At 48.5% G+C, this 287344-nt stretch overlaps 6 protein-coding genes and 2 long non-coding RNA genes across 19 annotated transcripts; 3 read left to right on the forward strand and 5 right to left on the reverse strand.

Moving 5' to 3' along the window:
* Positions 1-1653: 1653 nt before the first annotated feature.
* On the reverse strand, positions 1654-22038 carry SLC26A2 (solute carrier family 26 member 2). Of its 3 annotated transcripts, none has more exons than XM_005298017.4 (3): positions 21802-22038; positions 5651-6307; positions 1654-3915 (listed from the first exon to the last, which is right to left on the reverse strand). In XM_005298017.4, exons 2-3 carry the CDS (start codon positions 6293-6295, stop codon positions 2404-2406), a joined length of 2157 nt encoding a protein of 718 aa, XP_005298074.2. In that variant the 5' UTR covers positions 6296-6307; positions 21802-22038; the 3' UTR covers positions 1654-2403. The 3 variants fall into 3 exon arrangements, with proteins under 3 accessions (XP_005298074.2, XP_023955968.2, XP_005298075.2); XM_024100200.3 differs by lacking the exon at positions 21802-22038 and adding an exon at positions 19517-20278; XM_005298018.4 differs by lacking the exon at positions 21802-22038 and adding an exon at positions 15338-19473.
* Positions 22039-38033: 15995 nt separating this feature from the next.
* Positions 38034-52742, reverse strand: LOC101951434 (E3 ubiquitin/ISG15 ligase TRIM25-like). 4 transcript variants are annotated; one of them, XM_065554922.1, is made up of 11 exons: positions 52603-52742; positions 51602-52255; positions 46132-46227; positions 44858-45091; positions 44736-44758; positions 43009-43145; positions 42568-42598; positions 40775-40812; positions 40120-40301; positions 38924-39024; positions 38034-38471 (listed from the first exon to the last, which is right to left on the reverse strand). In XM_065554922.1, the coding sequence occupies exons 2-11, from the start codon at positions 52223-52225 to the stop codon at positions 38438-38440; spliced, it is 1500 nt and encodes a 499-aa protein (XP_065410994.1). In that variant the 5' UTR covers positions 52226-52255; positions 52603-52742; the 3' UTR covers positions 38034-38437. The 4 variants fall into 4 exon arrangements, 3 of the variants coding, with proteins under 3 accessions (XP_065410994.1, XP_042706739.2, XP_008177784.2); XM_042850805.2 differs by lacking the exon at positions 52603-52742 and having other exon boundaries at positions 51602-52575; XM_008179562.4 differs by lacking the exons at positions 40120-40301; positions 52603-52742 and having other exon boundaries at positions 51602-52572.
* On the forward strand, positions 41145-41687 carry LOC135973169 (uncharacterized). Its single transcript, XR_010589876.1, has 2 exons — positions 41145-41282; positions 41415-41687. It is a non-coding gene; the product is annotated as an uncharacterized LOC135973169 (long non-coding RNA).
* On the reverse strand, positions 52615-162695 carry PPARGC1B (PPARG coactivator 1 beta). Of its 6 annotated transcripts, XM_065554920.1 has the most exons (13): positions 162516-162692; positions 98529-98702; positions 93044-93256; positions 90605-90721; positions 85260-86442; positions 84215-84251; positions 83433-83497; positions 81617-82364; positions 80075-80150; positions 79107-79228; positions 78555-78706; positions 74112-74256; positions 52615-52751 (listed from the first exon to the last, which is right to left on the reverse strand). In XM_065554920.1, exons 1-12 carry the CDS (start codon positions 162597-162599, stop codon positions 74153-74155), a joined length of 3075 nt encoding a protein of 1024 aa, XP_065410992.1. In that variant the 5' UTR covers positions 162600-162692; the 3' UTR covers positions 52615-52751; positions 74112-74152. The 6 variants fall into 6 exon arrangements, 5 of the variants coding, with proteins under 5 accessions (XP_065410992.1, XP_005298141.1, XP_042706741.1 ...); XM_005298084.5 differs by lacking the exon at positions 52615-52751 and having other exon boundaries at positions 68960-74256; positions 162516-162691; XM_042850807.2 differs by lacking the exons at positions 52615-52751; positions 162516-162692 and adding an exon at positions 119070-119657 and having other exon boundaries at positions 68960-74256.
* Positions 122296-135830, forward strand: LOC122173767 (uncharacterized). The gene is made up of 2 exons (XR_006174551.2): positions 122296-123514; positions 126697-135830. It is a non-coding gene; the product is annotated as an uncharacterized LOC122173767 (long non-coding RNA).
* A 52315-nt stretch (positions 162696-215010) lies between the features above and the next one.
* On the reverse strand, positions 215011-242679 carry ARHGEF37 (Rho guanine nucleotide exchange factor 37). 2 transcript variants are annotated; one of them, XM_005298024.3, is made up of 13 exons: positions 242332-242679; positions 232811-233028; positions 231580-231703; positions 230575-230722; positions 228107-228306; positions 226303-226433; positions 225401-225505; positions 223005-223112; positions 221820-222149; positions 220954-221082; positions 220302-220497; positions 219343-219515; positions 215011-218591 (listed from the first exon to the last, which is right to left on the reverse strand). In XM_005298024.3, exons 2-13 carry the CDS (start codon positions 233012-233014, stop codon positions 218358-218360), a joined length of 2082 nt encoding a protein of 693 aa, XP_005298081.2. In that variant the 5' UTR covers positions 233015-233028; positions 242332-242679; the 3' UTR covers positions 215011-218357. The 2 variants fall into 2 exon arrangements, with proteins under 2 accessions (XP_005298081.2, XP_065411010.1); XM_065554938.1 differs by lacking the exon at positions 242332-242679 and adding an exon at positions 241961-242325.
* Positions 242680-249701: 7022 nt separating this feature from the next.
* Positions 249702-256429, reverse strand: LOC135973171 (uncharacterized). Its single transcript, XM_065554939.1, has one exon. It carries the CDS (start codon positions 255087-255089, stop codon positions 250470-250472), a length of 4620 nt encoding a protein of 1539 aa, XP_065411011.1. The 5' UTR covers positions 255090-256429; the 3' UTR covers positions 249702-250469.
* A 13449-nt stretch (positions 256430-269878) lies between these two features.
* LOC101952684 (toll-like receptor 13) lies at positions 269879-274817 on the forward strand. The gene has a single exon (XM_005298023.4). The coding sequence runs from the start codon at positions 271614-271616 to the stop codon at positions 274470-274472; it is 2859 nt and encodes a 952-aa protein (XP_005298080.2). The 5' UTR covers positions 269879-271613; the 3' UTR covers positions 274473-274817.
* Positions 274818-287344: the final 12527 nt, after the last annotated feature.

The following is a 287344-nucleotide window of genomic DNA, read 5'->3' on the forward strand; positions in this document are numbered from 1 at the left end:
GAATAAAAGCAAATAATTAAATACAAGCATGAGTCAAAACAAAGAGGAGTACTTGTGGCACCTTAGAGACTAATAAATGTATTTGGGCATAAGTTTTTGTGGGCTAAAACCCACTTCATCAAGCTTTTGTGGGCTAAAACCCACTTCATCAGATGAAGTAGGTTTTAGCCCACGAAAGCTTATGCCCAAATAAATTGGTTAATCTCTAAGGTGCCACAAGGACTCCTCGTTGTTTTTGCTGATACAGACTAACACGGCTACCACCCTGAAACCTGTCAAGCATGAGTCAGGCTACACTGAGCCTGTCTTGCAGCTTCCCATCTATAATCCATTCCTGGTACTGTGCTCTAAAAATCTTTAAATAAAGATTGTCCAAAGGAACTCAACATAAAAAGACAAACTTTCCCGACAAATATACAGCCATGTGTGTAAATAAGAAAATCATTGCTACAATCCTTATCTACTAGATAAGAGTAATAGGTGGCAAGGTCAGAGAGTAGGTGGCAAGGCATCTTTGGTTAGAAGTGGTTATGAGGAGTTACTTATTAAAGCATTTCATTCTGATCTGCCTGTATAATATATACCCAACTCATGCAAGCTAGAAAGGCATCAAGTTGTATTTCTGAAAAGACGCTTAAACTCTGTGCAATCAGAGGTGTAATCAAAGGTGTATGAACATACAGAGTACCTGCTCTGCAGATCTCTCTGATAACAGCAATAGAATGTGACAGTGAGATCAAATGTAATACTTTCCCATTAGGGATGAAAACTCACACCCTCAGAGTCATGCACTCAGCCTGAACTCAAACAAATCAAGGCAGCAAGTCTCAGTGCCTGAGTCTACAGACTTGGGCTTGTGCTAAAACACTAACAATAGACATTCCAGCTCAGGCTGGAGCTTGGGCTCTGAAACCCAAGGCAAGGGGGATTCAGAGCCTGAGCTCCGGCCCGAACTCGAACATCTATCCTGCTGGTTTTAGCATCATAGTGCGAGCCCAAATCTGCAGACCCAGGCTCTGAGACTCGCTGTCTTGATTTCAAATTACTCCGAGTCCTGAAGTTCTTTCAGTGCCTGACTTGCTGCATACGTAACATGCACAAGTCACACACCTCAAGGAATCTACTTATCACTTCCTTTTTCTCAGAGTGAAATTGTAACTCTTTGTGAAAGTCAGGCCCAGGTCCTCATCCAGCAAAAAACTCTCTCCATTGTCATGTCAGAGAACAACCCAACAGAGCTGGGTATCTGTTCCTACTCACTCATTCCTTGGCCAGCACAAGGACTGAGTGATATGGAGGCAGGGCCGGCTCTAACTTTTTTGCCACCCCAGGCAAAAAAGAAGAGTGCCGCCCCGCCGTAACACCCCCCCCGCCCCAGCGCCGCGCCTCCGACCCCACCCCCACTGCCTCGTCGGGCCACCCAACCCCTCCCCCCCCCCCCCGAGCGCCGCGTCGGGCCACCCAAACCCCTGCCTCCACACCCCCCCCAAGCGCCGCACCAGGCCACCCAAACCCCCGCCCCCCGAGTGCCATGCCACCCAACCCCCCCCCGAGCGCCGGGCAAACCCCCGAGCGCCACGCCGGGCCGGCCAAACCCCCACCCCCACGGACCGCCCAAATCCCCGGGGCGTCGCGCCAGGCCGGCCAAACCCCCACCCTGAGTGCCTCACCAGGCCGGACCGCCCAACCCCCCCGATCACTGCGCTGCACCACCCAAACCCCCGGAGCGCCAGGCCGCCAAAGCCCACGCCCTCCCCAGCGCCGGGCCGCCGAAACACCTCCCGCGCTGCCCGGCCAAAACAAAACAAAAAATCCTTCGAGGGCCGCCCCGCCGAACAAAAAAAAAAACACTACGAGCGCTCCCCGCCACCCCAACATTGACCACCCCTTCTAAGGTGCCGCCCCTTCTAAGGTGCCGCCCCAAGCACGTGCTTGGTCGGCGGGTGCCTGGAGCCGGCCCTGTACGGAGGCAGCATGCCCAGTCCTGGAACTGGGGAGGAAAATTGTAGTTGCCTCAAACTATGCACTAAGGGGAAGCACTGACAGCTGTCAAAGGAAGTCCAACCCAGAAAGATGGTGGCTGTAATAAGGGTCTCGGGGATGCAGATCTAAATGTGGGGTAAATACTGGGATATGGAGAGCCCAACAGGGAATACACAGAAGGATCATGAAAAACATTGGTTTAACAAGTTAATCACGATCACATTGAGGATGCCTATATTCAGCACTACTTATATATATATATATATATAATCACCCTATCCAGTAGGGCAAGATTAAAGCATTAAAGCACACTGTATGCTCTACACTACAGTTTTTGAACAATATCCCTGTACTTTGGTGCATTTTACCTATGTGAGTGCACGCACATTATGTATACATCCACATTTTTTTTCCCTCATCCTACACACAATTGTTGCCTTCCCAGCACCCATTTTGCTTATGTGCACCCAATGCAAAGTCCACAGCCTGGTGCACACTGTGGAAGAGGAGGTTCTGTTCCTCTTTTTTAAAGTACTCTCCCCGGTGCAGGGAACTCCTCACAGAGGCATTGCACTGGGCCAGCAGCACCTGGATGCCTATCTCCCCATAATCTTTGCAGATCTCTTTAAGCGTGTGGATCCCGGCTGTGTCCAAGAACTGTATTGCGCAACAGTCAATCACCAGGGTGTGAAACACCAGTGGCTCGGTGACAAGCTGCACTGCGACGTCCGCCTGGCTGCCACCAGAATTCACCATTTTCTTTTTAAGCATTCGCTTTGCTGCCTTTTTCTTGGCTGCCTTCACCCAGGCTGGGTTGACTCCAGTCCGCTTATACAGAGTGGATTTAAAGCATTCTTTGTTGATATAGTAGAGAGGCGCTTCGAAACGGAAAACCACGATGCCTGGCTTAGTCTTCAGGTTCTTGTAGGCAGACAGGGATTCATACATTTCAGTCTCTACCACCCAGCCGAGCAACGGTGCCTCTGGTCTCTGAGTCCTCACAATGACGCACAGCATCGAGAAGCAGACACCAATCAGCAGGCCAATTTCAGTACTTAGCAGTGCCGAAGCGGCCATCGTGACTAACCAGATCACTGTGTCCACTTTGCTCAGATGCCACATTTTGGGCAGATCCCTGAACTTCCGCAGGGCTCCTCTGAGGTTCACAATGGTTATGACCCCCAGGACACATTTCTGAAGGGAGTAAAAGAGAGGTGCAATCAAAAGCAGAACTAATAGGATGACCAACGCGGTCACCACCCCAGAGATCTGAGTTCTGCAGCCCGTTGACTCTTTGACAAGAGTCTTGGCAAGAGCTGCACTAGTTGTGAAGCAGTGGAAGAAAGAGGGAATAATGTTGCAAAAGCCAATGGCGTACATTTCTTGATTGGCCTTAACTGTGTAACCATGCTTCTTGGCAAACATCTCTGAGAGGGACACAGTGATAGCGAAGCCAATTATGGCTATGGCAACAGCATCCATCGCCACACTTGGAATCAAATCCCATTTGGGTGGCTGGGGTGGCAGGAACCCAGTTGGAATGTGTCCAGCAACACTAGAGCCATAATTCTCCTTCAGCTTCCCAAAGTGAGATGCCAGCGTAGCTGCCACAACCACAACCAGTTCAATGGGTATGGGGGCCTTGAGCCTGGATTTAAAGTGCTCATTCAGCTCTTTGGTTGGGACGAGGACAAGGAGACACAAGAAGCTGGTGATGAGGTCGCAGATGTTGGTCTTGTGGATGTTTTTGAAGATGTTTATCCAAGTGGTTATGAGGGAGCCAATGCCATTGCTGCGTGGAATGTCCAGGCCCAGGAGATACTTCGCTTGGGATGTTAGGATAGTAAAGGAGGCACCTGTGACAAATCCGCCGAGTAAGGAATCAGAGAGGTACACTGAGACAAAGCCCACCTGAAAGAAGCCCATAGCAACCTGAAAGGAATCAACCACACACAATAGATTAGAGTACAAATCTTAGCATTATGGAAATTAGCAGGAAAGTTAGATAATGTAGGGAATACGGCACAATATGTGACTTTGCAGGATATTGTACCATCTGATGAGCAAAATGAAATGCAAGCCAGAATCCCTAGCCACTCATTTATGCATCAGCTTTAAATGAGATGCATAATTGCTAATCAGACATTGGCTTTCAGACAAGGTCTTCATTTTTTGAACTCATTTTTAGATCATGGTTTCTTTCAACTCTCAGTAATAGCTTAAAGGATAAGAGGGGAAGCACAGGAAAAAAGCTTTTTTACATTTTTGGTAACTTTTGTTGCTTCTCCCTTAAATTTTTGAAAGCCCCTTGGCTTTAGGCCTTACAGAAGCCCAGCACTGATGTTCGAGTCTCTCTTGCATGTCTCCTCGTAGCCTGCAATAAGTTATCAACCCAGTCATTTACCAGCTTGCCCTTTTCACTGACTAACCCACGGCATGTCTAATTCAGCAAAAGAGTACAGAAACTCCCGCAATGCCTAGGTTACACAAGTAAAAGTAAATTTTTAAAAGTATCTTTTTATTCATATTTATGAATTCTGGTTCCAATTAAATCTTTGGTGCTGTCTATAGTCAGCTCATGATGGACAGTTGCACAGATTCCTGTATTTACACAGCCACAGTGGTGGTGGCTAAGTGTCCCTGCTTCCCCATTTAACTTTCTGTAAGTTAAACACAGTCCTCCCTTACAACCAAGCTCAGTTATTTCTCCCTTTGAACACCCAACTAAAAGCCCTTTAATGCTTTTCACCAGCCAAACTGGGCTTTTCCGTGCTGGTATCTTAGAAACTGCCATGCCAGGATCCCACAAGCTGCCAGCTATGGTACTTTTATACTACTTGGCTCAAACAAAGTCACACGTGTCATCAGGTAGCAGAGGCAACACAAAGAAAATATAGGCATGGCTGGAAACTGGCCTAACTGCATAAGACCTGCATAAATTTACTGAGAAGAAGGATGTCTTGAGGTTTGACACTGGACTGGGACTCGAAGGCTGAGTTCAGTTCCTGACTCTATCACCGACTCCCTGTGTAACCTTGGAAAAGTCACTCAACTCCTCTCTTTCATAGTTTCTTGTCTATAAAATGAGGATAATAATACTTCCTCTCCCTCACCCTCTCTCTCTCTTGTCTACTTAGACTGCAAGCAACCTTGGAGCAGAGCTTGTCTTTTATTATGTGTCTGTATACAATAGAACCTCAGAGTTACAAACACCAGAGTTACAAACTGATCAGTCAACCACATACCTCATTTGGAACCGGAAGTACACAATCCAGCAGCAGCAGAGACAAAAAAAAAAAAAAAAAGCAAATACAGTACAGTACTGAGTTTAAACATAAACTACTAAAGAAATAAGGGAAAGTTTGTCAAAGCTCTTCTTTAAAGGAAGGAAACTGTTTCTGTGCTTGTTTCATTTACATTAAGGCTACGTCTTCACTACCCGCCTGAATCGACGGGTAGAAATCGATCTCTTGGGGATCGAATTATCACATCTCGTCGGACCCTTAACCAGAAGAGCAATGTGGGACACTACTGCTATAAACAACACTGCCACTGTCTCTAGGCTGGTCTCAGAAGGCTTCAGTAAAGAGTTAAACTATAGCTAAGAGGAGAGGAAGAGAATTAGAAGCATTTCCATAGAATATCCATTTACCCTGCCCCCTCTTACCTGATAAACTCCAGCTATGAAGGTCACCGTGGCTCCCACAGTAATTGCATAGCAACTTCTATCACATAACAGCGGTTGTGATGTCTGGTTCACAGCCAAAGTGGTGATATTTACATAACTGACCATATCTCTCTGAAGGCCACTATGAACACTGGGCTCAATGTCATACCCAGCTCTCTGTACCTCACGATCCACCACCTGTCCCACCATCAGGCAAAGCACCCCAAAAATACCAACTGATATATGACGAGAGGTACCAAATAGGAAATAAATAATGCTGGCAAAAAAGGATGTGTAAAGACCATATATAGGTTCCTGGCCGGCCAATAGGGAATAGGCAATGGACTGTGGGACCAGCAGGATGCCCACTATCACACCAGACATTATATCTCCCAGGATGTACTCCCTCAGTTTATATTTGGGGAGCCACTGCAAGACAGGGAGAAAACTGAAAATCAGGTCTTTAACTTTGGCTGGGGTGCAGCTGCAAGTTTTCTTCACTTTCTTGACCAGAAGTGCCTTCATATCAATGCTCGTCTGTTGAGGCTCCAGGAACATCATGGGTTGAAAAACGTGTTCGTCATCCTCTCCCTCTGCCATTTCAGATGTTGATTGGACATGGTTGAGTTCCACTTCTGCTGCCATCCTGAAAGCTCCCTACCAACACAAACATAATCAGGTAAGTCAGTTAACCTTAAACTAATTTATAGATTATTCCAGACTTCTTTTTTTTTTTAATGGCAGTGAATTTAATTCTCATGAAAGGCAAGGACTAATAGTACTAGCTTAAGCTAACAATTGTACAAGCAAGGTCTCTGCAAATGTTCCACACGACCTGTTGTGATACAACTCAATCTTGCCCAGCAGCATCAGCTGTTATTCCCGTCCTCAGCCAGGCATGGGTGGCTTTATAAACCTAATCTGATTCCTTTTATTGTCACAAAATAAACTTTGTTTATGATCAGACAGAGCCCCTCCATGAATATGACTCTGATTAAAACACAGCTATGCACGTACTGCAAGAAGAGAACATGCTTCTTTTCGTGTAATCAGCCCAACTGTGACATATGCACACCACCATAACGACATTTTTTCTTGGAGCACCTTCCTTGATGAGTTCACTCACTGTTTCTGGTCTATTCTATTCAGCAAAATTAGAAACAGTAGGCTGTACGAGCTGAACATTCATTACAATTCAGTTTGTGAACCACACCCCTTGCAACTCAATTTCTGGTATAGCAGTTGAGGTCTAAGTCTTTCATTAGTGTTTTCTTTCCAGTGCAGTTAGGATGCCAGCCAGTTATACTGGAGCTTCACTTGTTATCTAAAAAGCAGCAATCTTTATCCAAATGGTTTTGTTTCAGCCCGTGATATAGCACAGGAACACTTTGCATGCACTTTTCCATTTTTTTTTTAAAAGAAAAAGAAAGTTTGGATTTCAAGCAAATTATATCCAATCAAAGGAACAGAAACAAGCATCTTAACTGGAAATATGGGTACTAGATGACATGATGCTCCCACCAACAGGTTTCTCCTACTGTAGATTGAACTGCAGACGATATATGAGCAAGGTGATCATAATAAAGAACATTCTTATAATAAGAACTTGCTTCCTCAATTTGTGAAAGCAAAATAGTTGAGCAGACAAGCAAATCAAAAACAACCTGAAAAAGACATCTCTAAGGGTATGTCTTCACTACCCCCCGTATCGGCGGGTAGCAATCAATTTATCTGGGATCGATATATCGCTTCTTATTAAGACGCGATATATCGATCCCCGAACACGCTCATCGTCGACTCCGGAACTCCACCAGAGCGAGTGGCGGTAGCGCAGTCGACGGGGGAGCCGCGGCCATCAATCCCGTGCCATGTGGACCCCAGGTAATTCGATACAAGATACTTCGACTTCAGCTACGCTATTCGCGTAGCTGAAGTTGCGTATCTTGGATCGATCCCCCCCCAATGTAGACCAGTCCTAACATATGTATGCAATTTGGTGCTTACCCAGCATTCTTCTGCTTCAGAGCCTTTTGCAAACATTACTTCCTTCACAGACGGCTAGCAAGGATGAATTAAATATTATCGCTCATATTTTACATAGGGTGAAACTCAGCCAGAAACTGACTTGCTCAATGCCACAAAGGAGTCAGAGTCAGAGGTGGTTTTAGAAGTCCAGAGTTTCTAGCTCCCAGTCCTCCACCTTCAAAACCAGATCACACCTCTTTACTAGGTTAGCTCTACTAATAACAAAAACAGAATCATAGAATATCAGGGTTAGAAGGGACCTCAGGAGATCATCTAGTCCAACCTCCTGCTCAAAGCAGGACCAATCCCCAGACAGATTTTTGCCCCAGATCCCTAAATTGCCCCCTCAAGGATTGAACTCATAACCCTGGGTTTAGCAGGCCAATGCTCAAACCACTGAGCTATCCCTCCTCCTCATTTATATAGTAATTTGCACCTTCAATGTGTAGTTCAGACATTAACAAATGCAGAACTCATATTCTACGTAATGTCAACTTCTGAATTAATTAGCAGAAGCGTATTTGAGCTAGGCTTGCTGAGAATATATTACAGGATTCTCACTGGGAATTCTTTCACCTTATTAACACTTTGCAAAGAGCTATAAAATGTTTATTACTACTACTACTTCAGGATGAATCTCTTAGAAACTGTATACACGTGGGTGAAGCGGGAGTCAGACTTTGGAGTTTAGACAGCTTGTTTCTCCTATGGTCTGTTACAAGACACTGCTCTTTGGAGTTGTGGAAATGGTTCAGCTGTGGAACTAATTTCAGTTTACAGGGCGCATTATCTACACCTCTTCATTCTGTGTTTGAAGGCTCTTAAGCGGGGTGGCCAACGTGCAGTCCACTGGCCTCTAATGCCATGGTCCATGTCCATAGTTGTGTTTAATAGTCTGTTAATGCAGACAAACAACTCAGACTAATTGTCTCTAGGACGTTCAGGCAGGATTTGGGTGATAATTTTGACAATGCAAAAAAATGTAAATGGTGAAGTATCTGCTTTCTTGAACTACCCAGACCTGCCCATCGCACCAGAAGCCGTGATAGCATTTAATCTTCAAAGTGGCCTCCATTTCCAACTAGCAGTATTCAATGCACATCTATAATGAAGTTCCAATTAGGAATCAATATATTCTTATTAGTTCAGTTACTCCATATTACACTGCAATGTATTTCACTTTGGAACTTCTGTTTTGTATTAACCTCCAGTGATTGCACCACCAAACTTGAACTATTCCATTGTTCAATAGCAATGGAAGGTTATAATATTTTGATCAATTATATTGAACTGGGTCAGTTCAAGTACACATTCAAGTTCTTAGAGAGCAGAGTATTTTAGCCACCTGACACCCATTGAAACCAATGAACTAATCCACTCAGAGATCCAGTGCAATTCTAATTTTAGGGGTATATTTTCAAAGTACCCGATTTTTTTTTCTGTAAATAAAAACAAAGACAAAAGGACGACTAAAAGCCATGGCCATAATAAAAAGGGCATGAGGGAAAGGCCTCAGCCTCAGTCAGCTAAATCCTCAAAGAGAGATTTGGAATTATTGAGAAACTGAAATAGCTATTTGGTAAATTTCCTCTCTCTGCATATAAAGAGGACTGGTTGGGTTTCTGCATGAAGTGTCTGTATGGTGGTTTGGGCAGAGGGAAGGAGTGGAGGGGGTGGGGAGACAAAGGAGAAACACAGAGAAAAACCACAAATACTTCATTGAAAGAAGAAACCCAAGTCACTGACAGACTGGGCTAGTCACACTTTTGAATGGAACATCCCACACACATTTATGGCAGTGAATATCACAAGGTATTTAGCCTGCAGCTCAGCCCAATGTGAGCTACTTACTCCAATTAGTCCGACTGTAAAGTTAAACTGAAAATATTTTACAAACTCCACAGTCAAAAGCCTACAAACTTAACTGGTGTTTCTTGCAATGCTGGGTGCATGAGAAATACAACAGACAGACAAGAAAGACAGAATAGACTATAGTGAGCACAGCGTAAATATTAGGAATAGAAAGACAGACTCATCAGTGTGGTCATTACTGCAATTGGTTAAAAAAATATTTCATAACCATTTTATGTAAAGAATCATCTATCCAAGCACTTCCATGTGTCAGCGTGCTGAACGTCTAGTACTTGCTGATACACCCCAGTGAACAAAGACATTATTACATGGAACTAACTGCCTGCAAAAGTCAAACAGACCTAAATAATGTCCATCACCAGTGATTTCATTTTACATCTATTATCATCAAATTGGGGGGGGGGGACCCACACACCGCAAAAAAAATCCCAACAACCCTTAGGTAAAGCAATGTTAAGTTTGCAATTTTAAACACAAAAATGTATAGAAATGAAAAAATATGGTTCTGGGAGCAACATTAATTTATCTGCATTGCACACGCTGTATTTTAAGGTACACACTAAACAGTGTAATTATCCCAAAATGCTTCTGTGCAATGTGGGTGAGTTAATGTTGCTGTGAAAATGCTAATTTTTGCATTTCCTGAGTGTTCAAATATGCAGCCTTATTGATTCGTTAATATTGATTTAGTTTGTTTCTGTTTTGTTTTTTAAAAAGGGAAAGGGGAGAACAACAACTTCAAGAAAAAGAAATAGAAAGTACCAGATGACTGGTAGATAGCTAATGCAATGCTGATTTTTTTTAAAAGGCTCCAGAGGCAATCCTGGCAATTACAGGCCAGTAAACCTAACTTCAGTATCAGGCAAATTGACTGAAAGAGCAAAGAGCAGAATTATCAGACACATAGGTGAATACAATATGTTGTGGAAGAGTCAAAGGGAGATCATGCCTCACCAATCTATTAAAATTCTTTGAAGGGGTCATCAAACACGTGGACAGGGTGATCCAGTGGATAGAGTATACTTGGACTTTGTGAAAGCTTTTGACAAGGTCCCTCACCAAAGACTCTTAAGCAAAATAGGCAATCATAGGATAAGAGGGAAGGTCCTCTAATGGATCAGTAACTGGTTAAAAGATAGGAAACAAAGGGTAGGAATAAATGGTCAGTTTTCACAGTGGAACGGTAAATAGTGGGGTCCCCCAAGGATCTGTACTGGGACTAGTGCTGTTCAACATATTCAATAATGATCTAGAAAAAGGGGTAAACAGAGAGGTGGCAAAGTTTGCAGATGATACAAAATTACTCAAGATAAGTCCAAAGCTGACTGCAAAGAGTTACTTAGGGATCTCACAAAACTGGGTGACTGGGCAACAAAATATCAGATGAAACTGAATGTTGATAACTGGGAAATAAGACACATTGGAAAACATAATCCCAACTATACATACAAAATAAAGGGGTCTAAATTAGCTGTTTCCACCCAAGAAAGAGATCTTGGGGTTAGTTCTTTGAGAATACCTGTTCAATGTGCAGCAGCAGTCAAAAAAGCTAATAGGGTGTTAGGAACTATTAGGAAGATAATAAAACAGAAAATATCATAATGCCACTTGTGATTGGGTGGACTAGGCCAAAAGGCCCCCTGCTGGAGGCCTCAGGGTTCTGCCACACCCATCCCAGGGAAGAAGCAGTGGAGAGGTCCTCCAAGCAGGCTACAGTGGCTGCAGGGGAAGCAGCCAATCAGGGCCCAGGAGGGCCATATAAAAGGAATTGCAGCACAGTGCTTAGTTGCTGCTAGGAGAAGAAAGGACTGTAGGCCTGAAAGAGCAGCAGTGCCATGGATGGTTTGCTAGCAGGGACTGGGGGAGCATTGAGGGAGCTCCTGGCTGGTTGCTAGGACTGAGCAGGGACTGAGTCTGGGGAAGGCTGCAGGAAGATAGTGTCTCTAGGGAGGAATCCCTGGGGATAGAGCCCCATACCAAGGCTGAACTACCTAAAGACCAAAGCCCAGGAAGGACTAGAGAGAGACACCACCAGAAGGGCACTGAGATAGGCCCCGGTGGACTATATACCCTGGAAGGGGGTTGTGTTGGTTAACAGGCAGACCGTGTGACTGAACCTGAGCACTGTCACTGACAAACCCACCTGAGAACCACCAAAGGGGGTCACCAGAACTAAAGAACACAGACATGCCTAACTAGAAGGGGGCACTTGTGAGAGGTGGGTGCCAACCCTGTTACACCACTATATAAATCCATGCTATACCCGCATGTTCAATGGCATGCAGTTCTGGTCACCCCATTTAAAAAAAATAATAGAATTGGAAAAAGTACAGGCAAGGGCAATAAACATGATTAGGGGTATGGAACAACTTCCCTATGAGGAGAGATTAAAAAGACCTGGGACTGTTCACCTTAGAAGAGAGACAACTAAACAGGGGATATGATAGAGGTCTATAAAATCATGAATGGTGTGGAGAAAGTGAATAAGGAAGTGTTATTTACCCCTTCACATAACACAAGAACCCAATGAAATTAGTAGACAGCAGGTTTAAAACAAACATAAGGAAATACTTCACACCATGCACTGTCAACCTGTGGACCTCATTGCCAGGGGAGGTTCTGAAGGCCAAAATTTAACTGCGTCGAAAATAGAATTAGATAAATTCCTGGAAGATAGGTCCATAAATATCTATTAGCCAAGATGGCCAGGAACACAACCCCATGGTCTGGGAGTCTCTAAACCTCTGACTGCCAGAAGCTGGGAATGGAAGATAGGTGATGGATCACTCGATAAATTGCCCTGTTCTGTTCATTCCTTTTGAAGTATCTGGCACCAGCCAATGTCAGAAGACAGGATACTGGGCTAGATGGACCACTGGTCTGACCCAGTACGGCCATTCTTATGTTGTGAGCCTCAGAGCCACTAGCTGGAGCTTCTCCCACACGGGAGCATGTCAATCAACAAACCCTTTATTTAGCAGCAAAGGCAACGCTGTAAGACTTGTTTTCCTATCTCCAGCAGGAGGGATACATCACTCGCTTTTTGGGCAGGCACAAAAAGACAACAGTGGAAGTATGTTTTCTCTCATTTATACACATACTCAAATGGCTGAATGGATTTTAATTCAAGCTTTCAAGAGACTCTCACCTTTAGACTGAGGCCAAGAATGGAAAGTTTCAACCCAAAAAGGTTGAGAAAGCTGTGAGTGAAAAGAGGATTACTGTGGAAGCGGAGCTGCAGCCTTTACTATAATATTCACAGCTATATACAATACCTGTATTTTTTTAAAATCCTCCAAACAATACCACTGAAGATAAACATGATAATTAGAAGTTAATGTAATATGATAACCATGTGACTCATTATTATTGTAGATTTAAGCATTAGTCGCATGAGATGACAAATTAAATAACTCTTGGCCTCTTGCAAATTACATGAGTTGCAAAGCTGGTTTGTTAACCACTAAATCAAACAGAATAGAGGTTTTTGTGCCTCCGAAAGCACACATGACCCTTTCTTTGGCAACAGAATTGGGGGAAACTGTCTCCAATTATATTTTTCTTCAAATCTTCCACTTAGCACTGATGCAGCTGAGGAGGTTAGAAATAATGGTGAAAACACCAACAGCTAGTCTATACTAGCCAGCCACAATTCTACCACCAGTAGAGCTTACCAGTGCTAGTGCAATGGTGGTTAATTTTAAGAAAAATGCCTAGGAAGACACAGCCAATTCACCACAAATACTATTATTATTATAATATTCAATGAAATCTGTGTCAACCAGTTAAATTAGTAGATTAATGTCGGTCAATCAGAAATGAATTGATTCATGAAAGTGCGGTTTACAAAAAAGCCTGATCTTCTGTTAACAATCATTGAATCCAGAAATAAAAAATACCTATTAGGTCCTGTGACCCACTGAGGCACGGTGTCCTGTCTCGGTCACCTCCCTAACATTTCAGGGTTGTTCTCTATTTATTAACATTTTGCCCAGTCTAGTTTTAAAATGTTCCAAGTAATGAGACAAAGAGGAAAACAGTAGCTTATTTATGACTAAATGAAACCCAATACAAGTCCATTTCTGAAGACTACAGTGCAACTTTTTTATGTTTGTTACAAAGGCTTTCTTTTCACTTAACTGTTACAAAAACAAACACCTGCCCAGCACAGTGTCCAGTGACAGCACTATATGCTCTAACACGGGGAATCCAAATTTAGGTTCCACATTCATAGGTGTTGGAACTAGAGGTGCTGGGGGTGCTGCCGCACTCCCTGGCTTGAAGTGGTTTCCATCATATAGAGGATTTACACTTTGGTTCAATGGCTGTCAGCACCCCCACTATACAAATCGTTCCAGCAGCCCTGCCCACATTAACTGGCTGGGGTGTGCTTCATTTTAGACCCAAATATACATCCATCTTACATTTAACATGAGGGCATCCCCTCTTAATTACTCTAGAAGTGTAAATCCACAAACCAGAGTCTATTAAATCTCCATCTAAACTATAGTATCACTACTGTACTGATCTAATACATCCCTAATGATTCTGAACTTCTCCCTTATGCTAGTCTCATATCTGGCAGGATAACACTAAGATTATCATAAAGAACTATGACTATACACAGTTATTTGATAATGCCTTCCATTCACATATCTTTAAATGCTTTATAAACATTGATTAATTAAGCCTCATAACAACTCTGTGAAGAATGTATTCTGATCCCTATTTTTCAACGGGGAAATTTACAAAGAGTAAGTTACCCAAGGTCACACAGCAAGTCAGTTCCAAAAGAGACCTTAGAATTCATGACCCTTGCCTCATCCAGCACCCACTTGATAACGTGCCCTCCTACATGGTATTGCAAAATTCTAGTTGGCTGTTATTTATAGCATGTGCACATAAAACAAATACTTAAAGTCAGCAAGGATAAACAGTGTATGTGTCTACAGTATGCACCATAAGCGCACACTGTATTTGTGATTGAAGCCTTTTATTCCAATTGATCTATCCACAAATATGAACTAAGAATCATTCTGCCAAAACCCTTTTATGAATGAGTACAGTAAAATGCTGACATTTTGTTTTTCAAGTTAATCTCCAAACTACTTGTAAGAGTTACAAACTTCTTAAACAGGCTCACTATTTTCCTACATCACAGTAATCTAAATCTCTCTCATCCCCTCTTCTCCAAAAATCACAGAGGGCTCGCAGCAACCTTGGAGTTATTCCTAATTTCTGTCAGAAAACTCTGAAATGACAGCTAACTATATTATTTATTCCTGTTCGGTATTCTTGGATTCAGACATCCTAAGTGACATCTGTTTATACATCTTTTGACCACTATATAGTGTCTAGACGGCAGAATCATGGTCTAAGGGGAAATGATTTTGCTGGTAAATTGTGGTCATACTAGTGGACTGACTTACACAAAGTCTTTGTATGCATCTGTATAACAGCTTTCCTTATGTGGTGTGAAAAGGATCTTTCATCAAAAAGATAGGCATTGCCTAGAAGGGTGAAAGGACACTGGGTAGTGGCAGAATTTTTATCCAGTTACACTCATTTCTGACAAAAAATGCTGCTCTGTATTATTTCTGTAACCAGTCAGCCCAAGCCAACTAGCATAAAACTTGAATTCTTTCCGTTCAGGGCTAGAGGACAAGAAAACTTCAGTTAAGTACAGCGAGCACAGCATTTCATTTCAGAAAAGGAGTTTCCAAAGTCTGTTTACTTTGAGAAGACGTTATTTTTATATGACCAATGTCCATGCACAGAATTCAGTCTTACCAGTTCCTTTCAGCCTGAATATGGTCTTTGAGGAGTGCTTAATTGCTTCAGATCCATTACAAATGCTGTGAAGTAAGAGAAACGGTCATAGATATCCCTCTGTCATGAAAGATTTACCACAAGCACCGGTCTTAAAATCAGATAAGGGGACGTTTTCTAGTTATGCAAGCTTAAAATTTGTACAATATCCAGATTACATATAAGTCAGTTTAAAAAGACAGGGGATTCATTTTCCCCTTTTACTAAACCATTAGCTGCAATCTGCCTAGTAGCCTAGCCTCATGGAACCAGGAACTGCAGCAAGCGGTCTCTGCTGGTGTGGATTTCCATGTAACCGTCCCAGAGCATGGTCACTTTGACAGTGAGAGAACAGTAATGGGAATATTAACTCACTTATGTGCTCAAACAATTCATTACAATCTTAAACTCAAGTCAAGTTTGCGCTTACAAGCAGAAAGAAAATCCTGCTTGCTTTCCAAAATCCAGACTCCAGATGTCAAGATTGGCTACCTAAACTATATGTGCACAAACACCCACTTAAATGTGCAAACACCCAGTTTTGTGCACCAACAGTTGTGCAGTTTTATGCAGCCACTTTTAAACACTAAAAGCTAATTTATACTTCAAAGTTCTTTCTGATTAATGCATGGTGTGAATTTAAAGTTCAATAGCTATTCCTGTGTAACTCAGTTTGTAGACACACTTATTCCAAAATAAGAGCCCTGAGTGCACAAGCAAACTTCCTAAAGAGAAGTTTGGATTTTCAAAGGCACCCAATTCCTATTGAAATTAATTAGGAGTTACGGCCTAACAATTTTAGGCTCCCTGGAAAATCCAGCCTAAAATGTCTAAGTGTAAAAGCAATACTTTGGAAAACATGCCCTTTCACCTGTAGTTACTGGAGGCAAAAACTACCCTGTACCAAACAGTCCATCCAGGCCCGCCGACAGCAATTCCACGCCCCAGGGCAGAACAGTCAATGGGCCCCCGGGCCCGGCGTGGAGTCGCCGCATGAGCGCGGAGCTGGACCACGTGCAGCGGCTGGAGCACACACGCACAAGCCACGCCCACATGGACGCAGTCTGCCTGACATTTGGGCGGTGCTGCGCCTGCCCTGGCTGGTGCCCAGTGAGCTGCTGCCAGCTGCGCTGCTGGGCACGCTCTTTCGGCACGGCCAGGGCTTCCACATGCCCGCCCGGCTGCCTTCACCGCCGCTGGTACCACCACGCACGTGCCTAGGAGGCCTGCGGCCCGCCCGAGCAATTTAAAAGGGTCGCCGCGCCCTTTTAAATTGCCTAGGCCCCTGGGCAATTGTTCCCTTTGCCCCCTGCGTTGGCGGGCCTGAGTCCATCCACAATTGTAGAGAGACTGGGGGAATCCAATGTCACTGAAATAATGAGAAGACAGCTACTGCAGTAACATTCCAGAACCAATATAAAGATCATGTGTGTATAAGATTGAGCTCCAATTCTTGCAAAAAAACCGTGACATTCTCCTATGAAGCATACCAGTTACTGTTTTGATCAGTAACCCTAATTCTGTGCTGGTTAGACCACTCAGAAGAGATATAGGCTCAAATTCAGCAACATACTTTAACATATGTCTAACTTTAGGCAAATGTGTAGTTCCATTGAATTCTGAACTAGGCCATAAATAGGCACCTCTGTGTTGTCCCAGTAACAATATGACATTTCAGCAATAAATTTGGGAGCTGAATTCAGGCAATGTTTCACTACTTCCATGATGCTCACAAACACTTACCCAGTAGAGCATGAGGACGAATGGAGTGTGTGTGTGTGTCTGGTCTTTGTCTATTTCATTTGTAATATAAAAGGGTGAACAGTGTCTTCCTCTGCATCTAATACAGTAACCAGATGGCTCATCTATGAGAACATGGCTGTACATATACCATGGACAGAGATGACTTCCCTGTCAGACCTGAGAGCTGGATTTATTCTGTAGATGTTTGAGTTTAGTCTCCAGGACTGTCAATCTAGAACTTTTCATCAGACCAAGCTTGCTATGATCTAAAAGAAACATTTCTAACTAAAACAAAAGCTTTTGTATGGACCAGGGAAGGAAAAGCAGCAATTCATCTCTTAAATAGGACCTCTCTCTAGCCCACTGTTAGTCAGGCAAGTTAAACAGATACATAGTGCTACAGTCATGTGCAGATTCTGCATAAAACACCAGCAGGGGAGGTTCTCCCCAAAGAAATTTCCTGGCCCGTTTAAGGCCAGCTCACATCACATGGCCCTCTCTGACTAAATGCCGGGAATGTCCCAGCTCCACCAGAAAAAGAGAAGCTGTCTGGTTTTCACATAAACAGAAGACATCTGTAAATGAATCCTGCCAGACACTGAACTGAACAAACTAGCACACAGAAAGCCAACATTTACCTTGGATAAAGGATAGGTGAGGGGGTGGAGGAGGAGCGGGGGGAGAATAAACATGGTGAGACGTGAAACAGATCAAACAAAAAAATTCAAACATTTTTTTTTTCTTAAGCTTGAATGTCTTCTATCCACAGTCACAGCCGTACTCTCTTTGAGACAGTGTCCCATCTTGATACACTAGGGCTGTTGAGGCCTGTTTTTCTCATTTTAGAAGCCAACACAAATGTATTATTTATGTTTTTCAAGATGACAGTAAATTACAATGAGGTTATAATAATACCTAGCTCTTATAAAGCACTTTTCATCAGTAGATCTCAAAGCATTTTACCACGGAAGTCAGTAGCATTATCCCCACTTTACAGATGGGGAAAACTCTGGCAGAAAGGGAAGTGACCCAGGCCTAGCAAGCTGTGGCAGAACTGGGAATAAAACCCAGGTCTCATCAGACTCAGGCCACATTGCCTCGTACAGAATATATCTGCAGAATTCGGTTTAATACTGCTTTTTAAAAAAGGAATGTTTTTTATAATGCATGTACAGCAGAAAAAAATAGAAATCCCATGTTTATTTACAGGGTTGGACAATTTTATCAAGCGCCTCAGCCCTACCTTTTTTGATCAGGTTTGACATTGCAGTTCCTACCAACAGTGAAATTATTTCTTTTTAAATCACCAATTTGATCTTTTCCCACTTAAACTATCAGAATTTAACTGACCAGGATCTAAAATAGGAAGGGACCGGTGCCTTCTGCATCTTCCCTTCTCTCCAAATCTAGTACTTATCAGTCCCACTACAGCTCCAGGCACTCAATCTGCCACTGTGATACTCTTATCTATTTTCAAGTCTCATCTATAAACTTATTCTCTCTTGCCTTTGTCTCTCTCAAACAGATCTTTCTGCTGTTATTTCTTATTTAGCCCTGGAAGGTGTTTTGGGATAAAGTAACCAGATGAGTCAAGTTCTATTCAAAACCAGTGATGAGTTTGCACCAATATCGTAAATTTCAATGACCTTAAACTCCAGATTTCATATCTCACATGAGTAAACCAAACAGACCAGTTTTTCATAGAGTTTAAATCTATAATAACAGATAATCTTTAAATACCACTGCCCCTCCTAATTTCACCCCAGCCTGGACCAAGCAAAATGGTGCTGAGAGGGGGAACCACCATTCAGGATTATTATCAATTATTAAGACGCCTGGCAGAAGTTTATAAGTGGGTTAGACAGAGCAGGGATGCGACGAGCAGGGACAGCAAGCAGTTCTGGCAATGGAGGCTCTATGTATAAGGCACTGGGGGGGCTGAAGGAGAACAAGGCAGGGAGGATTTTTGGACAGAGCAGATTTGGAGGCTTAGTTATAGAAGCGCTGACAAAGTTAATTGAGAAGTCTGACAACAATTCAGAGTGAGACCAACTCTCCCCGAGTGCGTCGCCTACATCCCCAACAGGATCCCCAACCCCCTCTCCTTGGGGTCCACCACCGAAGCAGCCCCCTTATCGGGGTGTTTTCCCCATTGCCAGGGGGATCCCTGGCCCCGCATTCCCCCCGGGGTGTCTCCCTTTCCCACTCCCCAAGATCCCCCCTCCCGCTGCTCTCCCTGGGGCTCGCGCACCCCATCAGGATCCCTGTCTTGACGCTCTCCCCGGGGCGCATCCCCCCTGCGCGGGGACTCCCCACTCTCCCCGGGGCGGCCCCACCGGGACCCCCACTTACTCCTCCCCCCACCGGAGCCCCTCGCTAAGCCGCCCGCGCACCCTGCTCCCAGCAGGGGTCACTCACCCGGCCGCCCCGCTCCCAGCGCCGGGGCATAAACTCGGATCCCGCCCGCGCCGAGCTCAGCGGCCGGTCCGGCGCGGAGGGGGCGGGCCCAGCCGCAAGCCCCGCCTCCTCCTCCTGCCCGCCCCCCCGCCGGCGCAGGGCCCCGAGCGAGGGGGAGGGGGACAGCGGCCCCGTGGCCCGATGGGCGGGCAGGGAAGAGGAAGAGAGGAGGAGGGGCCAGGGCAGAAGCGGGCGGGGTAGAGGAGGAGGAGAAGGGGACGGGCAGGGCAGGAGGGAGAGGAAGAAGGGGGGGCAGGGCAGAGGGAGGAGAAAGGGTCATTCCCCTTTAGGGATCCCTCCCTGGCCAGATGGGGTTAGGGGGAGCAATTTCTCCTGGGAACAGCCAAAGCCCACACCCCTTCCTTCCCCCATGACAAACAGGCAAGGAAGTGGCACGTTGGGAGAAGGGATGGGACCACACAGTGCCACGGGCAGGGGTGCCAAGAGGGCCCATGCTGAGAACCCCCTTCACAACCCCAGCCCCAGGTCTGGCTTTCAGGCCTCCTGGATTGACCTAAGTGACATTCCTCATGTGCCACTTTGTCGCTCATAACAGAAGGAGTGGTGGGGAGGGGGAGATAGGCCTGTCTGTCTGTCTTTACACTGGGGAGCCCTGTCCTGTACATAACACTAAGGCCAGGGCTACAGCAGAAACATATTGCCGGCTTAGCCATACTGGTATAGCCATACCGGCAAACCCTCCTAGTGGAAACACATCTTATACCGGCAAAAGAGTGCTTCTGCACCTGTTCCCCACGTGAAATAATCTGTGCCAGGAAAAGAACTTGTATGCTACTATAACTGTTAGTATAGAAACGTTGTTTAAAAAAATCACACCCCTAAACTGGCAAACATTTCTAGTGTAGACCTAACCTAAGGGCGAGATACAAACCAGCACCTCTTGCAGCAAATTCAGTGTTTGGGCCAATGCTGAATCTTTAGTCCCAGCACACACAAACCCTTTGGCATTAGTTCTTGGGTGTACACGAGAGAATCAGAGAATGTGTTGTATTAGATTAGACCATTGCTGGCTTGCTTCATGGTACGCTTTATGCCCTGTGTGTAGAAAAACTATGTCATCACAAGATCTTGTGAACAACATCATATCACTCTAACTATCTCCCTTGTCCCAAATGCAATATGGACAGGAAGAAACCTTGTTCACCTCGAAAAAGTAACAATTCATGGGGTGCTAAACTAGAGCAATACAGATTGTAATGATAAATAACCCCAAATCTTGTCAAATGAGAAAATTTCTGGGGAATGGTTGGGACTCTGAGATCACATCTCCATTGTCTCCTAGGGTATGACTATATTACAAAGCACTACTGCAGCTATGCAACTGCTGTAGAGTAGACACTTGCTACACGGACGGAAGGGTTTTTTCCATTGCTGTAGTAAATCTGCCTCATTAAGAGGCAGTAGCTGGGTCAACAGAATAATTCTTCTATCAACCTATCGGTTGGTTTAACTACATCTCTTAGGGGCAGGGCCGACGAGAGGGGGAGAAGCCGGTACAAATTACCAGGGCCCGGCGGTCCAGAAGGGGGCCCAGGCCCCGGCTTCCCCCTCCGCCCCCCGTCGGCCCTGTTTAGCTGGTCCGGGACCCGGCAGTCCGGAAGGGGGCCTGGCGGTTTGGAAGGGGGCCCGGGGCCCGGCTTCCCCCCCCTCTTGTCGGCCCTATTTAGCCAGTCCGTCTTTGCTGGGGGCCCCGAAAATTTTTTTTCACTGGGGCCCGAACCCACTCTCGGCGGCCCGGCTTAGGGGTGTGAGCAACCTAGCTAGTTTGACATAAGTTTTAGGTGTAGGACCAGGACAGAATGTATCAGAACGTATGACAAAGTTCTGCCTCATGCAGATGGTTTCTTAACTGCCAACAGACATTGCAGAAGAATGACCAGTGGACCAGAATAAAAGAGGAAGACAAGAGAACGGAGGATTACAAAGGAAACAATTACGAGGTTTGCAGAAGAAGGAGTAGGCAAAAAAACTGAAAACCAACACTGCAGAATAACACACTACTGCTTGGGTGAGACATGGGGCTGACAGAAAACTTCTCAGCTTCCAATAAACCAGCCATGGTATGCAAGAAGAATTGGCACATGGAGCTGATCAAAACATTTCATAAGTCTGGGCCAAATCGTGAAATCTGCAAAGCACTTGCATCCCTCACTGATATCAAAAAGAGTTGAGAGTGCTCAGGATTTGGCTCACTGCAGAGGTAATAATAATACTTTCAGCTTTACCTTTCAAAGTGTGATTACTTCCTAGCATGTCCTGGACTCCCACGAGGGCTGAAGAATTCTCATACAAAGCGTGATGCACTGGCACTAATCTTTCTGAAGAAAACGACCAACTGATTAATTCGAGTTTGAGAACCAATTAAATCATCCTCATCCTTTTAATTTATAAGATTAATCATTTGTTGCTAACAAACATAAAAGAATCTAAAATTTTTCCATATCTCTTACATTTAAAGATACTTCAGTAATTCCTTAAAGAGAAAATGGTCTCATTTTGCACTAGGATACCATAAATATTCACAGAAATGTCAAATGCCTTTTGAAATCTTACAAAGCTATTTGCCTCAGTGTCATTGAACTGTCTTGAAAACATTCTGTTTTCTCCTTGTCCCTCCTAACCATGAACCAGAGATAGGCATAGCATAATTCAATTATTATTTTTTTATAATTTTGATAGGTAATATCAGTGTTAGTTTTGAAGCATTCTTTTTATTTTTAACACTTTAAATTTTCACAGTTGTGCAAAATTATGGAAGGGGGGGTCTGACAATTATTTAATAATAGTAGACACTGAAATTAAAAAGTTAAAATTTTATAACTGCTAACACAAACTATCGACATCACGTCAAAATATAAAAACTAAATATTTTTAAATCAAACTGATAAGTTCTTAGGCAGCATTTTTCTTACTTTGCCTGTCTATAAATTTCTATTATTATAGATGGAAATATTTTTTCATCAGTTTGTGTGAAATTAACATTTACCAATAAAAATCAAATCCTTCCAAGCCAAACCACAGCGAATCTTTGACATTTTACACATTCAAAACCACTAGTGTTCTAGTATTCTGTGTTTTTTGCTTTGGAATGTTTGGGTTGAATCCAGCCCCACTTACCTTTTCGGCTGGGTTTGCATGGAAAAGCAGGAATGCAGTCCCTGAAACTGAGTGTTGCCTAATATTTGTTTTTCAGATGCAGCCTTGAACTGCCAAAGATCAGTCGCGTTCAATGTGCAAGAATAAGGAAGGTGCCAACAACTCTAGGTCTACTGACTCCCCACCCATGTCTTGTCTTGTGATATTATGCAAGGGCTGAAAGAGCCACTTTTGCTTAACTGTATAGATTAAAATGATACATTTAATATTGTCCTTTCCTAAGGCTCTAAACATGTACAATGGTAATTGATAGTTGTGTCGCAGGGCAAAGAAAAAGGTGTCTGACCAGATTTTTCACTCTTGACCAAAAATAAATAAAGATTAAATGTGCTTATTATTTCTTTGAGTGGTAGATGTTTAATGTACTGCCTTGATTGTTTACTGTACCACACTGATAAGGTCTCAGCTGGAGTACTGTGTCCAGTTCTGGGCGCCACATTTCAGGAAAGATGTAGACCAGGGTTCGGCAACCTTTGGCACACAGCCCGTCAAGGAATTCCGCTGGCGGGCTGGGACGGTTTGTTTACCTGCAGCATCTGCAGGTTTGGCCGATGGCAGCTCCCCCTGGCCACTGTTCGCCGTTCCAGGCCAATGGGGGCTGTGGGAAGCGGCGGCCAGCACATCCCTCGGCCCGTGCCGCTTCCCACAGCCCCCATTGGCCTGGAATGGCAAACCACTGCCAGTGGGAGCTGCAATCAGCCAAACCAGCGGACGCTGCAGGTAAACAAATCGTCCTGGCCTGCCAGTGGATTTCCCTGACTGGCCACATGCCAAAGGTTGCCGATCCCTGATGTAGACAATTTGGAGAAAGTCTAGAGAAGAGTAACAAAAATGATTAAAGGTCTAGAAAACATAACCTATGAGGAAAGATTGAAAAAATTGGGTTTGTTTAGTCTGGAGAAGAGAAGACAAGACTGAGGGGGGGATATGATAACAGTTTTCAAGTACATAAAAGGTTGTTATAAGGAGGAGGGTGAAAAATTGTTCTCATTAACCTCTGAAGATAGGACAAGAAGCAAGGGGGTAAAATGTAGCAAGGGCGGTTTAGGTTGGACATTAGGAAAAACTTCCTATCAGGGTAGTTAAGCATTGGAATAAATTGCCTGGGAATGTTGTGGAATCCCTGTCACTGGAGTTTTTTAAAACCAGGTTAGAAAATACTGTCAGGAATGGATTAGTTATTACTTAGTCCTGCTTTGAGTGAAGTAGACTGGACAAGATGATCTATTGAGGTTCCTTTCAGTCCTACACTTCTATGATTAGGTAATAAAGAGCAGTTCATTGAAGATCCCTCTAGACACACCTTTCACATGAAAAGGTGAGAGCATAAGTCCACTTGCGGTAGAGGAAAATTGAGCACTGAGTTAGTGGCTGCCATTACATTAAACCAATGCTTAATTGTATTGAAAGAGGTGCTGGGGCTCAAGCAGTTTTTTTACTTTCATAACTGACACGGCAGGCCCAGAGGTACCAGGGCTGTGAACTACCAAGCCTAGAGGTGCCGGGGCTCAGCCTTGGGAAGTCCTGGCACAAATGAAGCACTACACTAGACCCCAGTGCTGAAAAAGCCAATACAAGAGATAATGAACTGGAAAATGAGGGGATTAAAATAGATTTGGGGCAATGCTACCTATTATGTATATAAGGAAATACAGCTATGAGAAATGATGTGGCTATAGAGGCCAGAAATGATGCCAGAAAGACCTGCTATAATGAGTTGGACACACCTGTTTTGTGCACTTATTAATGCAATGTTATGGCTGAGCCCTTAAATTCACAAAAATCAGGAAAACACCTGCCACAACTATCATTTGGCCATGTTGCAATAAGAATTAATAATCAACACAGCGTCCAGTAATACAAACTGTTACGTCAGATCTCTAGGGGAAAGCTATCTTTGAATTTCCAGACTTCAGTGCATTTAAAAGCTGTAATGTTGCATTCCCCCCCACATTTAATGGCATCCACAGCAGCACTATTCCTGGTTCCTCCTGGAGACTAGTCCTGCTGGTGATTTTCATATGGGTTTTAACTGAGCATGAAGTGTATGGGGACTCCAGGACTAGAGCTGTGAGAATAACAGATTTTTTGGTTTGGTGGCAGGTCTTGAAACATTAGAAAAAAATTCATTTTAGATCAACGCCAAACAATTTATTTTAAATACTCAGCAAATCAAAAAGTTAAAAAATGTTTTCAGTTCCATGAAATATTATGTTTTGTTTTGAATTTTGAAATTGTTAAAGAAAATTTCAAACCAATTCATTTCAAATTGAAAAATCACAATATTTCATTTCTAAAAGGAAAAAAACGAAACATTTCAGTTATTTCAGAACTTTTTTTGTTTTTAGTTAGGGGTTTTTTTTTCAACTGAAACAATTTGGCAAAATTGACACAAATTCACAAATCGGTGTGTTGGTCGAGCCATAATCTAAATTTTTCACCAAAAAAAGTTTCAACCAAAACATTTTGCCCAGCTCTATCCAAGACTGGTAGTTCAATCCCAGTAAAGAGTGGCAGCTATTATAAAAGCACTAAGAGACAGATCTTTATGGAGTGACTCTACAAAACCCAAATGAGAAACTACAGCATTTTCACCTTCTCCCTAGAGAGGTTAACCATAGATGAATTTGGCCTATCAACTGAATTGTGTCCGCTAAAGAGGAATACAGAAATAATATTTGCTGGAATTGCAAAGCAAACAAACAAACAAAAAATTCTCCAGATTGAATGTTTTGAATTCTGGCTGTACAGTGTTTTTATATTTGGTAAAAATCACAACATAAATATTTAAAGATTAGGCAATTAGCCTCCATCTGTTTTTCCTTCAGCAGCTTTGTATGGTATCAGGTGCTATAGTTAATATATGTGTGTGTTAACAGGACTTTTGTCCCAGGGAAGATCTGGTTACTTTTCTTACATTTTAGTGCCATGCAGCTGTAATCTTCAGTATTTGATCTAGGGTATATTGATGTGTAACCCACACACCTCCTCGGTGTGGTGTTCTGTCCCATCTAGTGGCACCGAGACCACTTCAAAAGAGAGATAAAATGAGTCTGCTCTACAGCCTTAGCTAGCAGCCAGTTGGATTTTAGCAGTAGAGGATCATGTATTAAGCTGCAGAGGTCTCCGGTTCAATCCTGCCTGATAACGACCGGGGTGTGTTGGTGTTACAGATGCACAGTGTAGTAAGATGAGGCCCTGAAACATAAACCCTTATCAGAGGCCCGGTATGAGGCCTAAGGCCTGAACTAAAGTAATCGTGAAGACTTTGCTAACATAAAGCAAAGTTAAGCTGTGAGCCAGAAGCTGGCAAGGAAAGGGCTGATGTTGCAAAAAGATACATACCTAAAAGGTACTGGACACTAGAGATAGCAGAACACTCCAATACTTGCACATTCCAAACACATAACAAAGAACAAGCTGACCCATCCTAAAGACACGGGCAAGAGGGTAATATGATGGATAGAGTTGTTTTGTTCGAACCAACATGTACAAGGTGAGAGGCGGCACCTTGCTACGTAGTGGGGTTGCACCTCAATACGTCAGGAGTGATGTATAACTTGTTTGTACCTGTGTATAAGAATACATCCCTGGGGCAGTATCTCTGTCCAGGCTAGGGGACAGTGGAGTGTCCCACCACTGACTGAGCTGTGTCCATTGTCAGGGAGCACATATGTACTAACAGAACTGTAGACATCTGATCCGGGGAGCTAGAGACTATATTTCATTTGATAATAAACCTGGACGGGTGCCTTCGTACCTTATCAGAGTCTGTGGTCATTGGGGGTTCTCTCAGGGTCTGCTGTGTCAGTTAGTTATCTGTGCAGAGCCGGGGCAGCACACAGAGGGAACACATGTACGCAGCCAACTGTTATCAACATAGAACAGAGCAGAGCACCACACCGGTGGCATCTGACAACACACAGGTCCCTTCTCTCTCTCCCCCATGCTCTTCTTCGAGAATATTGTTTGTGCACTGTTTTTAGGAACAGTTACTGATATTAAATAGCAACTGTCATGCCCAAACTATTGGAGCTCATTGTATTTACACCATGGTGGGATTTTGGCGAGGCAAAAGTGGGAGAGGAGAAACCCCATTTAACAGCATGCATTAATTGCCTCTTAAGTATCAGCTAGGCCATACCAAAATGTTCCTAAAGGACAGAGCTTCAAAGCTATTAGTGTACCTGGTTTCATCCAGTGAACCCCATGACAATCATCACCCTTTACAAGATCACCTTTGTGTGGCACTCAAAAGGCTATTTCCCATCTGTTTTGCCAAGCCAGCACGGTGGGTGCGTCAGGTGGTCCAGGGGTTCATTTTGGATGCCTATTCAAAGCTAATGTATCGGAACCTCTTGGCTCTGGATCTTGGCTCTTTCTGATGTGAGCTCTTGGTTTTGGCTAGACCCCAGATACTTTGGGAATAGCCTCTCTCATAGCATTTTGGCATTTCTGTTTGCCGTAACTGCAACTGCAGAAAGTGAAGAGGTACATATGCATTTTAAAATAGAATGAAAATATTGCTTGAACCCACGGGAAAACTGCAGGCTTGGGTTCTATTCAGTTTTAATTGGGGGTGAAGGTTCAGCTTGTTTTATCTGAAGCAGCTCCCTCATCCCTAGATACCAAGAGGGTGGGGCACAATTATATCCTTTGAGCCTTGCAGTAAAATGAGGGAAGACATTTCAAAAGGTTGAAGTTCCAATTTGTGTCAGTCACCCATCTTAGGAAGTAAATCAGCCAATGCTACCGGCATCCGTTGATATGTAGGGCTGGAGGCTAGGAATTGCATGCACAAGCGCGTGCATGGCTTGCTGTTCACTGAATCAGGTACACAGGATGTGTTTATAGCAGGTACAAACATGCATGCTCATCTATGCAAACTGGTTTGGGGTTTTTCACTCAAAAAATAGAGGGGAGGGGAAGAAGGATGGGGGAGGTCACAAATAATGGCTCATTAGTAGGCTCGTCGAAGAAAATTTTGTGCTGCTGTAACGCTGACAGACCCCGGTCGTCGGATTGAACCGGGGACCTCTGGAGCTTAGTGCATGAGCTAAAAGCCAACTGGCTGTTGGCAAAGGCTGTAGAGCAGACTCAGTTAACTCTCTCTAAGTGGTCTCAGTGCCACTAGATGGGACAGAACGCCACATCCAGGAGGTGTGTGGGTTACATACTTCCCCTAGCTGAGGAAGCGCCTCAGCTTCAGAGACTTCCCAGTTGAAATCCCGGACAAGCCCCCACTTGTAACACCAACAGACCCCAGTTGTCAGCGGGCAGGATCAAACCGGGGACTTCTGGATCTTAGTGCATGAGCCTCTGCTGCAGGGGTCGGCAACCTTTCAGAAGGGGTGTGCTGAGTCTTCATTTATTCACTCTCATTTAAGGTTTCGTGTGCCAGTAACCAGGGCTGGCTCCAGGCACCAGCCTGGCAAGCAGGTGCTTGGGGCGGCCACTCCGGAGGGGGAGCGGCACATCCAGCTATTCGGCGGCAATTTGGCGGATGGTCCCTCACTCCTGCTCGGAGCGAAGGACCTCCCGCCGAATTGCCGCCGCAGATCGTGGCTTTGGGGGGGGGGAATGGTTGGGTTTTTTTTGGGCTGCTTGCGGCGGCCAAAACTCTGGAGCCGGCCCTGCCAGTAACATTTAAACATTTTTAGAAGGTCTCTTTCTAGAAGTCTATAATATAGAACTAAACTATTGTTGTGTGTAAAGTAAATAAGGTTTTTAAAATGTTTAAGAAGCTTCATTTAAAATTAAATTAAAATGCAGAAGCCCCCGGACCGGTGGTCAGGACCCGGGCAGGGTGAGTGCCACTGAAAATCAGCTCGCGTGCTGCCTTCGGCACGCGTGCCATACAGGGCCGGCTCTGGCTTTTTGGCCGCCCCAAGCAAAAAAAAAAAACCACCTGCAGTGCAGCCAGAGCACGGGTGCAGGGGTGCCAGCTGGGGGGGGAGGGGGAGGGAACGGGCAGGAGAGAGAGAGAAGGGGGCGGCCAGGGCTACAGCAGGGGCGCTGCCACGCGGCCCCTCCCGCTGCGCCACCTCCTGCCGCGAGGGCTCTGCTCCAGTTGGCGGGGAGGGAAGGAAGAGGACTGCCCTGCAGGGCGCTCTGCTGCTCCCCGCCGCCGCCCCCTACAGGGCGGCCGGAGCGGAACAAAAAAAAAAAGCAGCCGTGCCACCCTAGGATTGGGCAGAATGCCGCCTCCAACAATCTGCCGCCCCAAGCACCAGCTTGCTCAGCTGGTGCCTGGAGCCAGCCCTGGTGCCATAGGTTGCCTACCCCTACCCTACTGCATGAGCTAAAAACCAACTAGCTGTTAGCTAAGGCTGTAGTGCAGTCTCGTTTAACTCTCAGTGGTCTTGGTGCCACTAGATGGGACAGAGCACCGCACCCAGGAGGTGTGTGGGTTACACTGAGCTGCTCCCATGCTGCCTGGGCTATTTAAGGCAAAGGAAAAACTCATCTAAGAGCAGTTCGGCTTTGCAAAGGGTACGTCTTATCGCAGGGGTGTCTCTGATCACAATATCTAGCTGCTAAATGACTCTGTGGTTTTGGACTGGACGAGGACCCATCCCTTACTTACAAGAATCCGATGGCCATACCCTGAAACATCCAGCGGCAGTTCCAGTTTGTGCTTTAGATAAATGGCTCTTTGGATCTGAGTCAGGGGATCTGAGAAGTCAAAGCCAGAGGGGCCAGTGTTTGACTCTGAAACGAACATCCTCTGTCACCGTTTAGGACCAGGCGGATTGAGCCCCTCATCAGTGAATAGATGCTGTCCCCAGGAATACTAGCCACCCCTTCTTTCCCCTGTAAACTACAGCTGCCATCGCCGTGCAGGCTTTTATCGAGACGTGGGGACAGTCTGTCAGTGTCAGGAGCTTTAGAGTTGCACACACGGCCCAGATTCGGACCCCTTTGCTCACTGTTTGCTCCTTGGAGGCTTATTCGGTCTTTACACGGAGCCAGAGGCACGTAGCTGTGCTGCCCCTGGAGCAGGTCAAGGGGGGAGCTGAGATCCTCCTCTAGTTCCGCCTTGCTCCGTGGGAAAGCAATCGGATCCTGTTCCATTCTGTACCAGCAGCGGGGGACTTCCCCTTCAGCACCGGCTCAGCTGGTCCGGCGGGTGCGTCGGTAACTCGGGAATCAGGGAGCGGCCCACCTGCACAGGCAGGGCAGCAGCAGCGCTGCAGAGACTGCTCTCCCCCCTAGGTGTGACCTGTGAGGCGCGCAGGGGAAAGGAGTCACTTCGCGCCCCATTACTTCGCTGCCCAGGAATGTAAATGCAAACAGGGTCTATGCCCTGGCTTCTTAAAAGCATCTTATTTATGCCTAAGTGTAACTGCAGCCACGCCTCACACTTGATGCAACGCCTGGTGGAAGCAGCAAAATTGCCTTCTCATCTCTCCGCCCTACTCAAGATTTCAATCAAAGATGGGAAAAACAGCAAACAGAAACGAAGTGGATGGAGGGAAGGGGGCATAACAATGAACACAGCCCCAGTAACTCAGAGCCATGGAAATATCAACATTAAATAACACTGAGCATGCATCAGGAATGCAGAGCTCACACATCAGTTCCTAGCAGGCCTCACAGACAGACTCTAACAATTTTGCATAGAGATCTGTGGACTGAGCTGTCTGAGTGTACAGTATGGTGCACTATTGGGTCCTGGAGTCAACAGCTAAGCAGGTATTAAAATTCTCATAGGATTGAATTCTTCTTAAATAATCACTGGGCTCAGGTATATTTCCTCAGATCATCTTCATCTAATCATCTTCATCCTTTCCCTCCTCCCCCAAGGCATAAGTAGGGGGCATTAAAAATAGGAGTAGTCTCAAACTCATATTTTCTCATTCTATAACAGACAAAATGTGACCTGGAAATAAAACTGCAGTGTCAGCTTAGTATCCACGTCAGAGAAATCTGCCTTCCAAGATATTAATTTTCATCTACAAGCCTCTTTCACCTTAGGCAGTATTGGGAAATCTATGTATCTAGCTCACCTGCTATACAGCAGAAATGACAAAATCCTTATCTCCCCCAATCACAGCTAATTTAGCCGACAACGTGGGCGCACACACACACACACACACACACACACACACACACACACACACACACACACACACACACACACACACACACACACACACACACACACACACAGAGTTTGGCAACATATTGCATCCCCAACAAATTCTACTAGAATAAGGAAGGTTGTACCGATGTGGAGAAATGTACCGATGTGGAGAAATGTTCAGCTTTTCTTCTAAATGATAGTCTAGCAAAGATGGGAAGGTCCCACCTAGGTAATTATCCTCTCAATTTTGCTCATTATAGCCCAATAATTTCAGGTTTCAGTTCTTTGCAATACTGTCAACTGTTTTAGTTGTGCAATGGGATGTTGTATTGTCTTTGGTCCTACTTCAGAGAGGGCTTTAGAACTATCTAGTGAGGGCTATAGAGGTCTCCATCACAGCAGGAACACCTATACCCAGCCTGCTTAAAGTGTGAATATACCTTCCATTGCTTCCACCTGCCCCTTCCAAATGGCTAAAGGAGGCACATAAGAATCACCTATTTGAGCAGTGTCAGGGGAAATCTTCTCTAAGCCAGTTTCAGAAGTTTCTACTGGGGGTTCAGAGATGCAGGGAACTGTGGAGGAGTCAAATGCCATTGTATGTTGGCAATAAAGAAGAGAGGTAAACTCCCTAAATTCCTCATCCCAAACCCCCTCATCTTGGGAAGAAAAGTTTGCTGCCACTTCTCTGGCAGTGGTGCCAACAGAGGTTAAGAAAAGAAGCTGCCAAACACAGGGCCTACCCCTGCAACGTGCAGAACAGGGTCAAATCCCTGTGAAAGCAGGAGAATGAAGCTCAGCACCTTGCTGCATTGGGCTCAGAGTCCCTTGCAATGGAGCTTTCAGTGAAACCAAACCTTAGACAACAGACAGGTTGGGCATTTTCACAGCACAGGGGCAATGCTTTGTGGTGCAACAATACATCTTCCCCAAGTGGCCACATAACTGCCCACCCCTTCCCAGGGCCCAGAATTAGCACAGCCATTTGTGATACTGGGGCTGTTCCACTGCTGGAGAAAGAAGAAAATAGATCCTCGTTCTTACAATGTCCTGCTGCCGCTGGAGGTGAAGGAAATGTGTTGTGAATTACCAAGTGCTGTTGCCATAGAAAGTGACAAATTAGCACTTCAGTGGAGTATGCAGAGATGCTGATTAATGGCAAAGATTCGCCCTCACTCCACCTAGAACAACATGGTGGCATTTAAAGTAGTACTCTGAGAAAACACCTTCCCATCTGAACTGATTTGCAATAAGTTGCTGCCTGCAACTGTAGCACCAGGGTGCATCTGCTGGCCATAGCTTCTTTGCTTTGGGTGAAAACAACAAGCTATTTTACAAGCAGAAAACACGCTGGGTAATAAAAGTGAACAAGGCCAGGCTGGTTTCTTTTGTGTCTTTTGAGTCGTTGAAAGCAGCTGTTCTCCATATCCTGCTGGCTTGGACCCAAAGTTAGAGTGGTGATAGGGAGAGCAGGTAGATCACCTTGAACGACTGCTGAATTCCCAAGCCTGGCCACAAACTTTGTGTTACACTGAAGACTGATATGTGCAGCAGAGCAAAGGCTGGTGATCTATCAGACTTTGGCTTGTCGGTTTATGCTGAGAAGGGAGATATTTTTTGAAATCTCAGAGACAGTTCGGATGAGGTTACTGGTTAGAATCCTCGCTCTAGGTGCATACTGATTACTGCAAGTGATAAAAGAATTGAACCATCTCTCCATTCCAAAGACACTCCCAATATAGAGTGTTTAAAACCCCCACTAAAAGAGAACCAGAACTCCAGACCATCACAGGTAACGTTAGAAAATGAGAGTGCATCTGTTGTATGCTCCCTATGCTGTGTGACATGGGCCCTGATATTGGGACAGGGATGTGCTTCCCTTCTGGATACAATTCTCCAACTGATCATCCCCAGGAGAGAGGAAGGAAATCAAAGCAATGGAACCAATGAAAAGAAAAGCTCTTGGCTTTACACAGACAGTGATGCTATGTCTGTAATAGCAGCTCACCCAGTAGACCAGCTGCATTTACTGGTTTCTTTCCCCTGGGCCTTCTGCAGTGCAGAGTGAGTTTTATTTCTAATGTGCCCAACTGCATTTTCTTTATCCTAAAGGGTTTTATTATACATAATTCAAACATGACGAGCTTGCTGGGCAGACCATGTCTGTTCTGCTGGGAGTTTGTCACTCAGTTTTTCTCTTTGTTGCATATTTTGTTTGTTTGAAGATGGCATTTGTGGACCCTTGGGGGTGCAGCTGAGGCTGGATCCTTGGTATCAGGCTAAGAGTAGATTAATTTATGTCATCAAACTGAACATTAAACGTCACTACAGTTATTCCCCCCAACCACACAGTGGAGAAGAATGCATTGACCTTGGGTTGGGAGAGGCCCTGGAATGGCTGGCGCTAAGAAGCTGGGCTGAAGTGGTCTTAGATTGCACTTGAGTGACCCCTTCTGGCTAATTTTTGCAGAGGCTTAGCAGAGTTCTGGAGGGAGACAAACCAGCCTTTTTTAGGCAGAGGGAGGGCTCTGCGCTGCAGAGCACAGCGTGCAATAAGGGAACATAGGTTGGGAGATCCCATAGGACCTCCCTTTCCCCTTCCACTAAAAGAAAATGTGTGATGACATGACCTATAGTCAGAGAATGAGTCAGGGGTCTCACTTCTGCTCTCAGTGGTCAAGCCTCCACATCACAGAATCCACCATCACACTGATACAAATTGTTTCCTCTCAGTAGAGAAGCTAAGGACTGAATAGGCTGGAGACACATCTCCCTCTGAGGTGATTTTTCAAGGTCAAGTCTGAGTCATGTTGGGCTAGTGTATGAGCTTGCAGTGCAGCTGCTGCTCTGTACCTGTTCCTAAGAATGCCAGTCCTGCACCTTTCCCCAGCATTAAATTATCTGTTATTTTTAAAGGTTAAAAAACAAGGGACAAATAAGAGGAAGTAAGGGTGTGCTAAGGTTTTATGAATTTGCACCTTGGTAAAATCTGACTGAGCTACATGCTGTCAAAGAAACCCTTGCACTTTCCAGGGCTGCATTTGAGGCCATCTGTCCATTTTCTAGTATTTGCAGTGATAGTTTGAATTTATTTAGGCCCTGCCTATTGCCACACAGGCACAAGGAGGATTATTACAAATGGGCTGGGGAAGGCAATAAACACACAGAGAAGCATGTGAAGAAAGGCAGTAGGTGTGGCTGAGCATAGGACAGGGAGTCAGGAACCGCAGAGTTCTCATCAGTGACTCCCTCTGTGACCACAGGCAAACGCTTAACCTCTCTGCTCTGTAAAGTTGTGATAATCCCTATCATTGCCTATCCTGATGACCAATATCGTCTCATTGTTTCCTTGTAATCCCCAGCCTGCCTGTCTGTCTGCCTCCATCTATTGTCTTATACTTAACGGTAAGCCCCTTGGGGCAGAGACTGTGTTCTTGTTCTGGGTTTGCACAGCACCTAACACAATGGAATCCTAGTCTATGACTAGGGATCCTAAACACTACAGTAGTACAAATAATGAATAATGTCTGCCTCATAGGGATGTTATAAGGTTTATTTGTCTTTTGTACAGCACTTTGACTATTAAAAATCCTGCTAACGATCGTACTTAACACTGAGATAGCATTTCCCATGGTGCAAGGGGCAGTAAAAATATTGACCAGTTAATCATCACAACCTGAGGGAGGTAGGACAGCATCCCTGCCCTCCATTTATAGATGGGGAAACTACTGCATGAATTGTGGGGCCTTTTCCAGACTTTGAGTTTTACAATCTCAGTTTAAATAAGGAAATTGCTTTAGTGATTTAGAGACACGCGGGGTGGCTGGAAAATCTGCAGCTTTGATCTCAACTGCGCAATACATTTCATGCCAAAGCGGTTACAAAACAAAGTTGACTTCATGAAGAGGGTGTGAAAAATGGCTGGAATCTCTCTTTATAACTCTCTCTTTACCTTTTTGAGCATGTTCTGTAAGGCATAATTCAGTTAATACGCTTTCTGTATGGTAGTTTAGTCCCTAAACCCTAATTTAATGAGAATGACACCAGGTTAACCTAAAGGCTGCAAACATCAACCCTAGAAACTAAATTCTGAACAATGTTCCATTGACAATCCTGGGGAATATTTCTTCACAGTCTTGTTTTGGAGATGTTGTTTTCATCATTTTCTTTTGTTTTCCAACATTTCATTTGGCAGGTTTTGAGAAGAAGCAATACCCAGTTGTGAGCCTGCTTGTTGAATCTGTGCCATTAGTGGGTAGCGAACTCTCAACTTTCCAAAGAACATGGCCCATTGAGTCCAGACCAAAATGTGAACAGAGCTGACAGTGTCTGTGAATTCAGCTGTGGAAGCAGGATAACAGGGATGCATGAGGAAAGAGCACAGCAGGGTTCAAAACACCAAGGCAGAAAATGTCTTGTCTCTTGATCTTGAGTGGTTGGGCCTGTCAAATCTCATTTGGAGACTACCATGGAAGTTGTAGAACAAATTAAACCAGTTCTTTGGTGTCCTAAATAGTTAAATAATTATCTACATTTAAAAATGATTAAAAGAGTGAGATAATTTATTAGTGTCCTAAAACAATTAAAATGTAATGAATGGTAATCTAAATATGAGCTGTCTCTCTGCCTATGTGTGCGTGCGTTTCATTTCTAGCACCACTAACTCTGCACTAAGTGCCATAAAAAAAAAGGAACAACATTGATTCTGTCTCCAAAGGCAAATTTTCCCACCCTACTTCCTCAACACCTCAGTCATGCTGTATCTGTGTTATTGGGACTAGACCTGCACAAAGAGGTGGGTCTTTATTGCATATTGGGGAGGGAGTATCACAGGCCAGAAGAACATGACTGAGAACATTATGCCCCCAGCCTCTGTGAACGTCACTATGGAGGACAGCCCAACTGATTGCGGCAGCCACGGTGTGTCATGCAGCGAAAGGTGGTCAGCCAAAATCACTTGAGCCTATCCATCAATGGCCTTGAAAAATCAAGAACAAAACTTTGAATTGGCTTCAGACTGGATAGGGAGCACAGAGCGTACAGAAACCCATGTGATGTTCTTTCTCTGGCTCATTCCACTGAGGCAGTAGACAGCAGCATGCTGGGCTAGTTCATCTCAGTGCAACCTTCACAGTCACTCCCAGGTAGCATGCCATGCACTAGCCTAGTCAAGAAGTGATGAAGGCCAGGGCCTGATCTGAGGCCATGAAGCACCTTATGGCTTCATTTGATCGTATTGTAACATGCTTGGGCCACGTGCTTGGTAAGAGAATGATTCACCTTGCTGCACTCTATACTAGCATCTCCGCTGGCATGCACACGTCTTAATCTGTTCCTTCATTAGCCCTGCTCGGGAGTCCTGATTGTTTACATGATTATTTGGTAACATCTCTCGATACGTGGCCTATTTCTGGAACTCAGATAAACTCTCGAGCCGTTTCAGTCAAAATGAACACAAATGCAGCTAATAGAGCTAGGAATCAGTTTAATCAAAATAGGCCTTAACTGGCACTTAGATGGGGCATAGGCCTTCCTCTGCACTGGGGTGAATTTCCCACTAGGTCAAGAGTGTCCAATCTGTAGCCTGGGGAATATTTGCGGCTCTCAAGGCTCTGAATTGTGGTCCTCAAAGGTGATGGCATGGGAAGAAATTGTGTATTTGATTATGAATTGAAACCATGTCCCTGAGCTGTGCAGTGCAGCTTTTACATCGGCGTGTCTGAATCAGCCCCACAACTATGGGGAAGAGGAAAGGGTTGTTGCCTCACCAGCTGTCCCACCACTTCTCCCGTGCCCCTACTTCAGGAGCAGCTCCAGCGTGAGCCAGGAGTGCTCTGAGTAGCTGCTATTCCTTCCCTGCTGCAGCTTGGAAGCAGCTCCACCCGTTCACACCAGCAGAGGAGCCGGCCTAAAGGCTGTATTTTACAAACCTGCGATGGGAGATTTGTGTTTGTTCATTTTCCCCCCTTCTTTTTTCATAATTGTAAGATTTGATATTAAACAAATACATCTGAGTGGGCTAGTGGTAAAAAATAGATTTACTTTTCCTTCTACAGCTGGTGTTGACCTGACTTTTGGAAGTAAGGAACAAGAGCCAGGACTCACCATCTCAAACAATCGGACAACAGTTACTAGGAAGAGGTACAGTTTGGGCAAACTGAAGGGGATTCTCAGTTCACGTTTTCTCTCCAGGCCACCATTACTGGGACGTGGACACGAAACATGGACTTAATAGGGGTCTTGGAGTAATTTCACGCTTTGTTCTGATGTCTAAAAGAAACTCATATGGCTCCTACCTGGAACTAAATGGGCATTGTCTAGACATTCTTACAAATAATGCAGCAGTTACTTGTACTGAAATGCGGAATGCTTCTCAAGGAATCAAGGTCGGGCAGGATTGTGAAAGAAATACAGTGGCATTTTAGCATGTCAGACCAGAAGAAAACCTCTGGTAGAGCAGGTCTTTTTGGTACATTCCCCTTATTTGCTGCTGGCTCTTTGACTTGTCTGTAGCAATCGTGTTAAAGATTGGTTTGGAGGCTGCCTAAGCTCCAGTGTGTTCCCATTCTGAAGGCTTCGATATAAAAACAATTATGATGCTCACTCTTTATGGCAAGTTTTCAAAATATTTTCTCTCATACAGTGGGTATTTAGGGGTTAATTGGATTACTCAGCGTATTATAGGTTGGAGCCATGCTCCCCCGCTACCTTAATTCCTGTTTAATTAGTGTGTGTTTTCTCCGCACCCTGTTTATATATAGTTGAATAAAGCAGCAGGTTCCCAGTCTGCCTGAGCTGCCCCAGAGAGGCGCTATCCCACGAGAGAGAGAAGAGACCCTGGTTATTTAGAAAACTACATTTGGAGTGTAAATTCAGAAGAGAGGGATGTAGTACAGTGGTCATCCAAGGGTTAACTGGGTAGAGTATTATGGGTTGGGCCATGCTCTACCCCTCATTTCCTGTGGTCCCCCCCACAATCCTGTTTTTGTATATAGTTAAATAAAGCAGCACATTGCCAGCCTGCAGTACTGTAAGTGAAGTGTGCTTCTTGTGAACTGGGGAGTCCTTTTACAAAATTTTCTTCATAGGATTACTATATGGTACTGCACTGTACAGCTTCCTGAAGTCCTGCCTTGTTTACTGTAGTCAACTGTAAGCAGACACGTCTTGAATACTAGAAATCTGCTTAATAGCATGAACTACTATAGCACTGACTTTACATGTTTTTAATCATTTATTGAATTGCTCCAAAACACATTGAACAGAAGTCAAAAGCTAACACACATACAGCCACTATTTAGTCAGACTAATCACTGGTGACACGACTATAGCTTGGTTGGTAAATACTCTGAAACAAGCAATTCCACGTGTTGGTGAGAAAGGGAGAAAGACAAGCCACATGGGCTTTTTTGCTGCATTCATGTTTAATTCTTTGCATTCATATTCTATATTTTTATTGGCTGCAGGAAGTTTTTTTGCAGGGACACTTGAAAAGTACCCAGAATTAATGGACATTTTTGAAAATGTTGAATTTAATCTCTTTGGTCTCCGTTTCCCCAACTTTTTTCATGTCTCTTTATTACTTCTGGGAATAATGTACCATGCTGGGAACCACTATTTCAGACACCACATCCTTTCCTTTCGTTGTATGTTCTAGAAATATAAAAGATTGAGAAGATTCACTTTGTCACCCTCAATAATGAATTATATTTGTATTAGTACGTTAGCAACATTTCTTAAGGGCTATTTAGCATTTCATCTTGTCCAGTGTTTTCTCCTGCTTTCTCATTTCAGTTAGGTTCTTGTTCTGCATGGAACATTTAGTTTGACCCTAACAGAAAACTTGTCTCATAACCAAAACTACATTACAGACACAGAGCCCTAATAATGAGTTATGGCTTTCTTTAAACACAGTTAATTAGACAAGACTATTGTGTTAAAATGCTCAGCTGATAAATAGGGTCTTGACAAAATAGTGTCTTAGAAAAATATAGCAAGCTGTTTTAAACACTTATTATAATGTCTGGGGCAGGGTGGGTACTAACGAGAGGACAGGGATACTGTTGAATTACTCTGTAATTAATAAAATCCTCTTAGTACCTTACCTGCATTCACTGCCTTGTGTTCCCAGTCTATTTCCATGGAAATGGAGTAGTTCCAAAAAAATCAGATGCTTGATTTTGGAAGACAAACGAGTATAGATTACCTGGCAAAACAACCAAATATTTCAGGGAAATGTAATCATACTTAGGACTAAATTGTGAACCCTTCCTCCCACTGGTGAGCTGCTATCCCACAGGTAGCCCCTTTGAAATAAAATGTTACCACCACCCTGTTGAGTAGAACTGGCTGATATTTTTCCATCAGAAACAGGTTTAGATGGAAAATGACCTTCCCCCTTCCCCCCCCAAACCAAAATTTTTGAGGAAAATTTTCATTTCTTTTTTAAATGCTCTGGGTTTTCAATGAAACAATGTTTGAAAACTGAAAAGGCTTCCATTTTCTATTTTTTGCCCCAAACCTGGAAAACATCCATAAAAATATATGTTTTTGCAAATATTTTCACAGAAACAACTCACTATTTTCCAACCAGCTGCACTGTTTGGGCACTGGATTAGTAGCAACTGAAAGAGAATGCTATGAATCACTGACATCATGTCCTGCCGCACTTAGGTTTTTCTTGGAAGTCTCCAATCTAGAGGCTTAATCCTGCTAATCTTATAAATTCTGACAAAAATAACAGCCCAAAGTAGCATGGATGTAAGATCAGGGGGTGAAATTTTGGCCTCATTGAAGTCAATGGTAAAGCTTCCCTTGGGTTCACTGGGACCAGCATTTCACCTAGATCAGAGATCGGCAACCTTTGGCACGCGGCCCGCCAGAGTAAGCCCCCCGCAGGTTTGGCTGATCGTGGCTCCCACTGGCCGTGGTTTGCCACTCCAGGCCAATGGGGGCTGCGGGAAGCGCCGGCCAGCACATCCTTTGGCCCGCGCCACTTCCCGCAGCCCCCATTGGCCTGGAGCAGCGAACCACGGACAGTGGGAGCTGCGATTGGCTGAACCTGCGGACGCGGCAGGTAAACAAACAGGCCTGGCCCACTAGGGGCCGTAACCTGGCAGGCCGCGTGCCAAAGGTTGCCAATCCCTGACCTAGATCTTCATATGCTTCAGTTAACATTTTGCTACTTAGCTTTTGTTATTTATGAAACATTGGATTAGATTCATCTCCTTTACAAGAGTCAATCTGAAGTTACTTCTGTATTTTCTGAAGCATAAAGGGCAAGACAGTAAAAATATTTTACTCTATTAGTGAGCATAACCTCATGGGAGTAGCTAAAGGAAAGAAGGCTGCATCGCACATCCACATGGATGGCTAACTTAGCTGTGTAATGGGGAGGATGCCTCAGCCACTGAGAAGCTGTTAAGGGGCTCACTGAATGAGGGAAAATAGCAGCCATGCCCCATTCACTCTGCAGTAAAAACACTGAAGGAGAAAAGGCAGTTATAGTAATAATTTTGCACATAAAATAGGCATGCAAATGCATAGACACTTCTTGAAATCTGAGCCTATATTCCCACGCACATTACTGTTCAGTGGCAACCCAATAACTAGGCCCGATCTTTACAGACTTCATCCACCTTCTGTTATAGTCAGAGGGAGTCTGCATAGTCTTTCCTGGGAGCTAGCTCAGGCCCTTAAGGAGCATTGAAGCAGAAGGAATCCCTCCCTAAAGCCTAGGTTCCAGGATGTCTCCTGTGTGTTTTCTAGCAGATGTCAGCCTGGTGCAGATTTTGAGGACCATGCCCTCTACCTGTCCTCTGCATTCCCACTGGCCTCTCCTCTGACAGGAAGATCTGACAGAGATGCACAATACAAAATGCAGATGAGATACCTTCCCTCCAGAGAGGAGATATAGACCAGAGTCTTTAAGAGCAACAATATTTTTGAACACTTACCTTGATAAAGTAAATCATCTCTGGAGTATGGAGCTGCTCTGTATGTCAAGAGACAACACTGAATATCAATGTCCATTAAAACATGAGCTGCACTTTGGGGATGGAGTTGGGTGTGAAATAAATTCATTAAGAGACAGAGACATGCAAAGCCCATTGTTTTGAAAAGAAGAACAACCTTCGAGGGCCTGTTCCTACCCTGGATGCCAATCATGAGTCTGGTTGGAGGAATGTAACTGTGACACTGGTGGACCAGGTGCCAGCTATTGCCAAGGCTGTAGGTGCCAGCTGAGCATCAATAAATTCCTAGCTGGAAACCAGACCGGCTCACCTGTATGTTAGTATTGCTTCAGATCGATATTAGACTCATAAGGATGTGTTTTAGACACTATAATATGCTTGTAAGTTGCTGCATGCATTAATCTTACTAATATCTGTATCTCATGCTATAACGTAATGTGTATGCAGAGTACTTGTAGCCATGTTGGTCCCAGGATACTAGAGAGACAAGGTGGGTGAAGTAATACCTTTAATTTGACCAACTTCTATTGGTGGGAGACAATCTTTGTAAGCTTGTCTCTCTCACCAACAGAAGTTGGTCCAGTAAAAGATATTACTTCACCCACCTGGTCTCTCTAATAAGGTCATATGTAAGTTTTGCTTTATAACTGTAAAAATGCCTGCTCTGAACTTGTGAACTCAGGCAGGAGGAGTGGTTCCCCCGCCCATCGAGGAGGACTATCAATACTAAGTGGGCCATTGTGAACCACCACAATACAAAGAGAGGCAATAAAGATAACTGGCATGAAAATTCCTCATCTCTTTGCTGTCTGGACTCTCACAGGGCTGGCGCTAAGAAATAAAAGCAGAGATCCCCAGGGTAGACCTGGGTTAGCCCTAAAAGACATTCAGTGCTGACAGATTACTACAGCTCTGCCACCTTTTGGAACCATAGACTGTACCTCATATGTGTGTATATGTTGCCTGCTTTATCCTGTAAATAACTCTCTCATTTCTTTTTCTTAGTTAATAAATCCTTAGTTAGTTAATTATAGGATTGGCTATAAGCGTTGTCTTTGGTGTGAGATCTGAGGTACAAATTGACCTGGCGTAAGTGATTGCTCTCTTGGGACTGGGAGAAACCTGAATCTTTTGTGATCTTTGGTGTAAGTGACCATTTATCACTAAGTCCAGCTCGACTGTGTGGCAAGATAGACTGGAGTGCCCAAGGGGGCTGTCTGTGACTCCATGGTAAAACTGTTGTAGTGCTTCAGGAGTTCAACTTTTGTTTCTGGGTTGGTGAAATCTAATTATAGCACATAAGCCAGCTTGGGGAGTCTGCCCTGCTTTATGACAGTCTGCACTAAGGCTGACACTCCCGGCCGTGAATAACTCCAGACAGTAAGTCTTAGAATTAGGTGGCCATGGTGAATTCTCGCCTTTTGCATTCACACTCGACTTTCCACAAATACTCTGCTATATGAATTTAAGTATGCTGTTTGGGGGAGCGCTTCTGCTGGCGAACCCCTTCACTAGAGTATTCGGGGAAAGCAAAGAGACACAGATACACTCAAAGCAAATCTGTTTAACAATGTGAACAAATGTTTGTGGGGAATGTTTGCAGCATCAGTGCAGGTCCAGTTCTGAAGGAGGATAAAAGCAGTGAAATCTGTCCCTTTAGCCCAATACATAATGGCCTTCCAATGAAGAGCTGTGAACTTCTGGAAAATACAAAGGCTGTTTAGTGGCATTTGCAGTGAATATTGCAAAAGTGAAGAGAAGAAAGGGATTTTTACCTGTTCCTCTGTGTTTGGTTAATGAACTGACCTGCAAGGGTTGAGAGAATGTCTTAGAAGGCTGGCAGTGTATTCACAATATAAACAGTCATTTGGAATGTGTTGCTGTGGGGTCTTGATCCCATTATCAGAGGCAGATTTGGAAATATGGGTCCACTGGGCAAACACATGGAGTGATCCCTAAAGGTCTGATAGAGGGTGAGGTCTGGAATGCTGGGGCAGATGGAAACTGGTTGCAGGGAGGGGCTGAGGGGACAGGGCACCATGGCAGATGGCAGACATCCACATCCTGGCCACTATGGAGAAGGATCAAAATTTGCAGCACACAAGTAATGTTCAGTTGAATAAATCAGGGAGCTATTGCACTGTCCTTGATAAAAGGTGGCCATTTTCCACTACAGACCAGTAATGTTCTGTTACTCGTTTGGGTAGTTTACTTACTGTGCACCTCTTGCATTTGTGAATCTAGGTTTGAGATATACTGCTGTGTCCAGCGTCTAACATCAGCAATTGTTGCCTGATCCAGCTGCAGTGCTAATACTTCCATGCTGTCAGTCCTGAAATCCTGATTATTAATCCTAGAATACCCAGACAGTCATTCAATCAGTGATCACCAATTAACAATTATAAAGTTGACTATCTCTAAAGTTAGGTAGGTATCTAGTAATTAGCAGAAAATATACAGAGAGGAGAGCACTTCGGCAACATAAAGTACTAAAGAAGTGTTCTGCATTACGATTACTCTTACAGTTATTATTAGTAACATTATCATAGAATCATAGACTATCAGGGTTGGAAGGGACCTCAGGAGGTCATCTAGTCCAACCCCCTGCTCAAAGCAGGACCAACCCCCTGCTCAAAGCAGGACCAAACCCCAACTAAATCATCCCAGCCAGGGCTTTGTCAAGCCTAACCTTAAAAACCTCTATGGAAGGAGATTCCACCACGGCCCTAGGTAACCCATTCCAGTGCTTCACCACCCTCCTAGTGAAAAAGTTTTTCCTAATATCCAACCTAAACCTCCCCCACTGCAACTTGAGACCATTACTCCTTGTTCTGTCATCTGGTACCACTGAGAACAGTATAGATCCATCCTCTTTGGAACCCCCTTTCAGGTAGTTGAAAGCAGCTATCAAATCCCCCCTCATTCTTCTCTTCTGCAGACTAAACAATCCCAGTTCCCTCAGCCTCTCCTCATAAGTCATGTGCTCCAGATCCCAAATCATTTTTGTTGCCCTCCGCTGGACTCTTTCTAATTTTTCCACATTCTTCTTGCAGTGTGGGGCCCAAAACTGGACACCGTACTCCAGATGAGGCCTCACCAATGTTGAATAGAGGGGAATGATCACGTCCCTCGATCTGCTGGGTAGTATTGCTATTGATTACCACTGGGTACAAATATTCAAATTTTGAAACTGTCTGATGAAAAATAGGGCTACTTTTTTTCTAAACATTACTGAATATTATTATTACTGCTGTGTAACCACCAATGTGGTGAAAGGAACATGCCAGACATATTAAACTGGTTAAGCTTCTGGGAAATGACTTATTCCCTAGAGGTTAGATTTTGATTTTAGATACAGCTGCGAGCTCTGAGGTGTGTAAGGTGCATCGTCCGAAAAGTAGCCCTGGAGGGCATTGTGACTCAGCGCTACAATTCATACCCTCTCAGGGCTTGTCGACATGGGCAATTTACTGACACTACTATATTGGTAGAATTGTACCGCTATAGTTATATTCTCCATGTGGCTACTCTTACCCTGATATAAAAGTGCCCTTCTAAGTGCAGTAGTTTCGCCCAAGCACATCATACAAGGCTGCATACACATGACAAAGCATCATTCTCAATACAATTGAACCCTACACTGTGCTCACCTCTGGAAAATACAACTATGAGCTAATAAGCTCCAGTGGCTTTCCTTAGGTGGGTAATCAAGGCAGTGGTTCAGGCCATTGAAAACTAACAGGGCACTATTGAAGTTACAGGTGAATCATTATCCACCCATATTTTGGGAGTGGTGAATTCTGACTCAAGACCAGGCCTTGATTTGAGGGGCATTGGGACACAGAATGAAGACTAAGGATACAGAGAAGTCTTTTGAGTTTTTAGAGTTGTCAGCTCCCTATTGTGCCAAGGAATAAGACAAACCTTTTGGGGGAGAACTTACCTGTCTTGTGCCAGTTTAAATTCCTATAAAAATATTTAAAAGAATAGTTTTAGTGCAGTGCAGAGCAAGGGCAACATCTTGAATGTTCATTTATTAAATCAGAGCTAAATGCTGCTGCTTACTCTGAGGAAGTGGAAAGGGTCTGTTTGCGCTCTCAGCATCTGCAGGTCCTGAAGACCCTTCTCAGCCTCATCTCTCTTCTTTTCTGTTTGCTTCTTCAGTGTGGCAATCTCTGACAGCTGCTTTTTTTCACTGGATTGTATGTCAGCCAGGATCTGCTTCTCTTTCTGATCCACCTGTGCCTTGATCTCTTTGAAGAGGTTTGACAGCTGAGCATTCAAAGTTTTCTTATTGAGCTAAAAGAACAGGTAAACAAATAAGGTGCTGGCTCAGGAATTCAGTACCACAGCTTAGTGTGTTTATTTATTAATTATCATTATTATACCCAACATTTTGCAATACCAGATTTAAGAATGAAGTGGACAATAAGTACGTTTCACTTTTCCTTGGCACAGCCAAATAATCAGCGTAATCTGAAAATTATCTGGGTGTGATGAAAGGGAATAAAGCGGAGAAAGTACAGATAGGTCATTATAGTCTGAGAATTGCATTGGTTTACTCTGAAAATCCCATACTTACGTACAACTCCTCTTTTAACAGAGAAAGAGAGCTTTAAGAACAATGCAATGGGATTGATTAAGTGTGTGTAGTGATTTGACAAGGGAGCTGGGAGTCAGAATCCTGGGTTCTATTTCTGACTTGGTTGTGTGATTTTGCCTAAGACACTTAACCTCTCTGCTCTTCAGTTTACTCATTTGTAAATGAGGGATAAGATAATGGGGATAAAGCAAAAATGGGGATGAGAATAATAATGATCAGCTAACTTGGTCCTGCTAGTGAAGGCAGGGGGCTGGACTCAATGACCCTTCAGGGTCCCTTCCAGTTCTAGGAGATAGGGTATCTCCATATATATTTTTTATATTAATTATATTATATATAACTTACACTGGGAACATTGTGAAAATTAATTAATTAATTATTGCAAATGGCTAGACTTCTTCAGTGGGACTACTTATGTGAGTAACTGCTCACAAATGTGAATTAGGGTTGCACATTCAGCGCCAAAGTACTTTGAGGTCTGTGGAAGAAAGACACTACAGAATGCAAACAAATATTCTTTGCCTCTGTCATTTTTCTTCACATTTATGGTGGTTTTGTTTTTTAAGTTGCAGTTTCATGACCTGCAGAGCCCCATAGTGGGGTATTATTAATATAGATTTATTATGTCATCTTCACAGTCAGAAGGGGTTGCTAGAGAACATTGATCAGAGATGCCATCATTTTTTTTTCTTACAAGTCATTAAAGAAAGATACTTTGAATAATCCAGGGACAAACCTGGAGTTGATTCTCACTCTTCTTAAGCTCCCCTAAGGTTTTATTCATAGCTCTTTTGTTTTCCTGCATCAGTTTCACAGTGTGAGAGAGAACAACCTAGTTAAAGGAAAAACAGCATTAAACATTATAACAGGAAAGTAACACTGATGGGTTCATAAGAAAACGGCACTTTTATGGAGCTGATGAAATGAACAAATGACCCTTTTATCAATCCCCTCTCATTGAATATGTGCACCCATTTGTTTCAAGTGAGCCACATAAGAAGTTGTATGCTTCTCGTCTCCCCCAACCCTCCTCGAAAGATGTAAGACCATGGATGAGTTGGAAAATGGAAACATTCTTGGAATCCTTAGTCAGAACTGATTTTAATTTTACCTACTATACACAGAAATTGATTGTTTGCATCCACCCCGTGATGGACTAGGACCCCACTGTGTTGGGTGCTGTGCAAACACAGAACAAAAAGACAGTCCCATATTTGTTAGCCACACAGTGACTGTGTAGGTTAAAAAAGGACAGTTACCTGTTCCGTAACTGGCGTTCTTCGAGATGTGTTGCTCAGGTGTATTCCACAGTAGGTGTGTGTGCTCGCCATGACCGAGGCCATGAGGCCTTTGAGCGTCTCGAACCTGTCCCGGGGGAGGGAGGCCGTGGCCCCCAGCGAGTCTAACAGCGCCCCTATGAAGTGTATGCGCTGGACTAGGGCAACGTGGATTTCCCCTCATTTACCACTAGGCCTAAACTCCTGCAGGTGTCTAGCAGGAATTCCACCTGCACCTGCACCTGGGACCGAGACTTGCCCTTGAGCAGCCAGTCGTCCAGGTAGGGGAAGATCTGTAGCCCGTTCCTCCTGAGGTGGGCTGCAACCACCGCCATACATTTGGTGAAAACCCTGGGGGCCGTAGAAAGACCAAAGGGGAGGACCGTAAACTGGTAGTAGTCCGTCCCTACCAGGAAGCATAGGAAGCGCCTGTGGCCCTCGAAAATGTGGATATGGAAGTACGCATCCTGGAGGTCCGGGGCTGCAAACCAATCCCCCTGGTCCAGGGACAGGACAATAGAGGCTAGGGACACCATGCGGATTTTACAGCGAACCAGAAACTGGTTGAGATGCCACAGGTCAAGGATGGGCCTGAGACCGCCTTTCGCCTTCGGGATCAGGAAATACCGGGAGTAAAACCCCTTGCCCCGGAATTCCTGAGGTACCGTCTCCACCGTGCCTAGGGTGAGGAGGCACGTCACCTCCTGACTTAACAGAAGGGCGTACTCTGGGTCCCCCGGGGCATCCTGGGGCGGAGGGTGGTGCAGTGGGGTTGAAACAAATTGCAGCCTGTACCCCTCGGAGATGGTACTGAGGACCCACCGGTCCGACGTTATACGGGACCAATGTACCCTGAAGGCCAAATGATTGCCAAAAACTAACTTTATTAACTGGGGGGGGGTTCCCTGGCAACAGGCCGGGGTGGCCCCCTGCAAACAGTCAAAAATGCCTCTTGCCTTTCGAGGGTTCGTGGTGTGGGGCCGAGCGGGATTGACACTGCGACCTGCGCCTCTGGTCCCTAGGCCTCTTGGGTGGGGGCTTGTATCTGCCCCGTGCAGGGGGAGGCAAGGGCTGCGGTCTGGGCTTGTCCTTGGCCGGCAGGACATAGAGACCGAGTGTCTGCAGGGTGGTGCAGGAGTCCTTCATCCTGTGCAGATGGGTGTCTGTCTGGTCTGCGAATAATGCTTTGCCATCAAATGGCAGGTCCTGCATCAGAGCCTGGGACTCCACTGACAGCCCCGACAGGGAAAGCCACGACGCCCGTCTCATGGAGATCGCTGTGGCCATCGAACGAGCCGCCGTGTCAGCTGCGTCCGAGGCAGCCTGGGGAGCTGCTTTCGCTACCGCCACACCCTCATCAAGTAGCGCCCTGAACTCCTTCCTGTCCTGCTCTTGAAGGGAAGGCTCGAATTTTGGCAAAGAGCCCCACAAGTTAAAGTCAAACCTGCTGAGGAGTGCTTGATGGTTCGCCACCCTGAGCTGGAAACTGGCAGAGGAATAAACCTTTTTTCCCAAAAGTGTCCAGTCTCCTGGCCTCCTTATCCTTAGGGGTTGGTACGGGCTGACCGTACCGTTCACAGTGGTAGACTGACTCCACCACCAATGAGTTTGGGGTAGGGTGGGTATAGAGGTACTCATGCCCCTTCATTGGCACGAAGTACTTCTGTTCCGCCTTCTTAGAGATGGGCAGAAGAGAGGACGGGATTTGCCATAGGCCAGTCGAGATGTTGGCCACCCCCTGGTGAAACGGCAGTGCCATACGTCCCAGTGCCGAGGAAGAAAGGACATTGAACAAATTGTCAGACGGCTCCTCCATCTCCTCCACCTGCAGCTGTAGATGGGCGGCAACACGCCGGAGGAGCTCCTGGTGCACCTTGAAATCCTCCTGAGAAGGAGGGGGCGGTGCCGCTATGGACTCATCCGGTGCCGACGGGGCAACCGGGATGGCCCTTAGTGCATCGGGCAGTGCCGGTAGGTCACATTCCGCGTCCGGGTCTGGGTGTGGTGCCGGTAGTGCGGCACCCAAGGACTGCTCTCGGTGCCGAGGTGGGGACGCAGAGTGGGCTTGGGATGCCCCAGCCACAGAGTGGGGCCTCGGCGGTGCGGGCGCCTGGGGCCACGGTGCCCACTGGCACCACTGTCCTTGCCAGGGCACCCCTTGCCACTGTGCCGTCTGGGGTCCCACCAGGGTTATCTGTTCCTGGGGAATGGTGTGGCCCAGGGAAGGACGCCTGGGGGGCCGAGGCAGAGGTGGCCGAGGAGCACACGATGCCGTAGGAGCAGCTCAACCGGTGCCATCCACGTCGGGTCCTGCCCCGGGATTTCAACCTCGACGACGACGAGAAGTAGACGTTGGAGGTAGTATCCCTGGAGTCCCGTTGGTGGCTCCGAGCACGGTGCCGCGGTGCCGGTGACTGCCGGGATGCACTCTGAGCATGGCGATCGTCCCGCTATGACCAGTGGTGCCGGCGTCGTCGAGACCTGCTATCACTGGACGAGGAGCATCGACGCTTTCCGTCCCGGTGCCTGCAGCCTCTATGGGTCGAGGAAGACTCAGGCGACTTGCTCCCAGGTGACCCCGACAACGGAGTTGAGGTCTGTCGGGGGCTATGGGAGGGGCCAGCGGATTGAATGGAGGCATCGATAACCGACCTGGCCGGTGAAGGCTGGGCGCCCAACAGCGGCTTCCCTCGGGACCAGGGCCCCAGCTCTGGCAGCCCGCTCGGTACTGGCATGACGAGGACATCGCGCACCGCCTGGGCTGCCTCCGGCGTGGAAGGAACCCTTATCGGCGGGGAGGCACGCGCGGACGGGGCCGGACTACTCCGCTCCGCATGAGTCGGAGGTCTGGGTCCCGAGGGGAATCGTGGGCTGCCCAACTCAGGTCCGGCCTCACCCCTGTCCTTATCTCGGCATCGTTGGGACTTGCCCTGTTTCTTGACCGGGGAGTGGTGCCGACTGGTGGATGGGGCATCGCTCCGCACCTAAGACGCGGTGCCCAGCGCCAGGTCGGGTTAGCACGCCGGTGCCGTGGCCAATGCCGATTCCATAAGTAGGGCCCGGAGTCAGATCTCGCGTTCGCGTTTCATCCGGGGCTTAAAGGACTTGCAAATTTTACACCGCTCACTTATGTGAGCCTCGCCCTAACAGCGAAGACACTAGTAATGTGGATCGCTTCTGGGCATGGAATTGCGACAGGAGTCGCACGACTTGAAGCCTGGGGCTCAGGGCATGCCCCGGGCCAGGCTACTAACTGCAGAACTAGTAACGATCGAGGTACTACCAAGGATAGAAGCTACAGCAATTGCTGGAGCAGAAGTTCCGACTACCTTCACTGGCGGCAAGAAAAAACTGAGGGTGGGGGGAGCATGCAGCCCCCTTTACGGCGCGATATACAGGCGCCACTCCAGGGGTCGCAGCGGGGCTTCCCCGCTACGCGTACTGCTAAGGGAAAAACTTCCAGCACCGGTGCACATGGCGAGCACGCACACCTACTGTGGAATACACCTGAGCAATCACTCGAAGAAGAAAAGAAGTTGTACAAGTTTAGCTCATCACTTAATACCCGATCCTGCAAACACTTACACACGTACATAACTTTACCCAGGTGAATAGTCCTATTATACCATTTGCAGGATCTGAACATAAGGGAGCAATCATGGATATTTACCCCGAACCTATCTCTGGACTTATCTGTGTGGCAAGTTATTGCACAGCAAGCCAAGGTGTGAATCTCCAGCACACCAGCTTGGCACGTAGTAATGTCTGGTGTGGACACTGCTACACTGCACTGAAAGTCCTAGAGTGCAGCTAAATGTACTACTGCTTCAAAGTTAAGTATGCTGAACTGCAGGGCTTTCCCCGTATACTATCTGGGACTTTCACTGCACTCTAGCAGCGTCCACACAGGCCCACAATGGACTTATATACTTTTGATCCTCACACATCATTGCTTGAACTGAAATCTGCCTCCTGCCTTTAACTGAGAGTGACACAGCATAAAAAAGGAGCAATCAAGGGCAATTTCCCCAATTACTACAGTTTTCTCACTTTGGGGGTGAACACTAAGACCAGTTCATGAGGCACCTCCCTCCTCCTTTACCTAGGGTTACCATATTTTGTGCCTCCAAATGGAGGACACTCCATGGGGCCCCGGCCCCGCCCCAGCCCCGCCCATGCCCCCCCGCCCCAACTCCGCCCCCTCCCCAAAGTCTCCGCCCCCTCCCCTGCTTCCCACGAACATTTGAGTCGCGGGAAGCCTGAAGCAGGTAAGGGGGGCGTGGGGGGAGGAGGCGCGGCCCAGGCTGGCCCCCACGGCGGCTCCAGCCTGGGTCGGCTCGGGCCCTGGGGTGCCGGCCCCGGGCCCGAGCACCCCCGGCCCGCCCAGCACTGCCGGCCCCCGGGCCCCCGGCCGAGCACCCCCCGGCCGCCCAGCACTGCCGGCCCCCGGGCCCCCGGCCGAGCACCCCCGGCCCGCCCAGCACCGCCGGCCCCCGGCAGCCCGGCGCACCCCCCGGCCGCCTGGCACCGCCGGCCCCCGGCGGCCCGGCGCACCCCCCGGCCACCCGGCACCGCCGGCCCCCGGCCGCCCGGCGCACCCCCCGGCCCCCGGCTGCCCGGCACTGCCGGCCCCGGGCCACCCCCTGCCCAGCGGCGCCGGATTTTCTCGGACATGTTCGGCTTTTGGGGATTTCCCCCCGGACGGGGATTTGAGTCCCAAAAAGCCGGACATGTCCGGGGAAATCCGAACGTATGGTAACCCTACCTTTACCCCCTGTCCCGAATAATCTGGGGAATCCTTCCCTTACCCGCCTAGCATTTCCACCCTGAACTGAACTATCACACTGAGTGTAGCTCTATCAGGGGCTGTACATAAAGATCCCCTTTGGAATTTGTGCCCGTCAAACAGAGATGCAGAAAGCCCCTTACCAGCTCCTTATCATACTCCTCCTTCAGGGAGATGACGCTGTGGCCCTTGTGGGAGCCTGCGATAGAGCACATCACGCAGACGAAGACCTGGTCATCTTCACAGTAACACTCTAGCAGCTTGCCATGCTTGCCACACTTCCTCTCCTGCAGGGAGCTGTTGTCACTGGGGTCTACCAGGACATGATCCTTCTGTGCAGCCTTGGCATTGTGTTTGCTCAGGTGGGCCTGACACAGAGATGCCTCACAGGTCAGACAGGTTTTCACTGCTGTGTGAGGCTGCTCCAGGCAGAAATCACAGGGGATTGTCTCCTTCCTTTGCGGAGAGGCCTTCTCCTTGCCCTGCTTTCCCTTTGAAGAAGCCGTCTGGAACTTCTCCACTATGCTGCAGAGCTGGAAGTTCTTATGCAGCTCCAGAAAGGGCCCCAGCTGGACCTTGCACATAGGGCAGGAGTAGGTGGCCTTGGCTTGCTGCTGGGTAGCCAGTGCTTTCTGGATGCACTCCTTGCAGAAGCTGTGCTGGCAGCTCAGGGAGACAGGGTTGCTGTAGAAGCACAGACAGATAGGGCAGCTGAGCTCATCTTCCAGGTCAGCAGCTGTTCTGAATTCTTCCTCTGCCTCTGCCATGGCTTCAGAAACAACACCCTCGTAGCCAGTCTGCGAGAAATGAAACTAAACTAAACAGGAAGCTGCTGGGATTAGTGCCAACTGCAGAGTCAGGCAGACAGGAAGACAACAGCAAAACCATACCAAAGTCTGTAAGGACCTCCTTTCTCCACCCTTATAGGCTAACCAGACACCCACCCTCTGAGCTATCTGTTCTCTGGCTCCTCCTCCCACAGGCAAACATATTTGCCATTTTCTTTGTGCGGGTTGCTTGGGTGGTATCTGCAGCTTTGGAACTTTTCATCTCCCTCTTTCTCTCTCCCTCTGACACTTCCTTAAAATGACTATCACGGCTGACAGGATGTGAGGACACAAGTGAGGCATTTAAAAGCACGCACCGCAAAATCCTTCCTTGTGAGAAGAGAAAAGCAGACTTAAAATAACCACTTGAGGGAGTTGTCTTTTCCCAAGCGAGGCCTGGCTGGCCTGAGCAAGCAATGTCCTTTACTTCATTTGGCCCGAAGTCCTCGTCTTCCCCAACGCAGGGCTGAGGGAGATAAAGAAGAGCTCTTACAGTAAACAGTTTAGCTCTAGAGGGGGTCATGTGGCATTGGTAAAACATCACTGCAAGAGGTTGCAGTGTAGAGAAATAGGGTCCTATCCCTTTATATAGTTTGTGAGCCTCTCGTGGTGCTTGCTGTGTTCTGTGTTGTATAAGCTGCCTGAAGTCAACAACAGTGTGTGTGTGTGTGCGTGTGTGTGTGTGTGTGTGTGAGAGAGAGACAAAGTCTGGTATGTTTGTGTACAGTACAGTTAGAAAACAAGGGTATTTGGGACCCAACTATGCCCAGGTGATTTCTTCATAGCCTTGTTGTGTAAAGAGGAAAAGTCCCAACACAGCCACAATTTTAGGGTTACCATACGTCCGGATTTTCCCGGACATGTCCGGCTTTTTGGGGCTCAAATCCCCGTCCGGGGGGAAATCCCCAAAGCCGGACATGTCCGGGAAAATCGGGAGGGAGGGAGGGCTCGGTGGTGCTCGGCCGGGGCCTCTGGGGCTGGGGTCGGCGGTGCGGGGCCAGGCCGGGGCCGGCGGTGCTCGGCAGGAGCCGGGGGTGCAGGGCCGGGGCCGGTGCGGTGCCAGGCTGGGGTCGCGGGGCCGGGGGCACGGTGCCGGGCCGGGAGCCGGGCGCACGGTGCCATGCCGGGAACCGGGGGCGCGGTGCCGGGCCAGGGGCCAGGCCGGGCCAGGAGCCGGGGTCGCAGTACCGGGCCAGGCGCGGTGCTGGGCCGGGAGCCGGGGTCGCGGGGCCGGGCCGGGCCGGGCCGGGAGCCAGGGTCGCGGGGCCGGGCCAGGAGCCAGTGCCCCAGGGCCCGAGCCAAGCCGGGCGGGAGACGCTGGGGCCAGAGCCTCTTGGCCTGGGCCGGCCAGCCACCGACGGGAGCCGCTCGGCCAGGAGGGCCGGACTGAGCCGCGCCGCACCCCGCCCCAGCCTACCTGCTGCCTCCCTGTTTCAGGCTTCCCGCGAACATTTGATTCGCGGGAAGCAGGGGAGGGGGAGGAGCAGGGGGCGGAGCGTTCAGGGGAGGGGGCAGAGTTGGGGCGGGGCTGAGGGTGGGGAAGGGGCGGGGTTGGGGCGGGGCCGGGTCCCCATGGAGTGTCCTCCTTTTTAAAAACTAAAAGATGGTAACCCTAACAATTTTCTAACACTGAACAAGGAACTTTATTGGACTATGCAAACAATATTATCCATCTCTCTCTCTCCCCTTCGGCTTAACTCTCGAGCTTCTACCTAGATCCTTTCCAGGCCCCCTCCTGCCCAGTGTCTCACTTCTGTTTTAAAGGGACAGTGCACGTATCCTCACAGATAAGGGACGGGGGCACATACGTAGTCTCTCCTCTCTGGCACCATGGAGCTTAGCCAGGAAAGAGGACTGTGGTGGAGTCTCCAGCTTCACGGAGATCTCCCTTTAAGGGGAATCCTGGAGCCAAGGAAAGTCCATAGGAGTGTGCTGCTCCATCACAGCTGCCAGGAGGGGCAAGCCTGACCAGCACAAAGCTGGTGTGAAGCTGCAGGGCCTCTGCACAGATAACCCTGGCCTCCTGACAGGGGCGGCTCCAGGCACCAGCGCTCCAAGTGGTCCCGCGGCTTCAGCGGCAATTCGGCGCAGGGTACGCCGAAGGCGCGGGACCGGCGGACCACCCGCAGGCGTGCCGCCGAATCCGCGATACCAGCAGACCTCCCGCAGGCATGCCGCCGAAGGCTGCCTGACTGCCATGCTTGGGGCGGCAAAATACATAGAGCCGCCCCTGCCTCCTGATCCCTCAGGACCTAAAGGGATTGGGGATAGGTCCCAGTGACCAATCTGCAGTGCAGCAAACCCTGCCCCCCAGATGGAATAATCAGCAAGGAGGAACTCTGCAAGGGGATCTCGAGGAGATTTCTTCCTTCTAAGCCCTTTCCCACAGTAGTGCAGAAGAGAGCAATCCAAAGGGAAGGTTCAGCATCCCATGTGCTTAGATATCAGCATTCCTTTCCTTCCTTTTGCAGGGGGTATTGCTATATATTCTTGTGTGAAACTGAGTCAGTCTGGGGACCTGGCACCATCTGAACTCCTTCACTTTTGCAGCGTGCATTAAATGCTTTGTGTAACCTTTGCTTTGAACGGGAAAAGCAATTAAATAAAGAATTAAAACAAATGCCAAAAACAACTAAATAATTCCTACAGGCAACACAGTGCCTCATCTGGCTGTCGTGGGGCCAAAGACAAAAGCGCCATAAGGTGTACAAAACAGAGCCGTAACACTTCCTGTTTCTACAACAGAGGCTCCCAGAGCACTTGATAAGGCTGGATGAGATTATCATCGGCCTTGATTTTATGCTTGAGATGAAAACTGAGGAAAAAGGGAGGTGAAGTGACATGCCCAAGGCTTCACACAGAGAACTAATATCAGAGCGAGGAAAGAAACCCAGGAGTCCTGGCTCAGTGTCTGGCTCCTGCTTTCGTCACGAGGCTCGCTGGACCCCAGGGTTCTGTGCTGATGCTCACAAGAGGCACCATCCAGGAGTGAGAGGCTGGAGGTTTAAAATCATCTTTGCTTCTCCCTAATTCCGTAAAGTATCAGGGGGTAGCCCCAGTAGCGTAGCTGGGGGGTGCAGGGGAAGCAGTCACTTCCCCTCAGCACATTTTCCAAAAGGGGCGCCTTAGTTAGGGGTTACTATGGTGTGAGCGGGCGGGGCCCACGCTCCGCTCTGAAGCTTGGCCTGCCAGGCCGCCGCTGGGCTCCTGCAGGCAAGGGGGGGCAGCACGGCTGGAGGAGCCATGGGCGGGGGCACGGCGCGGCCGGAGGAGCGAGGGGGGGCGCAGCACGGCAGGAGGAGCCAGCCAAGGGGGGGGGCGTAGAGCAGCTGGAGGAGGAGCCAAGGGGGGGCACCTTTTTAATGTTTGCCCCCCCTGCTCTTAGAACCTGGCTACGCCACTGGGTAGCCGTGTTAGTCTGTATCCACAAAAACAACAAGGAGTCCGGTGGCACTTTAAAGACTAACAGATTTATTTGGGCATAAGCTTTCGTGGGTAAAAGAAGTGAGGTTTTTTTACCTACGAAAGCTTATGCCCTAATTTTGTAGCGGTTAATCTGAGCAGACCGTGGCTGTACATATGTAAACTCATGGCACCTGCAAACATCTTTTTGAACTGTAAACGAAATCATTTCAAAATGTACACCCAACACAGCAATTTATGTCACCAAGCAAATATATCACACAGTAAAAATATTTCCTTACAGACTGGCACATTAAATAAATGGGGATGCTTTTAGCGAGTTGTGTAGTGTCAGGGCTGGCTTTAGGCCAATTCAACCAATTCCCCTGAATAGGGCCCCGCCCCAAGAGGGCCCCGCGCCCAAGCCCCGGTAGGGTGTACCAGCAAGAGCTGGGGTGCTGTACCTGGGTGTCCTGGCTACTCCCTGTCCTGTCTCCAGCCAACACCTGCCGCACCCCCCTGCCTGAATCCAGCCAGTCCCGCACTCCTCTGTCTCCAGCCCTGCCAACCCATGCCGCCGCCCCCTGCAGCTCTGCCTGAAGCCAGCCAGCCCACCCCACACATCTCCAGACAGCCCCGCACCCCTTGCCCTGCCTGCAGAAAGACTCTACCTCCAGTCAGCCCCTGTCCTGCCTCCAGCCAGCCCCATGTCCACTGGTGCCCTGCAATTCCCAGGGCAGTAACCCTGCACACCTGCTTCAATGAGGGGGGGCAGGGAGCAGCTGGTACCCACACATGTGCACACCCTAGGGTGACCAGACAGCAAGTGTGAAAAATCGGGACAGGGGGTGGGGAGTAATAGGATCCTATGTAAGAAAAAGTCCCCAAAATCAGGACTGTCCCTATAAAATCAGGACATCTGGTAACCCTAGCACACCCCCAGGGAGTGGTGGGGACCCACACATGTGAAACGGAGCTCATTTCTAGTTCAGACCCATCTTTTTAAAAAAGAACTTTAGGTAGGGTTAACATACATCCATATTTTCCCGGACATGTCAGGCTTTTTGGTTCTTAAATCGCCGTCCGGAAAATACGGACGTATGGTAACCCTTTTAGTACAAAAAATACATACTGTGGCACATCTCTTAAATCAGAACTTTTTATAGGGAACCGCTTGCTAAGAAATGAAAGGCTTTTTTTCACATTTTTTTCTAGTCATCCCTGCCGGAGCCCCGCCGAAAATGTTCGAATTGGCCCCTCACTTCCTAAAGTCGGCCCTGTGTAGTGTTATAATATATTCCATGACCATTTCACTTTCATATAGATCTACAATAATAGAAAACTGTGTTTGTGTAGTATATGATATTGCTGTTAAAGTTCTTGTGCATTCTTTGTTGTGCACCAAAAGACAGGCACATTAAAATGATTGGCATTACACTTCTCCCATATTCTCTCCTGCACACACACTTTTGTCCTCCATTTCAGTCTGATACATTTGCAACATCAGTTGCCTTTGTATAGCTCCCGGTTAGATATCTGCCACAGGGTTATATCAAGGCCTTAGCAGGCTGCAATCCACTCTGACCCCAGCTCCTATTTCAAATACTTCAGGTCAGCTTAGAGCTTTTGCACAGCAGTGCTTTTGCTCATAGATAGGGCCCTACCAAATTCACGGCCCATTTTGGTCAATTTCATGGTCATAGGATTTTAAAAAATTATAAATGTCATGATTTCAGCTATTTAAATCTGAAATTTCATGGTGTTGTAAGTGTAGGGGTCCTGATCCAAAAAGGAGTGGTGGTGGTGGGGGGGGGTCGCAAGGTTATGGTAGGGGACGTTGTGGTACAGCTACCCTTACTTCTGCACTGCTGCTGTTAGTGGTAGCACTGCCTTCGGAGCTGGGCAGCTGGAGAGCAGCGGCTGCTGGCTGGGATCCCACCTCTGAAGTCACAGCCATCACCAGCAGCAGCACAGAAGTAAGGATGGCATGGTATGGTATCACCATCCTTACTTCTGTGCTGCTGCCTGCAGAGCTGGGCCCTCAGTCAGCAGCTGCCACTCTCTGGCTGCCCAGCTCTGAAGGCAGCAGCGCAGAAGTAAGGGTGGCATGGTATGGTATTGACACCTTTACTTCTGCACTGCTGCTGGTGGGCGCTTCAGAGCTGGGCACCTGGCCAACAGCCACTCAGCTCCGAAGGCAGCACAGAAATAAGGGTGGCAATACCGCGACCCCCATAAAATAACCTTGTGACCCCCCCTGTAACTCCCTTTTGGGTCAGAACCTCCAATTTGAGAAACACTGGTCTCCCTCATGAAATCTGTATAGTATAGAGTAAAAGCACACAAAAGGCCATATTTCATGGCAGGAGACCAGATTTCATGGTCCGTGACGCGTTTTTCATGGCCGTGAATTTGGTAGAGCCCTACTCGTATTTGACTAAGATGCAACAACATACGTAATGGCCTCACTAATATCACTATAGGAGTGTCCAAGAGCCATTAGATAGACTAACACATGGACAGGGTGTTTCAAACAAATGCTTGAAGTTTTTATAAGTACAGGATTCTTTGCAGGGGACTTCTGGTCAGACATGTCATAAAATGACACCAACTTTCTTTCACAATCCAGCCCCACCTTGACCACATTTAGGGCTGGTTGCCTAGTTCTGAGCCACTTGGTGAGGGAGTGGGGAACAGGGCTAATACTTTGGTGTACATCTTAAGGACTAGGATCCCTATAATCTCCCATGGCAGGCCTGCCAATGCAAATTTAATGATCACCAGCATCCCTACTGCAGTTAGATACAGATTATATCCAGGAATGTGTTCATCAGATGCATGACACTGAATGCTAGCTGGATAGTTCCCATATGAAATATGGGGAAAGGTGGGTGTGACTCCAATTGCTTCTCCAGTGAGCCCCAGGGCAAATTTAAGAGGGGCACTGATGGACAACAGGGGAAGTTACAGACAGCTTTCCTTGTCTGGAGGACTGGTTTTATGGTTAAAGCACTGGACCAGGACTCAGGAGTATAGGATTTGACTCCTGTGCGGCCTGGGGTAAGTCACCTAACTTTTCTGTGCCTCAGTTTCCCAGCTATTAAATGAAGACAATACTTACATACCTCACAGGGGTACGGTAGTTGTTTAAATACCTAGATTGATAGGATGGTCAATGCAACATGAGCTCTAAAGTGCAGGGGATCTTTGGAAACTGAAAATGTACCTAAACATCTGACTGAAGCTGTTTCACCCACCTTAAGAAGAAACCCAGAAAAGATCTGAGAAACCACCCAGAGATGGAAAAGCTTTGTTTTTAGTACTGATCGGGGGGCCAGCCCGAGGGCCCAACCGAACAGCTGATTGGCAGCCAGCCCCCGGGGCCTGGAACCACTGTGGCTTGTGGGTGCTGAGCACCCCCTAGTTTTTTTTCCGTGGGTGTTTGAGTCCCGGAGCACTCACAGAGTCGGCACCTATGATGCTGGCCATCTTGGTCCCAAAGAACATCGCTGGAAGGTCAGCTGCTTGCTCAGGGTGCTGCAGTGGGAGGCCTCTGAGGGGCTGCAGGAGAATTCGAAGTTTTGTAGGAGTTCTGCAGATGGCTGAATTTTGTTGCCTGTTGTGAGGCTAAATACTAGTTATTTATACTGTTTTTAGAAATTGTGTCCAAGTTTCTAGGGCTCCTTCACACACAGACATAATTCAAAATAATTACATACAATAATAGATACTCCCCTTCAGTTACCCTTTGAACAGATCTAGTGGGCCTCTGTATGGGGCTCTGATGGAAGCAGGGAAAGGGTTAACATTCTCCTCCCGAGCAGGACAAGATGCCACAGCTGCCTGCCCTCAGCCACAGGGATTGCTGGTGAACCAGCCCAGCTGGGGGTTATGAGGTACTTCCTCCAGGGAACTATAACAGGTGTGTGCTACGGGGCACTGAGCTTTTGCCAGGTTTAGCTGCTAGTTTCTCCTGGGACTACAGGAAACAATGGTTCCCCTTTTCCTTGGCTTGACTTTTTTTTTTAAACTGTTTCATGGACAGGCACTGCTGAGTTTTATTTTTATATCTGTACTTTGTCCTTGGCCTTTGCTCTCAGGTTGAGTTCAGGAAGCCCAAATTGTAGAGATTCCCTTCTTGCTGGGGCTCCCGGACTAGTCTCCCTAAGCTTATGTATACTCTGTGTTTTTCTAACATGTTTTTCTGACGTGTTAAAGAAATGAGCAGATGATACTCAACTGCAGGGATGTGCAAACACTAGTGAAGACAGGAAAAACTAGAGGGCTCTAGAGAGATTAGAAACACAGCCAGATGAGAACAGGATTCATTTTTGAAAAATTGTGACCTAACTTATCCAGAGGAACATAATCCAAACCACAGCTGTGAAATGGGGGGGGGGGAAACAAGCAGCGATGCCAAAGGAGATGTAGGACTGATGGCAATCAACAAACACAGGGTCAATGCAGTTTTGGGATACTTGTACAGAGGTGCCATATCATGGAGCAAGGTGGTACAGTCAGAGTCTTTTGCTTGCAGTCCTGAGCACTTAGTACTTGAAAGACATAAACTGAGTGAAGGGAGTCCAGAGAAGAGCAACACAAGCTGGAGGGTTTATGAGAAGATCCAAACACATGTAGCTTGGCTGAGCAATTAGTGTATGTGTATGGAAGGAAACATAATGGCAACTGAACATTTGAAAGGTGGAAAGCTCCTGCAGGGAGATGACTGATTTATGGCAATTAAGGAGCAGAAAACTAGGGGAGATGGCATTAAATTTAAAAAGAGACAAAAAACGTAGGCGAATATCAGGATATAGGCTTTAGAACAGTCTCCCTTGGGAAGTGGTGGGAGCCCCAGCGTGTGAGACATTTAAAGATAGGCCAGGCAAAGAATTAGAAATCATACACGAAGGCAGTGGTTCTCAAACTGTGGGTCAGGACCCCAAAGTGGGTTGTGACCCCCTTTGAATGGGGTTGCCAGGGCTGGCTTACACTTGCTGGGGCCTGGGGCCAAAGCCAAAGTCTGAGGGCTTCAGCCCTGGGCAGCAAGACCCTGGCCTGGGCCTAAAGCCTTTGAGCTTCAACTTCGGCCTCCCTGACCGGAGCGGTGGGGCTTGGGCCTTGCTCTCCAACCCCCACCCAGGGCAGTGGGGCTTGGGTGGGCTCAGGCTTCAGTCCCCCCTCCTGGGGTCATGTAATTTTTGTTGTCAGAAGGGGGTCGCGATGCAATGGAGTTTGATAACCCCTGCACTAAAACTCTTATATAGTAGGGTTACCATATTTTGTGCCTCCCAAAGGAGGACACTCCACGGGGCCCTGGCCCCGCCCCCAGCCCCCCCAGCCCCAACTCCGCCCCTCCCCAAAGTCTCCGCCCCCTCCCCTGCTTCCCGCGAACATTTGAGTCGCGGGAAGCCTGAAGCAGGTAAGGGGGAGTGTGGGGGGAGGAGGCGCGGCCCAGGCTGTCCCCGGCCCTGGGGTGCCGGCCCCGGGCCCGGCCCCCAGCCCACCACCCCCGGCCCGGCCTGGCACCGCCGGCCCGGCCCCCGAGTCCCCGGCCCGGCTGGCGCCCCCGATCCCCTGGCCCGGTCCCACCGGAGCCCCCAGCCCTGCCGACCCGACCCAGCCCCGCCGGAGCCCCCGGCCCGGCCGACCCGGCCCCACCGGAGCCCCCGAGCCCCCGGCCCGGCCCCGCCGGAGCCCCCGGCCCGGCCGAGCCCCTGAGCCCCCGGCCCGGCCCCGCTGGAGCCCCCGATCCCCCGGCCGAGCCCCCGGCCTGGCCCCGCCGGAGCCCCCGGCCCTGCCGACCCGGCCCCGCCGGAGCCCCCGAGCCCCCGGCCCGGCCCCGCCGGCCCGGCCCCGGAGCCACCGGCCAGGCACCTCACCGTGGGCCCAGCCCCGGAGCCCCCGGCCAGGCACCGCACCGCCGGCCCAGCCCCCGAGTCCCCGGCCCGGCCCGGCCCCGCCGGAGCCCCCGGCCCTGCCGACCCGGCCCCGCCGGAGCCCCCGAACGCCTGGCCCCGGAGCCCCCGGCCAGGCACCGCACCACGGGCCCGGCCCCGGAGCCCCCGGCCCGACCCCCGAGCACCCGCACCGCCGGCCGGCATGTCCCGATTTTCCCGGACATGTCCGGCTTTTTGGGCTTTCCCCCCGGACGGGGATTTGGAACCCAAAAAGCCGGACATGTCCGGGAAAATCCGGACGTATGGTAACCCTATTATATAGGAGCACTAGGTGCCCAGCTAGGTCTGACCCAGCGCTAGTGTCATAACTCAGGCACTGCAGCCCCTTCATCACTGAAGTTACTCCTCTCTGAATAACTTCCAGTATCTCCGTTTGTTTCTGGATCCCCAAACTGAAAGCAGTGTTGTAGCTATGTTCTTACCAGAGCCATGCAGAAAGGGGGACGAACACTGCTCTGGCCAGAGCCGTGATGCCTTGGCTTAGGGAATGGAGCTGATTGAGTTTTTTCCATTATTTTTCATGAGAAGTTTCTGCTTCTCATGGAAATGGGCTTTTTGGCAAAAAAATCAAACCCCGACATTTTTGGTTTTAATTTTCCACCCAGCTCTATTATCGAGCTGACAACTCCATTGGCTTTTCTTGTTACACTGTTTTGTTTTGGTTTTAGTTTTAGTTACAAGTCTAAACATCACCCCTGACTTTGTCTGCAATCCTTTGTGTTACTCCCTCTTTCCCTTCCCCTTTGCCTGAGATCATTTCTCCTCCACAGTTCCATGTAGCACAGAAGTTAGATTGTAAACACTCTCTTTGAAGTGCCCGGCCCACTATGGTGCTACGTACAAAGGTTTCCTAATAATATTGTCATAAGAGCTAGGTATTATTGCAGCACAAAGAGGTTTCCTATTGAGACCACAATACCCTTATAATGGAAGGTGTTGCTGTCTGTGATCCACTTGTGAAGAATAGAGTTGATTACTCCTTTGTCTAGTCCTGAGAGTTCAGCAAACTGGGACTGGTTCTGTCAATAAAGAGCCCTGAGTCTGTGTCCAGACAAGGACTCTGGGTCTCCCTGAATATGGAGTTAATTTTTTTTATCCAGCAGACAAATCCATTTTCTTATAGATGGTAACAAGCCATCAATCCAGTCTCGTATGATGCATCCTCTGATCTCTTCCTCCTTCTCCCCCCACTCAAAAAGGATTTAAATTATTTCCAGATTGAATATTTTATTTCCTTTTCTTATGCCTATTCTGTGTCCCCTTGTATACACTCCCTTGTCCTCACTGGTGTCTGCGACGTCTCCTGATACAATATCTGCACATGTAACGACTGTGCTGTTATTGTCCAATTTCAGATTATTAACACAGATGTTAAGTAAAACTGGCACTGATCTCACTATAGGCTACTCTGAAATCAAGTAACACTGCTGCACATAAAACAACTGGCAGATGGGAGTGCGGAGCCGGTGCTTGGCCCCCTCTGCCTAGGAGCTGGACCTGCTGCTGGCCGCTTCCGGGGCACAGTGGGGTGTCGGAACAGGTAGGGACTAGCCTGCCTTAGCCGTGCAGCATGGCCGACAGGCCCTCCCCGCCCCTGGCGGGGAGCACGGCAGGGGAGGGCGCCGAGCCCGGCCGGGACCCAGCTCTCCCCGACCGGCCGGAGCGCCAGAGGAGGGCGGAGAGCCCAGCCGGGGCCCCGCTCTCCCCGACCGGCCGGAGTGCTGGGAGGAGGGCGGAGAGCCCGGCCGCGGCCCCACTCTCCCCGACCGGCCGGAGTGCTGGGAGGAAGGCGGAGAGCCCGGCTGCAGCCCCACTCTCCCCGACTGGCCGGAGCGCTGGGAGGAGGGCGGAGAGCCCGGCCGCAGCCCCGCTCTCCCCAACCAGCCGGAGCGCCGGGAGGAGGGCGGAGAGCCCAGCCGGGGCCACGCTCTCCCCGACCAGCCGGAGTGCTGGGAGGAGGGCGGAGAGCCCGGCCACAGCCCGCTCTCCCCAACTGGCTGGAGCGCCGGAGGAGGGCGGAGAGCCCGGCCGTGGCCCCGCTCTCCCCGGGTGAGCGCCGCCCCCCTCCAGGTACCGCCCCAAGCACAAGCTTGGAGGGCTGGTGCCTGGAGTCGGCCCTGGCCTTGGGGAATGTAGTCCGTACAATGTCACAAGGGAACCCTCTTCCCCTACAAGAAATGAAAGATGAGCGGCAAAGACCTGAGGAATTTAAAGAAACAGAAACCTTCACTTGGTCCATGAGACGGGACTAGTCAGTGAGGAAAGTTAGAAAGGTTAAGGGGAGATGAAAGAGGGAGTTAGCACAGTGGTGGACCCAAGGGTAGCTGGAAAAGATGGAGAAGAAGAATAAACGGAGGGGGGAAAGCTTCCTCCTGACCTCTGGAAACTTGCTGAGAGAAAACCAGGAATCTAAGTCGGAATGTGAGAAGGAGCCTGGGCAGGAGCCATGAAGGGGGAAAAAATAAAACCGGGGACTGAAAAAAACATGAAGGGAAGTAAGATGGGGATCCAGGGCCGGCTGCATAGGCACAGAGAGAACCCATCTCTATAGCAACCAATAATATAGCCAATATATCAGCAACAATAGAAGCAGGAATTTCTACTGCCTTATAAGGAAGAGGAACAAATTGGTTCGTTTTCCTTAAAAAACAGTGGGACCCTGAAGGAACAGCACTTCCTGGATGTGACAAGGGCACAGAAATCAGCATGGTGGCTTAGATTGGACAGGCAAATTGAAGGCTGGGTAGAAAGCCCTCACAAAAGGAAGAAACCAACATGCCTTACTCCCTGCAGTTACCTGTCTGCTACTGGCAGCAAGCAAGGATTGATTTATACTGGAATGGGGAAGCGCATACATTGTCGTAATTGATTTCTCTCTAGTCTTCTATGTGTATTGAGTTGGCAAAGCTTTCAGAGACCTCATCAACTGGAATTTATGTCATGCAGAAGCTAAAATCAATATTTCCAGGACACAGAGACCCTGACGTCCTTCTGACCTCAATTTAAAGCATCGAGGCTTTGATTTTAAATACTGCACTAGTACCCATATCATTCCCTGAGCAATGGAGAGCAGGAGTAACCCTATAAAAGCAGTCTTGGCATTTTGGTGAGCACAGCCTCAGAACTATGCCTGGCAAAACTTGAGGTGGGAATTAGACTTAGGACATCTTGGCCTAAGACACTTGATAGAACTTTAAGCTAAGAGGCCAGACCTGGAGGAATTCTGAGGGAAAGAAGCTGAAATAAAAACTCTGGGATCAACAGGAACTCCCATTTCATATGCAGCAGAGACTGATAAAGGATGTCTGTGCAGGAAACTAGCTGACCTCTGCCTTATTCCCAAATAATGAAAAAAAATTGTACAATCTGTTGGTGAGTGAGTCTGCAGCAACAGGAGATACTTGTGAGAGGAAACCCTACAGAAGTGAAAACACTGTGCAATTCCTCCTGATCTTTAGAATATATAGGATGCCCACATCTGAGCTCGGAGACATGCCAGGTCAATAGTTTGTAAAGGAAGATCCACTCCATTTAGAGGATCAGAACCTTTTTCACACAGATGTTTTATTGGAACAGTCTCAGAATTAAAAGGGGTTTAAAGTTCCAAAGAGAGGTGGATCTGTGGAGGCAAGGGTTAAAACCATCTTCTAGTCCTCCTGTTCCCTGCACTGCTGTAAAATAAGCACGTGAGTGTATCTTTCTTGTGCAGCTCACAACATACCCAGCGCAAGCCTCGCTGCAAAGCGGCCGCATTTTCAAAATGCAAATGGATCGTGTGACAGAGTGCAGGGAGTTAACAGGTGAGCCTGCACCCTGATCACTCTACCACCACATAGTCCAATTCTGTCCGTGCCCCTCCTCCCCCGAAGATTAACCGGGATATTGCAGTTAATTATCTAATCAGGTATGGTGGGGTAAGGGGCTGGGTGAGCTCAGGACTGTTAAGAAAGGCACAGAAAGGGAGAGGAGCAGGGTTGGCTGAGACCAGAGTCAGAGAGATCTCCAGGGAGGGAGGCTTCTCCTCCTACTGGGCCCTGGGAAAAGGGCTGAAGTTACAAGGGATACTGCAAATAGCATTGCTACACACAACTGTAAAGGTGTTGGTGGAGGGAACATGAATGAACAGCATGCTGTGGAGAGCCAGCCAGTGGAGTCTGCACAAGTTTCTGTGGCAAGAAGGCAGGAGAGGGCCATGCCCTGCTACAGATTAAATCACATGAGTTTATTGGCAGGGCTGGCTCCAGTGTTTTTGCTGCCCCAAGTGGCTGGGGGTGGGGTGGGAAGCCGTGATTGGCGGCACTTTGGCGGCAGCTCTACCGCTGCTGCTTCATTCTTCGGCGGCAATTCAGCAGCAGGTCCTTCCCTCCGAGAGGGACTGAGGGACCCGCCGTCGAAGAGCCAGACGTGCCGCCCCTTCCCCTTGGCCGCCCCAAGCACCTGCTTGCTGCGCTGGTGCCTGGAGCCAGCCCTGTTTATTGGACAACTCCTTGCCAGGCTTTGAGTTAGATCTGAGGGCTTGAGCTTTGCAGAGCCATGTTCTGAGGGGGTAGCTGTTTGCAGCACACCTTTCAGTGAAACGTCATGGTACTAAACTTAGGATAAGTGTATTATACTGGGGAGCCTTGCTTTTCAGGACGTATGCACCCTTCCTAGCCGCAGCACCCTCATCCTGCTTCCACTTTAAAGGTGCAGTTTAAGTGTCTCTCTCTTGCAGGGAAGGTTAATGAGCCATTTATGTTCTCTCTCTCACCATTCTTTGACATTATCCTCCGTTTGTTGGCCCCGAAATGGCAAACTTCAGCTTTCCTGTGTCTGGTCTGGCCCCAGCCTATACCCACAAGGCCTTCAATTTCCACAGAACACATTCCATTAGGAGGGGGAGAGGCTCCTGGTAAGAACTTCAACTTCTTCTGCACGTGAACCCCATTTGCCTCCTCCTTCCATTGTACTTCACGTTTTCTGGGCAGGAACTTCTAAGCAAGGCCTTAATGATAAGCCTCCAGGCCAGGTTCCCTTTGCACTACAACCCATCATCTCCTGTACAGTCCTATAGATTTTAATGTGTCTGGAAACTCCAAAGTTCAGAGTCATGAGAGCAGAAGCCACCCAAGCAATATGGCAGACTAGATCCCGTACAACTGAATGGGAGGCAGCTGGTGCTGCCAAAGTCTTGGCCTGATAAACTAGCACAGTCATCCAAAAAGTGTGGGCATTGTAGCTCTGTAAGACCACGCTACCTGCTCTGCTAATGTGCACAGAGAGCAGTACAGAACACACACTCTCCACTACAAAAAGTACCAAGGAGCAGTTGGTTATTTTCAACCAAGACCTCACTTGTCCCTGCTGTAGGCAAAGACATGAAGGCAGCCTGGCACCAGTGATGCCAATCAGTCCAAGTCAGTTGTAAAAATTGCCCCCAGTCACAAAAACAAACCGTTGCCTTTTCTTCCCATCACCCAAGAGAAATGTGTCAATTCATCTCCATGCTGAAGGGAACAGAGAGAGCACTGGCTATTGCACTGACTAATCCAGGAGGTGAAAAGTATATGAACTAACAGAAAAGGCTTCTAGGCGTGCAATAAATTGATATTTTACTAAATAGAAACTGCAACCAGCATAGGGAAACTCCATTATTTTAATCTCCCTGGGAACAAATGAAACTGATGGAGCTATTTGTTGCAAATAATTTATCTGACCAATTGATGTTGTAAATACATTATTCACAAACCATTTCTTCTCATTCTTTAATCAACTCAGTTGATGGCCAGACAGTCAACAAAAAATGTACTTGACACAAATATTTTCCTCCCATCAGTGAGATGTCACAAATTATTTGTGAATGTTTCCATTCACTTATCAGGATGGATGCGGTTTGTTTGTTTTAGAAAGGAATACTCCAAAGGAGGGACCGATCCTGCAAACAATTTACCCACTGAGCAATTTTTTCTCACTCATGTAGTCTCACTGGAGTCAGCAGGACTGCTGACATGAAAAGACTCCAAAACATATGTGCAGGCAAGGTGCTTAGTTGTAAAGGACCTGATCCTGACCTCACACTGGTTCCAGCTGCATTGACTTTGTGGGGCTAACTCCTGGTTCACACTGCTGAGAGTGTGGACAGAAAATGTAGGTCACTGTGAATATTACATATTGGATAAGCTCCAGATATTTCCCATTTTTATCGTGACATTTCCCTTTCCCTTCTGCTAATGTAAAAACATACATCAGCTGGAGTGTTGGAGGCTTTTGAGGGGGAAGAGGGGGGCTGTTCTCTATTCTAGCACGGGCACGTTCAACTGTTTCTTACCAAATCTTAGATAATTTAGTGCTGGTGAAATGTGTCCATTTGACATCCCTACCAATCAAAGCCCACGAAACAGGTAGCAGCAGGGCGACTGTCCTGTGCGCTCAGCCAATGTGCCTTAAACCGGTAAAAGGCGGCATACAGCCCTCCTTATTCTGCAGTAAGAGTGGCTTATTTCGATGTAGCTTAATGCAGCAAATAAAATGGATTCAGCTAAACTGAAATAAGCAACTCTTACACAGGGGGTTTGCACTGCTTTATAACAAAATCAATTTAAAACCCCAATTTAAAGAAGTGCAACTTCTGGGCAACAAAAGGCAAAAAGCAACAAAAATCAATCAACTCCATAAAGAACCATTCTTGGCAGAATGTACAATTCCTTCCATTGGCAACACCAAGTGAAAGGGATTACCCTTTAGCACTTTTACTGCAAATACCCAAGTCCTAAAATGAGTGGGTGGACATAGGAAACACCTGTTTTGGGGGGGCATATATTTTGCTCTGTAATTAATCGTTCTTCAAAGCTTATGAGAGATGGAGGAAAGCATTTCTTTGCAACAAAAGTCACCTCCTCCCTGAACATGTATAAATGGGTTTGCACTAATAAACTGAAGCAGCATCAGGACGGAAAATTTTTTTTTTTTACGTTATAGTGTATTTGTTATAGTTTATTTATAGGCAGATCACTTCACTATTTACAGTACATGAGCGTAGAGATTCTACAGTCTTTGTGATGTAAACAAGTAACTCCGCAGCAAGGGGAGTCTGGAAAAAGAAGCCAGTTCTGAAGTATTTACACAATTTAAAATAGAACTTTTATACCCACCAGATAGATATAGATAATACATTGAGCGATTTGGTTAAATTATCTATGAAACTATAGAATCTGACAATGTAAAAATACAAGAAAACGTTCTCTCGTTTAGACAGTTAAATCACACTAGAAATAAATCTCTTTTTAAAAATAAGAACAAAGGAAAGGCATAAGAATTCATGCCATTTTTTAAGGTTAAAGTATATTACATAAATAAGGACACAACGGAACATAACTGGGAAAGAAATTAAGTGAAATATAAAAAACCTCTACCAATTTAAAACAAAAAATGCAGTCAACTAATACCTTGATTCTTAATCACAAAGGGATCAATTCTGCTACTTTTACTTACTCCGGGAGTAAGGTGCTACTTACTCAGCATGAGCAGGGTGGCAAAATTGAGCCCTTAGAGTTATTAGCAGTGTCCTTTTTTAAAAAAAAAAGTAGAATTTAGCTTTTATTATAAATAACAAAGCAGATGTGCCCCTTTTTAGGTGAAATTCTTACACCTTTCTCAAGAAATGCATCAATTTAATCCTTCTCGCTCATTCACATACACACACGTACACACACCCGATTATTAGATTAACCTTGTTCAGCTCTCTGATAAATAATGCCCCTTGCAGCGCCACCTGGTGTATTGCAACCAGACTTTCTAAGCCACTACCTGATTACAGAATCTATATAGGAAGAGCAATGGAAACCCGAAAGCTTTACTTGGTTCTGTATTGCTCAAGATTGTCAAGGATGGACTATCACGTCAAGAACAAAAGGTTTTAAAGGCTCAGCTACAGATAATGAGATATTAAGAATTCAACAGATTTCCCACAAGAAAATGAGTACAACAAATAAAGCTGGTTCCGTAAATCTTTCCATGGACCAGTACGGAAATCGAATGCGAACACTGCAACATAGGGACTTGAGCTGCTGCTTACACTTTGTGCAGCTAATGCAGCTCAAAGTTGCACTGAGTAGGAACTGGGGATAGATATTTTCCATGGGCAACATCAGCTCTAAAACCCTGCATTCCCCAGCTGTCCCTCCCCAGTCCAGACATTCAGAAACAATCCTCCTCTTGAGAAGTCATGGGAATGCACTAGATTCTGCCACAAAGAACTGTATTTCATGCAAAACAATGAGATTTAATGGGTCAGTGGATAAGAAAAGGTGACTGGGGCGTTATCATTTACTCTGCATGTCAGGTTTTGTACCTGATAGCAAATGGAAACCATCAAGGATTTTCTGTATATATATCTATCTATATATCTATATTTAAAAAACTAAATGCCCCTTCCTGATCACCTATTATAACACACTATTTTTACTCCCACCCTCATCCAGAAACTAAATTCTTTCCTTATATAAGTCCCTGCTTCCCTCATAGATGCATGGCTTCTTCCGCACGTTGGCATTATTGCTGGCACTATAGTTATTACTGGGGGCGGGAGAGAGAGATACATGGACCCTGAAAAGCAAATGTGGGGAAAAGTGGGAGTGTCCCTTTAGAATGTGGGACTGTGCACAGAGCAGGGTGGAGAAGACAAGGAGGGGTATCGCTGGGGAGCAGTCCCTTCCTTGGCTGGTGTGCACTGTGTCACTCTCTGTATGGGGAGCATCGGTGAATGTGCCATAGCCTCTGCTCAGATGAATGGTGTGACGCCCACGGAGACTCTCTCCCTCTCTGTACAGTGCTGGCTCCGTGGGACTTAAAGCTATTCCTTTCACACTGCTATTTTCCTCTCCTCGAATGGACGCCACGTTCTCAGAATAACTCTCTCCCATCCCAGGGAAAAGCTGTGGCTCCAAATTTAGGGTACAATCCTGCAAGATGGGGAGTGCCCCCAACTCTGGGTGACTTCAGTACCTCCCTGGATTGAGCCTTGATCAGTAGCATACTAAGAATCAAACTGCATTCTTTGATTGTGGCTGGCCTCTGTACAATCATTCCCCTAACAAGGCCAGGAAAGGATCCACACTCCATTGGCAAAGAGCATTCCCATCCAGAACACCGTACTATATAACTCCTCCCCTAGAATCTCCTGCTGCAGAGTGTAGCACTGCAAGCCAACGGGAGCTTAAAAAAACCTCAGTCCAAAGGGGAAAATGTTTACATTAGACCTAGTATGAGTGACATAAACAAAGCGAATATTCATGGCTATGCTTCTCAGGTGGAACATCCAACCCTCAGCAGCCACTAAGATAAGCCACAGGTACTGGTCTGAGCTAACCTGCGTAAACTGTGCGTACATTCCAAACCACAGCCCCCTCTGGCTTTACATTCAGCAATACTGGCTTCCCTGCATACGTGGTCACCAGCAGCACCAACAGGAGCTCATGGCCCAGCCCAGGCCATAACCATGGGTGTGTGCGTTTGTGCACCTGAGTGCATATTGCATAAGTTCTGGAGACACTTCTTGCAAAAATAGTTTATAGGCTTCAGGCAACATGAAGACCACTTATTGCATCTCTTCCTATCCTAGGATTGCAGTACTGATTGGCCCTGTGCATCACGGGATCTTCCTTCCTCTTCAAGAGTATCTCATTTGATGCGCTGACGTTCTGCAACTGTCATTGGCCAACACAGGAAGTCCCGCCTCATGAAAGCAATACGAGATTTAAAACTGGGTGTATTGAAATCAAAGTTTGTGAAGCGAGTGAGTGATTCACACTGAAGGAGGCTCCTTCCAGGTACCAGGAAGTTCTCCTTATAGCTGCATTCAACCCTTTCACATTCTTAAAGTTTGATGCATTTTCCATCTCTGACCAAAGCCAGCGTTGTGGGCTTTGATTCATCCTTGTCTTGAGCAAGGAGATGGAAGAATTACACGTATCGGTTTTGATTGATCGTTTTCTGAAAAACATCAGCACAGCACAGGACAGTACTACTCACCCTAAATGTGTCGCTATATACATTCTACAGTAAGCTCTATAGCAATCACATGTAAACATCATTGTTGTGAGGAAATACTAGGACAGAAAAAGGCAAAGCTACAATGAGGCGATTGCCAATAGCAAATGCTCAGTCCAGGTCAGAGTTACTTGTGTCATTTAGATTGGGATGAGGAGCAGAGGAAAAGCCCATAACTCTGTTTTACAGTAGGGACGCAATCAGGTAACTACTCTGGAACAAGACTGAAATAGCATGAGGAATATGACATGTAAGCGCTCAGTAATTAACCCATTAACGAAGGTTTGGGGAAGTGTAGTTCAAATCACCAGGTAGCTCAGAGGTACTTACCATGTAACTGGATATTTTTAGAACCCTGAGCTCCACGTTATAAGACAACTAATCAGATAATTGTCCTGGGGTCACACAGATCCAGATTCTAGCACCCTTCCCCCTTTGAATAGTATCTTACATCACAAGCGATACCATTGGTGTCAATGGAGCACAGTACAATTCAGCATGAATTAGGGTCTTAGAAGAATCTAGTCCCGTGTAATTACTGAGTTTTTGGTCATGTGTGCCCCATATGATGAAATAATACCATTACAGTATGTCAGTGTCATGTACTAGGGGAGACCTTAAGGGAATCTAATCTATCTATTGGCAGAATTTAAGGCTATTATTCTATCTACAGGGGATGGCTCAATCCCTGCGGTCTCACCTGTGTGTGAAAAACAAAATGAAAACGTGGAGGAAGTTTGTGGCGTCAGCAAGGTTGTTTGGTCCCTACTGTTAAACATTGTGTCTTGCTTGTTTTTTCCCTGACTGCCCGGTCTCTCCCCGGCTCAGATGTGGAATGGCTTTAAAGTTTGCAGGTCAACTCTACAGTGAAGCTGCTGACCATACTGACTGCGTGCCTTCTGACTGGCTGACTGGCTTTGCAAGGACCCCCGTGATTGGGGATCTCTGGGAACCAGCGAAAGGCAGGCCAGGGTTAGTGCTACCCAGCAGGGACTGAGGTGACAGCAGCAGGCAAACACCCACCAGGGCCGCAGTGCCTCCATCACTGGTGCTCTGCTAGTCAGGAGCCTGGAGAAAGGAGGAGCACTGGAGAGACTGTGATAGCCAAGCGGGGTCAATAGGGAGATCAGGTTTGCTAACTTCCTAGTGGGACTGGGTAGGTCTATGGCTTATCAGACACCACTCAAAGGAAGGGTAGCATGCTGCGTGGGGCAGAGATGTTCAGCTTAGCTGCCATGCCCTCTAGCTGCCAGTCTGAGCAAAAGAAGAATTTTCTCACCCAGTTCCCCTGCATGTTGTGGAAGTAGCTGTGCACGACGCAACCAGCAAGTCGATTTGCTCCAGCTGAGCCTGCCAATGGATGGAGCTGGGGAGGGCCCAGCAGCATCACACAAAGGCTTTAGCTGATCAACTAAGCGGAGATGTGATCCTCACCTACTGCCAGAGAAATGCACCTGCCTGCGTATGGGGGGATGAACAGGGATGGTTCTTTGGGGGCTTTTAGCATTCACTCTCTCCCAGGCTCTCAAGGCAGGACAAGAGCTTCACTGGGTGGTGCCTGATTCCATCACCAAAGTGGCCTGCAGCGATTAACTCCCATAGTACCCAATTTGATAGTGTCCTAACACTACATCCTTATAACTCCCTTTCCCCCGGTCCCACAAAACTGCACCACTATACAACAGCACCAGCTCCAGACCAGCCAGTGCCAAACCACTAAACTCATCGCTTACCAGCATGTTCAGTCTCAGGCAGCCCGAGATTGATAGCTGGAGACCCAGGACTTCCAGCCACGCAAGCAGGAAGAATGGCTTTTCCAACACACTGCAGTGCCAAACTCCAACCCTATCCTGTTCCAGTTCACCAGGGGCTGGGGCCCGGGCTGGCTCACTCCACAGCTGAAGGGGCAAACTCTGGTCTGGTGATTAATCCAGAACGCCCTCCTGGACTGACCCTCATCTGCTCAGTGGCTAGTGCCTCATTACAGTGCATAGTTAAAAATCAAGGAAGCGATACAATAAATCTGAATTACAGTACATCTGAGCCATAAATACATTTTTAAGTATATACTTTTTTCTTCTATTAAAAAGTAGTTTATAGTCCTGATTCTATTCACAATTAACAGTTTCATCATCACACACTACAGACAAAAAAATGTTATGGTGAACACAGCTGCGACTCCACTCCAGGTGCCTGGGTGGATGTTGGGGGACCCGGGGAAGGCGGGGGGAAGAGAAGGCTCACTCCAAAACAACCAGTCAGAAGCAAGGATACTAATGTGTGGCAGTGGAACATCAACACCATGGGGACTCACAGACAGAAGCAGCTTTGTTCAATGTAAACATCAATTTAAAGGGACAGCAGTCTCTCTCAATCTCTCTCTCTCTCTTTTCATATACTTAATAATTTCTTCGAAAACGTAAACATATTGGAAGTGCCTTGACTGAGGTATTGAGGTGTTCCTCCAAGGTTAAGGCTGTTATCGATGCAGGCTTCGCTGGGCCTCCTGCAGCAAGCTGTCAAAATCCATGGTCTCGTATTTGCTTTTCACTGGAGCTGGGGAGGACTCCTCCACATTGGAATCTGGGAAAGGCAGGGACAGAGTATGAGATAGTCAGGGGTGCAGGACATCTGCCAGGGTCACAAAGTACTGACATCCTGCTTCTCTTTGAAGATTAGTGTAGCTACTTAATCGTACGTAAGACTTATAAAGCACTTCACGTGGGTGGGCTAATTAACCTTAATTAATCTGCACTCTCCCCCATAAGGCAGGAATTTTCCCCATTTAATAAACAGGGAAACCGGGGCACAGAGCAGTGTTCTGACTTGCTCATTCTCACATTATTATTATGATGTGTTAGAATAGGACCTAGAGGCCTCAGCCACTGGGGCCTTTTGTGCTAGGTATTTGTACAAACACATAGTGAGAGACAGTTCCTGCAGCAAAAAGCTTACAGTTTAGATAGGACAGACAAAGGTTGAGAGGGAAAACAGGTGAAGTGATTTGACCAAGTTCACATAGCAAGTCAGTGGCATAGTCAGGAACAGAACCAAGCTCTCCTGAGGCACAGCCACTGCCCCACCCACTAGATCAAACTGGCTCCCAGTGAATTAGTAGCAGCAGCTGGATAGAACTCAGGAATTCCAGGGTTCTAGTCGAATAATCATCAGTCCATGCTGCCTCCTCAAAAAAGTTGGTTTGGGTTTTCTGTTTAATTAGATGTAAATTAGACTGTAACTCTCACTCCCAACAGCAATCTGACCAGCCGCTCCCCATCTAACTGAGCACCCTAACAAATCTGGCACTAGATGAACTCACTTTCTCTTAGCTCTAACCCAGTGGAGTGTGCAATGTACCACCCCCCCTCCGTCTCAGAGAAAAGCTTTCTCTTTTCAACAGAGCAGAGAGGGATTTCTCCATGAAAATCCTGGGCAATTACTTGTTTTCTGTTGTAGGCAGAGCTGGTAGCAGAGCCTATAGTTAAGATTGCTCAGTGCTTCCCATTAAACTGTTTCCAGTTGATTCTAACTTTGCCAAACTTTAGTCTGAAATTTCCCATGCTGGGTGTCTGACTCAAGCTAAATTTTTCGGAAAAGTTTCAGCTAAAACAATCCAGCTATTTCTGAGAATGAGACTCAGGAAAAAATACATTGTTTTGCCCAGGTTAAAAAAAATTCTTATGGCTGATTCATTAAGAAGCTCTCACAGCTCCCTGAACTTTGGCAGGGGAGTTACCCTGGGTCAGGGCCATGCTTTTCCCCATCCCTATGGAAATGTGCCCAAATTCAGGCAAGGTCTGAGCCTCTGAAAAATTTCAGTTCAGACATGATCAGTGCAGATTGGTTAGAGTCTGGCAGCTAAGTTCTCTGAAGATTCCATCTGCACTGAGTATCTCTGTTCCCTCGCGGCTCCTCTGTGCCAACCGGCCTGACGGAGCTGCTCCAGCTCAGTGATGGAGGGGCTGAACAGGGCTTTCCTGACAATTGCTCATCCTGGCTGCTACAGGAAACAATTGCTCCTCTGTGGCACCAGGCGACTGAAACTAAGAGAAGGGAAACTCTCCAGTGCAGCATGGAGGAGAAGGAAGAAGCCACCTGACTCGAATGGGAGAGGGGAAAACAGTGGAATAAGAGAAGAGGGGACCAGGAGAGGCTGGGGCAGGACAGAGGCAGAAGGGTCTGTAACCACTAGAACACACTCCCCTATAGAACCTGGACAACCCAGGATTCCTGTGTCTCAACATTCCTTTGCTGCTAGCAAATAACTGTGAAACCCACTGGCAAAGTGCCTGGGTACTGGCAGGCCCACAGGGATGTTAATAGCCTTCTACTGCTACCAGTTATTCCATTAGCCTTAGTGATGGAGGATGTGCTAGGCATCTAAAGCTCCAAACCTGGCTGATCAATATGTCCACAGGATGTTTGTTTTTTAAATTTTTTAAGTTTTTAATCAATATAGGAAATTACTTAAAAAACCCAAACACCTTACATTAAAAGAACATTGAGGCTGCAAAGCCAAGCTCTCAGAAGTTAGGAAAGGCCAGAATTAAAGTTGCCCATGCCCCCTTAATTCAGTCCACTCTTGTGTATGCATTATAAGAAAGTCATTAATTACATGATTACATACTATTTTTTGCACAAGACCCCTGCATCATTCAGTTCATGGGACGGACAGTGGTCAAGGGCGAATGAGGCTGTCGTTTACAGCAGGGTTTCTCAACCCATGAGTCGCAACTCAAAATTGGGTCACCAGTACGTTTTAAAGGGCTGTGTGGCCACTCCAGAGGCTCTGGTCCCGTAGGGCTGGCTTGGCTCAGTTACCTGCTCTGGACGTTTCAACCTCCAGGGTCATAGTGCCGCTCAGGTTTGGCCCAGTTGTCTCTCTGTCATGATGATGGGGGGCCAGCCAGGCCAAATTTGTGGGGTGAATGCAGGGTGGGCTTTGCAGTGCCCCCCCCAGGGCCTCCCTCCCACTGCAGCAGCAGTACCCAACCTCTCCCCCAACCTTTTTACTGACTCTCAGCATGCCATCAACATTCACAAATGGTTCGTGAGCCCCAGCTGGTTGAGAACCTCTGGCCTACAGGACCCCTGCGTCACTCAGTACGGAAGTTGGAAGGTGTGCAGTGACTGAGGCAGGGGACAGAAGGAAGAGACTGGATGGTATCATGATTAAAGCAGTTGAATGCTGGCCTAGAGAACTGGATTCTATCCCTGCCTCTGCCACAGAGTTCCTGTGTGATGTGAGCAAGTCACATACACCAATATTTTCATAAATGGCCACTGTGTGCTCCTCATTTTCTGGGGGCTGGACTGGATACCCTGGGGTCTGATTTACAGACATCCCAAGCACTCACAGCAGCAACTCAGGTAAAGGGGAGCTCTCTTCTGGACCTCTACAGTGCTCTACATGCTAAGTGCTCTGAAAACTCAGGCTCTGGGCATCTCAAGCCCAAATTAATCGACACTTTTGGCTTTAATCTCTGTGCCTCAGTTCCCCACGTAGCAATGCCCCCTGGCCCCTCCCCTCACAGGGGGTCTGTGAAAAAAAATGCATTAAAATTTGTGATGCACTCCACTACTATAGTGATAAGAACCACAGAAATGCCCTGGGGATCTTGATAATTCTGTATCCATGCGGGGTTCAAACGGTGTGTACTAAATAAGACTGGGGCCCATACGCTGAATGAAGAGGAGAAAAAGAAATACTGAAGAACTACTCATTCACCGAATGAGGCAGGGATCCTGTGGTGAAAAGAGTCTGTGATCATGTAATTAAAGATTGTATCATAAGTCGTACACACCGGGGGGCTGAACTAATTTTTGAGTGACTGGCTTTGCAACCTTAATGCTCTTTCAACAACTTTTTGGTTTGGGTTTTTTTGGATTAAACATACACATAAAGTGTGTGGAATCTGGCAGCAAAATGGTTGGTCTGGAACACCTTGAATCAGACATTGCCAGAAGCATCACACAATCATGGGACGGGGGCGTTTCCAGAGAGAATTTTTCCATAAAGACTCAGTTGCTACCTATAACTTTGAAAGATGTGTGATCTAGTGGTTAGTTCCTGGGACTAAGGTTCAGTAGTTCCTGTTTCTGATCCCGACTCTACTACGGATTAACTCTGTGTCCTCGGGCAGGTCATTTTGCCTCTCTGTGCCTCAGTTTCCCAGTATGTGAAACTGGGCTAATAACTATTCACGTCACATGGGAGTTGTGAGGCTTTAATTAATGTCTGTAAAGTGGTTTGAGGTCCCGGGATGAAATGAGTTGGAAAGTGCAATGTGTTATTATAGTTATGCCATGATAATTGGGCACTCTTCACAAAGCAGCTCCCTGGGAAAGCCCTGTCCACAGGCGTATGTGTCTATCTATTCCTGACACTTTTCCCTGCTGGCTGCCACGGACTGGCCTGCAGCTCTGCGGCACTCAGCAGGAGCAGCTGAAGTGTGGGCTATGGGGAACCTTGTTTTTTCCTCCACTCTGAAGACTAAATGCTTCCCCCCCGGCTAGCTTGGGAAAGGCATGCCTTGCAGCCCTGCTGCTGCACTTCGCCTCGTCCTCCCTGCCGTTCAGAGATTTCCCAGCGCTGCTGCACCTCCAAGCTGTGGCAATTAAATGACCCCCTGTGGCACATTACTAAAGGAAACTCCCGGTCAAGGAGAAGTTTGACTGGGGCAATAAATCCAGACCCACGAGGGTTTAATGGGCAAGCAGGTGCCTCCCAGGTGACTTCACCGGGGGACACTGAGCTGGAGAGCTGCAGCGCCCCGTTTAGAGAGGTTTGAGCCTCAGCATTCACAAAGGATCATAAAAACTCCCTCTGCCCTAAGGAAATGGGAGCCTGGCTCAGCAGTGGGGCCCGCCTGCTTTCTCACCCAAGTCAGTGTATCTGGTCCTCAAGTTGCCGAGGCCACCGTAGCTCAGCTGGAACCAGGGCTCGTTCCTCTTCCTCAGCGAGGCGCCATTCTTCAGCGATAAGGCGGCGTGTTCCGAACACCGGTAGGTGATGAAGCCATATTTATTCCCCCTAAGCAGCCAAAGAGAGGAGTCACGAGGTGACTGACCAGGGGGAGGGATGTGATGAGCCTTATCTCCTAAGGGGCTGAGAGCCACATACCGTGTAGCTTGGTTTACAGAGGGCACATGCAGGAATCATACGGTGCATCTCACTTGCACCTGTGGTATCTTAACAGTTCTACAGGCCTCCCACACCCACCGTGGCCCAAGGGGGAATTTACAGACAACTCTGCTTAACCTTGTGAGCCCTGGGATGCGAAGTACACCCAAGGGACTGTGCTGTTTTAATCCCCATTCATCCTATTAAAATATGAGGATGAGTCAGCCAGCCGTGCGGCCTACGTCCGAAAAGCCCTAAGAGCATTCCCACTGCTTTGCCTGGTGTGGGCCTGAGCTCACGCTCGACACACCTGTTATTCCTGGTCAGAACCCGACACTCGATGATCTCCCCAAACACTTCGAAGCGTTTCTTCAGTTCACTGGAGCTCATGCTGCTGGAGAGGTTTCTGATGTACACCACCCGGCCTTCACCCTGCACAAGCACAACCAATGCAGCTCAAGCCCGCCCCCTTACCAGGCCTCCCTGCTGCTCCCCTGGCATTACCCATTGGGGAATCCCATTGCTGGACAATGCCCCCAAGTCTCTGAGCACATGCAATGCAAAGATCTGGCCCCTCTGTGTAAACAGCTCTCTGAGGAGCCTCAAACAGCTGATTTCTTTTCATGCACATTTTCTTTCCTTTATCCTTCTACTGCATCCTTTCCGCCTTTGCAGCGTTCTCCTTGTGGAAGTGTAACTGTAAGAATATTATTGAGAATTCCTGTCTGTGGAACTCAGCTTGTGCTGAGGAAAAATGCCAGAGATGTGTAAGGGTGTATGGGGGTGTACAAGGCAATACAGAAGAGCAAATAATTACTACCACTACACACACACAGGCTTTCTATGTATATCTGTTGCTTTTTATATGCAGTGAGGCTCAGCTCAATAATCTCTTAGCAATTCCAAGTATTCCCCAAGTTCCCAGCCCTAATTGCTAACTCCGAGTGCACTGAAGCTGTGGCCGTAGAGTGCTCTGAATTCCTCCAGTGCCAGGGATTCTGTATATTGCCAGTGTCAATTGCTTGCTTTTTATCTTTTCCCCATGCCCTTGTTTAAAATTGGCCCCACCCCCAGGAATGCCAGAGCCAGGGCCAATACACTCCACCGTCTCCTTTCTGGAGTGGGAGATGAATTGCGGGGCCGTGAATTGCTTTGTCCCAAGATTTAAATGGGCTTCAGCAGGATGAAGCCATCTGCTCCCACTGGAAGTCCCGCTGCTTCTGCCGAGTTCAGCACTCCCCCCGCGCCCCCCCACCCCTAAGCCTGCAGGTCACTTACAATGGCCTTGTCACGTCTCTTCTCAATGTGGTCCTGGCTCGTGTTTCCCCCTTGACACTGCTCGCTGTATTCACATCTGTGTGTAAGCAAGCAAGAGAGAGAGGAGATCAGTGCGGAGCAGGGATCCTGCAGGGGGAGCTCTGGCAGTCAAAAGGAAGTGGAGGCACAATCAAGTTGACGTGTCTGGCACAAGCTTTTAAAAAATCTCTAACTCAGGAGACTCCTGGTGAGCAGGCTCCACTGATGCTGGGTGTGGATCCTCCAGAGAAGAGCCTGGCTTCCCAAACCAAGCCAAGCCTCTTTAGGCCTGGTTCTGGGACTTAAGCCGCCAGGGAAATCATTCTTTACAGATACTTGATGTGGCTCCCTATCTCCTCCTGCCTCCTTGTAGCTCTCCCCTTCCCAAGGAGCTCCTGGCTCCTCCCCAATTCTGGCTGTGATCTTCCTCCTTGTGCCACCAGAGAAACCCACCCTCAGACAAGTCAAGCATTGCCTGACTGACCAGTGTCGAGCAGCCACCGGTGTATTATGACTTACTTTTAATGAACTAAAATAAAGGACGTTGGACTCAGCACACGGAGGCGATTTCATCAGAACTCTCCCCTGTTGGGCTGGACGGTTGGAAGGGCCTCAGATCGATATGAAGTACATGCCATGCGCAGACTAGGTGATCTGCACACCCATGTTCTGTGGCAGAGGCACCAGCTTTGTGATTTGCCAGCGGGTGCTCGACCACCACTCCACCTCTTTCCCCAAGACCCCACCTCTGCCCTGCGTCTTCCTACCCCTGCTCTGCTTCTTCCCGTGCCCACTCCATCCCCATTCCGCCCCCTCCACTGAATGCACCCCACTCCCACTCTTCCCACTCCCTGCCAGCGCCTCCTGCACGCCGCTGCACAGCTGATCGTGGCAGGCGTGAGGCGCTGGGAGGGAGAGGGAGGAGCTGATCGCCAGGGCCTACTGGTGGGCGGGAGGCACTGTGGGGGAGGGGGAGAAGCTGATCCGCGGAGCTGCTGGTGGGTGCTGAGCACCCACTATTTTTTTTCCCTGGGTGCTCCAGCCCCGGAGCACCCACAGAGTCGGCGCCTATGCTCTGTGGAGGTGTTCAGTGTTAACTCTGCACTGTTCAGTGTGTCAGGCCTGACACCTGATGCTTAACACCTGAGTGGATCTTTGGGGTTGAATGCTTGGATGTATCCCTGGGAATGGGGGGGGACAACCGTCCGTGTGTTCATCACACTGACACAAGAACATCACTTGGCACAGTCTCTAGCACCGGCTTTTTGTCTTGGCATCTCACAGTGCTTCACACAAATTTATCCTCATTTGACAGATGGAGAAAATGCGGCCCAGAGAGATGGAGAAATGACTTGCTCAAGGTCACACAAGGATTTGGTGGCAGAGCCCAGGCCAGGACTCTGTTCACCTGCCTCTCTTATACCCCCAGTATAAACCCCCAAGAAATTATTTTGCTTGAGATGTGCTTGCAGGCTGGGACTCATCAGTCCCACCCTTCCCCTCCTGCCAGCCGCCCAACTATACCTGAAAGTCCGTCTGTTTGCTGGAGACCTGGACCTGCAGCATGAAGACCCAGAACTGGATCTGCTCCGGGAACAGTGGTGCAAACTGGACCTGGCAAGTGGGTTCCTGCGCAATGGACGCTCGCAATGTTCTTCCTCTTCCTCCTCCTCCACGGGGGAGCTGCTCTCACTGCAGCTATCTTCAAAGACAGTGTCATACTCAGGGGTCTTGCAGAAGGCCGTGTCCTCGTCTTCAAGGGCACTGTCCAGGAAGCCGAAGTGCTTGGTTAAGCTGGCTCTGATCTCCTGGTCTCTGAGCTGTTTGCTGCACTCCTTCCACAGGGCCTCATCCTTTCCCGACCCCTGATAGTGTGCATCCGGCACTCTTCGCTTGTGCTCACCCTCCACGTGGCTCTGGGGCTCCCAGGATTTCAGCACTTTCCTCTGGAGCGTGGCCTCAGGTTTCAGCACCTGGCAGTAGTCATGGTCCCCAAAAGAGCGAGAAAATGGCCGCTTCAGCAGCCCCTGCTGCTCCGAGGAGGAAGGGCGCACGGCAGCTCGGCTCAGGTGTGCGTAAAGCTCTGTTCGCTCTGGGTGCTTCTTCATGAGTTTCCTGGAGGCTGCTACGTCGACTGCCACTGCTGAGGTTCTTGGCCCTGGGATGGAGGAGGTGATGGTGGCTTCCTCCTTCGCTGACCCATGGGGAATGTCCGGCTTATACAGGTCCTCCTCAGCAGGCTTGTACGGCGGAGTAGTAGGCGGTGTGAGACCTTGACCCCCCACACAACAAACCACAAGAATGAAACTCTTTGAGCAGAGCTTTCCCACTATTACCACAACTGGTCATGGCAGGAGGAGCTAGGTCTGGGTGACGCTATGGAGAGCCATCAATCCTCTACTCTGTGGAGAGGGGCTCACTGCTAGTTACTGCTGGCCTCCTGTCTTCAGAAGGGGGTCATTGCAACACCACAGTGGTTTGCAGCTAGAGGGGCCCACAAGATCCCCTTCCTGCCTCCTCCTCAAAACACATTGGTCAGAAAGGCCTTTGACTGGATTGTCAAAGGAGCTGGGCACCCATGTGGCAGCTGAGGTCAGCAGGCACTCTGCACCTCTGAAAATTAGCCCCTACACTTGTTACAGCATACATTTAGCCTGTAGTTGTTGCGTATCATTACATCTAGATAGCCAAGCAGATTTGGACCTGGGCAGTGCTTGGAAGGGAGACCTCCCTGGCAAATGCCCTCAACAACAGACCAGTTGTGAGCCCAGTTCACATAGTCCTTGTCAATCCTTTAGCAATTTTTGGAAAAGCAAGGATTTGGGGTCTAATCCAACCCCCCCTAAAGTCAGTGGTAATGCTCCCATTAACAGTTAACTTTATCCTTGGGGTTCTGCCCAAATTCAAGTAGAGAATGTACAATTTGGCTCCTTATATTTTCCATAGTTTCAGTTCAATACAGGATTCCTCCTCACTTCCTGGATGGATCTGTTGTGCGGTGTTGCTGTGCACCGTTGAACAGCTGCTATGATCCACCCCAGAGGTAGTTGCATTTCAGTGGTATCTGAATTGCTTAAATGAGTAGTTGTAAAGTGCTGAGGGATCCTTTCAGATGAAAGGCACTATAGAAATGTAGGTTTTTATTACTAAAAATCCATTATATTTACACAGTTATAATAATTCCTCAGATTACCACAACCCCCACCACACCTAGAAGCGGTTAGCGCCAGACTATTTCACACTGCATTTTTGGTATTGTTTCCCCTCACCTTTCAACGTACACAGAGAGAATCCCAACAACAAAGGAAGGGAGCACTGCCTCTTTACATGAGTGGCTTACCTGCAGTCCCACACAGCTCTACAGTCAGCACCTGCTCGAAGTTCCTCTTCCCAAATGTAGGATCACTGGAGAGGAGGAGAACATTAGAGGAGCAGGGAGGTGTTTATATGAACATCAGAGACTGAGAGTACTGCTGAAAGAGCAGCACAGAGACCACAACCAAAGGGGGAACAGGAAGAGGAGATGTCACCCATACAGGATGCGTACTGTGTCCCTCTCCGACTCTCTGTGGCATCAGGGCTAGTACATGATGGAGTGAGGGTGGGGGGGTCGGGTCAAAATCCAAGCTCCTGAAGCATTTCCATTTTCCCTCCCAGCTGAGGCAGAGGAACAGGCAGCTAGAGAGTCACTCCAGCAGAAATGTATCCCTCCCAGCCAGAGCTCCAATTCCTTATTTCCAGGGAAAGGAGCCAAAGAAGTGCCCCCACTATCTTCTCTCCAGCATAGGACACTTCTAAGGCTTTCAGCAGAGAAATCCATAGGCATAACCTGCCCTGAATTTGAGGGCCTGGAGCTATGCTATCACTTGCATTTAGGATCCCAGTTCAAGACACTATGCTTCAAACACATGCCACAGCTAGTCAAACGTCCCCTCCCTGCTGCACGTCCTCTTTGCCTGGTTGGTAACAGTCCTGAAGTTTTGCCTGGCTGGCTATTTTAACATTGAAATTTAAAATGCGTGTCCATCCAGGCAAAACTACAGGCCACCTGGCAGTCATGCTGGCCCAGACTGCCGCCGGGTTGGGTTTAAATTGCTGGTAAGTATTTTGTTTTACACTTACGTTTGTGCCAAGGACAGCGTGAGACACGTGGGTGTTTCTGAAAGACACGGAGAGAAGCAGAATTACTGAACATGCTGCATTCCCTTCAGACTGATTGATTGCATCACACCCAGAAAGAGGAGGCAGCGTGGGCTAGCAGATTAGGTGTGGGCTTGGGCACCAGGAGCTCCGAGTTCTGGACCTAGCTTGGTCATGGCTTGCTGTGTGGCCTAGGCAAGTGACTTTGCCTCTCTGTAATTTGGTTTCCCCATCTACCAAACTGGATAATACCTGCCTACGTTGTGAGGGTTAATCACATAATGTTTGTAAAGCGCTTTCAACATGCACATGCTAAGGTGCTTATATGAATTGCTTATAAGGTGCTAATAATTAATAGTATTCCAAGGGACTCCAGGGGGAGCTCCGGCCCGCTCCTCAGCTGGAGGGATAGTATTCTATAGGATGAGAAAATGGGGAGATCCTTCGTGGGTGGTTTTGCAGTGATTCACTCAGTAGACAGTGTCTTTGGATGAACACATACTACTTGACACTTATTTTGTGCTTTCCAGCCATAGATCAACGTACTTCACAAAGGAGGAGCTGTGTCCTTACCCCATTTTAAAGATGGAAAAACTGAGGCACAGAGAGGAGAAGCAGCTTGCCCAAGGTCACAGTCTCCCAGCCCTCGCCCTGCCCACTGGACTATGCACCCCACAAGTTGCACAGAAAAAACCCAACAGCACTGGAGAAGTTTGGTGTTTGCCCCACTGGCTTTGGGGTCTGCAGTGCTCGGCCATTCACGGGCACATGCACAAATGTTTCCTACGTCAGCCAGGCAGTAGCACTGCTACAGTGACTCACTGCCCAGCGAGCGCACTGGATCTGACATGCAGGGCTAGTGCTTAGAACACCGCAGACCAGCTCAGCCTCTGCTAAGCCCCTCATGCACTGACGGCCTGGGAAGAAGGGAGTCAGCCGGGGTTCCTTTGAGCATTAGTTTTGGCAATGCCAGGTCAATGCTGGGGTTAATTCACTTCTAGGCCCCTGCACACTCTCTCCTCCTTACCTGTTTCATGCAATGGGGTGCAGTGCTGGCTCTCATCCACCTCACATCCTTCCCCCTCAACCGGGCTCCCCAGAGGGGGGGTCTGGGTCTCTGGGTGGTTTTGACATCTGCTGTCCCCCTCGTCTGTGCCACCCACCTCCACCTCTGCCGCTGGCTCTTCTGCATCGAAGTTCTCCAGGGCTGGGCACAATGCGGGCTCCCGGGAGGTGAGAGCATCCTTCGCCCGGCTCTCTGCTGCCTCTCTGGGGACAGATGGCTCTGGGGGAGGCTCATCAAGAAATGACAGCCAGTGGCCAAGCTCAGGGTTGAGTCTCTTGGAGCGCCGGACAGCATAAATAGTGCTCTCCTGCTTACGTCCCACTTTCCCTGAGGTTTGCTGGGCTGGGAGAGCCACATGATTCCCAGTGGCATCCTCTGGGCTGCTGGTCTCTCTCCTGGCTTCGGACTCGGCCTGGGGGCTTTGCCTTAGCTCTGCTTTCTCCAGAGGCATTTTGGCTCTGGACTGATATCTCCCAGGAGAGCCCTCAGCCTCCTGAGCAGATGCTCCAGGAGACTTGGAGCCATGAGGCCTGACCAAGGAAGCGTACACAGGTTTGGCCAATCGGTACGGCTTGCTCACGTCACACAGCAGGTCCCGGGCCAGTAGCTCCTTCAGGATGGAGAACTCAGGCCATGTGGTTCTAGGCTTCTTGCAGCTGGCTGTTGTTTGCAAGGTGCAGGCTGTCCGGCTCTCCTGGCTGCAAAGGGGAGGTATCTGCAAAGGGTAGTCTGGCTTTGCTTTCTTGTAAGGGCTGTTACAGTGCTGGTGCTTCACATCTGCAGGGTCTCTGAGAGGCAGCTTCCTCGGAGGAAGACAGTAGGTATGCATGTAGCGGATGAGCTTCACTACTGTGTGCATGGCCTTCTCGCTGGCCAATTGATCGCTGGTGTCGTCCTTGGAGGAGCAAGGTGTCACCGGGACCTCACTGGAGCTCAGCGAGTCTTCGCTCGAGTCGCTGTCGTCTCCACTGTGCGCAGAGTGACTCAGAGGGGAGCGGCTGCTGCTGCCTTGGTGCTCGTCCGGCGGCCAGGTGGCTTTGGTCTGTGGGCAGCGTGTGGTGGAGGTGAGGTGCTTGTGCAGCTCTGTGCAGCTCCGACTCTGAGCCTGGAGAGAGCTCAACTTTCTGTCCCGGGGACCCTCCGCCTTCAGAGACAGAAGAGAGATGCCCCAGTGAGAACAGACTAAGCCCCCAAGCCCTAAAATGAGGCTGTGTAACTACGGCACCACAGGACTCCCCACCTGCAGAAATACACTCTGTGGGAACAACAAACCCACTAGGGACACGTGTGCCACGTCCAGTTATTTCACTGAACAATGCTATGGGGGAAATAGACCCTGGGCCCATTTTCTCACCCAGCGGAGTAAGGAAGTGGGCCCTCTCTGGGGAGCAGAGCCTGTTTCTGAGCCCTCGGTGTGATGAGCCACTGTTTGCACTGCCTGGTTACATGGACAGAGCAGTTGCTTCACTGAACGTCTTTAGAACCTGTCTAGCACGGAGTGACAGCAGGACCTCCCTAACGGCACAGAGCTGCCAGCCTCGGCTCTCAGCAAAGTCTCCACTGCAGAGACTGGAGCGAGTTCCCATGTTCCCAGATTTAGACAGTATACAACATTTATTAGGACATTTTGAACAATTATAAATAATTAACCTGCGCTGTCCCTGTGATAATGGAAGGGCCGAGGATACTTGGCGCTCCCTGTATTATCCTTGCTCTAAATGCAGCCAATTGCAGTGGCTTCCCATCCTCTCTGCCCCGCTCACACCCAGTCATGCACTGCCATTAGGCAGGCTCCACTCTGCCTGGGTTCACAAGGCCACTTTGAAACAAGCGCTGAGTAGTTTTAGTGAGAACAGCTCTCCAGGCCCAGGCCCTTCAGAACATGGTAAGCGCAGAGTTACTAAAGCAGGCTCAGTCATCCCTGCAAAGAATCGGCAAACAATGCAGTGTTTCAGGGTTGGTTTGTTAGCAGTGAAGGAAGGCACATCCGGCCTTGGTAGTCTACTGGGATCTGTCCTCAAGGTGGTTATGGAGATCTCTGCCCTAGGTATGTCTGCTTCATCACAGCCAGTTGAGTGGGCCGAATCACAGCTCATTACATCTCAGTGGAGACACGTGAATGTTTAATAGCAATGGTTCCTTCATCTGCTGCCTGGGCCCTTACTGTTGCTGGGTCTGATCCCTGAGCTGAGACCATGGGTCGGGCAAGGCAGCGCAGCAAGGACCTTCTCCTAGCCTCTCCTCTTTGGGGAGAGTGGATGAAGGTTGCTTTCCTTCTTTGAAACAGACTGAGATGATGAACAGCCTCTGAGAAGATTATGAGAACTGGCTGCGAACGGATGAGGAAACAGACTTGGCCTAAGAGAGTATGTCTACACTACAGCTGTGAGGCGTGATTTCCAGCCCAGGCAGACAGACTTGCACTAGCTCCACTCGAACTAGTGCACTAAAAAGAGCAGCGTGGACGTTGCGGCACCAGCGGCAGTTTGGATTGGTTGCTTGAATCCAAGCCCACCCAACCCCCTGATTCTGAGCTCAGGCAGCCAGCCTGAGCCACCGCCCACATCACAATTTTTTACCATGCTCGCTCAAGCTGAGCAAGTACAAGTCTGTCGGCCCATGCTGGGAATGACACCTCCCAGCTGCAGTGCAGACATGCCCATAGTGCCTTGGTCGCAATTCATCATGGTCACCCGCACTAGCCTGCCCATCTTGTAAACCACAGGCTGTTCGTTAGCCAGAGAACTGGGGGGGCTTAGTGTGACGGAATGCACCCCTGTATTCACACCTTGTACACTACTGTAATCGTCTTTGTACAAAATATGCCTTGTAAGGTATCATTTGAAAACTAGTAACTTGCTGGTCAATAGTACCATGGTGAAATGTGTGTAGCAATTATATGCAAAGTTATGAGTTCCCCCTGAATGCTGACAGTGGCACATGTTCAAACTCAGGTAGCCCTGATTAGACAAAACTTGTCAAGCAGGCCTATCTTAAACAAAGGAATGTGTGTTTATCTCAATTTAAATATGAAGTCTTGAGACAGGAGACCAGGCAAATCCGCAGTTTAGCACAGCCCCTCTTTTGTCTGGACTGCACCACAGAATGTCATATCTAGTCAGACACAGGGCAAACCACAGCCTTCTGGAGCGCCTCTCTGGATGAGGGGGCTCCATCTTCACAGCCCCTCCATGCTTGACTTTTTTGTTGAGCTGCCCATCACTGACATGGTGGTCTCTGTGATCTCAACGCACTGAGCAGCCCGCTCCAAAATTTATTTAATTCAAGCTGCCCAAGAGCCAGCAGATACAACTGACCTGGGCTGAATTTGCACCAGCTACCTAGAAGAGAAAGGTGCTGGGATACAGAGCCTACTTCCTGCACCATTCAGGCTCTCTGGATATCCCTCACCCTGCAGCAGGGCTAGGATGGCAGCTGAACCCCTAAAGCATCCACTTGACTCCAGAGGGATGACTAGCATCTCTCGTCACCGACTCAGTCCAACCGTAGAACAAGAGACTGACTGAGCCCAACTATGTCTGCAGTGGTGGTGTAGCTGTCAGCCCCAGGATATTTGAGAGACAAGATGGGTGAGGTAATATTTTTTATTGGACCAACTTCTCTTGCTGAGAGAGACGAGCTTTCAAGCTATAGCAAGGAAGAGCTCTGTGTAGCTTGAAAGCTTGTCTCGCTCACCAACAGAAGTTGGTCTGATAAAAGATATTACCTCACCCTCCTCGTCTCTCTGAGCCCAGGTAACACATTCACATGCTGTGGTTGCTCCGCTTGGGCCTCTGAGCAGAGTCAGTTCTCACCCTTCAGTTATGTGGCAGAAAATAGTGCAGGTACTATGGAAACCTATTAGTTAGATAGGGAGGTTACATGGAGGCAGTTACATGGATTCCATCAGACACAGCTGATCTCTTTCTAGCTGGTGTCTGCGACAACACTAGTGCTTTCTTTTTAGAACAGTCCTTCCCCCATTGCAGCTGATATGGAACAATGCCCTGGCAGATTTTTTCTGCCTTTCCCAGACAATCTAAGTCCACCTATCTAATGCACTGCACAATTTCCATTATCTGAATGGAAAATCTTTGATGGTGGCTTGTGTTGGATTTCAGGGGATTAGCTTAAATGATTGGTTTGGGCTCTGCAATTTTGCATGCAGCTCTCCCCAGGATAAGTCGACTCAACCAAGAGCAAGTTCTACTATAATTGATGGGAAGGGGGGATTTTATAAATCAGAACTCCAAAGAACTGACTTCAATGAAACTGTGAGAGGCTTTCACCCTTAGCCCCACTGCAAACAAGCTGCTCCAAATGCACAGATGGAGTAGTTAGGGTCTCTCCAGATCCCTTCGGGGTTAGTCTGTCTCAATGTGGACTGTCTATTTCCCCATGCACAGCACTTTCCCTTCAGATCATGACACTCTTGGGCCAAGTCTGTTTTCCACTAGCTTCATCCCCTGGGCTCATTATCCCCCAGTAGCTTCACTCAGAGGCTGTTTATCCCTCCATGGAACCATCATTTGGCTGGCTTGTTTTCTGAGGCCTTGGCTACACTTGCAGCTGTACAGCGCTGTGAGGTAAACCTGTCTTCGTACAGCTGAGTAGGGAAAAGCGCTGCAGTCTGTCCACACTGACAGCTGCCAGCGCAGTGGTGTGGCCACACTTGCAACATTTGCAGCTGTGTTGGGAGCGGTGCATTATGGGCAGCTATCCCAGCATTCATGTGGCTGCAACGTGCTTTTCAAAACGGGGGGGATGGGGTGGATTGTGACAGGGAGTGTGGGGGGAGAGAGAGTGCTTTTTGGAGCATGTCAGCTCTCTATTTTGCAAGTTCCGAACTCCCGGCCCCCTGCTCATTCATTTACTCACTCAAAGCAAGCTGCAAACTGTTTGCTTTTCTCTGTGGTAGGAGCTTTGAAACCGGCACTTCCACATTCCTGCAGCCGGTCACAACAATGGAGAGGATTGGCCATTTGACAAGGTGATTAGTACAGCGCTGCAAGCGTTTACACTCACACCCGTGAGTCGTAGCCACTCCGCTGCAGCTGTTATTCCTCTCGGAGATGTGGAGTACCTGCAGCGGTGTACCCAGGGAGATACAGCGCTGCAAGTGCCCTGCCAGCGTGGACGGGGAGTGAGTTACAGCGCTGGGGGAGGCTTTACAGTGCTGTAACTTGCAAGTGTAGCCAAGGCCTGAATGCCAGTCTTGAGATTGGGTGATGAGGAGACGGGCAGGCGGGGGGCATCCCTAGCATTCCCTGCTGGGATGGGGCCATGGCAGCTGGGATGGGAAATACCTTTGTGCAGGGTCGCTGGGGTCTGGATTTTGGGGGCCCCTGGCGTCGTGCACTCCCTTCTCTCTGAGCCTCACAGCTTGGAGGCCCGTGGGACGGAGAAAGAAGCAACTTCTTCAGCTAAAAAAGAGAAGTGTCGAGAAAAAGAATGGGAATTCCAGCACTAACAGCAATTGATCGCGTACTAACCTCTACTGCACACATGTGAGGTGGGTTCAGTGATCTCCAATCACTGAAGCCAAGAACCACAAACCATTAGTGTGCCTGTATCCGCCCTTGGCTCAGGCTGGGGCTGTCAGCTGTAAAGATCATAGAACCAAGCAGGAAAGAATTTCACACCTCTGCATGCTACTTGGCTGCAGGTAAAGAATGTTATAGTCTGTGGAAGTGCTTTATGTCTTCAGAACACTTTACAAGCATTGACACATTGCGGCTCATAACACCCCTGTAGCTATGCAAGATGGGAAAAGGCTGCCCAAAGGGGTGAATTTGCTTGCCCAAAACCACACTGCATTGTACCCCATGGCACCTCCTATTAAAGTCACTAGAACTGCCGGGGCATTTAAATAACCCACCAAAACAATTTTGTCCTTTTCAGATGGTGATTTTAGTTCTATGTATGCGTCTGATTTGGGCAGCTCACATGAGTCCCCATGCAAGGGGGACTATTTGTTAGTAACGATCCAAAGGGGGTTGAATTAATCAATTACCTTGCAAAGTGTTTTGAAGATATAAAGCTCTGTGTAAGTGTCAAGTATTTATTGGGGATCTCCCCCAAGGTGACCCTGATGTGAATTCCACTGTAATCCCATCAAGAGGGTCTGGTGACAACAGCTGAGCTGGAATTTCCTTAGGTTACACAGCATCATGGCATACTCATTTCTGATCACAGAGTTAGCATAGTCTTCTGTTCAAAACATTTAAAAAAAAACATTCCATGTTCCACACACGTCGTGCTAATGCTGAAGCCTAGATCAATAGCAAGGCAACTGCTTAGGCTCTGTGGGGACGTACAGACGTGCAATATCTAGGGCTTGGTCTTCAAAGATGGCCTGCAAATTTAGAGGCCCCCTTTAAGACCAGGCCCATGACAACGGTTATTGAAGTGGGAGGTTCACACAACAGCGTTTCTGCTCTCTCGGTCGGGTTCTGCAGTGAAATTTCAACAGGGGTTGCCCAGTGGCTTAATTGTGCACTTCCCATTTATAATAAGTGTAAGTGCTTTCCCCCTGCAACGTATACATCCTATATATACACATACACATTGTGTGTGATATATACACCCCCACACACGCACTGTAGTGTGAAGTGGAAATGCACGCTTTCACCACTAGATGCCGCAATGCACTTTTATATAAACCATGCCTTTCAGTCATTACACAGCGGAGAGGTAGGGGGGTCCCCCCCAGGGACGGATTTCTCTGGCTGGTGAATGAGCTACAGGCCCAGCTCGGTTATATCAGACCAGCAGGGATGCTCTTATATATGGCCCAGGAAGCCTTGTACCACCTGGCGGCAATGCCGGGGCTCTCCTGCTCAAGCCATGAGTGAAGCTGGGTTCCAAGGAGCGGTAGGATAAAGCACAGGATGGACTTGGAGGTGGCATTTGAACCCAGAAACCTCACAAAGCCACAGAGAGGCCTCCTTCAGGGCTGGCGTGTTCAAGGGTTTGCCCAGTGGGCATGGGGGACTGCAGGCTACGCAGGCCCAGGCCAACCTCAGAGCGCATGCAGCTCTGGCTGGGAGAGAAAAGATGGGCTGCTCTTTTTGTGGGAAGGGCTGGAGGGGTGGCATCAGCTGTACCCCTCTTTCCTCTTCCCCACTTCCTTGCAGAGTGATTAACTTAACGGAAGGTTCTCAAACTGAGGCCACAGATAAGGTGAAAGGGCTAGGATTACAACCAGGCCGGGTCCCCTCTCCCCAGCACAAGCTGAGGAGCGCTGGCCCCTGAACACACACCCTGAAGGTGAGGGAGAAGGGCCAGGCCTACGGGTGGAGGTTTGGGGATCAGGGGAAATGGCTCGGAACTGACCCCAGGTGCTCTAGTGAGATGCAGTGGAATGATGCTCTGGGGTGGAGTGGGGGCAGTAATGGGCCACAATGAGACCCCGTTAGCCCAACTGTGATGGGGTTCAGATAAAGTGAGGCCCCAGGCCAAATCCTCCCTGGTTTGGGGGGCTAGAAAATGGATTCTGCCCATCTGCTAACACCCACTGCCCTTTGCACATAGCAGCTTGTTCCCATGAGGATGGTGATGGAGGTGACGGCGATGGCGCGGCACATGTATACGTATACAATACAGGTATATGCTTTGTATCGACGGTTAAGAGTTTTAAGCCTATAATGAAAAGATTCAGACCTTTGCTTCCTATCATACCCATGCAGCCGGCTTATCAGAGGCTCATCCAAATCCACCTTAAACAGTAGGAAGTGGGTTCTTACTAGAGACAGCTCATCAACCTCAGGGGCCAAAGGGGGCCCCCCCGGGGTGGGGGCGACTGGTTTGGGGGGAGGGGCTGGCGAGGCACAGATGTGGTTGGGCGCATCCCTTTCTTCCATAGTGCGGAAGGCAGCCAGGCCCATGTCATCTTCCTGTATTTCATCCAGTGTTTCGGTGAGGGCCGCCAGCAGGGCTTCATTCTCACTGTCTATTATCTGAAAAGCAAGAGAGATTTGTACAGAGCAGTGAGCGCCAGCCGACATTTTCCATTGCAGGCTACCTCTAGGGGGCGTAACTACAGTTCCCACAAGCTGCCCCACCATATTATTTAAAGGGGGCCTCATTCTTCCATCTAGGGCAGGGGTCAGCAATCTTTCAGAAGTGGTGTGCCGTGTCTTCATTTATTCACTCTAATTTAAGGTTTCGCGTGCCAGTAATACATTAACGTTTTTAGAAGGTCTCTTTCTATAAGTCTATAATATATAACTAAACTACTGTTGTATGTAAAGTAAATAAGGTTTTTAAAATGTTTAAGAAGCTTCAATTAAAATTAAATTAAAATGCAGAGCCCCCTGGACCGGTGGCCAGGACCCGGGCAGTGTGAGTGCCGCTGAAAATCAACTCACGTGCCGCCTTTGGTTCCTATTACCTCCCACCCCCCGTTCCGATTTTTCACACTTGCTGTCTGGTCACCCTACTTCCATCACTGATGCCAGGTTTGCATCTGCCCTACTCCACTGACTTCAGCGGGACTGCTCCCGATTTACCCCAGGGTGAAAGCAGAATCAGGCCCAAGAGCGGCTGCAATCTGGTCCATTTTATGCAAATTTATTGTGCCCTTCCAATTCCCAGCACGTTGCCACTGCTGGCCTCAGTAGCTCCAAGGGTGGTTGCCCTACAGTAGCTAGTTTGAGAGACCCTGGCCTACTCAACCACTTCCAAATGAATGCTGTTAGATGAATTTACTTGGGCTTGGTGCATGGAAAGCTCATTCCTTCAACAGACTGACTGCATTCTTTCAGGATTCACTGAACAGCTCTGAACAGGCGTATTATTTCTCTACTGGGAGGCGGGGGGGGGGTTAAGTTGCAAGGGCTTGGCTGTATCCTTCTGAATCATACTTGCACAAGTGTCTTTAAAAAAAAAAAACCCACCACCCAACTCAATCCCCCCTTTAAATTAGCAGCTGTTGCTGTGGCTTCCCAGCAGCAGCTTCCTCTCTAACTAACTTCCATCCTTCCTGTTTTGGGCGTATTTCAGACACTCTGAAAACAGGGAAGGACACCCGGTGATGTGTTCTTTCCCCAATTTGTGGGCAGCTGGCATGAAGCGGTGACCACAATTTCCACCTGACTTGCTCTCTTGCTTCTGACCAGCACTTCCTGAGACTCACTGGGGCTCAGAGGAGTGGGGTGGAGGAATTGGAGCACCCAACAAAATGAGGGAAGGATATCTGAAGGGCTTAGGCTCAAGGCTGTCCAATGGAAGGGAGTCCAGGGTGTCGTCCTCCCGATTGACCCCCTCCCCTTGGATCCGGCGGAGCACAGGAATGGCACTTGCATGATGGCAGCATTGCCACTGCTGGCCTTTTTGGTAAGCACTATTTAATTCTTAAAGCCCCGATGACTGGAATCAGAGTCTCTCAGCTTTTAATTAAAACTAAGGAAGTTTCTAGGCTTTGTGGTTGCAGAAAAGGGTTGAAAATGAGACTGGCGTGAATCTTAAAGGCTCAGAAATCAGAAAGCAAGGAGAAAGAACCCATCATTTATTATTATTTTTTAAACTCATGATTTTTAAGCCATTCTCATGCTTTTGGCTCCTGCCTCGTGATTTTTGAATGCCTGGGGGTGGTAATACCGGGATTGACTTAAGGCTGTACTGTCACATGTCATGACACTGTGTCACACTGCTTGCGGATATTTTGAAAAGAAAGATGCTGTCACTGGCTCTAGGGAAACTAGGAGCGCAAGCCTGTTAAACTCTGACCTGACCAGCACAGGAGATCTGATAGGGCCGCAGGCTTTTCCATCACAGCTCTGCTAATACATCTTAGTCCTGACCTACAACACTCACCTGCTATTCCAGACCTGAACTCCCACACTCAGCTCTGCTGATGCACCTCAACCCCAACCTACAGCCACGACCCTCAACTATTCCAGTCTGGGCTCCCCACGCAGCTCTGCTGATGCCCCTGCCCTGTTGTAACTACCATCATTCAACCATATTGCCAAAGGCCAAAATTGGGGCAAAACCCCAGAATGCTGGACGTAAAAAAAGAAGTGACCCAGATTCCGTTCTTCAGGAGGATTCATTTCTATGGGATTATTTACTGTAGCATTCCTGATATAAATAATTGGCAGTAATAGTAGGATAACTGCAGCTCTGCATGTAGCACAGGGAGAAATCTGGGTCTAAAATGAGGCCTAACTGTATGTTAGCACCTGCTAACGAGAATTAAAATACTCTTTTCTTCAACCCGCTAACCCTGTTAGAAGTTTCTACACCAAGACCCGGGGAAAAGGCGTCAGGATGCTCCATTTTTGGCTGCTGTGCGTAGAAGTTCAGTGGGATACATTTCACTGTGTCCTGCTAACGGGCCTGTCTCTTATATTTCTGCTCTGTTTATCTTTTCCCCAGGAAGTTCAGCGGAAAATATGCATCTCGTGATGAAGGTCTGTCAGCTGCTCCGGAGCCTTTTCAAGCACAGCAGCAGCGCAGCGTAAAGGCCAGAACGTTAGTATTGTTATGGTTAAGTTCGGAAATATTGGGGCTTTTTAAAAGTCTCCAAAAAAATGAAACCAGTGCCAAGATCCACAACTGGCTGCTAACGGGCGCCAGTGAGCTGGACTCCAACGCAGGCCCGTTGCTAAGCGGGAGAAGAAGAGTCAAGGCTTCTCTCTGTGTGCATCACCTAGGGAAAAGGGGACGTTTCCTTCCCAGTCCAGAGGGGATGGGGCATGTCAAGGCCACAGCTACAAGAGGAAGGATGGTCCCGTGGTTAGAGCATTAGCCTAAGACTTGGAAGCCACAAGTTTAATTCCATACTCAGCCACAGATTCCCTGGGTGACCTTGGGCAAGTCCCTTAGTCTCTCTGTGCCTCAGTTCCCCCTCTGTACAATGGAGATAGTAGCCCTGCCCTAACTCTCAGGGGTTTTGGGAGGTGCTCAGATGGTAATGGGGACCATATAAGTACCTTAGCTATCTAGATAGACAAACAGGTATTTACAGAAGGGAGGGGACCTGCTGCCCATTTCTGCCTTTCCCCCCATTCTGTTAGCACTTGTAACCTACCATCATGTTCCTCCTAAACTGCCTAGAGGTGCTGCTTGTGGTGGTGCCAGATGTTTCTGGGGGAGAGACAGCCAGTGTGTCCAAAGAGCTCACAATCCCCCTCCAGCTATGTGGAGCCTACACACTGCGTCCAACCAATGGGCCAGCTCGTCTCTTGTCCCACCTCCAGCAGGGGCTATCCCTGATGCTTCAGAAGAAAGTGCCCTTACTCCATGCAGTGCTGTGATTCCTTCCCTGTCGATTACTAGATGCCCTGCCAAATGAGGTTTGAGTACCTTTTCTTAGCACATCACTGCAAACGTCAGTGCTGATGACAAAAACAATCCCATTCTTTTTTTTTTTAAATCCAGCAATTGACTCTGGCTTTCTGTGAGACTCACATGCAAATTCCCTGCTTGTTGAAGGGGCTACCCCACTGACTTGTTTTAAAAGCACCAACTCTGTTTTTTCTATTGCAAACCAATGTATCTGCACGAGAGAGGCCAGAAGCAGCCTCTCCTTAGCCCCCTTGCACTGGAAGATCAGATCCAGAGATGAATTTGTGTGTCTGGAAGAAGCACCCAAATGTCAGTGAAGTCTGGATTTGGATCTGATTCTGGATCCAAACTTGGTGACTTAGGTCCAGTTCTACATTGTAAGCAAGGTGTTTGTTTACGACTATCAGTCTGGTGCGCCTGGTAATCTACCCACCTAACCCCCGTTTATATACACACAGGCATAGACACACCCAGGGACAATGATAAAGCTTAGCACGAATACTGCATTGCCCAACCATAGACCTCAAAGCCTTCTGGATGGGGAACACCCTTCATCTTCCCCAGGTTACAAGTGGGGACACTGAGGCAGGGAAAAGCTGCTGGTCTAAGGTCACACAGGAAGCCAGTGGCACAGCTGGGCTGCACAACCACGTTTCCTGTCTCCCAGCCCTGGGTCCCACCCATCCACTGCCACGCTGCTTCCTGATTGCACAATAGTGGAGCGGAGTCTGGAGTGACAGGGCTGTGGGGGAGAGAGGGTGAACCAACATCCTGTGTGTGACCCATGAGTGGGCTGAGTGGGCCCCTTCCTACTTGCTCATGAGACAATCCAGAGCGCCTCCCCCCGAATGCAGATCAGCTATTAGCATGATGCTCGCATGTCTATTTAGAGCGCAATTCAGTGAGAGAGAGTCCCTGCTATAAATAAACCTGTGCGCAGAATGCAGAGGTGATGCTGAAGCTGGAGAGTGAGATAAAAGGGAAGCTGTTTTCTGCATGCTGGAAATTAACATTCCTGTGCCACACCGCTCCATGCTGCTGCTGAGCCTCTTAGAAACCACCGCCGCCACCCACCCCAGCACAATCTGTCAGACCTAAAATCAAACAGGATGCACTAGGCACTACGCTGTAATTTCCTTTTAATAATACATCACAGGAGGATCGGCTCAGCAGCCCTCTTCTATTCTTCCACCTCCTCATTATAGCCTTACTCCGCTTGCCCCATTTAGAAACGGAGTGCAAATTAATGGAGCACTAATCAGCTGGGGAAGAGATATTAATAACCCGGACCCCCTCCTCTCCTCATCCCACCACCTGTCCTCTGCTTCCCCAGGCTGATCTAGGAGAAGGAAGGAGATGAGGCGATGTTACCTGAGGAGAAGCCCACAGGAGGCCTTGGCTTCAACAGGCTTGATATGCAGCACTGGGCAGTGACTGTGTGTGTCCGTGTAGTGAGGTATGTGCACATGGACTGGGTGCCCCACGCTACCCGTGCTGGCTCCCCGTGCTGCAGGTGGGGCAGGGGGGTGCTCGCAGGGGTTGGACAGGCAGTTCGGGGAGTGGGAAAACTGTTCTCGGTGACCACGCCCCTCAGAGAGACCCTGCTCCAAAGCCCCCTGGAGTAAATGGGGTGCTTTCCACTGACATCAATGGGACCTGGATAGGGTCCATAGCGAATGGCCAGGACAGACTAACCCCAGATTGCTCAGTCTTTACTGCTCTTCTTTGGCTAGGCTAGGGGACAACACAGCAATCCCTCCCCTTCCCCAGACGCCACTTCCTCCTTTCAGTGGGCTGAATGGACAACATCAGTGCCCTGTAGTTGTAGGTGGTGGACGGGGGAGGAGAGGGAGACCCAGAAGGAAAGATTCGCCCCGGAGTGAAAGTGCCGCTTGGTGGCCTCTGCCTTGGGCCAGGGAGCTGCATGGCACACGGTACCTGAAGGAGCTCAGAGTCGTCTGTGCTGTACTGGCTGGACTCGGTCTCGGAGTGCTCGGCACACCACTGCAGCTCGCTGAAGCAGCTGGCAGAGTCAAAGTCACTGGCGTCCAACGGGGACAGGTCAATCTCAGGGAAATCGGAGTAAAGGTGCTCCTCGCCGGACACCTCGTACTGTGAAGAGACAAGAGGAGGTGAGCCTGGCCATCCTCTCCTCCACCTGCCAGCACCAGAGAAGCCTGATACAGCAGCCAAAGCTCAGGGCCTCATGAAATGCGCGTTGAGTTGCATCTGACTCAGGGTGCCGAAACATTGCCCAACCACGGGCCACCTTGGCAACTTACCAGGAGCCCAAAAACCAAACCGCATCTGCTTAAAATGAGCGGATTTCAACAGACTTCAACTTGAATGCAGAGATGTGGCCTGCAGAGACTTCAGCTCCCAGCATGCAATGCTCCATCTCTAGTCAAGTGGCTGGGATAAAGACAGAGCATTGCATGCTGGGAGCTGTAGTGTTAATGTGCTACCCCCAATATTAAAGTTGAGAGCAGCAGAGGGAAGCATTACTGAGTATTATGGGTCATATTTACCCCAGGAGCAGTTTACTGGCATATGGCCCAGTTTGGAGCAATTACATGGCAGTGAAGTGGCAAAGGAGATCATTGTGAACTTTGCCAATCAACGGGGAGTGCCCACATCATTTCAAGTTCACATCAGAAACTTCGGAAAGCTGCCCTGCAAGGCTGCAATTCAAAACTACCACAAAACTGTGCTCCAGTATCTGTGTGTCAGAAGCTCCGGCGCAGGTTCTGCCAGTGTCACAACGGGGTGCTTTTGCAAGGGAATACCTTGGTCTCCTCTAGCGAGCACAAGCTCAAAACCATACAGGCCAGATGCTGGCAAAGCAGCAGTCTGTGCTCTTCAGGGAAAATTAAGCCACTCCAGCCTTTGGTGACGTGCTGCAGACAGCCAGGGCTAATCCCACTGCCCTGATAAATCAGCAACTAGAGAGGAGAGCAAGAGGCTTACAGGGCACATAAGACAGCCCTGCTCTGGGCAAGACTTTTGGGTGGATGGTTTCACAGCTAGACAAGTCAGCTCTTCTGTCTCCCAAACCCATCTTCTTGCCCCTCTGCCTTCCCACATCCTCCCACCTGTCACTTGACTCAAACTCTGTAACCCCAGCCATCACTGTATCGCCTCTAAATTATCCAACCTTCAGTGTCAAGTCAGTTTCACATTCCCCCTGCAGCCAAGTCACTGAGGAAGGCAACACAGACTCTTAATTCCCCATCTCTCTTTCCATTGTGTCCAACCCAGCGTGCGCACACACACACTCTCAAAAAACCTAGTGTAGAGAGGAATCAATTCCTGGCGCACACAGGCCAATCTAAGCTCTAGGAACAGAGCTAAAAATATCCATTTAATCATGAAAAGCAGCTGAGACCTGCCCCGTTTCCACCTCCTTCCCGATGGCTGCCTTGCTGCAAAGCCACACAGCTCTCTGAGGGGCAGAACATATGATTATGTTACACACCGGCACAACGGACACGCAAGTGGCCAAGGGCAAGGCCCCCACTGACATTACGCCAATGCTCTGCCAAGCAGAGAGCGTGGGTATGTGAAAGGCACTGGCTGCGGGGGCCAGGAATGAATGTGAAGCGGGGATTTGTTTAAAGCAAAAAGTGAGACCCCCCCCCAGGCCAATGCTAATCTGAAAGTGTGTCGTATGGTTTGGGTGTCTCGGTCAATGTGTTCCAATTATTGAGTACAGAGAGGAATCTCTTCATTCCTGACCCTCTTCTGTTCCAGCTGCACCCCCCACCCTTCCCCCCAGCCCCAGACAGGGTCTTATTCCCACTGAGGTTGCACAGAAACCTGGCTGGCTAATGCAGGGTTGGTTTGAAATTAGCACTTCGTCTGGCAGCCCTGAAGGCTGAAGGCCTCATCTCTGCACCTGGAGCGGGCACAGCCGCCTAGTGGAAGGTTAAGATTCCCACACACGCTGCCCCTGCAAACAGGTCTCCCCCTGCGCTGGGGTGAGTGTCCATCAGACTCCATGGCCCATTCATACTCTGATCCTGCCTCTGCTAAAGTCAGGGGCCCAACTCCCAGTGACTTCAACAGAGCAGGCTCCCAGTCCTTCCCTTCTGAGCAGAGGTCACCAACTCCTTTCATGCCACTCACCACAAGTCATTCATTAGTAATAGTTTGTCTGCCTCTACTAATGGCCAGGGCAGGATTCGAACCTAGCGGCGAAAGGCGTGACACAATTCTTGCCGTTATTGGCTAATCCGTGGGTGTTTTCTGATGAATGGGGAAGCAAGTTTATTTATACGGTGAGTGCATTTCAGATCAGACAAACATCTGAGCATCCGAGAGGCTGTGAAGAGAGAAAAACACCCCAGGGGCTGCGTTAAAGCGCCCTAAATAATCTTTTCAGGATTCAACAAGTGGAAGTAAAATCTACTTCGCAAGAAGTTACAGGAATGGAAGAGACAGTTTCACTCTTTTTTTTTTTTTTTTTTTTTTTAAATCTGGGATTACTGGTCTAGTTTCCTGAGGCTGGGGAATGGGACTGTGTGTCCTGTCCATATTTTCCAGTCTGTCTTAGGACACTGTTCCACAAGCAGTGAACATTACACCCCTCAGCTTCCTTCTCTCTTTATCAACACCACCCTTGGGGAAGGCGATAGGAAGGACAAATGGTCTGGAGGGTGCCTGCAAGGAGCATTGTGAGTGGGTTTCATGTGGCTGGGAGCTGAGGCACCAGAGCCTTACAGAGAGACAGACCCTAACCGAGCACTATAACAAGGCTCCAAGTACCTTCATACAGCTGCACTCATCCTGCTCAACACAGGGCAAAATTCCAACAAGCAATAGAGAAACCGGTTTCAAACTATGAATGGCTCTGAAAGCATTTTCTCCATCGTCTTTCCCACTGGCAAGGCTGCATTACAATGTGTGTTTCTGTATGTAGGAAGCACCCTCATGCCAAAGGATCCCAGAAGTTTTTTACAGCTACAGAGACAAAACCCACTTGCCTTGCTACCCCAGTGGTGCTAATAAGTCTGATTCAAGCAAGTAAGGCAAACAGGATTGGGCCCATTGCTCCATCTCTGGCATGCACCATGGCATCAAGAGGGACAGCCAAGTGCCAGAAGCGAACTGCGTAAGAGAGTGGGAAGGAGAAATGCTGACCAAGGACACCAGGGGAAACCCATGAAGGGCTGCAGGATCTTTAAAGTTCACGCAGGCCTGCCAGGGCCCTGGCTTTTAACTCCTCACCCAGCCGGCCTCCCATGCTGTAAATGGCCCAAATTCATTTAGAAGGATGAAGAGTCAAGTCAAACCTGTGGATCCAGGGAATGGGAGGATTTCAAATCAGAAGCTTTGGATTTCCCCTGAGCCAACCCCTTGTAGACTTACAGGGATACAGTTTCCTGCCTTTACCCTCCCGCTTTCTGCATCTGCTCTCGGATGGATATGGTTTAGCTCTGGGGCACTGGTGCCCTTTGGGCTTTCAGATTCCCCCATCACCTGTTACAGTGCGGTCCTGATTTCCTTCCGTGTTTCTTGTGTCTACCCCCAAAAATATCTGTTTCCACCAATTGCTCTGGCTCCCTCCATCCCCCAAATCTTCCCATGGGAACAGAGGCAACCGTTTTTATTTTTAGAAACCCCCTTTTTAGATATATTTTCAATTAAAAAAGCAAACAGTCAGATTCTCCTGCTCTCTTTGATATGCCACAAGGAAAAAGATCCTGGCGTTGAGATCACAAGGAGCAGCTGACACCTGCACTTGGGACATCTTTTGATCCTCTCTACAGATGCGACACGTACCCATTCCCGATAGAGCTGTGTAAAAATAAACTCCTGCAACCTAATGCCTCCTTGGAATGCTGAGCTGCCCAGCTGGCACTCGGGTGGGGGGAACGAATGAAATCAGTGTCTTGGTAATGCCATGCTGCTGTTTGAGCCCCATTCCAAGGGACTGGCCAGCTCAGGGTAATAGGAACCACAACTCTGTATCCCGTTCAGGTTGGCAGTGCCCAAAAGTCATTCCTGTCCGACTGGTGTTTGGAGGGACCCCATATGTGAAAAGTGGGGAGAGCCTTAGTTTGGTTTGTAGCAGACAGACGGTACAAACCACCACCACAGCTAGCACCTTCTCCACGTGGAAGCCAAGGACTGAATGAGCTCCCTGCTGTGACACCCTATTATCCAGGCCACAGTTGAGGTGGGGTAGAAAGAAGATGGCGTTGCCAGAGTGGTATCAGCTCTATCAATGGAGAACTTGTCTCCAGGGGATTTATCAATCCCAGCACTTTTGCCCAGTACAAAGTTCACTTTAGCAATGAGGAAAGAATCCCATTTTGGCTGCCTGCCATGGAGAAATAGAATAAAGGCACTTGGCAGGAGGGCAGGTTATAGTATTTTCAATTCTTCCCCTCCCCCTACCCTAGTCAGGTGATAGGGGAATGGTAGGTAGGACTTGGCTATGCTGGGTCTGCTGCCCATGGAGACTGGATCTGGGCTGGTCCAGCTTTCCTTTTTCCCCACTCTGTGCCTTTCCTGCTGGCTTGGGGAGGAACAAACTTTGTTCTAATTTCACTCAAGAGTTTATAGGGAAAACTGCCCTTTGGTTCTTGGTGTGTGGCCAGCAAACACCCATGGAGAGAGACTTGAAAATTCTGAGCCATCCGTCACTCCAGACACCTGGTTCGTGTGCATTGGAGCTCAGCAAAGTTCAGAGATGTGCCCAGGGGATTTGACAATCAACTGATCATCACTCCAGATCCATAGGGGAAAACCCACCCGACTTCAGTGGGACTGGGAACCAGTGCAGCATCCCTATGCCACAGTGGGATGCACTTCATTTTGGAAATGACTCCAGCTCCTCACAACCCACTGGGAAAAGGGGCAAGAGCCGGCGGGGGTGGTCACAACGCTGCCATTTGCAGCACCGTGTAGGTACCATGAGGTCAGTAACCACATGACCACAAAGGTGGGGAGGTGAAGGCAGAAGCAAAACTTCGAAGATAACTCAGAATATCTACATTGGTGTTTCCATTTCTCACCTAACAGAGGGGTTTTAAGGTGGGAGGGTTGGATTTGTGCCTGTCAAATTCAAGATCATATAGGATGACCCTAGCCATGATGGACTGGCACGTAAGGATCAAGGCTACCGCAGAGCACCCAGCAGCCTGTCAAAAATACAAGACGTGCAATTTCGATGGGTTACATGACAGTGACTTTAAGATGGCTTCCATGGCTTTCCTGAAATCATGAGTTTCCTGCATGCTCCTTTCTGGGAGAAAAGATCTGAGTTATTGACTGAAGTAGGACAGAGAAGCTGCCGACAGTCGGATACACATTGCAAAGAGCTGTACTTCAACAGAGACTCTGGTTACCGGATGGATAGAGCACTGAAACTATTATTAATTTACTATTAAGCACCGGGAGCAGGCTCCCTGCTGTGAGGAGCTTATAACTTAAATAGACGATGACACAGAATGCACTGGCAGCCTCTGAGGCAGCCTCTGTCCTAGGGCATTTTGTGTTTGTTTTTTTAATTCTCAGAAGTGGGTGACAGCCCACAAGGGCCCCCTCTATCTGCAGCAGAGAGCCAAGCTCTTCTTTTACCCCACCAGCCTGCTCCAGGGAACACCTGACAAACAATTCAAATAGTGGATTCACAAGGCAGGAAGTGTTTTCCCTTCTTTCAGAATTGAATGTGGACTTATATGTGGACTTGGGCTCCACAGACTGAGGTGGGCTCCGGGGAAGAATTTGAAAACCAGAGTTCTGCCGCAGGAATGCCCCTTATGAGCATGACCCAGACAGCGTGCCCACCCCTCCTTTGAGGCCGTGATGTATAAACTGCCCGGGGCTTAGCCGGAATTACCTTTAAAGAGAGATGAACGAGGCTCATGCGTCCAAGGCCAGGACAGAGCCGGTTCTAGAACTAGAGAGGTAGCGTCTCAGTAGGGTTTTTTCCATCTCTTCGGAGAGCCAAATAAAGAGTGTGGGCTGGATGCCCAGCTGATGTAAACTGACACAGCTCCACTGACGTCAAAGGAGGATCTGGCCCTCACTTTTAATTATTTGGGTAATATCTCTCAAGTCAGTGATTCCCTCTGACCCCATCCCCCACCCTCCACCCCCATGTACGCTCTGGTGCTGAGCTATCTAAGAAACTAGCCAGTGTCAGCTATCCTGTTGGCTTCTTAGAAGCAGGGCAGGAGGAGAAGCCAATGGTGAAGTTAGTTCCCTGCCTGACAGCACTCACCAGCACAGCCCGCCAGCAGCAATTTCGAATGTTGTTAAAGAGAAAAACAATATTTGACATAATTGCTGTGGGCTGTTACAACAGAGAGAACAGGGCTGGGAAATGCAGCCTGGGCTGCTCTAACATGCCAAGTTGCTTGATTCCTGAATTCTTTGGCTTGTGGCAGAGATGCCCCATTGATCGGGGCTATGCCCCAAGAAATCCCTGATTCAGCAGAGTTTGGACCCAAACTCTACTCTGGATGCAACAGGAAGAGTAGGTCCCAGTTCTCTTTGCCACCTTGGACACAGGGCTGGAACAGGAGACTTATCTGGAAAGCTGAAGTCTCTGAATGTTCTCCTTCTAGAGCTGTTTAACCCACGTGTTAGCATGTGGGAGGCCTTCTCTCGAAAGCTACGTGAAGTGTCTCCCTGAGACCAATTGCAATTCAAATATTGGATTAACAAGACAGGGAATGTTTTCCCTTCTTTCAAAACTAAATGTGAACTTGGGCTCTACAGATTAGACAGCTCCACAAAGGCCTCCCTCTTATGCGGAGTGTGCTAGGCTTCGGGCCTATATCCAGGGCTTTGAATGTGCTGGCTCCTTCAAACCAGGCTGGATTAGCAAGAAAAACTGGGCCCGCAGCCTCCTCGCTACAGCTCAGGAGGGACCCTCTATCAGAAGCAGGAAGCCGAGCTCATTTCTGCCCCATCAGCCAGCTCCAGGTAACAGTCGATGGCATATGCTCAGAGGATACAAATCGGACTTTGCCTGCAAGTCTTAGAGTTGAGCGGAAGTGGGGGGGAAGCTGGGAGTTCAGCCGTCTGGAAGCAAACCACCCATCCTGCAGCCTTCAAGACAAGCATTGTGGGCTTTGCTTTTTCATCTTACCGAATGCAGGCTGCAGAAGGCAAGCTTTAATCCAGTGCCTCTCCAAGATGATATCGGCACACAGGCCCCCGTCTGTAATCTGTGCACTTTCTTGAAAGGAAACACAATTCCCGTACTATTTCTACATGATCTCTGAAGAATTGTAACTCTGCTACCACGTGGGCAGCTAAAATAGTGCAGGCCAGCATTTCAGGAGCATCGAGCCAGCTGCTCTGCCTGGTGCTGGAACCCACTGGGCAATCAGTGTTGAATTTCTCCCTATGTTAATGCTTACCTGAGCTTTTAGCCTCTGAAAATGCTTATTACCAGGAAAAAAGCCCTGCTTCTCAGGGTGAGGTGTACAAAACAACCATGAGGACAGCTGAATCTATAGTGGATTATTATCTACACTGCACTGAGGGATCTAGTGGAACAAGGCACATGTAGGTCTTGCCTCCACTGGGATTTTCTGCTCCCATGTAGCTACCCCAGCGTCGATATGCTGCACTTGTGCAGTGGGTCTGTTAATCTCAACATCATTATAGTTACACTGGTGCAAATTTCCCTAGTCCAGGAAACCCCTGATTCCAACACCTTACGTCACGGCAAAGTACTTTGCAGTGCAGCTCAAAGTGCCCTCGGTAATCACATGCAAATTGCGCTCAGGTTTAGCGAGGCTGCAAAAGTTTAAGCTTCTAAAGTCCGCGGCTGCTAAAATGCTGCTGGACTGACTGCAACAGCTTCTCAATAACTTAATCCTGTTTAAGCCTCGAAGGCCAGATTTACATTGTAATTTGCATAAACGTCCCCAGGATGCTTTGCAATAGGCTTGTCGTTCAAACGCCGCTTTGCGGCTCTCTAGGCTGAGCAAGAAAAAGGAAGAAAAGTGACGGTACCCGGAGAGGCTGTAGGAAGCAATAACCTCAGCCAGAAACAAGCAGCCATCTACTCATAAAGAGACGTGGCTTCTGCGGTGACTCATCCAACCCTGTACAGAGCCTTCCTCTCATGACTAAGTGCCTACTCGAAGCATTAAGAGAGAAATATACATTAGCACTGAGGAGAGAGCCCCAAATTAGCCAGTAGCGTTTTAGTTGGGTCACAAACCGACACAAGGTGACCAAATACACAGACCGCGCAGGGCTCCTTCAGTGACGCACTCAGAGCCCAAGGGCTGGAGACAGCACCAGAAGGGTTGCGCACGCGGGTGCAGGTTAATGTCTGCGTGTCTGAAAGGCAGGGGAGCTTTGCTCTCACTCTGGGTTGTTTCTAAAAAGGACAGAAAATCCTTGTGCGGGGGTTTTGGCGAGAGCCGTCTGGGCTTACCAGGGAAATCCGTAATTACCGACGGTTTGAAATGCGGATTACGGACATCCAGGGAGACAGACACAGAGATTGTTTCGCTCTGATGAACTTCTGACCCGGCTGTCGGGATCGGCTCTCGTGTAATGCTTCCGGCCCATGTATCTGACCCCAAGAGGTGCTGAGCACCCCACTGGCTGAGATGGGAGGCGCAGGGCCTCCATACTTTCCTAGGGCTGCTGCGCTGAATGGGTTTGCTTTCTAGAAATAAGCATTTCTAGGTGAAGCATGTCAGGGTGGGGGCGGGGGGGGGAGGGAGTGACCGGAGTAAGCATGTGGCTAGTACACGTGGGGATCTGACATGTGCGTGTGGCTGCAGGGGGTTTGTGCACACAAGGAGTGTGATGAGTCTGGAAACGGGGCCCTTCAAGGGACACAATGGGCCAATCTCAGCTCCGGAGCAAGTGTACCCAGTTCCCACTGCAGTCAAAGTGAGCCCACACTCAGACCAGCACTGAGCTTGGCCTAATTAGTCTGGACCCCTCCTGAAGGGTTATATCTGAGGCCCACATTCCCTGGGGCAGCAGGGACTGGGAGCTCCACAGAGCTGGCCAGTGCAGCCCGGCGTGGGGGAGCACCTCGTGTCGCCCCAAGTGGCCACCTCTTCCTGGGGCTCAGAGCAGCATTCACAGACTAATGTCAGAGCTGGGTCCGTCCCCTCCTCATCCACTGCAGTGCAGAGCCCAGGAGTGTTGGGAAGAGCTAAGGGCGGCCGAAACAGCCACGCCATGTTAGAGCAGAACCAAGAGGCGCTGGAGGAGTCTGTGGCTTTTGCACATCTAGAATGTGCAAAGTGTCCCGAGCTGGGAATTGAATAGCCCCAGCTTCACTGCAGCTGCGTTATAAAAGAGAGGAGCGTGTACGGAGCCACAGCCATATAGACAGTAGAGCAAATGGTACTGTCCTCCTTTCCCTCTGTCCGAGGCTTTCCCACCCTGATGGCTGACACCTTCGCTAGGAGAGAAAGAGCTTGCAAAACCCTCCTAATCCAGGTGAGTCCCTTAGAAAGAAATGATTTCAGCTCTACCTAACTGAAGGCCTCGCTCACACTAGCCAGCCCCCATCAGTCACTCCAGGGAAAAGCTGCTTTCGGCAGAATCCTGCCGGGTTTCCATGGATTGCTGGCATCTTCCGGGTTCCTGGGCGGTGAGCCTTGTTATCAGCCACCCCAAGCGGGATTCAGGTCCAGGCCTCCTCTTCCTCCCTGGCTCCAGAAAAAGGGCCATCGTTTGGCAAGGACACCGCTGTCCCACCCCTGCACCCCTCTCTACTTGAGTCAGAATATGGTGTTGGGGTGAGGGGTGGAGGAGAGGAGTGACTGGTGCAGGGCAGCCCTGGAGATGGAAAAGTAAGTTATAAATACATGTAAATAGGGAGAGAAGGCACCCGGCCGGAGCCGTGAAGGTCACCGCGGTGTGTGTCTGCAGATAAGTAAAGCCCCGCGATGGCATTTGACAAAATGTCACTCCGAATGGGTAGCCGTGGTGTCGGATTGTGTCTTTTGTCAGGCTGCCCCTCTACATGGCGGGATATTTATAGCCAAAGCCTCAAACACCAAGGGCAGCCATTCCTCCTGGGGAGGCAGCGATAGGAGCCGGAGACCCAGCCTGCACCACTCGCAAGCATAAATATTTGACGCGGGGGGGGGGGGGCAGGAATGCTGCCCTGCTGGGCTCCGGAAAGGAGAGACGGGTTCCCTTGGTGCAGAGCGAGCCCCACGCTGAGGGCTTCCGCTGTGCCCCTCTCCTGGCAGAATGCAAACCTGCCAACTGGAGTCTGGGCCAGGAGTCCCCATGGGGTTTTGATCTGTAAATGCAAGAGGCCGGTGAGCAGGGAGCTCTCTCATTAGGCCTGCACTAAGTTCCCACCCTCTAGCCAAGACACGGACATGAAAGGAGAGGCTCAAAACAACCAAACTGGTGATGCAGGAAGCACAGTGTGAGCGGAGAGGATGCTATCTCCCACGCACACATGGATCTTCTCACCCTTAGGCTAATGGGGAAGGAGCAGCCAAAATTCCCAGCTTCCTGTATTTGCATACAGGGATTTCCAGGATCTGACTTCCCTGCTAGAATGGGTGGGTTGGGGCCTGTGCATTTTCATTGTGTTTTTAATTAAATGATAATTTCTTTTAAAGATTCAAATTGCTTACCAGGAAACATACCACAGTATTATGTAAGGCCTACACAAATAAATGATAATGATTTACCCTTCTTAGTGCTTTCCTTCTGAGGATCTCAAATATCTTTTATTATTTTTGCTATTATTGGTATTATCATAGCAGCAGAAGCCCTAGACATGGATGGACTGGGCCCCTCTGTACAAACACAGAACACAAAAACAGTCCCTGCCCCAACAAACTCAAAACCTAAATATAAAACAAGAAACAGATGGAGAAAGACAGACAGATGGGGGAGCACAAGGAACTGATGGTCGTCAGCATGATGGTCCGTGGTCTTAGCACACAAACTACCTAACTGAACACTAAGCCTCACAACACACCAAGTTAGCTGCGTTTTACAGACAGGGAAACTGAGGCATAGAGCAAGATTATGTGACTTGCCTGAGGTCTCATAATGGATCAGTGGCAAAGCTGGAAACAGACCCCAAATTTCCTGACTCCCAGCCCTGTGCTGTAGCCCATGGTACAACTCACAAACACATACGGTGTCCTTGTGTACTGGCTTTTGCCTTATATAGAAAAAGACAGCACTGAAAAGTACCACAAGATATGAGCAATAGAAAATATTAAACATTAACTTAACCTGGCAAAGTACTTTTTTATAGTTTTATCTTTGACATGGAGGAAAGATGGAGGTAATTGCACTAAAGCATCCTTGAGTCATACCATGTATCTCAGAAAGTAAAAAAAAAGGGGCTTAAAATACTGGTAAAATATGCTGAATAAACAAAGGTGAAGCAGAGCATTTCTAAACAAAGGTGTGTTGAATTTGGGAAGGGTTGAAGGAAAGTATATTTTGTCACAGATTAAACAGCCCCATTTTATTACTATAGGGATTTCAACTTCCATTTATTCGTATCTTTCCACATCACACTGTCCATTCTGTTTCGCTGTGTGAACAATGAAACCCACAGGCAATGAGCTGAGGTATACCCAAGGTTACTGGTGACAAATCCCACAGCCCCTCCTGACTTCCCCTCAATAAAGATCTGATTAACACAGAGAAGTAATAATACGGTTATGTTATTTTAGCACCTTTCATCTCAGAGGATCCCAAACTGCTTTACAAACTTAAACCGATATATAGATCTGACTGTGTTCGGGGCTCAATTCACCCGGCACTAAGACGCAGCCACTTCTGCAGTGGAATGTGGCAGTTGTTTAACAGCATGCGGCAATGCTACACAGCGTGTTCGGACAGAGAGAGAGGAGACTCCTTCCTCCCCCACTGAAACCGCAGGAGTGAGTCAGGTAGAATGTAACTGTAAAAAGGACATTCCCAAAGCAGGAGTCTCTGAACAGCAGCATATGGAAATTAGACCTATTGCTTTTGCGGGGAAGCTTGCCACTGGCTCTGCCCTGATTTCCACGGGATGTGCAGCGCTGAGTGAACAGGCCATCCAGGCAGAATGGGCGCATTCAAAGAAATACAATACGCTGACAAAGATGGGGCAGGTGCACCAGGAAGACAAAAGCCCAAATGCTTCCCCCTGAGGTCCAGGGGCTTACACTAGGAATAAGTTTGGCTACACAGGATGACTTTTTATCCAGCCCGCGTGGGCAAAAAATACAACAGTAGCCTAGCACCACAGAAAACCAGCAACACACTCAGCCCTAGGTGTAACAACAGGGTGATAACGACAGCTGCTCCTCAGCTTGTTGGACTGCAGCATCGCCTCGCTCTGAATGCATTCGGACACTCATGCAGGCCTGATCTCCCCCAGCGAGGGGAGCACTGCATGCACTCATACACACACCTTGCTGTGCTAATGTGACATGCCAGTTCTATTGCTGCTGGACTATCCCTCAGGCAAGAGGCAACTTGTGATTGCAAACCAAGTGTGACTGGCACAGCTCCATTGGTAGGAGTCAATTTCACCCATACTGACAAAAACGCAGTGCAAAGGGGGCCAGTCCTGAGAGTAAATTGCTGAGATTCCCAGACGTGCCTCTGAGCCCTAATGGTATTTTCTAATAAATCCCTTGCTATCAGCCACACAAAAGAAAGCAGGATAAATAAAAAGCAATAGCAGTAAGTATGTGCTGGGTAAGGCACAAAAATGCGAGTGGGAACTGGAACCTCAAACAGGAGCAAATTGGCTTAGGCAGCCAAGCCCTGCAGCAGCAAAAGGTTGTGGGTATGAGCGGGTAAGGAGAGAAGACACTGGTAGATATGGGAAATAACCAGATGTGGTCAGGGGAATCTGTCCAACAAGGGATCTCTTTCCTACCCACTAGGCTTGATTGTCTCCAGGGTAAACTTTCAAGAGCCAGTGATAAAGATCTCTCAGCTGAGAGCCCACGGCTGCAGAATACACTAGCCCTGGAAACAGAGCAGAGACGGAGATCCAACTCTCCAGTTCCAGTGCAAGACTCATCCCTTTGTGTGGCCTTTCTCCAGTAAGGATGCATAGGCGGTCCAAGGCTGAGACATCCCGGGGAGAAGGGAGGGATGGAGGAAGTGACGCAAGCAGATCAGGCTTTGTTTTTTTGATAGACAGAACCTCTGAATGAATGATTTCTGTAGAGATGAGTACTGAATGAGGACCTGGACTCAGAGAAACCCCCATTAATGCCAGCCAGTATCTAGCCTAAGTAAAGTCTGTATAAATATGGAAGAAGGCCCTTGGGATCCAGCCTATTTTGGACTGGATCTTTAAACTGAAGACACGTCTGATGTGATTAGTGACGCCCAAGCCCAGCTGGTGCCCTGTGCTCAGCCTAGCAGGGCTCTCCACCCTTATGGCTTTCCCACGGTGACTCAAGAGCAGAGCTTCCTGGCTCCAAGGCTGAGCCTGCTGGGTAGGCAGATCCCCCTCGAGACAACCCCAGAGGCTGGAAGCCAGGAATCCCACGATAGGGAGCCAGGTTAAAATCAATCAGCCAAAGCTTCTGCCCATCCCTTGCCTGAACCTTTCACAACTGCCCTCCCTTGCTGGGCCAGGGGACAGTGCTCTGTGTTCTTGAGGCAGCCAAGAGGATGCCCTGTCTCATACGGCCCTTGTTTTAAAGCCAGTTCCTCCAAGGCCCTGCCTGCAGCTCCCTGAGCAGGAACTATCCACCTGATCCTTTTGGCTAACACAACACCATGCACACAATCGGTGCTCAGTGAGGAATAAGTCAGAGAAATAATGTCACCATCCCCATGCTGGGGCTGATAGCCTGGGCTGCCCCAGCACCCTTCCATGGGCCACCCTGGCCGCTCCAAAGATGAGAGGAGGCTGGGCCTGTTTTATCAGGACGGCTCCTTCCCAGGCAGCAGCCGGGGTTCTCTCTTGCACCTGCGTGAGTGATGGACGACACCAGCCCTATTCACAGATCCAGCCTGCACATCTGTAAAGCTGGAGCAGCAACAGATTGGAGGGGAATAAAACCAAACAAGGTAACGGAGTATCTGAGTCTCCAGCCAGCCCCAGGGCCCAGCCAGAGCTGGGAGAGCTTTCACTGCATCTCCGCAGCTCTGCCAGAAGCAGGGAGCTGAGCCTGACTAGCTCTGCGGATGAGGGGGCAAATGTCTGATTCATTCAGGAGCTATTAGCCAGGCCCATCTGTCACAGAAATTCCCCCACACAAGAACCTCCCTTGTTTTGAAAGGAACAAATGAGTGGAGAAATATTTTAAGACCTTCCTCATCTGACTGTCTTGGAGCAAATGGCCACATGATAACTGTGGGCGGATGGGGCTAGCCAACGGGCAGGGCAAGGGGAAATGGCTGGGCCCTGCACACGGTACTGTAGGCACCGTACTAGCCCCCTCCTGCCTTCCATGGTGTAGTTTGGTCATTGGGTCACTGCTTCCAAACTACCCCTCCCGGGTGGCATATGGTTCCAGCATTTGGGGAGGTTGGAGCAGTGCAGGCAGGGCCAAAGGGGAAGAGTGGGAGCGGGGCCTCAGGGCGGAATGCAAGTAGGGCCACAGCCCAGGCATCTGTGCTCTGAAAGGTGGCAGGTCTGCGGCTGTTTGGGGAGGCTTAGCCTCCCACGGCCTATTCTACCTGCCACCCATGACCCTTCTGCCACGTGGCACAGGGAGCCACTGAGGAGCCGTGCTCTGTGAGGCTCACTGCCCTGCCAGCACAGTGCAAATGCGCTGGACTGCAGGCCCCTCCATGACCGTGGAGGTCATGGGAGCTGTACTGTCATCCAGGGCCCTGTCTACAGTGGGGATGTTTAGCAAAAATCTCTTTTCCCCCTTTTCCCCCCGCTCACACCAGTTCAGCGGCAGTGTTGAGAGCCCTGGAATAGACAGGTCTGTGACACTGTACCCCTTGGTCTTCTAACCTTGCTCCCAGATGGCCTAATCAATGGTGTGTAAAACGGTGCCAGAAGGCAGCGGACACTCAATGGTACGGCGTCTAACATTACCACTGGCGGAGCTGAACCAGAGCAAGTGTTTGTGGGAAACGGGTGATGTTTCCCCAGGGAGTGTGGTTAGAAGACACCACTTATTGCACTGACCGATTTTCAGTGTGGCCCCCCCCAGTGAGGGATTATACCCAGCCTCACCCCAGGAACACTGCAATAACCACAAGGGGTGGGAGGAGATTCCTATTATTGGTATGCTTGTGCAACTTCTCTGAGTTTGAAGTAATGCCTGAGGTCCTGGGTGTGTAGCCAGGAAATACCAAAATGTGAATGTCACAGGGAGTCAGATTCCCAAGCATATACTACATGTGTGTGTGTGTTTCCTCCAGAACCACGATTCTGTCTTATCACGCCATGTGATTTCTTCCCTATAAATCCCACTCCAAAGTGAGGCTGGGAAAGTTGTGCCTGCAATGCCAACGGTTTTATATCCTGCCCAGCTTCTCAGGTGTCCTAGAAAAAGAGGGGGAACCAGAGAATTGCAGTCTAAATGCAGATTGCGGGATGCCTGGCATCTCCATCTTCGACTGAGGAACGACAGGAGGTGCTAACATTATTTATATATAGTTCTACTCTGGTTTGGGAAACATAACGCAGGACTTTATGGGCGACATCCCAATAATGGGGTATAACAGTTCAGCACACAACCCTAATTCTCTGTCCAGTACAACCATAGAGAAAGGTTATAATTCTCCATTAAATTCTCTGGGATTTTTCCATATGGAACAGTCTCTGTATCAGCAGACCAGCAGCACAGACAGGGAGACTAGGTTGAGACCGGGCTGAAAATCCGGGCCCTTTGCACACATCTGATGTAGAGGCAGATAGTGCAGCTTTTGTTGTACAGCTGCAGGCGGCTTATCACTTTGTTAGGTCTATGGTCCATAATCTCTCGGATTCCTTTAATTTCCCAAAGCAGCCTGCACCTTCTCAAATCTTGCATTCCCTTAAACCCAGACCAGTATCTATCTCTGCATTTAGACCATGCTCTCCCCTAGCCTGACTCACTCCTGAAGCACTTGTGCTGGAAAGTTTGATAACCGGTAAGGAAGAGAGAAAAGTATCTCTCCTGGCTGCCTGTGTCATTTGCAGTCAGGTACCAGGTTTCTAAAGTCCTCTCACTGTGCAGAAGAAAATACAGGGCCTTGCATTCATTGAATGTCATCGCCTGAGACGTCAGGAAATGGAGCACTGTCTCCTTAGTGCTAATCAGGACAAGCAAGGAGACGGAGAAGGTTCACGCTCAGGTTAAGAAAGCACAAGAAAGATCTTAGCATCTTCTGTCCTTCCTAGCATTAGCGTGACCTCCGACGGGATGAAAACCCCAATGCACCTGGTGCTATAAGTACCCACAGGTCCATTGGATGCTCCCTGCAGCTGCAATGCAAAGCAGTGATTGTGGCCGAGATCCAGGAACAGAGAGAAATTCCTGGCGTGTTTGCAGCAGAACATGATCCTCTTTGATGGCTGGGCAATCTGGCCAGGTCCTGGCTAGCAGTACCAGGCACAAGCCCCGACAGAGCTAAATCCAGCCAATTTCTAGCTTTCTGTCTTCTCTCCTCCTCCTTCTCCCAGGGTAGGAGGGAACTGGAATCTGGCCATTTTCCCCCATAGGAAAAAATATACAACTGCCAAAAGCAGGAAATGGAAAATTTTGGAAGTGAGGAAGGAGGGAGAAGAATTATTGTGAGCAGCTGAATGAACCAGAGCTGCAAAGCTCACCGCTGCCCCACAGCTCCCTCCAAGCTCCATTCCCTGGATCAACCCTACTGGGCAGCAGAACAGGAGCCCACCCACTTCCCCTTTCTCTCCCCCCCACAGGTCAGCCCTGCCTGGCAGTGTTACAGTGTCCCTGCTCACTCATCTCCCCTTGGGCTTTGGTCCACTGTTTCATTTTTGTCTTCCCCCACCCTCCGAGAGATCCCTCCTATGACATTGATGGAAGGAGGCAGGAAGGAAACAGAGAAGAAGGGGGAATGTTTCCCCCCATTCTCTATAAGTGCAAGACCCCTTTATTAGGCTACTGAACCGTATCTGCTGAGATCAGCTTTACAGTCTCCAGTTCACTGCTCTGCTTAGCTCAGTCCATCTCCACGAGGGGCCTGCGGCCTCTGAGCGGGAACCCACCCAGGCTGGGGAAAACCAGTTGCACGAGGCAGGTGACCGGGAGAAGGAGTCCCGTGATGACACCTCCGCTCGGAGTATAATGCAGAGAACGCGCTGTCTCGGAGCTGGCTTCCTCCTCCGATCGCACAATAGGAGCGCTCAGTTCCACATGCACTGCATGGGCACAGGTACTCTGGGGGCTCGTCCATCATTTCCACAGGAGAACAGAGCACTTGTCTGGTGAGGGCTGAGCTAGCCCCTCCAACACACACGCCTGGGGCCCAGAAGCATGGTGACCTCAGAACTGGCAGTGATTTCTACTGTCATGCTCTGAACCCCGCTCCCTTCCCTGCTCCCCTCCCCCGGTGCTCCTGAGAAAAGGCTGAACAGCTCGCAAAGACGCGCAGAGAGCCTTAGAAAGCAGGTATTGTTGGAAGACAAATGACAAAGGCAGACTGGCGTGCCAGAGCTCCTGAGAAGGCACTGCACCCGCCCCCACTCCCAGGTGTGCGGCCCCGGAGGATCCTGAGCTGTGCAGAGCTCCCACGTTAAAGGGCGTCATTAGGGACCGAGTCACAAGACGTCTCGGGATTAAAGTCCATTGCACCATTACAACTGAGGGCTGAGCTGCAAGGGAAAAACACTGGCAACCTTTTGTGCCACTCCACACCCACATCCCATCTCCCCCTGCACGATAGTCCTATGGAGGCCTATTCAGTGGTACAGACCTAAACAAAGCCCTGCCCAGGCCATCCCCATTTTTGACTGTGAGGCACACAGAGGTGGTGTTCCCTGAATGACCAATTGTCAAGGACACCACTGCAAGTGCCACATCACATTCACCTCCACTGCTCCGGAGAAAACATGGTACCATATTAGGAGCTGCCTGCTGTCGACTCCAGCATGCTACACCGCATAGTGCCAGGAGAAAACACCTCTCTCTGAGCTAACAGCTCAGGTCACTTTCCACGGCAAGGGAGCTCTACCTCGGCAGCAGAGCCCCTGCCTATCACACTATGGTCTCAATATGCCACATGCCGGGGGGCGAGCAGTGGGTCAGTCGCTTCTCTCTGCAGCTCCCAGTGCAGAGGAATCTGGGCAGCAGACCCTCTTTCAATCAAAGCTGAAGACTCCCTTGTTTCCCCCTGTGGTTTCCCTCATTAGCTCGGCACTGCAGTCTTTCTTATCAAATTAGTGTCCGTCTTCTGCAAAGCCCCTGGAGATGTCGTGGCATAAGCAGACACATGACCAGCCGGAGCAGTTATTGATCCACTCTGCTCCAGCATGACACATTCACAGAATCTCCGGGAAACATGACCGAGGGTGCCGCACGCAACAAACAAAGCCCAGCCTAGTGCCTGGCTAGCCTCTTCTCGGCCCTGGCTGAGGAGTGGGAGCCCACAGGAATTAGCCACTGAGACTGACAGCACCCATTCCCCAGGCTGTTCCATTTAGGTTCCGAGACTGCACCCGTCTCCATGGCAGCTGTGTGGCAGTACCACTATCTTCTATGATCCCCACTCACACCTGTCCACGCTGGGTAGCTATGGCTAAAACACTACAAAGGGCAAGACAAATGCTGTGGTTAGATTTTTTTAAAGGATGGGTGTATGACCATTACTTCTAGTAATATAGCTAAGATGGGGCCAATCCAAAGTCATGCTTCAGGGCACCAGCTGCTCACCTTAGGGGTCAGGACAGAAGTATGCCCACCTTGCCACATGCCCAGCTCAAATGGCCATGCTGGAGGCAGGAGACCAGAAATTATAGTCTGATCTGCTGCCAGGTTCCCAAACTCACAGCCATGTCTGGACTCCAAAGGCGCTGGAGGAATGAATGGGCGGTTGTCTAGGTTTAAGGAGACAATAATCCGGTTTCATGGGAATTCCTCTGGTCTGTTTATACATCAACACTCTTTTCATTCCATCCATTTACCTGGATGATTACATTACGTAGTAAAACCTTTTATTTGCCCTTTAATTCCCAGCACTTGAGTGAGTGGCACCGCAGGTAGGATAACAATGCACAGGGCTAGGAAGGCGGTGGGGGAAAGCAAAGACTGGCTAGATCTGGACTGCCATGTATTCTGGGCCAAGCCTTGGGGAGATGGGAGTCTGCTCAGCAACTAGGGATTGGCGGCTTTGGCCATTCATCCAGCTGCTCCTGCTCTAGTATGGTTACAGGACTAGACTACAGGTGATGCATTCTGGCCTGGGAGTGGGAGCCAGGCACCTCTGAATGCTCTGGGATCCTGTAATCTTCCTGACTCAATCCCCCCTCACTGACGCCAACCCAACTTAGGAAAGTCCTTAGAGATCTACAGATGGAAAATCACTATCAGGGTCAAATGTCCACTTATTTATTAATTATTATAATTCTATGTAAAAAAACCCAGACACAGAGAGCTCCTCTCCATTCAAAATTACCCTCCTGTGGGAATCCATATAAACCTAAGAACAAACAACCCCCCACAAATCCTAAGAGCCTAAAAGGAAAGAAATCTAAGCTGAAGACCTTCTAGTTGTGTCCAAAGCTGGTTTCTTGCTGCAACTGCCTAGATAAGGGATACTGGCCTCCACTGACTGTTGACAAGACAACAGGCTACAGCATAGTCCAGAAATGTGACTGAGGCTTGTGGATCTGGGGAGTGGGGCTGAAGGGGGATGAGGAGCCCCCTCTCAGGGGATGGTACAGGATGGCAGGTAGACATAGTGAGTAACCACTACTGGGCTAGATGCTACATAACATAAGAAGGGCCATACTGGGTCAGAGGCCAAAGGTCCATCTAGCCCACTATCCTGTCTTCCAACAGTGGCCAATGCCAGATGCCCCCGAGGGAATGAACAGAACTGGTAATCATCGAGTGCTCCATCCATCCATGCTAGTATAGTGTATAAGACCTCCATAGAAAGCAAAGCACATTCCTCTCTCCCAGCGGGGTCAGCTGTAATGGTGCTGAGCTGTGTCTCCATGCCCCAGGTGCTGCCATTGTTTGCAAGCAGAAATCCAGTGGGAGCTGATGGAAGTCTCGAATACAGCACAAGTGGCTTCGAGCGCTAACCCAGCTGGCAGCACAGTGCATGCCGCATCCCAGAACTGAGACAAATCCATATCCACGTAACCTGCCCTAACAGCTGCATGCTGAACTGGAGCGAGGCATGGGCTCCCAAACAGCTGTACCCCCCCTTCTTCCCAGCTCCGTCCCTGGCTCCTCGCCTAGCCTCTTCACAGCCACCCAAAGGCACAGGTCCCCTAGCAGCAGTTTTTGACATAATGTCCAATTAAATCAGAGATGGATCAAACCTCAAAGCCCCAGGCATTGGAGCAGACAGGACCCTGATCCAAACTCTGCCCGTGGCCCCTTTATCTATAATGGCACAAACCTAAAACCTGGATCCACGTACTCTGAAGAAGTTTCAATCCAGATTCAGTCTTTACCGCGCGGGCCCATCTCTGGCTCAAGTGAATTGGAAGCAAAGGCGCCAACAAGCGTATAGGCCTGGCAATGAAGTCTGCGCTGGAGGAAACCAGTTCCTGGCATGCCTGGTCACCTCAACCAGCACTAGAAGGGGTTAAGGTGGCTGTTCACCATGCCACCTTGAAGAACTTTGAAAGGCATCAGGGAAAGCTGCTTGCGAGTCACGTGAGCAGCTCCAGTTACCCGGGACCCAATCGTGCAGCCTGGCTTTTATCAGCTCCATCTCCCCACTCAAAGGAAGCCATCAGTCTCTCTCCGCTGCCTCCGCTTTCTGTGTCAGGGGGCGGCTGGACTCGGAATGCAGCTGGGTGCCCTTGAACGGGCAGTTTCGCCTCCAATGTCACCTTGGAGAGAAACACTGCAGTGCAAACTTTGGAGAAGAGGGGAGGGGGGAGGAGATAAAGGGAGCTCTGTGCTCTACTCCCAGCTTTGCTCAGAGAAAGCAAGAGTGACAGGAACATTGATCAGGCCCTGCTACCATTCAGGGACACGCCAGTGGGATCATCTGTAGCCCCCCCCCACCCTCTGCCTGCCAGGCAAGCAATGCAGGTGGAGAACAGACTGAACTCAGAGGCTGTGAATTCAAGTGCCAGGACACATCAGGCTTGTGCCCAGTGGTGATCCTGCAGTCAAATCAGGGGCCGGACGTTCTGGTCTTGGCTGCATGTCCCTGCCCAGCTGAAAGCTCCTGCTGCAGCACATAGGAAGCCAGCACATTTCTCCAGCCATGTGGCTGCACCTACCCTGGGCAACTGAGCTTACGATCAGGCCCCAAAGTTCTGAAATTCTGTTTCAAATCAAGGTCCACCTGGAGGATCTGAACTGTCATAACCGCTAGGGGCTGGTTTAATTGTATCAGTATTTATAGTAAACAGAGGCAACTGTAACCATATGAATTAGTTTGGCTTCCTCCGCCTTTCGGTCAGGTGGGTACTTCCCCCCTCTCCTGAAATGGTCTCTCCTGGGATACCCAGGCTCTTCCTCCCCCCACCCCTGGATGCTGCTGTCCTCTGTGCTGAACGAGCCCTGCAGATCCTCTTCCGTTATCATTGCACAAGCTTCCCTACTTTCCCAGACACATCTTCATGCTTGGACAGAGCCATGTGGCACGTAGCAGTGGCTGGGAACCACTGTTCCGCAGTTTCTCTCTACTGTTATCAAGATGCTCTCTCTGCAACACGGATTGCGGTGTCGGTAGCAGCTTGGTACCCCGTGGTAGCACTCTGCTTTTTGCACGGGATTATGAAAGGTAGGAAGCACGGAGTGAGGCAGCTGGAAATCAGCCGTGTCAGCAGGTTTCTCAGACCTTGAGGTGTCCTCGAGCTTTACGGTATTGATGATGCAAGCAGTGTGCCGCCAAGGGTGATTGGAGGAAAGACCACGCTGCTGTGCACGAACGGCTGATAGTGAAGTGGCCTCCACACTGCTTCCAGCTGGGGACAGAGATCCATGTGCCATAGAGATGGGGAGGATCATGAGGGGCCTTTTAGCTTCAGAGAGGAGAGATGGCTGCATTGGGGTGTTCACTCCATGACAACACAAGACAGCAGGGTCCATGCACCACCAGCTCCAGGAAACCTGCTCTGCAGGGGCTCTCAACTCACTGACTGCATCGCTGAGGACCCAGGTTCACATCTATGTTTAGACTCCTAGCAAAACATGTCCAGTGAGCTAATTAGAGACCTTAGAGGACACTTGTGTACAACACCAAACTATTGGGAAATGAACAACTGGATAGCTGCTCTGGAGAGGTTCAATCCTGGAATAACGGAGCATGATGCAAACAGAGGTGCATTGGTAGAGCAGAGGTGAGGAAGAAAACAAATAGCAAGAGGTACTGTAGGTCAGGACTGAGGTACCTCGGCAGAGCTGTGTGTGGGAAGCACAGAGCTAGTTACGAATGCTGCAGGTCAGAACTAAGGTCCGCTGGCAGAGCTGGGTGAGGACACCTGCCTGCATTAAGACAATGCCGTTGTGTTGAGATTTCCAAAGCAGTGCATAGGCCAATTGGAAGATCTTCTGCACTGCCTGAAAAATCTCAGGGCTAGGCTACATTACGAAGGCTTTGCTGGTACAGCTATGCCAGCAAAGCTCCCTCCAGGCGACGCAGTGTATACCAGCCAAAGAAGTTCTTTGGCCAGTATAGTATCACACTCCTAACAGACAGAGCTATGCTGGCAAAACACTGTAGTTTAGACCTGGCCTCAACCTTCGACTTTAAAAAACTGACGCAGATTCTTAAAAGAAAGATGGTGGGGGGAGGAGAGAAACAAGCTAATATCTGGACAGTGTTTGTTCTAAACGATCCCCGTCGGGATGTGAAACAAACAAGTAACTGAGCATTAAAGGATGTCCGTCCATTGCGGATCCCTGGAGACATTCTACAGCATGACCCTGCAATCTTGCATCACCAGAACCTTTGGTGGCATTGTTCTAATTGAACCCTGGAATGACTCCATTGGAGATCTGCCGTGCGGGCTGTGAGTGGGAGACATGGGGGGGTCGCAGCTGAGCGTTTCCTGCAATGAATTACCCCTCTCCACCCACTTTATCTGCTTGTTACTCGGATTGCAGGGTGTTTAGCATGCTGTCCCTGGTTAGCAGAAGCCTCTATGGCCCTGGCTACACAAAGAAAATGTTGCCAAGACATCCCCCTGTTGCTCACCTCAGTTCATTGTTAGCCACACTGGGGACATGGGCTGCTGCCAGCGTTGTAAGACCCCTACGGATTAGCCTGTGCTGGGTTAGATGACACAATGCAGAAATGGCAGCGGAAGCCCACAGCACATCTGCACTAGAGGGTCCCAGTGTTGCTGGATCCACAGTAGCAATGGAGGGGAAAATTTTTTTGCCTAGTGTAGAATTTCCCCTGTGCTGAACTTGTGCTGAGAGCTCTGCACAAGGCTGTGGACAGCAGCAAGGCAGGCGTTCGCGCAGCCCTTTGTAAGAGGAATAGAAATCGATCAGCGAGGGCCATGGTGGAAGTAGGGAGGAGGATTCCCGCCTGGCTGAGTTACCGAACGTGCCAGGAAAGCAGGATGACCACCAGGCGAGTGTGACACAGAAGATGGATCTGTCCCAGGAACATGTTTCTTTGTTACTAAACTTCCTTGCAAGTAAATGAAGCCTTTGCCAAAGCAAATGGGCTCCTGGCCACCTCACCCCTACCCTCCCAGAGCTCCTTGGAGCTGATCCTGCTCTGACCGTCCGTGACTGGGCACTAAACCTTAGGCGTGTTTTTTTCTGGCTGGTACTGGATCTCCCATAAAATCCTGCTGGAAAGGTGGTATTGAGAGAGAAGCAGCAGCAGCAAAGCAGGGAAACCTGCTTGTGTTGTGTAGTAAATCTGCTGGCAACAATGTGACGCTCCTCCAGACTGTGCCTCTAAATATAGCATCCTCATTTATTACTGGGCCTCCTGCTGGATTCAGTACAAGCTGAGCCAGGGTGCCTGTGACAACATCTCCCTGCCCTCCGTCAGCCCTTGGCCAGTGGGAGCAATCAGCCACGTGCACGGGGACAGGCACTGACACACTGCATTGCTCTCTGGCTGTCTCACTGAGGAGCAAGCTGCTATGCCAGGAACACAAAAGCCACCAAACACGGGGGGAGAGGGGGAGAGCAAGGAAGTGCTAGAAGGAAGGTAGTGGTGTGTGTCTGGCCCCAGCATCCCCCTTCGGCCACGCCCTTCCAATACAGCTGCCTGCACAACTCAAAGGCCAAAGTCGCAACTACATGCCAACAATATTCATCTACACATATAATTGTAGGATAGACCTCTTCGGATTGAAGGATTCTGCAGGGTGCTCAGATACTCTGGTGCAGAGTATGCAATCAGCCGGACGTATTGGTGTGTGAAAACTAGGTACTTCTACTGGGGCCTTTAGAGTAGTTGTAAGCTTGTATTTTTGGTGGCACATCAAAAATCTGTCCCTAAAAAGAAAAAATCAACCTGTGTGTAGCTACAGAGAGGTCTGATTGGTCTTCCACGTTCATTTAATGCACCAGAATGATCTGAAAGGCCACGCAAGCCCCAGGGCATTCCGCAGTTCACTGGCAAGTCTGTCTTCAAAATACCGTCCACATCTGTGCGCGTGTAGAACCTGCATGTATGTCAGCCACTCGGACAATCATTAACTGATCTAAACTAACTGGAAACAGTCAGAAACAAGTGTAGCAGCAGCAAGAGAAACCTCATTATTCATCAGTATAAAAATAAACAGTGGGCAGTGTTGGGATTAGTCACAGCTGAACAGGGGGAAGACACTGTCTACTTGTTCTGCATTCAGCACCCCGTCTAGGGTCCCCACTGCTCTGAGAGGAGGACAGTAATGCAGAGAGCACAAAATCGTAAATATGGATCTTATAAATATAGATCAAAGCTATAAAAACCAGCTTGCTGCGGGACAGGAGCCCTTCCCCACATAGTGACAAACAACTTGCTCTTGCCAGTGTAGATGGGAGCAAACCAGGTACATAGCCCAGCCTAAAAGCTCACGCTGGGATACAACTTGCTTTGGCCCTGCCCAGAACTGCAGTTATGATCCAGTTTGGCCACAAGTGAATTAAACTGCCCTGCTTAAGCCAGCCCAGGTACTAAACATAGTTGTTTGGACAGTGTAAAATCTTTGGGGGTCTCCCCCTGGCATTTGCAGCATTTTAGAGAAGGCCCCAGAGCTGTAGATTTAACCCCAATGCTTCACACTGTAGGCATCTTCCAAGAGAATGAACCCCATCTCCATATCTCAGATCAGCACTTGGCCATTTACCACCTCAGATGCATTGGAAGTAGTTGGGAAAGGGGATTCCCTTTACTGTTTGTGAGAGCAGAGCAGCTAAGGACCAGGAGACGCTAGCTAACCAGCCTGGGCCAGCCCCCGCCCCTCCGAGAGCCAGTTTTATGTTGTTTTCTGCTGATGAGGTTTGGCACATTGGTACATTTCACAATCCAAAAAGCCAGGATGTCAGGAGTCAATCTGATGGAATCAACCGTCCCTCTGGAGCTAGGAATCATTTATGCCAAATTCCTAGGATTGCTCAGGTCACGCAATAATTTTGTTTCTACATCTCAGATCCCATAGCGGGAGAGAAAATCTAAACTGCATTTTTAAGGGGACTCCCTTCCTGGGTTTCCTTCCATCATGATACTCACAATTACTGGGTTAATTTTTGCCCACTGGCTGCCCTAGGCCTGTTCAAAGTTCCAGGGCATGTCCTGATGTGGGAGGCAGAAGGGGGCAATTCTCAAATTCGATGGTGAGCAAAGACTGAGAAGATGGGCTAGCATAATCCTACACCCCTCATAATGATCTGTCAGCCACAGGCCGGGATCTGTGTTGCTGCAGCCGGGAAAGGGAGGTCAGAATGGCTTTTGATGCAGATCTGAGACAGGCATGATGTAGAGACTGGATCTGGAGGGTCTGGGAGACCCTGGCCTGGGAACAGAAAGAGACGTCCCTGCTCTGGGCTGGGAATGAGCTTCGCTATTGATTTCCAAGATAATATATAACAGATCAGAAATAAATACACATGGGTAATTGCACTAATCATTTGGCCCAGTGACTCACCACGGAGCAAACCGCGTGGCTCAATTGCACCTGGTAAGAGAGCAAAGCTGCCTCCCTGCCATCAATGGGTACGTCTGCGCTGCAAAATAACGGTGTGTTCTTAACTCAGCTTAGCTAACTCAGGTTAAAGTAACAGTGGAGACAGGGTAATTCGGCTTCTAACTCAGGCCAGCAGCTCAAGGTCAAACCTATAGGGCAGCCTAAGATTGAAGTCAAGATGCTAACCCAAGTTAAAGCCAAGCTGCAATGTCTTCACTGCCGTTTTAAGCCAAATTGTTTTTCCGTGTAGACATGCCCTAAAGTGCCAAACCCTTCTCACCCACACCCTTCTCACCTGGGGAGGTTGGGAACAGAGCGGGGGAAGAATCCGATTTCGGGCACAGTGGAAATGGGCAGAACCCTCCCTAGCACCAATCAGGAAACAGCCGGATTCCTGATCAGACTCACCACAGGCAAGTTCAGAGCGGCAGAAACCACTACCCTGCTGCAGTGGCAGAGTTCCAAGATACTCAAGACACCTAAAACCTAGCAGCAGCAGGTGAGACAAGTTACTGCTGTGTGCCACACCCAACCGCAAGAGAGCCAAATGCACAGAGATGTGGTGCCTACCTCCCCTGGGGACACGCAGCCCTGAACCAGGAAGTACTCAGGGATCCGCTGTCCTCCTGGGAGTAACAAATGAGATGGCACAAAGCCAAGTTACAGGAGTTCACCGCAACAACACACAAGAGTCAGGTGTGGCTCTGCAGAGCCTATCTGGATGGGGTTGCCAGAAGTGGGCACAATGGGTTAAAACAAACATCATCCTCAAAATGTGCTGCATAAAGGCCTTTCCCATCAAATCCTCCCTACAGCAGAGCATCCTTTCCAGCAGCACTGGGCACCTGTTCTGCTCAGCTGGAAGCACATTCCATCCTACCACCAGTTCCAAACCCTGGGAGGGAGGGAGCGAGGCTGTTCCTTGCACAACCTCCTCCCCAAAGAAACAACCCAGGAAGGAAACACAATGTACTGAAGGAGGGTCCAGCCTCTGTACCTGGACAACATCATCTTTACAGCAACTCAGGTTGCTAGGGCAAGGATCCCTGAAGCAAGCTGGGGGAATTCCCAGGCCAGGAATGTGCTTGTCTGACTCCAGAAGTGATGAGCCTATGGAGGAAGGAGGGTGGGGAAATTTGCATATCACTGGCTTGAGCTCAAGAGGCAGGCACTCTGTAAGCTGCCCAAACACACCCCGTTCCCCAGCTCTGCTAGCTCCTCAGAGCGGATCTGCAGCACCCAAGGCTATTCCAATCCAGGGCTTCCCTGACACAGCTCTGCCAGTGCCCCTCACTCCTGACCTGTGACGCCCCAGCTAATACATCCTAGATAAATGCCCCAGCTCTGCTCATTCCTAACGTGCACCATGCCCTGCTGTTCAATCCCTAGCCCCCAGCTCTGCTGATGTACCTTAGTCACGACTCACAGCCCCCTCTCCCCGTTCTAGTGCAGGGCTTCCTCGCAGCAGCAACAATTCCTGTTGCAGGTGAATGTACACATCTCCCCTGTGGGAGGACAGACGAGGGGGTAGTCACACATCACTCACTGACACTCTCGATGAGACCAAAGTGAAGCCATGCCCTTTGGAGACAAAAGACAGCGAGACCACACGGGAGGTGGCCACTGAACTTCCCCTGCACACTTCCGATAGGGATCATCTCTCAGGTGACCCTGCCCCACGTGGGCCCAGGCTGTACTTGTCTATTCCTGCCTGTCCGTGAGAGCAGATTGTCTGATGGGGCCTTTACCAGAGGGTCCTGCAGCTCTCTGTGTTTGGGAGGGAAGGGAGGAAAAGATGGAGTTTTCTTGCTATCACTGACCAAATCTGTTCTAACAACAGAAGGGTCAATTCTGCCTCTTGCTGTAGGGGAGATTAAAGGCAGGTCTGAGCCCCAAGTGTAATTCTTACCCTGTCTTTTCCTATAGCCATGGAAGAACAGCCTCTAGATTTATCAGCCCAGTGTCACTGTCTTTTCGGGAGTGTCTGAGCCGGAAGGGAGCCCAGTGTCACCTGAATGAAAAGAAGGAGGATGCTGTGGAGAAGTGAACCTGGGGCCACTTACACCTCACTCCCTGGGACTCTCAGCCTGCGTTCCGATCCAGCACGTAGCAGGAAATCCCACTGATCTTCCTCATCCTGGGGGAGGAGAGACCCCTGCCCTTTCTCAGCTAGCTGTGGTGGTTCCTGGGACTCTGGGCCTGAGGGCATAGGTTACATACCAGTGACAGTTACACAACCACCACTAGGCCTCAGCAACCTGGGCATACCGGCCTGCCTATAAAACAAGGAAGGCAAGAGGGTGAACCCCTGGCAGCTGCACGGTGTGAGCCCAAAGCTACCTGAACACCAGTGACAGGTGGGGCTGTTGAGCAGAGGGGCACGGTACCTAGATTGGAGACCTTGAACTGTATATCTGGAGCCCTGTCAAAGCACAGGAGCATGGGCATCCCCTGGCCCATGAGAAATACAAGAGAAAGACAACTAACTACAGATCAAGCCATGAAACTCCCCTCACCCACGTCTGCTTCCAGCCAGTTCCCAGGGTAAGCAGCTAATCCTTGGCCAAGACAGAGAGAGGGTGCTGAAAATCAGGACAAGGCAGCCTCTCCTCAGGATGCAGAGAAATGCTCCCCTGACTGGCCTTGACCATGCCAGGTGCTCAGCACCCTATGCGCCCACTCACACCAACGGGAGCTGTCAGTGCTCAGTACCTTGAGGGAGGCACCCAGTACCCCACAGGCTGGGCCCTACAGAGAGGGACTGTACATTCTGAACCCCATCCTGAGTCCCAACAGCCGGACTAACTCCCCTCAGCCTGTTCCCTTTGCAGTGCAGAGCAGGGAGGAAACAGTCTCCATTTTGGTCACAATGTGACTGAATCTCATTATGGTTCTACCTGGATTCTCCAAATCTTCCTTGTCTGTAGCCCCCTGTGCTAGCGCTAACCAGGCTCATGCCCTCTACAGGTATCTGTAATCTGGCTTCTCACACGTGGTTTGTCCCACACAGTTTCCCATAGGCTGAATCAGGATGCCCTACAACATGGAGGGGCCTTCATAAAAATGGCCTTCACCCTATATGTGACCTCGGAGAGGAAAGTGGTCCTCGAAATGGTTGGTCAGGAATATGGGGAAGCCAAAAAGATGTCCTAAATCCCTTCTCTACTACCCAGCACGCCCAGAGAAAACCCACCTATCACAGAAAGAAAGCCCAGACATCTAGGCCCAGATCCTCAAAGCCGAAATCAGTGAAAATTAGGATCTGGGCCTTTGTGTTTATAGAGTAAAGAACCCTGGGTTCACATTCTTCCTGAGCCATGTGGGACCTTGGCCAGGTCAGCTGAACTCTTTCCATGTTGGTCACTCCAGCTGGTGGGTAAAAACAGGGAACATCACTGGAAATTAGCTGCCGCCTCTGCAATGCTGCTCAATTTTGGAAGCCTGGATGGGAAGACGCTCTGCTGGATGTTTAGAGTAAGCATCCCGTTGCTCTTGGCATGCAGTCTCATTGACTCAGGGCCAAGGAGGATGGAAACGCCAGGCATCCTGCCTCCTAATGCCAGTGCTTCCAGAACGTTGGTTCACTTTGGGACACCTGCTATTCAGGAGGTCCAAGCGGCCCTGCGCTCCAATTGGCTGGCAGACTCTAGCAGTGCTGCTATTCCATGGCAACATCTCCACTCAGAATATTCCTGCCTTGTGACTGTGGGGCCAGCCAAGAGGAACGCCCCCAAGCAGTGCATCCAACCAATGGTCAAAGCCAAAAAGACACAGGGGAAGGTGCTAAACAATTAATCATCTGCGCTAAAAATATCTGAGTCCCAAAGCACATTCACCTGCAAAAACACAGCACACCTGTCCAATATTCTGGAATATTAACATTCAGTAGACATGCCCAATCTGTTAAAAACGTACAGAGAGATTTCACTCAGATTATTAAAACCACTAGAAACGACATATTACAGGTGTTGGAATGATGCTCACTCTGTAATATGGTAACACCCTGTTAAACAGAAAGGTCTGAGGACTATATTCCTGGATAATGTCTAGTTAAACAAAAGCTCACTGTTGCAATAATTGTTTTGTTTCTGATATTTACATGGCAAGAATCTGTGAACCTGTTAATACTTCCTACATGAATAAACAAAGAGTTAAAGAAAATATATCTGAGTCCAGAGACATGCATGGAAGAGCAATTCCTGCCCCGTCGAGACTCACTGAATCCCAGCACGTACACTAAAGCTGCAAACCAGCTGGCAGGTCCCTGTTGTTTCTAAAATGCCAACAACGGCCTCAGTGCCACACAAGACAGTACCAGCGAGAGCTGAAAGTCAGGGCACGGTATTGTTCTCTCAGAGGTAATGGTTAGCTACTAATGAAGTAGCCCAGTGCCATGCAAACATTATTTTCCCTGGTGGAAGGATACTGGTGGTGAGAAACAGCTCCACAGCAGTGCTTGGGAGCCTGCGTCGGGACAGCGGCCCCTCCCCTCTAACTTTATATTGAGCATTCTTGAGTGGTTCATTGTATCAATAAACGCAATCCCAGGGGTCTGTAGCAATGTCTATGCTGCAGCACAGGAGGGGCAGGGAAGCTACCTGATGCAGAATGTTCTCTCTCTGAAACACCCCCGGCGCAGGGGCCTCGTTCCACTCCTCACAGTGTTCACAATGGCCATGGGAAAAGAAGGTAACTGCACCCACTAGAAGTCTCACCCACCCCCATGTCTACTCCAAAGTTTGGTGGATTTAACTGCAGAGCCCAAGGGTGAGAATTTTTCACACCCCTATGTGACACTGATTGATCTAGCTAAGCTAAGGAGAGCGGGAGGAAAGGTGGCTTACGCTTCGTTCTGTTTCACTGATCCTGGCCCAGATGGGAGCCATTCAGGCCCTTGGAGACTGGCTCCAGTTGTACTATAATAACCATTGTACCAGCCAAGGATCATCTGCCCTGCCCCCTCCCACTCTGGCCCACCCTCTCACCCCTCCCAAGGAGTCGGCTTCCCTTGGTCGGGGGGGGCAATCCCTGGCTGGCCCTCCCTTTAGGCCAGTTCCTGGCTGCTTTGCTGCTCTCCCTCAGGGCTCGGGCTGAGGTGATGTCCCTCTGTGCTCTGTCTGCTTTTCAGTTGTGGCTGTCAGCATCAAGGGCTGTGCAATTAGTCCCTAGGATCGCACAGGTATGCGATTTCATTCTGCCTCCCAACAGTCCCCTTGGATGTCAACAGGACGCAGAATTCTGCTTCCTTTTCTGGCCTATACTGTTGCGTAGTGTTGCTGTTCACTGTTTTCAGATGCCACGTTCCGCCGCCGAGGCGGGTGCATTTCAATGGTGATGGACGAGATCCCTTTATGTGTCCAAAGTGATATACAATCTAGTTTCCCAGCAAGTCCCTTCTTCTGGGCATCCACCTGTTACACTGTCAGCGCCTAGAGGTGGAGACTGTCTGTGCTTCTGTGCATTGCACAAGGCTGAACATACCATCAGCACTGACAAACAATGAGCCTATCTCATGCTCAGAACACCCCCGCATGACACAGAGACTGCACAGACGAGCGACAATTTTCCAGGTTTGAAATTCTGCTGAAATTTCTAATTTTAGACTTTTTTTTACAAAGGAAAAAAAGGTTGTTGGGCGATTTCTTTTTCCTGAATTTCCCCCCTTCGTTCCTACCACCTAGCTCTTCATTTTTCAAATTTTAACAACATTTCAAAATACTAAATTTCTTTTTTAAAATATGGGGGTGCGGAAGGGAGTGGATTAAAAAAAAAAGGCCACAAAAATTCCTCCCCCATTTCTCAGCCAGCTCTGGATGGCAGTGTCCTTGTGATTTTAGAGGGGGATAACTGAGGCACAAAGCAGTGACAGGCCTATGGGTTCAGAGGGAATCACTAACACAGACCAGGAGAGTTACTCTTTCCCCATCCCATGCTCAGACCACCAGACAATGCCTCCATCACTAGCCTACACCCCTTCTCTTGTAAAGCCCCGTGGGACCCTTCAGGATCAAAGCTGCTCTGTCACACACAGAGAAGTGTTTAAATCTATGGCCCTTGCAGGAAATCACACATGAGCAGGCACACGCATGTGGACATGTGATCACAACAGCACACGCAACCCAGGACAAAAGAGGCTTCTCTGAGCCCAGCTCCATGGCCAGGGCAGCTAGGGGCCCTGCATCCCTCACACACAGACTCTAACACACCTGGCCTCACAGGCGACTCTTAGGTCTGAATGGTGCTGGGGTAGCAATAAGGGTACAGGGAGGATCAGCACACAGGACCCAGGCACTGCAACCGGGAATGTGGCCAGCATCTCCCCGCCCCCCAGACCTTTGCCCCAATTTCCGCTCATTTACGGGGAGAGAAACCCTTGTGACAGTGTGAGTATTTGGGTAACAGTCCACTGAGACACCAGCCAGGGACAGCTGAGAAACAATGCACTAAAATAAGAGTTGGCAGGAGCCGAGCCGGGCTTGGCAGTGACTGAGGGAGACGCTCGGAGCAGGAGGGGATGAGAAAGGGAGATTTGGCTCCCTTAAAAGAGACAGGCATGGTCTGAGCCATGAGCTTGTATTCCTGTGCTCACCCGACAACCACTTCCCCCACGCCCGCCCTCTGGGGTCCTAACTCCCCCTACCCACCCACCCATAGGTCTCCTTCCTTCCTGCTTGTGACCCTCAGGGCATGCAAGTTCGTCCAGGAAAAGGCTCAGAAATGGGTAGCACACTCCGGAGCTGGGACCAGAGAGGCCAGGATGGGAACGGGGCTGGAATCGGAGTGCAGCTGCATGACCACCCGTCTAGCATCTCCACTCCTCCTATGGCAGACCAAGCAGCAGCAGCGCATGCTCCAGAAATTCTCCCACGGTCGATCAGCAAGTAAACATCCTGGGGACGCTCAGGGATCCAGATGTCTGGGGAGATGTGGAGGAGTGCTGGGGAAGAAGCAGGGCGGCAGAAGGGGGAAAGGGGAAGGAGGGGGCAGGTGGAGAGGACACAGTTCCGGCCCATGGTGCAGTCCCGGGACGGATCGGTGATGCTGACCTTCCTGTGCTGGAACACGTCTAAGCGTTGGCACTAATTCCCCTCGGCTGGGCTGTGGGGGGCCTTAGCCCCACCCGGAGGAACTGTTTTCATCCTGAGAGCTCATCTTGACCTTTGTTTATTTCAGACAGTGACATTTGCAGGCTGAAGCCTGAGCTCTGCTTCATCCTAGCTGAAAGGACACCCTCCGCCTCTCCCGCCCACCGCTGCCCAGATGCCTGCTCTGCGGAGCTGCTGGGCTTGGACTGACCCCCTGCAAACTGACTCGGGCTTTGCTCACCATCAGCATTTATATTGGTTTCACCTCCCCATTAGTGTCATGCTCAGGCCAGCTCAGGGCCAGGCGTTCCTCACTGGGCTGCAGCCCTGCTGCTGGACAATGTGCTGCAGGCAGAGTCAGCTGGAAATGTTTCATCAAAATAATTTTTTTTTTAATGCAAAATGCCATTTTTCTCACAAATTGAAAAGTTTCGGAAAATGTCTTTTGATTTCTACGAACGCTCCTGCCGAAAAAATCTTTCGAAATTAATAAAAATCATTAGTTTCGGGGAAATTCAAATATTTTATTGTTTTTTAATGTTTATATTATTTTAGTGATTTGTACATTGCTTTATAATATGCCAGTAGTAGTTGTGCATAATGTGAGGCTACTGCCATACTCATATGACACAATGTAATAGTTTAATTATTTTTAAAATAAAAATAATAGAATATTTCAAGGCAGCTGTTACTTGGTACTTATTGAAACATTTCATCTTCTTTTATCAAAGTGTCTCCTTTTGTGTTGTAATGAAACAGTTTGATACTTTGACATAAAGCATCTGATTCAGACAAATTTCCAAAACACATTTCAATATGTCGAAATTTCCCATGAACCAGAAATCCTGAGTTTCAACTGGCTCTAGATGACGGTCCAAGGACACCCAATGTACACAGCTCTGGTCAGCTCCGTTCCACCTCCCCATGCGACGCTGTGGCCAAAAGGACTAATGCAATCCTTGGATGCATCAATGTAATTTCGAGTAGGAGTAGAGAGGTTATTTCACCTCTGTATTTGGCTGCTGGAATACTGTGCCCAGTTCTGGTGTCCACTGTTCAAGGCAGATGTTGAAAAATTGGAGAGGGTTCAGAGAAGAGTCATGAGAAGCATTAAATGATTAGAAAACTTACAGTGACAGACTCAAGGAGCTCAATCTATTTAGTTTAACAAAGAAAAGGCTAAGGAGGGACTTGATTACCGGCTATAAGTACTTACATGGGGAACAAATATTTGATAATGGGCTCTTGCATCTAGCTGCCAAAGGTATAACATAATCGAATGGCTGGAAGTTGAAGCTAGATAAATTCAGACTGGAAATACAGTGTAAATTTTTAACAGCGAGAGTAATTACCACTGGATCAATTTACCAAGGGTTATGGTGGATTCCCGATCACTGGCAAGATATGATTTTTTTTCTAAGAATCTGCTGTAGGAATTATTTTGAGAAGTTTTATGGCCTGTGTGATACAGGAGGTCAGACTACACGATCCCAGTGACGAATCTATGCTCAAGGCTCACTGATGCTGCTCCAGTGGAGTATCTCTGTCTGTATTAGTCTCACATTGGCCGCTGGCCTGAAAGACATTGCCACCGTCAACAACCAAGGATTATCTCCTCTCAGTTCAAGGAGAAGAGCGGCCAGCGTAACATCTGAAGATCCCCTGCAGGGAGCATGCCCAGTCAAGAGACCAGCATGAGAGAGTGGACAAGGAATGGGAGTGGGAGCTGGAAAGCTCTGAATTCTAATCCGAATTGATCCACAAGTGTTGGAGACACCACATGATTAACTCAGCCACTAACTCACTCTATGACCTGAATGCTTCACTTTCATTTGTTGTGCCTCAGTTTCCCCATCCATACCATGAGACTAATGATCCTGACCTCCCCACAGGAGGATGAATTAGTAAATGGCTGTAAAGGGCTTTGCAGCTGTGAAGGGCTTTCTAAGTGCTAAGCACTATAAGCCCGGAAAGCCGGTTGGCATCCATCTTGAATTCTGGCAGAGACTGATTGAGACTGATACACGAGAAACCTTTGCAAAACTGCCTCCGTATTGGCTACAATCCACATGAGGGGACCCGCCGGGCTTCACTGTAGACAAACAGTTGTCAGGGACCATTTCTGCTCTTGCTAGTTTTCTGTCTGCTTCAATGTGAAGCAACAAACACAGACATGGGCTCTGGAAAGAACGAGGGAGGGAGCGGGTGGTGGTGCACAGAGCAGGGAGAAAGACCAAAGAAGGAAAGGAGTAGGACAGAGGAGATTACGGGGCTTCCTTCGCCAGCAAGCCCATACTGTAAAAGGAGTGGGAACAGGGACAGACTAGCTAAGGCCCCAGCTGTGCTAAGATGGCTGTGTAGCTGCAGCAGGGGAATTAACCCTCCAGGGTTCACACTGCTCCTGGGTCACCCAGGAGAGAGTGTACGTGGGCCTTTGCCGTCTGTAACTGCCGGTGTCACAGTGACTCCCTGAAAAGCCGCCTGGCTCCAGTTAAATTATACCGGCAAGGACCCCCAACAACATTCATTCCGTCAGCATCAACATCTGGAGCCTTCCTGGGTGAACAGCCAGGTGCATTCTCCACATCTGACCGCTCAGAAGCGAGAGGTGGTTCCCTAAGGCAGATTGGACAGGCATGCAGAGGAGGATGAGCAGGGTAAAGGGTAACAGTGCAGTCATACAACAGGTTGCTTCAGGGGTGCTGGAACAATTTGTACAGTAGGGGGGAGGGAGGGAGCTGGGAGCTATTGAACCAAACTGTAAACCCTGTATATAATGGAAACCACTTCAAGGCAGGGGGTGCGACCACACCCCCAGCACTCCTAGTTCCGGCACTTATGGGCTGCTTCCCAAAGGAAAGTCAGCACATGTCTCTGGGATAATTCTAGCTCCTCCTGTGTAACCCTGCTACGTCTCCCATTCCAGTGGTCACACAGGTGTAGACAGGGCATAGCCGCCTCGCCAAACTCTAACCTGGGTGCCTACATCTGCTCACCTACCTTCTCCTGCTAGGCAGGACTCCTCTTCACTTTCTGCCTCAACTGCCACGCAGCAGGGCTGCCGCGTTCCATCCCAGGAGCGGCTGCATATCAGTGCTGGCTGAGGTGAACCCCATATATCGTTTACGTGCCAGTCTGCAACACGTGTCTGGCTCCTTCAAACGAGGGGCGCTATATAAATTCAGAGTCTCAGTACAACACAGAGGTTCAGGAACTCCCAAACAAAGTGGGCAAAAATTTTCAACTGACAATATTTTTTTTTAGAAAAAACGCAGATTCAGCAACACCGAAACATTTCACGGATTCCTGTAGGTTTTGCTGAATTGTTCATCTTAAAGAAAAAAAGAAATCCCCAAAAGCCTAAATGTTCTGACGTTCCTATTTAAAATGACTTTTCATTTTGAAATTTCCTTCAATTGTATTTAAAATAATTTTAAAACCTTTTTAAAATGCTCAAAATCAAAGTGAAAATGTTTTGTTCAACCTGAAAGAATTTTTGAAAAATGTTGTTTTCAGGTCAACCCGAAACTATTTATTTTTTCAATTTTTCAGAATTGTCAGTGAACCGAAAAATCAATTATTCGCACAGCTCTGCTCTCAAGTCTTCACTCCAGCGCCAATGCCAACGACCCTCTACGCCTTCGCCAAATGCCTTCTCCTCTGTGTAACTCACCTGTCCCACTGGCAACACTGACCTGCCTCACGGGGAACTAAGACAATTTAGTGGCTATTGCCATGGAAGTGCTTTGAACATAACAAACCCTACAGAAATGGTACAATCAACAGGAACTGCGCAAAACGGTAGTCCCAGGGAAAACAACTTTAGGAGCAGAACTCTGCCCATTCAAGAGGAGACTAGGATACCTGGACTCACATTCAATGGAGTGACGGAATATAGCCCAGCAGAAGTGGCCATCCAATGGCCCAAAAAGCCATACCTTTCCCTTGTCTTTCAACCATTGCTATGCTTTAAGGTCCTGGCATGGGTTAACGGAGCAACTAGTTCTGGGTGAGAGTACAGGCATTTGGTGTTGTAATGAACATTACCAAAGTGTTAGTCGGTTGTAACAAGATTGCAAGTGGCCTCACATGACTAGCAGTTCAGTGCCTGCCTGACCTTGTCCCTACCTGCCTTCACATACACACACCCTCCAGCACTTTCAGCCAACAGGAAAAAAAAAAGTGTGTGATTGTGCAATCACCTGATACGATGCCAGCAACACTCCCTCTGATACTGCCAGGGAGTGACTGCACGTGCTAACTGCCAGTCTGGGCTGTGGCAAGGCCATCGGTCCATGCAGGGCCCGCCCTGCCATCCCAACCCTGTCCCAACAGAATATGGTGGGCGCTGAGTACTCAGCCCCATGCTCTGGGAAAGACATCTCTGATAACCCCACTGAACAGACCAGTAAAGAGCCCTGTGAAAATAGGCAGCACTCAAACAGCATGGAGGAACCCAAGCAGTCCTTGAATATCCCAGCTTTCAAACAGATCTGGACCATCTCCTTTCGGTATCTTAGAAGGTCACTGGTTCGATTGTAGGTCAACATATATCAAAATAGGGTCTAATGATGTCAGTGGGGCGACCTAGGTTAGGAACATAGGAAGTGGGAGAAGCCCAATCGCCCTTTCTATCTCCTGCCAAACCAGAGCAGATCAACTTTCCATCCAGTATGTATTAGAGCCACCCAGTGCCTTGTCCACTACTGTATCCCATCTCCTTCCACTTACACTTGCCTTAGCAGAGCAGGCCAATGGCCCATCCAGTCCAGTACCCCATCTCCTGCAATGAAGAAGCAGGACAATGGTCCATCAAGTCCACACCAGCACAGACCAATGGTCCTTCTAAAACTGATGTCTGTCCGATAGCGGCCAAGACTGAATACTACAGAGCTGGAAGTGTAACACACTCCTCCTCACGTTATATGTCTAAATGTGCAATACTCTGCCAGGGGGGTATTCCTTCTGGGCCAAAGCTGGCAACCAGCAGCATGAAGCATGAGAATGGACAGTCCTTGTGTCCTTCAGCCTAGCTAGTGTCATTGCCAGGGCTGTTCTTATCCAGACGTGTTTCTAACCTTTTTTTGAACCTCACTAAACTATTAGCCTCAAATGTCCTGTGAAAGTAAGTTCTAGAGCCAATTCCTTACACCCTCTTTTAACCTAGGAAAACGGTTAACTTCCAGGTGTATGTCACCAAGAGGCTGGCAGTTTCCAAAGGCCTATCCTCCCAACAGGACTCCCCTTCTCTGCACATCTCCCTGCGACTCCCAACCTTCCCCTCAGGCTGGGAACCAATGGGAGGCAGAGACAGGAAGCTACTGGTATAGAGCTGGGGAGGCTGAGCCAGCAGCCGGTGGGAAAGGAGCACAGCCCCTGCTGACAATGAAGTGACCGGGGGACTGATCCAGCAAGGTGGACGGAGACTGGAAGGGTCCATTCTGCTTGGGAGAGGGAGCAACAGCTGGGGAGTGGGAAGGTGGGGAGGACAGATTTGTCTCTAGTGTTCGCAGGGTTACACGTATCAGTGTATTGTTGCTCTTATTTCTGTCTCTCTATGACCCAGGTAAACACGAGCCCCATGGATTGGCTCCATCTCAGCTTTTAGATTACAGGCCACTCTTCCGTCTCCAATTACTCTGTAGTCCTCATCTTTGTAATGTATCCTCCCCGGTGGGAATCCGACCCCTGGGTGCCACCAGTCTGGGCTGCTGCCCTTCCTTGGGCTGTGCCCTTGAGACAGCGCAGCATGCAAGGGTTTGAGCGCAATAGCCAGAGAACTCACAACTAAGGCTGAAAGAGGGTGACGCAGAGACAAATGAGGTGCCTTAATTAACAGGGGGACTGAGATACATCCGACCTCCCCAACAGCGGGCAAGACTCCGTGCTGTGGAAATGCCAGAGGAACGGCTCCAGCATTCAACAAAGGCATGGAGAGCAGAGCGGGGACAACGTCTGCTGCATCACTTCTAAGGAAATCCTTGCCCTGCAAATGGGCAGTGGAGGATGTTCTGTGTATTACAGTATGTTCAAGAAAATGATGGCAGCGGTGCATTTAATTACACACACAGAACCTGTGTGAAAGGTGGCCGGTCTCCACACAGCCAGGACAGAGCTTAGTGTACTGGTCCCCCTGTCCTTTGCCCCCCACACACACACATATACACACACTTCTCATATGAATAGGAGAGCTGCAGGCACCGTAACCAGCTACCTAGCCCTGGATTCCTCCTATACTATCAGTTTCATGGCCCCATTCTTGGGAGCCAGAGTAACCTTCTTGGAGAGTTTGAGAGGAGGTGGCAAGACTGAAGACAGTTTAACCCCAAGGCAGCTGAGACACCGCACTGAGTGCTAATGCATCGGCAACCTCAAAGCGAATCCACATTGCTGCTGGCTCTGTACCAACCTGGGAGCTTTATGAGTGACAGAGACAGTCAGTCAGACAGAGCCTTAGAGAGAGGACGCCAGGAGCCTTCCCATCCTAGCAACAGCATCTCTGTGAGGTTCCCATCCCCAGAGGAGGACTCTGCTTACAGCACCACATCCAGACTCTGGTTCCCTCCCTCCCACCCCTAGCACTCCAGCTTCTCTTCACAGGGAACCTCCAGCAATCAGCTTATCGTAGTTACGCTCTCCTGGCATCCAACCTTGTGTGGGGATAGCACCGTGGTCTCTGCCTCACCCGCATGCTGCCTTGGAACAACGCCCTGGGTTCATCCCATAGGTTCTGTGTCCAAGGCCTCCACACCACGGCCAAATTGTGCTTTCCTTCCACAACAGGGATATTAGCTAAAGGCCCTTCCCACCACTGGGGCTTGGGGCATCTCACCTCAGTGTAAGACGTGAGCATTGCACGGCCAAAGCTGAGTGTATAACTGATGGAGCTGTCATCTCCCACAGGGATGGGGAGGGTGTATCCCAACACAGTCAGTACATGCAACTGCAGGCCGAAATGGGAAGAGGTATATGGTGGGCTCTGGGGGAGTACAATTCACATCTTCTCCAGGTTCTCTGCTCTTCCCACGTAGAGTCTGCCCTTTGCTCCGAGACCCGATTCCACTGCCCTTCCTCACCTGACTGCCTGGGTGCGCCCCAGTGCTCCACTCCATGCATCTTGCTTGGATCTAGGGCAAACCCTGGAGGCTTCAGTCCCTGTCAGGTTATCTGCCTGGGCTACCCTCATCGGGAAGCCAAAGCAAGGGCTTGTCAGGCTGGACTAAAAATCTAACAGGATGGCAGGGCAGCTGCATAGCTCTGTGGGAGGGAAAGCACGCAGCACATTCAGTCTTGGAAGAGAGAGTTCCCTGAGCCATCCAGTATATTAGGCTGCAAACTACAACTAGCAAAGCAATAACACATTCACGCACCCCTCCAAACAGGCTCACAAACACACCCCACATGCAAACATATACACACCTCCATGAACACTAAGGATGTAGAATGTTAACCGGTAAGCACAGTCTTACCAGCTAACCACTTTAACAGTTAACCCCTGGGCTGGCCGGCTCCAGTGGTCCTGCGCCGGACGGAGCGGGCCCAGCTGTAGCGCCCAGCCAGAGTGACCAGAATAGCACTGCCCGGCCGGAGCGAGCCCAGCCACGTCGCCCGGCCGGAGTAGTGCCGTCCGGCCAGCATGGGCCCAGCCAGAGCAACCCCGGCCCCAGCCACTTCAAAGGTTAACCGTTTAAACGAAATATTTTTAATCATTTAAACAGTTAACTTTTTAAATGGCATTTACATCCCTACTGCACACCCCTACTGGGACTCACAAAGACACACACACAGATGTACAAGCACCTCCACATGCAAATGCAACTCTCAGTGTTAGAAGCTACAGGTGGGTGGCCCCTTGGAGGAAAGTGGCCTGCAGGGAAGTCTGGGATGCTGACGGTGGGTCTGGGATACACAACCCATTGCACATACCCACAACTCCCACCTTTCCAGTGGGGTTTTTGAACTGCTGTGTGCAATGAGGTCTCTTTTGCCAGAGGCTGGGAATGAGCGACAGGGAATGGATTACTTGATGATGACCTGTTCTGTTCATTCCCTCTAGGGCACCTGGCATTGGCCATTGTTGGAAGACAGGATACTGGGCTAGATGGACCTTTGGTCTGACCCAATATGGCCGTTCTTATGTTCTCTTCAAATGCCAGCAGCCACAGGGGAAGAAAAGCCCCCAGTTCAGTTTTTAATTAGGGGAAGGAAACACTGCTGGAGAAAGGAGAATAAATGGTGTTCGGAGGGGAAGCTGGAAGACACTTGACTTCTGTAGGAAAGGGGGGAATTGGAAGAAGAGGTATCCTCAAGGAGGTGCCCCTCTAAGGTAAGCACTCAGCCCTCTGCCCTGGCTGCCAGAACCTCCTCTACCACCTTAAAAAGCTTGTACTGCTGCTAACATGCACCCACCTTAGAGGCATAGGTCAGAACCAAGAAACGGAGGGGGATGAGGATGGCAGCACACTATGTGTCCATGGGGCCAAAGGGATAAGGAATGTCACATGCTCCAATCACCTCTTGTCCCACTCCCTGTAGCAGGAGGTGCTGTTACATCAGATCCACCTACCCAGAATCGGGCACCATCCAACCACCTGCCTGTGCCATTTCTACCACATGATCATGAAAATGACGAGGCATCAAATCAGACTATTGTTCAGTACATGTGACAGGCACATGCAACACTCCTGTCCGTCATGTGGCTGGAAGGGCCAGTACATGAGTGGGGGCAGGGTGGGGAGAGGCCTGGCCAGGAATGGACAGGAGGAAACAAGCCTGCACCGCATGCATTCCTTCAATTCATTTACACGGCTCTGCACGCAAATGGGATTTCCCAATATTCACCCTGAGAATTTTACAAATCAGCATTGCCACTGGAGCATCCACCTCTGGGGTGGAGGGCTGGTGTGAGTGTCCAAATCCATCACACGGGGGTTCTATTGAGGCCTCCATGTTTGAAAACTGGTCACCCTGAATGTCTGTTGTGTGTGTCCCTGTGCCTATACATAGCGAGAGTGCAACACGCACTGCCATTTCTTAAAACCAGCTGACCGACTGACGTTCCAAACAGGCGGAAACACAAGCAGACATCACAGCTCAGAATTTGTCAGTATGATCTGATAACTCAAAATCAGCGACTGATGCACACACACACTGGTGCATGCACAGCTGCCAATACACACCCATTAAGGTGCAGCCCATGCTCAGTTGACCCACGATATCATGCTTAAAATACAAAAGGAAAGCAAGATCAAAACAATTATTAAGCTGCTAAGAGAATTCCAGGGAGAGGCTGCGACCCTGTGTGACTGAGAAGCCGCTTATGAACTGAAAAAAGGTTCTATCCACAGAGTTCACTCTTCTCCGGGGACATACAGCTCTTCCCATTCAGTAAGTTTCTCCCTGTGCCCCCCTCCTTCCTCCTCCTCCTGCTGTATCCTCTCAGTCTGCTGGGGCTTATAAAATCTGGCACTAGTTCTACTGAGCTGTGGGAGTGGGAATTGGCATGTTCTCTGTGGGTCAGCTTCATTGCCTCACCAGTTCTTTTGATCTCACTGCAGAGTCAAGCAAGAAGGGGCACTGAGACTTTGCCCAGCTGAGAACTGCAGCAGTAATTTAGGGGCCATGTACATACAAGGGAGCGTACTGCAATCACCTTCACCTCTACAATGGAAGTGCAGCCAGTGGAGATGCTAAGTGCTACCCCCAAGCCATGTTGTAGGCATCCACAGCCTATGCTATGGCTGTCCTAAAGTGGGGGTCCTCAAGGTAGACAGTCTGGGGAAGGGCCGGCCATGGTCTGAACCCTAACATCACAGACCCATTGAAATAAAGATGGAGAAGCCCAGCCAATCAAATCTGCCAGATCTTTCTCAGCAGCTCAGACACTGCTCCTTCCTTTGATCAAGCTTACATGCTGGACTTCCTCAGAGACACTCAGAGGAGGAAGTCCTTGGCAGTTTCTCCTTGGCTAGGTCTGAGCCAGAGCAGAGGTGGCATGGGACCAGAGGAAAGGGGAAGGGAGGGGAGCTCAAAGAGAGTCAAGAGGTTAATGATCAGTAGGTAAAACAACCAGAAAAAAAACCAGTCTGTTCCCACTCCAGGGAAAGAAGATTTGTCAGAACTTTTATTTAAGCACCAAAATATGCTGGCAAGAGACTGAAGTGTGAACTCTCTCTGGCGAACGGGATGGGAGGGAAGATCCCACCCACACCAATGCAAATGCCATTGACTTCAGTGGAGTTACTCCGGATTTACACCAATGTAAGACAGAAGAATCAGGCCTGTCTCACTGCTCTTATGAATGAAGGTGGGAACAGGGTTGCTAAAGATAACTTTGCAAAAGGACTCTATTAATAGTAATACTTTGCATTTCTATAGCAGCTTTCTATGAGGATCTCGCAATACTTGGCAAATGCTAATAGATCAGGCCTCACTACAGTTCTCTGTGGGTAGGTAGGGTTAAGTGTCAACATAAGAACATAAGAATGGCCGTACTGGGTCAGACCAAAGGTCCATCCAGCCCAGTATCCTATCTACCAATAGCGGCCAATGCCAGGTGCCCCAGAGGGAGTGAACCTAAAAGGTAATCATCAAGTGATCTCTCTCCTGCCATCCATCTCCACCATCTGACAAACAGAGGTTAGGGACACCATTCCTTACCCATCCTGGCTAATAGCCATTAATGGACTTAACCTTCATGAATTTATCTAGATCTCTTTTAAACCCTGTTATAGTCCTAGCCTTCACACCCTCCTCAGGCAAGGAGTTCCACAGGTTGACTGTGCGCTGTGTGAAGAACTACTTCCTTTTATTTGTTTTAAACCTGCTGCCCATTAATTTCATTTGGTGGGCCCTAGTTCTTATATTATGGGAACAAGTAAATAACTTTTCCTTATTCACTTTCTCCACACCACTCATGATTTTATATACCTCTATCATATCCTCTTTTCCAAGCTGAAAAGTCCTAGCCTCTTTAATCTCTTCTCATATGGGACCTGTTCTAAACCCCTAATCATTTTAGTTGCCCTTCTCTGAACCTTTTCTAATGCCAGTATATCTTTTTTGAGATAAGGAGACCACATCTGTACGCAGTATTCAAGACGTGGGCGTACCATGGATTTATATAAGGGCAATAAGATATTCTCTGTCTTATTCTCTATCCCTTTTTTAAATGATTCCTAACATCCTGTTTGCTTTTTTGACTGCTGCTGTACACTGCGTGGACATCTTCAGAGAAGTATCCACGATGACTCCAAGATCTCTTTCCTGATTAGTTGTAGCTAAATTAGCCCCCATCATATTCTATGTATAGTTGGGGTTATTTTTTTCCAATGTGCATTACTTTACATTTATCCACATTAAATTTCATTTGCCATTTTGTTGCCCAATCACTTAGTTTTGTGAGATCTTTTTGAAGTTCTTCACAGTCTGCTTTGGTCTCAACTATCTTGAGCAGTTTAGTATCGTCTGCAAACTTTGCCATCTCACTGTTTACCCCTTTCTCCAGATCATTTATGAATAAGTTGAATAGGACTGATCCTAGGACTGACCCTTGGGGAACACCACTAGGTTACCCCTCTCCATTCTGAAAATTTACCATTTATTCCTACCTTTTGTTCCCTGTCTTTTAACCAGTTCTCAATCCATGAAAGGATCTTCCCTCTTACCCCATGACAACTTAATTTATGTAAGAGCCTTTGGTGAGGGACCTTGTCTAAGGCTTTCTGGAAATCTAAGTACACTATGTCCACTGGATCCCCCTTGTCCACATGTTTTTGACCCCTTTGAAGAACGTTAATAGATTAGTAAGACATGATTTCCCTTTACAGAAACCATGTTGACTTTTGCCCAACAATTTATGTTCTTCTATGTGTCTGACAATTTTATTCTTTACTATTGTTTCAACTAATTGGAACTGGTACTGACGTCATTACTGGAAGTTGAAGCTAGACAAATTCAGACTGGAAATGAGGAAATAAGGCACACATTTTTAAGTGAGGGTAATTAACCATTGGAACAATTTACCAAGGGTTGTGGTGGATTCTCCATCACCGGCAATTTTTAGATCAGATTGGATGTTTTTCTAAAAGATCTGTTCTAGTTTAAGCAGAAATTAATTCAGGGCAGTTCAATGGCCAGTGTTATATAGGAGGTCAGGTTAGATTGTCAGAATGGTCCCTTCTGGCATTATAATCTAGTGCAGGGATTGGCAACCTTTGGTATGCGGCCCGCCAGGATAAGCACCCTGGCGGGCCAGGCCGGTTTGTTTACCTGCTGCGTCTGCAGGTTTGGCCGATCGCGACTCCCACTGGCCGCGGTTCGCCGCTCCAGGCCAATCCCTCCAGCACATTCCTCAGCCCGTGCTGCTTCCCACAGCCCCCATTGGACGCGGCAGATTAACAAACCGGCCCGGTCCACCAGGGTGCTTACCCAGGCGGGCCGCGGGCCAAAGGTTGCCAATCCCTGATCTAGTCTATGAATCTGTGCATTATCCTTGTGACATAGATGGGGACACTGAGGCACAGGAGGATGAAATGACTTGCCCAAGGCTACACACCAAGTCATGGACAAAGATGGGAGTGGAACCCAAGAACCCTAATTTCCAGTAGAACCACTAGACAAGGCTGCTTCCCCAGTAACAAATGGCTGATCACTGTAACTGGTGGAGGGTTCTGATCAGCTCTCCACCAGCGAGCAGTTCTCCACTACAATATTTCTAGATTACTGGTCTATCATGCACAGGAGCTGCACAATGAGACTGCAACCCTGTTGGTTACCATGACTACATCACTGCTCCTGCTCGGGATGGAGATGACAGGATCGGCAAGGAAAGTAACTGAAAGGAGCTGGTGTTATCCTTCATCCTGAAGGGAAGTGATGGAACTGACCGAAGGCTGCGCTCACTTGGCCACATGCTAAGCTAGCTCCACGGAGCTACCTACTGCCATCAGTTACCTTCCACTGGGAACTGCTCAGATGGATAAAACTCTCAGAAAGAGTGAGGATGCTCTGACAGCTCTGCTGGCAGGCAACTCCCTTGCGAGTGAGGGACCCCGCTGCGCAAGTCCCCCTACCTCAACTACTCTCTAACGAAGGGAGGTGCCAAAGTGTAGGCTGCATAGGTGATCCCCCAGCATGCAACACTCCAAACAGCCTTGCTGCACTGCACGCTGGGACTTGCCGCACCCATGGACCATACCTCCTTAGTGAGTCTGAGAGTGGCTACCATTTGTTCCAATTTATGCTGACGAGGTTCAGCCCACCAACTCCTGGCGAGTCGGCGATGTGGCAAAGTCTGGGCACCATCTAGAGTAAATTAACATACTCAATGGCAGCTCTGCTTCTTTGTTGAACAAGGTGAGCACCATGCCCCTGCTGGGGGAGGAACATCTTTCTGCCCTGCCCCAAGGCCCTCCGGGAAGGGCCCCTAAGTAGAAACAGCATAGTCACATGGCTCTACTGCTCCACACCAGGCACAGCCACACCCTATCACCAAGGATTTAAGGCTCTTCCAGGGCTTCACACAGTTCTGTGTAAAAACTCCGGCCAGTTCCTCTTCCAACAAGCCGCATGTCCCCAGCCCAATTCTCAGGAAAGCCATGGCAGTGCCCCCATGGACAACACCATGGAGCTAATCAGACGCTTGGTTCATGGCACTGCTCATCCACCTCGTTCCTGCATTTGTGTGATGCCCGCTTAAACAATGAGCTCCTCAAGGCAGAGACCATGTCACCCAGAACACTGTCGTCCCTGTCTAGATAACAACAATGATGATGATATCTGAGCAATGAGTCAGTGGGTTTCAGTTCAGTTCCTAGTGTCTCTCTGTCTAGTTCCCTATTCTGCACCATGGTGTCTGAGCACTCACATAGGAGTTCACTTCATGCCTGGCACTAACTGGCCTTTATGCAGACAGGCTCCGCAGGAAGCCTAAGAACTGGAAGGGCCATTGCAAATCTAGAGAAGCCCATCTAGGTTGGGCTGAGGGACATTCATGAGGCACCTACATAGCCCAGGCTGATCCTCCTCCCTAGATAAATGCAGGCCTTTGGTTTCTAGGGCTACCAAACCAGCACCTTTTCCAGAAAAAAGGATGTGGGGTACGTGGCTAAGTGGAGCAGAAGGTCCCTGCATGTTTCTGGGTATAGGGAGCTTCCATGAGACCCTGATTTTTGCCATCATCAGCCACTGAAGAGCTCCTTAGGAGGCATTCAGGTTCTCCTGGAAACCTAAGGTCAAGAATCCCAGCAATGCTGTATCCAATTGATATTCAGAGACATGTGTGCCGGAGGACAGGGGAAATCAAATGCACTACATTCCGCTCTCAGCACATGACTCAGGAAATTGGCACAGGCCCCCACAGAGCCTGCAAAGTCACCTGAACCCAGCTGAGCGGCAATTTCGACAGGCCCCTTCTCTCCCATACAACCCTCTCCACTGTTTTCCCAAAACACTGGAAACACTATGTACTTGTGCCTGTTTGTTTGGAAGATCACGCAGCCAGTTAGTACCCTTCATTAAGTCCTTTTGCCGGAGTGGTTTTCTTGCATGTGCAGTATTCTGCAGTCTTCCCTTTTACTACAGCATTGCAATTAGCCCTGCTGACCTCTGAAATCCTCAGCCTCTCTAAGCAGCCATGCATTAAATCCTGGATTCAAGAGTGGAAATAGACTTCGTAAAAGGCTTATGAACCTATTTATTACATTACACGCATGACGGATCCCGACACTACAGCACAATACCTCATTTAATGCATTGCAGTCGTTGCTTTCTCTGCCTCTGTGCCAAGACAGACAAACAGATGGACAGGTAGGTAGTGGAGAAGACAGCAGAGCCTTGGCCGATGTCTATTACAGTCCATATCTTGCATTGCTAAAGGAGCGCGCACACAAGCAGAGATGTGGATCTAAACAAAAGGTAATACACTGCACTTTTATATGGCGTATGGCATATCTGCCACACACGTACTCTTTAGACCAAGTCACAACACAAGCTGACTATATGGGGCATCACACTGACTCCAAAACTCATGCTCTGGGTAGGCCTCTCCCTCGGACAGTGGATTCAACAGGCAGGAAGCTCACTGGCACAGCAGCTCTTCATTCCTGGTCCACTGGGAATGGGTTGGTGCCCGGAGATTGAGTGAAAGCAGCACAGGCAGCCTTTCCCATGGTGGAACTTCAGATCAGTATTCTCTCTAAGCCTTCAGCCATTCAGTACACACACATGCATGACAGCAGCTGTCAGAACCATTCCTGGGTCCAGAGACATAGGGCTAACTGGCACTGCTGACTCCAAAAACTAAACATGGGAATGTCTAATGTAAATCATTTGCTTGCGATGAAAAACAATGAGTCTGGATACAAACGGCAGAAGCCCAGTGCTCGGGAAGCATGTGCTGTGGGCAATGCCATGTATGCACTTCAGCTCCTCTGAGGGTCGGCAAGCCATCCAGCAGCAGAATTCTGGGCATATTTTTTCCTTTAGTAAGGCATGCCTTGAAAAGGAAACAATAAGAAATTCACTGAGCATAACAAGTCAAGTAGCTGAGGGACCTTCCACATCCCTGTGGAAAAGATACAGCAGCCACATCCTATGCATGTTCCAGTCAGAGACTGGATCACAAGTCAGATCAGTTAGCACTTCAAACAGCTCAGCTGAGCGACAGAGCCTAAGACAGGGATGTCTGGGTTTGAATATCAGCTCTGAAAAGGAGGGGGCATGTGTGGGTGTCTCTGTCTATACAGTTATAAATAGATGGGTACAGAGACTCCTGCAGCACACAGTGTTCATCAGATCCAATGTTCTTAGGACAGCAACACAGATATACACAAATGGAGGAGCCCACCAGAGGAAGGGTCAGACCATATAATCATGATGCCCAGCCTAGTCTTAAATCAGATCAGAGAGATCACAGGTTAAATCGGGGACCACACTACACATCTATGGGGAGTTAGCTTTCCACTGACATTTGGTTCACACTTCAAAAGGATTTTACATCTGCATGTTGCTATAGCAGAATCCCCAGATAATGTAAGAGAGAAACTGCATATCACAGTGCAATTTGCACAACACTGACCTACATATGGAGCCAAATCCTGCGCTCGGGTTCTTGTTTGTTGCTCCCACTGAAGACCACAGGAGCTTTCCATGTGCATCCGGAAATGAGGGCAGAATTTGGCCCAAATATGTGTCTCAGGAGCTGCATGTGGGGTGCATATAGACTTGTTAACCTGAAATAAGAATGGAGTTTGCAGGCCACCCTAATGGCCCAGCTGGCAGAAGAGACCAGAGTTCAATCTATTTCCTCAGGAAAGTTTAGCTCGTAGGCTGCGTCCAGTTTTACGCTCTCCCTCCAGACGGCGTGACCGAGACTCAAGGAACTGGGTAGGACTGGAACTCCAGATGCTCCCATAGACCTGCCTATCTATATTTCTCACAGTGGATTCCAGTTCTTTCCACTGGCCACTCAACTAATTCAGCCAAGTGGTGCAGTAAAGCAATGGCCACAAACAAGATGTTATGAAGCCATCTCTGACTAATAGAAATCACACGCGTCAAAACTCTTTCCATCCCATAGTCTTAAAGGGCAAACTGCACATTTTTTCATTAAATGAGCTAAATGTATTTTTAATGTGCTCAGTGCCACAAATACCAGGGCAACAAAGGGCATTCGCCTTCACTATTGTTTCCCTTTCCACCCCCAAATGTCACGCCTGCTGGCTTCGCTCTGATGCCCTGGAATTCATCATCCTGAGATGTCACAGCCACAGTTCCCATTAGAGCCCTGCTGAAGCACAGAACTTTCAGAAGTGCAGGGAAGTGAAGTTATTCAGTCCTACAGCACAGTTTTGCCTTGTGTATTTCTGAATATGATTATTGCATCCCCTCTGACATACAGAAATATTAATAAAACAGTTGGCCAAACTTGCACTCTTGCCTCAAATTATATTTAGATATTTGAAAAATAAATCTGCAATTCACCTTTAAGGCAGTTTTTTATCCGCTGCCCCCACTTAGGATGCTGGTTGTTGCTGTAATAGCAATGAGAATAATCCCAAAGCATGGAAACAACATAGGACCCAATTTTTCAAAAGAGCCCAGCTCCTCTTTACACATCTCCAACAAACTGCCCAGAAATTACAGACTAGCCAGCTTAACTTCAGTATCTGGAAAGATAATGGAGCAAATAATTATACAATCAATTTGCAAATACCTAGAAGATAATAAGCTGATAAATAACAGTCAGCATGGATTTCTCAAGAACAAATCGTGTCAAACCAACATAATAGCTTTCTCTGACAGGGTAACAAGCCTTTTAGATAGTGGGGAAGGAGTAGATGTGGTATATCTTGACTTTAATAAGGCTTCTGATACTGTCTCGCATGATCTATTGAAACAAACGAGGGAAATACAACCTAGATGGAGCTACTATAAGGTGGGTGCATAACTGGTTGGAAAACCATTCCCAGTTATCAGTGGTTCACAGTCATGCTGGAAGGACATAACGAGTGGGGTTCCCACAGGGATCAGCTCTGGGTCCAGTTCCGTTCAATATCTTCATCAATGATTTAAATAAAGGCATAGAGAGTACACTTATAAAGTTTGCGGACGATACCTAGCTGGGAGGGGTTGCAAGTGCTTTGGAGGATAGGATTATAATTCAAAATGATCTAGACGAAATGGTGTGACGTTAATAGGATGAAAATCAATAAGGACAAATGCAAAATACTCCACTTAGGAAGGAACCATCAGTTGCACACATACAAAATGGGAAATGACTGCTTAGGAAAGAGTACTGCAGAAAGGGATCTGGGGGTCATAGTGGATCACAAGCTAAATATGAGTCAACAGTGTAACACTGTTGCAAAAAAAGCAAACATCATTCTGGGATGTATTAGCAGGATTGTTGAAACCAAGACACAAGAAGGCATTCTTCTGCTCTACTCCACGCTGATTAGGCCTCTGGAGTATTGTGTCCAGTGCTGGGCGCCACATTTCAGGAAAGATGTGGACAAATACAAGAAAGCCCAGAGAAGAGCAACAAAAATTATTAAAAGTTGTAGAAAATATGACCTATGAGGGAAGATTGAAAAAATTGGATTTGTTTCGTTTGGAGAAAAGATGACTGAGAGGGGACATGATAACAGTTTTCAAGTACATAAAAGGTTGTTACAAGGAGGTGGGAGAAATTGTTCTCCTTAACCTCGGAGGATCGGACAAGAAGCAATGGGCTTAAATTGCAGCAAGGGAGGTTTAGGTTGGACATTAAGAAAAGCTTTTTAACTGTCAGGGTGGTTAAGCACTGGAATAAATGGCCTAGGGAGGTTGTGGAGTCTCCATCATTGGAGATTTTTAAGAGCAGGTTAGACAAACACCTGTCAGGGATGGTCTAGACAATATTTAGTCCTGCCATGAGTTCAGGGGACCAGACTAGATGACCTCTCGAGGTCCCTTCCAGTCCCAGGATTATGATTCTGTGTTCCTATGATTTTCAAAAGAGCTCAGTACTCCGATTCTGGATGCTGAGTACCTCTGAACATCTTCCCATCACATTTAGGTGCCAATGGGGAATATGGGCTCTTTTGAAAGTGTGGCCAATAGTATCCTCCACAAAAGTAAATACATGCATATATTATAACATGGTGGTTTCAGATGACCTTCCATTTGATCACAGCAAGCTAGTAGCAGAGCGGGGAACAGGATCCAGGCCTCCAAGCTCCCAATCATTTGTTCTAAACTAGACATGCCGTCTTCTGAGTTTAGTGGGTTTCAGTCTAGGACAGAGGTCGGCAACCTATGGCATGCGTGCTGATTTTTAATGGCACGCTGCTGCCTGCCGGGGTCCTGCTCAGCCCGCTGCCGAACCCCGGCAGCAGGCTGAGACGGACCCCGGCAGGCAGCAGTGTGCCATTAAAAATCCCGCCCGACCCAGCCCGCTCTTCTCCACCCCCCGCCTACCGCTCTCTCTGGTGGGGGCAGGGGGCAGAAGCAAGCTTGGTCCTGGCAGCTGCTGCTGTAGGGCAGGCTCTGCCAGCAGCCAAGCTTCCCCCTCCCCCGCCTCTTCCCCCAGCGTGCTGCGTCGAGCCCCGCCTCCTCTCTCTCCCTGCCGCCAATGGCCCTTGTAAGGGGGGGGGGGAGAAGAGCAGCCCCAGCGCCCTCACTGCTCAGACCGGTAAGGAGGCGGAGAAGAGGCACGGGGAAGGGGGTAGGAGCGGGGCATATCCCTCTGGCCCCCTGCCGTGAGCCGCTCAGGGGGCAGGGGGCTGGGAGCACCCCCCGATCCCAGCCCTCTGCCCTGACCCCTGAACCCCTCTTGCACCCCAGCCCCCTGCATCCCCCCCACAACCCCATCCCTGATTCCTGCACCCTCCACACATACCCAGCCCCCTCACACCCTATGCCCTGACTCCTGCACCCCCTCACACACCCCCAGACCTCTGCCCTGACCCCTGCACCCCCCTTGACCCCAGCTCCCTGCATCCCCCCCACGACCCCATCCCTGACTCCTGCACCCTCCACACATACCCAGCCCCCCCACACCCCATGCCCTGACTCCTGCATCCCCTCACATGCCCCAGCCCTCTGCCCTGACTCCTGCACCCTCCACATATACCCTGCCTCCCCCACACACCCCTGCCCTGACTCCTGCACTCCCCATACCCCCTGCCCTGACTCCTGCACTCCCCACACATACCCAGCCCCCTCACACCCCATGCCCTGACTCTTGCACCCCCCACATCCCCACCCCCCACCCCGAGCACCAGGTTGCCAGCGGGCTGAGCGGGGCCAGCAGCTGGGACCCCAGCTGGCAAGGGGCCGGCAGCCAGAACCCCAGACCAGCAGTGGGCTGAGCGGGGCCGGCAGCCGGGACGCTGGCTGGCAGGAGCTAGCGGATGGAACCCCAGACTGGCAGCAGGCTGAGCCGCTCGGCCCGCTGCTGGTTTGGGGTGCCGGCCCTGCTCAGCCTGCCGCCGATCTGGGGTCCCGGCCCCCGACACCACTCAGCCCGCTGCTGGTCTGGGATTCTGGGTGCTGGCCCGGGGTTCTGGGTGCCGGCCCCTTGCCAGCTGGGATCCCAGCCGCCGGCCCCGCTCAGCCCACTGACAACCTGGGGTTCTGGCTGCCGGCCCCTTGCCAGCTAGGGTTCTGGCCGCAGGCCCCGCTCAGCCCGCTGCCGGCCTAGGTGAACGGAACCCCAGGCTGGCAGCCGGCTGAGCAAGCCGGCAGCTTAAGATCAGCATTTTAATTTAATTTTAAATGAAGCTTTTTAAACATTTTGAAAACCTTGTTTACTTTACATACAACAGTATTTAGTTATATTATATATAGACTTATAGAGAGAGAGAGACCTTCTAAAAAACATTAAAATGTATTACCGGCACGCGAAACCTTTAAATTAAAATGAATAAATGAAGACTCGGCACACCACTTCTGAAAGGTTGCCGACCCCTGGTCTAGGACCTCGTAGACAGAGAGCAAATCACAAGACTGGCAGTTTGAGGACAGAACGCCATGCTGGCTGAACTCCCCACTGAGTCCTAGATAAGATTCCTCTAGGTCAGGGTGATATTGATCCCTCGGCCTGCGCCGCTTCTCACAGCCCCCATTGGCCTGTAGCGACGAACCACGGAGAGTGGGAGTTGCGATCGGCTGAAACTATGGACGCGGCAGGTAAACAAACCGGCCCAGCCCGCCAGGGGGCTTACCCTGGCGGGCCGCGTGCCAAAGGTTGCCGATCCCTGATCTAGATGTTGGGCCTAATTTGAACTGTAGGCCACTTGATCATATCCCTCTTGCATGACACAAAGCTCCATCGGAAGGAATTGTTAGAGCGGTCCCTTAGTCAGCTCTAGGATGGTTAGGAAAGGAAGGCAGCTAACTAGCTATAGTTTCAAGGGGGCCAATGGTTCATGAGTGGCCAATACATTTTTAAAGTAAATTTAACAGGAAATTCAATGCAAAGCTTAATCAGCTTAAAAGCAAAGGATTATGAAAGTCACATCCACCCTCTTTAAACAAGGAGAACCCAGCCTGTTAGTGTCCAGCCTGTTCAAGTCCCAAGAATTCAGAGAACAGGGAGAACAGACTGGAACAAAGTTCACCGAAGCCTCACTGGATGCCTGGTGAAGAGCATTCATGCAGCAGGAAAGGGCTCCGTCAGCTGGTAGAGCACAAGTCAGTATGCAATCCCTCTTCCCTGCTGTGGATGTGGCCTGAGAGTCCCCTGAGGAAGTGGTGATGGGCACCAGGATGGCCAGCCAGGGCACTGAGACTGAAATGATTAACCAGGGCTAAAGATGTTGCTCTCAGTAGTGGGTTTCCTAGTTGAAGGATAACAGCATTGCCTTAAGGAGATGGCACATTTTCCAGTGCTTTGCCGATGCATGTACTTAGGACGCTCACATTGCCCAAGTTAGGGTTCCACTGGCAACTTGCCCAAAGCCAAAGGACCACATCTCCTTTGCATAACATGGAGCAAATTGCAGTGCTGTCTTCAATAAAGAGGCAGCCTACTGAGTTTACAGGGTCCATCTTGAAATGCTCTTTCTTGATCCTAGGAGAAGCACTATCTTTCTGAGATGTAGTAAAACCCAGGCTTCCTCAGCACTTGCCTTCAGTGGGCGTCATGGGGGTTGGATACCACATAGCCTGATTATTACTGTTACCTTACTGTATACGTAACAACCACGCTAGATGAAATCATAGTCACTGTTTGCTCTAAATCAATCCAGCCGGTTCAGTAATGGACAATTATACTGGCCTGGATATTCTCTCCCGTGCATGCAAAAAGCGCACTCACTGTGGCATCCTGCCTCTGCAACATCTATTGCAACATTTCAGTGCTACATTTTCACTTTCATAATGCAAACATGACAGCTAATTTCTACCACCAAGCACTCAACTAGGTTGAAAAAACCGCCCAGCTGCAACGACAGCAAGCAACACTTCCTCTTCCCAACAGCAACTCACGGAGGGTCTGATCCTGAGCTCACTTAACCCGTGTAGCTCCATTGACTTTAGTGGAGTTATGCCTCATTTACGCCAGAAGTGAAAGCAGAAACAGGCCCAGACTCAGGGCAGCAGGAGGTTATGCTCAGACAACTTGCAAACTCCACCATACAGGGATTGAAAAGAAATCTGATTAGATGGTGATAGGCTTCCTGGTGTGTGCATGTATCTCAGCAATGGTGTTCCTCTGCACACTGCTCTGACCACACCAGCTTCATACACACAGGATCCTGCGGCTTGGCGAGGGATATTCTAGTCCCCTGGAGAGTCCTGTCAGCTTCAGGATTTCCTTGCCCTTGAACTGCAGGGAAACTTGGGCTCTCCTCAGGGGAGGTGAAGGTGGCTCTTAGCCTGGTGAATGCCTGGCCACCCTGCCTGGGATGAATAGGTTACTTGCAGCTCTTTCTGAATAACAAATGTGGAAGCTGCAGCAGCAATGAACTCCACAAACTGAAACAAGAACTGAGCTGTCTGACCAGCAAGGGCTGTCTCACCAGAATGGGGCTTTTTCTTCCAACATGCTCAGTACTGCTGCTGGGAGCACGTTCACAGCTTAGGAGCAAGACAGAGAGAGAATTTAGCAAGTCCGTCTAATCAAAATATAATTCCACACAATGATTTTATTGCAAGAGCTGGAGGCACTGCTTTCATCCTAAGCTGCCTTTTATTGCTCCCCTCAGCAGCAAAGGAAAACAGCTGTGTAAAGAATGTGTCCTTGGGTCCCAGGAGGAACACAGGGGAAGCATCACATCAGTGTTCCCAATGCCCCAGAGTCTCTCCCACTTACATTATGATGGGAGATGAGAAGTCACAGCCATCTGGGACTCCTCTACCTCTCTGCTGCTCCATACAGCAATAGCAAGGGGCCTCTTGTACCACAACGTGTGAAGGGAAATTTGCGTCATGTTCAACCACTCTAGCTTCCCTTCCCAAGGCTGGGAAAGATTCTGGCTCTCACTGCCTGGGAGGGGAATCCGGAGACACAGAAAGGGATACAAAGAGCTGCTGAGATGCGCCAGCAGTCCCTGTCTCTTACTGCTCCTTCATTCGCTCCATACCTCAGACGTGGACTTGCCACCCCCCCCACACACACACAAAGCAGTGATCTGCCACTTGGGTTATAATGCCAAAGCATTTTGAAGGTGGAAAGCACAAAAGAGGGGTTAACGGCAAACTTCTGCCCCGTCTTGGGGCAAGGGGGAAAGAACAGGGAGAGGATAAATGAACCACTGCCAAGCCGCACCCTAGCACTACCACCCAGGAGCCAGGCTAAACGTTAACCAAGTGCTAGCCACAGTGGAAGGTGACAGTCCACCCAGCATACCAGTTCATGCTCCCACAGCTGCTTGCATACATGCTGGTATTCTGAAGCAAGCACAGGGGAGTTGGGGGGAAGCCCTGACCCTGTTTAGCTTCTACAGAAACTAAGGCCAACAGGAATGTTTGCAAGGTTTGATTTCCCTTTTTCAACCCTAAGGTAAATAAGCTGCTGTTTTTAAAATCATTGTAACCTGGCGCATGAGAGCCCCAAAGTGAAATGGACAAGGAGCAAGAGCTGAGCCGACAAGACCATAAGCACTTGCAGGACAAGATGATATAGATATAGGGGTGGGAGTACGTGCGTAAAATGCCTGCCACATCCTGGATGCTACCGCAACACAAACAATAAACAAATAGTAATTTGTGTCCTTTCATAGTCCAGGCTGAGAGAAATGTGGAAAAGCAAACCAGCCTACCAGTACATCGTAACAAGCTCAGGAAATGTCTGGCGTCACATCCGCAGGTGGTGCTAAGGGCACAACTTCAATGAAACTAGGCCAATATACACCAGTTGATAATTTGGCCCTCTAACTTTAGCCTGTCAGTTCTCTTTATCACTACAACTTCAGCAATTTTTTAAAAATCTCTCTCTCTTCTAAGTCTCTACAACCTGGTATTTGTCTAGCATGCAGCCTGGGCGAGGAGATGGGGAATGTCCTTCCTATTCATTTAAACTTGCAAGGAAAAGTGTGGTGACTATAATGCGATATGGTTGCTGAGACCACAGAACCTGGTTCACCAGACACCATTTTAGGGACCTTCTCCCCAATCCCAGCAGCAGCGCACCATCCAAAACACAACCCTGTGGAACAGGCATCACACGTTCCATTGAGTACTCTGTGGCCAAGGAGAAATGTGTTGTGTTGCCAGGGTTGTGTGCCATAGACAGCTATGCTGTTCAAAAAGCCAGCTCCAAGGCTGGCTCACTGATCAATCTGCAGTTCGCAGGGTTTAGAAGCCATCTCTCTGTTAAATCATTTTATTCTGCCAAACCATCACGAGAAACATAAGCCTTACAGTGTTGCCATGGAGCGCAGCTATGCCATGGAAGCGGAAGCTGAAAAGTGGATTCCTCTGACCAAAAGCATTTACCAACAGAGGCTTGTTCTGTGGAACAAATGAAAGGAGTCTGGTGGATTTCTGTAGACAGGCAGCCATATCTCATCACATCTGGCTCCTTGGTTGGCAGTCTCACAGAGAAGCCAAGAACTGCCCGAGCTATGGTCTCAACCCTAATGGCAGTTCTTCCAGGGTATGTGTGCCCTGCTGCTGTACCTGCTCTGTGATGAACAGCGGGATTCGGCCTCCAGGGCTATCAATCTAGCACTAAATTCACAACCTGAAAGTGGTACGGTGGTGAAAATACAAGTTTCACCTCAGTGGCACTTTGCACACAAACACTCCCATCAGAGCTCCTGCACTCTGCCCCTTGCTTTCCGAAGAACCATGGGACTCTGAGTTAGTTTCAGTTCTTTACGTTCATTGAGGACTCGTCCAGAGCAGAGGGGAAAGCCGAATGAGCATCTATTCTGGTTTACTGAGTGAAGCAGAAAGAATACACTCTAGAGGTCCTGCTGAAGATCAGGGTCTTCTGCAATTTCCCCATTTCGCCCTCATGTCAGAGCCACCCTCCCTCCAGCCAAGGTGGGGTGAATCCTGCTCACTGGTGAGCTCATTAATCCTAGTCTGTGTGTTGGCCAGAAGAAGGTCACCGTTAAGTGTCATGGAATGCTCCTTCCCTGCTTCTGTCTCTGCTAGCCTGGAACACGAATGCCAAACTGCCACAGGACAGAATGCTCTTGGGCCAATCCCTAATTTAACTGAAGGAAACCAAAGGGCAATGTATGAAACCTCAGCGTCTTCCATTGTGAGGAACACAAAAGCTGGATGTCTGCTAGACAGTAGAACAGTCACATAAAAAGCACAGAAACTCGCTTGCAGCCTAACCCTCCAAATAGCTCCAAATAGCAGGAGTCACCCATTGGGCCAAGGAAAGGGGAACATGTGCATGGCAGAGACCATGCTTTACAGTGCTATCATGCAACTCAACAACACAGCAACGTCAGGTTTGAGGCTCAGTGGTTTAAAGCCAGTCTCCTTAAGGGGACGAAGAAGAGGTTCTTTTGGAAATCAGCCGGGAGAGTGGGGAGATATTGGGGGGGGGGGGGGGAATGGGTGTCAGTGCATTTTTACACCCTGTCAGGTTGTCGAACGAGAGCCTAGAGAAAGTAGAATTTCTTACTATAAAGAGGCTTTTGACACTGGAAAGTTTAATGTGGGCAGGCGTGCTGGAACAATTTTTATAGTGGGGGTGCTGATGAGAACCATTGAACCAAACCGTAAACCCTGTATATAATGGAAACCACTTCAAACTTGAGGGTGTGGCAGCACCCCCAGCACTCCTAGTTCCAGCACCTATGATGTGGGATAGAAGCTCCCTTTACTAGAAACAGCAGGTTAAGACCTTAATTATTCACCTGTGGGGCAGATGCCTTTGAATCACAGGATGAAACAAGGAAAGGAATGTGCTGGTACAACACAGACAAAACCCCAAACCCACATCAGGATGCAACCAGTGGATTCCTACTATGGATAGTAAACACAGGGGCAAACTGCCAGAAATGCAAGGCTTGAAAATGGGCTGATCTGCGCATAGGTTCTGAAAAGAGACCAGTCTCCAGCATGCCCACCCGAGCTGCCAGTGAGAATTCTCCGTCTCTGCTCCTAGCAGTTAGTATCTCATCACTGAAAATAACAAATTCAGCAGCAAGCTGTACTCTGGATTTTTCACAATCAGCGCTGTGACATAAGCTGTTGCTGCAACTCCGAGCAGCGGCCACCTCACCAAAATGTCTGTATTCTGCTTTGGATGGATCAGTCTGCTCTTCGATAAACTCAGATTCAGTAATAATTGCAACACTCCTCTAGACTTGTACATGGCTACTATTCTCAGACCCTTCTTCCCACCTCTTTTCACTGACACACACTACAAGGGAACATACCTGCATGCAGTCCAACAAAAGGTATGCTTGACACAGGTGCAAAGAAGGGTCATCTTTGGCTTGGCCTAATTACTCCAGGCCTGAAGACAAAAAGCTTTGATAAACAGCTATTGAGCAAGACTGAGAAGAAGAGCACACAAGAAGTCGAACATGGGTTTGAGCTATGAGAAATAGCTGGAGTTACGCACTGATCTAGAGGAGAAGAGCAAACTGCTTAATGATTAACAATAATAATTAACTTGCTATATGCTTTTCAACTGAGGACCTCAAAGTGCTTATGCACCCATTAAAGAATTAAGCTGTTAACAAGGTGCAGAGAAGCTAAATAGGGAATAATGTATTTCAGTCCATGTGATCTTTAAACGTCTCCAGGCAGCAGCCTGTGTTATTTTTTCCTGTGCTGATTTTTAAACAAGTCAAAAATGGAAAAGTCAGACTGAGCCTCGTTATTCCAGAGTCAGAAAAGATTCCATAACCCAATTGGTATCGTTGGTAGCGTCCACTATGCCTGGTCCCTTCCAACACTTGATACCCTCGACAAATTAGCTGCAATTGTCTTTATCTTTTTAAGATGACAAGAGCAGCACAGAATGCATTAAATTGGCCTATAAATCATACATTTCTGGTCACTTGCAAAATAAGCCCATTTTGGTAAGAAAAGTAAAACATAAAAAGAAAACCCTTTATTCTCTTTCAGTAGCAATGCAGTTATCATGAGAATCATCATTGCCTTCCATATGTAAATAGAGGTTAGCATGCACCCTCAGTGCAATCCTGAATAATTAAGAGACTGATGCAAATAACCATGTTAAACTTGCACTGCGCCTCTCAGGGATTTTGTCTGTTTAGCTGGGCTGGGCCACTAATCACCTACCGCTTTTGAGCACCTTGCTGTGAATTTCTGCAATACTGCTGCAAAAGAAAGGAAAAGGGGGAATGATGGAGGAGAGCTGGAGCCCTTCAGGATTTCCATGAAGGAAAGGGATAATATTCATGATCTCATGGCCTCCTGACATTTTAGCCTCTTTGGATAATCTGATCCTGTGCTAGAACACTGGGGACTTTGCAGGAGCAGCTTTCAGGCTTCATTGAGAACTCAGTAAGCCAGTTGTAAGCACAGGCTAGTACAGTAGTAATGGGGAGAGACGTCAGAGGCGAGCCTAGGAACCGCCTCCCGTTTATAGTTATAAGCAAAGCATGTGACTGGAGCCTTCACTGCAGTTTCATCAGAGGTTAAGGTACAAGCACAATACACACTTACAACTTCAATCATTTCTCAAACAAATGCATACAAATCACATGCTTGAACTTTAACCCTTCTATACATGTGGGGGAGAGAAGTGAAATGAAATTAACAAAAGCATACCAACACAGACTGCATAACACTTCTGAGGAAACCTGCGCAGTCTGCAAAGATCTATTTGCTGCTGCTAACATTACACACACAACAGATGACAGCTATAACACTATGTATGTACATAGTGCTACTACTAAACCACTGTGTATATATATATATAAAAATGTGAGAGAGAGATGCAAACTCAGCAAATATTATTTCAAGAAATGTCATGGAAAAAACACTCTTATTTCATCACAAGCCATTTCACAGTTCCAAACTTTGCAGAAAATGTTCATGATAGGGTAGTGTTGCACCAAACATATAAACTCTCAAAAATGTCTGGATCGGGATATAAAAAAGAAGGGGGGAAAAGATCCTTATTGGAATAACATTTTTAGATTGGAATTTAAAATGCAAAATCTTCAGCTGTCAAAGTGCATGCACAGCATATAATATAATTATTTATTTAATGTTAAACATGCAGAAAAGATGCATTTTATTACTGGGTATCATACCTAAGACCTTTCACCTGCATAGAGAGCAACCAGACTTTTGCAGATTGTAACCTTTCTGAAATACTTTTTGTTTTTGTAGAATGACATCTATCTATACAATCTCATATTCTCCCATGTTTCCTCATCACTAATTCCTCTGGTAATAAGAAATCCTTCCAACCAGAAAATACAAACTCTGTTTATAAAATGTCCTCTCCCCACTTCTCACCTTTTCTGACCCTTCATCTGTAATCAAACTGTCAGCAGCTTGCAGTTAATAATGAAAGTTGCCACACACACATACCCACTGCCCATGTCCCATGCTAAACTGGAATTCTCCAGTGCTGGTGTCTGCTCCAGGAGGCACAGAGACCACATCAATCTAGCTTGTGGCAAGACCTGCCTAGTTCTGTCTGGCACATGCACCCGGGGCAAATGAGATTTACTAAGTCTTCAACTATTATTTGTTATTAATCCAAACAGCAGTTCTTCCCCAGCTCCTGCAGTCAAAACAAATAAACCAGTGAGAGAAGAAGGGCTAGCATTTATGTGGCAGATCCACAATCAAAGCTGTTTTGTAATCTGTGGTTATGAGACTGAGGGTGTGTTGGGGGGGTAAATAAATAACTATAGAAAACTCTTTACATTTGCAACAGGGTCTGGGCACATAAATCTGGCTGCAAAATGTGTGGTCGTGCTCCAGATCAGTCACAGTTTCAGCTATTGCAGAGTTTATTGTTTAGCCCCTTTCCACCACCCCCCAAAATGGAAAAGCATGCAGCCCTCTGATATATCTAGCATGCACCCTCTCGTGATCATGCAGAAGCTGCCAAGGAGACTTAATCTGATTTTAATATCCAGCTCCGTCCAAAAAGGAGCTGATCCAGATTTTTAAGTCGCTTATTTGCAACAGTAAGACCCCTCTCACTCCATCCCCCAGATCTCAGCCTGCATACATGTAACCGACACACGGCATGACTCATCTGCACAGTCCAATTCTTATCTGCCCCCACACCACACAACCCCATCACCACCATATCTCTGGAGTAACGAGCAGGGGCAACACAACGTTTAATCCATCTACCAAATGCCAGCCCTAGCATTCAGGTCAGGCTGTTTGTTGGGATGGGAGAAGCCAACCCAGGCAACAACCAATTCCGCTCTCACCCCCTCTTCCCCCACTTTCTTTCACCCAGTTGTCTGAAGAAAAAGAAAAAAGGAAACACATTGGGAAGATGGGGGGTGAGCAGGAATTGATACATTAACCTGACAACTTTAAGGAACTCTGCATCCACAGGGGTTCTCAAACTGGGGGTCGTGACCACTCTGGGGGTTGTGAGGTTATTACATGGGGTCGCGAGCTGTCAACCTCCACCCCCAAACTCCACTTCACCTCCAGCATTTATAATAGTGGCAAATATAAAAAACGTGTTTTTAATGTATAAGGGGGGGGGTCATCACATTCAGAGGCTTGCTGTGTGAAAGGGGTCACCAATGCAAAAGTTTGAGAACCACTGCGACTAGACTGTTCCTTCCCAGCATTCCCCTCCACACACACACACTATCACTTCCTCCCACAACTGGACCCCCCGGCGCTGTTACCCCCCTCCCCCAACAATTGCACTTCCTCAGACTGCCCCCCCCCACAACACTCCCCCCAGTCACACACACCCTGCAAGGACGGATTGATTGAGCCCTGGCAGGGCCCTCCTTGTGCCTTGATCGTCGTCCCCCGCCCCCCCGCCCGCCCCCCATGTGTGCAGCACGGCCGGGCTGCTATGCATGGGGAAGGTCTGGCAGAAGCACCCAGGAGTCCACGTGTGAGTGGTGCTGAAAGTGCTCGGGCGCAGCGAGCTTTCCCCCGAACAAGGGCTCGAGCCTCCTGGAGAGCGCAGCGGAGCAGCCTCCCCGGTGCCAGATCCCCCACTGCTGCGCGGGGGGCTTTGCACGCGCACCCCCGTCAGTCAGGGCTGCCGGCTGCAGCCTCCCATGCTTCTCCCACTGGGACTGCAGCAGCAGCGTGCAGCCCCCTGGACCCCCCACTGCCTGCCTGGTGCATGGAGGGATCACGAGTCCCTGCACCCCCAAGCTCCCTCTTCCTGGCGTAGGGCGGGAGTCAGGGCTTCCTGCACCCGCAGACTTCTCTCGCCCTCTCTGCTGTATGCGAGGAATCAGGAATGCCCCATCTTTGGTACATGGAGAAACCGGTGTTTCTGAACCCCAGACTCCCCGGTCCTCAGTGCATGAGGGGGAGCAGGGGCTTCTGCGCCCCCAGATTTCCCTCTGTCTGGTGCATAGGGATCAGGGCTCCCTGCCCCCGGTGCATGGGGGATCCCGGGCTCCCTGCACCTCGCGGCTCCCCTGTTACCGGTGCATGGGGTGCAGGGCTCCCCGATGCATGGGGGATCCGGGCTCCCTGCCCGCGGTGCACGGGGTGCAGGGCTCCCTGCTCCGCGGCTCCCCGGTGCCTGGGCCGGACTCCCTGCCCCGGTACCTGGCTGTCAGTGAGATAGCTGAACACGAAGGAGGAGAGCTCCTCGTCCAGCAGCGCGCTGCAGTCTGGCGCCGGCTCCGCCATCTTCCAGCTCCGGCTCAGGCTCCGGCAGCGGCGGCACCAAGCATGCGGCGAGTCTAGAGCAGCGCGGAGCCGGGAAGCCGGCGGGGCGGAGCCGGGCCGCTCTGCTGGGAGGAGCCACGATCTGGCCGGCTGCAGAAGCCGGCCTGGCGGGGGAGGAGCCGGCACTGGCGGCAGGGGGGAACTTAGCCGGCCCGCCTGTGGGAACGGCGCCTCCCGCCGCATCAGAGCCCGGGAAGGGGCTGGATCCTGTCCTCTTGGGGTCGCTGTCCGGAGGTTCCTGGCCTGACCCTGTTCTCTGAGTCCCCCAAGGGGGCAGGACCCCACCCCAAGCCTGCCCCAAGGAGCAGCTCCCCCCCCCCCCCAGAGCGCCTCCCCCAAGTACGGATCCCAATTTTAGTTGGACTTATTCCTGGAGGTTTCATCACGTGATATCATCTTTAATTAAAGATTAATCTTTAATTCCTGGCGACTCCAGGACAATCCTGGAGGGTTGGCAATTGTTCAGCCAAAGGACCGTCCCCCCTGGAGAGCCTCCCCCACGGGGATAGGTCTCCCCCCCAGAAAGCATCCCCGAGGGGCAAGACCCCGCCCCTGAGAGCCTCTCCCAAGGCTGCAGGCCCCCCCCCCGACAACCTCCCCTGAGAGCACCCCCCCAAAGGGGCATCCCTTCCTCAAGAGTCTCCCTGAAGGAGCCAGCCCCACACACATACCCCCCGAGAGCATCCCCCAATTAAGGTACTTAGCCCCACAGTGCCTCCCATCTGCCCCTTCCTTAGGAAGGGCCCTGCCTCACCTTGCTCCTCATTCCCCTGCTAAGACACCCCTGCATTCCACCAGAGCCAAAGCCAAGCCTGGTGTGGAAGCCAGGCAGCAGAGCGTTTCTCATTGCAGTGGGCAGAGCTCTTCCCTGGGGGGCGCAGGATAGCTCCCACTGAGAGCTCAGAACCCTTGAGATTCTGGGGTGGAGGACACTCAGAACAGCTCTCCCTGGGCAGCCAGGGCAGGGGGCAAAACACTTCCCATGGGGTGGGAGGAAGGCAGCCCCCAAATCAAACCATCTGGGCAGGACACCGGCCTAACTCATGTAATTTCCAACTCCTCGTAGGGCTGTTCTGACATCGGGGTCTGTGTCACACCTTTGGGCCCTGGCCGGGTTGTGAATAACACTGATGATAACCCCCAATAATGTTAAAGAGAGCTCTCCAGGGATGAGCAAATCCCTTTGTTTGAATCTCACATCGATGACGTAAGGCAATGCTGTCCCCTCACCGCTGCATTTTGGTGCGACAGCAAACGGATGGCTCTCCAATCATGCTTTTCTACGTTTATCTTATTCCATAAAGTTCACTGCAAAAGCTGTCTGAGCCGAGCCCTGAGGGTCTCAGGCAGATAGAGAAGCAACTCCCCTCACCTTCTCTCAATCGATATGTTAGACAGAAATGGGACAAAAGCAGAAAAAAGAATAAAAATGTCCATTAGTTACATGCCGCTTCAGGTCAGAAAACAGAATACAATCAATTGAAAGAGATAAGGCCAGCTATTTACTAAGGCCTCCTCTATGCACAGTGTTTGTACTGGTATAATTGTGTTGTTTGGGGTGTGATTAACTTTTTTTTAACCAAAAAAGTTATACTGGTACATCCCTCGTGTGGATAAAGTTATACGTATAAAGGTGCCTTATAGCAGTAGAGGTTATTTTCCTTCTGTACAGGAATAAACTCTACTGGTATAAGCCACATTTATACTGATTAAATTGCATCTGCACTAGGTAGGTTGTGCTGCTTTCGCTATACTGGCATATTGTGCTGCTTTAATGACATACTCTAACTTTTGAAATCCTTTTATTACTGGCTGTAGCACTGACTGCTGTGAGAAGTCCTTCTGACTTCAGTCGGCCTATTCATGGTAATAAACGTTATGCCCAACAGTAAAAATGTTGGCAGGACTGGTCCTTTAAATTGGAGAGACCAAACTTTACAGCACCTCAGACTACATTGGCAGCGTGCCAGGAGCCTGAGAATTGCACCTTGTTGGCATATAAATGCACATAGTCATTAGAATTGCTTGCACGGGGCCCTCAGCCATGTGACTAGCCCCTGAATATACACAATAAGGAGAGTACATAGTGACCCAAAGTGAAGAATGAAGAGGACTGAAAGGTCGCCGCTAACTCAGGGCTGCATTTCATGTGTGGTGTTCTCTCTGTCACAGTGAATGGTTTCATGTTGCAGGCACACTTTTCTGGCTTACATTTTGCTGCCCATATTAAAAGCTCGTTCAGAAATAATTCATCACTGGACCAAAATTTCATGAACATTCTAACTTCACATATCCACAAGGATTACAAGGGGGAAAAGCACTGCTTGGCAGTGCAGGCAGCTAAATTAGCCGACGTGAAATTGATCAGAGTAGCAACACATGCAAACTATTGGGCCCAGGTCCCCAAATCCTATCAAACTGCTCAGATGAGACCATATGATACTTATGTGCATAAGCTGATTATGCAAGTAAGGGATATGTACTGATTTAGGTGGAGTGCATCATGGTTGTATTTCTCTAAATGGATTAATATAAATTTATTGTTGTTTGAGGCCATCAGCAATAAAAATCTGTAGTTGTTGAACTTTGTCTTCACACTGCTGTTTCAAAGGAAGGACTATTTCCAACCACTGATTAGCTCTCTGTAGAGCACATGCTTTAGGCACTATTCCATGTACTAAAATCAAGACAAAGAAGGATTTGGCAATAGTCATTTTACAAAATAGTACAAGTTAGTCTGAGTGGTCTATAAACAAAAAACTATGTCAACACACCATAAAGAGGTGGTGGGTAGCATAGATGACTGGTGACTCCCCATACTGGAGGGGCACAAGCAAGCTAAAGGGAAGGACACATGACCATACCATGTGCCTCCCCGGCCCAGTGACCACTCCCACCCTGCGCCCAGCACTCTCCCCGCCCCATGTTCCCTGCGGCGGTAGGGAGGCTCTCTGTCCTTCTCTCCCCACGCCTACCCGCACACACGTTCAGCCACTCTCCCTGGCAGCTGGGCACGGAGCAGGACGGAGCCACTTCTGTCTGAGAGAGCATAATAATGGTTGGCACTTCTGTAGCACTTTTCATGCATAGATCTCAAAGGGTTTCACAAAGGAAGGGATGTCCTCATTTTAAAGATGGGAAGAGACACAGAGAGGGAAATTGAAACTCAAGGTCACATGGAGAGTTGCTGACAGACTCAGGTCTCTCAGCTCCTAGTCCTCCTGTGCTCTATGAACTGGACTGTGCTACCACCACCACCCCTAAATCCCTATATATACAGAATGACACCACAGGGCAAGAGTGGTCAGTGAGGAGAGCAGTGCTAGAAGGCTTCACAAATTAAGTGTGATTTACAGAGGAATTTAATGCACAAAAGTGGGAACCAAGTCCAAGTATGATTTTATATTCTATATATGCTCCAAAGAATAAGTTAATTATAAAGTTTCAAGCTTGCATCTGCAAAAAGAAGAACAGGAGTACTTGTGGCACCTTAGAGACTAACAAATTTATTAGAGCATAAGCTTTCGTGGACTACAGCCCACTTCTAATAAATTTGTTAGTCTCTAAGGTGCCACAAGTACTCCTGTTCTTCTTTTTGCGGATACAGACTAACACGGCTGCTACTCTGAAGCTTGCATCTGAATTTCCCTCAAATTGTTGATTTAAAGCCAGACCATAGTTTTATATTTAACATTGTGTGTGTGTGTGAATTTTTTATTTTTTTTTACACATGAAAGTATACAGTTAGCATGCTTGATCAGACATGGGCTATAACACACATATCTACATATCTAGCCCATAAGGACATCTAATACATAACTAGTGTTCTGGTGTAAATCCATAGAAGAATCCATAGAAGGAAAGCTAGATAAAGCATATGCTGAATGGATTTCTTTGTAAGTTAAATCTCTTCATGTGAAGTCTTTCCATTGATTTGAATGAGAGCTGGATTGATTCCTGAATGAGGAACTGTGCATTAGATTACATGACTGGGAGTCAGAGCTTCTGCATTCCCAGCTCTGCTTGTGACTAAAGCTGTGATTCTGGACAAGTTATTTACTGCTCTGGGCCTCATTTTTTCCACCTGTAACATGGGAATAATAATACTTCCCTACCTCACAAGATCATTGTGAGAATTAATTAACTAAAGTTTGCAAAGTGCTTTGAGATCTTCAGATGGAGATCAGTATAGAAGAGTCAGTTATTATAGTTATGATTGTTGTTTTCCTCCCCTTAGAAATAAACCACATGGCTGCATTAAAAATACCCAACTCATGGGGTTTAGGATGTGCCATTTGCATGTTATGTTGAGGCAAAAGAGTTAATCATATATAATGTGGTATTATATACGCTTCCTATGTAAGTAGAGTGGTTACACAACAACATTATAAGTTAATTGGTTGCCACATCTTTTTTAAATCAAAACATTTGAGTTGTGCAAGGAAAGAAAAGTAGTTGACAGTGGTCAGATCTCTTGTTTGTGCATTTATGTAACTTAAGAAAGCACAGCCAAATTCATTTATAAAACAAAACTTTCCCCTTTTATTCCATGCTTCAGGCAAAACCAGTTTTTTTTATGAATGAGTTGTAAACCCCAGAGAAATGAAGTGTTATAATGGAATGCCTGGCAGACATAAAAGAAGTACCAGAGGCAATAGGATAAATAGGGTATTGTAAAGAAATTTTTTTCTCCCATGCTAGTGAAAGGCAGTGAAATTTCCTGGTTTATCCAAAACAAAGGGGCAAGAAGCTGTTATGTTTCTGGGTCCATCTCATGTGAATTTCTGATACCTCAAGATCCAGTGATATATATTCTTTGATCTATTTGGAGCATGCCGAGTGGTCCTACAGGCCATACTGACCCAGGAGCCCACTGAATTTTAAGCTAAAAAAAAATGTTCAGAACATCTTCCTCGTTCATAATTGTATGGGTTTGTGTGAGCCATGGATTATAACCAGTGTGATCTCCAAGAGGTTAACCAACTTTACAGGCAGCTGCTGCACTGTGATGCTTGACCCAGAGAGGCTGGGTATAATATTACCAATTTAAAGTGTGACAGGAAAAGGCTGCAAATGCCCTTTCAAAACAGCAGGACACGGAGAGCAACTAATGTCATTAGGCCACCGGTCAGGAGAGGACACAGAGTTTATATATACCGGTGCCCTACCAAAGGCCAAATGTGGGACGTCAAGAAGAGAGCCAATGGAAATCAATTGAGTGGGAAACACCCAAAATGCTGTGTGAACTCTCTGGCTTTGGTTTCATGTCTCAGATGCTTCTGATGCTTGTAAAACAGCAAATGTTGTAATCATTAAGTGGGCATGCAGTGAAATGCAGGGACATTCAAACGCAGATGTCCATATTATAATACTGTATGTTCTCTTGGCTCCCCCTTGGTGGGTTTCAACATGCCCATGGGCTCTGCTAGACAACTGTGGCTGGGCTCTGTCTTTCCTTCCTGCATGGGAAAAACAAAGGGATGGAGCTAGCTCAAACACCACCTACTGGTGAGCAAGAGTATCACCACGTTCCTGCCACGCCCCCCCGCCCAACATCTGATTCAATAAATTGTCCAAGTCTGTGATCCTCTGTCTCCTCTCTAGATGAAGAATGAAACAGTCAACAAAATTATAGAGACAAGGTGGGTAAGATAATATCTTTTATTGGGCCAACTTCTGTTGGTAGAAGAGACAAGCTTTTAAGCTGCGCAGAGCTCGTCAGGTCTGGAAATGGCCCTCAGCGTGTCACATCTAAATACAATTTGGAACAAATTGTGTAACATAAGGGTTTAGCATGTTGTAAGAGACCATCCAAGCTGACGTGGGCAGTTAACACCTCTGCAGTCATAGTAAAAAAGAGGGTTAGTGGTTATAGATCATTGTTAATGAGCCATAAATCCAGTCTTTATTAAGTCCATGATTTTTAGTGTCTAACAAGTAATGAATTTAAATTCCCAGACTCATCTTTTGAAGTGTTGTTCAGGTTTCCATTGAGGACGAGGACTGAGAGGTCAGATATGGAGTGATCATTTTGTGAAAAGTGTTCACCCATGGGTGATATGGTGGTTTTTGTCTTTTATCATTTTTCTGTGTGCATTCATTTGAGAACATAGTGATTTCAGGTTTCACCCACATGGCTTTTATTGGGGCATTTAGTGATCTGGATGAGGAACACCACATGTTGTGACAGGCAGGAGTAAGACCCATACATCTTGAAAGGTGTATTGTGGGGACTTCAAAAAAACTGAGGAACCATCTCCTGCACCTCACATACTCCTGAAGGGACAACTGTAAACAAGAAATCATCACGTACTCCCACACATGGGAAGGAAAGAATCAGGAAACCTACCTGCAGATCATGCAGGAAACCCAAAACAACTATAAAAAAACCCAATGACAGACATCCAACACAAAAATATAAAGTGGAACCAACTACAACAACTCTGCAACCCACAGAACACCAGGACACCAGGATCCATCATACGGACACTAAATGGCACCCCAACATCATCAACTTATCAAGACCACCACTAACCAGAACTGAATTATCTGTACTCTTCCCGGGACTGAACTTCTGGCCCACCACAGAACCTGATACCATACTAATGCGGAGAACTAGAAGAATTATCTTGCCTACTCCACTGCAAAGAATTCTTTCACAACAGAGACGCATTATCCACAACTACCACCATGGCCTTACTGATTTCTTAAGAAAAGGTCATAAGAAAAAACCAATCATCTGACTGGACAAATCACAGTGGACAAAACCACACACTTCCTCATTATATCGATTACTTCAGGAAAAAAATTGAGTGTGAAATCCTTAACAAACATCACATCCACCACAATCTCACCACCACTTGAAATTAATGGAGATATCCCATCTCCTAGAACTGGAAGGGACCTTGAAAGGTCATTGAGTCCAGCCCCCTGCCTTCACTAGCAGGACCAAGTACTGATTTTGCCCCATCCCTAAGCAGCCCCCTCAAGGATTGAACTCACAACCCTGGGTTTAGCAGGCCAATGCTCAAACCACTGAGCTATCCCTCCCCCCTTAGAAGACTGCTGTACAATCCAAGCACCAGATAGTGATCAAACCAGCAGACAAAAGGGACACCATTATTGTCTTCAACTCTGATGACTAGGTCAAGGAGGCCAACTGACAACTCTCTGACACCACCTACTATAAAGAACTCAAAGATACCGCATCACAATTCAATCAGGAATTTAAGGATATCATCAAATCCTTCCCCAAACAACTCCAAGAGAAACTCTACAACCTCATCTCCCACAAACCCAACCCAGGGACTTTCCTAGATTCTTAAAAAAGGGAACCCAGGCAGAACCATCATATCTGGCCATGGAACTCTTACTGAAGAATACTGGGACTCATAGAAACCATCCTCAAACCACTTACAAAAGGCCAGTTTCCTGCAGGATACAATCAACTTCAGAAAATCTGCAATATTAACAACCTCCCTCAGAACACCATCCGTGGCACCATGGCACCTCCCTATACACCAACATCCCTCACAATGACAGCCTAGCTGCCTGCTTCAAATATCTACAAGATAATGGACAACACTCAGATATCCACCCCCAACACATTGCCAAACTCATCCATTTCATCCTCACCCATAATAATTTTACATCCAACAACAAACACTTTGCCCAAACCATGGGAACAGCCATGGATACTAGGATGTCTCTCCAGTATGCCAACCTCTTCATGAGTCACCTGGAGAAAGAATTTCTGGACAAATACACCATGAAACCAGTGATATGCCTGAGATATATCAATGACATTTTCATCATCTGAACAGATGACCTATATTCCCTCACAGATTTCTACCACAACTTCAACAACCACCACCCATTCATCAAACTCTCTCCCACACCAGCATCAGCCTCCTGGGTACCACAATCAGCTTCAACAATGGAACCCTACAGACAACAATTTACAAGAAACCCACAGATCCCCACACTTACCTTCACAGATCCAATAACCATTCCAAACACACCAAGAAATCTGTTATCTACAGCCAGACATTCAGATACCACAGATTATGCTCTGAGGAGAAAGTCCAGGATACACATTTTAACACACTTGAAACCGCTTTCACCTAAGACATTCCACCAGAGAAGTAGATCTTATCATGGAACAGGCCACCCAAATACCCTGAGATGACGTGCTTCTATAAAGGAAAAAAAAAATCTCCCATTGCACACCCGTAGTTGTCACCTACCACCCCACATTGGAATCCTTACAGGTTAGCATTAAAGAATTATAATTCATCCATGATGGGGAACACATCCTGAAAGAAATCTTTGCCAAGCACCCTCTTCTGGCCTTTAAACAACCCCCCACCCTTGCCAAGCTCATCATCAGAAGCAAGCTCCCCACAGACCAGGACCCACCTGCCGTGCTGTCTGGAGTGGCTCACAACCAAGAGTGCCAACCTCACAGCAGACTGTCAAAAAGCAGGGCAGACACCCCAAGCTGGTGGTATGTTCTTTAATTAGATGTGACCAACCCACAAACAAGTGTGAACTCCTAAAGCACTAGAACAGTCTTACCATGGAGTCCAGACAGTTCTCTTGGGCATCCCAGACTATCTTGCCACCCAGGCAAGCTGGACTATGTGATAGATGATCACCTTACACCAAAAATCACAGCAATATTCAGGTTACTCCCAGTCCCAAAGGAACAGTCACATACCCCTGGTCATTTGTACTCAGATCTCAAACCAAAGACAACACCTGTAGCAACTCCTGTAATAAACTAAAGATTTATTAACTAGGCAAAGAGATAAGAGAGTTATCTAGAAGTTTAAAACAGGAAACACACACACAAATGAGTTACACTCTTAGATTTAAAAAGATAATATAAGCTTCTCTAATAAGCAGCTCTATTTGTCCTTTATGGCTAACTCATGCCAAGCGGCATGCAACCTCTTGCTTATGTTTAGGAAACTTTGCCCCTCAGAGTCCAGACAGCATAAAGATTCCAGTTTTTCCTTGTCAGGGATTTTTATCCCCTTCTCAACCCCAGAATGCAAGTTGAGGGTATGAGTTCATGTGCAGGTCTCCCCTTCCTGGAGAGAGTTAGGAATGTAGTCAATAAGGTCTCTGTCCTTTGATGCTACACAATGCCTCATTTGCCTTCAATGGGCCATCTTGTGTGCAGGATGAGCACTTTACCTTAATTAACACTTCTTTTCCTGTGTGGTGAGTTACATCAGTGGTTCTCAAACTTTTTTCCCTCGCGGACCACTTGAAAATTGCTGAGGGTCTCAGCGGCCCACAAAATGATCTTTCCAAATGTTGTTTGTACCTTTAGCTAACCATTGTAAAGCGCTTTGGATAAAAGTGCTATATATAAAAAAAACTTAATAATAATTAACGTTTTTTGTTTTACAAATAAAAGCACACAACTAATTTTAATATCAGTAGTCTTACCTTTCTAATACAATGGATGTGCCCTCTCTCCCCTGCTGCAGCAGCCCCGGAGCTGGGGCTGGAAAGGAGTGGGGGGTCTCTCCCTCTTTCCCCCACCACAGCAGCCCCCGAGCTGGGGCTGGAAAGGAGAGGGGTCTCTCTCCCCCGCCACAGCAGCCACAGAGCTGGGGCTGGGAAGGAGGGCTGTCTCTCCCTGGCAGCTGCAGCCCTGGAGCTGGGGAAAGTCGCCTCTTTCTCTGGCCGCCGCAGCCCTGCACATCCCAAATTTCCCCCATCCCCTCTTCTGATCCCACTGCCCCCTCCCACCTATCCCCTAATCTCCCCAAGGCCACCACCTCAGTTTACATGTGTGTCTTCTCCAGGGTCCAGGCACCTAATTAGTGGAGCCATGCCTGTGCAGCTCCATTGATTAGGTGGATGGCCCTTCATTCTTTCGTGTGCAGCTGCCCAGGCGCGCACCTTAGAGGGATCTATCCGTGGACCACCTGAATGGAGCTCACGGACCACTGGTGGTCCACGGACCACAGTTTGAAAACCTCTGAGTTACATAATTTACAATGCAAACACTCAATATAACTTTCTACCATGGGATACAGATATTGTAAGTAGGATTAATACACGCAGCATCCTACAAGTATTCCATAAAGTCTAAACACATTCTAACACCACTAATATCTATTTTAACTATACTAACCCACAGGTGAGCCAGACTGGTTTCCCGCTCAGTGTTCAGTGAGGCCCTGGGCCTTTAGCCTGAGTTGGCACCTAGTCTGCCAGTGTCACGCCACCAATTCAAAGCATCGCCAGACCCTGCCACAACAATAGATTCAAAATCTGCAGCTATATCTCCACTGACCTGTATTTTGTGGGTGAAATGAGACAATCACTGATCTGTATGATGCTCAATACCAGGGCCGCCCAGAAGGGGGTGGGGTGGGCGCAAGTGGGGCAATTTGCCCCAGGCCCCCACAAGAATATAGTATTCTATAGTATTGCAACTTTTTTTTATGGAAGGGGCCCCCGAAATTGCTTTGCCCCAGGCCCTCTGAATCCTCTGGGTGGCTCTGCTCAATACAACTTGCAATACACTTTCAAAATTCATGGGTCCTACACATGCCTATTACAACATGTAGTGTACCTCATCCAGTGCCCTAAATGCCCCAATAACAACTTTATGGGTGAAACCAGACAAACACTGCCCTCTCGAATTAACTCATGCTGAAAAATGATAACACTGTATCACCCAGGGCAAACACTTTTCACAAAACAATCACTGCATATCTGACCTCTCGGTCCTCGTCCTCAACAGAAACCCGCACAACACCTTCAAAAGATGAGCCTGGGAACTTAAATTCACAACTTTGTTAGACACTAAGGCCTGGTCTACATTAAAAAGTTAGATCAACTCAGCTACATTGCTCAGGGGAGTGAAAAATCCATACCCCTGAGCTACGTAGTTAAACTGACCTAATCCCCAGCTCTTGGGCTTGGCTACACTTGCGAGTTACAGCGCATTAAAGGAGCCCTGGGCGCACTAGCTCACTCCCCTTCCACACTGGCAAAGCACATAGAGCGCTCTGACTCCATGGCTAGAGTGCTGCTGGTACTCCACCTCGGCGAGTAGCATAACATTTGATGCGCCCCCGCTGGAGCGCTGTGGCGCCAGTGTGAATGAGGTGCTGCATTACTGCGCTCTGATCAGCCTCCAGAAACATCCCATAATCCCCTTAAGTCAAGTGGCGACTCTTGTCATTGTTTTGGATATGCCCTTTGAAAGCTCCGTTTCTGACAGCCAGCACGCTTATCTGCTCTGAGACAAAGCAACCATTACTGTGGAATGCTGTGTGTGAGAGAGAGAGGCGGGGGGGAGGAGGAGATCTGCTGCTGTCTGAACTTACAAGAGAGCATGCTGACATGCTCTCAGCCCCCCAAAAACCCATTCTCTCTCCCCCCACATACACACAACACACTCCCTGTCACACTCCCCCCCCCCCACTCCTCCCCCATTTGAAAAGCACGTTGCAGCCACTTGCATGCTGGGATAGCTACCACAATGCACTGCTCTCTCTGGCTGTTGCAAGGGCTGCTAATGTGGCCACGCCAGTGTGCTGTCAGCTGTCAGTGTGGACAGACTGCAGCGCTTTCCCTCCTGTGCTCTACGAAGGCTGGTTTAACTCAAAGGGCTCTACATCTGCAAGTGTAGCCATGCCCCTAGGTTGACAGAAGAATTCTTCTGTTGACCTAGCTACTGCCTCTCAGGGAGGTGGATTACCTACGCCAACAGAAGAATCCCTCCGGTTGCTGTAGGGAGTGCCTACACTGAAGTGTTACAGTGGTGTAGCTGTACCACTGTGGTTTTCAAGTGGAGACAAGCCCTAAAAATCATGGACTTAATAAAGAAGCCAGATGTATGTCTCATTACCACAATCTGTAACCCACTAACCCTCTTTTTCCTATGACTGCAGAGGTGTTAACTACCCACTTCACCTTGAACAGTCTCTTACAACATGTTAACTCCTTAGGCTAAGCAATCTGTCCCATCTTGTATTTAGCTGTGAGACTCAGGACCTTTCCCAGAACTCAAGAAGAGCTTTGTGTAAGCTTGAAAGCTTGGCTCTTTCACACCGGAAGTTGGTCCTATAAAAGATATTACCTCACCCACCTGTCTCTCTCACATCTTTGGACCAACACAGCTATAACAACACTGAGTCAGCAATACTGGTAGTTAAATGCTCATCAAGGAGCATCTAAGCTAACCTCTCAGTGAAAGGAATGGGACAGATCACACCTCTCAGTGCTATCATTCCAGGTTCTCTGCAGACATATGTAGACAGGACTTGTAGCTGTGCTGCCGTAGCATCCGGAGTGTAGACATCGCCTACGTTCGTATTTTGGAGGTTTTCTCCATAACCATATGTGCTAGAGACTAGCTTTTTTAAACAAATGAGTAATCTGGAGAACAAGCTAGTACCTTCAGAGAGGTTCCAGTCCAGTGTATAGGTGAGTGCCAGCTGTTTCCAGGCCCTGAGTCTAAGCACTTGTTTGCATTGGGGATTCTTGAGTGGCTGAACTGTTTTGAAGCTATCATTTTATCTTTAACAGTTAAGCAAGGTCTACCCCACAAACTTCTGCCTGCATACCTATGTCCATCAGGAGTCTGAAGAAGCATGACCCGTGACCAACATAGCCAGTAAGAGCCCCAGTATAGATGCAGTTATACTGGCAAAGCTGCTCTGTTTTCAGTATAGCTGAAATAAATTATATTGGCAAAAGCATGGTTTTGCCAGAATAAACCATGTCCACCCTAGCAGTGCTTTGCCAGTAGAGTATATCAGCACAGCACTATCTGCATAGCGCTCCTAGTGTAGACCTGGCCTAGTGTTTGAATTCCATCTGGATGATCTAGTGGGATGTTAGAAATTTAGCTCTTGGAGGTTGTGGTCTGAGGCAAAACCCATTGATTCTAAAGACCAAAACAAAGGCAGAAGACCTGCAGCAAAGTACACAAGAATACAATACACAACAGTACAGCACAGCATTGCCATAGAGTACAGTTCACCTAATTTTGCATAATGACTTTCTCAAAAATGTATCTCAACACACTGTTTATAGCATTAAAATAATAGATGTACAAAGAAAAGAAATGGAGAGATGCAGAGGCAAGAGAGTTAAGGGAGGGTTTTATTGAGCTATTAAAATAGATGGGGAGTTCCCGAGGCAGAAGTTCACAGGATGATGGAGTTTTCAGAGGAGAAGGCTAGTAAAGTTGGCTCTTATTGTCAGCTCATGTTAACAGCCATCCGTCTGGTCTGAGAGATTACGCTGAGGCCACTGACTTCTTTCAGTGGCAACTTATGGCATTTGAGTGACTTGCAGATGATTGTATGAAGAAACAAACAACAGCTGAAGCACAGCTAGGCTTTCTTAATGAGTCTTTCTGCTGGCCTTGGCCTGGTACACTAGGGCATACATGCGTCTTGGGGTTGTGGGTGATGGTATGTATATGTGAGGGAACAATGCAAAGTTGTTAATAAAGGGCCCAATTTTGCAAAGTGCTCAGCCCCTCTGTTCCCTGTGAAGTCCGTGGGAGTTGAAGGGGGTGAGCACATTGCAGAATTTGGCCCTGTTTTTTAATATTTCCCCATGCGTGGTGTGTTTCTTTTCTCACTACAGTACGGTCATGCCCTCCATGTGCTCTCAGTAAGCTTTTGGGGCAGGTTCTTCTGGAAATCTCACACAGCTCCCAGTTGGTAAGAAGCCCTAGTTTCTGATAGGGTAAAGGCCAAGTCAGAAAGCCAGTTATGCTGGGGAGGCCAGTAGAAATCAACGCTTATTTCATATGACAGCATAAATGGATAGCCATAATGCTGGGCCCTTGACCACACCTTTCTCTTGGTGCCAGTCATTACTGGAGAGGGGATACTCCAATTGCCCTGTACCTGAGAGCAAGATGCCTGTCCTGTCCCCTTTTAGTTTTCCAGGCACCAATACCTCCCACCTCATTTGCCCTATCAGAGTAGTCAGACATCAGCTAATTCTTCTCCAGGATTTGTAAGTGTAGACAAGCTCCCCTTGTTTCTAAGGGGCAATGTCCCAGGGACGCAGGCCATCAAAGCATGCACCTCACTGGAGCCTGTTTCTTTAAATCTGAGACAAAATCAGGAGGTTTATGTTACCCTAATTACAGGGCTGTAATGGTACTGAACAGCCACATCTTTATCTGTGCAGTTTTCTGCGTCCTTGCCTGACTCCAAGGCACTGACCTTTCCCTTTCATTTCTACTTTAGATCACTGACCTCATACCCCTCTAAAGCAATTTGTTCCTTTGAAGGAGATCTAGGTGGATAAAACTAGAAAGCTATTTACTTTTAGTGACCAAACACAGCAATCTCCCAGAGTACATTACACGAGCTCTCTCTCAGTCACTCTGGACGAACTCTGCTTACCCTGCTTTACTGTACCACTGCAGGCTGTTACACTCGACTTATGGTGTCTGTCATATTGTATTGATGTCATCTTGCTGTAACCTAGTAATGCTGCCTTGCTCATTTGATCCTGCTGTAGGTCCCTTCCTAGCAGCATCTCTTAGCTTCTCCTACAATCAGATCGCTTACCTGGACAGTCTCAGTGGTTAATAATGTCATGTCATGCACCAGCAGCCACATCATCTTTCCATTTGTCACTGTTGTGTATTTTGTATTTGTCTCCAACAGAGGAGCAGCAGCTTCAACTCCAATGTCCCTAAATGCGTGAGGCCAACTCATTCAGGCAGAGCTGGGACCTGGGAACCCCCTGGGCTGATCTGCTTGTCCTGGGGAAGTCTCGGCCTTACTGAGAACCATGTTGAGGGGCAGGCAATGCAGCAAAGTCTGAGCCCCTCCCAGCTGAGCAGGAATCTCCTTCCCTTTAATATCCCATATAGATCTTGTCTCCGCATTCCTGCTCACAGCATGGGCCCGCTGGTGCCATCAGAGAGCCAGACAGTTTGGAAGGCAAATAAACATGCGATCTCAGCCTGGGGAAGAATAAAACTCAAATCCCACAGGCGTTAGAGCAGCTCAGTAAAAAGGCGCCTCCTATCCTTTATCTGGATATATCCTGCTCCCATTGAAGCCAGGGGGAGTTTTACCATTGATTTCAACAGGAGCGGTACCTGGTCCTTTGGGCCTGATACAGCAAGCCACTGAGTCCCCTCAAACCCCACTGGACTCAATGGGAGTTGCGGGCTCTCAAGAGGCACCAAAGACCTTCTCAGATCAGACTCCAAAACTAATCGCTGAGGGCAGGACCCTTGTCCTCCTTTGAATCATGTTGAGCACTGAGCTCCCCACCGAGTGTTCAACAAATAATAGCGAATAATAATAATCCAGTTCATAGTCAGTCACAGGAGGCACAAGCAGCTTGCACGTCTGGCTCAGCATTTCTAGTGCAGGTGTCCACAGCAGGGGCAGGGGCTCACACGGCCATTTGGAGAATGACCTAAGCATTCCACAGCCAATTCGAACCACAGGCAAAATGCTCTGGTGGGGTGAGAGGCTATGAAATGCTGAGGTTTGTCTCCGGGTGGCTAGGGTGCGACCTGACCTGGGTGGAGATTAGCACTCAGCCAAATGGGATGAAGTCACCAAGGGCGGGCAGGGAGGGGGAAGTTTTCCGAGTGTATCTGTTAATGTATAAATGAGGCTCCTGCATATAATGATCCCTGTGCATGCTCCCATTTTTCCATGTATGCCGACATTTCTCTCTGCACCAAGACCCTTGGGTGCACTGACAGCCTGGTGTGTGCACAGGTGTCTTCTCATGCATGCAGATGTCTCCATGCACGTTGATATCTGAGTGTGCATGGTGCTATCTCCATGCCAGTGTGCACCAGTTCTCCATGCCTAACTTAACTCAGTCCTTATCAATAGAGATAGCTGCTGTTTATCTGCTTTCAGGTTTTAATTGTGTTCTCTAGGGCTTGGGATGTTTTTTTGTGGCCAAAATTTGGACCCCAAAGAACTGTCTCCCAGTCCCCACTCTTCTCTGGTCACCGTGGCCCCAGAGCACAGAAATTCCATGCACCTCTCCTTGGGGGGTTGGGTTGGTTTTTATCTGAGTGCTGAGATCACTGTTTTCCTTCACCTCCCTCTGTTTATCTATCCCCCTCTGAAGGAGCATCATTATCTCATGGAACAGACCCCTGCTCCCTCCTCAGTGTCAGCAAGTGCTGAATGGGTAGGACAAATGAAGGAAGCAGTGGTGAGATCCAGCTCTCTGTGGAACTAGGACTTCTTGTTCTTTAAACTGCAATTGTTGGCAATGCCATCCCTAGGCATCATCCCATTCCTTATGGCTCAGGTCCCAGAGCTATCAGTAGCTAGTCCGTGTCCCATTTTAGTATAGCAAAGAACCTCATTAGCCCCAACGTTAGATCCTCCCTTCCATTTTCTTTATATTTGCTCTTAAAAGTCCTGGCCCAATCACTATGCTGACCTAGAATAACCATTCTGAATGACCGGTACATGCATTGCCGGTATTGGCACAGCAGGTTTCTGAGCAGGGTCTCTGAACACGCCATCCCTCCCTTAATGATGGGCTTGTGTCCGAGGGCCGCTATTACCTACCATCCCATTTGCTTGTGCCTTCTCTAACCTTCAGACCACTCCAGACCCCAGTATCATGAGCACTTTTGTAGGCTAGAGCTTGCATAGTTGAATAGGAGGCCACTGGTCACTACAGCCAAAGTCGCACGGTATCTCTACACTGCAAGAAAAACCCTGTCCAGGTGACTAAAAACCTGCAAGAGACTATCATTTTTTTCCCTCACCCACCCACCTTGTCTGGATTCCCAAATCCTCCCCTACTTACTGTTTGTCTGATTCCTTCCAAAGAAACCCCTTATATATATAATGTGTGTGTGTGTGTGTAACTATTTACCGTTTAGTACAAAGGATGACATGGGCTAACTTCCTAATAACTAGGGTTACCAGATAGCAACTGTGAAAAAACAGGACAGGGGGTAGGAGGTAATAGGCGCCTATATAAGAAAAAGTCCCCCAAAAAGGGACTGTCCCTTTAAAAACGGGACGTCTGGTCACCCTACTAATAACCACATCATAACATTCAGCACAACATAGTGTGCTGGATACCACTGGAGCTAGAAGCATTGCTGTGGTTGACTCCTCTGCATGCAATACCTTATTACAGAAGCAAGCTCACATCACTACTACATTGAGCACATATCTTTGTCTATATCTCTCTTCTGTACACTGTAGACCTGATTGTCAAAAAGTTAGGCAGACAATTGCATATCTATTTTGCATGCACACTTACCACAATTGTATGCACAGATCAAGCATTTCCATGAACAAAGCCAATAGTGTTTTGCATAAAAACAAATACCCAATTTTCACATTTAGTTGGGGTAATTGTGTGAATAAATTAGACATGGAATTGCATGCACATTTGTGCACCTAACTTTTTCAAATCAAATCTCTCTCTCTTGCTCGCTTGCTTTTGGCATACATACCCCTCCACCCCCCCTACACACACACAGATGCAAAAAACAGGATCTAGAGAAGCAACACCAACTATTCTTACAAGCTAAGGTATAGGAATATAGAGTGTACAGTATAGAAATTTTGCTATTAGCAACCCATGGATGGTGATACAAAGAAAACTTAAGGATGTGATAAATTGGGTTTGCTCAAAATAGTTTACCACCAAAGAAGAGCGTTATAGACACCAGAATAAGAGGGGGAAAGGCACTGTTGGAGAAATGGCTGTTTCTGCTCTGCTAGAGCAAACAGATTGTAAACTCTTTGGACCAGAGACCATCTCTTCCTCAGTGGATTTTACATTGTTAATGCTTGATAAATAATACATATTAATAACAAAATAAGAACCATCCATCATCCATACCGTCCTTAAAACAAACAAGAACAAATTGTTTTCTTAAATTTCCAAAATGTTTGGTTAGCCTTTTAAATTTATTTTTCTTTTTGGTTTTCTCTGGCACAGACATGTAGAACTCCCCGGAAAAGGCAGCTGTCCTTGTACTGCTCACCCCTTCAGAAGCAGAAAGCACTAGAAATCTTAAGAGAGTGGATGTTCTTATAGAATAGCAGGGTTGGAAGGGACCTTAGGAGGTCATTTAGTCCAACCCCCTGCTCAAAGCAGGACCAATCCCCAGACAGATTTTTGCCCCAGGTCCCTAAATGCCCCCCCGCAAAGATTGAACTCACAACCCTAGGTTTAGCAAGCCAATGTGCAAAACACTGAGCTATCCCCCATGTGAATTGCAACCCAGAGGTTCAGATTTGAAGATGCAGGCCTTGTCTGCATTCTGATTTTAGCTACCAGTGCAGTTACCCCGATGTAGCTGCAGCAATGCAAACCCTTAGCGCAGAGAACTGGGGTAAACCATTAATTGGGGTAAGTTGCCCCAGTTCAAGTCAGGGTTTATACAATGCAGTGCATCTACGTGAGGGCTTTCACTGGTACAGCTACAGCAGTGTACTATGCCAGTGGCCAAACCCCCAGAGTAGAGAAGGCCATAGGTAAGATTCCAAATGATGAGGTGTTTTTCCTAAAGGAACCTCTGAAATTGTCATGGTTCTCCCATCACTGTTGGTAAGTTTACACAGTGCTTAGAAGTTACTTCCCTTTGTTTCAGAGGGTTGGGGAGGGTTTGTTCAGCTGTGCCTGCAGATCTTTGGCTGGAATGCCAAGTGCTGACAAATAAGTTGTGATACACTTGGAATATTCCTATATGCCTGTACACTGCATAGGGCCTTGCGTATGTGTACAGTATAGTGAAGCTACATATAGGTTATTACCAAAGCCCAGGGACTGCATATACTGCTTGTTAGTACTCTGCTTGTGTCCCAGTAAACCGCCCTGAAGATTATTGCCATTCATACCCATCTGGGCTCACACAGAAGAACCAATTAAAAGCAGAGCCATGGAATAATGGTCAAAGGAGGAATGCATCCAGAGCTGCAGTCTGGAAAAAGGCCAATTAAGCCTATAGAATTCGGCTCATAGCCATAAATGTGTCTCTACCATCTGTCTTTGCTGCATCTCCAGTTGCACTTTTGTCCAGTGTTCTCAGTGTCGTTTCATTCAAAGTATCATGTCAGCAGAAGCGGGTCTGGTCCTAGATCCACGCCTGGACACCTGAGGTGGCCCAATGAAGCAGTGAGTCACTGATCAAGAGTCGACCCAGGCTCGGGAAGAGCTAGTAGCCTATGAACATGGAGCAGAAGGAACAATCTGGGATGAGGTGGGATATGGGTTAATGACGTTTGGTGAGCTCTCAGATACCACAATAATGGTATGAAATGAAAATGGAGTGCAGCACTACAAGAACCTGAACACAATAGAAGTTTTTTGGATCAGCGTCCCACTTACTCTCAACCCAGTCTCGTGTCTGGGCTTTCCCCACATTCTTACACATCCTGGATATTTTACCCCCAGGGAGTTTAGTGAGTATCTTACAACCTTTAGTACACTCTATCACAGATGCACTCCCTCTTGTTGGGAGAGCATGCGAGCAAAGCTTATGCTAGTCCGGAGACTGGATATGGTATGGGACTTAATGTATCGTAATTGCTGGTTCTTTGCCCTCTACAGACGAGACATAGGGCAAGAACCACCCTTTAGTTGTCTCCCGTATTTGGTTCACTTCCCTGTCTTTTCCCATTACAGTGTGGTTAAGAATGAACCAATACACTAGATTTCAAATAACCAGTGTGTCCAAACTCATGATCCATTACTGATCCCGGGGGCAGATTTTTTTGGTCTCATAACATAACTTCTCCACGTCATCCTTCCACCCTCTCCCCTCCCACTCATCACAGTTCCCAACATGGACTGTTGGATTCCTGTTTATAAAGTTCTTTGTTATTCTTAGAATCTGAAATTAGAGCTCAAAAATGCTCCCATAGTGCCCATCTCCTGGGGTCCAGTACAGGATTGTTTACTACACAGTATTTTCTAGCACTTTGTCCTGTCTAGTTTTAGCTGACCCAAGTGAAGGGGCTTCTAACACTTCCCTTGGGAAAACTAATACCATTCACCGTCCAGAAGCTTTCCAGCTTAATGTTACCCTTGTTTTATTCTTGCAAAGCAGCATTGGAGGAGGGGACACTCTTTGTGTTATTCAGTATTATTGTTCTCTTCTTTTTTTATATAAAATGTAAAGTTATGTGCTGCCTGTAGCTTCCTAGTTGGGTCAATCTCAATTATTGCAGCCTGAATAATTCTTGGGTAAAATCAGGTTTCTGTAAATTGTCCCTCAACTTTCTCTTTAGTCCGTCAGTTGCTGGTTTTCTTGAACTTTTTTTTCTTAGGCATTCTGGGTACACAAACATTGTACCATGTCTTTGACGGTGCCCCCCATAAGGCTTTATGGAAATATGCTTATGAATGTATATATGGCATAACTGGAATATGTTTTATGCTACATATGGCATGTAACATATCTCTGTAAAGGTTATGCTCTACTGAATCTATTCATCCTATTTGTATGCATGTGTCATTATTGTATTCAAAGTTATGAATATTGGCCGTGTACTTGCTTGATTTTTAAGTAGTCTTAGTAAAGCATTTGGTCAGCTTCTTGAGAAAGGAATGTGCAAGTTAAGTGCCCAATCAAGAAGCAATTAACAGACAATGGATCTTGGAAGGCTCCAATCCACATAAGAAGTCTACATGAGGACGTTCAAGGTAGCATGTGAGCAATGGCTGTGCCTGTAAAAACTGAGTCATGCATGGACATGTGATTTGCCCAGGTGACTCCAAAACTCCATCTTGGAGCTGGACTTTATATAGGAGAGAGGAGGGGGTCTCCACCCACAAGAGAAAGTCTATTTAAGCCCATGAGAGACTCCTCAATTTGGTCTTCAGCTGGCTAAAGAGATAGCCTCTCCACCCCCAAGGATACCTGAAAGAAACTGGAACAAAGGACAGTAATTACAGGGAATGTGAGTGATTGCTGGACCCAGACTAGAAGGAGACTAGTCTGTAAAAGGAAGCTTACTGGAAAGTCTCTGAGGGTGAGATTTTATCTGTATTCAGTTTCTTACTGTATTAGACATAGACGTATGTGTTCTATTTTATTTTGCTTGGTAATTCACTTTGTTCTGTCTGCTATTATTTGGAACCACTTAAATCCTACTTTCTGTATTTAATAAAATCACTTTTTACTTATTAATTAACCCAGAGTATGTATTAATACCGGGGGGGGGGGGGGGCAAAGAGCTGTGCCTATCTCTCTATCAGTTTATAGAGGGTGAACAATTTATGACTTTACCCTGTATAAGCTTTATACAGGGTAAAACAGATTTATTTGGGGTTTGGACCCCATTGGGAGTTGGGCATCTGAGTGTTAAAGACAGGAACACTTCTTAAGTTGTTTTCAGTTAAGTCTGCAGCTTTGGGGCACGTGTTGGAGCAGACTGGCGTGTCTGGCTCAACAAGACAGGGTGCTGGAGTCCCAAGCTGGCAGGGAAAGCAGGGGCAGAAGTAGTCTTGGCACATCAGTTGGCAGCCCCAAGGGGGTTTCTGTAATCCAACCCGTGACAATGTCATCTATGTCAGTCTAGTTAAAGCAGCACAACCCCCTGGCCCCTTTGTGCAAAATGAGTTATATTGGCAAAACTGCACTTTTGCTGGTATAACTGCATCTACATGAGGGGCTTTGGTCAACACAGCTCTTACAGCAAAAGTCTGTAGTGTAGACCTGGCTGCAGCTATACCAGTATAACGGTTCCTGTATGGGAAACAGAATCAGATATGCTGGTTTAAAGCAGCTTTATATCAGTATAACTGCATCCACACTGGGAGATGTACAGGTATAACTATTCTGGTAAAAAATGACACCCCAAACACCATTATACTGGCACCAACACCATGTGTAGGCTAGGCCTTAGACTGTGCCCTCTGCCAGAATCTTCAGCACCCATGGTCATTGTCAAGGAGGGGTAATGCCCCAAACCTTGGTTTCATTTTTAAAGGGTTTTACCAAGTCTAATGTGACCCACAATGTTTTCATGAGACTAAAAACTAAACCATCAATGCAGCACTTTTCAAAACTGTAAGCATTCCGCAGAAATGGGAACCCAACCATAAAAGCATGGAGCTATGGGCTGAGAACTGGACCACAAAAGTGATGAGAAAGAAAATGTGAAGCTGTGTCTAGTGTCACGGTCCAGTCTGAGTCATTTACTCTTGTGAGTTACAATATGGGTAAGGAACACAAGGGCCAATTATTTTTAAAGGTAGAATGTTCCATTAGGGATGTATATTCCTGTAAAAATTATGACTGCAAAGCAAAATTAACAACAGTGTCAACAACAGTGAGTAAATGAACAAAATGCCATATACAGATGGTGGAGAGTAAATTAGGTTGTTAAAATCCTTTGTTTTATTGATAATCTATAGTTGTTTTAATAATCTAAGATTTTAATAGTCTAATCTTACATTAGTAAGTGATAAGGAATTTTATTTAACCATATGGGGCTAGATTTTCAGACATCATATGCAAATGCATGCATAGAATTTATGTGCTATTGAATGCACTAATCATGGCAATTCGTTGCATCTGCATTTGCCTGTGCAGTCCCAGTAATTGCACCAACTTAGCTGTGCACTTGCACAGCATTTTACGTGCCTATGTGGTCCCCCTACACTGTCTGACTTACATTGTCTGAAGATTCAGGCCATGAGCTTCATCTTGAGATTGTCCCTTTAAAATTCTTGTTCTCTTTCTTCTTCTCTGGGTAGCTCCTGCTATAAGTTTCTTCCGTTTGGATCCCCTGATTCAAAAACAAGAATGTATCAAATTGGGCAGAAGAAAGAGAGAGTTTGATTAGGAAATGGAGCTCGTCCATTTGCCAAGTGTCTCGGTTATTCCTCCTAGCGCTTCTCTCTTTGTTAGTGTGAGGGTTGGTAGGTTGTGGAAGATGAGGATTTAATGAATGTCCTTGCAGGTGATAATAACAAGCCTTTGACTTTCACACAGTAGCACTTCTCCTAGGAGTGCTAAGGTTTATTCTGCTCTGGCTTTTTACTATTTGGGAATAATAACAAAGTTTTAACAGTGGAATCTCCTTAGGGGAAGCTGGGGGAAAATAATATTTTTTCTTATATTGTAAGGGGATGGACCATGTCTGCCTAAGGCTGAGCCGCACCTAGCACAATCCTGGATACGGCCTCTTGGCCGCACCTTAGTGCAAATAATAATAAGTTAATAATAGCCCCACTCATCCAGAAGGATCTCAAAGCACTCCATACACTAAGGGCAAAAGCACCGCTGAATGCAGCTGCCAGTGGGTGGGAGAGTGGCAGCCAGCTAGCACATAGCACACTGCACTGGCGTGGGGGGGGAGGGGAATTTTGGCCCAGGATCTCAGAGCAAAGTCCTATGATTATGAAAACGTGTCCTGGGACCATTTCCATTCAAAGCAGAGAGGCCTTCAGTGTGTCAGGACTTATTCCAAAGGCTTGACTTCCTCTGTTTGGAGTTCCGATGGAGTATGATCATTCTGTTGCCATAGCCTGACCTAGCCCTGAACATGCCTTTATGGTCACTTTTGCCTTCCCACCTTCAGACATTACCTGTCTCCAATGCAATAAAATCCAATAAAGGCCTTGCATTTGGCACCGTCAGCTGGAGGCGAGACAACATTCAGGGAGTTCCTCCAAGCACAATTTCCTTTGTGATTTTTTAGACTTGCTTTAGTTTCAAGTGAGATTCCCATGATAGACAGCATGTGAATGCTGCTTCAGCGAAGCGGAGTGCTGATGCGGCTAGAATACACCAAAGCTTAGGCTAGAATTCACAAACATTTACTGAAATTCCAGCAGTGGTTCCCTCCCTTCCACCACATGGGTGCCCTTTATTACTAGCTATTTACAGACATTTGTGTGAACATTTGGGGGGCAAATGGACGCTGGATGTGCAAATTCCCATAGTCATCTGGGAACAGGAGAATTCCTTATTCCTCAGCATCCTCCTCCTCGTTGAAGTTTTACTCATCCAATCAGGGAGTCATGGACAAACCATGTGACTTAGTTGACCAGTCACAACCCTTCAATAATGAAGCATCCAAGGGAACAGCCCATGAGCAACAAATGGGCTCAAAATTGGTTGTCCAAATTATCCCATGACCTGTGATGAATAATGAGCAGGGCTGGATTACAAACAACTTGAAAAAGTTGCAAAAGGCTAAATTGGACAATGGGCGACTGATTTCTGTGCAATGAAATTGCACCAGTTCTCAATGCATCCGTCAATGGGGGTGGCCTGTGCAGTTGGCCTCAATGGGTTTTTGCTTTTAACTACCGATCGGGGGTGCATGAGCCAAGGGCCACTAAATTTCTGTCTGAAGCTTGCATTGCCCCTCAGAACTGAAAACAAAACCATAGAGCCCAATTTCAGATATGCCCATGTCCATGGCCCATGCTGACCCCCTACTGATGCGTGTGAAGATGCTTGCAGGGGCCAGCTCCCCAGGTTTGCCTATGCAGACGGGGGGACCTGCATGCACAATTTAGGCAATTCCTTTAGAACGTGGGCCCAGAGGAGGTGGAGGTTTTTAAGCCTTTCTTACTGGTATGTCTCAGCTGTTGATCTACAGACATACTCCTGGCAGTTGCCCAGTGCCGCTGTACGTGAGGAACAGCTGAGGGGAAAAGAGCGAGAGAGCTAATGCACTAGCATCCAGCAGGGCTCCCCAGCTGCTCCATCGAACTGCTACTGAAATGATTTCACATCTTGTCTGGGACGGGCCCGGAAAATCATTTCCCCGGTAATGTCTAATAAGAGCATGTCAGTGTCCCATCCTCCAGGTGCACTCCAGTGGAAAGAAAAGGGCTGGAGTCAGCAGCTGAGCTGTCTCTGACTGACTCACTACGTCTGCATGGTCTTGGGTGATGCAGGCAGCGTGTGATCTCTGCCGCACAAAGAATGCTGCACTCGCAGGGAGTCGCTCATTGCTCAGACACTTTATTCACACTAAGCCATTGTGCCAGGCAGGTGCCTTCCATTCAGCTGTCACTGGATGAGTTGCTCTGCCCACTGCCTGCTCTGCTGTGGGGCTGGCCTCCCTTGATCCCAGAACCCTCCTGGATGGCTCTTGTGCAATTGCAGTAAATCCTGGGTCCATTGATGCCTCTCTCTCTCAACAGCACAGCGCAGGCAGAGAGTAAGAGTCCAAATCTAGAGTGCACATCACCTACTTTTATTGCAGCTGACCCAGCACTGAACCATCAGTGCAGAAGTGCAGAGCAACACAGGCTGTGCACTTACCTCTCTTAAGACCTAAGGTGGAATGAACAGTCAGGGACAGATTCTGATCTCCGTTACACAGGTGTAAATCCAGACTAAACCGACTTTAGTGCTGTCATCGTGCCTGGGGAACCCACAGCAGAATGTGGGCCTCAGTATTTTGGATCTGGCACATTCAAATGAAAAAGAAAATACTTCAGTATTTATCCGGCTGCTTCTGTTTTTCCATAAGGATTTCTACTTACAAAGGCTCCTTTCAATTGGGCAGGCAGCAGCATGCCGGAGATATGGCAGCAGGAGATAGTGGGTAGCATTTTCCAAGTGGAAACAGGCAGCTGTTGTGAAGAGCTCATGGGTGAGACGTCGTCTGAAATCTTATTATGGCTGTAAGTGAGAATGAGCTCGGTGGCCTCAATTTAATTCCCATTTGTCCACATCAAAATCCCCCCGCCTAGACTGGCACAAATCAGACGGAGAGGCCCAGGATTGGGATAGCGGGCCAGAACTGAGGTGCACTGGCAGAACTGCGTGGGAGGCACGTACTAAAATAGCAGGGAGGCAGCAGGTCGAGATGCAGGTTCATTGGCTGAGTTATGCGGCGGAGCAACATTGGAATAACAAGGCGCTGCAGATGGGGAATGTGTGGTAGTGGCAAAGCTGTGTGGGGTTTCCAGCACTGGCATAGCAGGGCGTGCAGCAGGTCAGTGCTGAGGAACATTGGCAGAGGTGGAATGCCATGGGGTTTCTATATCACAAGTGAGGGCCTTCGACAGAGCAATGTGTGGTGGCAGGATTGGTACCTCAGGACTAAGGAGCATGAACCTGACACCCATGTTTTGTTCCCCGGACTTCAAAACCATCATAAGGGAAAATGCAGGTTAGATCTTATGCCTAATTACCCTTGACATTGTCCTTGAACAATGAATTATTGGACCTGCCTGGTTCAGCGGGTTGTGTGGTATATGTAGCTTGAAACTATGATAGCATTTATAGTCTCTATTCTGCACCTTTAAATCTAAGGACACTCCCTGTGTGCAGAGGTCAGCAGCCATTTTGTTCTCAGTTACTGCAGCCTGTTACAGAGGAAACATACACACTGCGCTCTCCAAGGGGACTTTATTGTTATTCTTTCTTGGTGGTGTTGTCCTGAATCTAAAATGAAAGCCATTCTAGACTAGCATAGTTTGCTTCAGATTATAAACCATGTCATCCAGGGGCAAGTTATTCCATAATTGTCCATGACAGGGTTTCTTGCATCCTCCTCTGAAGTAGCTGGCATAGGCCACTGTCAGAGACAGGAATATGGATGAGATAAACCATGGTCTGATCTGGTATGGCAATTCCTACAGTCTGATGTGTATGGAAACATCACAGATGGGATGATGAGCCTGGTTTATTCTTCTCCTTGACATCATTCTAATAACCTGAGACAGACCAAATCCTCTGCCCCAGGTGAAGACAAACAACCCCAGCTTAGTAAAGCTGATCAGAGGGCTAGGAAGAAAGCATCCACCAGAAATGCCCATGGGCGAGCAGCCTGTGCTCTGTTTTCAATAACTAAAGTGAGGATTGTCATCTGCATTTGCTTAGCGAGTGAATAACTTTATTTTTGATATGATGCTCTTGTCTCTGATGACTCAGGCGTGAAAGTGGAGAGCAGATAAGAATGAAAAGGCCTGGCTGGAGGGGACCTGGTAACTGTTCACCAGCAGAATCTCCAGAGGCTGGAACCCTTCCAAAGAATTTACACAGTTGTCAGTAATAAGAGCAGGATTTGCTTCTTTGCTGGGCATACAGGGGCTCCACTCCAGTGAAAACACACCAGCATGCCATGATAACAAATCAGCTATGTCCAGTTAAGGCTATGGAGGCTGCAGTAGCAAGAGCACTGGCTATTATAGACTTGGCACGCTCTCTCCTGCTTGCATTGCAATATCCTGCAGTGCCTAGCTCTTCCCACCAGTGAGGCCAACGCTGTGGCTGGATTTTTTTGGATTTTTTTTGGATAACATTATGACCAGTTCTGATATCTCTAGCTGTGCCACTAAAACACGAGCACACACAAGCACCAGGGCATATTCTGATTGTTGCAGGGGTCAGGAAGGAAACCCTGCCAAACCTCATGGATGGTGGTTTTGACTGGGGTTTCCTAGGATACACTATACGCTGAAGGACGCAACCTGCTTCCAATGAAAGCCAAGACAGTTATCCCATTGTCGCCAATGGAATCAGGACTGAGGCCTTTAAGAGCCTTTGTGGTTTGTGCAGAAGGTTCCTAAGGGCCACATTATGAAGGACCCCAGCAGGAACTTTCATTGACTTGCCACTCCCCCCACTCCTGGGCTCTGGGAGCACATGCTGGAGTGGCAGCTCCATTGCCTTTTGAAGGATGGCAGCATAAGCTCCAAATGCCAGCCCAGTGCAGAGACCCAAGTGGGGTGAAGGCTCCTTGTTTAATCCCACCCCATTGTGCACCCATGCAGGGTGAGCCACAACCTGGCTTTGAGCCTAAGAAATTCCTTGGTGCCTTGATAATAACGCAGACAGAGCAGCAAATGCTGATCTTCTGCATATTGCCATCGGGAGTTAACAGGACTCACCTTCCCCTGAGGCTGGAAACTATCATAGGTCCAAGCCAGCGTGGTAAGCCTCATGCCCCTATATCAAAGGCTTTAAGGTTTCCTACATTTTTATCTCAACATTCCCCGTCCCCTACGCCCTACTCCGCTCTATGCCAAGAGGGTCTCTTTTCCAAAGCCAAACAGGTTACACTCGTTCTAGGTTTGGGGCTGGGCCACTGTGCAGAAATCCGTCCTTTCGCTCTGCCAAATTGTTCCCTGGGCAGCAGGCTACCATAGGCTTCTTGGGGGAGTTTCTATGGCTTGTTTGGTAAACAAGAGACAAAGGGCTCTCCCATCACCATCCCTTTACCATGTTGTCAGTCTATTGTATTGTAACATCACTGGCCCCCATGCCGATAGTCTGGAATTCCTCCCCCAGTTCTTCCTGGGGCCAGATGCTGGTAGCTGCAGTGATCAGTTGAGATGGCAGTGGTGAATCAGAGGGCATAATGACAGTGTGAGTTAATCAATCATAGAGCAATTCAGTCCTTGATTGTTACATTTCTCCACGGCAAGGAGCAAACAGACGCCTTCAGTCTGCGTGACTCTTATTTTAGATTGGGAGAACAAAACAGCATAAAAAGACAAAAGAAAAGCCTGCCTGCCTTTGTCTACTCCAGACTGGCTTTCTCCACCCCTTCTACCACCAATGCAGTTCCCCTGGCATAGAGGGCTTGTACACGACATGGAGAGGGGTAAAATATCAGCTACCTCAGCCCTGTCTACACTAGCATTCCACCAGGGGAGCGTGACAAGTTCCCTATTTACTGGTGTATAGGCTGCCTTTCTCTCTGTGGACAGTAGAGTGTGTAGAGATTTAAAGGCACAGTACACAGAAACAGCATCATTAAGGTCACCTATCTTTATACATTGCATTGATGTTTAAAGGGCAGAGTATGTTGCTGTTTGGAACAGTGGCTGGGTATTTGGGAGGTCAGGGTGCCCTCTGCAAGCCCCCATTTTACTCCGCCACTCTGTGACCTGTAAAGGCCTCATGTCATGGTAGCCCCCTGTGGCTGATATACACTGGCTCTTCCACAAATTCTTGAATTGCAGGGCTCCATACTGCCATCTTGCTTCACTGAAACTGCTTCAGGAACTCAGTAAGTCCATCGGTTTCGGCCAAGCTTGTGGACTGCCGTCCAATCGCTAATCTCTGATATATCACCTGGTAGATCTCTGATACTCCATGCCATTGAACAGAAGTGACACCGAATGGCACATTACCTGACTAGGCACTGATACAGGCCTGGGTTTTGCAAGCCCTTGTGTGATGCACAGCAGGGCACAGAAGGTCGTTGCACTCCAGCAGAGGTTATACATGGACGCAAACCAGGTTGCATGCCTGGTGCAGCCCTTCGTACTGAGAGTAAGGCCAGGTTTACACTAGAAATGTTTCCCCATGCAGTGCGTTTTTTTTCCTGACATTTCCATACTGGCAAAAGTCCCAGTGTAGACACAGTTATCCCCACATAAGAGTGCTTTTGTCGGTATAGCTTATTTCACTCAGTGAATTGGTATAAGTTACACCATCGAAAGCTGTGTCTTCCCTGGAAGGGTTTGCTGATATAGCTATACCTGAATAACTATACCAGCAAACCTCATAGACTCATAGACTCATAGACTCTAAGGTCAGAAGGGAACATTATGATCATCTAGTCTGACCTCCCGCATGATGCGGGCCACAAAAGCTGACCCACCCACTCCTGGAAGAATTCTCTCCCTTGACTCAGCTGTTGAAGTCCCCAAATCATGATTTAAAGACTTCAAATCGCTGAGAATCCTCCAGCAAGCGACCCCTACCCCATGCTGCGGAGGAAGGCGAGAAACCTCCAGGGCCTCTGCCAATCTACCCTGGAGGAAAATTCCTTCCCGACCCCAAATATGGCGAACCCCGAGCATGCGGGCAAGATTCTCTAGCCAGACCCTCTGGAAAAAGTTCTCTGTAGTAACTTTTAATATCCTCTATTGTAGGCTAGGCCTGAAACCCCTCACACACCTACTCCCTCACTGAGAAGAGAGCATTGTAAAATGAAGGCAGTGAATTGGAGAATCTTGCTATCTAAGATACTTATATGACTTATAGATACTTATAGGGGGGATTCGATAGCTGCTTTCAACTACCTGAAAGGGGATTCCAAAGAGGATGGATCTAGACTGTTCTCAGTGGTACCAGATGACAGAACAAGGAGTAATGGTCTCAAGTTGCAGTGGGGGAGGTTTAGGTTGGATATTAGGAAACACTTTTTCACTAGGAGGGTGGAATGGGTTACCTAGGGAGGTGGTAGAATCTCCTTCTTTTAGAGGTTTTTAAGGTCAGGCTTGACAAAGCCCTGGCTGGGATGATTTAATTGGGGATTGGTCCTGCTTTGAGCAGGGGGTTGGACTAGATGACCTCCTGAATTCCCTTCCAACCCTGATATTCTATGATTCTATGACCCCAGTCACCACAGTATCTGAGTCCCTCGTAATCTTTTTTTCAATGTATTTATCCTCCTGACAGTCCCGGGAGGCAGGGCAGTGCTATTCTCCCCGTTTTAGAGGGGGGACTGAGACATAGTACAACTAAGCCACTTGCCCAAGGTCTCACCGAAAGCTGGCAATGGAACCCTGGTCTTCTGAGTCCTAGGGTAGTGTCCTAACCACTGGGCCAGCCGTCCTCGTCCAGGTCTGTGTGAGATGGGAGACATGGGTTTAAGCAGCAGGTTCAAACTCACAACACGCCTGCCCAACCAAAACCAAAGGCATTCTTGATTCACTAGAATGACCAAATAACCCCAACCCCAGACCCCTCGGTTGGAGTGTCTTGTTGAAACGAAGCATTGCCTTAACAATAACAATTAGTTCCTTAATTAGCAGCGACTTACATTTTCAGAGCAAAGGCTCCCCAAATGCTTCACAAGCTCAGCCACTTCGTCTGCCACTAAAAGGCGGCTTGAGAAATCGGGCAAACATATCAGATTTGGTAAGGATGTTGAATTCCCCAGACAGCATGAACAAGATGCTGGGCAAAACAGCCAGTTTCTTTGGTGAGGGGAAGGCTTATCCTCTTGCAGCTCACTTGCTTCTAAGTTTGTCAAATTCCACGGAGATCTGAGCAAAGCATTTTGCAGCTGGAGGGCTACAAATTTTAACCATTAAAAATAAATATAAAATGACCTAGTTTTCCCCAAGTCCAAGTACTAGAAAATGATACAGTAAGTGGAATCTACAAATGGATTTCAGATACTCTGATGGAGCCATGAGATAAAAGCAAAGAGAAACCGAGACAAGAAATGACGCACAGGCCCTGCCTCCAGTGTAAAATCGAGTGGTGGGGGACTCAGTTATGATTCACTCATCCCCGCCCTCAGGAAACACAGCTCTCAAATGGGATAGCAATGACTTTGGGAAGGGATAAAACCCCTCCTGCTTCAGGGCTATGGCAACCTCTAACTAATTGAGGTTAGGAAGAAACTGCCTCTGTAGGCAGGCAGGTTATCCCACAACAGCTCACTGCAGGGCTTCTTGCATCTTCTTCTGCAGCATCCAGTGCTGGCCACTGTGAGAGATGGGACACTGGAATACATGGACCACTGGTCTGATCTAATCTGGGGGGCTCCTAGGTGCTGTGTTTCACACCCCTGTTTTCACCACACTCCCAAACTGTGCTACGCACTTGGGCTTTGCACCAAATTCAAACATTATCGGACCTTTGTCCCTGGAGCTACTTAGGTGTGCGTGGTTCTGGGCTGCAAAACCAAAGTGGGTTCAACCATGGCAGGGGTCCACCATGCTATAACTGGTTTTCTCCCATTGCTTTCACTCTGGGGTTCACTGTTTTCCTCTTCATTGGGAAGTGGGGGGCTCAGCTCCTTGCAGGATCCCCAGCATTTAAAAGGAGACCGCAGAGTGAGAGCTTCTTTCCAGTGCTGATCCGTTTCATTTTGCCCAAAGTATTGAGGTGAGCAACCTTGAACTGTTCCCATCACGTCCTCTCTGGAGGCAGAAATCTGCCTGCTGGCTCCACAATTAAAATGGAAATTATTTGATTATGGGGCTTTGTTAGAAAAAATACCCCCTCCTCCTGTCAATGTTATTGAGGGTTTTATTTATGGATCAGGAGGAGCACAACAAAGTGGATTTATTTCTATAGTTTATAAATCTGGTCGGTACCAGCTTAAAGGACACAAAAAGTTTAGAGTCACAAAGCATTCCTTTCAGTTGGAGACTTAGCAACCTGATTTCCAAAACCTTTGATTGACAGCTTGGTTGACTGATGTCAGGAAATGGACGGAGCAGTGGCTTTTGTAGCAGGCCATTTCCAAACCCTCGACAGCCTGCCACATGTTTACAAATCTTGGCAGCGCACTTCTGAGTGCTGCAGCTCAGTCACACACCCTCGCCTTTCTGATTTACAAGTCGGTTCCATTTATTTATTTTCTTGACTCTCCACTGCTAGTGCAAGTGATTCATGGAGGCCTTTTGCCACTTAACACCAAGTTTGACTTTCCATAACTTGATCCATTTTTCTACAGTCCATCTGGCTCTTCCCTACAGGATTAAAGCAGTGCGTAACGTATGAGTTAGCAGCAGGAATTCTCAGTAAGGGGCTCGTGGAATATGCAGATGTTTGACTCCCTGAAGCTGCAGCATTGCTGGGGAAAGTAATTCAGTTAGCAACCCATGCATGTGAAACTGGTTCTGCAGGGCCCGATGTGAGGAATGCCAATGAGGAAGTTGCTGAGAACGGTGGCCCCATGTCTAATGCTACATTAGGAATCTATTCTATTCCATTCTCTTTAACTTCTTATACCGCTCCCACCTCACAGTATCTGAGTGCCTGATCTCTGTCTAGCAGAGTGGATTCCTCAGCGTTACTGGGCTGAATCTCCCCTAGATGAAAAAAAGGGATTGAAATTTGTTACAGGTTCTTGGTGAAATGAAGAGGTGGACAGAGGAGGTGTCTGCAGCACAAAGGCCACCTCACAGCTAGGGGCTAATATGCACCCCTTGTTGTCAGTTCCAGCAAAGAGGCCTGTCTCTCCTCTTACTGCTAGAGGGAGGGTCCCTCTGGGGCAGGGCAGGGACACATTGTCAGGGAGGTTTGCCCTGCAGAAGCTTGTGCTGCACCTGTTCTGTGGATACAGAGAGGCCTGGGGCTCTCCACCTGCACCTTTCACCAGCACTACATTCACTTCAGAAAAGAGCTGCACCTGTCAGATTCCCCCAATGGCAGGAGCATTTCCACCCAGCTTTATTGGTGGCCACATCACAGCCAGGCACAGAGCTGTCTGTCTACTCTGCTTCCTGGAGCCACATCCCAGAGCTGTGGAGAGGAAAGTGTTCCCTGGAACAAAGCACCATCCTTCCCACATTTGCCACAGGCAGAGATGCGCCTTCCCTGTTTGAGTGAGTGAGAAACCTACAGAGAGCAGCAAAGCACATGGGGTTTGATCACATCCGTCTGCCAGACTGGCTGGCTGAGATGGATGAGCAGGGGGGTTTGATTAGATTTCTACTGTATGTCTCAAGTCCTCTTGGGCCAGGGGCAGGCAGTTAAACTTCCGAGGACTCAAAGCAAACTAACACCCTCTCGTTCTTTCTGTGAAGCAGGGAACTGGGGCTGCTTCCCCATGGAAAATGTTACGGCTCATCTTGCTAGGAAACAATGATTTCTTCTTCACCATGGAAACAGGCGTTCAGCCCTTCCGGCGGCACCAGAGCCAGCCATGCCCCTGGGTTCCTCGCAGAGCCTATAGCATTCATGGCAGATAGGAATATTTAGCATAGCTTAAAACTTCCTGCTCTTCCCTTTTCCTCTTCCCCTACATCTGGGTCCTGGTTAAACAGGAGGAATGTGGAGGAGGTCCCATTCCCCACTCCCTGACACTTCCACACCCTGTCCAAGCTAGCAGCAGACCCAATTTGTAACCATGGCCAATTTGTAACCATGGACACAAGCCAACTCCCAACTGTGGCTGGGGAAGCAGCTTAAAATGCAGCCAGTTACAATCCCTAGCACAACCCAGTAGCCTCAGAAGAGCTGCTACCTGTTGATGCACCATAGAACAGCACCCAAGGGGCCAGATTCTCAAACCAGTTAGATGCACAATCATGTATGCTAGGGTTACCATATTTTGTGCCTCCAAATGGAGGACACTCCACGGCCCCCGGCCCCGCCCCCAGCCCCGCCCACACCCCCGCCCAACCCCTCCCCCTCCCCAAAGTCTCCGCCCCCTCCCCTGCTTCCCGCGAATATTTGATTCGCGGGAAGCCTGAAACAGGTAAGGGGGGTGTGGGGGGAGGAGGCGCGGCCCAGGCTGGCCCCCCGGCGTTTCCAGCCTGGGTCAGCTCGGGCCCTGGGGTGCTGGCCCCGGCCGACCACCCCCGGCCCGCCCAGCACTGCCGGCCCCCGGCGGCCCGGCGCACCCCCCGGCTCCCGGCTCCCCGCGGGCCCGGCTGACCCGGCTCCCCGCGGGCCCGGCTGACCCGGCTCCCCGCCGGCCCGGCTGACCGGCTCCCCGCCGGCCCGGCTCCCCGCGGGCCCGGCTGACCCGGCTCCCCGCGGGCCGGCTGACCCGGCTCCCTGCCGGCCCGGCTCCCCGCCGGCCCGGCTGACCCGGCTCCCCGCCGGCCCGGCTGACCTCCTGATTTTCCCGGACATGCCCGGCTTTTGGGGATTTCCCCCCGGACGGGGATTTGAGCCCCCAAAAGCCGGACATGTCCGGGAAAATCCGGACGTATGGTAACCCTAATGCAAAATGGGCATGCATTTGCATGCACAATTACTGTGACTGCATGCACAAAGCAGGCAACTGTATGAACAAGTGGGCAATTGGATGCATTTGCATCCACAATTATCAAATGCATGTGTGCAGTCGCAGTAAATGCATATGCAAATGAGCCACACAAGATGTGCACGAGAAGTGCTTTAGTGATGCGGGTGCTTAGTCTAATAGACTGGGCAGCGAGGAACGGCAGCTACAGCAGAAACTAACCCCAGAAAACTAGGACTCTGCTGTCACTCTCCTGTTCTTTAGCTCTCTTGTGGTCTCTAACCCAGCGAGAGTGACCTTGGGGAGGGAGAGACACTGAGGGATTTGCCTTTAGCTGCCAGGTAGATGAAGCACCTCATTGTGCGGAGCCGAGACGGTCCCAAGGGAAAATGTCCATCACCCTGAAACCCCAACTGCAGGGGCCGGCGGCGCATTTATGACTGGAAACCTTAATGTGCAGGCTGGAGGCAGCATGGACCTGGGCAAGGCAAGAGAGCAGCGTTATGGGCTGTTGTGAAATGGCACAGGATTCCTGCCGGGCTTGGATGTGTGGGAGCCAGGCAGACACACAGACTGCTCCAGGGACCCTACCTGTGTGTTCTCCCAGGTCAGCTCTTGTGCCTATCAGTCTATAGTATCTACCCCAATAAAAGATTCATGACCCACAGGCAGCACCGCTGGCTTTGCTTCTCTCCCCTGTTTTGCCTCGGCCTTTCTCTTCCGCTTCTCTGTGCAGGAGCTGGGAAGGAGTGGCTTGCTGAGACTAGCTTGTGTTCACAGCTGTCTCAGGTCAACAACCCAGGGGGCAGGTTGGCTCCAAACTGGCATCGAGCCTCTGCCTCCAGAAAGCAGCTCTCGGCTGAGCGGTGAGTCTGGGGGGGCGTAAGATACAGGGCTGGTCTAAGAGAAGAGCAGCACAAGTGAGTGCTCGGGGCCTTGCCTATCCACAACTCATGGGTCAGGCCTGATCCCCCCACCCCACTCTGAGCACTGGTAGGAAGGGGAGATAATTCCCTGAGTCCCCTGCTCCAGATGCTGAGGAGACCAAGCCTGGCTCGGACATTCTTCTCTGCCCCCTCTCCCATCACAATGGGCCAGAATTGTTCAAACTGGTGCAGGGACGAGAGAAATCTCCCCTCTCTGCTCCAGTTAATCCCTGCTGGCCCAGAGACAATTCGCCCCCATCTGCCCTCCGTGTGGGATGCTGGCTGAGGGTGCCTCTGGTCTCCCCCCAGAGGCTGCTCCCTCGGGGATGTGCTGAATCAGTGCCTCTCCCCTTCCCCCTCTGCACACTCCCTGCCCAGGCCTGCCCACCTTCCTGCTTTCCACCACTGCTACCTCCTCAGCTGGGAGATCCCCCCAGGCCCTGAATTTAACTCAATCAACTCAACCACCAATCAGGCGGCCAAGCAGGCTAGTCCAGCGCTCAGCGCAAAGGGCCAAGGGGCCAGGGAAGTCCTTGATTCCCCCAGTGACTCTTCAAACAATGTGAGCCAAGCGGAGCCCACGGAAAGAAATCACCCCCCAAAATAACATGCCAGCTCTGTAGCGCAGAGCGGCCCCTCCACGGAGTTGCAGCTCAGGTAGTTGCCAACTCCCCCACCCTGCTCCCCATTCCAGGGAGAGGCAGGCGAGGTGCGTGTCCCGAGGCCGACAGTGCTCCTGATGAGTTGGGCAGCGTGGCTCCCCCTTGCTGCTCGGCGTCTCACCAGCACCCCCATTCTGTCGGTCAAGAGCCTCAACACACATCTCCCCACCGCGCATGCGGCCCATCCGCCCTGCCGCGGGCTCAGCCCTGGCGGCGGCTGCTCAGCTGACACAGGCATGGCCCTATTTCTTAGGTAAGATACAGATCAGCCAGGTTCCTGTTATCGCTGCCTGAGGCTGGCTATGTCAGCTAGCCCAGTGTACACTCCAGCCTGATCACTGATCACAGCTTCCGCCTGGCTCCGCTCTGTGCCAGGTGTTTGTTTAAATGGGCTGGTCTAAGCTGATTCTGCCGCCCCTCCCCGGCTCTAGTTTCTGTTGCCATATTCCATGACATCGCCTGGTTCCTTGTGGGGGCTGTGCTCTTGTGTCACCTGGTGTTGTGTCGTAGCCTTGTCGTCCCTGGAGGCTTGGAGCCAGCCAGGCATCATGGCCCACCCTGGCCTAAATGGGGAAACTCCCTGGAAGCCAGTAGGGTTGTGCCTGCTTCACACTAGGAAGTGGGGCCTGCAGCTCCTTTGGGAAACATCACCAGCTCCTGGGAGAACCTCAGGAAACCTGCGGGGGGTGAGGGTGGAAGAGGCTGACACATACTAGAGCCCCCCCATCTGACCAGCACTCCTCTGAGATATGCAGCCACACCCCCACCCCAGCCTGCTGCGGGAATTAGGGATCACGGTGGGTAGAACAGGCCCTGCTCTCCATTAACCCTTAGTGGGCCAGCTACATGTCCCCCATTCCAAACACTTGGCTACCTGCCTGCCTGCTGTGCCCTATGTGGGGTGGTTGGAAAGAGCCCTGAGCAGCCCAGCTGGTGAGGTCTCTCGACCATCTGATCAGATGCAAATGGACCTTGTCACCTTATACAAGCTCCTGGGCGCGGTGTGATCAGGTGGCAGCAGCCAGCAGCTTCTGCCTGCACAAATGTGCTCAATTATGCAGCGCTAATGGCAAAACATACCTTGTGGTCTGAATCTTTCACCAGAGCAAGGGTTTAACTTTATCAGCAGTTAAAACATGAAACCACTCCCCAGGGGCAAAGTATCTCCCACTTGCCATTGCCCTGTTACTCTAAGCTCCAAGTGCTTAGCCCAGCAGCTCCACCCCTTCCTAGAAATCACAGGTTCTGATCCTTCTATGGATGCAGTTCCCTCTCTCCCCCTGTGCTGCAGCTATTCGTGTGAGGGTCGGATTACAAATGCCTCTATATTTTACATGCATACCCAGTGTGCATCCGCTAACTGGGCATTTGTGCCAGCATAGGTCAGGCACCCACCTGACCACATGCTGAGGGAAATGCCTGATTTTCACATGCATACCAGGCTAGTCACATACAGGTGTCTGGAGTGCCCAGCAGCGGGCATGCAATGACACAGGTCTAGCTCCTTCCCTGAGGGGGCACCAGGGTCCAGTACAATAGGCAATGGCCTGGGACTTAGGAAACCTGGGTTCCAGTCCTGGCTCTGCTCCTGCCACACTGTGACCCTCCAGTCGCCACTTCTCTCCGTGTGCTTCAGCTTCCTGCCTGGCAAAGGGACAAGATGATACCAGCCCAGCTTTTCAAAGAGCCATGAATTAAAAGTGCTAGAGAATGACTAATCCTTGTTATTAAACTCAGTGAGTGGCTTCTGAGCACTCCCAGCCTACCCAGGCATAATCATTCATCATCGGAGCCCTGGACAAGGGAAATATGTGACTCCTCTTTTTGTGCCCACACGTATGTTTCAAAACATACGTGTCAGGCCACAAAGATCCTTTCTGTGTGCTGCTGATGACCAGTGGTAAAGTTTGTGTATGGAAACAGACCAGCATAGGCCTCCCAAGGTACCCACCTTGCCCAAGGGGAGCGACATGGCCCCTGGTGTTCTCGGCACGTACCTGATTTCAACCTTCATGTGCTGTTCCAAACCATACAAGGCTATCTGATTGGCACTGCACCTGGCACTAAATCGCTCCCAGTGGCCAGGCTTTGCAGCAGTTCTGCTCACAGGGCAAGTTCCTGGGCACAGTGCTTTATGCTGAGCTTCCCTTCAGAGGCCAGAGCTCTTTGGCGGTGGCAGAGTTTTGAGAGGGCCTGTCCTAGCCCCAAGCTAACCGTGATCTGACGCATGGCACAGAGCTTCCTGCCCCAAGGCCCGGAAAGGGCTGGAGCAGCCCAACAGATGACAAATGAGCAGAACAGGCAGAGGCCTGGGTAGTTTTGACCAAGAACAGCCATGCTAGGTTGGGGTTGGTTTGGAGCTTCAGCCCTTGTCATTAACTGCACGTTTGGGCACGCAGAGCCAAGTCTGCACCATGCCAGTAAACACACAACCACCTTCTTAAAGGGGTACTATCCACTGCAAATAGACCTACAATGGGCTTACTTTAGAAATCACCCAGCACATCCTGACTGGTGTGATGGTGCTTGCCACACAGGCATGTCTAGACTAGACTTTCTAAATAACCCCTCTGCTGGCCCAGGACCGGTGCAGCTCTGCTGCGGGTAGCAATGGCAGGCGGGCTCAGGCCAGCCTTTACCACCAGTTGTCTATCCCAGGCATAGATGATGGGGGGTTAGAACACTAGCTGCCAGGATCTTGTCTGCAATAAGGCCCCCATGATGAAGCGCTGGAAAGCTGGTCTGATGTATTAAAGTGCAGCAAAGGCCCACGCGTCCCAGTCACCCCCTGCCCCATTCCTCACACCAGGGCAAGGGGAAGCCTGAAGCAGGTTCCCTGCCTGTGAAACCCACACCCAGCCTGGAGGCAATAGTGACAAGGAGTGACAAGTAATAGGAGTACCCTGTGGTCAAAGTCTTGAGGTGCCGCACTCCCGTGGCAAAGCCCAATGCTCGGACGCTGGTGTTGCGGGGAAGCAGCTGGAGGATGTTAGGGCATTCTGGGTCATGGCAGGCCGATGGGCCCGGCAGCACCAAGTGCCCCATGTGCCTGCGCTTCCCGTGTCCAGTGCCACCACCACAAGCTGCTTCCGGCAGCGGGGAAGAGATGCTCAGCCCAGCTCAGGTGTGCGTGGCCTGGTTACACAGACGCCGGTGCATGTCCTGACGGGACTGCCGTGGCTCAGCACTGCCTGGCTCCTTGCAGGGCTTGCAAAACAGCCCACGCAGTCGGTCAGCTGAGCCTGAGCACGTGCATGAGACTGACCTGCTCATCTGGCAGGCACAGTGACAGCAGCCAGGACGTCAGCAGCAGCCGGCTTGCTGTGGGGGAAGACGGGAGGAGGCATAATGACGGTGCGGCTCGGAAAAGGTAGCAGAGCGTGAAACCAATTTCACACTTTATTAGCCAATTCAGGTGTCAATTGCTCAAATCTGAAGTGAGTGATCCTGCCTCCCTCCCTCTTCCCTCTTGCTCCAAGCCCTCCCCTTGGAAGCACATTCCGTTGCTCTTAGCAGGGCCTGTGAGCAACCCAAGAGCCATGAAGAACATTCCCTGGTACTGCCACTACCGCGAATGGCCCACTCCAGGGCAGCATTGTCCCAGAGCTCTGTGCTGCCTGGGCCCAGAAGGCTGGCCCATAACTGTGTAAGGTCTCCCTCTTCAAAATACCATCTTCTGGTCTACCGCTGAGAGCAATGCCACCGCTTGGCACATACCCACCAGCACTTGGATGCCAGCCTGTCTCAGATTTACTTTATTAGACAATCTCCTGCCAGTGTTTAACCCTTCATGGTGGTGCACCATAACCAGATTTACACAGCCCCCAAAGAATAGTAGAAACACACCAGCCAGCAGCAGCAATTGCAAACCCACTGCTAGCATCCACACCAGCCTAAAAAGCACAGTGCCAGCCATCACGTCACTCCCATGAATGCCGACGTTGCCACCAACGGGACAGCGAGAGCACCACCCATCAACAGCAGCACCACACCAACACCACCGCCCTGCCACGAAGACACGTATCGCCACCAGAAACAGTGCTCACAAATGCCCATATCATCCCCAATGGCATCACCCCCAGCAACACTGTCTTCGCCCAAGTTCCCTGGAAACTGGGCCATGCTTTCAGCCCCAAGAGGCCAGGGCTTGGATCAAGCTGGCTCACAGCACTTTTCTGGGCAGCCTCCAGCAGCTTCCGCAGGATTTAAGCTTTGATTTCTAAAGATGATTAAGTTCCTAGCCATCGTGGCAGCTGGGAGAGAACCTTCCGAATATCAAGAGCAAAAAGAGTCCAAGACAGCTGTGCACTGCCCTTATTAATTGCATTGGGTGTTGACTCTGAAGTCTAATGATGACAGCCCACATGCCAGCATTAATTATTTCCCTGCTCTCTCCTTTAACAAAACACCCAGCTATTCTGGGATTGTGGACAGGGTTTAGGATTGTGAGTGGGGTTTGGGTAAAGTCCCATCATGCCTTCTCACCCTTCTCTAGCCCTTGAATGAAGCCAAGTAACTGACAGCAGCCAACCATGGAGAGTGCATGCAGCTGAGGATGCCGTTTCAGCAATGAAAAACAGGCTTGGGACTTTCTTGAAATATATTTCCCTTCCATTTTCAATGATTTGGTGTCTGAAGATTAGCAAGGATGCCTGGATTTAGGCTCTGCAGGAGAGATGCTGCAGCGGGCTTTCCCTGATGCCTTTTGGGACTCCCTGACCTGAAGCAGCAGGACAGATGAAAGTCAGGAAACAAGTCCATCCTAGCTCTCGCTTGATGCAAACAACAAATCCAAAGAGCCTTTTCCGCTGGAAGATGCAATTAGCAGGGCTCTGGGTCAGCCCTGCTCCAGCCTAGCAACTCTGTCAGTGGGAACAAGCACATCGATAACAGGGACAGCAGGCACTGTGCACAAGGAGCGCTGATATTTAATTCCCCAAGAGGCATTTACACGTGCAGATCAGATACACTGCATCCCTGACACACTGTAAAGGGAGAGCCATGCTTTCCTGTGAACACTGCATGTGGGCGGGGAGGGGACGTTCTTCACCCTCTCTCTGCTCCCACATTCAAATGGGAATAAGGGGAGGGACGTTTTTGCGTTTCCCTAGAGCTCAGGTTGTGGGGAGGCAGCCTGGTTAGTGGATGGGGCACTGGACTGGGAGTCAGGAGACCTCCATTTCATTGCTAGGTCTGCCATTGAATCATTATGTGATCTGGCCGAGTCCCTGCCCCTTTCTGTGCCTGTTTCCTCTCCTACGCTTTGTGCGAATTGTCTCTTCAGACGGTAAACCCTTTGGGGCAGGGACTGTCTCTTACTGGGGTCTGTACGGTGTCTAGTGCATGGAGGCCCAGAGCTCCGTCGGGATCTCTAGGCACTATGGCAACACAGATAACAATAGGACTAATGACATGGTTAAGGAGATGGAGAGGGCCTAGCATTGTGAGCACAGGAACTCCGGACTTCTAATCAAGACTCTGCTACTGACCCCCTGCATAGCCTGGGGTGAGTCATTTCACTGTCCCCATCTGGGAACTGGGAATGATGATACTTATTGCCCTACCTCTCTGAGAGGCTCTCAGCGTTAATGAGGATGACAAATATTATTATTAGGTGCAAGGAGCTAGGGAACACTCCCCACCGCTCTCTTGTCTTACCCACTGGGGTCTCCATCATGCCCTGCCCCTGTGTATGCCCCTCAGGACACCAGGCTGATGAGGAGCTGGGGGAGGGTGTCATGACAGTTCCATGCCTTGTAGCTGCCTCCGTGTCCCCCATTGCAAACTGCTCGGCTCCTTCCTCCTCCTTTGCAGTCTGTTGTCATTACAAGAGGAATCGGAGCTGGAGGAACACGCGTGACACGGAGATGCAGGGGGAGGCGGGAAGGGAGCTGCTGGTTTACAAATCAGCCGGGAATGTTGAGTTAATGTGCTGCCTGGCCGCAGGCCAGAGCATCAGCATTTACAGCCTGTGCTGGGAGCGCAGCGCTTCCCTTGCATCCTAATACCATAATTACCACAGCTGCGCTCTGGCCCACAGACACGCTCCCAGACTCGCTAGCCAGCCGGCCAGCAGTGCAGACATGGGGACCTCAAGGAAGGGCCTTCTCTGGGTGGGGGTGAATGGGGAAGCTCTGAGGGGGTCTGCCCCACCCTGTCTCCCCAAAGTTGCAGCCAAGATGGGGGAGCTAAGTGGTGGGTGATTCTCCTGGGGCTGGTGAGCTCCCTCTTGCAGAGGACTCAGTCTGGGATGGGCCTGGACACATCTCTTCACAGAAGAAGATGGGGAAGGGTGAGGGGCTCTATACTGGCCGCTGGTGCACTGGGGAGCAGGGAATGTTCATATATGGGCTCAGATAGGAACCGTCAGTCTGGCTTTCCGAAGTTACAGCCTATTAAGGCAGGCATGGGGGGTTCAAGCCCTAATTCTGGGACTTGCTTGCTGCACTGCTGTCCGAAAGGGTTCCCCTGTTGGTTGTTCCCCGGACATGGGCAGCGCCATCGGGGGCCCTTGCATGGTATCCTAGCGACAGGTTCCCTTTTTCTGGGCCCACAGCTTGGCACAGCTGGGCTCCTTGCTCATAGCCCAGCTGGTGCGGATCAGTCATAGCAGAGTGTGGGGAAGATGGAGCCCGTCTCCTCCTCCCCAGCTCTGTCTTGGCCCTGCTGTGCCGCTCTGCCATTGGCATGGTGAATAACCCTAGCCCAACCAGGTCCCGCTGGGGAAGCAGGATAGACTTTTGTCTGCCCACCCCCTGGGGCTGGGGAGTTACCCAGAGAGCTGCCCTTTCTCTCCCCAGTTAAAATTGTGCTGAAGGCAAATAAGGGTTTCCAATGGCTGCCAGGTGGGCACGTCATGCCCTTAGTGAGGGTCCCTTGCTGAAAGCTGCCCCAGCTTGGAACCTAAAGGGGGCGCTGTAGGCGATGGTCACTTTGGGCAGTAATAATGTGACCCAGAAAAGTCAGCTGGCCTGGCTGGTGTGGGATTGGCATGAGGCGTTTATAGCAAGGGGGACTGGCAGGTGCTCTGCTCCCTATGTTGCTTTCACTCTGGGAGGCAGCGTAGCCTAAAGAGGTTCTGACACCCAAATCCCCAGGAGACCCTCTGCCTTCAGCCACACGCGGTCACTGATGCAGCAGGCCGGGCTGTGGGGTGCCAGCCTGGCCCCTACTTGCCCTCACCTGAGGCCTGTCTGGGAGCAGCCTTTACCTGTGGTCAGGAATGGGACCCAAAGGGGTTCTCCAGAGAGAGGGGGAGAAGGAGGGTAGAGGGAAGGGAATGAGTGACTGACAGTGTGTGACAGAGAGATAAACCTGGAAACAGTGATATGCTCCTTCCCCCTGTCCAACACCCCTGTGACTGTGTCTTCTCTCTGCGTTAAAGAGGGATGGGACTAGCTGAGCCAGGAGAGGGGACTGCAGAGCTGGTGTACAGGCCTGGCAGAGTGGGAGGCTGCAGGTCAGGATGAGGTGATCACTACCCTCCAGGATTGTTCTGGAGTCTCCAGGGATTAAAGATTAATCTTTAATTAAAGATTATGTCAGAAACCTCCCAGAATACGTCCAGCCAAAATTGGCAACCCTGTGACTCAGCAGAGCTGACCTGGGTCATTCCTCTGACAGGGGTGAAAGAATTCGTGGGGTTCCCGCAACCTTGCTGCGCCCTTGAACTAGACACAGAGACCCCAGGCTGAGCGGAGCATGAGCGTTTAGCTGATTTAGCTGTGACCTTGCAGAGCTGGGGGTCTGTGGAAGACCCCGGCCACAAGAGGGGGGAAGCAAAGGGTGAGGAGGGATGTTCACCCACCCTTGTTGTGACCTTGCACATGAGCAAGACTCGGAAAACTTTCCAGAGCCAAAGCCTCAACAGATGCCGCTAACTGTGAAGAAGGAGATTCTTAACCTTGTCCTGAGTGCACTTATTGAGCTAAGGGTCAGGCACCCTCCCCCTTCGCTCACTCCCAGCCACAAACAACATGTTCCAGTCATGGGGCCAGAGCATTCCTGCTGGAAGGGTATGTCCTTGCCAGGCTATTTAAAGGCACGCGCGCTGCCCTTTATTCTTCCACATACTTGTGCTGTAAGAGGCCTGTACCACACGCCTGGCTGAGAGGAAACAGCCCCAGGGTCAGGGCAGTGCTGATTGGGAGGAGCTGGTGCCAAACACAGCACGAGAGGCCTGCCATGAGGGGTCCGTTTGGCATTCAGTGCCCATTTGCCCAACCCCTGCTGTGTAATAGTGAGATCTCCCCATGAATGACACTGCAGGGAAATGCAGCAAAACCCTTGCTTACGTTCAAGTAGGGTCTGGGAGCTCTGTCCTGTCCTTGCAGGGGGCGGATTCAGTGATCAAAGCAGTCTGTCCATCTCTGCTTGCTAAGACGCCACGTCCTAGCCATCCGGCTTTGCCCAGCTGTGCAGTAATTACCCTGCTGGCCAAGAACGCATCGGGGATTGGGCTGTTGCAGTTTCTTTTAGACACTTCTAGGGGGTGCCAAGGAAGCAACACACAATATGGCTGAGCAATACTCCCTGGACCTGCCTTAGGCCCATGCCAAGCAAGCAACTGTTTGGGAGCATCACCCATGGGCCTTCAGCCACTCACAGTCTGAGGCTTTGCTTGGAGCATTGCCCCTTTCCCACTGGGATGGGATGAGGAGAAGCAGGCCTCTGTCCTGCCCTGTTGCTGAGTGGGGAAGGGGGGCAGACTGCAGCAGGGTGTTGTCCCTGGCCAGCAGTGGGGGCAGCATTCTGGGGTGATACAGTAGTGGCTGCCAGGGCCGGGATGAGTGAAATGCCACTGACGTGAGAAAAGGAATCTAGCTCACGCCCCCCCCCCCCCCCCCCCAGTCTCATCCTAGTACTCAGTGTGGATGGCTGGGCCAGAGCGGTGTCTGGCAGAGGGGCAGGCGGACGACTGAGACGGCGTTTGCTCTGCATGGGAAATACATTCCCGAGTCTGTTCTAGCCCAGCCCAGCCCAAGGCCCAGCTGTCTCCTGAACAGCAGCTCAGCATGTGGCCAGCATAAACCGCTTACTGGGGTTTGCAGTGGGCTGTTTCCATCCCATCTGCATGGGCCTGCTCAGCCCGCTTGCAAGTGCTGTGCCCAGGCACTAGACGGGGATCCTGCCAGCCTCCAGGCTATGCGAAGGAGACAGTGACTTGCAGCCTGAAGACCCCCACAGGCGCTACATGCTAGGATCAAATGCGGGTCCCACTGTGGCCTCATGCGGCCACCTGGGGCTCCTCTTGTGGCCAAAGCCTCCTGGGCGGGGAAGGGGGGAGCAAAGCAGCAGCCCCTCCCCAGTGGAGATGCCCTGCCCCCCTCTGGAGATGCAAATGCTGGAGGAGCAGGCAGCCGGTGAGTTCCCCCTTCCTGGGGACAGGGGGGTTGGGCTTCAGCCTACGGAGGGCAGGCTCCATCTGCAGGGCTTCAAGTTCCATTCCCCGGCTGCGCAGTGGCAGGCTCTGGCCCCAAACTCACCCTCCCCCCATCACCCCTGGCCCCTGCTGCGTCCATACCCACCTTCCCATCAGGGCTTAATTTGTCCCTGAGCTTGCTGAGGCTGTTTGTTATTGTAGGTTTGTTAATATCACTTTTCACAGCAGACTTAGTAGCTAGCAAGTCTGAAGAAAAAAAAAAAGGCAACCAAAAAAAGCAAAAGAAACTACAAGAGAAAAAGACAAGAATGTGCAAAGCACCTTATTTGTGTTTCTGTTCTGGTTAGGTCCAGTAAAGAATAGAGACAATTGTACATTATTTTGATTATTCAGTCTGTAAAAAAAAAAAACCCCTACTTAAATAAATTACAATGATTTGGAGCTGTGTATGTGCATATTTATTTGTTTTTCCTACATCTAATTAAGCATTTTAGAAATAATTGTCAAAGCAGCTCCCAACAAGAGTTGGTGGCCACACTCTGAGGCCACCAAAAAATTTGTTGTGAGAACCCCTGTGCTACGTGCAAGAGTCACTTCACCCAGTGCTAAAATGCAGCCACTTCTGGGCTGGGACAGGGCAGTCATTTCACACTCATAAAAGCTCATGCAAAGGTGGAGTAAGAAAATGTTGTAACTCTGCAACCAGGCCTCGTGTCTCCCCAGCTTTCACCCCAATCGGTCCAGAACTCACTCTGGGGTGCCGTGAGCAAAGAGCAGGGCAGCATTTCCACAGCGTTTCCCCTCCCCGAAGGGGCGCAGGAATCTGAGTTCCAGAGGAGCAGGACTTGTTTGAATTGGCGTTTCTCATAATTGCTTGTGTTGGTTGCTCCGCTGATTGTGTTTGAGCCCCCTGCCGAGTTGGCAGGAAGACGGCTTGGGAGGGAAATCCAACCTGATTTGATTTGATTAGAATGAAGCGGAAGAATCCAGAGGAGCCGTCATCGGCTCCCTGAAGGTCTGAGCCCCGCTGTCCTGATGCACAAGCAATGGGGGGCATTGTTCCAAGGAGAGGGGATGTAGGAGCATGGCAGGGGGCACCATCATGTGGAGCTGCCCTGGGATAGCAGTGGTTGGACATGTTAAGAGACAAGGCCCTGGGGTGAGACCAGCAGGATGGGGCCCTGTCCACTGGCAGCATCAGGCCCATTCTAGTTAATTAGCTGGAATGGCAGGCAGCTTGGTGGGGAAGGAAGATGAGTGACACTTTCACCGTGATCTCCAGACCTCGTTGTGTTCTCCCCCAGGCCCTGTGTTCCCCTGGGCATCAAGCGAAGGGTAAACCAGTCTCAAGCAGGGCCCATGGCAGTCTGGGGCCCTGTGTTCTGGGCTAAACACACACTCTACTTCCCCTGCAGTCTCCCCATGGCCCCAACCCATCTTCCCCAGAGACTCCCACTTTTGTACACCCTCACTCTCCCTTGGTACTCGGCAGCCCTGCGCCCTACTCTCTCCTAGCGTGACCAGATGTCCCGATTTTATAGGGACAGTCACGATTTTGGGGTCTTTATCTTATATAGACTCCTATTACCCCCCACCCCCATCCCGATTTTTCACATTTTTCACATTTGCTGTCTGGTCACCCTACTCTCTCCCTACAGACACCCAACTCCCCAACAGATACCGCCATGCTCTTGCCCACCTTCTCATGCGGCCAACTCCATGCTGACAGCCCCATAAATTCAGACCTTTCTCACTCATCCCTCACGGTTCCCAGACCACTCCTGGACCCAGCCCCCACTGACAGTTACACCACATACCTATCCACACCCATGCACTTCACCCCATTCCCAGCCTCCATTCCCATATACGCCCACCATCCATGTACACTGCAGCCAGTGAGAGACCGCAATCAACTTGGCCTTAAATTTGGCCTGAGCAATTTATAATGTTGGGCCAGAGGTGGGCAGCTTTCCAAAGGGGATGCAATTCCTGTCAGGCCTCTCCATTGACAGGACTGGCAGTGGGGCTGGAAGCTGGGCTCGCTTGGGTCTTTAAAGTGCTAATGAAACCTCCTGCTGCAAGATAGAGACAGCAGTATTCCACCCTCCCAGCAAATAAAGGGGAACTCCTCCCGACAGCCCTATTGCAGCCCCGCCCCACTCACATCAATGGTGCTGCAGATGAAAGAAGCACTGTTGACAAAGGTGGGTGAAACCCAAACACCATTATACTCCTGCTTAGGGGATGATGATTCCAGTTGTGTATACAGATGTTAATGGGACTCTAACTGCAGACTGGATTCTTCCCCTTCCCTTCCCGCCATGCCTAAAGGGATCTACTCACTGTCTGTAAATACAGCACCTACTCTGGTGAGAGTACCTCACCCATCCTTGGAATGCAGCCATCTCTGGAGTGAAAAGCAACTGCTCTTGCCAGTCAAGGGTCTGTCATAGCTGGTAGCTGTGAGCCCAGAGCTGGATCAGGGTCACCTTCCCTTTTGGGGGACACAGGCGTGTCTGCCCCAGAGGTGAGCCCAAAGAGGAATTTTAGGTATACTGCCTCTGCCATGGTCAGTGTCCAAGTCTCTGGCAATAAGTTCGGGAGAAGGGTGTGACATTGCACTCCATATGATTTTACAAAAATATGCTAATGAGTGTGAATATAATGTAACTGGAATATGCTTCATGCAAAAGGTCTCTTGTAAGGTACCCTTACAAAGCTTATAATCTATGAGTGTGGTCATCCTATTTGTATAAATGTATCAGCGGGCAGCAATGCTACACAGACAGTCAGGGCAGGAAGTGAAGGAGATTCTCTCTCCAAAATGAGATGCCAGGGGAGTTTGTGGTAGGCAGGATATACTTTCAGATTGGGATTGACTGGGACACCGGAACCAGCATGCAAAATCTTGCCGAAAGTGCCACAGAGCCTTTGATGGGAAATGGTCAGTAGTCTGGCTTTATATTTCATGGACGGGGAAGGAAACGTGGTCCTGCAAGGGCTGCCCTCCTCATGCTCTATATAAACAGCTCAACATTCCTGCAAAGTGCTGAGTGATGAGACGCAGAGGCCAGGGCCCTGCAAAGTGCTAACTTCTGCTCCCTTCTTGCTCTGCTGCAGAAGCTGGAGGAGATCAGCAGCTTTGTTACTGGTCCCATTGCAATGTGAGTCAGCGACGCTTTGCTGGGTGAACCCCATTTTCCCCCATGCAGGGGGGCTGTAACAGATCTGACAGCACCCCATATCACCAAGTTTCAGAATTCCCATCTGAAGCAGTCCCCTGGTTCCTGTGCAGCAGCAGCCCATTGGGCTCTCCCAGGAGCTCCTACCAGCTAGTCATGATGCTTCAGGCAAGGCCCAGCCCAGTGAATGGCTTAGGCTTCCTATATAAGATGCCACACACGACATATCAAATCATTATCCGCAGGGCAGTCATTCCGGTTTGTTCCCTGCATGTTTGCCTTCCTGCCAGTTAGCAGAAATAGCAGTAGGCCTAAAGCTACACTTAAAACTTATACCGGCCTAGCTGTGTCTGCCAGTGGGGTGAAAAACACACTCTCACGGCAGCATAGCGACACAGCCCAAACCCTCAGTATAGCTGCAGCCGGAAGAGGGTGTCTGTCAGCATAGTTAATGGCGTTCAGGGAATTGGTGTTCCCATCCCAGCAGAAAAACGCTGTCCATCACCGTTCACTGTGCTTACGTTAGGGGGCTAGGCCAGCGAAGTTCTACCAGCACAGGCGCTGTAGTGCACACATAGCCTCATGGGAATCTGTTAACAAATCCAGGGCCTCCCACGGGCACAACGCTGCCCCCTACTGAGCCACCGAGCTCTGCAGGGCTAGCCCTCCAAACCCCTGGCTACAGCATCTTTACCACTGGCACTGATTGGCCTCTGCTGGCAGACTCAGCAGAGCAGCTGTGGGTTAAACAGGCCCTGGAGAGTGAGCTGCGCCCTCAGCCCTGGAGGAGTTCCCTCTCAACACATTGATGTGGCCTGAGAGGGAGGAATCTTGCCCTGCTGCAGTCCAAGCTGTACCTGTTCTTGGGATCCAGAGGCCTTCAGGCTCCAGGGCTGCCACCTTGCGCAAATCACACCCATCGGCCATGTCGCTGTGTTGGCCAGAAGTGATCATTTGAGATCGCTGACAGACATGCCCTTTGCTGAGGAGGAGCACACTGTGGCAACCTACTGTCCACCAGGACCCTGTGCCTCGAAGCTGCAGGGCTACCCATCACATAGACACACAAAGCCATGCGCACATCTACCCAGCCACCCGCCCAGCCTGAACGCAGCTAGAGGGGCTTACGTTTTATCCATCAAAATAAATATAGACATATCAAATACCACTTTACTGGCAGCATTTATCTAGCTTGTCACTGGACTGAACTGGATATTGTGCGTGCTTTTGTCAGAGTGCACATCTGTGTAGGAGTCAGGCACCGGGGCTGCCTTCCTGGAGCTGTCTCACAGCCATCAGCTGTACTGCTTCCCCCCGGGCGCCATGGCTGCAGCTGGCGGGTGCGTGGGTGTTATCTGCTATGTGCCCTGCAGCCAGCATCTCAAAGAACCCAAGAATTAGGAACATACATGTAGGGTGCACACACACCCACAGCTGGCATACACTGGCTGCCTGTGTTGATAGACCACTGCACAAACACATGCTTGCAGTGCAGGCAACGCAGCCACGTCTTTCAGGCTGCAGCCTTACCCAGAGACAGCTCTGCCTTCCTCTTCCTTGCGTAGGGACCTGGAGCATCAGGCTGGCTGGTGGCAAAAGGAGAGAAGTTTGCATGGGCTGCGCATTTTACTTGCTTTGCAGGGGCTTGAGATGACGACCTCGGCCTATTTTCATGCACAACAGGATGAAAGCCGAGGCTTTCAGCATTTATAATATATAACTTGGAATCGATTTTTCCAGCCCAGCATTTTTTAATAGAAACAGCATGTTCTGAGTGCCTGGAGCCTCGCTCCAGTAGTGCCCCACAGCCCATCCCGTCTCCTCCCCTCCCACAAAGCTGGTTCATCTCTCTGCTGCATTGTTCAGCTTTGCTTCCCAATGCCGTGCCCATCCTGCTGCGTGGGGCCAGCCTGACACATCATAACCCTTCACACCTGCACAGCATGTTACAAATACTCACCAGCTACTCCTCACAGCCTCCCTTGCTAGGTACACTGAGGGGATGGCATGAGGCTGCTGAGGGAGGAGAGTCAAAGCCAGGATTAGAACTCAGTAGGCGCTGGCTCCCAGGTCTGTGCTCAGACCACATCTTTCTCTGTAGATCCCACCTAGGTCTTATAGTCCATTTGGAGCCCAGCCCTCAGCAGCACTCTGTGGTGGCCACTGCTCCTCACAATCCCCCTGTCTCTCTTCCATGGCCATTTCTTTGGGCTGGAAATGCTGCTGCTACAGGCAGTTGTGTTGTTTCTAAATAGCTCTTCCCATCCAAGAGTGAAGAACAGGGATGTTTTCTCTTGGAGACTCACGGGCCCATTGCTTCCACACATCCTACCCTTAAGGCTGGCATGCTTCCAGTTGTGGAGAACCTGCTGGTTCTTGCCTTTGGAGCCAGTTAGCACTGCTACTTAGTTAGCTGGAGCATCCACTGTCAAGTGACACAAAGACTCTCTTTCCCCTATGCACTGCCTGCTTCTGCCAGTGCTGGGCATGAGCCACACGGATGATGGAAATAGTCATATCTCCTATTTATAAGGAGACACAAAGATCCATTCACCCACCTGTGAAATGCAGCCACCTCTGGGTGGCTTTAACAGAACCCGAACTCTACACAACAGCTTGGCACAAGGAGTGAAGACCAAGCCTTTACTCAGTAGAACTGGCAGGGAGGCTGCACGTAACCACCCTCAGCTGAATTTGGCTGGGGCTCACCAATCGTAGAGCTTGAACAATAATGGAAAGGACCACGATTCCGATCTAAGATCGGTCCCGTCGAGTGCCCTGGGATCTGTCAGGCCCTCAGCTTCACGATGCAAGGAAAAGGCTGCAGCACCATGCCCTGGCACCACACAGAAATTCTGCTTGAGAACTGAGTCCCTGCAGCTCCTTAGGGCCCCTTCGCGTGTCTCCCATCCAAGCACCAACCGACCTGCCTTGGCTTAGCACGCGGTATCGCAGTGGAACACCAATCCCCCCAGGCAGACATGGGATGGCAGAGCCTCCTCTACAAACTGCTATCTGTCCCCACTGACTTCTCAAGCCGAATGTTTGCTCTGGAGGCTCTGCTCTCTCAGACCTGAGGCAGATCGCAGGAATTCAGCAGCCAGATGGCACAGCTGTGCCATCTAGTGGCCAAATTATGAATATGCCGGGAGACACAAGATGCACTGGGACCTCTTTGTAACACAGGTGTGTCACAGGCCACTAAAGAATTCCTGTCATCAGCCACAGAGAGGAACAGCCCCACAGCCCTTTCTAAGCATGGCATCAGCATTTCTTACCCTTCATGCTTCCAGTACTCCAGCCCTTGTGATGATAATGTACGAACAGTCTGACACATCCCCATCAGTACAGTCGTGCTGCCCTCTGGCTCAAGCATCCCAGGCAGTTGAGTCCTGTTATGGCAATGTGAAGGTGATGTGTTGGGGGCATCTGTGCCATGCTAGCAGTGCTACTGCCCACATGCCTGCCCTACCCACTGCTGGAGTACAAAGAATGATGGTTCCCCTTCACCGACAGTAACTATCACTTAGCAGCACGGTAGTATTTTTTCCCCAAGTACAGTGCATGAATGAAGCATTTGGTAGCTTATCCCCAAGTATCAAGCAAGTTTGTTGTATGTATGTAGCTTTATATATCTATGACATGTCAGAATAATATTCAATATTAAATAGTATTAGTAGTCATTGTTAGCTTTTCTTCAGTACATCTCAAAGGAGGTCATTTGAGCAAACTGAGGCAAGGGGAGTGGAAGTGACTTGCCCAAGGTGACCCAGCAGGTCAGTGGCAGAGGCGGGAATGGAAGCCAGATCTCCTGAGTTCCATTCCAGCATTCTATGCACTAGGCCACACTGCTAATTTGAATGCTCTTTTAAACATAGCAGCCACTGCCTGTCTTTTTTATTTAAAGTGAATTTAGTGCGAGTCAAAGGTGCTGGACTTTGAGCCCAGGAGAATGAGAAAGGGCAGCAGCTGAGCAGACATCTCACAGCATGGCCCCAATCCGTGGGCAAGAGGATAGTTGAGTCTCCAGGGCTCATTTGATCCTTGGCCACTCTGTTGAGATAGCTAGTAAGAGCACCAGTCCATGCCAGTTGTGATGGGTGCTTTCAGGATTTGGACACGTGTTTGCTAATCATGCTCGCATGTCCCAGATGCATTTCAAAGAGGCCACCAAACAGCTGTCCGTTTCAGTCTGGAGGTCTTCATTTGTCAGGGGGGGTCAGCACTGGATCTCATTTAGATTCCGGCTAGGTTCTTTTTCCCTGCTGAATGGAACATTCTTCTCAATGTTATTAACTTCAGCGAATCACAGCAAAGGGGCAAAACATGCACCCACAAACCTTCCTGGCTTCTAATAAAGCACAGAACCATAGAACTTGAGAGGTCATCTAGTCCAGTCCCTTGCACTCAAGGCACAACTAAGTATTATCAAGACCATCCCTGACAGGTGTTTGCCTAACCTGCTCTTAAAAATCTCCAGTGATGGAGATTCCACAACCTCCCTAGGCAATTTATTCTAATGCTTAACTACCCTGACAGTTAAGAAGTTTTTCCTAATACCCAACCTAAGCTGCCCTTGCTGCAATTTAAGCCCATTGCTTCTTGTCCTATCCTCAGAAGTTAAGAAGAACAATTTTTCTCCCACCTCCTTGTAACAACCTTTTATGTACTTGAAAACCGTTATCATGTCCCCTCTCAGTTTTTCCTTCTCCAGACTAAACAAACCCAATTTTTTCAATCTTTCCTCGTAGGTCATGTTTTCTAGACCTTTAATCATTCTTGTTGCTCTTCTCTGGACTTTCTCCAATTTATCCACATCTTTCCTGAAATGTGGCACCCAGAACTGGACACAGTACTCCAGTTGAGGCCTAATCAGCGTGGAGTAGAGCAGAAGAATGCCTTCTTGTGTCTTGCTTACAACACTCCTGCTAATACATCCCAGAATGATGTTTGCTTTTTTTGCAACAGTGTTACACTGTTGACTCATGTTTAGCTTGTGGTCCACTATGACCCCCAAACCCCTTTCCTCAGTACTCCTTCCTAGGCAGTCATTTCCCATTTTGTATGTGTGCAACTGACTGTTCCTTCCTAAATGGAGTACTTTGCTTGCGTCCTTATTTAATTTCTTCCTATTTATTTCAGACCATTTCCCCAGTTTGTCCAGATCATTTTGAATTATAATCCTATCCTCCAAAGCACTTGCAACCCCTCCCAGCTTGGTATAGTCCGCAAACTTTATAAGTGTACTGTCTATACCATTATCTAAATCATTGATGAAGATATTGAACAGAACTGGACCCAGAGCTGATCCCTGTGGGACCCCACTCATTATGCCCTTCCAGCTGTGGACCACTGATAACTACATTCTGGGAACGGTTTTCAAACCAGTTATGCACCCACCTTATAGTAGCTCCATCTAGGTTGTATTTTCCTAATTTGTTTATGAGCAGATCATGCGAGACAGTATCAGAAGCCTTATTAAAGTCAAGATATACCACTTCTACCCCTTCCCCCCCATCTAAAAGGCATGTTACCCTGTCAAACAAAGCTATTAGGTTGGTTTGACATCATTTGTTCTTGACAAATCCATGCTGACTATTATTTATCAGCTTATTATCTTCTTATTATCATCCATGTTTAAAAAGGATGAAATCAAACTGGAACGGGTACAAAGAAGGGCCACTAGGATGATCCGAGGAATGGAAAATCTGTCGTATGAAAGGAGACTCAGGGAGCTCGGTTTGTTTACCTTAACCAAAAGAAGGCTAAGGGGGGATATGATTGCTCTCTTTAAATATATCAGAGGGATAAATACCAGGGAGGGAGAGGAATTATTTCAGCTCAGTACTAATGTGGACACGAGAACAAATGGATATAAACTGACCGTCGGGAAGTTTAGGCTTGAAATTAGACGAAGGTTTCTAACCATCAGAGAGGTGAAGTTTTGGAACAGCCTTCCGAGGGAAACAGTGGGGGCGAAAGACCTCTCTGGTTTTAAGATTAAGCTTGACAAGTTTATGGAGGGGATGGTTTGATGGGATAAAGTGATTTTAGTCAATAGGTCAATAACGTGCCATTGCTGTTAATTAGTAACAATGGTCAATGATGGGATATTAAAAGTTACTACAGAGAACTTTTCCCAGAGGGTCTGGCTAGAGAATCTTGCCCGCATGCTCGGGGTTCAGCTGATCACCATATTTGGGGTCGGGAAGGAATTTTCCTCCAGGGTAGATTGGCAGAGGCCCTGGAGGTTTTTCGTCTTCCTCCGCAGTATGGGGCAGGGGTCGCTTGCTGGAGGATTCTCTGCGATTTTAAGTCTTTAAATCATGATTTGGGGACTTCAACAGCTGAGTCAAGGGAGAGAATTATTCCAGGAGTGGGTGGGCCAGCTTTTGTGGCCCACATCATGCGGGAGGTCAGACTAGATGATCATAATGGTCCCTTCTGACCTTAGAGTCTATGAGTCTAGGTGTTTGCAAATTGACTGCTTAATTATTTGCTCCATTATCTTTCCGGGTACTGAAGTTAAGCTAACTGGTCTGTAATTTACCGGGTTGTCCTTATTTCCCTTTTTATAGATTGGCACTGTTTTTGCCCTTTTCCAGTCCTCTGGAATCTCTCCCATCTTCCATGACTTTTCAAAGAGAATTGCTAATGGCTCAGATGGTGCAGACACAAACACAAACACACCCTCATACCTTCATGCCCTACTGCATGACAACATAAAAGGCACCCTCAGAGTAACACACACACACATCCTTTCCTGTATGCAAAGTTCCCCGTGCAAAATTCTATGTCAGTAGTTTTTGTCCTTCCTGTTCTCAGTCCAGTGGGGCCTCTTCATTTCCTTGCCAGCTCATTCTCCAGCTTTACTTACTGCATATGCCAAGCCTCTCTGGGGAGACGGGGTGGGTAGGGGAGTGGATCACTCATTCCTGAACATTGCTTCTGCTGCTACGTTTGCTGAGTTGGCAGAGACCAAGCAGGCAAGCTCCAACCCCCCAGCTCCTGGGTGGGGACCATCATCAGGTAACTGGAAGGTACGTAGCCCCGCTGTCCGTTGACTTCCACCAGGCTCCACTCCTTGCTTCCCTTCTTATCGTGAGGTTCCAGCACTGTCAACGGCTGCCCTGCCTGCAGACTGACCTCATGGGGACTCCTGGCTGTGAATGCATAACCTGCAACCACCTGGAAAAGGCAAGGAGATAGGTACAGAAAACCCCCATTAGAGAGAAGATCCAAAAGGGAGCAGGACATGGGAGCTAAAGTGCAAGATGAATGCAAGAATCCCACTCATTTAGGCCATATCAATTCAGAGAGGTGTGCATGGGTGTGGATGCTCCATGGTTGTGGAATTTCATAAGTATTGGCTACCTGTTTGCTTCTGAGAGGAATTCAAGGAGTTAGTTACTATCATTTAAGCCCTGACTGCCCTGGGCCACACTCTCTGAGTGACAAGACAGTCAGAGTTAAATGCTGCACCCAGGATTTACAAAGGGACAGTGTAATGTTACAAGCCAAAAGGATATTTACAGTTGTCTGTGAAAAGGGTTAATCAAATCTCATCTTTCTGAGCATCTTCTGATCATTGCAGGGGTCAGGAAGGCCTTTTCCTCGAGCTACAGCATTGTACAATAGTCAATTGCACATGGAGGGAATCCCTTTCTTCTGCACTGGCAAGGCACTGGTTAATGTTAGAGAGGAAATACCAAGCTAGATGGGCCACGGATCCAGTCTGCGCTGTCCCTTCCCAGCTCCCCTGGAAGTGGTTACCCAAGTATGTCTTGAGTTGTGTGTTGTGAATGTGGCTGTATGTGCTTCCCCCACTCCTGTGCTGTATGTGTGTGCAGGTACTGGATGTGCCCAGGGCAGCTATATGCACAGAGGTGGGTGCAATGACTGAACAAATGTAGGTGCCTGCAGGTATCTCCACACCCACCTGGAAAGCCGGAGGGGTGATGAGGACCTGTGGCTTGGGTGTTTCGGGTAAGGTGTAAGAGTGTCGTCTTCTCTCAGCCCCAGCGTCCGGGGCCAGCATCTGCATCCTGGGCTTTTGACTTTGGACCAGATGATATGGTTGTAGTTTCCCAGCCAGTACATACCCTCGGGGACCTGTAGGACACACAGACTCTGTCAAGCTGGGCACCAGTTACCTGTTCTTTTGTGGATGGATTTGTGCATAGGGGAAGAAGGAAGGGATGACTCTGGCAACACCCTGGAATAGTGCAAGGCTGCACAGCTCTACCGCTGCATCTCTCTGCTATTTGGCTGACTGGCCCCACCGTGAAGCACCGTGAAGGGATCCCGAGATCTTGCTGAGCACAGCGGACCAGGCCGTGGCACATCACAAATGCTCCCTGCGGAATCAATGGGGCAAAACCTGAGCACTACGTGTAATGGCCTGTGGCTGCAGACATAATAGAACTGGGCAACAATGGGGGTGGATCTGGGTTTGGCAAAACCAGGGGAGGGTCACATCTAGCTCCTGTTTCATCCAAACCCAGGAAGTTCAGGCTGGTTGAGATAAATGGTTCTGCTTCAGGCCTATCTCTAAAATACACATTTGGAACAGAAGTCACAACCTTCTGCTCTCTCAGTGCATCGAGCTCTGCCCTGTGAGTTCCCCAGCAAAGCTCTGATGTATTCCACCACAAGCGGGCAGTCAAGGAGAATGAATCTCAGTGAGGTTGCTCCAGAGAGAAAAGAGTTACAACCCTAATGCCGAGCAGTCTCTGCTTCCCCAGAAATTCCCGGATGGAAGCCTCCCTTGGGACAGTTCACCAACCCAGAGCACTTTTACTTTGTCAGAACATAGTTCTTCCTCCTGTTCTTCACGCCGGCCTGAGGGACCCTTAGCGTCAGTGGAAAAGAGAAGGTTCCTGTAGTCCTCGCAAGTACCTCCAGCATCCACTAGCCATCTGTTAGTGTTGCCTTTGGTGTCCATTTCGTGCAGAAGAGCCACAATCTGTCCCCTCTGCAGGGTCAGGTCCAGATCTCTGCTGCCACTGATGTTGCTCGTCACCTGGTAGAGCTTCTCTGGGCCATGTTTATTGACAAGTGAAAGAACCCTGCGCTCCTCAGCAGGGCTAAGAGGCTATTGGGGAGTAAGACACAGGGAGAATTGTGTCAGAAAATGTTTCCTACTGTGAGATCTTGCCCCCTGAGTGTGTTTTATTTCTGGATTATTAGGGGTTATGTCATGATCAGTGGCAGCCAGGGTAGGAACTCCTGTCAGTTGCAGTTAAACATCTGATCAGCTTCAGGGTATGAAGCTGGGTTTCCAGAGCTAAGGGACCCACCCCAGGGCATTGTAGCCTGATGTGAAGGATTCCCTGGCTCACCACAATTACCAGCCAACCACTGTCAAGGAGTCAAAGCCAGTAGCATGGCTGCTGCAAAGTCCTCGGCATTGCAACTGGCTGTCCCCAACCTCACTTGCTTCCCAATGGGAGGTTCTCCTGCATTTGTGAAACACTAAGAATCTACCCAAATGTCCCTGTCTTCTCAGCCATCTGATGGGAGGAGGTGCCCAGCTCCTCCCCGTTCCTACCTGTACCACAGGGCTCGGCATGACGGTCTCAAATTTCTGACAGAAGGAGTTAAGCTGAGCACCAGACTGGCTTAAAGTGTCCTTCACCATCTTCCAGAAAGTAGGCAGAGGGACGTGGCTATGTGGCAGCTGTGGAAAGAGACATTGGAATTAGAGATCACATTGAGGGAGAAGGGCTATGCAGAGAGAAATCCATGGGAAGGGTATCAGGAAGCGGAGGAACAGAAGGAAAGGGAATCAGAAACCAGAAGAGAACAAGAGTTTCTACATTTCAAGAAACCTGAACAATCAATCAGGTCCCCCTCGTCAACAAACAATGCTCCTATCTGACTTTGAATCAAGACTCCTCCCCATGTGTGCAATGGTCAGTGATACTGTCGGGTCTTAGAGGAGGGCTCCTAGGAGATCAGGAATATTCTGGCTGGATCAGGCTATCTCCTCAGGGCAGGAGCTGTCTTCTTCTTCTACATTTGTATAGCGTCTAGCGCAGTGGGGCCCAGGTCTACAAATGGGACCCTCAGCACTAGCACAATCCAAATACTAATAGTAATCCTCAGCCACCATGTGGAACTCCCCAAGAGGGGATAGGGCCACCCAAAGCAGTCTAGGAGAAGCAACTCCAGCCCACCCAAAGGAAATAGACACATGCAAATAAAAGTGCGGCCTGTGTGGACAGCTCAGTGCATCTGCCTGTGGAGAGTCAGGATGGGAGGAAAGCACCCTGCTGCTACCCAGGCAGAAACCTCTCCTGGTGCCCCACCCACCCCATGCCTGTGGGTCTGAGTGGTGTGTGGCTGTCCGTTGAGGCCAGGCACAAGAGCCTCTAACTTATGCTAGCTCAGTACGCACACAGGGGTCTCCATTACCTGGGCCAGCTCTATTTCAGCCTCTTGGAGCACCTGCTTGGCCAAGTCCCTCTGAAGGGCCACAAGTGAGCGCAATATCTGCCCCAGCCACTGCATGGCCACCTGGTTGAAGGTGGGGAGCTCGGACACCAGTAGGGTGTTGATGGCAAGGTAGGTGTTCATGGTGGCCTCCTCATCGTACGTCACGTTGCCCGTCTCACTCTTCTTCTCCTCGATCTCCTCATAGTCCAGCAGCTTGTCCAGGCGCTTCCTGATCAGCTGCTGCGGTCCCTTCAGAGTCTCTGACAGGCTGCAGAGTGGCTGGTAGACCAGCCGGTCCAGCCGTCTCCTCTGTTGGAGAGAACCCAGAGGCACCTCAGTGAAATCCTGATGTCCCCAGATCTGCCAGCCGCGCAGCACAGTGCCCCAGCCTGAACATCAGAAACAGCATGGGGGACCCTTGAAATCCATGCTCTCCAGGCCTGTCACAGATGAGAGCGTCGGCGCCCAACTCTCCTGCGTTGCTGGTGGCCATGAGAGAAGGGAATTGTCATGTCTGCAGAGCGCAACTTCTGGCTCCAACTGACTTGACGTAGGGGGAGCTTCCACTGGGCTCACCAAGGAGGCCTTCTACCGACAGACCCCAGGAAGCTCCCATTATGATCCCACCAGACTCCACACATGGTTCGTATCATCTCGGGCACCTCTCCACCAGTAGCCAGACACAACAGGCATCCCTCCCTGGCCGTTTATTAGGACACTAAGAGCCACCCACCCACCTTGTTCTGAGCCAGTGAAACTGCAGCAGTGAGCAGCGTGGGGCACAATACAGACAGAGCAGACTTCAGAGGGCGTTGAGTCCCCAGGCAATAAGCAGGCATCATGGAATGAAACAGGCAGGGTGCTAGTGGGGTGGGGGAACATCCAGTGGGGTGAGGTGCCCAAGTTCTGACTGGGGGGAGGGATCAGGGAACCCCCAGAAGTGGTGCGAGGGCTGGGGCACAGGCACATGATAGAGCTTCCTACGGAGTACCATTCAGGAGGCAGGTCAAATAGCCATGTAATTGCCTTTCCCACAGTCCTCTCTTCTGACGCAGTCCTGCCCTCACTGTCTGCTGTAAGCTAATGAGAACAGCCCTGGGGTGGGACCCGCAAGACCAATGCTAGGCTCCCTGCCCACACAGATGTAAGTGAGGTGGCACTCACAAACTCCGGGAAGATGGTGCGATGGAGCGTTCCCGCCAGGCGACGATACTGCTGGGCAGCTCCTTCCATTTCCAGCTCGCACTCCTGTGGTTTGGAAAGGAGAAAGACCTGGGGGGAGAGGGGGAGGAAGGGGCTGAGAACCCTAGAATTGTTCATGTGTGTTCAAACCTGGGAGATGCCCAGGGCTGTGTCAGCCTTCCCTGAAGGCAGGTTCAGAATGTGACCTACTCCTTTTCCTACAGCCCTTTGTAAACTCGAGGCACTTGTTATCTCTTCCACCCAAAGCTCCTGTCCTCTTTGCTTTGAGAATAAAAACTACAGCCGCTGTCCTGCATCCTATGGTATCCAACCAGTGCACTCAGGCCGATGCTCCCAAGCTACCTACAATAACAAACCAATGGACTCAGCCTGGCATCTCCAAGTTATCCTAAAATATCAAAGCAGTGTTTGTAGATCAGTGCTCCAAGCAACTCTCTGGTAGCAAACCAGTTTGTGTGCCCAATGCTCAGGAATGACCCCCCAGCTCAGGGTGCACAAACCACGTGACAAGAGCCACCCTACAGTGACAAACAGGTGCCCGCAGCCCAGTGATCACAAGAAACCCTGCAGAAACCCAAATACAGACCCCTGCCTGAGGGCAGCTGCTGAGATGACTGGAACTCCCTGCTCTCACATCTGGATGGGTTCTCTGCCTCTTCAGAGAAATACTCGCCAGGCCACTCAAAAGGAGCTTCCATGTGCCGTTCCCACCAGCCCAGGCTGCCTTGGAGTATTGGCAGAAGGTGCTTTCTTGACTCAGACTGAGCTAGTGACTCTCTGTCCCAGGTGCACTCCTACTCTCCCCCACCCTCTGCCAGAGGAGGAGGAGGAGGTCACGTCCCAGGGAATGCAGCTCCCCTTTCAGGCCCTCATTGCTACTGACAAGGTGGAAGCCAGAAGCAGCGAAGATGATGGGGGGAAGGATCTTTGGCCCCTCAACCACAGATTGGCTGTTGTGTCTGAGACCCCTGAGCCGCACCCGGGTCCTGTGGAGGCTCCTATGGGAACGCCACAGGCTTTGCTGGGTTTGTATAAATAGTGATTTGGCTCTCTGCTTGTGGCTGAGGGACTGGCATGTGCAGATGAATGAGGAGGTATTAAGGAGCTGCCTACCTGCCAAATGGTGCATTAGGAGGTCAGGTCATTTCCGTGCGGGGGATCACATCATCTCAAGCTTTTATTAATATTTACCAGAGGATTTCCCTGGGGCAGGGATGGGACACACTCCTTTCCTCAGGCACTTCTAAAGGCTGCTGGGAAGCTGTGTCTTATCACAACCCTGCCCAGCCAGACCACTGAGTTTATTGTCCCGGCTGCTCAACCCTAGTCCCTGACTCCTGGTGAGAACGGTAGCGATGGTAAAGACCTCTCAGGGCATCCAGCTCAGCACCCTGGGGCCAAGGCAGGATTGTTCTCCAGGGCTTTTTCCAGGCTAGTTTCAAAAGTCCCACGGGATGGGGCTTCTGCCATTTCCCTGGGAGACTATTCTGCACACTAGCATCTCACTGGCATCCCAGACTATGTTTCCTCTCCTTAATTTCATCCCATTCCTCCCAGTTCCAGCCCCCAAAGAATTCCTGTGTTTCATGGGGCTTTAAGCCTTTCCTGTATTTATAAAGGGCTATTTGGCCCCTTCTCCTCCTCTCTTAGCCTCGCCCGTTTAGCACTTCTCATTGCTCTTTATGAGTCCATCCCTCCAGCCCCCTGGGCCTTTTGGCTCCTCTTCTCTGAGCTCCCTGCCCTTTGTCAAGATCTACCTGGCAACACCGCATCTAGAGATGAAGGCAGGCCTCCAGCTGTGGCTGCCATAACCAGACCATCTCCCACAGAGAGATGCCACCTGTGGGGAGGGCTGAGAAGCAAGCAAATAGGGTCTTCAAAGGAGGAAAGCCAGGGCACTAGATCACTATGTCACCCTGCGTCCTTGTTCCCAATGTGTCAGCCTTAGTGTTGGAAAGAGTCCTCCTCATGCAGCCCGGGGATTTCACAGCATGAATAACCCTGGGACCATTTACAGCACCGTGCATCTTCTAAGCACGGTGCAGTTATTATTTTATTTATTCCTCACAGGGGGTGAACTTCACCTCCGTGCAGAGAATCGGTACAAGGCCCAGGCATCGTTTCAATCTCAGCTCAGCTCTGGGGACTTAAGCAATTCACAGACCTTAAGTGACCCCTCTGCACAGGGGTGGATTTCACCCATCAGAAATAAGGCCTCAATCCTGCCAGGTGCTGAGCACTCTCAACTCTCATTGGTTTCAGGTGGAGTTGAAGGTGCTGAGCCATCCACAGGAGCTTGCCCAGGCTGCCTCTGTGGGTCTCTAACCCCCAAGCATTATGGGATGAGTGGGCTTTACCTGTAAATTGTTCAGGTAAGAGGTTACGTTCTCCTTCAACTCAGTCACACCAGACTCCAGGAACTGAAACTTTTCCTCCAGATGGTCGAATTCTTTGTCCTCTGTCTGAAAGTCAATGGGGAGAAGATATACCGTGGGCTCCTGGATGGGAGATCGGTCCTTTGACTAGTCCCAGCAGGCGCAGTGCTCCTACTGTCCTGTGGGATGGACTGGATTGCAACACCAAATGGACTGGAACATAGACAGTTCTTGGGGGACGCAGAGGATGAAATCCTGGGACCTCTGCCGTTGGCTTCAACAGGCCCAGAACTTCTCCCAGAATGGACTTGCGTGGTGGTAGGGATGCATGCAGGGTAGAGGTAGGGCATATAAAGGCCTTCAGTGGACTTGGGAGAAGCCTACAGGAAGGGTCCACTCCACTGGATTTGTTTCCCTTCCTTGGAGTCCTCAAGGATCCCTCATTTGAGTCCCCCAATCTAAGCCTTTAGGAGCTGAGCAAGCTGCCTCTACAATGCTCCAAGACTTTGCTCACCAGGGGATCAAGAGAGTGAATTTGATACCTGAACTCAGATCAGTAGGCCAGCCTTTAAATTTGGGACAAATGACCACAGGCAGGTCACATGACGACTTAAGTGTCTCACATGATAACAGCATGGATCACATGATCTCAATGTTGATAGGACCTCTGTGTGGCTCACCCATGTTTCACACATCACACTTGCAAATACACGGGCTGGCCAGTGTTAAGCCACAGAAAGGCCACCTGTGAAAAACAACAGGTGCTTTCAGTAAGCAGCACCCATCCCCTGCTGCCCTTGGTTCAACTGTTTTCCTCCTACCTACGTCACCGGCACATACACACTGTATGGTTACTGGGAGCCGGACGTGAGCAGGAGCCTCACCTTGGGCACAATGCCCGCTTCGTGCATGAAGAGCCGGCTCAGCCGTGTGGTCTTCTTGGCAATGGAGTGCTTGTTGAGCCGGCCAAGGCGCTCCCGCAGTGTCAGGTGCTCGACCTTGCTGTATTTGGTTGCTGCCTCAGGACAGAAGGGGAGGAAGATAAACAGGTGAGGGATCAAGAAATCTCTGAGCCTGGATCCCTCCTGGGGATGATATTTCATTCAGTTCTTTGGAGCCCAAATGCACAGCCCTGACCCCTCATAAAGGGAAGAGAGTATAACTGAAGCTGTAAATGACCTACCTGCTTACTCCACTATATCCCTTCCTGAGTTCTCCCCTGGACACTCCTACCCTCCTCCTTGCCTCCTATAGTTTGACACACACGTCTTATGTCTCATTTGAATTAGACTATAAGCTCTCCAGACAGGGACTGTCTCTTGCTAAGTGTTTGTGCAGTGCCTAGCACAGTGGGGCCCTGATCCCCACAGGTGCTACTGTGATACAAATAATAAGAAATAAGGTAGGGATAGTCATAAGACTAGTAAAACACAAAGAAAGGATTGTAGGAAATGTAACATGACTCTAATCAGACAGATTAGTGGAAAGAGAGAGAGAACTCAAACCATTAACAGAGTAGAACATTCAGACGTGAAAGGCCAATGTTTTAAAAACTGCCCGTAGTTTCACATACACAAACCACTATGGGTATGAAGTGTTCCCTCTCATTTTGTACGTCCATGTGCGGAATTAATTTTGTTATGTGCACCAATATGGAGGTGATGTGCGGGAGGATCTCAGGACTGGGGCAGAGCATTGGGGTGGGGGTGGGGTGACGGCTCTGGCTGGGGGTGCAGGCTCTGGGGTGGGGCTGGGAATGAGGGGTTCAGGGTGCAGGTTCAGGTTGGGGCAGAGGGTTGGGGGTGGGTCCGGGGATGAGAGGTTTGGGGTGCAGGCTTCTCCGGGGCTGCAGTGGAGAGAGAGGACTCCCCCCAGCCCTCTCTCGCTGCAGCAGCTTGGAGCTGGGTGAGATGCACCTCTCCCCAGCTGTAGCAGCTCCTGCAGGGCTGGGCTGGGCTGAGGGAGGGGCTCTTTCCCCCAGCCATAGCAAGTCCGGGACAGGTCCGTGCTGGGCCTGGGGGGTTCGGGGGAGAGGCACCTCTCCCTGCCGCAGCCCTGAGCCCCTGCGTCGGGATTAATAGGCAGCTGCATGGCCACGCAGCTTAGAGGGAACTTAAGGTCTGACTGAGTGCTGGCACAAGTGACTGGCTGGAGAAGTCTGTGTGTCGCTAGGCACCACTGCAATGTATCAAGGTGAACTGCTTGGCTGAATACAAATAATTTAGAAAAAGAAATCAGAAAGAATTGTAAAAGCCTGTTTTTATTTGGTACCATTAGGGGGTGTTGTTTCCTCTTTGCCTTTCTCAGCTCTGAGACTGACAACATATTGGTCAGTTTCACGAGTGTTTCTAGTCAGTTTCACTTCAGGGATCTCCTACACAGGGCAGTTTGTTTTGCAATTAGTAGTATTAGTATAGTAATAATGTTACTCTAGTACTGGGAGGCCATAACTGAGATCAGGACCCCACTGTGCTAGATGCTGCTAGAGACTGTCCCTGTTTGGAAGAGTTTACAATCAAGACAAACAGAGAGTGGGAGAAAGGAAGGATTGTTCCACTGCAGGTTAAAGCCAGACTAAAAACTGTTTTCAATGGAATAACAATGAGCCGAGACGTTTCTGATTGATCTCGGGCTTTACAGACCCTCCGTCATCCTGACAAGGCCTTTAACATGCCAGTTCCTCCTCACCTACTTCCTTGCGCCTCTTGTACTCGTTGATGTTGGCGTTAATCTCGAGCATGGCGCTGGCTGCACTCTGCAGGGCAGAGTAGGCATTGTCCCTGGCTGACGTGTTCTCCAGGATCTTCTGCAGCAGCAGCGGGTACTTGGTGACCCTCTGCACGGGCATCACCAGGAAGAAGCTCAGGTCTGAAGCACCCGTGTGAGGCCTGCATCAGAGGCGAATGGGGAGGATTAGGATCTTGAGTACAGCTGAACTCCTGCAGGGCTTTGAGCCCTTCCTTCCTGTCCACAGCTGGGTGAGAGACCCCTCAGCTTTCAGATGTACCCAGTCATGAGGGCGGAGGCAAGGGGGGCAAATAGGCATCAGACACCTGTGATGTAATGAGGGCGATCACCTTCAAAGAAACTCCATTTCACAATAAGGTCCAGGCTAATTGCATCCACCCCATGAATCCATGTGACATGCGTAGCAGCCCTCCCCTCCACCCCCAAATGGCACCACAGTGGGGAGGATCCTCTGTGCACATCACAGATGGGCAGTACTGTTGCTCCCATTTTCTCTTCAAATTCATGGCCAGATCCCCAGCTGCTGAAAATCAGTTTCTCTGTTGCTACAACTACTGCGGTGGAGCTTTGCTGATTTACACTAACTGAGGCCTCCTGTGCTGGGGAGCTCACTGTCAGGTGCTCAGGGATTTCCAGGCCATGCAGCCCTGGTCTCAGCCTTCCAAAGGGAAGCAGGCAGAACCCGTGAACTGTCACCCCTCAGAGCGGTGCTAAGTCACTGCGATGACTGTCTGCCAGCACCAGCCAGGGAGAGACCCGAAGGACACTGCCAGCCACGGACGGATTTCCTGGCCTTATTACACAGTACCACATTTGTTTAGTGAACAGGTCCTGGGATTGATTCTTGTCTTGGGGACAGAGAGAGGGGAAGGGAGACAAAGACAGTGACTAGCTGCCTTTAGCAGAGCGAGTGCTGCAGGCTGACTAGCCTTCCTCCCAGCAGCATGGCAGGCACTATTCACTAGTGATTTTGTGGCGAGATCCATGGAGGCACAGAGTAAGAAACCCCAGAAACCCCCTCCCCTGCCATCAGTGCCCTGCCTAATAGGGAAGTGAGAGTGTCAGCAGCAAGCCCATGTCCCCAGGTCAGGCTGAGGGCATCTCGCAATCCACTGGCAGGCCCCTTTCCGCATGTGAGTGATGTTTTCCCATTTGCTGGCTGGGGGAGGGGAGCAGGCGCGAGCTGCAGGTGCTCTCAGTTATCAGCCTCGCCTATCGTCCAGGTTTGGAAGGATGAGTCAAGGGTCCAAGACAGGAACCAAGGTCCAAGGCAAATGCAGCACAAAGCAAGGGCTAGTATTCCTGATCCTCCATCCGTCACGTGTGTTGGGGACAGCAGTAATATTCTGATATGCTGGAGGGGCCCCCTCCACACACCTCCAATAATTCCTTCTCCCCCTCCAATTCCAACGTCCTTTCTTGTCCAGTAGGACTAGATGACTAGATGGGTCTCCCTTCAGAGCTTGTTAAGGCTATTTCTCAGTTGGCCGGGGGGGGGGGGGGGAGCGATATTGAGGGAGGCTGGATCTGTCACCAGGAGCTGAGCACATGGTTAGACAGGGGTTGAGGCACTGAGAATGCAGTCAGGGTCCCCACCTCTCAAGGTGGTTCAGGGCCATAGGGCTGCCCCCCAAACCTCATTTCATCCTCTTCAGTCTCTGGGCATGTTCCCTGCTGACATGGCCCCTGACCCTGCTTTTGTTCAGAAGGTGAATTATTGGGGTGTGAGGGAAGCCTCTCTCCGTGACCCCAGATTGGAAGGAGATTTCGCCCTCCAAATTTGAACACCACAGCCGAACAGCCAGATACCCCAGAGGAGAAAGGAAAATCCAGCCATATCTGGAGGAGACTGTGACCACCTGCACCAGAATAAGGGGATGGGGAATGGTGCTGTCAAGGCAGCACTTCAGTCCTAGGTCACAGCTTCCCATGGGAGCATCAGTAGCTGTCTGGGGTGGCTGTGAGTCATCGCCATTCCTCATCTCCGATCTCCCCCAAAGTAGAATTACTCAGTCCCTTGCAAATGAGGCTTCCCCATACCTTGGGAATGTCCTTAAACCACAGGCCAGTCCTCACAGTGCTTCCTACAAAGCACCATGGCAACTGGACCAGAAGAGTCTGGGACTCAGAGATGCACAATTTTGCCAGAGGGCTGAAGGAGGTTGTGGTGTAAAGATGGTTACCAACCCCTGTTTCAGGGTACATGATCCAGCCAGCTGACTGAGGACATGTGCCCCCAGCAGCAGCTTCTCTGGTCAGGTGGTCAGGGACATCCAGCTAGTCCAGCCAGCTATGTAAACTGAATGTGCTTCCAAGGCATGCCCAGTCCATCCTGGATAAAGAGTGCCATTCAGGCCAAAGCACAGTCAGCTTCACCAAGAGAGCTGGGGAACAAGTATTGTACTTACACTGTCGTATTCAGGGTCTCCACAATCTCCTGCTGCAACCTCGGGTCCTTCTTGTAACTTTCCACCAGCAGAAGAGCTTGCTCATAGCAGGCACAGTAAACCTTATAGACGCTCTCCATCTCCTCCTTGAACTCCTGGAACAAGGCACCTGGACAGCAAAGTTACCAGACAGAGTCACGCTGGGGAGCCAGCCCCATTCCCAGGGAAGGGGCATCCTCAGCATACACAGTGCCAGCACTGTCATTAGCCTCCTGGCCAGCAGGGTCAAAGAGAGACCAAGGACTGAATGGACATGGCAGCCGAGACACCCTAGAGGGAGATACTTCCAAGCTGTGGCTGAGAAACACTGGCAGGGGACAGTGTGGAGGAAGCCTTCAAAGGCTGGTGCAGAGATGGAGGTCTCCACTCTCCCCACCAGATGAGCAGGAGAAGTTCAAAGTCACAGGAGACTCTTCTCCACCCTGCTGGAAACGGGGGAACAGGGAACACGAGGGATGGAGAGCAAACAAGACCAGGCCCTTCCCCAGCCAAATGTAACCCAGCAATGGGCATCACTGCCCCTCAGGCATCCTATCCTAACCTGACTGTGATGCTCCCCAACCATTCTATGGGCAGGTCTGATCTCGTGCCTCATGCAGCGTGTATCCTGCAGGGTTAGGCTCTCCATGATTGCACAGAGCTAGTGAAACAATCTGCTGAGATTAACACACAAGACCCAACAATTCCTTCCCCTCAGGCTCTGGATTCCTGGGAGAAGCAGAACATGAGTACGACTCATGCTGCCCTGGATTGCTGCCCATGGGCATGAGGCTGGCTGGGTTTGCCAGAGCCGCAGACAGCTTTGCTACTGTAAATGTTTGGCTATCAAGAGCGCCAAGGAAGACAAGGGTGACGGCTGTTAAGGTGAAGCAGGCCCTTTTCCCCTACTGCTGCCAGGGATCGGCAGTGTCAGTTCAGTGTCATCCTGGCACACAGAGCCTCGCTCGCTGCCACCTTCACACTTACTAATCAGAAGCAGCTGCTCAGGCTCCTGGCTCACTGTCGCTTCCAGCCCTTTCAGGAAACGTTTGGAGACACAGAGGACGTCATCTATGTTAGAGAAAAGCCCTTCCAGGTCTATGTCAGGCAGCTGAAAGGAACAAGGAAACCATAAGCAATCAGAATGAATTCAGTCCCACACTAGACACCGGCCTCCAGGCAGTAGCACATGCATCCTTCAAGCCACCCTCGGAAGTGGCACATGGGGCTGGCTGGAAAACAACAATTCCACTTCACAAAACATTTAGCGGTATCAAAATGTGGTAACATTCCACCTATGGAGGCTCTGGGGATGGGCAGGCACAGGCCCGCCCACATCTAAAGTCACCCCGCCCCCCAGTCAAAGGGGAGGAGCCTCTGGACCCAGGCATCAAAAGATTAGGGGGGACCACAAATGAGAAAAAAAACAAACCATTTTAATGGAGAATGTAAATAAGACCTTTGGAAATTTAACAGAGTGAGATTATCAGGCCAGGCTATACAGAGCCAGAGTGAGATCAGGGACTTGAACCTGGGATCCCCACATCCTAGACCAGGATCCTAAACACGCCTATAGAATCAGAGTCAGTCTCTCATCTTCTCTTTCCTTTCCAGCTCCCACCCACTAAAAAAAAGATTTTAGTGTCAATGAAATGGCATTTGTCCAGGGAAACACTTTGTTGATAATATTTTGACCATCTCCCGCTGCATGCACAGTTTTCCGCATCTACAGTTGTACCCTTGCAGAAGTTCAGGGCTAGGCATTCAAACTGCACTGCATGCCCTCAGTTCGCTTGTGCAAATGCACTTTGCGTGCCCCACTCTGGATGTTTATGCATTTAAAAGCAGACATGAAAATCTCAATGGGTAAAAAGGTGCAAGTTTTGAAGATATGTCGCCTCATGTGACAGGTAATTCTATGGGGCAAAACTCCTCCAGGGTAACTGTCACTCTTTGTGGACAGGAGGGCTCTGCCTCCACAAATTTAAGAGGCTTCACTTTTGGGCTTGGATGTCAATCTTCCAGGATTGGTTAGACACCTCCCCACCTTCTCTCCTATGGAAGAGGCTGGTTAAAAGAGCCCTTCCATTGTACAGGGGAACAGGCTTGGCTCCTACTGAGAGAAACCACAGTTGCTCCCATTTCAATCCGACACCCACAGAACATTCCCCACGTTGTAACTGACATCTCCATTGGGAGATTTTAGTCTAGCTCTCACCTGCTTTTGCCGGAGGTGGGCTCGGATGTCACACACACACAGCTCGAGGGTGTGGACATAACTGGCCTCTGTGTTGATCAGCTCTTCCACTGCCAGTCTTTGATTCTGCTCCACTCTGTCAAGGCATATAATCTCTTCATATATGGGGCACTCAGCTCCTGGTGTCTCCTTAGCAGGCCGCTCATCTGGGCTGGAGCTCGCCATGTCAGCAGCAGGCTCTGAGAGAGGCAGAGAGCTCAGTTTAGAGCAATTTTTCAATCGAGTCATCTCAGCAGGTTTATGCATGACTATAATAAAGACAGATTCTTTGATTCAGCGTTGTTGAGTCACCTTTTGCCACTAGGTCTCCACTTTTCATTCAGCCAAAATTGGTAGCAACCCAAAGTCATTATTATTCAATGGCTGTTTGGTGGCCCACATACAATAAATTTGGGGGTCTCAGTTAGTGCAGTCTCAGTCTAGTGAAGAGCTATTGATGCTTGGAACATCTCTCAGGTGTTGGCACGATACCAATAACTCATTACAATTCAGGGATTAAAAAGAAGTTACACTTTAGGGTTTGGCTTTGCAGCAAAAACGGGAGAAAATCAAACAACATTATTCCAATCCCACATAGTGAGTGCAGGATGGAGGACTAAAAAAGGGTTGGGAGTAAGTTGTACGTGGCCATAAAGGGCTGATTTCACTGACCCCAAGGGTTGGATTTTCAATTAGGTTAGACACAAAATATATCGGAAAGTATTCACCAGATTTATGTGCACAATTACAGTGGCTGCATGCATGGATTGGGTAGATGCGCCTTCAAACAGATAATTAGCTGCATGTGCAATTGCAGTAGATGTGTGTGAAAAAATTAGATGTTCAATTGCAAATGGGCACCTAAGCTGCCTGAAAACCTGGGCCCAGAAGTCCCAAGTGCAGGGACCTGGGGCTATTCCATTCAATGAGTGTTAGATAATGGTGCTTCTTTTACTCTTTGCTTCTCTTCTGCATGTTCCTTTTGGATTGGGATTCTTAGTGCTGTTTCTAACTTCACTTTAACTCTAACCATTTGAAATACTGCCTGCCGCTCAAGAGTCTTACTCAAAGTCCAGGGCGAGTCTTGCCATCATTTAGAAATGGGCAAATGACAGATATTTTGGTTAGCTGACAATTCTGAGAAATCAGGGGAAAATATATTTTGGGTCAAATGGAAAACTTTTTTTTTTTTTAATTTCAGCAAATCTAAAAGTGTGAGGAGTTTTGGGTCAGCCAAGCATTTACAGCATATTTTTGATGTAGAGAATATTTTAATATTTTTAATGTTTCAACATAAAATTAAAGGAAATTTCAAAATGAAAAATCTTGTTGAATTGAAAAATCAAGGTGTTTCATTTAGAAAATTTTGAAACTTTTTTGATTTTTCCTGAATTATTTGTTTAAGTTTTATTCTGACCAAAGCAATTCAGGGAATTTGACATGAATTTGTGAAATATTCAGTGTCACAGAATCAGCATTTTTTGCCCAAAAATTTTCAGTCAAAAAATCCCTCCCAGCTCTATTTCCATTGCCTGCAATGGGCTTGGGATCACACTCTCAGACACGCATATCTGTGGTAGGGGGAGGGACTATAACTTTTGTTTGTTATAGATATTAGAAGGAGGAGGAGTGTTGTTATCTTCACAGGCCTTTCACATTAGAATGTGCCTATCTGAGTTCCTCCCTGCCTGCAGAGAACAGGAATAAATGGAGTTAACTTACATAGGCCTTGGCTACTTGCAGATGTACAGCGCTGTGAGTTAAACCTGACTTCGTGCAGCTGAGTAGGGAAAGCGCTGCAGTCTGTCCACACTGACAGCTGCCCAGCGCACTGTCATGGCCACATTTGCGGCAATTGCAGCGCTATTGGGAGCAGTGCATTATGGGTAGCTATCCCACAGAGCACCTTTTCCCATTCTGGTGCTGTGGGTTGTGGGAAGCGGGCATGGGTGCGGGGGATTCTGGGTCCTGTCCCAATGCCCCGTGATGCATCACTTCGCATCCCAGAAATCCCTTTGTTTCCATCCACCTTTGGCGCCATCTTTCAACGGTTTCTGTGCAGCGCGATCTGTCTGCGGGAAATGGAGTCCGAACTGCTGAGGCGTATGCTGACGAGTCTCACCAGCACGTCACGTTTGGCTGTCAAACTATTCCTTAAGATCCAAAGTGACAGTGAGAGTGAGGGTGAGGAGTCCGACGATGCTATTGAGCTATGTAACGCATACAACACGAAATTGCTTGTGGCATTCATGGACACGCTCAGCACCGTGGAACGCTGCTTTTGGGCTCTGGAAACAAGCACCGAGTGATGGGATCACATCATCATGGAAGTCTGGGATGACGAGCAGTGGCTGCAGAACTTTCAGATGAGAAAAGCCACTTTCATGGGACTGTGTGAGGAGCTCGCCCCCACCCTGCGGCGCAAGGAGACGAGATTGAGAGCTGCCCTGCCAGTGGAGAAGTGGGTGGCTATTGCAATTTGGAAGCTGACAACTCCAGACAGCTACCGGTCGGTCGCAAACCAGTTTGGAGTGGGAAAATCGACCGTTGGAATCGTGTTGATGCAAGTTTGCAAGGCCATTAATCGCATCCTACTCAGAAGAACCGTGACTCTGGGTAACATGCAGGAAATAGTGGATGGCTTTGCACAAATGGGGTTCCCTAACTGTGGAGGGGCGATAGATGGGATGCACATTCCTATTCTGGCACCACCCCACCTAGGATCCGAGTACGTTAATCGGAAGGGGTATTTCTCTATGGTTCTCCAGGCGCTTGTGGATCACCGTGGGCGTTTCATTGACATTAACACAGGCTGGCCCGGAAAGGTGCATGACGCATGCATCTTTCGGAACACTTGGCTGTTCAGGAAGATGCAGGCCGGGATTTTTTTGCGAGAGCGGAAGATCAGGGTAGGGGAAGTTGAAATGCCCATTGTGATCCTTGGAGATCCCACTTACCTGTTAATGCCGTGGCTCATGAAACCCTACACAGGGAGCCTTGACAGCAGCAAGGAACGGTTCAACTACAGGCTGAGCCGGTGCCAAATGACTGTGGAGTGTGCCTTTGGCCGTTTAAAGGGCCGCTGGCGATCTCTGTACGGGAAGCTGGACTTGGCCGAAAACAGCATCCCCGCGGTTATATCCGCGTGCTGTGCCCTCCATAATATTTGTGAAGGGAAGGGTGAAAGCTTCACTCAGGCATGGACCTCCGAGGTTCAACACCTGGAGGCTGAATTTGCACAGCCAGAGAGCAGGGCTATTACAGGGGCCTAGCACGGGGCTGCAAGGATTAGGGATGCCTTGAGGGAACAATTTGAGGCTGAAAACCAGCAGTGATATCTGGTGCCCTGCACGGGAGTGAAGTGCAGTAGTTCCAATCTTTAGGAATCAGATTGTTTGCTAAGCAGACAAGCAGACTTGCAGTGCCTGTTTATTTCCTGGGCTAAGGAGTCTTTTACTTTATGCAATAATAAAGAATGTTTTCAAAGTCAAAGAATCCATTTATTGAAAAGAAAAAAAAATTATTTATTGAAAAGAAACAAGGGGGTGGAGTGGGGAACAGTACAATCACAGATTCGCGTATGTCCTGTCTGGTGTGCTGTGCAGTGAATGCTGCACTTCAGGACAGCTATACTGCATGGTGATGGGGGTTGAGTGCAGAGGGTAAGGGTCATGGTTTTTAGGGTTGGGTGGTGAAGATACTGGTGTTGGAGGCAGTGGGTGGCGTGAAGAACACGGAAGTTGGGGAAAGTGGGTTGGAGGTGACAGTGGGGCACAACGGAAAGAGTTTTGGGACAAGGGCTGTAGGGGGGGTGGCGTTTGCATTTGCGGTACTGCTCCTCTTTCTGCATGGCTACCAGCTCCTGGATAGCATCTGCTTGGCGCTCCAGGATGCTTATGGGCCTATCAGTGCTTTGCTGCCGGTGCGTGGTGCTTTGCCGCCGGTGCGCTGCATTTTCCTGGTGGATCCTGCTTTCTCTCTCCCTCCAGTCCTGTGCTTTCTCATTCTCTTTAATAGATTGCCACATCACTTTTTGCAGCATGTCTTCTTTGCTTTTTCGCCGTCTCTTCCTGAGTCTTTGCAGTCTCTGAGCAGGCGATAAGAGGGACGTCTGAGGTCTCAAGGTTGATGCAGCTGAATAGGCAAAATGCAACATTTAACAGAGGCAGCATTGTTTATACCAGACAGAGTAATGATTCCCCCCGCACTTAAGGAGTAGAAAACACACAGGGTCTACACAATAGCATAATTTTCCCGTCCGAAACAGAGCACACATATCCCACGGGAGCCTCAAAATGGTGAGTAAGGGGGACTGATTGTTTCAGGGCTGCACTGTCCTCTGGGTTTCTGTGCCTTGGGGAGAGCCAACAGCTTCAGGGGGCACCTACACTGAACACTGTCCCAACATTTTCCACAGGAGTTCGTCCTGGACAATATCTCGCTGCTGAGGGTGACCTGGGAAGCAAGGGAGGGTCTTCTACTGCAATGCGGCTTCCGCCCTTGCCCATATGCAGCTTGCCTGTGTGCAGCAATGGTCCCCCCGCCCCTCGCAGCACAGTGGCGCGTACACGTTAGCCTGGCTGGGACAAGGACCACGGTGGCTCTCCCGATAAACCTGCGCAAGCGCATTGCACACGTTCTGGATGAGACATTTGAGGAGATTACCGAGGCCGATTACCACGATGTGATAAACCACATCAATGCACTATTCCACATCTAGGCATGCATGCCTAACCCTCCTCTCCCAAAGAGCCCGCACCGAAAAAATTCCTTCCCGAAAAAAAAACCTGCTTACCGGGAACCTGCTCTTCTGTTTGTCCTCCACCAAGTACCGGCCGCTGCGACTGGCTACATTCCTCCTGGCTCGAGAAGAGCTCCTGGCTGCATGGCTCCAGGGATTCTGGGGTGTCTCCATCCGGCCCACCACCATCACTCCCGTTTTCCTCCTCCTCCTCCTCCTCTTCTTCCTCCCCCCTCCCCCCACACCGGCTCTGAAGTGTCCATGGTGGTGCTTGGAGTGGAGGTGGGGTTAACCCCAAGAATCGCATCCAGCTCTTTGTAGAATCGGCAGGTCACGGGGGGAGCACCCGAGCGGCCGTTTGCGTCGCGGGCTTTGTGGTAGGCACTCTGCAGCTCCTTCACTTTAATCCTGCACTGCAGGGCGTCCCGGTCATGGCCCCTTTCCATCATGTCCTTTGATACCTTCCCGAAGGTATCGTAATTCCTACGGCTGGAGCGTAGCTGGGACTGGACAGCTTCCTCCCCCAAACACTGATGAGGTCCAGCAACTCGCCATTGCTCCATGCTGGGGCTCGCTTGGCACGTGGAGGCATGGTCACCTGGAAAGATTCGCTGATAGCACTCCACACCACGCCGGGTTGAGCAAACAGGAAGGGGATTTTTAAAATTCCCTGGGAATGTAAAGGGTCGGTCACATGGTTGGTTACCTGAGGCCAGGGCAGTAGAGTTTGAACTGATGACCAGAGTGGCTAGAACAGGCATTGTGGGATACTGCCGAATAATTCTGGAGGCCATTCACAGCGCATTGGGCGGCCACACTGGCGCTGCAGCGCTGCAGCGGCAGCGCAATACTCGCTATTCCTCTCGGAGAGGTGGAGTACATGCAGCGCTGCAACCACGGAGATACAGCGCTGCAAATGCCTTGCCAGTGTGGACGGGGAGTGAGTTACAGCGCTGCGGGAGCCTTTACAGCGCTGTAACTCGCAAGTGTAGCCAAGGCCATAGTTTCCTTCCTGGATTCTGTATGTTGCTCATTTTGAAGTAGAGGGGGGAAGACACAGCTCTGGAACTGGCAAAGTAATACACTCGAAATCACTACAGGGAGGGAAGCCTTGAATGGGTAAACAGCTCCTCTACAGCTTGCCTTCACTAAAATGCCTAAGGCCTCTGAAGCAATGATTAAAGCACTGGCCCCAAAGGGAGAGATGCGTGCTAGGTGATGTAAAATAGGAGACTGAAGTGAAAAATGAGGGCCAGGTGCAGATGGCAGGATAAGCGAGGTGCAATGGAAACTGATTGCTACTGAAATGTAATGCTCTTATTGGGTGTGCTCTCAAGCCAACCAACCGATAGTAGCTCCAAAGCGAAATTATTTAGATAGTTTGTTGCCACTTAAAATCCCACCCAATTGCTTTAAAAGAATTCTGCCCTTGCTCAAAGCCCATATTTGGAAGAGAAAAGACCAAGAGTTAAACCTGAACGATTGCTAGCACCACACTCCTTTCATCCCACCTGTTTTTAAGTGTGCGTTTTATCTTGTGTATCTCACCGGGGTCTCAGTCATGCTCCCTAAGGTTTGGCTGCAGTTTGTTGCTTGAGCTCATCTGTCTAACCAGGTTTCAACATCTTTCCCCTTGCCAGTCTCTCCCTGCAGCACAGCTGCCACAGGAATAGAAACACCAGAGGAAACATGTCCACCAATGCCCCAAGCTCCCACTGGGACCCCAGGAAATTAACCTGTCTGATTCTAATAAACTGATCTCTGCTTGGGGCTCCAAAGGAAGGTGAAACCAGCCCCTCCTGCACCAAGGTCCTCACCAGCCTGGCTAGGGGCTGAATTACCACCTCACCCTAAATATGGTGATCCCTAAAACTGAACTGGCCCAGGGGTGCTGGAACAATTTGTATCGTGGCAGTGCTGAGAGCCATTGAACCAAAGTGTAAACCCTCTATATAACGGAAACCACTTCAAGCTAGGGGGTGCTGCAGCACCCCCCACACATCTAGTAACAGCACCTACGGGGACGAGTATCCTGCTTTGGGATACAATATACTAGTGGGTGTTTGGTCCCATGCTAGCCTCACTCGATAGTCATCGCTCGGTGCTGCTCTCTGATCTGTCTGCCCCACCCTCAATCCCCGATGAATACTTTAACCTCCTGAGCTTGTTTTATTCCTGCTTCTGCTACTGACTCACTGTGTGACCTCAGGTGAGTCACTCTGCCACACTGTGACTCAGTTTCCCCATCTATAAAATGAAGATAATACTACTGCTCCCTCTTTAGAGATCTTGGGGTGCAAATATCATCCTCATCTCAATTATTAATAGCCCTTTGTGGACTACGGATACATAAACACATCCTCCTGTGCGTCCCCCTGGAAGAGCAGCCTGGAAAACCCTAGTGGTTTAAGGGTTAAGCTACCACAACGTAGAGCTTTCTCCATCCGTTTGAGACAGCAGTTCTATGTGGCAGCCTCCCCCAGGAAAGTCCAGCTGTCAGAAAAGCCTTCTGGTGTGCGTTCTCTGACGAATGAGAGATGTTTGGTTGTCCAGTCCTTCTGTGGACTGGCTTACCTCTCTCCTCTGTTCCCCAGAGCGCATCAGTCAACAGTGATACTAACATCTGCGCTCTTCTTGCCCGGAGGTACTGATCCAAAGAGAGGTTCTACAGACACTGGACTAGAATTCTGAGCTGGCTTACAGCCTACTCATGGGATTGCACTGCATCACTCTCTGTAGCACATAGTGTTTCAAATGTTTCCACATCTGACTGGCAGAGTTTCAGTAGTGAACGGCCCATCTATGTCTGTCTGTATGTGATGCTTTAGGAGAAGGTAGCCGCCCCACACTTAACGGACATGGCCAGTTTTGCAGCACTATACTTCTGGGATTTTCTTTCATGACGATTGAGAGCCCTTGCCCATGTTCTCATTCACACCAGTGTCCAGTCACAGAAGCATCTGCCAGACTCAGCCAGTGGAAGGCAAGCTCTCAGGGATGACATCGGCATATCACACGTGGGTCGATACCACCGGATATGCCTTGGGGAGGGCAGTGTCTGTGGCAGGAGGAACGTTATGATATTAGACCCTGTGGCCATGCCCTGGAGTGATTTATTGCGGCTATATTCTATGGGTGACTCTCACCCCAGTGTACTGTGCCAGGTGGTAGAATTTTCACCTGGAGCGGTAGCTGCCATACCTGGCCTCCCAACTACCTGGCTCTCCAGCAACTCTGCAAGCTTGGAGCTGTCTCCATCTGCCCATATATCATACACCCTTCCTCGTCTTCCCACCCCTCCTTAATCACACTTCTCCCACAGAGTCTCCCAGCAATGACCTAGATTCCTGCACCACCTCAGGCTGCTACTGTCATCACCTGTGCATCAGACATGTCTGAACTGTGTCTCACTGGAAGCTTCCTTCAGAAGAGACTGAAGTTGCTTGTATGTTTGGAAAGCACTTAGCACAGGTTCCCAGAATTGTACCATAGTAGCTCACCCAGTCCACCCCCCTGCCAATGAAGAGCTGTCCCCTACCACACCCTTTCAGTGCCTTCTCCAGTGTCCTCTTACAAACTCCAAGTGATGGCAATCCCAGGCACTCCAAGCAGGGGACTCTGAGGGTAATCCATGTCACTGAGTGCATTGTCACTGCTCAACAAACCATAATAATCCCAACAGTAACCACATTATAAGCACCTGCACTATAACCTATTAAGGCCCCTCCCTGGAATCATTCAAAAGTGACTGGACAACTCCCTAAAGAATATTCCATAGGGATCGGTCCTGCCGCCCACAATGCCTCTCCTTTGGACAGCTTTCATTTCCAGAGGTCCTAGTCTTGCATGGTGCTGGCTGGGGGGAAATGCAGCCTGCAGGAGGGAGTGATTAGCTCATTCTTGCTAGGGCTTCTTCCAAATCTGTGGAAACTCCCTCCCCCAACTTAAACATGAGAACCTGCTTCCAGGACCCCAGCCAAAAAGGAGGGAAAGAAGTGAAATTGTGCCTAGAACACAGTACCCTGCAGCTTCCTAATCTATGAAGGGGGCAAATGAATGGATCAGGTGAAATATTTCTAACTGGGCTACAAAAGCCTGACTGACAGCTGCCAATCAATGGTCTGAGTCAGAATGCCTTTAAAAATCACAGCTTTGTCTCGGGAATAAACCGGAGCATGTGGCTTTGACACTCCTCTTGCCTCTCACCAGAGCTTGTCTTTGTTCAGTCTCATTGGCTGCCAGCCCATCTAGTGGTCAAAGCAGGAGACTGTGAGTCAGGAGACATCCCCAGCTCTGCCACTGATCAGCTGTTCGACTTTGGGCAAGTCACTTCACTGCTCTGTGCCTCAGTTTCCCTGTCTGTAAAGTGGGGTAACACATTATTGACCTACCTGCACGGCACTTTGGTGAAAGCTGCTATAGAAGCTCAAAGTGTTATCATTGCTGCTGGTATGACTCAGCTGTGGTGACACAGATGGGCTGGCTCTAAATCTGAGACTCCAGCCCTCCTCCCAGGTGCCTGCATTCCTCCCTCTCCAATGGGCACCTGATCTTGTCCCGTAAGGAGGCAGGCCTTGGAAGGTACATGATCTCCGACTTGATTACGCAACCCTCCTGCGCAGAAGACAGCAGCTGCTGAGCAGAGGTCACACTGTCCGCACTCTGCTAACGCACCACAGACGTTTTCAAGGCCCCACCACCTGTCTGCGCATAACTCCAGTGACAGCAAAGCAATTGTCATTTCCGATTTTGTCGTTCTTACCTGCCAGTGAGTCAGAATTGGCCTCTGGGAGCTTCCCCGGTGCAGGCTGGGCTGCTGCTTAGGCTGCCTCTGTGGAAGTTAATGATAAACTGGCTGTGTGCTGCAGTGGCACAGTCTGCCAGGGCAGGAGGGACCAGCCCACTCGGCTGTGTGTGCGTGTTTCTGAGCAGGGTCCAGCTCCTCTCGGTCATGATCATGCTCTCCCCAGGCTGTTGGCAGCAGTGAGGGACAGGGAGAGAGAGTCCAAGAGAGTCAGATCAGCTGAGCCAGCTACATTGTCCCTGCGCAGGCAGACACAGCCATGGCAGAAAATGCTCTGGCAGCCAGCCAGCTGAGGAGATTGCTGGATGAAAGCAGGTTGCTTACTGCCTGGAAAGCCAACCAAACCTGATAGGGAGATGGGGAGTGGAAATAACACAGGCAGAACTGGTGGGTCAGGGAGTGGGAAATGGTCTGGGCAAAATATTATGGGGTACAAAAATTAGCTGACCCCCAAAGGCAATTGCCAAGCTTTGGCCCAATGCAGCCCCGTTGTGGCTCTGCCAGGTCACAGGGCTGTCTCTCTCTCTCTCTCTCTCTCTCTCTAATACTGTGCCCATCGCTGTGGTATCTTTACAGCTCAAAACACGATCTATCATTTAGTGCTCACCTCGCCTCTGATTGTTTATTTGTTGTGCATCAACTCTGTGCCCTTTGGTGTTGTGACAGAAAACTGCTTAGCCAACCCCCTGGCATTCCAGCTCCAATTCAGGGAGGTGAATTGGAGCTGCGTAGCCCTGGCCCTGACTGGGGAAGCCTCATCAGGCTGGGGCTGGATAAGAGCCCCCGGGGGAAGCTGGAAAGAGGAAAGCTGCAATAGCGGAAAGGCAGTGAGGGAAAGTAGAGAGAGAGAAGCCCGTGGACCGCAAGAAGGGGACTACTTGTATGGTGGAAAGGTCCTGGGAGCACAGCCTGTAAATAAAAACACCAGGTGGGCACTGCACCTAAAGGTCTCTGTGTGACTTTCTCAGCCCAGCGGGGGAAGGAGCCCGGAGGGCCCTGCAGGGATGCTGCATACAGCCCCTGCCTGGAAGAAATACATGATCCATCTCTCAGGAGCCAGCTTATTCAGCATCTCTTTATGGCCCTGTCACTCAGCTCTGAAACAGCTTAGCCCCTCAACTCTAATCAGTAGCCCTTAAAGTTGCTTTAATAAGCTGGCTCTAGTGAAGTCTCTCTCCACAGTATTCCAGCCACAAACACACACCGATTCCACTCCCCGCATTGGCTACATCACTTGTTTTTCAACAACAAGCAGAGAGTCTGGTCTGACAGCCACAGAACAAACCGGTTTCTCTAAAGAAACCCACAGGCACAGACACTGGATCCTGGTGCACACCTCCTCTGGAACTGCGTTCCAAGCACTGGGTTTCTTACCATAATAACCCTGACTTAAAACAGAAGATAAAGCCATTTGAGGAAGTACAGTAGTTACACAAATCATTCCACCGGATGGTTTCTCAATGTTTAATTTTGGCTTATTAGGCTCTCACATCTTTGTGGTATCAAGGTATAGAAAATCATCCACAAAGCAGCATCTGATTTACAAACAATCCCTCCCTCAGCTAAATCTAGCCTTAGTGAAATGACTGTGGCAGCTTGAACTCAGCTGGCATGCGAGGCCAATCCTGTGTCCACAATGTGACATGTGGAGAATGACACACGGGTTCTCGCCACAAGTGCATCTGAATCAGAAACTTCAGATCTGGATCAAGATCCAAGCCCCTCCACAATTCAGGAGGAGTATTCAGCTCTGGAGTCCCTGTGTGGTTCTGACCCCAACTTAATGAGACTCCGTGGATGTAAGAGGAAGAGATGCTGCAGATCAGATCTGAACGGCCTCCACAGAGTGGGGTGGGGAAGCACAAGACTAGAATAGCTGGGATTGCTGTGGGTCAGGAGTGAGGGGCCTCAGCAGAAATGGGAGGGTGGAATAGCAGGCAGGGTCTGCCGGTCAGGACAGATTCCCAGTGATTCTCTGCCTCACTCTTGTGGGCAGACCTCTATAGTCAACCATAACCAGAAACAATAATGTCTAACCATCACTCTACTATCTGCAGTTTCTTGTATTGGGTAACTGTTCTGTGGCCATGCAAATGCAGGACTAGGTGACTTAACAGACCTTTTCTACCTGTATCTACTATGATCTGATATATTCTGTGCAAGTGACTAACCACCGGTTTGCACTTATCCAGTGAAACCCCACATTGTGTGGGCAGCATCCTGCATGCTGGATAATAACCTGAGAGGACTCCATGTCTCTAATCCTACACTAGCTCTATATTAAGAGAACTATTTGCAACTCAAGCCTTGTGCAAACACACTGACTTCCAGATTCCTCCTCCAAATCTTCCATCCTGCAACCTGTGCTCCTCCCCGCTACAGGCAAGGCCCTGTTAGGGGCAGTGGAGCTGCCCTCTTTGGAGAGTTTCTCCTGTAAGCAAAGTAGTGTCATGATGCCAGGGCACTCACAGTGTTGCTTTGCCTTGTTGCAAGGGCCCCAAAAGTGATCCTGGGCCCCCTTTCACCCATTCCAGTGAGTTTAGCCAGACGCGGAACCAACCCCACAAAATCAGGATGATCCCAGATGTAATGGGACAGGTGGTGGCAACAGTTCAAGCCGCTCAGAGTAAATAAAGGAAAAGAAGGACACAATAAATACAATCTTCACTCAACTGTCCTAAGAGATAAATATGCAAAACTAACCCCGCTAGATTGCTGCTGACAGGAGGAAATGTCAGTGGCGCTGCAGTCTCCCTCACTTGCACCTTTGGGCTGGCTTTGCTGAGGTGCCTGGGCTGTTTCCTGCCAGCCTTTGTGTCCTTTGGCAGCTTTTTTCACCTGCCCCCTATTTTGGCCCGGGCCACTGTGTGGGATAAACAGTGTCAGATAGTGAAGTGATTTCCCATCAGTGCTGTGTTGCTTACATTGCTGTAGCTCTGGTTTTGTCATCGCTTCTGTCAAAATCTTGTACCTCACAGTTTATTGTGTAACAGGCTGGATTGGAGAATGGAACCCAGGGCCTTAGACAGGCAGCAGTTTCTTCTTTCAATACTTCTCCCCCCACTGAATGGAATAATGGAGCCATAGACAGAAGAGACAGAAAGGCACGCAGTCACCCACTCCGCCTACTGGGGGTCAATGCACGATTGTTTCCTCTTGTACATTTGCCAATGCTTTGTGCAGTCCAGTTTTAAAAAAAAAAAAAAAAAAAAAAAAAAAAAATCCCAAGTAACGTGGCTTCTGCTATTCTCTTGGGAGTCGCTTTTGCCACCTAATACATCTCACTGCCAATTTTTCTTGATATTTAAGTGAATTTTTCCCCTCCCTTCGTACCAAACTAAGTGGTTCCCTTACTGTGTGCTGTTTCCACCTTTCAAATATTTGTGGACTGTTATCATATGTGCCCCACCCTAGTCATCCCCAAGCCAAGCTGCACACAGCTAGATTTTCTAGAGCCAACACTTCCAGGGCCTACCACCATTTTGGTGGCCTATGTACAGAGAGTTTGGTGGGACTCCATTCAGTTCCTGGGGGGGAAATAGTGTCCACGACCACCTTCGCCTCTGTGTGGCTTTGCAGAGAGGCCCTGGACTCCACAAGGTGTGAAGCCTGAACTAGCTGCTATTGGTGTTATTCTTTCCTTGCTAATTTTTTGGCTGAGCGAGAACCAGAATGTTGATCAGAACAAGCAGCAATGTTAAAATGGTAGCTGTACTCCCTTCCTCGCTCACACTGCCTTGACTCACTTCATGGCTTTGGCTTGCATGGCCAGCTCCCTTTACTGCTTCTGTTGTTGTTTCAAGTTTCCCTTTCTCGGTGTGTGTTTCCTGAGAAAGGGGCTCAGTGAAATTTCCAGTGGAAATATTTTCAAAAAAGCATAAAAGCGGCTGGCGAGCTCGGCTCCTGCCTGCAGCACCCCTTGCTTGGCCATCTCAATAAAGGCCTGAGCCAAAGCCCAGAGAAGGCAGCGGAAAAGCTTCCATTGACATCACTGGGCTGTGGACCAAAATCGGCATTGCAATAATAGCATACGAAGAGGGAGGGATATTTGCAGCTTAGTTGGGCAAATATGTCACACTCACGGCCATCGAGGACCCTGGGATGAACATAGGCAGGCTGCCCAGCATATATCCAGGAGTGCTCTAAAGAGAGGGCATTGGGTATTGCACAGTTTAAGACTCAATACAGAATAAAACAAGCAACTCAGCCATGATGCCGACAGTTCCCCTGTGCTTGTCACCGTAGCATTTTGCTGCTACTCTGGTAAGTCATTTCTGATTATACAGAGCAGGGCACATGAGCCCGCTGAACTGTTCAAAGCCTAACCTGTAAGGCTTTTCAGATAAATATTAAAAACAGGAAGTTCCCAAAAGAACATTGAGCAGTTGCTGCTTTGAGATTGCCAGTGATTGCTCAGAACACTAAAGCTGATTTTCCTCACACAGAGACTGATGCAGACAAAGCCCGACAAGAGCTTACCCAACAATTGCAATGGGGTTATTTCACATTAGGGCATCATGTACACACCGGTGGGGGCAGGGCTGCTTTAACGTCCATTTGATTATTTCCCACATATTGTTCTTTTCAGCTCTTTGCTCCACAAGGTCTTTCTCTCCATTTACTGATATCACTGATTTCACTGTCTCCTTGCCAGTCAGAAAACACACAGTCTAGAAATGGGCTCACCGGCTTGATGTAATTTCAGACCACTCAAACACTGTGGGCTTGACAATTCAGCTCAGACTCATATGTTATCCTGTTCACATTCTGCTCAAGACAGAAACATTGGGGAAGGAAGTGAGAAGGAAAGAAAAAATCCAATGAAATATAATATGGGGGACCAGATCTTCAGCTGGTGAAGGTTGGGATAGATCCTCGAACATCATTTTTGCTGCCTTAATAAGGCACAGGGCACCCACCTGTACCAGCCATGTCACTATCCGTGGAGGAAGCTGTTTAGTCAGCATGCATAAGAGTGACAGAATCAGACACTTAAAGAGCACAAGAGTCCAGAACAAAAAGATGCTCTTCCTCTTCTCATCCCTCCTGGACAGAGGAATTTTAAGAGTATTGATTTTGGAGAAAGATTTATCAAAAAGGCACGGTTGGCACTTTGATCTGAACAGACCTGGGATCATAGGTAGAAGAGCAAGCTGGGGGGTTAAATATTGAATACTCCTTGGGGGGAAAGATCCAAATTTATGTGAATCTACAGAATAGACTGTGAGGTTTGCAAAACCTGAACTCTCTTACAAACCCGCGAGCTGTACTGTCAATTTCATCATTCCAGGGAGAACGGGGCCAGCTCTGAGAAATGGCGTGGAACTATCCAGTAATGAATAGCTGGAAACGATCTGGGTTTATATGTCCTGCTAGAGCTCACGCCGTATTTTTGTATTCCCCCTCAGATTTTACCATATATGCTAAACAAACATTTCTGTGATGACAATGTTAAGATTGAGCAGATAATTCCAATATCTTCATCATCACCCCATAGTTAATTAGGCTCATCTGTGCTTGCATTTACCCACTGTGTGTGTACATATGTACTTGCACCCACAAAGTAGGCACATAATTGCACACAGATTTGCCTACCGAAATTGTTTGAAAACTTGGCTCTGAATTTTGAATCATGCCTATAACTTAGGGCCTGATGCTCTGCTGACATAAACCGCTGAAGCTCCATTTGAAGCGAATGAAGCTGAGGATCTGGTCCTCAACTCCCATTGGGGCACAACTTCACTAGCAGGATAGGAAAGAAAGCAGATAGTGAAATTAAGTGGAGGGGATTTGATCCAAGTAGAATGCATTCAGTGGCATCTTTTAGTGCGCAGGGGTTTATTTATGGGCTGACATTCGTGAAACTGTATTTGGCTCAACTCCTGTGATATATTCCAAAGAGACCTTTTTCTTTATAATAAAACTCTCTTCTCATGAGAGTCATACTCACCGGAACGTTATTTTTCAGTGTTTCTAGCCAATCTCCCTTCTAATTTGACTACAACCTACTCAGCTTGATCCCTTCTCAGCCTGGGCTCTCTCCCCCAACCCTCCACCCCTCGGGACTGTGAGAAGGAATGTAAAGCTCTATCAAAATTTTGACCAGTCATTCCCAGTGCAGAGACAGCTGCAGTTAACCTTCTCCTTGCTCCTTCCCAGGTTTAATGTCTCTCCTTTGAATTGGGTGGGTAGAGTCACCCCTGCCAGCTCCCCCTGCCTGAATCAGGAAGCCTCATTTCCATTTGTCACAGACTGAGAAGTCTTGCTGCTTTCGGCATGATGGCAGTTTTTCCTCTTTCCCACTGAATTTCAATCCTCCTTCCCACTTCCTGTCTCTGCCTTCTCCTGTTCTCCCTTTCCCTGCGTTCCCTCTCTTCTCTCTCATAAATAACATAAATAATGGTGAAAAAATAGACCCCAACAGCAAGAGAGACAACTAAATGTCAGCTCTCGATCACATGGCATCGGAGCCACACCCCTCTTCATTTTTATCATGGTTTTATGGCTCCTCTCTGCCCCATTTTATGCTGTAGGGACCTGATGTCCCAGTGTCCAGTGTTCCCTTCCCTAGACCTTTAACCAAAGGCATGTTGGCATAGTATTCTCTTCCCAGGGATGTGCATCCCTGCATCTCCCATTCATGCTCTCTAAATTCTCACAGGGCTGCCAAATCTGGACTAGGCCAGTTATGCTAATTAAGCCAGTTCCAGTTCATGATAACTAACAGTTTGAGGACATCAAGAGAAAGCCAGATGCTGATTTCAGAGTGATGGTTACAGGCTAATGGATGTCAAACACTCTGCTCTTCTCTCTATTTGATTCAAGAGCTTTCCTCTTTTTCTATATGCAGACCAAGCAGTCTGGGCTCCTGGAACTTCTATTGAAGTCTCAGTATCACTTTAATTGCTTTTTTCAAGAAAATAAACAATGCCGATATTTATTCATCTTGTGACGGGTTGGATCACAGAAACCCCCTTGGGAGCTGCCACCCAATGTGCAAAGACTACCCCTGCTTCTGTTTTCCCTGCCAGCTCAGGACTCCAGCACCCTGTCTTGCTGAGCCAGACACTCCTGTTTGGCTCCAGACACAGACCCAGGGTCTGAATCACTTGTCCCGAAGCTGCAAGTTTACCTGAAAACAGCTCGCAGTAGTGCGCTTGTCTTTAGCACTCAGATGCCCAACTCCCAATGGGGTCTAAACCCAGATAAATCCGTTTTGCCCTGTATAAAACTTATGCAGGGCAAACTCATAAATTGTTCGCCCTCTATAACACTGATAGAGAGATATGCACAGTTGTTTGCTCCCCCAGGTATTAATACATACTCTGAGTGAATTACTAAATAGAAAGTGATTTTATTAAATACAGACAGTAGGATTTAAGTAGTTCAAAGTAGTAACAGACAGAACAAAGTAAGTCACCAAGCAAAATAAAATAAAATGCGCAAATCTATGCCTAATCAAACTGAATACAGATAATTTCCTCACCAGTTCCAGAGTGCTCCCTTTTACAGGCTAATCTCCTTTTAGCCTGGGTCCAGCAATCACTCACACCCCCTGCAGTTACTGTCCTTTGTTTCAGTCTCCTTCAAGTATCCTGGGGGGGGTGGAGAGGCTCCTTCTTTAGCTAGCTGAAGACAAAATGGAGGGGTCTCCCCTGGGTTTAAATAGACTCTCTCTTGTGGGTGGAGACCCCCCTCCTCCCTCCTCTGCAAAGTCCAGCTCCAAGATGGAGTTTTGGAGTCACCTGGGCAAGTCACATGCCCCTGCATGACTCAGTCTTTGCAGGCCGACGCCATTGTCCACATGGCATCTTGCATGTCTCCAGGAAGACTTCTCATGTGGATTGGAGCATTCCAAGATGCATTGTTCCCCAAGTGTTTCCTGATCAGGTACTTAACCTGGTGAATTCCTTCCTAAAGAAGCTGACCAAATGCCTCACAGAGCTTACTTAGAAATCAAGCAAGCATACAGCCAGTTATATCATACATACATTTATAAACGTCCCCCCATAAAGCCTTATGGGGTACGCTGTCACACCCTCCCCCTGAACTTACTGCCAGAGACTTGGACACTGTCCATGGCGGAGGCAGTATACCTAAAGTTCCTCTTTTCTGGACAGGGCATCTGCTACCCAGTTCTCCTTTCCTTTAATATGAGTAATCTCCATGTCAAACTCCTGTAGGACCAGGCTCCAGCGTAGCAGTTTGGAGTTGGTGCCCTTAGTTCGGTGGAGCCATACTAAAGGTGAATGGTCAGTTAGAATTCTGAACCTCCTATTAAAAAGGTAAGGTCTCAATTGTTTGACGGCCCACACAATGGCATAGCATTCCTTCTCTATGACAGAGTAATTCTGTTCGGCCGGGGACAGTTTTTTGCTCAGGAAGGCAATGGGATGCTTCTTACTGTCTTCCCCTGTCTGCATCAGCACAGCACCCAACCCTGTGTCTGACGCGTCAGTGCACAACTCAAAAGGCTTTTCGAAGTCAGGGCTGGCCAGCACAGGCTTCGCAGACAGGAGTGCTTTCACCTTGTTGAAGCCCTTTTGGCATGCCTCTGACCAAATGACCTTATTAGGTTGATGCTTTTTACATAAGTCCGTGATTGGGGACACAACGTCACTGAACCCCACCACAAACCTCCTGTAATAGTTTGCCAAGCCTATGAAGGATTGGACTTGCCTTTTAGTCTGGGGTACAGGCCATTTCACGATGGCTTCCACCTTAAGAGGGTCGGGGGATATTTTACCCCCCCCTACCCAGTGCCCCAGATAAGGGACTTTGGCTGCCCCTATCTTGCACTTGGAGGGCTTCACAGTTAGCCCAGCCTCTTTGAGCTTTGATAGCACGACTTCCAGGTGCTCTTTGTGGTCACCCCAGGTGTTGCTGAATACAGCAATGTCATCTATATACGCCCTAGCATAATGCTGTAAGCCATTTAACACTCTGTTGACCAATCTCTGGAAGGTGGCACCCGCATTTACCAGACCAAAAGGTAACACTGTGAATTCATAGAGCCCTATGTCCGTGATAAAAGCTGATTTTTGTTGTGCCTCTCCCTCCAGAGGGATCTGCCAGTAACCTTTGGTCAGATCAAAGGTACTAAGGTACTTGGCTTGGCTCAGCACATCCAGCATGTCATCAATTCTTGGCATGGGGTATGCATCTGTTACAGTGACAGCATTGAGTTTTCTATAGTCTACACAAAATCTAACGGTGCCATCTCTTTTGGGGACCAAGACCACAGGGGAAGCCCATGCACTGTCGGAATCCTTAATTACCCCCAAGTCCAACATGCTTTGTATCTCAGCCTGAATTTGCTCCTTCACCTTGCCGGTGGCCCTATAAGGCCTGGAAGGAGGAGGTTGAGCCCCTTTCGTGAGGATCCTATGGGACAGCAAGTGCGTCCTCCCTGGTTTGTTGGAAAACACCTCACTGTACTTCTGCAGTGTTGACAACGCTTCCCTCCTTTCGAGTGGTGTCAGCTCACTACAGATTTCTATACTTTCAAGGGACGACCCGTCTTGGCATTCAGCCATCAGATCAGTGAGTGGGTGTGCCTCAGTTTCCCCTTCGACACAACAGATCATGTTTACCTCGGCCACTCTGCTGTGATAGGCCTTGAGTCTGTTTACATGTACCAACTGGGGTACCGCATCATCCAGGGGCTTTTTAACTTTGTAAGTGTCCTCATTCGCCACTTCAACCACTTCAAAGGGCCCCTCCCAGGAGTTTTGCATCTTGAACTTTTTGGCAGGGCCGAGTACCATGACCAAATCTCCTACATCAAAAGTGCGTTTACAAGTATTTTTATCATACCACGCCTTTTGCTTGGCCTGACTGCTCTGGAGGTTGTTTTGTACAATCTCCATCATGTCTTTCAACTCCCTCCTGAACCTCTGGACATACTCAGTTACAGGTTCCTCCCTTACCGTGTTGCATCCTTCCCAGGTATCCCTGATGAGATTGAGGGGTCCTCTCACTTTCCTCCCATACAGAAGGTCAAATGGGGAAAAGCCTGTGGACTCTTGGGGTACCTCCCTGTAGGCATACAGCAGGAACGGTAATAGTTCATCCCAACTTTGGCCCCTCTTTTTGGCATACATCCCCAGCATGGATTTTAGGGTCCCATTGAATCTTTCCACCAGCCCATTGGCCTGGGGGTGGTAGGGGGCCGTCTTAAGCTGTTTCACTCCACACACCTTCCATAGCTCATTGAACAACTGCGACATAAAGTTTGCCCCCCGATCAGACAAAATCTCTTTAGGGAAGCCCACTCTGCTGAATATGGTGAGCAGAGCTCTTGCCACAGTCTCGGCTTCTATGTTAGACAGTGCAATTGCCTCAGGGTACCGAGTGGCGAAGTCTACTACCACCAAGATATACTTGTTCCCTCTCCGAGTGGGGCGTGGCATAGGACCCACTATGTCTATTGCCACTCTTTGGAATGCCTCCTGGATGATGGGCAAGGGACGCAGCGGAGCCTTCTGGGGTCCCCCCGGCTTCTTCCTCTCCTGACACACCGCACAAGTCCTACAATAATCCCTCACATCGTTCTGTATCCCTGGCCAGTAGAAATTCCTCCTCAGCCTGTCATATGTCCTCTGTACCCCCAAGTGACCAGCAAAGGGACTGTCATGCGCTACCAGCACTAATTCCCCCCGGTGTTGGCTGGGTACAACCAACTGCTTATAGGGTTGACCGGGACCCTGGTTTTTACCTACAGGGGCCTGCCTGTACAGTTTCCCGTCTTCTTCAAAAAACTTCTCCCCCCCCTCCCTTCCTGGAGTTCCCTCCGAGATACACTGTCTTATACTTTCAAGGGAGGGGTCCGCCCTTTGTCTAGCTGCAAATTCCTGACAGACAACCCTTGAGATAGCGTCCCCGTCCCTGAGCACTGACTGCATCTCCCCTGCCCCCACCCCTGGGAGCCTGTTGTCCTCAGCCAGACAGAGGCCTGGCTCTGTCTCTCCCATATTTGGAAGTACCCCGCCCCCCTGCACTGTCCTGTCACTGAGACCTTCCCCCAACTCCCCTATGGGTTCCAAGGTCCCCGCCCCATCCCTGGGGGCTCCCTCTGAGTCACCCACTACCATGTTCCCTGGGGCAGGAGGGGTTGGCTGTTCAGCTGCATCAGACCTACAGTCATCAGCCGGAACAGCCTCCCCCTCACAGCCTTTCTTCATGCTGCGAGTTACCACACTAACAGTCCTAGTTCTGCTGAAAAAATCATTTCCCAGCAACATGTCCGCGGGGATGTCCTCGAGCATCCCCACCAGTAAATCCCTTTCCCTACCTTCCCATTCCACATGAACCTTAGCCAGGGGCACAGGGAACCTCTGTGGCCCCACCCCCTTAATGTGGGTCGTCTGCCCAGTCAGGACACTAGCGTCTGGGACCACACTCGGTCGAACCAGAGAGAACTGAGCCCCCGTATCCCTCCATCCCAGACACTCCATGCCGTCAATCTTGACGACCTTGATGTGTTCCCTGTCCGCTTCACCAGGCCCCATGTCCACCAAGCTGGTGTGATAAGAGGTGGGGGTGCCCTCTGGGCCCTCAGGGCTGAAGGCAACCGAGCTAACATGGGACAAGGGAGGCTTACTCTCCTTCAATTTGGGACAGCTACTCCTCAGGTGCCCTGGGGAATTGCAGTGAAAGCACCTTCTGGGATCCCCGGCTTGTGTAGGAAATTTGGGACGAGTAACAGGAGAATGGGGGGGTGACTGCCCAGGCTCCTTTTTCCCAGACCCCGGAGTAAAACGGTGATTCTGCTTTCCCCCAACCTTATACCCCTCTGCCAGTGGTTTATGTTTGATCGCGGCTTGGGCCTGTTCATAAGAGTCAGCATACTCAGCTAATTCACCCACCGCATTTACCTTTTTGTCCCACAAATACTGTTTAACCTCATCACTGCACATATTCAGGAAGTGTTCCTGAGTAACCAGATCACACATCCCTTCAAAGCTGGTAACGCCTCTCCCCCGCACCCATTTATCTACCAAATCTCTCATTTCATTGGCATAAGCCACATTACTTAATCCAGATCCCCTCTTAAGGCTCCTGAATTTAACCCTGTAGGTTTCAGGTGTAACCTGAAACTGTTTCAAAACCAGTTCTTTAAATTTACCATAGTTTGAAGCATCATCAATAGGCATCTTATTGAATATGTCCAGAGCTCTGCCAGTCAATTTTGCTATCAATGTGGTCATCTTCTGATCTTCAGGGATGGCATGGAGGGTGCACAGTCTCTCAAAGGTGATGAAATATTCGGCAATATCGCTGGACTCATCATACTGTGGACATAGCCGCTCCCATTTATGGATTTTCGGGGAAGTGGAGCCAGCAGGGGGAGGGTTTCGTCTCTTTGACTCCATAACAGCCAGTTCATGCTTCCGGGCCTCCCTCTGGGCCTCCATAGCCCTCTCGTGGGCAGCTGCCTCTGCCTCCGCCCTCGCTGCCTCTGCCTCCGCCCTCGCTGCCTCGACCTCCATAGCTCTCTTGTGGGCAGCCTCTTCCCTTGCATGTTCTGCCTCCATGGCACTAATTTCTAATTGTCTTAGTTCCAGCCGTCTCTTATGTTCACTTTCTCTCTCTTTTGCTTCCAACCTGGCCAGCTTTAGTTTAATAGCAGCGTCACTGGTACTCATTGTCCTGCTTTCTCGTGCTGGGCTACAACCACTCTGCAGTTCACTGGAATTGAGATCACTGGTACTCATTGTCTTGCTTTCTTGTGCTGGGCCACAACCACTCTGCAGTTCACTGAAACTGAGATGCACTCAGCTCAGGGGATTCTTAGTTAATAGAGTTTCCTTTTCTGTCCCTACTTCCCTTGCCCGAAATAAGCAAACAGAAAATAACAAACCAGTAACCACTTTGTCTGTTCTCCAGCCACCACACTTAAAACTCACTTAAAATCACTACCAGTATCTCAAAGCAATCAACTATGCACAGATCCTGCTCGACTACGCCACTGTGACGGGTTGGATCACAGAAACCCCCTTGGGAGCTGCCACCCAATGTGCAAAGACTACCCCTGCTTCTGTTTTCCCTGCCAGCTCAGGACTCCAGCACCCTGTCTTGCTGAGCCAGACACTCCTGTTTGGCTCCAGACACAGACCCAGGGTCTGAATCACTTGTCCCGAAGCTGCAAGTTTACCTGAAAACAGCTCGCAGTAGTGCGCTTGTCTTTAGCACTCAGATGCCCAACTCCCAATGGGGTCTAAACCCAGATAAATCCGTTTTGCCCTGTATAAAGCTTATGCAGGGCAAACTCATAAATTGTTCGCCCTCTATAACACTGATAGAGAGATATGCACAGTTGTTTGCTCCCCCAGGTATTAATACATACTCTGAGTGAATTACTAAATAGAAAGTGATTTTATTAAATACAGACAGTAGGATTTAAGTGGTTCAAAGTAGTAACAGACAGAACAAAGTAAGTCACCAAGCAAAATAAAATAAAATGCGCAAATCTATGCCTAATCAAACTGAATACAGATAATTTCCTCACCAGTTCCAGAGTGCTCCCTTTTACAGGCTAATCTCCTTTTAGCCTGGGTCCAGCAATCACTCACACCCCCTGCAGTTACTGTCCTTTGTTTCAGTCTCCTTCAAGTATCCTGGGGGGGGTGGAGAGGCTCCTTCTTTAGCTAGCTGAAGACAAAATGGAGGGGTCTCCCCTGGGTTTAAATAGACTCTCTCTTGTGGGTGGAGACCCCCCTCCTCCCTCCTCTGCAAAGTCCAGCTCCAAGATGGAGTTTTGGAGTCACCTGGGCAAGTCACATGCCCCTGCATGACTCAGTCTTTGCAGGCCGACGCCATTGTCCACATGGCATCTTGCATGTCTCCAGGAAGACTTCTCATGTGGATTGGAGCATTCCAAGATGCATTGTTCCCCAAGTGTTTCCTGATCAGGTACTTAACCTGGTGAATTCCTTCCTAAAGAAGCTGACCAAATGCCTCACAGAGCTTACTTAGAAATCAAGCAAGCATACAGCCAGTTATATCATACATACATTTATAAACGTCCCCCCATAAAGCCTTATGGGGTACGCTGTCACACATCTTCCTTCCTCTTATTAGTGCAAAGGATGCAGGTGGCTGCCTTTGTTACAGGGGCTTATTCTAATCAGCAATTGGATTTTTCCATTTCACCATAAATTCCTGACCACAACTGGGGCTGGCTGGCTGAAAGATGCCTTGAGATCTCAGGATGATCATTGGAACCAGGCATCCTGGGGAACTGGGAGAAGGGCCTGGAGCCTTTCATCTCTGGGTCACAGGTCCAAATCAAGCCCCAGTTGGATTGTGGACATCGCCATCTGATAGCTACAAGAAATGAGTGGATGGATCTTAGTCCAGTTCCTAGTGTAATCAGGGTGCACATCACACTGAACACTGCCACACTTGGTCCTGTTTTTGGCAACCTGTAGGAGGAAAGGCTGTGGTCTGACAGGGCCATGGAGAGTGGCAGGAATAAGTAAATAAAGTAACAAGTTTGCTGGAGAGTAGGAATAACTATTTTACAAGCTGGATATTACACAAGCATCCACTAGAATTATTTGCCCATCCCTCCCAGTAAGGTCTCCACCCAACAAGCCCTGGGCTCCTCACACACTGACAGGAAGCTAACTTCTGGCACCTCCATGATAGCCTGCTAATTTGCTTGCAGAGCTGGCAGGTGGTTCCTGCTTTTGGACTCAGAATCTGAAGTCAGGCTGTGCAGGTTTCTGTGGTGATGCACAAGGAAATGTAACCCTGTACAAAGGAATCTGAGAATAGGAGTGGAAGAGAAGATGGGTGTGATGGAAAAGGAGTTTGTGCCTCCCATTCACATTCCATACAAACAAAACTGCACCAGCTGCACCTCATCACTGTAGGGAGAAGGGTGCCGTTCTATTGACACAACACAATTACACCACAGTTTCAGACTCTGGTCACCAGCATCCCCCATCAAATAGTTTCTGACCTCCATAAGGGAGACAGTTCTGTCCTCATTAGGCAGGAAAAGTTTCCCAATTCAGCTCAGGAGGGCAAATGCTCAATCCCACCTGGGACTTCTCTTTGGGTGAGATAACATAGAATCATACATATACAATATGTGGACTACCTGGGGACCTCTTACTATGCAGATCACTGACAGAATAGACCGTAATGGCCATGTATCTACACTCCTGTATGTTCCAAAATTCCTTGGGATGTTTGGGGTGAAGTATATTTACTGTAAATAAGGTAACTAGGAAAAAATAATTCCATCAAGGAAGTCCACTTGCAGTGCATTGTCTCTAAAGTAAATTCTTAAAAATAATATTTAGATTAAATCAGTCCCTCTGATTCTACAAAGACATGAGAAAGTGTCAGATGGGGAAAGGCTTTTGAGAAAGACCCAACCATCCATATTTGATAATACTATTTTCCTCTCCCTGATTTTGTGTTGATTCTGCAGTTGTGTGCCCATTATCGCATACACCTGACATCCAGAGCTGGACCTATACCCTGCTGTACACTACTGCCCCATAGTTCCAAAGACCCTGGACTACATAACACCCCCAATCTGCAGCAAAATACCCCTACATCCTGCCATCGGTAACCCAAGGACCACATCGCCAATGAAGCTGCACACTCGTTTGCTGGTATATTCCACACTATCAGCACACCAGGGAGCATTGGCTTTGAAAGATAAGCTGAGATGCCTACCTGAGGTGAGCTCTTCCTCTCTGGTGTATATCTTCCAGGGAATCACACTAATCCTGACAGCTCATCCACTTCTTATAAGTGTTTCTGCACCAAACTGACCAGGAGTCCACTCTTTATGGCCCATTGTTGTTCTGAAGATGAAATCAGATGCTGGTTTCCTGGCCACTGCTGCAGGATCCGAACTTTGTTATTCCTGCTTGGATTGAAAGTCAAAGATGGAAGGAACGTGAGAGCAACATTGCAAAGAATAAAGCTGCCAAGCCAGTTGGGGCACAAGCTCATCAGTCAACATTTCCATTGGTGCTGATGCAACTTGGAATGTGTTTGCTTGGAATGTATTTGCCTTCCCACAGTGACCACAAATTTATCAACTACTGCCAGAAGACATAAGGACTTTCTGGCTCAAAATGGATCAATGCTTAGTTTTCTTGTTGGTAAAAAGATAAACCAGCTCCATGAATTCTAAGAGACATTCCATGTATTTCCAGCAGAGACAGGGAAGTGTTAATACCATTATACAAAGCACTAGTGAGACCTCATCTGGAATACTGTGTGCAGTTCTGATCTCCCATGTTTAAGAAAGATGAATTCAAACTGGAACAGGTGCAGAGAAGGGCTACTAGGATGATCCGAGGAATGGAAAACCTACCTTATGAGAGGAGACTCAAAGAGTTTGGCTTGTTTAGCCTAACCAAAAGGCGGCTGAGGGGTGATATGATTGCTCTCTATAAATACATCAGAGGAATAAATACCAGGGAGGGAGAGGAATTATTTAAGTTAAGCGCCAATGTGGACACAAGAACAAATGGATTTATACTCACCGTCAACAAGTTTAGGCTTGAAATTAGGCAAAGATTTCTAACCATCAGAGGAGTGAAGTTCTGGAACAGTTTCCAAGGGGAGCAATGGGGGGAAAAAAAGCCAACTGGCTTCAAGACTGAGTTTTATAAGTTTATGGAGGGGGGTATGAGAAGACTGCCTATAATGGCATGTAGCTGATCTACGACTGCTAGCAGCAAATATCTCCAACAGCCAGTGATGGGACACTAGTTCAGAATGGCTCTGCATTACTACAGAGAATTCTTTCCCAGGTGTCTAGCTGGTGAGTCTTGGGGTCAGGAAGGAATTGGCCTCTGGGTCAGATTGGCAGAGACCCTGGGGGGGGGGGGGGTTTCACCTTCCTCTGCAGCATGGGGCATGGGTCACTTGCAAGTTTAAACTAGAGTAAATGGTAGCTTCTCTGTAATTTGAAGTCTTTAAACCATGATTTGACGACTTCAGTAACTCAGCCAGAGGTTGGGGTCATTCTGATGGCCCAGACATCTGGTGCCTAGTAACTAACAGCCCTGGACAGCCAAGCCTCTGCAGGAAATCAACCAGTTTGACCAGCTGGGGAGCAAAGGAACTAAGGTGGAAAACAGGTGACAAGAGTTTTCCTGGCAGCCAGGACAAAGGACTGGAGAGGAGCCAGAGATGGTGGCTAAACATGAGGCAGCTGGAAGGGAGGGGGGCTGGTGAAATGGGGACTTGGGGATCGAGAGCCAGCTCTTAGGGCTCTGGATCTGACCAAGATGGACTTTGCCGTAACTTCCTGCTTGCTGTGCTAACAAAGAATTGTCTATGTTGTGCTCCAGACAACTAATAAACCCTTTTGTTTTTACAATGCTGGCTGAGAGTCACTGTTGACTGAGGACTAAGGAAGGCAGTGTGTGTGTGTGTGTGTGTGTATGTGTGTGTGTGTGTGCGCGCTTTGCTTCCCTTTGTGGGTGTGGGTGTGTGCAAGGCTTCCCCAGGTGGCCTATTCAGCTGGATGCACTGCAGGGAGCTCACAGCGTGAAGTTGGGGTGATGACGGTTCTGTGGTTAATCCCAGGAGGCACTGAAGGCAAGGAGCCTTACCCTACAGCGAGTGTGCCCTGCGGGGCTTGTCACACTGAAAAGGCTCCTGACAAGGATTGATTCAGAGCACCAAGAGCACCAAGCCTGTGGACCCATGAAACTGGGTCAACAAGAGTTTCTAGGAACGACTGAACAGACTATTGGTATTTCCTGTTCATTTTAAAGAGAAGCAGATCTTGTGTTTTACAGCATCTCCATCTTCTTGAATGAAGCTGGATTCTTTGCAGGCGGTGTCAGATGCAAAACGATTTTTTAAAGACCAATTTCTTGCTAAACTGCTGCTATGAGGTGAACATCAGACACTCTGGTGTTGGGGCCCAGGAAGGAGAAGAATAAGACAGGGCAGACTGTGCAGACAAATACTACAGACAGACCTTCTGCATGTGGAATGTGATGCAGAGAAAACATTTGTTTTTTTAACTACGTAATTACTGCCGTTAGGTCATTTCTCACAATCCTGCTTCCACTGCAGCTATGGAAAAATTCCTATTGACTTCAGTGGCAGCAGGCTGTGCTCCAAGGTGTCTCGCCACGTGTTCTATTCTGCCATTGTTTTCATACCCAGTTGCTTATTTTCCTTGAAATATTCTTTATCACTAACAGAAGGGAGTTTCTCTGTGCTATTTCCTGTTGCCTTTCCAAGCACAGAGACTACAAACTAACGAAGGCTAATATCTTACAGGCCATTTAATGTGAACACTAATCTCATTATGGCCTGGGGGAGCAAGGGCTGCTTGGAAAAACAGCGCTTAATATGGAGTAAAATAATGGGAGTTTTAAGTTTTCTTGATGGGATTTATTTCATATTTTTATGTTACAGCTCCAGCTACTTTGACCACCTCGGAAGGTTTGTCTCAATGATCGCTTGAGTCAGTTTGCACCTGAAAAACCACAGGCTGTTGTGGAATGGCTGATAATTCCGAAGTCTTGTATTAGTTCATTGCCATTAGTGTGACTGAAGATCTAAAGACACATTCTCCTCTTAGTTACGGTGCTATAGCCCTATTGAATTCAATGAGAGGGGAGTTTGAGTTTCACAATATGAAAACACCTGGTATCCAGTCCTGCTGTCGTCCCAAATGCAGGCAGAACTCATGTAGACCATACTGAGGGCCTGCAGCATTTCATGCTGTGGGCCAGATCCTCAGATGGTGAAAATTGGTACAGCTCCATTGGCTTCTGTGAAAGAAGGCTGATTTACCCCATGGGAAGATCTGGCCCCAGCTGTCTTTATCCTGTTACGTGGGAGATGCACAAGGGAGACTCGCATAGGGAAAATAAGAGGAAATTGTTATTTTAAAGACCTTTTTTTCCCAGAATTATTTGCAACTTTTAAAAAGTGTGTTATTAATAGCACTTATGAAAATGTCATATGTTCAAAGTGTTGAACAAACCAGCCAGTTTCACTCCCTGAATTATAATGCTAGTGAAGTTTCCTCTGTGACCTATGTGTGTATGAAGAATGACGCAATTACTGTGATAGAACAGGTCATATCATAAATCTGAGAGCTTACTGCAAATATAGAGAAAATTAGCTTTTATATGTCATATGGCCCAACCTTCCTCCTCAAATCATCTAGGAGTAGCTCCAGTGAGACATTGAGAATACACACTTTATACATAAGATGGACCAAAGCCGGCAGGTCAGGAGAGATATTAGTACAACCCAGCTTGGTGGATACACCAAGTTCAGAAGAAGTGATCCTGGAAATTAGGTTTCTCTGTTCTGTTGTCCTTACGTCGCAGTCTAATCTCTTCCCAAGGGAGCTCCAGCTCTGCATTCACCTGCACTCTCCTTGAACACTGTCCAAGAAATGCACGATCCAATCATTTCCAACATTTTGGCCCATTCCCATATAAAGCAAAAGGAAGCTGGAGGAGTCCAGGATGGTGTCAGGAGCTGATTTCAGGTGTATCCTTGTGGACTGATGAAGGCTGAACATTTATTTCTTCTGCTTTGAATCTTGAGCTTTTCTCTCTTGCTTCCATGTCAGCCAATCATCCTGGGCTCATGAAAAGCCTGATGAAGCTTTAGAATGACTTAAATCCCTGGCTTTAATAAAGAAAATGCAGTACAATCTGTTCTTTTCATTAACAAACAAGATGTAGGTGGTTTGTTCCAGTAAGTGGCTAACAAGCAGTTGGATTCTTTCCCTTGACTATAAATGATTGAGAACTCCCGAGTTTAGGAGGAAGTAAGACCTGTGGAGATTTCAGGATGACAAGAGGGACTGGAAGACTTGGGAAGGAGATCATCTCTCGGACACAGCTAGATTCTATCTGGTCCCCAGTTATTAATGGGCTTTGGACCTGGCCTTGGACATCTGTAATCATAATTGCCTGATAGTTGTTCAATAGACTTTTTTATCTATCAGGAACAGTGGTGCAAGTAGAAATCATTTCTTGCTGGTACTGGGCTGATGGGAGGGACACAAGGGGGGGGCACGTGACCTCCCCACATGACCCTCCATGTGACTCCTCCCCACCCCGCCCCCAGCCAGGAACTGATAAGCAGTTGATCAAAATCACCTTCTCTGATTCCTTGGGGCCAAAATCCTGTTCCCATTGAGATCAAAAGGAGTTTTGCTATTGAGTTCAATGGGAACAGGCTTTGACATTTGGAGAGGAAAGAACAAAACCACTCAAGCAAGGGCTGTGTTGCTGGTACCACAGGTATCAAAGGCTGCTGACATGTGAAAAAGTCAGCAGACACCTGATCTTTGACTATTGCAAGGGAGAAATCAGCAATCAATGAGGCTAAAACAGTCTCTGTACCATATCCAACTCATAAGTCCATCTGCAAAGGATCAAGGAAATATGAAGACTTCAGACTACCTTAAAGTCCTCAGTCCCTTGGTTAGAATGCTCCCATTAGTATATGTTCATAGACCAGAGGCTGGAGCAGGAAAGAGGCCAGAGCAGGAAAGAGGTAAAATTGATAGGTTTCCAGGCCAGGGCCTTTTGGCTTCTGCCAAGTGCCAAGTAAAGGGAAATCTGTTCTTACTGCAGAAGATGGTGTTTGGAGTCACATGGGCAAGTTACATGTCCATCACCCCCACCCATATTCTAGTTAGATTAGAACAGTCACAAAAAGTCCATTAAGTGTAGACAGGTGTTTTCCAGGGTCCATAGTGAGCTAAGTGTTCCTTAATGGGCCATTCAACTTGACTTGTCCCTTCATGTGCTGGCTAAATACCTTGTGGGCTTTATCACAGGAACAAACATGTAGTAAACATAGCGAATATTCATAACTTCAGATACCAAGTTGAATATAGATGCATAGAAATAGCATAATCATAAGTACCAGCTATTTCACCTACATGACTATTCCCAAAAGAGATTCTGAAAAATCACACCACATACCTCAGAGCCTATGTGCCAGCACCATGCCCCACTGGAGTTTTGTTATCTGTTATGTAACTACAGAGATGGAGCCAGTGACATGACTCCATTTAGCTTAAAACGGCAAGGTTAATTTTTAGCTGTTCAGATGTGACGACACCTTTAGTCCGTGAGGGAGTACTGGCTGGCACACATTCAGGTTAATGGGCTTCAGTGTTCCTTTGCAGTTAACTTTTTAATGTTCATAAGCCTGGCATGTGCTGAGGTGGTTTAAAGCAGGGGTCCCCAACGCAGTGCCCGCGGGCGCCATGGCACCCGCCGGGGCAGCCATATGCGCCCGCCTCCTGGTCGCCGGACAAGCAGCCGTCAAAATGCCGCCATGAAGCGGCAATGTCAAGAAGCGCTACCGCCGAAATGCCGCCGAATTTCAGCGGCATTTCGGTGGCGACGCCTCTTGATGACGCTGCTTCACAGCGGCATTTCAGCAGCGACGCCTCTTGACGTTGCCGCTTCAGGGCGGCATTTCGGCGGCTGCTTGTCCGGCGGCCACAGTCGTCCGGCGCCCGCGCCACAGAAAAGGTTGGGGACCACTGGTTTAAAGCATAACACAGGCTCTTATGTTTGCAAATCTGTGAACCTCTGCCTCTTTGAGATTTTATTATTAATTATTATTATTTTTTTTTGGTTGGTCATAATGTGGGAGGGGCTCCTCTTCGCCCTCTGCTCATGAGGTTATGTATGTGTCTTGTGGCACTTTTCTGAACACCAGTTGGAAGGAATTTTTTTTCAGTAAGTGTGGACTGATTCTTTTCTCTTAGAAGGCATGTAATTTTTTCAGCTTCACACCAATTAACACAGAAAACAATTGGGGCTGGCTGTTAAACTTTCTTCAAATTCCATAGAAATTTAAGATCAGCTATATTTTCCTGTACAGTGATGAAATGGGTGTTTGTATATACAAACATCAACATGCTTAACTACTCACTTTCCCCCCGAATATGTAGTATTTCAGTCTGTTTATATGGAATATGGGAGTTGCGTGAGGAGCTATTTCAGCATATGTATGACTTATTAAAAGACAAATTTTAAGTAGGACCGTATCCTAAACTGCATTATGATATCGTACTCAAACATTGCATTTCAATGGGAGATTCAACTTCCTTTATAGGAACAGAACAGACTTCTCAAACGCTTACCACAAAAGTGGTCCATAGACACGCAAATAGTCCCATTGTCTTCAATGGGATTGATCAAATGATTAAGGGTTTACAGGACTAGGTTCCAAGTCTGTAAATTGTCCTGGATGAAACTGACAATGCCTGAGCTGTCAGATCAGAAGGAGCTTAATTCGAATAAAGGTGGGCAGATGTGTGATAAGTCTTAGCTTTGTTGCTAAGATGAGGAACATATTTTCAGCAAAGTTCTTGGCAGATTCCTGAGGCAGCTGGTTTAAGGACATCAGTGTCTGGCATTATAATCTTCACTTATAGTTCTCTGACCCACAAAGCTGGAAAATTAGGCTTTTGTTTTCTTTGTTTTGCTGCTCCAGTTCCAGTTAGCAAAATGCACATTAGACTAGTTTGGCTGCAAAGAAGAATTCTATGTACACTAGGGTCAACACCTGATTCCTGTCAGGCTGCAGAACTGGGCTGGCATCAGAATCCAAACATCCTCTGGTCAATCCAAGCAAAGACATTCGTCTAATGATTTGGACTTGATGTGATGCAGTATGGATGTCATGGATAGGTCAGACCAATGGGGAGAAACAGAATCAAAAACACTGTTTAAACACCTTCCATCCTCCCAACATTCCTCCCCTCTTGAGGACTCCTGACCAATTTTACAGTACAATACATATGTTAACAAACTTAAACAAAGCCTTTGTTTAAGTTTGTTAGCATATGCATTGTGCTGTTAAAGCCATATAAAGAATGAATGCCCTCCCTAACCCTGTTCTGCTCCTTTAAGGAACAGAGCTCAGTCCCACCCCACTACTGGAGACGGGGGCTAGCCCCAAGTCTTTCTGGTACCCCGTACCTCCTAAAAATCTCTTGCTGGTACTGCATACTGGAGCGTACCACCCTACTTGCACTCCTGAACAGGAATCAATGACCACGGTATCTAAACCCAATGCAGAGAATCAAAGCAAATAACATAATTCCAGAAAGGAACTCAAAAAAGGGAACTCTGCAGTCTGTGGGGCAGACAGCTGTGGAGGATGGGGGTATGGGTCTAAAAATAGCCTTGCTCTGTACATTGTTGAGAAACTCTGTGAAAAAAATCGTTGGCCTCAGCGCAAAGACTAGTGGAGAAATGTCTCCCATACAAAATTGCCATCACAGCTGGCAGGGACTAACTGAAGTGCCCTTTCACACCAAGTGGTGGTCCCTCCTGGTCAGTATTCAGGCACATCGAGGGGGAGCTTGTCCTGACACTGCCTGCGTTGTATGTGCTCTGGGGCTAAGTGGAGGATTTGCCAAAATGGGTTATGCTCCCCAGCTCGTATTTAGGAACTTACATAAGCGGCCTGCTATTGGAAGGTGCTAAGCAGCCAGCACCTTCCAGTGAAGCCAAATGGTAGTTGCTGGGTGCTCAGCACCTCTGAAAGCAGACCACTTCTTTAGGTGTCTAAATATAGATTTAGGAGTGCAACTTACGTCCCTACTTTGGAAAGTCTCCAGAGCTGTCGCCATGACACTGTTCTCCAGCGCTGAAATTCATTTAAAGCCCCACTCCAAAGGAACCCTTGGAAGATCTTGGTCTAAAAAGCACCAGAGATTTTCAGGGATAGCTCAGTGGTTTGAGCATTGGCCTACTAAACCCAGGGTTGTGAGTTCAATCCTTGAGGGGGCTATTTAGGGATCCAAAGTAAAAATCTGTCTGGGCATTGGTCCTGCTTTGAGCAGGGGGTTGGACTAGATGATCTGTTGAGGTCCCTTCCAATCATGAGATTCTATGAATGCAGCTTGCAACCTTTTAATCTATCAGATCCTGAAGCTAGAAAGGGGGACCTGTGCATTGTAAGCAGTGCTCATAGGACAACAGGGAACAGGGCTCTGTGCATCAAGGGTGAGATTGATTTGATGGTGATATTTATCTTACTGTGGCAACAATAAGATGAGAATAACCCTTCCTTTAGCTAGCACCTTCCATCCACAGCTCTTCACAAACGCTAATGAACGGAGGCTCACAACAGCCTTTTGAGGAGAGAAAACTCAAACAGCATCTCTCAGGCCATGCTCTTTTGATCTCTGCAAGCAGCAGCTCTCAAATGGCAAGAAAATCTTTGCAGCTCAGTGGAGAGGAGCAGATACTCAGACCAGAGGTGACAGATGCATCAATCACTCTAACTGAAGGGACTCAATAGGATTCTGTCTAGCCGTAAAGGGACACCTTTTCAAAGAGACCCGAGCTGCAGCTTTTCCTTCACAATTATTTGTCTGGAATTGGGTGTTCCAGTCTGGGGCCATCTCTGGGTCGAAATCCCCGAATCCTTACTCCTGCAAAACTCCCACTGAGCAGTGTCAAGGGACTGGATCTCTCATGGACATCCAGGGGAGTGGCACATGTTCAATACCTCTCAAGATGTGGCCTATCAGGAGTTGAGCCGGAGTGAGAACAGGGTAAACACAAAGTACAGTGCGAGTGAGGGCTCCTCGGAACCGCTGATGTCTCAGACCAGTTGCCTGAACACTGACCTACAGGGACTGCTGGTAGGGATGAAAGGGATGAAATTAATCCTTGACCTAGAGATAGGCAAGGGCCCAGCTGACACTCCGGCACAAATCTGCACAGCTCTGGGGTGGGTGCAGTTTCTGCTATCCCACCCTTTCAGGATAGCCCATTATCCTCCAATTGGTCCTAGACAAAACAAACAGCTGGTTCTCAGTCTGTAATCCTCAGGGAACCATGCCCAAGCATAGTCTGTAGAATACAAACCACTTATATCATATCTGCCTGGTTGCTTTTGTTTTCCTCTATGGAAACAAAGACATTTACAGCAAAAGGCCTGAGATTTCCTTGCCTCCTCTAAAGTGCCATGAGCACAGGAAATATATTTAAGGCTCCACCCTGCAATGGCAGCTAGCTTCCTGTTTGGGGACAGAAGTAGGCTGGGTAAGCAGAAGGTCAGAGCAGTTCAATGGTGCAATAGGGGAACCCCATGACTCTAGCTACCCTGGGAATCCACAGGCTGGCAGGGAGTGTGAGACATAAACTGATGTTTTCTGGAGTCACAACTGATTATAATGACAGGTTTCAGAGTAGCACCCGTGTTAGTCTGTATCCGCAAAAAGAACAGGAGTACTTGTGGCACCTTAGAGACTAACAAATTTATTAGAGCATAAGCTTTGGTGGAGATGCATCCGAAGAAGTGGGCTGTAGTCCACGAAAGCTTATGCTCTAATAAATTTGTTAGTCTCTAAGGTGCCACAAGTCCTCCTGTTCTTTTAACTGATTATAAAACACTCAACCCAATCATACGGATTGAAAACACAATGGGCCAGATTCTTACCTTTTGTAAAGGGCTGAAACTCCATGGAGTCAATGGAGCTGTGCCCATTTACACCAACAGTGCATCTGACCTAACGTCTTGAACCAACAACATGTATCTACGCTGTTCCCACAGAAACACAGATATGATGGGCACCAGCTAGATTCCATGCATGTGGCACAGGAAATGAGCACTGGCTTCATTCTGCATTATCTACAGATGCATTGTAAAGAGCCGGCTAGCTCATTATTGGGGATCATTACCATAGTCCAACATCCATAATCATTAAAACAGGTGCCAGAAGTGGGTGGCAGCAACTTGGGAGCAGGCTGAGAAGGGAAAAGCTGGACAGCAGTTAGCTTAGGAGTTGGGGCTTCGGAGGGCTGGAGAGCTGAGAATTGCAACAGCTCCCAGGCAGAAGGCCAATGTGAAGGGGTCACACTGATTCCTGGATACCCTTATAGCCAGGTGCTGGACTGCCCCTCTGGGCTAAACTGAGAACTGGGATTTCTCTTGTAACCGTTAAAACAAGCATGCCCAGGGCGCAGCTGTTATTTCTGGCAGTCCTAGGAAAAGAATCAATCTTCAGTTATATAAAGTGTGCCAACGTTTTGGGGAACCCACTGAGACTTAGAGCCTGAAGCCCTTGTGCTTGGAGTGCCTACATACCTTGCCTCTGAGCTTGTGGTACGCCCAGCACACGACTAACACTCAGGGTACAGTGGTACTCACTGCAATAGCCTGCTGGGGTCTCAGTTGAGGCCTGGGTCCTTTTCCTGAGATGGACAGGAGAGGGCAGCATATTGCGTCACCAAGGCTGTGCAATTGGGCCCCAGGGAACTCCCTCCCTCTGAAGGTACAGACATTTCGGTCAAGCCAGATACCTCCCCAGTTCTATCCCCTTTGGAGTTTACATCTGTCACTGGCTTTTTTTGCCTTAGGAAGCTACTTATGGGGCCAAAATGACATTGGATCTCATCTCACAATCTTCCTAGCATCCAGGAGCAGTAACTATGCAAAGACAAGAGCTCCCATTACAATGGCCCCAGGAATGGCCCCCTGAGGCACTGCTCTAATAGTCTGGAGATCTGCGTTTTAGCCCTTGTTCTAGAAACTCGCTGTGTGACTTTGGACAAGTCTCTCTGTGCCCCACTGTGACAGGGGGTTCTACTCACTTCCTGGCAGTTCTGGGGGATTAGCTCACTCAGGCCGACACCCCTTCCAGCAGTTATACCCTGTCAATTTCTCCTCTGCAGCCTGTCTCTCACTCCAGAACTGCAGCGTCCTCTTCGTCACTCAGCCCTTTGAGCAGGTCACTATTGTAGTTACTCCTTGGGGCGTGTATGTGGGGTGAATGTATCAAGGTTCCTGCTCTTCAGTAGCCTCAGGCAGTCTTCCACTTCACTGCTTCACAGTGCCACTCCCGCAGTGACTAGGGTGACCAGATGTCCCGATTTTATAGGGACAGTCCCGATTTTGGGGTCTTTTTCTTATATAGGTTCCTATTACCCCCCACCCCCTGTCCTGATTTTTCACATTTACTGTCTGGTCACCCTAGCAGTGACTGGTAGGAGAACCCAGGCCCACCCTCTACTCCGGGTTCCAGCTCAGGGACCCTCTACACAGCAGCCAGGCTCCGTTTCCTGCACCTTGCTGCCTTTCCCTGAGCTACTTCCAAACCATCTGGCCCTCCCCACTCCTCTGGGTTTTCCAGTCTCTTCCCTCCATCCACCCAGGGAGTAACTTTAGGCAATTCATCTCTGCAGCATGCCCCCTCCCCAAACACTCCTCCCTTTTCCCAGGGGGTGATTGCAAACTTCTCCTGGCTGCCCTTTCTGCTTCCAATTTCCTGTCCTCACCTGTCCCTCTCAGGTGAGCTTCTCTCTAAGTAGCTGCCTCCAGCCTAAAGTTTACCCATTTGCAGCCTAATTAGCTGATTGGCCCCTGTGGTCCAACTCAGCTCTTGCAGGGCCAGTGTGGGGAGCACACCCCACCACGCTCATACTGCCACCAACCCCAAACATTCAAAAAGCACGAGATTGGCTTAAAATCATGCGATTTCAAAACCCAGTACATTTGGGGTTCTTTTTATTTGGCTTCTGGTGTTTGCACTTTTAAGGTTCACGTTTTCCAACTTTTCTCTGGAACTACGAGGGCTAGACATTTACTTTTAAAAAAGCTGAGATTCTCGTGCAATGCAGTGGCAACACTCCATTGAATTTCCTTATTGTTATGAGGTTTGACTCACAAATATTTATAAAGTGCTTTTGAGATCCTCAGATGGAAGGCACAGGGTGAAATTCACCCCTTTGCGAAGGACTTAAGTGGAGTATACCCCTGGTACTGGCTGTCTGCCTCAGGTAAATTTCACTGTGGAGAGAACGAAGTATCATTAACCATCATGTCACAGGATGACTGGCCCTTTAAAGGGAGATGGGTCCAGCCCTACCTATGACTCACTTAGTTTGCCTTCCCAGGTGGAGAAAATGAACAATGTCACAGGACAGGCATGCCATGTGGATAAATCAGGCCTTCTGGGGTGTAGATAAAACAGAAGCCTGTGGAGTGCAAAGGGGAGAGAAGAAAAGCTTTTAGGTAGGAAGCTTTGGGAGTCGTTGGAGAAGGGAGAGACTCAAAGGAGGCTGAGGAGGAAGCTGCATGAGCCGCTCCGCACACAGACTCTCCATAGCTCTCAGGCAGAGGGCCTCAGGGGCAGAGGGGCTGCCAGGACAGGTCAGATTTCAGTGAGTGCTGTCACAACCCCACCTTTTGAGCATTCCACCCTTTGTTAATAAACCCAGCCCCCAAGATGCATTAAAGCCTATGTTACTTGACACATTAAAGCCTATGTTGAAGTTATTAGGGAGCCCAAGAAGAGGAAACAGAGGCAGCGGCTAGCCAAAAGCCAGTCCAGTTAGGTGGTGCTGTGACGTATCACTATTTTGATCATGAAAAATGTAAATGCAAGACAACCCAAACACTTGAATCACAAATTCCAATACTAAATCCTGTTCACATTCCTAGGAAATGCCCCTATACTGAGCAGGTCTGATTCCTACCAGCAGAGGGTAGCAGTGCACATACATACATATTTTATCCTCTAAACTAACCACCAAAAAAAATCTCATTTTCTGAAAAGAAACACTCCCAGATTTTTGCCTATTATCTGGAAAGACAATTGTTGAGGCATGTCTTTCAAAGGAAGCCACACAATGCATAAACTCACTTTGTTTGACCTTCCAACTACCCTCCACGGCTGAAACAAAAATAAACCACATAAGCAAATAGGCCTTTTATAGGCCAACTTTTCAAATGTGGTCTCATTCTTGCAGGTGCAGTTTTGTACCCATGATTATTTGTACTAACAGTTCAGGACACTAAGATGTCTACAGGTATGTCCCTGATTTACAGGAGCAATTGGGGGTTTAAACATCTGAGTGATCTAAATTGCAAAATCGAGCTCTGGTGAAGACCTGGATGAAATTACGGCCTTTCTGCACACTTACCCATTGTGCACATGCCTGAGTGTTTTATGCAGGCCCTAACAGATGCTCAGATACCCACTGCACCGTCCTTTGAAAATTTGGCCCTTTAATTTTTAATTCTTCAGTAGGATGAGACATAAAGCAACTAACTCCAGCTCTTCTGAAAATAGAGATCTCAATATTTTATTAATAGTGATATGCAATGCAAGGATATTTCTCTTCCTCATTTGGAGACTTTTCCTGATTACACAAGAGCACTAATTTCACTCTCTGCTCTCTCCTCGCTACAACGACTGCTCTTGGTTTTGAACTAAAGGAGTTAGAGAGATGTTGTTCCTGCAGCTTTTCTCTGCTTTGATTTTCTTCAGCCAAGGCCAAGGAGTGGTTCCTTACTCACTGCAGAACTGTGTGGTCCATGGAAAGTGGAGCAAAAGGATAAAGGTGCTGTGCTATCATCAGAACTTGTCACAAGTCCCAAGTGATCTTCCCTGGAATGTAAGCAGCTTAGATCTGTCTGAGAACCGGATTGCAAGCCTGAGGCAGAGTGACTTCAGCAAACTGAGTCTGTTGCAAGTCTTGAATGTTTCTCAGAACCAAATTCATCTAATTGCAGAAGGCACTTTTACTCACACAAGTAGCCTAAAGATCTTGAACCTCACTTCAAACCAGCTGAGAGTTCTTTCCAGCTCTATGTTTGATGGGCTGGGGAATCTTACAGTCTTGCTACTTAGGAAAAATAATATTGACAGGATTGAGCCATCTGCCTTTGCCCGCCTGATGAAGTTAAAGGTAATTGATTTATCATCAAACAAGTTACGTTCTCTGAATGCTTTGGATGTCGTGTTTAAGGTAAAATCTTTGGAAGAGCTGCACATAAGAGAGAACAATATAACACATTTCACGACCAAAGATAATGTGCCCATGTGGCTTCGTGAACTGGATGCATCCCATAACCCAATCTCTTTCATTGATGTTGCAACTGATGCTTTGTATAGACTTCTTTCACTGGATTTATCTTTCTCTGGCACCCATAACCACATTACATGGATTATACAAGACCCTTGTTTCCTGAAAGGGTTAAAGAGATTATATTTAGGAGGGATATTTATGACACCACTAGACATATTGACTGTGGTTCAAAAACTGAATTGCTCTTTGCTAGAGGAGATCCACCTAAATGAGTTGAACTTGACTGATTCTGACAATCTCATAGAAAAGGTATGCCTTTGGCACCGCAATGTCAAGACTCTTAACTTACAAGGCAATAAATTCGAAAGCATTAAAGGAATTGTCTTTGAAAACTGCACTCATCTATGGCATTTGGATCTGGCACACAACAGGTTAAAAGTGGTGCCGTGTATATCTTTTCAGCCCCTGAATTCTTTACAGAGTCTTTCCTTGGCAAACAATGAGTTCACTGCAGTACCAAATGCAACTTCGAATATAATGTCTCTGAAAAGTCTGGATCTCAGCTTTAACCAAATTAGGAAAATTGTCCCAAATGACTTTGCCAATCTAAAGAACCTGGAGCACCTCACTCTAGCTGGAAACAGAATCACTAAGATCAACTCAGATTTGTTTCCGGATCTACACAATTTGTTGGAATTAAATTTGGGAACGAACCTCCTTTTGGAAATCTCACGACCTTTTTCAGATAGTTTAGGGAAGCTGGAAAAAATGGAACTAGCAGGAAATAAGATGAGCTCCATCAAGAAAGAAACTTTTAGGAATCTGACTTCTCTGCAGTTTCTTAGCCTGCTGGACAACCAAATTAGCACAATAGAACCTGGAGCCTTTGAAGGTCTGAGCCGCCTGCAGACACTGCTTCTTGGAACTAATAAGATCACCAAGGAAACTTTGCAGAAAGGCATCTTCCAGGGAGTAAACTCATTGGTTGACCTTCAGCTTTTTGAAAACTACATCTCCTATGAGACATCTGAAGAACTTGACAACCCTCCCTTCATTCTCCTGAAGTCCTTAAAATATCTCTCTCTGAACAGCCAACGTCACAGAGGGCTTCTGAATTTCCCATCTAACTTCTTGCAGGGGTTGGAATCAATAGTGAGAATCCATGCAGGCAACTTGCCCATCACTGATTTGGATCCAGCCACCTTTAGTTACACCCCTACGCTCCAAGAACTGGATTTGAGCAGTAATCCTATCAATCCCATTAGCCCAGCTCTGCTCCAGCCTGGACCGAAGCTGACAGAGCTACATCTCAATAAAATAGGGCTGCAGTCTCTTGATTTTGTTCTCCACGTAAACTTTTCTAAGCTGTCCATACTCAGGGTGTCTGGAAACAAACTAAATGTAATTGAACTTAAACACATAAGGGCTTTACCTTACCTTACCTTTTTGGATCTTAGACAAAATCCTTACACTTGTTCTTGCGATAACCAAATGTTCCTCAGTTGGTCTCTTCATGACTTAAAAACTCAAGTGCTCTATTTCTACCAGTACACCTGTGCTTTCCCACTTGCCAGTAAGGGAAGGAAACTATGGGCCTTCCACACCTCCTCCTGCACAGTCAACCATGAGTTTATCCTGTTTGTTACGAATACAACCACAATTATTTTGCTGATGATAGTATGCATCTGTTTTCGCTGGAGGTGGCAAGGGATTTATGCTTACCACCTGCTACTTGCCTATATTCATGACAAGAGGTACAAAAGGATGAGGCAACATACAAAATACGACTATGATGCGTTTGTCTCCTACAACACGCATGACCAGGAGTGGGTGATCAATGAGCTCCTTCCCACACTGGAAGACAAATACCACTGGAGGCTATGTCTGCACCATCGTGACTTTGAACCAGGGAAGTGCATCCTGAAGAACATTGTGGAAAACATCTATGCCAGCAGGAAGACCATTTGTGTCATAACCCGCCACTACCTGGAAAGTGAGTGGTGCTCTAAGGAGATCCAGATAGCCAGTTTTCGCCTCTTTGATGAACACAAGGATGTCCTGATCCTGATTTTCCTGGAACAGATCCCCAGTGGTAGTCTATCATCCTACCACAGAATGAGAAAGCTGGTGAAGAAGAAAACATACCTCATGTGGCCCCGGGAGGAGAAGGAGATTCCACTGTTTTGGCATAAACTCAACATGGCCTTGAAGACAAGTGAGGGGAAAGAGGATGAAGATCCTATTTTGTCTGGGATCATTCCAGATGAAGATCAGTAAAGACAGTGGCCTGCGGTGACTCTCTCTGTCTGCTTATGACATTTCTGATGGGGCCATCTCTGCGATTTCTAGATATCAGCCTGGATATTGAAGACACTAATGTCCAGTATTTGAAATTATTTGGCTTCCCCTCACTGCAGAGGACTGTGACAGTGGCACTTGCATTACAAAGAGGTTAGTACTAAAACCACCTGCACATTGCCAGGCCACGGTTGAGGCTTATAGACTGTGCCAGTGACTGTATGTGTGTGTGAAGCTTGCATTGATACTATGTGTTTTTGTACCTGTTCTGTGGCTAAACAGAAGCCTTGAGTCTGCAGGGCCATCAAGCTTAATTTACTGAAATTTGTTAATTGGGTTTTAATGCGCTTTAAAAATGTAAAAGAAAGAAAGAAAGAAAGAAAGAAAGAAAGAAAGAAAGAAAGAAAGAAAGAAAGAAAGAAAGAAAGAAAGAGCTCAGTAACAAAGCTAAGTAATTGTGAACCAAAGAGAGCAAACCTGGGGTAGAAAAGAATGATAGAAACAGGGCCGGCTCTAACTTTTTTGCTGCCCCAAGCAGCAAAAAAAAGTGCCGCCCCCCGCCGAGTGCCGCGCCGCGCCCCCCCAGCGCCGCGCCCCGCGCCGCCCCCCGCCGAGCGCCACCGGAACACACACCCCCCGAGCGCCGCCGGAACCCCCCCCCCGAGCGCCGCCGGAGCCCGCCCCCCCCCCGCCGAGTGCCGCCGGAACACCCCCCCCGAGCGCTGCCGGAGCCCGCCCCCCTGCTCCGAGCGCTGCCGGAACACCCCCCCTGAGCGCCGCGCCCTGCGCCGCCCCCCCGCCAAGCGCTGACGGAACCCCCCCGAGCGCCGAGCCCCGAGCCCCGCACCGTCCCCCCGCCGAGCGCCGCGCTGCCGGAGCCCGCCCCCGACCCCCACCGAGCGCCGCTGGAAAACCCCCCCCAGCGCTGCGCCCGCGCCGCCCCCCCCGCCGAGCGCTGACGGAACCCCCCCCCGAGCGCCAAGCCCCGAGCCCCGCGCCCCGAGCCCCGCGCCGCCCCCCCCGCCGAGCGCCGCGCTGCCGGAGCCCGCCCCCGACCCCCACCGAGCGCCGCCGGAAACCCTCCCCCCCAGCGCTGCGCCCGCGCCGCCCCCCTGCCGAGCACCGCGCTGCCGGAGCGCCCCCGCTCCCCGCGGAATGCCGCACCGCGCTCCCCCCTGCCGCCCCTTACCAGGTGCCACCCCAAGCATGTGCTTGGTTGCCTGGTGCCTGGAGCCGGCCCTGGATAGAAACAACCTTTGCAAACCCAAAACAAAAACTTAACAAAATTATGAATGCCTTCCTGTCTGCAGCTGTTTGGCACAGTGAACATATAACCTTTCTGTGAAACTATTTTAAAACAATTTGCAAATCACCTTTAAGAAAAGGTTAGGTACAAACTTTCATTTTCAAACTCCCTGAAGTTACGTAAATCCTGCTTCGAGGCCATTAAAGAGAACAACTGCATAGAGAAAAAGCTCTACTATGAACTTTTAATTATCTTTACACTTGTTAAAATCTAATGTTTAGGTTAATTTCTACATTTCATTTTTTAATCTTTAGGACAAGAGATTGATTACCAGTGTCAATCAGGACAGGGAGAAAATATCCACACTAAGTCCTGCTCTACACATTGTGTTTATACTGGTAGAACCATGTTGGCTGGTTTGTAATTTTTAATGAAATAATGATACTGGTACAACCCCTAGAGTGGTTGCAGTTATCACAGTATAAAAGAGCTTGTACCACTATTGCTTATTGCACAAACAGGAATACCAGTATATACATAAGAATATACCAGTATAGCACTGTTTTATGGATATATAGCTGTGTCCACATTAGAGGGATTGTACCGCTTTAGTTTTAGTGGTATCATTAAAATGGTACAACTTTTGTGTGTACATAAGACCTAAGGCTTAAATGCAGTAAAGCATTTAAGCACATGCTTAATTTTAAGCAAGTGTACAGATCCTGTGGTGATGAGCAAGGTCTGGGAACCAATATGGAATAGACTAGAAGCATGTGACTAGTCCCACTGAACTAGAGCTGGGTTTTTCAACAAAACAGTTTTGTTGGAAAATGCCAATTTGTTGAACTTGAAATATTTCACGAGAACACGAACTACACACAGGCAGGGCTCTATCCAAAATCCACCAGCTCGGGGGCCTGCAGCTCTGAGCAGTCTCACTATGCGGACTGCCCTATGGTTTCAAGGTCTCTGCTCTGGACCCAAGAGTCTGAAAGGCTTTAGAGGCTCTCAAGGCTTCCAGGCTCCCAGCCACAGAACTGGAAGACTGGGAGCCCTGGCTTCTAAGCAGCCTGATGGGGAGTCAGGATCCTAGAAGCCCTGGGAACCACAGCTGAGCTGGAAGCTCAGGCTCAAATTCACAGAGAAATTTTTGCAACAAAATGTTTTGATTATTTCAAATGGATTCTCCCCCCCCCCCCACAGATTTTTCCTTTTGCAGGGAATTTTGAAATTCTATGTGCATTTCTAAACAGAACTTTATTTTTTAGTTTGGAATTTCCCACAGAATGAAAATTCCGACTTTCAACCAGCTCTAATCTTAATGACTTTGCTAGACTGGGCCCTTACTTCCTACTCTGGCATAAGCAAATGGATTGTGAGGGATTCTCTGTTGTTACAAGAAGACACCTTGTGATAAATGAGGGGGGGTGGAGCTCCCTTTTCTGGACACCCAGCCAGCCAGTAGCTATAAAATCCCTCTTAGTAGCTGTTCTCTAATTGCTCTACTTGTAAAGGGTTAAAAAGTCTCACTGCTATGCAGGGGCGCCTCCAGGCACCAGGGCAGCAAGTGCGTGCCTGGGGCGGGAAGCCGCAGGGGGCGGCGTGAGGGCGGCAGTCAGGCAGCCTTTGGGAGGTCCGCCGGTCCCGCAGCTTCAATGGCAATTTGGCGGCAGGACCGGCAGATCACCCGCAGAAACGCTGCCAAATCCGCGTGACCAGCGGACCGCCCGCAGGCATACCACTGAAGGCCGCCTGACTGCTGTGCTTGGGGCAGCAAAAAACATAGAGCCACCCCTGCTGCTATGCATAGGTAAAAGGAAGTGAGTGGGCACCTGGCCAAAAGAGCCAATGGGAAGGCTAGAACTTTTTAAAATTGAAACAAGACTCCCCTTTTGTCTGTCTGTTGTTCTCCCGGGGAGAGGCGAACAGGACAGAGCTATGATGTAAGAGCTTGGGCCAGGTATGAAAAAATCATCAGTATCATACCTAGAAACTACTCATTTAAAATCCCAGATATGTAAGTAGATCAGGAAATGTCTAGGAAGACGCAATTCGGTTTATTCCTTGTATTTCATTATGGCTTGTGGATTCCTCTGTGCTAACCCCAGGTCCTTTTGTTTTGCTTATAACCTTTAAGCTGGACCTCAAGAAAGCTATTCTTGATGCTTAATCCTTGTAGTTGTTTTCTTTTTTTAAATCTAGCAAATGCCTAAATTCCAAGATGTATTTTCTTTCCTTTTTTTTGGTTAATAAAATTTACCTTTTTTAAGAATAGAATTGGATTTTTGTGTCTTAAGAGGTTTGTGCACATGTTGTTTAATTAGCTGGTGACAACAGCTGATTTTTTTCTTTTTCTTTCTCAGCTCTTCCCCGGAAGGGGGTGGAGAGTGAAAGGGCTTGAGGGTACCCCACAGGAGGGAATTCCCAAGTTCACCTTCCTGGGTTCTCAAAGGGGTTCTGCACTTGGGTGGTGGCAGCATCTACCAATCCAAGGTCAGAGAAAAGCTGTAACCTTGGGAGTTTAATACAAGCCTGGAGTAGCCAGTATTAATTTTTAGAATCCTTGAGGGCCCCCACCTTCTGCACTTGAAGTGCCAGATGGGGAATTAGCCTTGACACACCTAGACAGATAGTGTGAGTTAACTGGATGGTTTTGGTAATCTAATTTGGTGATATACAGTAGTGGAGTCTTTGTGGATATTCCCACTATAACTCAGCATTTAAGAGTCACTACAGGATGCTTTAAATGAGCCCATTCTGTTGCATTTTGCTGAGTATGTTTAATAGCTGCTGTCTTAATTCTTTAGCATATGTTAGAAGGGAAGTTTTTAGTAAAACAAGGTGAATGATGCAGCATTTATGAAAAGAAGACACTCTGGGTCACATCCACCACTGCAGTGACTTCAGTGGAGCTGTTCCCATACTCTAATACTCAGCTAATGTCTAATACTTGACTCTTGGCCTCAGTGATCAGTTGTGACAGTGAGATCCACAGATTACTATGGGTTGTATAAAATGATTTTCTTGTACTAGTTTTAAGTTTGCTGCCTTTTCCTTCCATTGAACATCGCTTTGTTTTTATATGAGAGGGCATCAAATTTGCCTTCTCCAGACCACTCCTTATTTTGACGCTCCCTCTTCTTTGTTTCCTCTCGAAAATAGCCCCAGTCTTATCAATTTCTTTTCTTACTGAAGCCTCTCCAGGCATCTAGTTACTACTCCCTGCCTCTGAACCTGATCTATTTCTGACATATCTTTTTTAAGATGGGCTGATCAGAACTGAACACGCTATTCCAGCCAGGGGAAGGTGTACCCTGGATTTATCCAATAGCATTAGAATATTTCTAGCAGTATTTCCTGTCTCCTTCCTTATGCGCCCTGACCCTTTTTTTTTTTTTTTTTTACTGCCATTTCACATTGGCAGAGGCTTTCATTGAGCTGTTCACAATGATACCCAGACCTTTTTCCTGGTGAATTAGGGTCTGATTCTTCCACCTTTACTCATGCTGAGTAGCTCCTCACACCATGAATAGGACCACTGGAAACCACTATCACAGTGGCACCAGTTGACACCATTGCTGACAGTCTCAGCAGAGAGCCCAGTGACTGAATGGGCCACAGGTACTGAACTCCCCTTACTTTAGCAGGGATCTGTTGTATTAATCTCAGGGTTGAGGCACATGGACCAGAAGCAGAATTTGGCCTATTGAATGTAACAGCCATTGTATGGGGGCAATTGCTGAACTCTACATCCTGTCAATAACTTCAGCAGCCCAATATTCTGGGTGTCTGAGACCTGCTAATGGCTCTCAGAGGAATAATGCTACCTCTGGTTATGTCCCGGTGCCTTGCCCTTGGCCGATGCGTGTCTGATTTGGCCCCTAGCAGCACAAGATTCTTGTCTACTGCAGCAGCCCCAAAAGCTGTGAGCAGCTCTAAAAATAGATCAGTAAACAGCCTACTCTCTGCTGTAAAAAGCCTCCAGCTGAAGGTCATAGAAAAGCTACAGACCTGGCCACCCTGTTCAGAAGGAAAGCCACAAGGAAGCTGTGCCCTTGTCTCATGGACATGCTCCTGACATAACAGCATGGGCAGTCGGGAAAGCACTGAGATACTGAGGCAGAATGGGTGTCTTGAAATGAATATCCCAGTGAGTCTGCAAAACCATTCATCCAGATCTAATCTGATGGATAAATATTGTAGCAGTGCCAATAACACAGGAGCTGGCCCGTCGCTAATGCAGAAGCACGTAGATGTTAGCCATGTTACTGCTCTTGTATTAACAACCTTTCCTAACTGCATCAAACAGGTTGTACTGCCCATGACTGGGTATATGATATTTCATAGGTCTCTGCAATCCGATATTTAACCCACCAGTCAGATGGAGAGTCAGTGTTGTTTAATAACTAGACCAAAGTACCTGAAGTCAGGTGATCTGAGATTTATTCCCAACTTTGCCAATGACTTCCTGTGTGACTTTGAGCAAATCACTTAAGGCTTAGGCTCCCTTTGTGCCTTTGAAAATCTTTCCCCTCAAATGCGGGGGCCCTCAGTTTCTGTGAAATGAGGTATTGCTACTTGTCTACTTCACTGGGTTGTTGTGGAATTAAATTGATGAAAAGTTATAATGTGACTGGAGATCCTCAAATGGCAGGAGCAATACAAGGACAAACGGGCAGATCCTGATCTCATTTACATCAGTGTAAACTTTGAGTAATTCACTGGACTTGTGTCAGGTTAACGCTGACATATCTGAGATCAGACTCTATCCCAAAGTCTTTGTACGTGTTATGCTATTTGTGCAGTGCTCCACCCTAGCTCTGATGTTGAAACAGTAGTCCAGTAAAATTGAATCTAGGCTCTCCTCTCTGACACTGGGTTCCAGCCCCCTATTGTCAACAGAGCAAGCAGAGTGAATCCCGGCAGGGGGCTCAGAAATAATTATTTTAATTAAACACCCAATTATCAGCACTCACAGGCCACCCATGAGGAGATGCGCTTGACACTCTCTGACCTTTCAGATCACTGCATGGTGTAGCTTGTCATTGAAAGGCTTCCCTCCAATGCTGCTTGGCAAGAGGAGGGGATATCCCTGCTGCTCAGAAGGACGATCTGGTCCCTCTCTCTCTCTGATTTCATAGAGACAGATTCATTGGCACTATTGCAAGAATGCTGCTGGATCTGTACTGTATAGAACAGCTGTTTCATTATGGTGTGCACAGCCCCCCTCCCTACCCTGGGATCAAATTAAAAGCTTTGGGGACATTCAGTTGCATAGAAAGAATGACTGAAGTGTGAGCAGTGCTTGGATCAAAGTGATATTGAGCTAATTATATGAGAAAGGTTCTCAACAAAGCAGGAAGTTCAGTTTCTCTAATGGAGAGAGAAGAAAGGGGATTTATTCCTTTTGCTTTATCTGGTGATAACAGATATAAACATCTCTTCCTTGCTTCATGCCCCCTGCAAAACAATGAAATACATGAGATTCATAGAGCATTTCAGAGCCTTTAGACGGAGAAAATATTAAAGGGCTGAGGCTAAAAAGTGTGGTGTATTGAAAGTGTGTTAAAATTATAGTCTTTTTAAATTCTCAATGGTTTAACCTTACCGGTGACTACTACTGCACGCTTGCTGGCAAGGGTATTCTGTCAGGAAACGTGCAGTAGTAGTCAGTCTCCAAAGATCCAGCCTACAGCAAGGTGAGATGACTTGCAGAAGGTGAGGTCACTGCTCAAATTGCAGAAAGGGAGGTTTAGGTTGGACATTAGGAAAAACTTCCTGTCAGGGTGTTTAAGCACTGGAATAAATTGCCTAGGGAGGCTGTGGAATCTCCATCATTGGAGGTTTTTAAGAGTATGTTAGATAAACACCTGTCAGGGATGGTCTAGATAATACTTAGTCCTGCCTTGAGTGCAGGCGACTGGACTAGAAGACTTCTCAAGGTCCTTTCCCGTCCTAAATTTCTATGATTCCATCAGATTGATTTGTCTCAGGCAATTTTTTTATTGTATTTTGTTGATGGTGGTGTGTAGGCTGATAGTTCCCAATTTTAAGTTTGAATTAAGCAATTACTTTTTTTCTCTCAGTTGTTTGCAAAACCATCTTTGAAGCTGGGAACGCACGCTTTTTTTGCTGATCGGATTTGTCCATCTTCCTCTGACACACACTACAAATCCCCTTGCAACCCACATTTACAATGCCACTAATGCTTCCTGTGGTTTACATCTTTTAAAAAAGAAACCCAAAGTCAGAAGTTTTCATCAGTTCATTTTGTTTCGGATACTGACAGGCTGTGCATATGTTGTTAACATCTGTGTAACTTGGGTTTTTTCTCAAAGTCTCAGAGTGAGAACATGGACGTAGAGGCTGTGGCTGCATTTCTGAAAGGCCTGGATGGCTTTTGGACTGTCACTATCATTCACAGCTCTATAAACTAAAGACCAAACTCCACAGTGTAGGCCATGTTTATCCATGGGAAAGCTGGAAAGTTATTTCTCCTATAGGGCATGACAGCTGGAAAGGTGCATTATGAAGAGTGTTCATCTTCCTCTGAGGTATCAGATATTGGTCACTACTAGAGGCAGGATTCCAGAATAGATGGATCTATGTGTCTAATCCAGTATGGCAGACGGTAGGGTACCATATTAGACGTACCTGTGGATCTGATCTTATATAGCAAGGGGCAGAATACCAGCTTAGGCCTTTGAGTCTGATACATTGTGCCAGAGCTGGATACAGGACTGGATGGACCTATGGATCTGATCTGATATGGGTAAGGCACGGGATACCTGAATGGATAGCTCTATGATGTTCATTCAGATCCTATGTCCTTCCTAATGCCATTCACTTAATGTGTTGAACTCCTGCCCATCCAGAAATTAATTTCTCTTTCTTGTACTTGAGAAAAATATTACCTTCTTGCTATAGTAGAAAGATACATACACAGGTACATCTCATAAACTGCCAAGACCCAAATCTTAAAACTGGCATTTATAATGTGGACAGAACAATAGCAGAAACAGGAAATGAGCCGAGGTCATTTCAGTATCATACATCTAGACTTGGAAGAATTAGATTTATTTTTTTATAATTTTGATGGATAATATTGAGTTTTAAGCATTTTTTTCAATTTGTATCAATTTAAATCTTCAGTTGTGCAAAATTATGGGATTTAAGCATTTTTTTTATTGTTATCGATTTACATTTTCACAGTTGTAGGAAAGTTGGGGGAATCAGAAATGATTTAATGACAGTAGATATTGAGATTTAAAAGGTTAAAGCTTTATAACTGTTAAAAATTGTCAGCATCATGTGTCAAAATACTCAATGTAAATATCCTTAAATCGAATTCTAATAAGTTCTCAGGAGCATTTTTCTTACTTTGCCTATTTGTAAATTTCAGTTATTATCTATGGAAATATTTTTGCGGGTTTTTGTTTGTGTGTGCAGTGAAATTGACATTCACTGATAAAAGTTGAATCCTGCCAAGCCTACGTACATTCTATGATGTTCCTTGAGCCTCATGCAGATGAATGGCATGGTGGAATTGTCCCTGTGATCTTGTGTGCAAGCATGCATGGAAAGTGTATGTGTGTGCATGTGTATGTTTAAATAGTGGGCAATGCATGTGTTTGTGTGCATGCACATGAACACATGTGTGTGCTTAGGAGTTGGAATCAAAGGGTTACCTGGGGAGATGATTGTATTGATACTGATGCCTTTGCTAACTAGAAGCATAGATAGATAGATAGATAGATCTCTTTTCTTTCTGTCCAGACAGCCAAAACTCCCATCCAGCTTTCATCATCTCCCATCTTCGCTACTGTGGCCTCCCTAACACCCATATCACCATACAAAATGCAGATGTTAAGATCATCTTCTGTGTTTTGACCAAGTCCCTTTGAATCTCCTCACTGGCTCCCTCGGTTTCATGGCATCAAGTTTAACCTTCTCATCCTCACCTTCAAGGCCTTTCAGAACTCTACTCTCTAAATGTATCAGCTCTTGTCTCTTCTTCCTCCATTCCAGCATGTTCATCAGCTTCTCACACACATCTCTGTGCCTTCTTCCTGGCTGCCCTCTATGCCCAGAACATCCTTCCTGAACTGATCCTCTTTCAAATCTTTCAAAACCCATGTCTGCTGTGATGCCTGTAAGAAGTTAACTAATTAGTAATAGCTTGAGGGACTAGGGTGACCAGACAGCAAGTGTGAAAAATCAGGATAGGGGGTGGGGGGTAAGAGGAGCCTATATAAGAAAAAGACCCAAAAATCGGGACTATCCCTATACAATCGGGGCATCTGGTCACCTTATGAGGGACAGATGGGGATAACTGGCATTTACCTTATATATTTAAAATCATCAAGAGAAAAAATAACAAATGTCTATATGTATATTACAAATTGTATATTTGATCATATCCCCCTTCGTATGATACTTGTCTTCTTAGATTGTAAATTCTTCAGGGCAGACACACTGTCTTCATGGGATTCCAATCCTGATTGGAGTCTCTGGGTGCCATTGTAATATAAATATTCAGCGGTGTTGGAACAATTTTTTATAGTGAGGGTGCTGAGAGCCATTGAACCAAACTGTAAACTCTGTATATAATGGAAACCACTTTGAGCCAGGTGCTGTGGCAGCACCCCTCAGCACTCCTAGTTCCAGCATCTATGTAAGTATTAGTTTTAAGCAGTAATAATAGCAGTAACTTTTCAGCCACCAGATGGCAGCATTGCACAATTTTGCAAATCTAGAGCAGAGAGGTCAATAGCACTCAGATACACCCATATATGGTCTATTTATCGGACAACCTGTTTTTCCAGCTCTTTCAAATAAATGTGACTCAAGCCAAACAGCTTCCCAACTGCTCAAATCCCTTCAAGAGCAGCTATTAAAAATGCTGTAGAGCTTTAAGTGTTCCTGAGCTGTTTGCATATCATGATCAACAGTAACAGCATGGGTAATTGGGGACACAAAGCTCCTTATTTAGAAATGAGTTGAGGGAGTTGTTCTGAGACATCTCAAGTGCCCTTGAAAGTCCAGTTCCCTTCTCCTGTGATATGTATCCATACTCCTTGGTACAAGATCAACATTCACTTTCAGTGAGAGACCAGTGCAGATATTCTTACTTATGCAAAGACAGAATTTACATGGGAATGAGTTTGGGGCTGACTCTAACTTTGGACATCCTTATTGATTCTCAATTATGTGGATTAGTCCAGAATGTGATCAGTGTTGATTAAGATCAGTTTTATTTTCATTGCAGGGAGAGATGGGACCAAAGCAAAACTCAGATCCAAATATCCTGAAGCACAAGGAAGTTTGGATTTGAACTTTGCAGTTCAGAATCATTGCTAACTGCAAGCTTTATCCCTTACTTGGACTTCTTCATCCCTTTTGGTTTCCTGCTTTGCAGCCACCTTATAGATAACAAGTGGAGACCAAATGAAATTAGGCAAGTCGTCAGAGTTATCACATAGTCACAGCCAAGACTTAGGGCTTGTTGACAGAGAATTCTTCTACCACTATACCTAAAGCCATTTAGAAACCAATATAGTTAAAACAGTACAACCCCTAGTGTGGTAGTTGATATATCAGGGGAATAGGCTGTATTGGTATAAGCAACTTTATACTGGTATAATTGCATTCACACTAGGGGTTGTACCGCTTTAACCATATCAGTATAAAGTCACAGTCCTAATCAAAGTAATTAAATCGGTACATAAACTGTGTGTAGACCAGGCCTTAAATTAGGCTCCTCATCATTCATAAGCATGTGGTTAGCAACCCCACCAGCTGAGCTGAAAGGGAGCTTCTGTGGCTGATCCAGTTAGCAAGAGATATACCAAGTTGGCATCTAATGGATGCTGCTTTTATAATTTGGCTGCATTTCTTTAGATACTTTCTGAACAGGGCTGGAGGCCTAAATCTTCTCCCAGATTTAGTCTTGCACGGTGGAGCCCATCCTGACAGTAAGTAATAATGAGTCACAAGGAATTCTCAGTTTCATGCTCTTGCAAAAGAACAATGCAGAGAATGGATCGAGAGGACAAAGAAGGAAAGAACATTTAAAAAGGCAGAAAGAAACAGCAGACCCAGAATATATCTGGCTGACACAAAGCAGCTGCTGAAAGAATTCCCAGCAGAAGTTTGCAAGGCATCTCCAAGACTTAGTACTACACAATTTACAATCCAAAAAGACTCATAGCTGAACCAAGGTTAGGAGGTAAATCAGATCATGTCAGATCTACCAAACCAAAGAAGGATGATAAAACAGAGCTTGTGTATGCACAAAAGCAGAGGAGAGCTCCACTCCATTCTTAATTCACCCCTATTGTGCTTCTGGGCCTGAGATACTGCAGCAGGCATCTCAGAATAGCAGGAAGACCTTAGGTGCCACATGTTACTCTGAATTCATTTTTTTATACAATGAAGTCAAGCACTTAACATTAATGTTTCAAAGGTTTTCGGATTTGATTTGGGATCTGATAAGTTGTCAGCAGAGCTTGGATACCATCCACTTTGGGCCATACTCAGAGCTGATGTAAAAGGTGATGTGAATTACAGGTTATGTGTGTACTGGTCAGAAAGATGGTGTACTTGGGTGTAACTGACACACTGAAGATCAAGAAGGGGGTATGTAGCAGGAATAGTGACTAAGAGGATGGGTACAAGAATCAGATCTATGAATACTGCATTTAAGCACAATGTAACATTACTGCTATTTTCCTCAATGTGACCCCAAAGCATTAATTTATTATTTATAAAACCACCTAAGTCAGGTACCTGCTCCAAAAAGGTTCTAGAGGAGATCCATCCACTTATAAAAAGATACGCTGTTGCAACTCCTTTGACTTCAGTGGGAGTGGACCCATTTACACCTGGTCTGACTTTTAGGCCCTTTATATCTTCAAAGTATTCTCCACCTAGGGTCCCCTCAGCCACTTTACAAAGAGCCAACCAACCAGCAATATTTAGCAGATTGGTTTGTGGGATGGACAAAAAGTAGCTGTGCATGTGCAGCCAAATTTTCTGAAGTGGCCACTGATTTTGGTTACCTCTGGTTTTGGGTGCCCAAGTGTTGCCAGCTTTCATGACATTTGGTGTTTTTCTAAAGCCCCAGCACCCAGAGTCACGTGATTCATTGAGGATCTCAGCTTTGTTAAAAAATTGTCTCTGTCCTTCATGTCCATAGAGAAAACTTGAAAATATTAACCTTAGAGGCTCAAAAATCAGATGCCAAACAAAAAATAACTCCAAATTTAGACTTTTGAAAATCTCATAATTTTTAAGCCAAGCTCATGATTTTTCTGTGGCTTGACTCATGATTTTTTAATACTCAGCATGAGCAATACTGCCAGCTAGAGACATTGTGGGCTTGATTTTCCAGTGCTGAGTGTTGAGCACCAATTGAGCAACTCCCACTAACTGCACTGAATGCTGCAACAGATGCTGAAGATCTCTGAAAATCAGGCCCCGGCTGTCACAAGCTGGACACCAAAAATGGAAGCACCCACAATCAGATGGCCCCCATCTGAAGGGGGCTGAGATTGCTAGCCCAGGGCCCTGGCTCTGCTTTCCCCAAAGCAAGGCTGGCTGCCAG

This window comes from Chrysemys picta, chromosome 8 (genome assembly GCF_011386835.1).
Source record: "Chrysemys picta bellii isolate R12L10 chromosome 8, ASM1138683v2, whole genome shotgun sequence".
Lineage (NCBI taxonomy): Eukaryota > Metazoa > Chordata > Testudines > Emydidae > Chrysemys > Chrysemys picta.

What these genes read in the sequence shown, in the direction of transcription:
- PPARGC1B (XM_065554920.1), bottom strand. Translation starts at nt 162,599, where the DNA reads ATGGCGGAGCCGGCGCCAGACTGCAGCGCGCTGCTGGACGAGGAGCTC. An exon ending in CACCCCATTGCATGAAACAG is followed by an intron (nt 84,252 to 85,259) that starts GTAAGGAGGAGA and finishes CGTGTCTTTCAG; the next exon opens with AAACACCCACGTGTCTCACG. An exon ending in GTTCTGACCAGGAATAACAG is followed by an intron (nt 78,707 to 79,106) that starts GTGTGTCGAGCG and finishes TTGGCTGCTTAG; the next exon opens with GGGGAATAAATATGGCTTCA.
- LOC135973171 (XM_065554939.1), bottom strand. Translation starts at nt 255,089, where the DNA reads ATGAGTACCAGTGATCTCAATTCCAGTGAACTGCAGAGTGGTTGTAGC.
- SLC26A2 (XM_024100200.3), bottom strand. Translation starts at nt 19,546, where the DNA reads ATGCCCCGGCGCTGGGAGCGGGGCGGCCGG. An exon ending in GCTGGGAGCGGGGCGGCCGG is followed by an intron (nt 6,308 to 19,516) that starts GTGAGTGACCCC and finishes TTGTGTTGGTAG; the next exon opens with GGAGCTTTCAGGATGGCAGC. An exon ending in TCATAGCTGGAGTTTATCAG is followed by an intron (nt 3,916 to 5,650) that starts GTAAGAGGGGGC and finishes GATTCCTTTCAG; the next exon opens with GTTGCTATGGGCTTCTTTCA.
- LOC101952684 (XM_005298023.4), top strand. Translation starts at nt 271,614, where the DNA reads ATGTTGTTCCTGCAGCTTTTCTCTGCTTTGATTTTCTTCAGCCAAGGC.
- LOC101951434 (XM_065554922.1), bottom strand. Translation starts at nt 52,225, where the DNA reads ATGGCAGAGGCAGAGGAAGAATTCAGAACAGCTGCTGACCTGGAAGAT. An exon ending in AGAGTGAGAATCAACTCCAG is followed by an intron (nt 45,092 to 46,131) that starts GTTTGTCCCTGG and finishes CTGTTCTTTTAG; the next exon opens with CTCAATAAGAAAACTTTGAA. An exon ending in AACCAAACACAGAGGAACAG is followed by an intron (nt 40,813 to 42,567) that starts GTAAAAATCCCT and finishes CTTGACATACAG; the next exon opens with AGCAGCTCCATACTCCAGAG.
- ARHGEF37 (XM_005298024.3), bottom strand. Translation starts at nt 233,014, where the DNA reads ATGGCGAGCTCCAGCCCAGATGAGCGGCCTGCTAAGGAGACACCAGGA. An exon ending in GCACCATCTTCCCGGAGTTT is followed by an intron (nt 222,150 to 223,004) that starts GTGAGTGCCACC and finishes TCTCTCCAACAG; the next exon opens with AGGAGACGGCTGGACCGGCT. An exon ending in TGCCGAGCCCTGTGGTACAG is followed by an intron (nt 220,498 to 220,953) that starts GTAGGAACGGGG and finishes ACTCCCCAATAG; the next exon opens with CCTCTTAGCCCTGCTGAGGA.